This window comes from Erinaceus europaeus, chromosome 1 (assembly GCF_950295315.1).
Source record: "Erinaceus europaeus chromosome 1, mEriEur2.1, whole genome shotgun sequence".
Classification (NCBI taxonomy): domain Eukaryota; kingdom Metazoa; phylum Chordata; class Mammalia; order Eulipotyphla; family Erinaceidae; genus Erinaceus; species Erinaceus europaeus.
Window position 1 is genome coordinate 108,772,264 of NC_080162.1, and position 210,694 is coordinate 108,982,957.

The 210,694-nt window shown below is 41.2% G+C and overlaps 2 protein-coding genes across 4 annotated transcripts; both read right to left on the reverse strand.

Annotated features, from left to right (window-relative positions):
- Positions 1 to 16,036: 16,036 nt before the first annotated feature.
- CCNJ (cyclin J) lies at positions 16,037 to 35,862 on the reverse strand. 3 transcript variants are annotated; one of them, XM_060193075.1, is made up of 7 exons: positions 35,562 to 35,580; positions 35,070 to 35,184; positions 29,760 to 29,863; positions 29,426 to 29,636; positions 19,847 to 20,146; positions 19,602 to 19,761; positions 16,037 to 19,001 (listed from the first exon to the last, which is right to left on the reverse strand). In XM_060193075.1, exons 4-7 carry the CDS (start codon positions 29,490 to 29,492, stop codon positions 18,590 to 18,592), a joined length of 939 nt encoding a protein of 312 aa, XP_060049058.1. In that variant the 5' UTR covers positions 29,493 to 29,636; positions 29,760 to 29,863; positions 35,070 to 35,184; positions 35,562 to 35,580; the 3' UTR covers positions 16,037 to 18,589. The 3 variants fall into 3 exon arrangements, with proteins under 3 accessions (XP_060049058.1, XP_060049053.1, XP_007535476.2); XM_060193070.1 differs by lacking the exon at positions 29,760 to 29,863 and having other exon boundaries at positions 19,602 to 19,725; positions 35,562 to 35,862; XM_007535414.3 differs by lacking the exon at positions 29,760 to 29,863 and having other exon boundaries at positions 35,562 to 35,849.
- A 4,054-nt stretch (positions 35,863 to 39,916) lies between these two features.
- Positions 39,917 to 195,012, reverse strand: CC2D2B (coiled-coil and C2 domain containing 2B). Its single transcript, XM_060201996.1, has 34 exons — positions 194,928 to 195,012; positions 191,770 to 191,831; positions 186,919 to 186,988; positions 182,059 to 182,126; positions 179,968 to 180,051; positions 176,486 to 176,612; positions 173,972 to 174,108; positions 173,742 to 173,870; positions 167,835 to 168,044; positions 159,001 to 159,098; positions 150,826 to 150,966; positions 148,312 to 148,417; positions 147,473 to 147,591; positions 139,259 to 139,436; positions 137,548 to 137,695; positions 135,450 to 135,594; positions 130,919 to 131,057; positions 127,432 to 127,635; positions 119,679 to 119,771; positions 114,729 to 114,820; positions 113,022 to 113,192; positions 110,727 to 110,832; positions 109,767 to 109,876; positions 105,289 to 105,385; positions 100,869 to 100,967; positions 90,036 to 90,218; positions 89,540 to 89,737; positions 86,263 to 86,352; positions 84,283 to 84,396; positions 76,541 to 76,675; positions 75,412 to 75,534; positions 61,815 to 61,873; positions 43,932 to 44,109; positions 39,917 to 40,134 (listed from the first exon to the last, which is right to left on the reverse strand). Exons 1-34 carry the CDS (start codon positions 195,010 to 195,012, stop codon positions 39,946 to 39,948), a joined length of 4,287 nt encoding a protein of 1,428 aa, XP_060057979.1. The 3' UTR covers positions 39,917 to 39,945.
- Between the last annotated feature and the right edge of the window lie 15,682 nt (positions 195,013 to 210,694).

The window sequence follows — 210,694 nt, forward strand, 5'->3', positions numbered from 1 at the left end:
GATTCCTAGTAGTTAAAATAGCTTTTTAAGTGCTTTCTATATATCCATCGGATTAAAAACTCCATCGAAACCGTTTTTGTTCAAAGTATGTAATGAACTGATAATGTAAGATAGATGTACTGGATGCTACTATTGTTTGTTACCGAAATAAAAATTTGGAAACTAGTATTTTAGGCAAGTTGATTATAAAATATTTTTTTCTAATGCAAACTTTCACAATTAGAAGAGCTAATCTAGACCCAAGCTCCCATGAAAAAGAGAAAATTGCCCTTTCTGAAAGAAAAAAAAAAAAAGAAAGAAAGAAAATTGCCCTTTGTCTGGACATTTAATTACCTGAACAGAAAAAAAATGACTTTAGGGAGTCCTTGGGATTTGCTTTTCAATTAATTACATGCTATGTAGAAAACACTGAATAGATAAAGGATGGAAATTGTTTCACCACATATAAACTTAGATATAAATAATGAGCAATTACTACTCTCATTTTCCAAACCAAATCTTATCTTCTTGTGGTTTTCTCTAAACTTGAGGTTCTAATACCAAAATTAATATGTACAGTTTTTTGGTTTTTTATATTTATTTATTTTCCCTTTTGTTGCCCTTGCTGTTTTTTTATTATTGTTATAGTTATTGTTGTTGTTATTGATGTTGTCATTGTTAGATAGGACAGAAAGAAATAGAGAGAGGAGAGGAAGACAGAGAAGGGGAGAGAAAAATAGACACCTGCAGACCTGCTTCACCGCCTGTGAAGTGACTCCTCTGCAGGTGGGGAGCCAGGGGCTCGAACCAGTAATATGTACAGTTTTAATAATATCTTGGAGAAAACTATCTTTTATACATTTTAAGTAGTTTTTCTTTTTTAAAAATATTTATTCCCTTTTGTTGCCCTTGGTTTCTTACTGTTGTAGTTATTATTATTGTTATGGATGTCGTTGTTGGATAGGACAGAGAAATGGAGAGAGGAGGGAAAAGACAAGAGAGGGGGAGAGAAACACACCTACAGACCTGCTTCACCACTTGTGAAGCGACTTCCCTACAGGTGGGGAGCCCAGGACTCGAACCAGAATCCTTACACTGGTCCTTGCGCTTTGTGCCACCTGCGTTTACCCACTGCGCTACCGCCCAACTCCCTTAATTTTATTTTACTTACTTATCTTAATTTCTTACATTTATTTATTTTCCCTTTTGTTGCCCTTGTTTTTTACTGCTGTTGTAGTTATTATTGTTGTTGTTATTGATGTCATTGTTAGATAGGACAGAGAGAAATGGAGAGAGGAGGGGAAGACAGAGAAGGAGAAAGACACCTGTAGACCTGCTTGATCACCTGTGAAGCGACTCCCCTGCAGGTGGGGCAGGTGGGGAGCCCGGGGCTCGAACCAGGATCCTTTCTCTGGTCCTTGTGCTTCGCGCCACGTGTGCTTAACCCGCTGCGCTATCGCCCCACTCCACTTAATTTTGTCACTGGATAGAGACAGAGAAATTGAGAGGGGTGATGGAGGTAGAGAGAGAGACCTGAAACTCTAATTCTCCACTCCTGAAGCTTTTCCCCTCTGCAGGTAGAGATGGGGGTTTGGACCTGGGTCCTTGCACACTGTAATGTGAGTGTTTAACCAGGTGCGCCACTGCCTGGTCCCCAAGTAAGGTGTTTGTCATAAATTTCTTCTTTAGTGTTCAGTTTCCTCCCTTCCTCAAGTGATTCCCTTCAGGCTAAGCCACTTAAAATTCCATATGGACAAGCCAACTAATTGCTTCACCTCCTTAAACTCAGTGACCTTTACCTTCCTACAAAACCACCCTCGCCCTGGACCTTGTCATTATTTACCTTTAAAAGCTTAAGCTAGAGTACTGCATTGGGAGAAGCCTCAGACCTATAGTGTCTTTCCCTTTCTCCCTCTGCCTGTCTGCCTTTCTGGCTGAAATTGTCAACTTGAAGAAGTGAAGCCTTGCAACAACACAATAATAATAAAAGAAAGCTTGAAATATATAATATTTTACTTTCTGCCCATTTACTCAGCTTTTTAACTGAGTGGCTTCCAATATAGTTATACTTCAGCTTCAAGATCTCCAGATTCTTTAAATTTGGGAGCCGGTCAGTAGCGCAGCCGGTTAAGCAGCAGGTTAAGCGCAGCCATTAAGCGCAAGTGGCGCAAAGCACAAGAACCGGCATAAGGATCCCAGTTTGAGCCCCCGGCTCCCCACCTGCAGGGGTGTCGCTTCACAAGCGGTGAAGCAGGTCCACGCTGTCTATCTTTCTCTCCCCCTCTCTTGTCTTCCCCTCCTCTCTCCATTTCTCTCTGTCCTATCCAACAACAATGACATCAATCATAACTACAACAATAAGACAACAAGGGCAACAAAAGGGAGTAAATAATAAATAAATATTTTTAAAAATAAATCTTTAAATTTAAGGGGTGGTGGTGCACAGAATAGCTCACTTGGATCGTGCTTTGCTTTTGCCATGTCCTTGGCCCAGGTTTGAATCTGGCCCCCTGCTGTATTAAGGAAGATTCAATTCTGTGGTCTCTTTTACTCTCTCTGTCTCTACCTAAAAAAATAATAAGGGGCCGGTCAGTGGTGCACTGGGTTAAGCGCACATAGTGTGGAGCACAAGGACCCATGCAGGGTTCCAGGTTCGAGCCCCCGGATCCCAATCTGCGGGGGGGGGGGGGGGGGGGGGGGGGGGGGGTCGCTTCACAGGCAGTGAAGCAGGTCTGCAGGTGTCTTTCTCTCCCCCTCTCTGTCTTCCCCTCCTCTCTCAATTTCTGTTCTGTCCAACAGCAACAATAACAACAACAACAACAACAGAAAAAAGATGGCCTCCAGGAGCAGTGGATTCGTGGTGCAGGCACCGAGCCTCAGCGATAACCCTGGAAGCAAATAATAATGATGATGATTATAATAAAACCAACCAAAGACTCCAGTGCCTTGATACTACTCCCTGTCTCTTATTAGTATTACTTTTTAAACTGGGGTAAATACTTTACAGTGCAGTAACTGATATATGAGTATAATTTCATTATGCACCAGGGGCCCACAATTCTCTTCCACCTTTCCCTCTGCGTCCTCCCCCAGAGTCCTTTGCTTTGGTGCAATACACCACATCCCTCTTCTTTTTTAGTTCTCATAACACCACCCAATATACTCTTGGATTTTTTTTTTTCCTTGCCTTGTACCTAAGACACTAAAACTCAACCAGTTCTAGCCTAACATTTGTGGACAAGCAATTGTTCCCTCATCACACTCTCATATCCCTCTATTGGCATCAGAGGAATAAAATCCAGGAGAATAAGGAATCCACTCACACATCCCTTAAAGTGGACTGGGGCACCTTTTTTCTGCAGAGTCATTTGGATGCTAATAATTTGTGGGCCATATGAAATTATCAGTTTAATAATTAGCCCTTAAGGTTGCTATGAGAAATATGGGGGGGGAGTGCACCTGGTTGAGCACACATGTTACAATGCATAAGGACCCGGATTCAAGCCCCCGACCTCTAGCTACAGGGGGAAAGCTTTGCAATTGGTGAAGCAGTGCCTCTATTCCTTTCTCTATCCCTCTATACTCTCAATTTCTGGCTATCTCTATCCATTAAATGAAGATAATAAAAAATAAAAACTAGGGACCAAGTCGTGTGCCCTGTAGAGAGTACACAGTACTATGATGGAGGCTTGAAGCCCTCAGTGTAAGCCTATGGGGGAGAAACTTGACAGTGGTGAATAGTGCAGCAGGTGCCTTTTTTTTGTTGTTGTTGTTGTAATTATTGTTTTTATTAATGCCGTCGTTGTTGGATAGGATAGAGAGAAATGGAGAGAGGAGGGAAAGACAGAGAGGGGGAGAGAAAGATAGACACCTGCAGACCTGCTTCACTACCTGTGAAGAGACTCCCCTGGATGTAGGGAGCCTGGGGCTCGAACCTGCATTCTTATGCCGGTCGTTGTGCTTTGTGCCATTTGCGCTTAACCCGCTGCGCTACCGCCTGACTCCCAACAGGTGCCTTTCTTTCTCCTTCTCCCTTATCTGTCCCCCTTCTTTCCTGTTTTTCTGTCTCCATTAAAAAAAAATCCACCTAGAGTGGTGGGGTCATCATGCAGGCACCAAGCCTCAGTAATTTGGTAGCAAAAATAAAATAAAAAATCTAGACTTACTGAATTTCGAATCCCTCTTACAGTTGTCTTCGCAGGGCCAGACTACCTGCTACACAGCCTTACACCTGCTACACCTGTTCCCCATCACAGCTTTAAAAGAATATAGAGGAAGTTGGACAGTAGCGCAGCGGGTTAAGCGCAGGTGGCACCAAGTGCAAGGACCAGGGTAAAGATCCCAGTTCGAGCCCCTGGCTCCCCACCTGCAGGGGAGTCGCTTCACAGGCGATGAAGCAGGTCTGCAGGTGTCTATCTTTCTCTCCCCTCTCTCTCTGTCTTCCCCTCCTCTCTCCATTTCTCTCTGTCCTATCCAACAACAAAGCAACGTCAACAATGGCAATAATAACCGCAACGAGGCTGCAACAACTAGGGCAACAAAAAGGGGGAAAAATGGCCTCCAGGAGCGGTGGATTCATGGTGCAGGCACCAAGCCCAGCAATAACCCTGGAGGAAAAAAAAAAAAAGATAGAGTGATGGAATTGTTGTCTTTATTTATTTTGAGATCAGATCAACTTCAGATATAATGTGTAGACAAGAAGCTGAGTAATTTTTCACTTGATAAAGTGTGTGTGTAACAACAACAATAATAACTACAACAACAATGAAAAACAACAAGGGCAACAAAAGGGAAAATAAATAAATAAAAATTTTTTTGAAGTGTGTATGTGTGTGTGTGGTGACAAGAGAAGCAAATATTCCGCATGTTGCTCTCTTGGGTCACAGGTAATAGAATATTTACCTTCTGGTTCTGTTTATGCTGTCTATAATTTGCCATCGCCCTCTAAAACTGAAGAGTGCTGAGAAGATTCAGCTCTAATTTCTTTTTTTAAAAATTTATCTTTTAAAATTTTTATTATCTTTATTTATTGGATAGATATAGCCAGAAATTGAGAGGAGGGAGAGAGACAGATAGACACCTGCATGTCTGCTTTACTACTCTTGAAGCACCCCCCACTACCACCACCCACAAGTGGGGACCGGGGGCTTGAACTTGGATCCTTGCACATTGTAGAATGTATGCTCAACCAGGTGAGCCACCACCCAGCCCCTCAGCTCTAATTTCCCATCACATGTTTTTTAGTTTTAGTTTTGTGTCACCAGGAAAAGAACCCAGGGATTTTGTGCATATGTGATACTGTTGAGTGGCCTCCTCTGCCCAATTTTTATTATCTGTTTTTAAAAGGAGTATATTCTTTGGTATTCTCAAGTAGTACTTTGGATAGGACCCAGGACCTCATGTATGAAGGAATGTACTCTACCCACTGAGCCACCCCATAGGAATATACATATGTAAATACTTATGTAAGAATTTGTTAATTGAATATTCTATATTGGGTTTTTTTCTCTCTTTTACATTTATTATTAGAGACAGAGAGAAACTGAGAATGGAGGGGAAATAGAGAGGGACTGGCATAAGGATCCTGGTTCAAGCCCCTGGCTCCCCACCTGCAGGGGAGTTACTTCATAGGCAGTGAAGCAGGTCTGCAGGTGTCTATCTTTCTCTCCCTCTCTCTGTCTTCCCCTCCTCTCTCCATTTCCCTCTGTCCTATCCAACAACAATGACATCAATGACAACAATAACAACTACAACAGCAATAAAAAGACAAGGGCAACAAAAGGGAAAATAAATAAATAAAAATTAAAAAAAAAGAAAGAGAGAGAGAGGGAGACTTGCAGCACGGGCTGCCAGCTATAGACCAATTTCTCTCCTCTCCGTGTGTTACAAACTCCTTGAGAGGCTGCTTCTGTCACGTATTTCTCATCTTACAGAGAAATTCCTATCACCCGCCCAGGCTGGTTTCCGCCCAGGAAGATCTACCTGCGAACAAGCCCTGGCCCTCACAACTTACATTGAAAATGGATTCCAGAAGAATTTAAAGACAGGTGCTGTCTTTGTTGATCTCACAGCAGCCTATGACACGGTCTGGCACCGTGGTCTCCTAGTCAAGATCTCAAGATGCCTGCCTCCATGGGTGGCCAACACTATATCGTTTCTTCTCCAAAACAGAAGATTCCGGGTGCATCTGGGTGACAAGTCTAGCAGATGGAGACTTGTCTCAAGTGGCCTCCCCCAGGGCTCTGTTCTGGCTCCTACGCTATTTAATATTTACATCAATGACCTCCCAGAAACTTCTTCAAGGAAGTTCATCTACGCCGATGACATCTGCTGTGCAACTCAGGCATCCAAGTTCGACATCCTCGAGGAAACACTCATGAAAGACATGTCTCTGATATCTGATTACTGTAAAAAATGGCGACTAATTCCTAGCACTGCTAAAACGGTATCATCTGTTTTCCATCTACACCATGCTTCGGCCTCACGTGAGCTTAATGTGCAGCTTGGCGATACGAGAATCCGGCATGAAGCCCAGCCAGTCTATCTTGGCGTTACTCTCGATCGCACCCTGTCATTTCACGAACATCTCATAAACACTGCAGCAAAGGTGGGCGCGAGGAATAACATCATTGCAAGACTGGCCAGCTCCTCATGGGGTGCGAGCGCTTCCACACTACGATCATCATCTCTGGCATTATGCTATTCCACTGCAGAATACTGTGCCCCAGTATGGTTCCGTAGCCCCCATGTCCATTTGGTCGATTCCAAATTATATTCCTCCATGAGGATAATTTCTGGAACCATACGTTCCACCCCGGTTCCATGGCTGCCAGTTCTTAGCAACATCGCCCCGCCAGATATTCGTCGGGATGCGGCATCATCTAAGTTCATTTCCCACGTCTACGCTCGACCGGACCTGCCAATATACGCGGATATCTTCGCCCACCCTGTCCAACGCTTGACGTCTCGTCACCCAATCTGGTCCCCTACGCCTACACTGAACTTCTCTGTTCCAGACTCTTGGAAACAGAGTTGGCAGTCAGCTGAGGTAAAGAACAAACACCTCATCACAGACCCCTGCAAGCGTCAACCCGGCTTTGACCTAGCACGTTATGATTGGGCCCTCCTCAATCGCTATGGAACAGGCCATGGCCGGTGCGCCACTATGTTCCATCGCTGGGGAGCCAGAGACGACCGGAATTGCCCCTGCGGCTACAGACAGACTATGACCCACATAGTCAATGACTGCCACCTCTCCAGATTCAAAGGAGGTCTCTAAACTTTACATCAGGCTCAACCTGACGCTGTTGACTGGCTATGGAAGAAAGGCAAACGCTAGAAGAAGAAGAAGTTTAGGACTTGCATATGCTTCAGCACCCAGTGACTTTGTACAGTTAGCTGGAGCTTTATTTTGTTTCTGAAACTACAGTTCAGTAGCATGCATAACCATAACAGAACTAGCAGTTGTAGGAATAGGATCCATGCATCTATGGCCATAGCACCCGGAACACACCCGCCTGATCTTGTTTGATCTCTGAAGGAATAGGAGCCATGAATGAAATACATTTCCAAAAGTCATGGCTTTTTTTTTTTTTTACCGGAGCCCTAATGAAGAGGTAGCTGCATTGCAGATAGATTTTTAAATGTAGAGCTGACTGGATGCCATGAGTCTCTTTGCATCACCATTATGCCATCGACCCCTGTCCCTCTTAACTTTGTAATGTAAATCTTAGTTCCTTTTCACAGAAAAAGAAATCAAGACTCAAAGTAAGTCATTTATCCTAAGTTAAACAACTAAGCAGCAATGGAACTGAGTTAGAACCCAGTTTTCACTTACCTTAAAGCTTGTAGTTTGTCCATTGTGGCACTACTGATTCTTATATCATTTGCACCTTTCTGAAATTTATATGGTTTTTACAAGCTTTGCATTTTCTACTCTTCAGGAATCTCTGATTCCACCGTTGAAGCTTCTACTCTGCCACTAGATGTTGCTTACTTCCATGGACCTACATAATGTCCTATTTAAGAACAAATTTATCATCGCTTTTATTTTTGTTCTTGGTGGTGGTGGTTTCTTTTGGTGGTTTCAGATAAATTTTTCAGAATTTATCTGAAAATCTAAAATTTTCTGCTGATTTTTAGAGTGATGATTTGACTTAAAGCTTTGTAAATTCCATTTTCCAGTGTGTGAGCCTTCAGAGAGGCTGAAATTAAGTCCCATCTCTTTTTTTCTTTTCTATCTTTCTCTTTTTCTTTTTTCTTTTTCCGCCCTCCCCCCACTATGTCCCTTTTCTTCATTCCTTCTACCTGCCACAGATCACTGATCAGAGCTCCAGCCTTTTACTCTGGAATTGTACCATTGACTCAAAGAACCAAAATTACATATAAAATTTCCAATAGTTTTTTATTAGCCCAGCTACCTTTCTTTCTCTTTCTTTCTTTCTTTCTTTCCTTTATTCCTTCTTTTCTTTCTTTCCTTCCTTTTTTTTTAAAGATTTTTTGAAGATGTTTCCTTACCTCTGGAGATTTATTTGTTGCATTCAAGTTAAATTTTTTTTTAATTTCTTTTTTTTTCTTTTCTTTTTTAAAATTCTAACTGAAAAGGGAGATAAAGGGTCCTTCCCTTTCTCTGTTTCAGAAAGCACTGCAAAGAAAGATCACTTTATGAACCTACATTCCTTCTGGCTCCCTTAACAATCCACATCTGGGGATTTCTCCAGGCTTCCTGTGGGAGAGTGTCAGAAACTTTCCTGTTATTCCTCACGAATGATGTTCTCATCAATTGCATTAGGTCGTCACCAGATAAGACCGTTCTTCTCATGCTGAATGAGATAAACCACAGGATGAATATTAAATAATCTCACTCACAGAAGGACTTACTCACAGAAATAAAACAAAGGGGGACAGGTGCTAGTGCACCTGATTGAGCACACAATATGTGTGTGCTCAATGTGTTATAATGTGCAAGGACCCAGGTTTGAGTCCCTGGTCCCTACCTGCAGGGGAAAAGCTTTGCGAGGGTGAAGCAGTGTTGCAGGTGTCTCTCTGTTGCTGTCCCTCTTTAGCTCCCCCTACCCTCTTGATTCTTGGCTGTCTCTACCCAATAAATGAAGATAATTTTTAAAATTAAAGATAGTTTTTAAAAAAGAACACAAAGGACAATACAGTGTGTATCTTCATTGAATTGTCCATTCTGTCACAGCAGATTTGGGGACTCAAATGGAAGAAGGGAGGACTACTACAGGGAGGTTAGAGCCCTAAATCCCTATGGTAGAATAATTTGATGGTTTGTTTGAGAATGGAATATACTAATATCTATCTGGGGAAAAAATAGAAATGTATCCCTGTGACAACAAAAATCCTATAATCAACATTTCCTTAGTAAAGTGATAATGGAGTTGAGAAAGGCAAAAAAAAAGTCATTATTTCCTATATTTTTACATTCAGTATTCAGAACATGGCTTCCTCCATCATCCATTTTTACCAAAAGGGAAATTCAGGTACCAATTTTAATGAACTTTGTCCCATCTCAGATTGACTAGAATGCTCTTTTTCTCTTTCTTTCTTTTTTCCTTTTTTTTTTTTTTTTTAATTTCTGAGCAGCTATTGTGGATATATGTAGCAGGGGCGGGGAACCAGAGCCTTACTCTGGCACATGAGATGCCAGTGATCAAACTAAGGCCCTTATGCTTGAGAATTCACTGCCACTTCACAGGCTGTAACTGTTTCTTATGAGGAAGGACAATCACTTTCATTTAGCCAACACTAAGCCAACTTAATTCCTAGAAACTACATCATGAAATACCATAAAAATTAGTGCATCAACTCTGTGGTATCTGCCATTAAAAAGTAATTCTGGGGGCCGGGTGGTAGCACATGGTGCAAAGTGCAAGGTCTGGACTAAGGTTCCTCCTTTGAGCCCCATGCTCCCCACCTGCAGGGGGGTCGCTTCGCAAGCGGTGAAGCAGGTCTGCAGGTGTCTATCTTTCTCATCCTCTCTCTGTCTTCCACTTTTCTCTTGATTTCTCTCTGTCTTATCCGACAACTACAACAATAATAATACCAGCAACAATAAACAACAAGGGTGGGGCCAGGTGGTGGCGCACCTGGTTGAGAGCACATGTTGCAATGCTCAAGGACCTGGATTGCAGCCCTCAGTCCCCACCTGCAGGAAGAAAGCTTTGCTAGTGGTTAAGCAGTGCTGCAGATGTTTCTGTCTCTTTCCCTCTCTGTCTTCCCCTTCCTCTCAACTTCTGGCTACCTCTATCCAATAAATAAATAAGTAAAATTAAAAAAAAAAAAGGGCAACAAAAGGGAAAAAATGGCCTCCAGGAGCAGTGGATTTGTAGTGCAGGCACTGACCTCCAGCCATAAACCTGGAGGCAAAAAAAAAAAAAGGAAAGTAATTCCATTATTTATTTATTTATATTTGGTAGAGACGGAGAGAAATTGAGAGGGGAGGGAAAGATAGGGAAACAGAGACACTTGCAGCCCTGTTTTATCCCTTCAGGTGGGGACCAGAGGCTTAAACCTGGCTCCTTGCTCACTATAATGTGTATGCTTAACCAGGTGTGCCACCACTTGGCTATTTATTTATTTTATTTATTTTTTTGTTTATTTATTTATTATTTTTTACCAGAGCACTACTCAACTCTGGATTATTGGACCTGGGACCTTTGCTGCCTCAGGCATGAAAATCATTTACCTAACCTTATGTAATCTTCTCAGGACACTCTCCACTCTTACAACCCCCCCCTTTTGTGTGTGTGTGTGTGTGTGTGTGTGTGTGTGTGTGTGTGTGTGTGGTGAAGAATCTTAGTGAGTCACTTTCTGACTGGAGTCTTCAAAGGAACTGAATAAGAGTATACTAGTCTTACTAAATTCTGTTTAAAGAAGCCCAAAGTTCAAAAACTCCACAGGACCTTTGTGACACTTAACATAAGACAAAAGTTTTGCCTTCTCTGATTTAAATAGATAAGACAACAGCTTCTAAAACAGGTTTATCTCAGGCCACTGCCTTGTAACCTCATTTTATAAATCTCTAGGAGGTCACCTTTCCATCTCTTCTGTCCAGTTTGAATTTCTTATGGCTGTGTGGATTCAGCCATGTTTAGCAAACTCACTCCCACTGTTGGGTCCTAAGGAAGTGGGTCCGTTTTAAAAAATCAAATTTAAGGTAAAATTTACATACAATAAAATGTACACATTCCGATAATTTCTTTAAAAAAATTTTGTCATGACTTAGCCTTCACCTCTCTAGGGTATCTTTTTCAGTTATACATATAGAGAGATATAAACAGAGAGTGAAAGAGACCGCAGCACTGAAATGTTCTCCAACATGGTGAGGACTGGCCTAAAACCTGGGTTGTGCATATGGCAAAGCAGCACACTATCCAAGTGAGCTATTTTCCCAGCACCTCTATCCCAAAATTATCTTTCTATTGTTGTTACTGTGGTGTCAGAAATGAACCCAGGACCACACTTGGTAGATATCATCACTGAGCAACTTCGGTGGGACCTTTTTAAAAATAATTTTATTGTATCTATTTTATTTTTTATTTTACTTTATTTATTTTAATTGCTATAACAGAGAGAAATTGAGAGGGAGAGAGAAACAGAGAGACACCTGCAGCCAGCCCTGCTTCACCACTCGCTTTTGCCCCCTGCAGGTGGTGACCAGGGGCTTGATCGTGGGTCCTCACACACTGTAATGCATGCGTTTAACCAGTTGCACCACCACCTGGCCCCCATCCCTCAGAGTTAGTTATAGTGTTCCCATGGTGCCGGGATTTGAAGGTTCTATAAGCCACCAGATGTTAAAGTCCAAGGACTCTTCAGTGGAGAGTCCTGTTAGCATTAACAAAATGTGTCATCCTTAAAATGCTGTCTTTTCAGGTTTTGTTGGTTTTCCTGAACCACTAGGGCTGTATGTATACAAGATTTCATCACTCCTGGACTATCTTTTCACTTCAGACTTCAGGGAAAAGCAAAGAAACACTACAGCACTGGAGCATTCCTAGTTGCAGTGGTACTCCCACAGGATGCCAGGGCTTGGATCCTGACAGGGCACACCAGAGCATCCACCCTACCCAGTGAGCAAGCCAGCATCCCCATTTCAGAACTCTTGTGGTGCTCTATTTTCCATACTCTTCCAAAGTTGTTGTTGTTTTTTGTAAAACAGTCTCTTAACTCACTGACACAGCACTGCTTTTATTTTTCTTTTTAAGTATTTTATTTATTTATTTCAGATAGAGACAGAAATTTGAGAGGGGAGGGAGCGATTGAGAGGGAGAGACAAGAGAGATAACCTGCAGCCCTGCTTCACCACTTGTGAAGCTTCCGCCCTGCAGGTGGGGACCAGGGACTTGAACCCAGGTCTTTGTGCATTGTAGTGTGTATGCTTAACCATTTGTGCCACTGCCCATTTTATTTTATTATCTTTATTTATTTATTGGATAGAGACAGCCAGAAATCGAGATGGAAGGGGGTGACAGAGGGAAAGAGACAGAGAGACACCCACAACACTGCTTCACGACTTATAAAGCTTTCCCTTTGCAGGTCGGGACCAGGGGGTCCTTATGCATTGTGACATGTGTGTTCAACTGGGTGCACCATTACCCGGCCCCCATATAGTTATTTCTTAAAATGCTGCTTAATGTATTTTTTTTCCTTCTTTAAGTGCTTGTCTCTATAACATCTTGAATTTTAAGAATTTAAATAATAGAAACATTTGAGTGAATATAACATTATCTCAAAAGGATTTCATGTTAGACCTTGATATTATTTTATTTATTTTAGTTTATTTTTATGTTACAGAATTACATGTCGACAGGGGTTTGAATCCACACCATCCCCATCACCAGAGTTCTGAATCTTCACTCTCCCCGCTGCAATCCACCACAGTTCTCCTAAAGTTGTAGACATGAGCCAACCATCTTCTCTACAACTATCTGTCCACATTTATACCTAGTTGCCCCTTCTTTTCCTGATTCAATCCTTTCTTCCCCTCTAAGCCACTGATAACATTGTAGCTACCTCCACATGTCCCTCTCCTTCTCCTTCTCTATCTCGGTGCTGATGGAGCCACAGTGCAGAGTCCTCTTATCTTCATCCTATCACTTCTCCCCCGCTGGGAATATGGATCAAGGTTGTTTATGGGGAGCAGAAGGTAGGGGTTCTGGCTTCTATAATTGCTTCCTCGCTGAACATGGGCTATTGACAGGTCAATCCATACCCCCAGCCTGTTTCTACTTTTCCCTAGTGGACCAGAGCTCTGGAGATGCAAGGGTCCAGGACACATTGGTGAGGTCATTTGCCCAGAGAATTCGGGATGGAGTCACGGTAGCATCTGTAACTTGGTGTCTGGAAGGTGGCATGGCCTAAATTGAGACAAGATGGTTAATGAACAGGAACCAAAAAGTAGGATTAGAGCAGATGAGATTAGGGATTTTAGGGTAGAAGCTAGGAAAACCATTTTAAGCGTGCTCCTGGGGGCATACAACTATGGTAATCTTGCTTAAGTTTGGTAACTAGCCTGAGGTTGGATAAGATTATTGTCTGAGAGAATAGTGTCAGAGTAGAGGAAAGGGCTAGAAAGTTGGATTAGGGCAGGGAGTAGCTCCCATTTATGAAAAAAAAAATCCTGTGGCTAAATTTAATTATTTACCTCCATCCACCTGCTCCAGGGAATGCATACATATGATTGTGCACCAGAACCTGTGTAACCTCTAAATCCCTACTGGTCTGAGCTTATAGCTCATGGCCACATGGTCACATCTGAGGTGCACTCATTTCAGGACCAGTCTTTTTCGAGTGGCAGGGTAGGATAGCTCCCTCGGAGACTGGGGCTATCCCTACCATCATTGATTTATGGTTGAGCCAAGGTTCTGGGAGGGCCTACAAGACTGTCTCTCTCCTTCTGTATCTCCCTTTCCCTCCAGATTTTTGGCTGTCTCTATCAAATAAAGATAATAAAAAGTAAAGTAATAATTAAAAAATCTGGAGAGACTGCACAATGGTTATACAAATTACTTTCATGCCTGAGGCTCTGAGCTCCCATGTCCAATCCCTAGCATAGCCATAATAAGCAAGACCTGAGTAGTGCTCTGGTTAAAATAAATCAATATATATATATATATATATATATTTAAATTTATTTATTTTCCTTTTTGTTGCCCTTGTTGTTTAACATTGTTGTGGTTATTAATGTCGTTGTTGTTGGATAGGACAGAGAGAAATGGAGAGAGGAGGGGAAGACAGAGGAGAGAAAGACAGACACCTGCAGACCTGCTTCACCGCTTGTGAAGCAACTCCCCTGCAGGTGGGGAGCCGGGGGCTCGAACTGGGATCCTTACGCAGGTCCTGGCAATTTGCACCACATGCGCTTAACCCGCTGCGCCACCGCCCGACTCCCTAAATCAATATATATTTAAAGTCCTTAAACTTGGGAGCCGGGTGGTGGCGCAGCGGGTTAAGCACAAGTGGCGCAAAGTGCAAGGACTGGCGTTAAGAATCCCGGTTCAACGGGGCCGGGTAGTGGCACACCTGGTTGAGTATACATGTTACAGTGTTCTAGGACCCAGGTTCAAAAACCCGGTCCCCATCTGCAGGGGGAAAACTTCACAAGTGGTGAAGCAGGGCTGCATGTGTCTCTATTTCTCTCTCCTCTAACACCCATTCCCTTTCAGTTTCTGGCTGTCTCTAACCAATAAATAAATAAAGGTAATAATAATAAAAAACCCCAGTTTGAGCCCCCGCCTCCCCAACTGCAGGGGAGTCACCTCACAGGTGGTGAAGCAGATCTGCAGGTGTCTTTCTCTCTCCCACTGTCTTCCCCTCCTATTTCTCTGTCCTATCCAATAACAATAACAACAAAGACGACGATAAACAAGGGCAACCAAAAGGGAGGGAAAAGTCCTTAAACTCAGAAGCCAGACCTCCCACCTTCTGTACTCCATGACTCTGGGTCCATACTCCCAGAAGGATAAAGAATAGGAAAGCTCCCAATGGAGGGGATGGAATATGGAACTCTGGTGGTGGGAATTGTAGCTAGCCCTCTTACCCAACAGACTTGTCCATCATTAAGTAAAATTTTTAAAGTCCTTAATTTTTTTTCTTTTAATGTGACAAGACAGAAGGGAGTATCAGGCAGTGCTGTTTTTTACATCTTAGTTTCTGAAATTTACATTGCTATATTACTTCAGGAGCAGTTTTACAAGTGAGCCAGATAATTTTTTCATTTTAATAGAAAGGTGGAGTCTGATGTTGATGCTTACTTCTTAAACCTAAGATTTCCTTTTAATTTTAAAGCATTTATTATCTTCACTTATTGGATAGAGGTAGCCAGAAATTGAAAGAGGGAGATAAGAGAGGGAAAGACAGAGACACTTGTAGCCCTGCTTCACTATTTGCAAAGCTTTCCTCCTGCAGGTGAGGGCCAGGGATTTGGACCTGGCCCCTGAGAGTTCTTTTGTGCAGTGCTAGAGAATAAGCTGAAGACTTCACACAAGCATATTACCTCAGAGTAACCTCCACAATTTTTATTCTATATACTTGAGACAGAGGGAAGTTGACTGTTAAAATAAAACACTGTGCACTGATTCTCTTGAGGTTACCGCCAAGTCCTAGGACTGTTCCAGAAGTGACAATACACAGAAAACTTTTGAGAGGTAAATTCCTAGCTCACAGGTAAAAACCTATTAATATTTTACTCTGCAAAAAATGTTGTCTTAAACGGAATTGAATGGCAAGTGATACTTAGGAGAGAACTGATGGTTATGACTGATTTCCACATCCTGGGCCATCTTGTGCTGTTAATGAGTTAGAAGATGAAACTGCTAATGTACTAACAACAGCCCAAAAGGTTAAAAGTTGTGCCCCAGTTTACTTCTGAGGACTTTGATGCTCTGTATGCAACAGATAATGGACAAACATTTCTTGCCACTATGGTTGTATTACTGTTTACTTATGAATCCAGCTGAGTTGCATGACATGGTCCAATGAAGCTGCAGATAGACATTCAACTGAAATGTAAGACAAAACACCAACACCATTTTACTGAAAACTAGTTTTATTTTAAAATTAAGTGCATAGCACTCATCTAATTCCACTGGTGTAGACTTTAGCACCATACTATTTGCAATTAATGTCATAACACAGATGCATTTTGGTTTGCAGTCTGTACTTGAGTAGTGTTTATTCAGTGGACTTTGGTAAAGCCCATTATACATATCATTAACTCTTCACAGTACACATTAAATGATGGTCCAGTAAACAAAAACAAAACAGAGACCTACTTTAAAAACCAATCAATAAATTAAACAAAAGAGAATCCACACAACCCCCCCCCCACCCCTGCCCCCCAAACAAGCTAACAACTGTGAATTGTCTTTAATATTGAAATCTAATGTTACAATTAGTTCTGGTTTTCCAACCACCCCATGCCCACCCCACCCTGGGTATGCAGCAATAATGACCAATTCATTATTTTACTCTACCCCCCCAAAAGAAATTAATCCAGTGTTCTTTAGCTTTTTAAAATATAAATTGGGAAAGTGTTATTAATAAGTCTTTTTTAAAGGCATATTCTTCTATTAACATGAATGACATTTAAACCAATCAATAAAAGCATTTGACAAGACATTAAATTACTCTAGGCACCAGTTGTTTCAAGTCGGGATCTCTATCCCAGTTCTCTTACATTCATAGTATTATTGAGGTAGTTAAAATACTGAAAATTGGACTCCAGCTTGCTGGGTTCTTATTGTGAAAGACATCTTCTCTTTTGAACCCAAATTTCCCCCAGGTAATTCAAGTTTTCTTGAGGTAAGAACGGCCAGTATCCTATCAGCTGCCTTCTGTAAAGTGATGGTACTTTCACAATTTGCATGCTTGAATACTGCCAAGAGTGAGTGTTCTTACCTGAGTGGTTTTTTTTGTTTTGTCTACCAGACTAATAAATTCATCTCAATTAAGAATTCACACTGGCAGTAGCCCCCACTCCCCACACTCATTCACTGGAGTCATCTAGATAGGTCCATTACTACGTTAAGTCCCTCCCCTTCCAAACAATAGCCATTGGCTTGATTACTGAGACTCCTGCTGCATACCCACATTTTTATAAGGTTTGTTTTTCAATGCATATTGTGGCAGCCACATACCTGCCATGCAGTTTCCCTTCTATTCAAGTGCTATCTTAAAAGGAAAAAAAAAAGATACCTAGCACTAATTTTTAAATCAGAAAGCTTTCCTCCAATAAATCTCTCTTCCCCCACAGATAAGAGCACAATGTAGAGTTCAGTACAGTGATTTTTTTTACTTTTATGTCTTCCAACTCTTCACCCTCAAATTCCCTTGCTATACTGACTATTATTGCTGTCTCCACTCATTACCAATATAGTGAAATACCCCAGGAGCGGTCTGGGGCCAATCCAATGAAAGTGGTTACTGAGATTTAGTAGTCAGTACCTTTGCTTGCTGACCCTGACTAGATTCAAGGGTTGCTTATAAAACCTGTCTTCTCTTTCAGATAACAAAGTGCGGCTCTAGCACAACCTGAGAGCTACCCTGGAAACAGTCCACTCCTATCTAGTACTGACATTTGACATTTATACCTTCCCTTGGGAAAAAAAAAAAAGACCTTTTAAAAAGTATCAGTTATTGATTGCACTGAGAAATGCAAAACCTACATATGTATCATGAATGATAGGATGCAAGTCATTCATTCTAAGCTATATGTATGTTTTTGCTTGAAAATACACAAGAGGAGTATTTGAACCCATGTTACAAAGGTAGTTCATGTAACATCCCCAAAGCTTGTTGCATTATAGTTAAGTATTTCCAAGTAGTACAAATTCCCTGAGTTAAATGAGTTAAAATTCTAAAGATCTAAGGTTGATCACTTTAGGGGGAAAAAAACAAAAACTTAGGACCATGATTTTTAGGAGATCTAATACACCCTTCGTTTTAGTACATAAATTCAGATTCCAAAACAAAACTATCTGTGATAGCAAATGATAGAGAATCATCTAAAATTCTTTTTTTTTTTTTTTTTACTGCACATATTGGTATAGCATAGGAATTCATAAGTTTAAACTTAGTCAAAAACTCATTTGTTGATCAAAAATATAACTGAAAACTGCAGAATAAAAAAAGAACTTCAAAGATTAATAATACTGCAACTTTCCTTCATAAAAAGACTGGCAAGTCCACAGATAAAAATTAGTCTCTGACATATAAGCCAACATTAGGCCCAGAGCCTACCACAGGTCAAATCTTAAAGTAGCATATTAGAGTCCTGCTGTCCAAATTTTCTGATGTGTTGAGTATTTTTGAAATATTTGGACCATCAGCTGGGGGCTTGAAATTTCTTGTCATATGGAAATTTGTTGTAACAGGATTTAAAACACACACCCCTGAAGTGTTTGCTTAGAGGTTTATAACACTCGTGAATATATCGTGCATTGAAAGAAATATTCAGTCTTCTTGCTACTGGTATCTGAAGAACTCTGATGCCGGATCCCTTTCTTTTTGAAAAGTTTAGAAAAAAACTTGTCCCAGAGTTTTAAGTGACGCAGTAAGTCTGGGTTATATGTTATATGTTTGCATATAATCACCTTTCAAAACATGGAGTAATGCAAGGGTAATGTTCATTTATCTGATAGCTCCTGTTGTAAGAAACATTTAAACAGGGTTTAACTTCTACTGGTATCGCCAATGACATCCCAACACCAGTCTGCACGTGCCCAAGACCTGGAACACTAGTTTGAAAGCCAGCAGGACATGTTTGTAAAGTGTAAGATGAGGCATGTGTGGTAGATACAATCTGCTGGCAGCCTGGCTGCTCTGACACAGGATGGCGATACTGCAGGGAGGTCTGCTGCATCTGATGGAGATACTGAGGTTGCTGAAAGTGAACTGGCCGTGAGGGCTGAGAGCTTGTCTGGAACACATTTAGTTGTGCTGGTTGAGGTCCCGCCTGTCCTCTTTGTTTGTTTGCTTCCTTCACATCATTATCATGAGCACTGGAATATGAAGAGAAAGGAAAGCAAAGTGTTAATAGTATTCAGGAAGAGTTTGCAAGGAAGGCATAGGACACCCCCAATTCCTCATTAGCTGATTCTGGTGAGCTCCTCCGCTGCTGTACACACAGTACTCACTGCAGTGATCATTTCACCAACAGCTGAGATTTCACTCTTTCCCTTCTGAAAATTTCCCTTTATACAAACCTTGGGAACTAGCTGCTGGTAGCTTTGAGGGCTACTTGTAGCTTGGGGTAAATGTCCACAAAAAGCACTTAAGTATAGCTATTATTTTGCTGACATTCTGCTATCTCCACAAACTAAAAGAAATGGGAAGAATTTGCCTGGACCAATATTAAGCATTATGGTTTCAAAAACACAAGAGCAGCTCCTTACCCTATCAGGAACCTAGAAACATGAACCTAGCATTGACAGCTGGGCAAGAGTCTTCCCTTCTAAAGGGTATTGATCACACTTTACAGGGTTATTGGCAGTAAGAAACTGTCAGACCAGATATCCTAAAAGTTCCGTGCCTTTTGTTTTTAGGACACCTTCACAGGAAGTAAACTATTAATGAGAAGTCATAAGAACAAAGTGGCTCACATTAATAGTCGTTCAATGCACTGCACTAAAAAATCCCAGGAGTAAGCAGTAAGACGATGCAGTCTTGTAGGCCACGTTGGCGAAAGACGAAGTATAATCCTTGAAGAAGCCACACATGCAGCAGCTACTAAAGAAGGTGCATAATTTAGAAAGGCATAATCTGTGGAGACACCAAAAATGAACTTAAGCAACAGAATATGCAAGTCACGATCTTACCAACCATGTAGGTATTGACGATGACTCACCTTGCAAAGACACTTCCAGGAAGTAATCTGCGTACTTGGCCATGTAGAGCTTAGTTTTTTCCAAGCAAATCATCGGCCAGCCATCATGAAGATCTGTTTCATGTACTGCTTCGGAGAGATAGTACTCGATGAAATGGGCAGCTGTTGGAAGGCAGAGGTTCCACTGAAAGGTTTCTAACAATAATAGTTCCATATGTAGCAAATTCTGCTTTGTTAAGACTAGATTCATATTAGTCATACAACCCAGGCTATTGAGCTGCTCCAGCTTAGGCACACTGTCTTCTTTCTCTTCAAATTTACCTGATAAGAAAAAGGGTGGGGAGAACAGCGAGAGAGAGGGGGTGGGGGAGAGAGAAAACAAACAAACAAACAAACAAAAAAAGTCAGGCAAATGATCACTTCAGGTCTAGTCAGCTAAAGGGATTTGCTATCTCAGTGGAAAGACTGAGAACCTCCACTAGAACTCTGTGGCTCAATATTTGCACTTTGCACTCCCAGTAGTTCCATACCCCATCTTTTGTCTTTTCTAAAAAACAAACAAACAAAAAAAGGAACATGTAAACACTGTGAGCTATGTCCCATCATGTAACAAAAAGTTACATGTGACAAAGAAAAAAAGATCTTAAAAGTCATCTGTTGACTATTTTCAGTGAATTTCTTTTTTTTTTGGCAACAGGTGATAAAAGAAAACCATGTCACATAGAAAAAAGTATAAAGAATTTAATGGGGAGTCGGGCGGTAGTGCAGCGGGTTAAGCACACGTCAAACGAAGCACAAGGACTGGCACAAGGATCCTGGTTTGAACCCCCAGCTCCCCACCTGCAGGGGGGTCGCAGGCAGTGAAGCAGGTCTGCAGGTGTCTATCTTTCTCTCCCCATCTTCCCCTCCTCTCTCCATTTCTCTCTGTCCTATCTAACAATGATGACATCAGTAACAATAATAACTACAACAAGGGCAACAAAAAGGGAAAATAAACAGCTAAGCCTCAAGTATATATTAGCATATTTCAGCACCATCAGAGAATAAGTAGACGGGGTGAGGAGCTGAGTACCTAATACCAGTATTGATGTTCCACTAAAAACAAAAAACCTTCTGAATTCAAAACAAAAACTTACCTATGTTTTTTTTTTTTTTTCCCTTTCATTGGAGCATGGTGCTGGCACTACAAATCCACTGCTCCTGAAGGCCATTTTTTCCATTTCTTTTTTTAATAGGACAGAGAGAAATCGAGAGAGAAAGGGAAATAGAGAGGGGGATAGACAAAGACAGACACCTGAAGACCTCCTTCACCACTTGTGAAGTGACCCCTCTTCAGGTGGGGAACCAGGGGCTTGAATCAGGATCCTTGCTTGGGGATCTTTGCGCTTCGTACTGTGTGTTTAACCTCATGTGCCACTGTGCATCCCCCTGCCCAACAAATCATTTCTTAGATCTACTTTAGAAATAGTTTGTACCTTTTTTTTTTTTTTTGCTACCAGCGTTTTTATATCCACCATTTATGGCAGGTTCCCTCCTTTTTTTTTTTTTTTTTTAAAAGGATGAGAGAGGACAGAGAAACACAATACTGCCCACTCCTAGTGAAGCTTTCTTTTGTATGGTGCTCCCATATGGTAACTGGAGGCTTGAACCCAGGTCCTCAAATATGGTAATTTGCACCCTATAGAGTGAACTATTTCCTGGCCCCGTAAGTGTCTACTCTTATAGCTCCTTACTCAAAGTCAAGTAATAGTAAATATGGCCTGATGGCTGGCCATTAGTGGTGGTCTGAACTTCTGTCTAGGACATAACTCATCCAGATATGCACAACTGAGGAACCACATTTCCTCTTCAGTCCTAGAATACAGTTTTTCTATAGGTCATGTACCAACTGACACTTTAATTTGCAATCATGAATTTTACTATATGTAAAACATTTATCTGAGCTATTTGCAGAACTTGTGACCAGAGAAAATTCTCTATAAGGTACAATTTGATTTTCCAGATGCAGCAGCAGAAGGAATTGTCTTCTTTGGATTTTTTTTAAAAAATATTTTATTTATTTATTAATGAGAAAGATAGGAGGAGAGAGAAAGAACTAGACATCACTCTGACCATGTGCTTCCTGGGATCGAACTCAGGACTTCATGCTTGAAAGTCCAATGTTACCGGCTTAAGGATCCGGTTTGAGTCCCCCGCTCCCCACCTGCAGGGGAGTTGTTTCACAAGCGGTGAAACAGATCTGCAGGCGTCTGTCTTTCTCTCCCCCTCTCTGTCTTCCCCTCCCCTCTCCATTTCTCTCTGTCCTATCCAACAACAACGACATCAATAACAATAATAACTACAACAATAAAACAACAAGGGCAAGAAAAGGGAAGAACAAATATTTTTTTTTTTAAAAAAAGAAAGTCCAATGCTTTATCTACTGCACTACCTCCCAGACCACTGTTCTTTGGATCTTTGTCACATGGCAATCACAGAAAAGGGGAGATTAGTAGTTTCCAATGGAGGGAATGGTGTCACAAAATTTTGGTGGTGGTAATGATGTGGAATTATACCCATGTTATATCATAATTTTGTAAATCAATAATAAATCACTCAAGAAATAGGCTGCAATTTTAGATCCTTCATGTTACCTTTAACATATTTGTAGATTATGGCATTCTACTGTACTACTTTTACTTCATTATTTTCATACATATTCCAATTTGGTTGCCTTGAAAATCTTGTAAATTTACACAAATACTGAAGTATTAAGTCAACACAATCTTTTTCTTTAAAATATTTTTAAAATTTATGAGAAAGAGGAGAGAAAGGGCCAGACATCACTCTGGTACATGTGTGCCAGGGATTGAACTCTAGATCTCATGCTTGAGAGTCCAATGCCTTATTCACTGCCCCACCTCCTGGACCACACAACTCTAAATTTCCACTGTGTTCTAAACCATCTACCTTAATTTAAACACAGTTTTTGTTTGTTTGTTTGTTTTGTTTTTTACCTCCAGGGTTATAGCTGGAGCTTGGTGCCTGCACTATGAATTCACTGCTCCTGGAGGCCATTTTTTTCCCCATTTTTTATTGGCCTTGTTGCCATTATTATTGTTATTGCTGTTGATGGATAGGACAGAGATAAATAGAGGAGGGGAAAACAGTGAGGGGGAGAGAAAGATAGACACCTAAAGACCGCTTCACCGCTTGTGAAGCAACACCCCTGCAGGTGGGGAGCCAGGGGCTCGAACCAGTATCCTTACACTGGTCCTTACGCTTTGCACCATGTGGACTTAACCTGCTGATTTATTTTTGGTCAGAGTTAGAAAGACTGCTACAACCAAGTCAGAAGAAATCCAGAAATCAGTCCCTTTTACTATGACAACAAAACCCATAAAATATCTAGGAATAAGCCTAACGAAAGAAATAAAAGACTTCTATACTGAAAATTATGAGTCACTATTCAAGAAATAGAAAAAGACACAAAGTAGTAAGATAGTCCATGTTCATGGGTTTGAAGAATTCATATAATCAAAATGAAGCAGGTCTGCAGGTGTCTGTCTTTCTCTCCCTACCCCTCCCTCTAGATTTCTTTCTGTCCTATCCTACAACAATGACAGCAATGACAACAATAATAACAACAACAAGGACAACAAAATGGAAAAAAATGGCTTCCAGGAGCAGTGGATTCATAGTGCAGGCACTAAGCCCCAGCAATAACCCTGGAGGCAAAAAAAAAAAAAGAATGTCATACATCAGAAACAACAACAACAAATGCTGGAGAGGCTGTGGTGGCAAAGAAACCCTACTGCACTGCTGGTGGGAATGTCAATTGGTCCAACCTCTGTGGAGAGCAGTCTGGAGAACTCTCAAGAAGGCTAGAAATGGACCTAACCTATGATCCTGCAACTCCTCTCCTGGGGATATATCCTAAGGAACCCAACACACTCATCCAAAAAGATCTGTGTATACTTATGTTCATAGCAGCACAATTTGTAATAGCCAAAACCTGGAAGCAACCCAGGTGTCCAACAACAGATAAGTGGCTGAGCAAGTTGTGGTCTATATATACAATCGAATACAGTCGTCCCTCGTCACTTTGTGCTTCAACTTTCTTGGCTTCACTCATGGTTTTTTCAAATATATTCATTAAGAAGTTGATTGAGACAGGGAAAATGACACAGCACATGCTCAGTTGTCTGAGTCAATTCTACACCCCTGTATTACAATTACAATTAAAGTTTGTGACTGTATGGACTGTAGGCCTACGTAGTCCAGCACCCCCACAAATCCTTCAAGGCCAGGTGCAGCCGCTCGACCACTCCTTGTGTGTGTTTGAAATCGGGTGTGGGGAAACCAAATCCACCAGAGCGTGTTTCTCACATATCCGCTTCTACATCACTATGCATCGGAAACATCTTTGCTTGTGTTTGTGATTTCTGAGAACCTTTATCTAAGCCCCACAATGGCTCATAAACATGCTGCTTCTTCTAAGCCTTCTGACAATAAAACTAAGCACCAGAGGAAGATGCTTACCATCCAGGAGAAGGTGAAACTCTTGGATATAATCAAAGATGGCAAGAAAATAGTGGAGGTTGCCTGCCATTACGACTTGAATGACTGTTTGCTCCATCCGTAAAGATGAAAAGAAAATCCATGCAATGGCTGCTGTCTCTTTCAATAAGGAAGCAAAGCTAAAGGGGTGTTATTTCATGTCTAGAGGGCTCTCATAATGTCAAAAACATATTTAGATCATAAACAGGTTTTCTATGCTCAAAAATATTTGATTTCTAAATAAAGAATCTTACTTTGCAGAAATTCACTTACTGCAGTAGAGTCTGGAACTGATAAACCGTAATAAACAAGGGATGAATGTACTACTCAGCTGTTTTTTTAAAAAATATTTTTATTTATTTATTATTGAATAGAGACAGAGAAATTAAAAGGAGAAAGGAGATAGAGACACCTGCAGCCCTGTTTCACTACTTATGAAGATTTTCCCCACGCAGGTGGGGACTCGGTGCTTGAACCTGGGTCCTTATGCACTGTAATGTGTGTGCTTAACCAGGTGCATCACCACCTGACCCCCATACTCAGCTATTAAAAATGGAAAATTCACCTTCTCCACCTCATCTTGGATGGAGCTTGAAGGAATTGTGTGAAGTGAGATAATCCAGAAAGAGAAGGATGAATATGGGATGATCCCACTCACAGACAGAAGTTGAGAAATAACAACAGAAGGGGAAACACAAAGCAGAGCTTGGACTGTATATGGTGTAGTACACCGAAATAAAAGACTCTGGGGCCATGGAGTGTTCAGGTTCTGGGACATGGCAGAGGAGGACCTGAGACGGGAGTTTAGAGTATTATGCAGAAAACTGAGAAATGTTAACACAGGTAACAACTACTGTATTTTACAGTTAACTATAAACCATTAATCCCCCAATAAAGGGGAAAAAAAAAAGACTGCCACAAGAAAAGATTTCAGGCAAGCTTCCTTATGAAGTTTCTCTTCTAGAAGAAAAAGTCTCCACCACCATGCTTAAATTGCTACAATATATAGTGGTTAGTAGCTATGGCCACTCAGGCCAGATACTGCTTGCATTGGGAGTCTGCAGGGCTTGTTCAAATTGCCTTGTTTGCCCTAGGACTGGGGAAAAAGTGCTGCTAGCTCTCTAGGTCTTTAGGGATGGGGAACATGGGTAGAAGGTTTCACTTCTTCCGCTGGGAGACTTTACACTCATGACTTTAATAGCCATCTAAGTCCACAGATGGTGACAATTTCCCTTTTGCTTCATCTTTAGATCAAAACCATCTGTGACTAAAAACTGCTCAGGTGGGAACTGATTTTTTTTTTTTTAAATCCATACAATTCATATTTCTCAGCAATCTCGACAGCACTTCCCAGTACAAATTACACAGAGATGTCACAAGTTTTGTGAAAGCACTAAAGTAGTATTTAGGTTATTTACCCAGTATAGTCACTGCATATGCAAGAGAGGAACGTTCCATTGTTCTCAATAGTGGAGAATGGAATTCCTCAGAAGAATGACCCAGAATTATAGTTCAATTCCTCTGTATGAGTCATTAAGATATTCAAAGAACCCTGCTATTTGTGTAGCTGCAACAAAACCGGCAGTATACTTCAAAAGAATATTGTAAAAAGTAATGAGTTTATATCATGCTTAAAGGCCTTTTGAAGAAAGTAGTACTGTTGAATTCAAGGATCAGGAATGTTTCATATCAGGGGCCAGGGGGGTGCAACTGGTTAAAGTGCACATATCACCATATGCAAGGGTCTGAATCCAGGCCCCCACTCCCCACCTGCTGGAGAAACACTTCATGAGCGCTGAAGCAGGTCTGCAGGTGTCTATCTTTCACTCACCATCTCCCCTCCTGTCTCAATTTCTGTCCTGTCAAAAATAGGGGGGAAAAGTTGCATATCACCTTGAAATATTGAACACCAAAGACAAAATGATATATGATCAATTTCATAGCTCAGGAAAGAAGAATTAGAGTAGGCAGTCTTTTCATTTAAGATCAATTACACTGAGACAGGTCTCTCTATTCCTCTCCATCTCCCCCTTCCCTCTCAATTTCTGGCTGTCTCTATCCAATAAAGATTAAAAAAAACAAACTTAAAAAAAAGTCAAATGAAGACTTAGGTTTTAGTTCCCAAAACATTACATTGGGCTATATGTGGAGAACAGCCTCCAGAATAGTCAAGACTTCTGTATTATTAGCATCTATGGACTGTATTTATAAAGGACACACTTGTCACGGATGACAGAGGACCTAGTGGGGGTTGTACTGTTATATGGAAAACTGAGAAATGTTATGCATGTACAAACTATTGTATTTACTATTGAATGTAAAACATTAGTCCCCCAGTAAAGAAATTTAAAAAAAAAAAGGATATACTTGTCTATTACAGGGGTGGAAGACTTTGCATCTTGATTTTCAAAGTTAAAAATAACCTACATACTCAATAATAGCCATGTCTGGGATTTTAACTAGGGTCTTCAAAAATATTTCAAAACTTTTTCACTATATATAGTGATATAAATCTTCTGATATACAGATATTAAATGATGTGTGACAACACTAAGGACCTGCGTCCATATCTACAGTGTGTTTTACTGAATACTATTATTATCTGTGTGGTTATTCTAAATGTACTTATCCACAATTCAGTTTCCTCAACTGAAAGGAAATGCCAGAAAACATGTGATAATAGTGATAAAGGTTTCAAACAGGAAATTCACATCTTCTTCCCAGAAAGTAAGGAATTAGAGACCACAGAAGAAAAACACCTTTCCTATATAGGAAATACTTAGATCAACCACTGAAAAGTAGTGTATTTTCTTTCTAATTTTCATTAGACAGGACAGAAAGAAACTGAGAAAGGACAGGAAGATAGAGTGAAAGACACCTGCAGACCTGCTACACTGTGGGGAGTGGAGGCTCAGACCCAGACCTTTGAACTTCACAGTGTGTGTGCTGAACTGGGTGCGCCACCACCTGGCCCTCAAACTAGTACATTTTTAAAACCAGCAGTGGATGGCAACTGGCATCAATTAGATGCCTCTTTGAACTCTGTGGACATTCTACACACTACAGGGTGGAAAAAGATTCTCACAAATTGTGCAGGTGGCGGTATACACAGTGTATACATATATTATCCACGAGGACCAGAGTTCAAGCCCCTGGTCCTCATTTATAGGGGACACTTCATAAATGGTTAAACAGTGCTGCAGGTATTTATTTTTTCTTTCTCCCTCTCTATATTCCCTGACCCTCTTAGAGAGACCCTCTCTCTATCCTATCTAATAGAAAAAAATTTAAAAAAAAAAAGAAAGAAAAGAAAAATTGGCTCTAGGAGCTGTGAATTTGCCAAGCAAGCACAGAACCCCAGAGATAATCCTGGTGGTAATAAAACCTCCCCCACCCCCCACCAAGAGATGTAATAAAATCAACCAATAATTTTTTAAAGTTTCTTTTATTAGAGATTTAATACTGATTTACAAAATAATAAGATAATACGGGTGTAATTCCAAGTCATTTCCACCACCAGAGCTCTGTGTCCCCATCTCTTCCATTGGAAACTGCAGTAATTCTCCCAAGGTCACAGATATGGGACGACTTTAATCTGTCTCTCTAAAAATGCCTCACTTCTTTTCTAAGTCACACCTCTACCTATCCTTTTTCCCACTTCTCTCAGGCCAGAGAAACAGTGTTTGGTTTCCTCTGGTGTTTTCTAGATTAGCTTTTGCTAGGGATAAACTGAGTTGCAGGGAGACATTTAAGAGAAAGAGGCATCAAACGGTCTAGTATAAATTCTGCATCTGCTAACAAGTAGGGTTTTGTCATGTTATGCCTTGGAAGCTATTACACAGTTGTGCCTAGTGTGTAAGCAAAGGTTTTCATATTTGTAGCAGTTGCACATGAACCTCAGTTCAGTTCATTAACCTGCCTCATTATGTAGTCAGTAGAAAATTTAAAAAAATTATCTTTATTTATTTATTGGATAGACACAGCCAGAAATCATAAGGAAAGGGGAAGATAGAGAGGAAGAAAGACAGAGAAACACCTGCAGCCCTGCTTCACCACTTGCAATGCTTTCCCCCTGCAGGTGGGGATGGGGGCATGAACCCCGGCCCTTGCACACTGTAACACATGTGCTCAATTGGGTGCACTACCACCCGGCCCAATAGAAAGCATTTTAACAAGACTATGGTACCTTTTAGAAAGTTTATCAACCTCAACACCACTGGTATTTTGAGCCAGTAACTGTTTGTTGTGGGGGACTGTCCTGTGCACATAGGACATTTATTTAGCAGCAGCTCAGGCTTGTATTCACTAGAGCAGCATCTATTTATCTGATGCCAGTGGCATCATCCTTATGATCACAACCAAAACCATCTTCATACATTGCCAGTGACTGCAGAGAGTGAAACTGCTCCTCCCACAGCTTTAAAAGGCAATGGTTCTCAATGGGAAAGGAACATCTGAATTAACCTTCTGACTTTTGAGAGGTCAAAAAATAGGGGCTGGATGGTGGCACATACTACCATGTGTGAGGACTGGGGTTCAATTCCCTAGTCCCCACCAGAAAGAGGGAGGCTTCACAAACAGTGGAACAGTTCTGCAGCTGTCTTTCTTTCCCTTTGTTTCTGTAAGAAAAGAAAGAAAAAGTGATCCCTGAGAATGGTGCAGTTTGTGCTGTAAGTACCAAGCCCCAGTGGTAACTCTGGAGGCAAAAAAAAAAAAAAAATTAAAATTACTGTGCTATGTATTACATCAAAACAGAAGACTTTAGAGAAGGAGAGGGAGGGACGGGTGGAAGAGAACTTTCGGGTCCTGGTGTATAATGAAATCATACTCATGTCAATGATTATTACTATAAACCATATTAAGCTCCTCAATAAAAAGATAAAAAACTCAAAAAAAAAAAAAAAGGGATTACTATGCTAGAAGCACTTTCAACATAAACTGTCTGAAACTAGTAAACTGAACTGTAATGAATGGAATTTGGTAATATTACACTAATCTACACAAAACACTTCATTATAAACAGTGGAAGGTTTCAGTTATGTAGACTGGATTCATACTCACTTGCTAGGAGCAGACATGAAAGTGCAACTAGGTGTAGCTGCTGGATAGAGATGTCATACCGATCCATAAACAGGTCCAGCAAATAGACAGCAAGGTGTCGGGCAGAAGGGCAGAGTGTGAAGCGATTGCTCACGATGGCAATCAAGTCAGCAAAATATCTTCGGAGACTAAGTTGAGGGGACTGGCCTTTGTAGGAGGGCAACTTCAGCTCCTAAATTAAAAGAAACCATTCTTAGTCTAACATAAGAACCACATCCTCCGTGATCAATTACAAGTGTTTCTTGTATTATGAAATAGATATATTCTAGCAAGATTTCTAATACGGGAGTCTTACCTTCTCTGATCAGCTGTGTTCAGAAAACTATCCTCTCCAGGGGGGCAGGTGGTAGAGCACCATGTTAAGTGCACATAGTACAGTCCGAGTCCCCGGCTCCCCACCTGCAGGGGGGTCGATTCACAAGTGGTGGAGCAGGTCTGTAGGTGTCTTTCTTTCTCTCTCCCTCTCTATCTTACTCTCCTCTCTCATTTTTCTCCATCTTATTAAAAAAAAACCCCACTGCAGGAGCAGTGGATTTGTAGTGTACACACTGAACCCCAGCAAGAACACTGGAGACTAAATAAATAAATAAAATAAAAAATCTTCTCCAAAACACCATTCACTGGGACCAGGCAGTGGCACACCCGGTTAAGTGCACATAGTACTAAGTGCAAAACATCAATCACCAAAAACACACACCATTGGTGTGGGGGGGCTTGCTCCTACTATGTTGCATACACTTCCCTTTAGTAATTTAATGATCTCAGGGGCCAGGTGGTGGCACACCTGGTTGAGTGCACATACTACAGTGTGCAAGGACCAGGGTTCTAGCCCCCAGTCCCCACTTGCAGGGGGGAAGGTTTGTTTGTGAGTAGTGAAGCAAGGCTGTAGGTATCTCTCTCTATCATCCCTTGCTTCTCAATTTCTGGCTGTCTCTATCTGGTAAACAAATATTCAAAAAAGATTTTATTTAAAAAAAAAGTAATTTAATGATCTCTCCTTTGCAATTACACCTAAACATTTCTCCCCTTACTGCTCAATCTTAGAACTATACTGTATGAATTTGTTAAATTAGGAAAAGTTCTATAAAATATTAAAGCATTTCCAGGACATAGAAGGAAAAGTTCTAAATTCATCTTATAAGATCAGCATAGTAAAGATACTAACACAATAGGCATTATAATAGAAGTAACATAGCTATGACTCTAGCAAAAATGAAAAAAAAACTGGACTTCATCAAAATTAAAAACTTGCACATCAAGAAACACTGTCAACAGGACTTGGCGGTGGCATGCCTGGTAGAGAGCACACATTAGCATGCTTGAGGACCCAGGTGCAAATGTAAATCAAAACCATTAGGAGATATATAGGAAAAGAGCTAATTTTTTAATGAACTTACAGTTCCTGGAAAACTGAAACAGGGCCAAGTAGAAAAAAAAATGCTGTATCTCATTCAAAAACATTTCACTTAGTTTTTGATGTTTACCTTTGCTATTAAAAGGAGAAATAAGAATTCTCATGCATTATTCACCTGGTTATCAGTTGCTATATCGTTTGGAGAGCAATTACAAAATCTCCAGTTTTAAAGATGCCCTTTAGCCAGAACTTTCTTCTCACTGTTTTGCTATATATTCTGCAGTTGCTCAGGAGTGCTGCCCGTAGCCTTTATAACAAATGGGAATAATACCAGCTTTAAGATAAATGTTAAGATCCTATGTACTTGTACTTTTAACACCTGTTAAGATATTTTTTAAAATATTTGTATTTGTTACTGGATAGAGACAGAGGAATGGGGGGGGCTAGAGAGGGAAAAGAGACAGAGAGATACCTGCTTCACCACTTGTGAAGCATCTCCCCTACAGGTGGGGACCAAGAGCTTGAGCCCAGGTCCTTGTGCGCTGTATTGTGTGTGCTTAACCAGGTGACCAGGTGTGCCACTGCCTGGCCCCCATTCATTAAGTTATATAACTTGCAACACTTCCTTCCTTCTGTGTCTATTTCTATTCTAGTTGAATAGTTAACCAGTTCTGGAAAGGGGGATGACAGGGAGGGAGCTAAAATGACAACTTGAGAATGGAGAATAGATCACACTTTCACTCTCCCTATGTGTTGATCCAACTATGGGTCTAAATACCTTACATAGTGTCCAAAATGGATAAATTACATCAAATTAAGCTCAGCAAACATAGGAATCATACCTGTTCCATTCACTGTTACCACTCTAACACCTGGCACTGCTCCTTTCACATTGTAGGTACTCAAATATTTAATAAATAAATAAGCATGTGACTGTACAACTAAATTACCTAATAGTCTGAAATTAACATGTGCTTCCTATTAAAAAGTTTGTTTTAATTTGCTTTGAATTCACTGTATTACAAATGAGTGATCTTACTAGTCCCTGATATTTAAATTTTATTTGATTAACATGAATTAATTATAAAGTGTGGCCAAACTGTCAAGTCACAGGTAATGTGGTTTAGGGGCTGGGTGGTGGTCTACTGGGTTGAATGTCCACATTACCATGTGCAAGGAAATGGGCTTGAGCCCCTGCTTTCTACTTGTAGGGAGGAAGCTTCACAAGCGGTGAAGCAGTGCCATAGATATCTCTCTCCCTATTTCCCACTCCCTTCTCAATTTCTCTGTCTAATCAAATAAAGTAGAAGGGGGAGGAGGGGAAAGACAAAAGAAAAAAGGCCACCAGAAGCTGTGTTAACCTTGGTGGCAATTTAAAAACCAAAGTGAAATGTTTACTAGAAGTTTAAAGATAGATAACCCAGGGAAGTATGCCACAGGGGACCCAAGATAAATTTCAGTGGCATTCCTCTAGTCCCTGTGATGTTTCATTCTGATAGGTAAGTCTTACTCCTTGGATTGCTTCCAAAGTCTAACACATAAAAGCATTCAACAAATCTGTCTGAATGATGGGGGGAATCCTCTTCTAGCCCCAACAACAAAACTAAACCGTCACCCACTGTTAAAATTACACACAGGAAAAAAAAAAACTACACACAGAACCCAAGAATCAGTAACTCTGGAAATCACCAAGAAAAAAGCTTTCAAATTTCATGTTTTAAAATGTAATCATGTTATTTTAAAAGCTATGCATCAAAACATCACATAGTTAATTTTACTAGGTCCCGAGAAAGTTGGCATTCACAAGAACAGTTAAAACTGAAAGATGACATTTTGAAAAATATCAAATGTATCTGAACTGCAAAATGTAAAAGCTGTAACTTCTAAACAGAACTAGTGGTACACATAGCAAAGGGGTAGAGATGTAGTGTGTCTAAGAAACTAAACATCAGAAATAATAATTAGTATTTAGAAATCTCAAACCTAGGGTTGGGTGGTGGCACATCTGGTTGAGCTCACATGCCACAATGCAAGGACCTGGGTTTGAGCCCCTAGTCCTCACCTGCAGGGGGAAAGCTTTGCAAGTGGTGAAGCAGGGCTGCAGGTGTCTCTCTCTACCATCACCACCCCTCTCAACTTCTGGCTGTCTCTAGTCAATAAATACATTAAAATTAAAAAAAAATTATTTTTTGGAAATTTCAAACCTTATAAAGGTATAATTTTAACAGCTTAAGTGACAATTAAGTTTCCTTTTTCTTTTTGCCTCCACGGTTATCACTGGGGCTTGGTGCCTGCACTAGGAACCCACTGCTCCTGGAGGCCTTTTCCCCCATTTTGTTGCCCTTGTTATTATTGTTGGATAGGACAGAGAGGAGGGGAAGTCAAAGAGACACCTGCACACATGCTTCACTGCTTGTGAAGCAACCCCCCTGCAGGTGAGGAGCTGGGGGCTCGAACTGGGATCCTTTAGGCCAGTCCTTGCACTTTATATCATGTGCGCTTAACTTGCTGTGCTATCGCCTAGTTTCCGACAATTAGGCATTCTAACATATTTAACCTGGTTAAAAATTTCAAGTTATAAATTCATCACTGTATCTCAACTCCAATAATGTGCATCCTTTTTGGTAAAGTGCTGGCCATTTTGTCGTCACCCCCCCCCCATTTCCTATGCATAAAACACGTATAGGAATATAGAAGTTGAAGTGAGAGGTAATTCTGGGCTTGCTCTCTTCCAGTTCTAGCCCATTAAGCCCATTATGTAATACAAACCAAGACCAATTCACAAACTTTGAATTGTGTGAAAAGTGTATTTGTTGCCTAACATCTATTCAATGTAGAATATCCTCTGTTTTTTTTTAATGTGAACTGGAAAATGCAGTTAATTCCTTCTGCCTTATGGCTTTTGGACAAGCCCCAAATATTGAGACCTCCAGGGTAGAGAACAGTAGCAGCCATCACTTTCTTAGAGCTTACTCTGTGTAAGCACTGAGTGTTAACTATTTCCACAATCACCCCATAGGGCCTATTCCATTATGATTTATTTTGCAGATAAGAAAATTGGAAAATAGAAAACTAAGTAACTTGTCCAAAGCATCACAGCAGGTTGTGTAGAAAAGCTGGAAAATGCATGTACAAATGTGACACAAGGAGGGTAGATAGCATAATGGTTATACAAACAGACACTCATGCCTGAGGTTCTGAGATCACAGGTTCCATCTCCTGCTGGCACAATAAGCCAAAGCTGAGCAGGGCTGTGGTAAAACAAACAAACAAACAAAAAATGACCTAACAGAAGCATGAAACAGCAACTATTGCACAAGGAAGGCTGCTCTACCCAGTAAAAAAGTCAGCATATGCATTTTTAAGAGCTCCATTATGTTTTAATTTGTTTAGACGCATTGCTCCATTTAAGTGAAAAGTTCTCACACACACACACACACACACACACTAATAATATAGTATAATAATGTGATTATCTTAGTGATTAATAATGCTATTGTATTATTAGTGATTAAATATTGAATTACAAGATAACAAGGGTCTGTATTCCCATTCCCCCCATTGGAAGCTACAGCAGTTCGCCCAAGGTTGCAGATATGAGTTAACTATTATTTCTATATTTGTCTATATTTGTATAGATTTGCCCATCCCCCCCCCACCACGGTCTCATCTTTTCCTTTCCAAGTCACACCTACACATATTACTACATCCGAATGTCCCTTCCTTTTCCCCCCTCTTCTCTCTCTTTCCGGGTCCTGATGGAGCTGGCGTTCAGAGACCTCTGCTCATTTTCCTCTTATCCTTCCCCCCCATGGGAGTATGGACCCACATTCATTGTGGGGTGCAGAAGGTGGGACCTCAGAAGCATGACATAGCACGTATTGCACAAAGACGGCTGCTCAATCACCATATGCTTTTTTATGCACAACATCAAATTTCCACCAGGAAAACAAACAAACAAACAAAAAACCCAGAACATCAGAAACCGGGTCCCTGCAACCATCCTCCTCTCATGGACCAAACTCTACCACCACCACCACCCCTCCCATAACCAAGCCAACTTCCTTATTTAAATAGAAGCATCTTCTGATACTTCCGTCCCGGGGCGGGGGTGGGGGGTGGTGGTGGTGGTGCAAGAAGCTAAATTAACCTAGAGCGACTAGGCAAAGTGGCTTTCGCTGCCCTGACAGCTCCCAGGGCACAGGGCGCCGACAATGGGAAAGGTCGGGTGCGGAGCGCAGCGGAGGTTACCTTGTACCGAAGCGCCTGGTGAATGTCCGCAGCCAGTTGTCCCCGCCACCACTGGCCCTCCAGCTCCATGGGCCCGGGCGGCGCGCCTGGCCCGGCCGCACGCGACCACTCGAGCCTGGAAGACACACACGCGCGTGCGCGATCAGCCGGGGGCTCCGCGCGCGCCCCCCGTCCCCGGGCCGCCCGGCTCCGTCTGCAGGCGGCGCCCTCGCCGAGTGAGTGCCCGGGGAGGGGCTCGCTCGCTGGGGGGCGACTTCCCGCACCCCGGGGTCGAGGTCTCCAGCCACCCCCTGACGCGAAAAGCCGGCACCGCGAGCCCAAGCGGGCTGCGGGGTTCCCGGCCGCAGACTCTCCACAGCGCGGCGCGACGCCCAGGCCGCCCCCCGCCCCCATCCCGCCCCGGCGCCGCGCGGCTCCGGCGGGCGAACAAAGGCCGGGCGGCTCCGGTGTCCCCCGCGCCCAGCCCCAAGCCTGGTGGTGCGCCTCCCTTACCCGGAACCACAGCCCTCAGAGCCCCAGCCCCGCCGCGGGCATGCGGGGGGCGCCGGCCCGGTTCATGCTGAGGACAGTCGGCAGCGAAGCGCCGGCCTCAGCGAGGGCCCAGCGCCGGGGCGCTCGCGCCGCCCATTGTTAAAGGACAGGCAGGCGGCTCCGCGTACAAAGCCAGCGCCCGGTTACATGCGGCCCCGCCGCTGCCAATCTCGTCTCGCGATACAGCCGGGTCACCCCGCGAGCCGTCCAATCCGCGGCCAGGCCCTGCCCAGGTGCATCGCCCGGTGGCGGCTCGGCTGCCGCAGTCTGGTCCGTGCAGCATCTCCCGCAGCACAGCGTGACCCCCCTATTTTGAGGGGAGGGTACCCTAGAGCCCCACACCTTCTTCGAGGCCGGCCTGCGAGGCTGGCATTGATCTGAGGAGAGCTCTAAAGAAAGCATAATGAGGGTCATCTCTCTGGTGGCCAACCTGGTCTAGCCACTCACCTGCTCACAGTACCTCCGATGACTTAGTAGTACCCCGAAGTCCGCGGAGGAAAATGAAGTTCCCCGATGCCTTCTGCTGAAAACCCTCAAAGCGTAGCTGCTGCATCTGCTTCATCTCACATTGCATCAGCGCGATGAACCCTAGAACTGCCCCCCCCGCCCCGCCCCCGTCCCAGGATCCCCAATCCCTCCCTTTGGGTTATCTTCATTTCTGAATTTTCTTGTTTGACCTCAAAACCTGCTTCTTCTAGAAACTTCATTTATCTCTTTTCCTTATTATACCACCTTTGCCTTTGAGATCTCCAAAAGAGTTGATTGGCGATAGTTAGGTAACCACTAGTAGCCCCCAGCTTGGCAAATCCATAGTTGGGTGTAATTAACCATCTGTGGTTGTTAAGTCAGAAAACAAATCACTGTGGAAACACTCCAACACCAATTAAGGTGATAAGGGACTGGAAATGTGGCTAGTTGTTTTGATTTATTTGGTGGAATATCACAAGAGGAGTGAATGGTCATGCCATCTGTGAACATGTTGTCATTTTTTTTCTGAAAATGTAGATCCACCTGCCGCTTTTACTTAAAACCTTTTGTTCCAGAAGACTCATCTTGGCAAACTACTAATGACAAAGTGTCTGCAATATAATCTGTTTTATTTATCAGAATGACATCTTTACCAAGCAGCTGAAGATGCGTATGTGAGCTATATAGTTCGTCTATAGACAATGCTTATGCCCAGGAGAGCTAGACTGAGGAACCAATAACAAAACAAGGGAAACTCAAGAGCCCTGCCTAATCCCAAACTTTGTCTAGAGAGAGGCGATCCTGGTCTATTTAGTCAGAGAGGTTCCCTAGAGAGGAGGCAGCCACATCAAGCTAAAAGTTTAATGACAGTATAATGCCATTTAAATAATAAATAACCTCCCTCCTTAGGTTTTAATTCACGTGCAACTAAGCAACTTTATGACAATAATTTGGCTTTCTAATTAATGTAAAGGGCCTATTTAAGAACCCTTTCAGAAAAATGTGTCACAGACTAAAGTCATCAGTGTAGCAATAAATAAGTTGAAGATGTTGCTCACTGGGAGATAGTTATTCAGAAATAATTCTATTTTCTGAACTCCTCTTGTATGATGAGAGAACTTTGATGTGCAGTTTATGGACTGATGTGCATAAATATATGTAATTTGCCCCCATGTGTCTTAGAATAATTCCTTGAGGACAACCTATCTAAATTAGGTTAAAAATTATAAATTAGGTCATTTACTCAGTTGTTTCTCTTCCTCCTTCCTATCATCATCATCATCATCATCATCACCATCATTATTTGTCACCAGTCATCTCTGGGGCTTGGTGACTGTATTACTCTTCACCACCATTGCAAATGGCCATTCACCACCACCACCCCTTCTTTCTCATTTCCTGTGTGGGGAAGGGAGAGGGAGAGAGATAAAGATAGATGCAGGCAGACTGACTTGCAGCACTGCTCCACCGCTTGTGATGCTTCCCTGTTGCACTTGGGGACCCAGGGCTTTGGGGTGGGGGTTGAACTCAAATGTATACATTCTACTGGGTGCACCGCCACTTGACCTCCATTTACTTAACATCTAGAGAAAAGAAAGTCTGTTCCCCTGTAGTTTGTATTCATATAGGGAGATTGGTAACAAGTGCTAGAATAAAACAGAAGAGGAGGTTAGAAAGTGAGAGTGGATGGATATTGTTTTCTGATAAAGTAAGGTAGGCAAAGGCCATGGAGGATGTAAGAAAATCTTCAGTTTTCTAGTGACTGAGAGGCTAGGCAGAAGGACCAGCAAGTGCAAAAGACATGGTGGTAATGAACATGGAGACTCTGCTTGTAGTGAAAGAGAAGTTCGGAAAGACATTCCAAGTTTTGGAAACAGTTAAATAGCTAAAGTATGAAAACATAGGAGTAAGAAAGAGAAAACTTCTACATAGCATGCAGAGTTAAGAATCTGCAGTCTTATGTACTTACAGTATAAGATTGGCTTGGCGAGAGAAAAGGATGAGACCAGTCTCTCTGAAGAGCTTTTTTTTTTCCTCCACTTTTATTACCCTTGTTGTTTATCACTGTTGTTATTATTATTGTTGTTATTGCTGTCATTGTTGTTGGATAAGACAGAGAGAAATGGAGAGAGAAGGGGAAGACAGAAGGGGAGAAAAAGACACCTGCAGACCTGCTTCACCACCTGTGAAGTGACCCCCCTGCAGATGGGGAGCCGGGGGCTTGAACTGGGATCCTTATGCCGGTCCTTGCGCTTTGTGCCACATGCGCTTAACCCGCTGCGCAATCAAATGCAAAGATAAATAAAAGGAACTACATCAAACTGGACAGTTTCTTTACAACAAATCACCACCATCAAGACAAAAGGCAACCTACTAAGCAGAAGTTGTTCTTAAATCACACACCTAGTAGGAAGTAAATACACAAAATATTTAATTTTTTAACACATGCAAATCAGGAGTCAAAACTCAACAAAAAATCAAACAACTCTGTTAAAAAATGGGCAAATCTGACTAGACACAGAACCAAAGAATATGCACAAATGGGGGGGGGGATTTGTGTGTGTATATATTTCCTAGATTACTTAACCTGTGGGGAGAGGAAGTAATCTACTGAGAACAAGGAGAGTAGGTACTATATGAGGACAGTCTTCTTGTCTGCTTCACCATATAGTCTTCAGAACATTACCAGCCACTCTGATAGTAGAACCTTACCTTTTGGCATCATGAGGGTGGTAGCCATCAATCTTGGACTCAAAAAACTAAAAGTCCCCAGGACCCCTCAGTCATTCCAGAGAGCTCCGAGGCTACAGACTCATCTGTCAGGCAGTGTTGATAGTCTCATCAAAGTGGTATTTCCACTGTGCTTCACGCTTTTCTGCTTCTTTCAGTCTCCTGATGGCTCCCTGAAGGCACTAATGATGAAGGAAGACTGCAGAAGGTACCATCTCAAACTGGATCTTTTATGAATGGTCAACATCACTGTAATTCTCAGATCTTTCAAATGAGCAATTGCCTTGGTGATATCATCACTAAACATTTTTGGAGACAGATCTAGAGGAGCAATCTTGGGGGCCAGAGTAGAGATAGTGCTGTCTTCCCATCAGTCTTTCTTGGTCTACACTTTGGTTTCTGTGGCGTCAAGCTTCAGGAGCATGGTGGAGGACTGGTGTTGGAAGAACCCAGATTCAGAACAGCTTGAGAAAGTTTAACACAATAGCCCAAGTAAAAAACTTTTAACTTTTAAGAAGCCTCCAAAAGCAGACAATATCCTGGACCTGGCACAGGAGACTTTTTCCCCCTTTATTCTTAACCCGTGAAACAATCTTCTATCTTATGAGAGGCAACAACATTCACTTTTCATTTGAGTAACTTCTCTCTGGAATTGTATCAGCACCAGTATCAATTGTAGCACCCTCACCTTAGAAGGCAATGTTCTCTGAAGACCTCAGTTCATCAGAATTACCTAGGGAACTTATTTAAAGTACTGTAATGCCCGGGGATCCACTGTCAGATTCAGTACTGGGTTAGGATGTGGGAATCTGATTCTTCTGTAAGTCTCTCCAGGTGATTTTTGATCGAGGTGATATCAAGCCAACAACTGAAGTGACACTGGTTTTAGAGGGTGAAGCAGAACTGTTTTCTTTGCCAGGTGTCAGACCTAAGGGTCCTCCTTGAAGAGGTGCTTGGTTAATAAGGTCACCTAGACTTGTCCTCAAAGATTCAGGGAGGGAGGGAGTTTCCATGTCAGCCAGTTCTAAAAGTGAGTCTGAAACTGTGAAATGGACTGGGCTTGAGGGTAAGGAGGAAACCCCAGAATAGCAGACCACCAGAGCAGTTTTGGTTCTCAGGCCCACATTACAATGCCCCCCTTCTTTTTTCACTGATGTCGAACTAGGGAAACCAAGTAGACCCACACAGATAGTATGTTGTTTGGGTATGGGTGAATGTATACAGCTAGAGCAAATTCTGTCTGGGGAAATTCTGAGGCGTGAATTCCAGTTTGATGCACCATATCGATAACAGATTGTACGTCAGTGTATGGCATCTGGAGAGGAAATCCCGTCACCTGAACAAAAGGCAGAGTGACACATAAATCCATCATTCAATCATGGAGCTAAATCAGGAATTAGTATATGCAAAAATATCACAGAAGCCTCAGAATGGTAGTCATCAGCATCATCATAATAGTTGTCATTTCAAGAGTGCTTTCTATGATCTAGGTACAGTACTGAATGTTTCCCATATAGTAATCCTCAAACAAGCCCATAAGGTAGGTTCAATTCTATATAATCCTAACTTCGGACAGTGGGAGGTGGTGGGGAGAGAGAGAGGAGAGCAGAGCCAGCTCTGTCAAATGCCAGAGCTTGCACACTTAACATTCCACATCTGTGCACCCTTTCTAGAAGAACAAACTGCCAGCAAAGAAATTACTGGCCATACAAATGAGGGCTTTAAGTGGGTGTCCTAGAAGAGTTTATTTATTTATTTAACACTGAGTTAGTGGCAGCTCTGTCAAGGGATTAAAGGATTATGAGACATGGTCCTACATATAAAGTGTCTGTTTAATAATACATGGATGGAGACCAGGTGGTAGCACACCTGGTTGAGCACACATGTTCCAGTGCTCAAGGACCCAAATTCAGGCCCCTGTCTCCCACCTGCGGGAAGGAAGCTTTACAAGTGGTGAAGCAAGGCTGCACGTGTCTCTCTTTATCTCCTCTCCCCCTGGAAAATTGTTCTGCGCATAAATGTTAAAGCTCAAAGATTAACGAAAGTAATATGAAGAGGGCAATAATAAATCTCTTTCAAGCCTTAAACTGCTTATTTCAGGAGACTTTTTTAAATTCTTTTAAAAATATTTTATTTATTAACCAATGAGAAAGGAGAAGAGAGAAAAAGAATCGGATATCACTCTAGCACATGTGTTGCCAGGGATTGAACTCAAGGCCTTATGCTTGAGAGTCTAATGCTTTATCCACTGCTCTTGTGGATAAATCTTGTGGTCCATGTCTTTTCCTAGTTCTTAAGTCTGTTGAGATATTCTTCCCATGTAGTGGCATGATACACTGTTCTTCCCAAGCTTATCTTATATAATATGTTGCAATCACATGTTTACATGTCTTCTTGCCTATCTCTCTCTTTTTTTAATTTAAACTTTATTTTACTTGATAGAACAGAAAAGATTGAGAAAGAGGGGAGACAGAAAGGGAAAGAGAGACAGAAAGATACCTGCAGCACTGCTTCACCACTTGTGAAGCTTCCCCCCCTGCAAGTGGGGACTGGGGGCTTGAACCTGAGTCCTTATGCATGGTAATATGTGTACTTAACCAGGTGCACCACCACCTGGTCCCCTCTTGTCTATCTTTCCATCTAGTTCACAGTCTCTACAAATGCAGAAGATTACATTTGTCTTGCTTGTGATAATCCCAGTGCCTAAGACAATGCCTACCATACAAAATACAAATATTAGTTAAAATTTACTAAAGACTTTCTATATGCTAGGTGTTATATCAGTATTAACTCACTTAATCCTTAACACCACACAACTGATAGCTATTTTCACCCTATTTATCTTGCCCAATGGGATCAAAAGCACTGAAAAAAATCAAAAGCATTGATAACTTGGTGGTTGAGTCAGGATTTAAACTCGAACTATAGGATTCAGCCTATGTTTGTGGCTGTGTGTTATTCAATAGATAAATTATCTTTAAATGTTTTTTTATTATCTTTATTTATTGGATAGAGACAGCCAGAAATGGAGAGCCCATTTCTGGAGATGGAGAGAGAAAGAAATATACCTGCAGCCCTGCTTCACCACTCTCAAAGCTTTCCCCCTGCAGGTGGAAGGGTCAGGGGCTCAAATCTGGGTCCTTGCACATTGTAACATGTACATTCAACCAGGTGCGGCACCACCAGCCCCTCAATATATAATCTTCCAAAGGAATTCCAAGTTGTAAACCTTGCTTTAACTATGCTCTATTGATCTGTTTGTCCTCTAATCCTATAAAAAGAAAGCAAAATAATGGCTTCCTTTTCTTTCATGAGTGAACACTGTCTGCACACCCTTTCCTGCCTGCCTCAATACTCAACTTCCAATAGATTCTACAGGATGATAGGGTTAAGGATTCTCAGCCTTGGAAGGGTTGGGCTTTCAAAAACCAACTGTGCCTCCTTGTAAGGAACAGGATGTTGTGAGAATGCTAGAGCTGAGGACAGGGGTTAAAAAACAGGGGCCCAAATATATATATCAAATGCCCACCATGTTTGGTCATGGACTTGTTGAATTTGAGATGACTCTTGATGATCTGGGATAATGTCAAATGCAATGTGAATATATATGATAGAAGGTTAGTCCAGGCCAGATAGTGGCGCACCTAGTTGAGTGTACATGTTAGAATGTGCAAGGACCCCCCCCCCACACACACACACACACAACACTTCATCTGCACTATGCCAGCCTTTAGTCCATGATTGTTCAACAATTTGTTTGGCTTTGTATGTTAACTCTCTTTTCAGCCACCAGGTTCCAGATGCCAGCATGATGCCGACCAGACTTCCCTGGACTGACGACCCCACCAATGTGTCCTGGAGCTCCGCTTCCCCAGAGACCCACACTACTAGGGAAAGAGAGAGGCAGACTAGGAGTATGGACTGACCAGTCAATGCCCATGTTCAGCAGGGAAGCAATTACAGAAGCTAGACCTTCCACCTTCTGCATCCCACAATGACCCTGGGTCCATACTCTCAGAGATATAGAGAATGGGAAAGTTATCAGGGGAGGGGATGGGATATGGAGATCGAGTTGTGGGAATTGTGTGGAGCTGTACCCCTCTTATCCTACGATTTTGTTAATGTCTCCTTTCTTAAAAAAAAAAAAGAATGTGCAAGGACCCAGGTTCAAGCACCCCCAGTCCTCACCGGCAAGGGGAAAGCTTCTTAAGTGGTGAAACAGCACTGCAGGTGTCTGCCTCTCTTTCTCTTTCTCCCACCTCCTCTCAATTTCTGGCTGTTTCTATCCAATAGATAAAGAAGTTCAAGGTGAATTTATAAATTTGGGGTAAGTTGTAAAAAGAAAATACTAAAACTTCCTTCTTTCCTTCTTCCCTTCCTACTCCAGGGTTATTGCTGGGTCTGGGTGCCTGCTATCGCCCGGCCCCCGGTGTCTATCTTTCTCTCCCCTTCCTCTCACCATCTCAGTCCTATCCAACAATGACAACAGCAATAACAACAATAACAGTAACAACAACAAGGGCAACAAAAGGGGAAAAAATGGCCTCCAAGAGCAGTGTATTTGTAGTGCAGGCACCGAGCTCCAGCAATAACCCTGGAGGCAAACAAAAAAAAAAAAAGGAAAAAAAGAAAGAAAAGAAAAACAAAAAAGAAAAGAAAGACATCTGCAGACCTGCTTCATGGCTTGGGAAGCAACCCCCCCTGCAGGTGAAAAGCCTGGGGTGGGGGGTGGGGCTCGAACTAGGATCTTCAGTCCTTGAGCTTCGTGCCATGTGTGCTTAACCCGCTGTGTTACCGCCTTACCCCATACTAAATCTTTCTAAAGTCCTATTGCTCAGAACTAAAAATAGGGAATCCATTTTGTTGCTGCCAATTAGAGATTATTTTTAAGTGATTTCATTTAGGCATATGCATTATAAAACAGAAAACATTCCAAGAAAATACCATGGGATGTGACCATGAAAATAGTTGTACACTAGTTTGAAATTTCTTGGTCTATAAGTAAGTGCATTTTAATTTCAGCATCTGTTATCTAGGATTAAAACGGAAAGTATTCTATATGTATTTAAGGTGGCTATTATCTAGCAGTTAGCAACAGCTAAACATCATTTATGCATTAAATCATATACAAACCCAATAAAACTGTAGTAATTTTTCAAATTCACTTTCTTCTTCAGACGAAACAAAGCTTCCAGTGCCCAGCTCTAGCTTAGGAAGGATTTGTCTCAAAATAAAAGTACACTGTCGATTCCAACGTGTTGGCTGTTTTGGTCTCCATTCCATTATTTTACATTTCAGAGTCCTTTCAATCCTAAAGTAAGAATGCAAAGATTATTTTATGATAAATTACATACAGCTCCTTCTATATGCATGATAAGGATTTTGTTGTTCATTCATTCAGGTATGAGAGTAGTACTTTTTTTGCTTGAGGAGGAAGCCAGACTCTGGCTAACCTTATGTGCCTTCATTCACCCTGCTCAAGTCAGGGAGAAGCAATGAGGTCCCAAAGGCATATTTCCTCTCCAGCTACTTGTGTGCAGGCAGCTGCCTACTGGATGTAATTTTGTGACACATACTTTCAGATCACCAAGTTGACATTTCTACTCTCCAAAATCCTGCTTTCACTATGTTTCCAAGAAAATGTCGTAACCAGGCAAAAATTACTAAAGCCATGGGCCTCTTGGGACAGTTTGTTCTGCTTTATATCTTTCTGGCTTTCAGCCACCAAGTTGCAGATGCCACCATGACATTGACCTGACTTCCCTGAGCAGATGACCTCACCAATGTGACCTGAAGTCTTACCTCTCTAGAGCCCTATCCCACCAGGGAAAGATAGAAACAGGCTGGGGAGATAGATTGACCTGCCAATGTTCATGTCCAATGAAGAAGCAATTACAGAAGCCAGACTTCCCACCTTCTGTATCCCAAAAAGAATTTTGGTCCATACTCCCACGGGAATAAGGAATAGGGTAGCTTCAAACAGAGGGGATGGGACATGGAATTCACTTAACATGATTTTTAAAATTATTTATTTTATTTATTTATTCCCTTTTGTTGCCCTTGTTGTTTTATTGTTGTAGTCATCGTTGTTGAATAGGACAGAGAGAAATAGAGAGAGGAGGGGGAAGACAGAGAGGGGGAGAGAAAGAAAGACACCTGCAGACCTGCTTCACCGATTGTGAAGCGACTCTCCTGCAGGTGGGGAGCCAGGGGCTCGAACCAGGATCCTTCCACAGGTCCTTGCGCTTTGCGCCACCTGCGCTTAACCCGCTGCGCTACAGCCCAACTCCCTTAACATGATTTTTTAATTTCTTTTTTAAATTAATATTTATTTATTTATTCCCTTTTGGTGCCCTCCTTGTAGTTATTATTGTTGTTACTGATGTCGTTGTTGGATAGGACAGAGAGAAATGGAGAGAGGAGGGCAAGACAGAGGGGGAAAGAAAGACACCTACTTTACCTCTTGTGAAGAGACTCCCCTGCAGGGGAGGAGCCAGGGGGCTCAAACCGGGATCCTTACGCCTAACATCCAAGTCCTTGATCCACTTGCAATTTACTTTTGTATTTGGTGAAATATAGTGGTTCAGTTTCATTCTTCTGCATGTTTCAACCTATTTTTTCCAGCACCATTTGTTGAAGAGACTCTGATTTCCCCATTTAATAGTCTGGGCACCTTTGTCAAAGATTAGATGTCCATAGGTGTAGGGGCTTACTTCCTGGCTCTCAATTCTATTCCACTGGTCGGTGAGTCTATTTATGTTCCAGTACCAAGAAGTTTTGATGACAACAGCTCTATAATACAATTTGAGAACTGGGAGTGTGATGCCTCCAGTTCTGTTCTTTCTTCTCAAGATTTTTTTTTTTTTTTTTGGCAATTCTAGGTCTTTTCTGGTTCCAGATAAACATTTATAGTATTTGTTCTATTCTAAAAAATGTGGTTGGGATCTTGATGGGGATAGCATTAAATCTGTAGATGGCTCTGGGTAGTATATTCATTTTGATGATGTTAATTCTTCCAACCCATGAACATAGAATATCTTTCTACTTCTTTGTGTCTTATTCTATTTCTTTGAGTAGTGACTCATATTTTTCAGTATACAAGTCTTTCACTTCTTCGGTTAGGTTTATTCCTAGGTATTTTATTGCTTTTGTTGCTATAGTAAAAGGAATTGATTTCTGGATTTTATCTAACTTAGTGTTTGCCACTGGATTTTGTATGTTAATTTTGTAGTGTGACACCTTACTGTATTATCTAATGATTTCCAAAAGCTTCTTGCTGGCTTCCTTAGGTTTTTCTATGTATATTCATGACATCTGCAAAGAGGGAGAGTTTGACTTCTTCTCTTCCAATCCGTAATCTAATTCCTTGCTCCTGCCTGATTGCTATATGGCAAGAACTTCCAACATTATGTTGAATAGTAATGGTGATAGTGGACAGCCCTGTCTAGTACCTGATCTGAGTAGAAATGCTTCCAGTTTTTTACTATTGAGTATGATGTTGGCTGTAGTTTTGCTATATATAGACTCCAATATCTTCAGAAATTTTCTATCTATTCCCATTTTTTATAGTGTTTTGATCATAAAGGGATGTTGTAGTTTGTCAAAGGCTTTCTCTGCATTTATTGATATGACTACATGTTTTTTGGTTTTGCTTTTATTGATGTAGTGGATGATGTTGACTGATTTACATATGTTAAACCAACCTTGCATCTCTGGGATAAACCCCACTTGGTCATTATGAACAATCTTTTTAATATACTGCTGTATCTGGTTGGCTAGAATTTTGTTCAATATTTGAGCACCCATGTTCATCAGAGATACTGGTCTGTAGTTTTCTTTTTTGGTTGCATCCCTATCTGCTTTTGGTATCAGAGTGATGTTGGCTTCATAGAAGCTGGCAGGGAGTATTCCAGTGTTTTCAACCTTCTGGAAGACTTTTAGTTAAACATAGAGGTATTAGTTCTTCTTTGAAGGTTTTGTAGAATTCATTTGTAAAACCATCTGGTCCAGGACTTTTATTCTTGGGAAGGTTTTTGGTAACTGTTTCAATTTCATTAGCTATGATGGGCCTGTTCATATTATCTATTTCCTTTTTATTTAATTTTGGAAGTTCTTAGGTATCTAGGAAATTGTCCATTTCTTCCAGGTTCTCGAGCTTGGTGGCATATAAGCCTCACATGATATCCTGAATTTCTGCAGTGCCTGTTGTTATTTTGTTTTGTGAGTTTGGCTAAAGGTTTGTTGATTTTGTTCATTCTTTCGAAGAACCAACTTTTACTTTTGTTGATATTTTGTATGGTTTTATTTTCAATGTTATTTATTTCTGCCCTAACTTTAGTTACTTCTGTCCTTCTAGTTGCTTTAGGGTTCCTTTGTTCTTCTTCTTCTAGGTCTTTATGATGTGCAGTCAGGCTTTTTATTTGTGCTTTTTTCTTGTTTCCTAATGTGTTTTTGTATGGCTATGAACTTCCCTCTCAGTACTGCCTTAGCTGTGTCCCAAATATTTTGATAGCTTGTGTCTTCATTTTCATTGAACTCTTGAAACATTTTGACTTCTTCCTTTATTTACTCTTTGACCCAGTAGTTGTTAAGGAGTATACTGTTGAGCTTCCACATTTTGGGGCTCTTACTAATCTTTTGTTGATTGTTAAGTGTTAGTTTCATTCCACTGTGGTCTGAGAAGATGCTTGGGATGATTTCAATGCTCTTGAATTTGCTGATGCTGTCTTTGTGGCCTAACATATGGTCTATCCTTGAGAATGACCCATGTGAACTTGAATAGAATGTGTATTCCAGTTTCTTGGGATGAATGACTCTGAAAATGTCCAATAGTGCTAGGCTATCTATCTCCTCATTTAGCTCCCTTATGTCTTTACTGATTTTCTGTCTGGATGATCTGTCAAGTTGAGAGAGTGGGGTGTTGAAGTTCCCTACTATGACTGTGTTGCTGTTAATATATTGCTGTAGCTCTTTCAGTAGATGTTTGATGTATTTGGATGGCTTCTCATTGGGTGCATAGATATTAATAATTGTTAAGTCCTCTTGATTGACTGATCCTCTGAGCATTAAGTAATGTCCATCCCTAGCTTTTAAAATTTTATTTATTTTAATGTCTATCATGTTAGATATGAGAATAGCTGTTCCTGCCCTTTTTTGTGGGCCATTGGCTTGTATGATAGTTTTCCATCCTTTCACTTTGAGTTTGTGTTTGTCTTGTTGTTAGGTGGGTTTCCTGTAGACAGCATATTGTTGGGTTGTGTTTTCTTATCCTTCTTCCTACTCTATGCCTTTTAATAGGTGACTTCAGGCCATTGACATTTATTGATATTGAAGACTGAAGATATTTTAACACCATTCTTGTAGATTTTTAGAGTGTTCTGATAGATGGCCTATTTATGGTGGTCTGACTGTTTATAGGAGACCTTTCAGAACTTCTTTCAGGGAAGGCTTGGTTACAGTTGATTTTTTCAACTGGTGCTTGTCTGAGAAAGTTTTTATGACTCTATCTAGTCTGAATGACAGTCTAGCAGGATATAGTAGTCTTGGTTGAAAGACTTTCTCATTGAGTACTCGATAGATATCTTGCCGTTCTCTTCTGGCCTGTAGTGTTTGTGTGGAGAAGTCTGCTGCTAATCTTATGGGTTTTCCTCTGTAGGTGACTCTTTGTTTTTTCTCTTGCAGCCTTCAGGATCCTTTCTTTATCCTTATTCCTTTCTAATCTAAAGATGATGTGTCTTCGTGTCTTTAACTATAGGTTAATTCTGTTTGGGACCCTCTGGGCTTCTTGAACCTTTGTGTCTCTGATGTTGTCTGGACTAGAGAAGTTCTCAGCTATTATATCCTGAAGAATGCTTTCTTCCTCTCCCTTTCTTCCTCTTGTAAGCCAATAATGCGTATATTATTTCTTTTGAAGTCATCCCATAGGTCTTTGTTGTTGTTTTCAGTATCCCTTAATATCTTTTTGGGATCTCTTACTTCTTTTTTAGTTGTCTCTAACTCATCGTTGATCTTGCTAATTCTGTTGTCAGTCTCATTTATTCTGTTTTCTTTCCCCTCTACTGTTTTATGGAGTTCATTTATTTTGTTACCCTGTTCTGATTCTGTTTTAGCTTGTTCAGCTAGTTGTGTTCTTAGCCCAGCCATTTCAGCTTTCAGCTCTCTAATAACCTTGAGATAATTAGTGTTTTCTTCCAGAGTCTCATTTGTTGTTTCAGTTCTGATGACAATTCTTTCAAACTCTTTACTCACTTCTTGATTATTTTGTTAACTAGTGTTTGGATGTTTACTCCATTATTTTGTGCTTCAACCTTTGGGGGACTGTTACCAGCCATTTAATGTCTCCCTAGGCTCCTCTCTGTCCACGAGCTACATGTATTTGCACTCACTGATGATTTGGTGGGTTCCTGAAGTCATTCTAGTCCTTCCTTGTTGTGGTCTCAGATGATCTCCTCTTTCACCCAATGATTTCTGTTGCACTGCTTTTGTTAATTGGTAGTGACTTACACCCCTGCCTACTATGTCAGTGTGAGTGGCTGGAGGCAGCCAGATCTAGAAACTTCTCACACTCTGGAATAGGAGTTTGACCTGCTGCAAGGCTTGTGACCTTGTGGGCTTGACTCAACAGTTCCTCAGTGTGAATGTGTGTGTGTGTGTGTGTGTGTGTGTGTGTGTGTGTGTTTGTGTGTGTAGGTGTCTATTTGGGAAAGAAGAAGATGCCTGGGGAGACACTAGTGATGATTCTATCACATACCTTGTATTATACACACAAACACACGCACACACGCGCACACACACACACACACACACACACATGAGAGAACCAGAGCATCACTATGTCACATGTGATGCCAGGGATCAAAGTGAACACCTCATGCTTTTGAGCCCGATGCTTTGATCTAGTGCACCACCCCCAGGCCATTGATATTTCTTTTTAATTTATGATTAACAGTGAGTTACAAGATTGTAAGACTGTAAAGATATAGTTCCACATCATACCCACCACCCACCACCCACCACCAAAGTTCTATGTCCCTACCCTCCCACCTCCCAAAGGTAACCACCATAGTTCATAGTTCTCACAAGTCTTTTTTTTTTTTTAAAGATTTTAATTTTATTTATGAGAAAGATAGGAGGAGAGAGAAAAAACCAGTCATCACTCTGGCACATGTGCTACAGGGAATTGAATTTGGGACTTCATGCTTGAGAGTCCAAAGCTTTATCACCTCCTGGACCATAAGTCTTTTTTTTTTTTTTTTAGTGATTTAATATTGATTTATAAAACCATAAGATAACAGGGGTTTAAATCTACACCTTTCTCATCCCCAGAATTCTGTGTCCACATTTCCTCCATTGTAAACTGCAGTGGTTATCCCAAGGTCATAGGTATGAGTTGACTATTATTTCTTTCCTCCTTTCTCTCTTACTTACTTTCTTTCTTTCTTCCCTCCCTCCTTCCTTCCTTCCTTCCTTCTTTCCTTCCTTCCTTTCTCTCTTTCTCCCTTTCTATTTACTTTTCTATCTGTCTGTCTATCTATCTATCTATCTATCTATCTATCTATCTATCTATCTATCATCTATCTTCGTATCTACCTATCTATATTGTTTTTATCCATTTTCCCCCTGTGGTTCTGCCTCCTCTTCCTTCCTTTTTTCCTTTTTAATATTTATGTATTGGATATAGACAGCCAGAAATCGAGAGGGAAGGGAGAGACAGGGAGGGAGAGAGAGACCTGCAGCCCTGCTTCACCACTCGCAAAGTTTTCCCCTGCAGGTGGGGATTAGAGGCTCAAACCTGGGTCCTTGCACATTGTGACATGTGCGCTCAATCAGGTAAACCATCACTCAGCACCTTCTCTTCCTTTCTAAGTCACACCTATACCTATCACTACTTCTAAGTGTCCTTCATTTTTTCCTCTTCTCTTTCAGGGTCCTGATGGAATTGGGGTTCAGAGCCTTCTGGCCTAACTTTTGGCATATGGACCAAAATTCTTTTGGAGGTGCAGAAAGTGGAAGGTCTGGTTTTTGTAATTGCTTCTCTGATGAACATGGGCATTGGCAGGTGGACCCATACTCACAGCCTGTTTCTATCTTTCCCTAGTGGAGTGGGGCTCTGGAGAGGTAGGGTTCCAGGACACATTGGTGAGGTCCTCTGCCCAGGAATAAGTCGTAGAAACAGTTTGCTTCTTTTTTTTTTTCCTCAAGTTTGTGTGTATCTGTTCTCATAGATTCCACACATGAATGAAATAATCTGATAGTTGTCTTTCATCTATTTATTTTGATAAACATAATAACCTCCAGTTCCATCCATTTTGTCCCAAAGAAAACAATACCATCATTTTTGATGGAAGAGTAGTATTCCAAGGCCATGGATTTTTTTTTTTTTTTTTACCATACTCTTAGTTGTGGGGGAATTTATGTTCAAATTCTTTCAAGAAGTATCAGATTTTGCTTTATTATAACTACAGGCTCAACAGGTATTTTCTCCAGAACTTCTCCACAGTAGCTCTCAATTCTTCCCAAAGCAATTATTTTCTTTATAACTGTCTTTTAAAAGAGTATCTTGCAGGGAGAGGAAGATGGCAGCCTGAGAAGTTGCTGACAGCGAGCGCTCTGACCGCATCGTCGGCAACGGTAGGATTTTCTGCCTTTAGCAGGCCAGTTAATAAGGGGTGACACCAAAGAGTGGGTACAATTTAATTTGGGTTAAGAATTAGAGTAAAGGTGACACGGACTAGCGGGGCTCCACAACTCCCAGGGCGCCGGGCAAGGAGAGTGCGCCGGGCATTGTCCTCCGCCCGCCCAGGAAGGCGGCTCCTCCGCCGGTTGCAGAGCGCGGCGGGCAGAGGACCCGGAGAGAGCACTTTAGCTCGGGGGCTTCCTCTTGGGAGAATCCAGGGTCCACCGCGACCCTGAGAGCAGATCCAAAGACTTCTTGAGTATAGCTCTCATTGGATCAAAGGATTTGGAGCTAGTTTTCATTTTTGAGAAATCCTTTAAAAAAGTCTGGAGGGGGGGGTTTCCCGGAAGATGGCGGACTAAGGAGAAGCGGCTAGCCTTTGAGCTCCGGACACATCTCGTGTAAACAATAGGATTTTCTGCCTTTAGCAGGCCAGCCAATAAGGGGCCACAGCGGTCATACCAAGGTGTCTATAACTTAATTTGGGTTAAGAATTAGAGTAGGGGAAAAAAATTCTTTTTTCTTCCTTTTAATTTTCAAGCATACATCCTTCCCCCTGCTCCCCCCGCCCCACCATAAACAGTGCCTGGGACCAGCTACTAGCAGGATACCCCATACCACCAAACAGGGTTTTTTTTTTTTTTTTTTTTTTTTTTTAAACTCACTGATACACATTTGGGAAGTTCCTCGCACTGCTCTTTAATTACAACCCTTCTTCTTATATTCTCCCTTTTCTCTCTCTTATCTCTCTCTATCTCTTTTTTTATTTTTTATTATTACTATTTTTTTTTATCCTGTCATACACTTCTTTCTTCTTTGCCTTTCTGAATTTGTGAATTACTTTGGGGAAGAAATCTGACCCAGAGTGGACTTTCTATGTGTGTATCTCTGCTCTAGTTCCCTTTACACTCTTGTTACCCCTAGAATATACACTGGATAGTAGATTTACATAACTGTCTATTCTTGCTATCCTCTCTTTCTTTTCTCTTTCTTCACTGGGATTTGGTTACTATTTTTTCACGGACTGGAGAAATTTTTTGGCTAACTGGTAATGATTAAACTCCTTCAATACTTACTTCAGTTGCTACGGTAATTCCGGAGGTTGGTGAGTGCAATTGTCATAAAGGTATTTAGTACAGTGCTACTTGTGCTCACAACACAACAACTGAGGAACAACAGAGCATTAAAAAAAGAGAGAGAGAGAAACACATAAATAAAAAAAATATGGGTAGATTAAAAACAAATAAAACTGCTACCCCAGTGAATGAAGACAAGAGCCCAGAAGAAACCATAAATCAATCAGAAGTAACCATAGATAAGAAAAGTATGCAAGCAATAATAAACTTATTAATCACAGAAATGAAAACAACATTGGAGGAAAGGAATGGCAGTATTAGGGAAACAACAGTTGAGACACGCAAGGAAAATACTGATTATCTTGAGACAATTAGAGAACTGAAAGCTGAAATAGCTGTAATGAAGAAAGAAGCTGAGGCAAGGGAAAGCAGACTAACAGAAGCAGAAAACAGAATTAGTCAGACAGAGGATGAGTTAGAGAAAACTAAGAAAGAGGTGAAAGAGCTTAAAAAGAGATTGAGAGACACTGAAAACAACAACAGAGACATATGGGATGATCTCAAAAGAAGTAACATTCGTATAATTGGCCTGCCAGAGGAAGAAAGAGAGGAAGGGGAAGCAAACATTCTAGAGGAAATAATACAAGAAAATTTCCCAGACCTGAATAACAGAAAGGATATCAAGGTGCAAGAGGCCCAGAGAGTACCAAACAGAATCAACCCAGACCTGAAAACACCAAGACACATCATAGTCACAATGAGAAGAAGTAAGGATAAAGAAAGGATCCTAAAGGCTGCAAGAGAGAAACAAAAAGTCACATACAGGGGAAAACCCATAAGACTTTCTGCAGATTTCTCCACTCAAACTCTAAAAGCCAGAAGGGAGTGGCAAGATATCTATCGAGCCCTGAATGAAAAAGGGTTTCAACCAAGGATAATATATCCTGCTAGACTTTCATTCAAGCTAGATGGAGGGATCAAAACCTTCTTAGACAAACAACAGTTAAAGGAGGCAACTATCACCAAGCCGGCCCTGAAAGAGGTACTAAAAGACCTCTTATAAACAAGAACATCACTATAATACTTGTAATATATCAGAGTAAACAAATCATTTTTTAGAACAATGGCACTACAATACATTAAATCCATAATATCAATAAATGTCAATGGCTTAAACTCACCCATCAAAAGGCACAGGGTGGGGGGATGGATCAGAAAACATAACCCAACCATATGCTGCTTGCAAGAATCCCATCTGTCACAACAAGGTAAACACAGACTTAAAGTGAAAGGATGGAAAACTATCATACAGGCTAACGGTCCACAAAAAAGGGCAGGAACAGCCATTCTCATCTCAGACACGATAGATTTTAAATTAAATAAAGTAATAAAAGAAAGGCAAGGACATTACATAATGATTAGAGGATCAATCAGCCAAGAAGACTTAACAATTATTAACATCTATGCACCCAACGAGGGACCATCTAAATACATTAAACACCTACTGAAAGAATTTCAAAAATACATCAATAGTAATACAATAATAGTGGGAGACTTCAATACCCCACTCTCACACTTAGACAGATCAACAAAGCAGAGAACCAATAAAGATACAAGAGAATTGAATGAAGAGATTGACAGACTAGACCTCTTGGACATTTTCAGACTCCTCCACCCCAAAAAACTGGAATATACCTTCTTTTCAAATCCACATAACACATACTCAAGGATAGACCACATGTTAGGCCACAAAGACAGCATCAATAAATTCAAGAGCATTGAAATCATCCCAAGTATCTTCTCAGACCACAGTGGAGTAAAACTAACTTTTAACAACAAACGGAAAATTATTAAAAGACATAGAATTTGGAAACTAAACAACATGCTCCTTAAGAACCACTGGGTCAGAGACTCACTCAAACAGGAAATTCAAATGTTCCTGGAAACTAATGAAAATGAAGACACAACCTATCAAAATATTTGGGACACAGCGAAAGCAGTACTGAGAGGGAAACTTATAGCCATACAATCACATATTAAACACCAAGAAGAAGCCCAAATGAACGACCTTACTAGACACCTCAAGGACTTAGAGGAAGAGGAACAAAGGAACCCTAAAGCAACCAGAAGGACAGAAATCACTAAAGTTAGAGCAGAAATAAACAACATCGAAAATAAAAGAACCATACAAAAGATCAATGAAGCCAAATGTTGGTTCTTTGAAAGATTAAACAAAATTGACAAACCCCTAGCCAGACTCACCAAACAAAAAAGAGAGAAGACTCAAATTAATAGAATTGTAAACGATGCAGGAGATATCACAACTGACACCACAGAAATCCAGAGAATTCTGCGAAACTTCTATAAAGAACTATATGCCACCAAGCTAGAGAATCTGGAAGAAATGGAACAATTCCTAGAAACCTATGCACTTCCAAAACTGAACCAAGAAGAACTACAAAATCTAAATGCACCAATCACAGACAAAGAAATTGAAACCGTTATTAAGAATCTCCCCAACAACAAAAGTCCTGGACCAGATGGCTTCACAAATGAATTCTACAAAACTTTCAGGAAACAGTTAATACCCATACTTCTTAAGCTATTCCATAAGATTGAAGAAACAGGAATACTCCCTTCCACCTTTTATGAAGCCAACATCACCCTGATACCAAAAGCTGATAGGGACAGAACAAAAAAGGAAAACTACAGACCAATATCTCTGATGAACATAGATGCCAAAATATTAAACAAGATCTTGGCCAACCGGATACAGCAACACATCAAAAAGATTGTTCATCATGACCAAGTGGGATTCATCCCAGGAATGCAAGGCTGGTTCAACATCCGTAAATCAATCAATGTCATTCATCACATCAATAAAAGCAAAGCCAAAAACCACATGATTATCTCAATAGATGCAGAGAAAGCCTTTGACAAAATCCAACACCCATTCATGCTCAAAACTCTACAGAAAATGGGAATAGATGGGAAATTCCTCAAGATAGTGGAGTCTATATATAGCAAACCTACAGCCAATATCATACTCAATGGAGAGAAGCTAAAGCATTCCCCCTCAGATCGGGGACTAGACAGGGCTGTCCACTGTCACCGTTACTCTTCAACATAGTATTGGAAGTTCTTGCCATAGCAATCAGGCAAGAGAAAGAAATCAAAGGGATACAGATTGGAAGGGAAGAAGTCAAGCTCTCACTATTTGCAGATGATATGATAGTATACATAGAAAGACCTAAAGAATCCAGTAGAAAATTACTGGAAGTTGTTAGGCAATATAGCAAGGTATCAGGCTACAAAATCAATGTACAAAAATCAGTGGCATTTCTTTATGCAAACACTAAATCTGAAGAAGAAGACATCCAGAAATCACTCCCATTTACTGTTTCAGCAAAATCAATCAAATACCTAGGAATAAAGTTGACCAAAGAAGTGAAAGACTTGTATACTGAAAACTATGAGTCGCTACTCAAGGAGATAGAAACTGATACCAAGAAATGGAAAGATATCCCATGCTCATGGATTGGAAGAATAAATATCATCAAAATGAATATTCTCCCCAGAGCCATATACAAATTTAATGCAATACCCATCAAAGTGCCACCAGGCTTCTTTAAGAGAATAGAACAAACGCTACAGTCATTTATCTGGAACCTGAAAACACCTAGAATTGCCAAAACCATCTTAAGGAAAAGAAACAGAAATGGAGGCATCACACTCCCAGACATTAAACTATATTATAAAGCCATCATCATCAAAACAGCATGGTACTGGAACAAAAATAGGCATACAGACCAGTGGAACAGAATTGAAAGCCCAGAAGTAAATCCCAACACCTATGGGCATCTAATCTTTGATAACGGGGCCCAAAGGATTAAATGGAAAAAGGAGGCTCTCTTCAATAAATGGTGCTGGAAAAACTGGGTTGAAACATGCAGAAGAATGAAATTGAACCACTTTATCTCACCAGAAACAAAAATCAACTCCAAATGGATCAAAGACCTAGATGTCAGACCAGAAACAATCAAATACTTAGAGGAAAACATTGGTAAAACACTTTCCCACATACACCTCAAGGACATCTTTGATGAATCAAACCCAATTGCAAGGAAGACCAAAGCAGAAACAAACCAATGGGACTACATCAAATTGAAAAGCTTCTGCACATCCAAAGAAACTATTAAACAAACAGAGAGACCCCTCACAGAATGGGAGAAGATCTTCACATGCCAGACATCAGACAAGAAACTAATCACCAAAATATATAAAGAGCTCAGCAAACTTAGCCGCAAAAAAGCAAATGACCCCATCCAAAAATGGGCAGAGGAAATGAACAAAACATTCACCACAGAGGAGATCCAAAAGGCTAACAAACATATGAAAAACTGCTCTAGGTCACTGATTATCAGAGAAATGCAAATCAAGACAACACTAAGATACCACCTCACTCCTGTAAGAATGGCATACATCAAAAAGGACAGCAGCAACAAATGCTGGAGAGGATGTGGGGACAGAGGAACCCTTTTACATTGCTGGTGGGAATGTAAATTGGTCCAGCCTCTGTGGAGAGCAGTCTGGAAAACTCTCAGAAGGCTAGACATGGACCTTCCATATGACCCAATAATTCCTCTCCTGGGGTTATACCCCAAGGACTCCATAACACCCAACCAAAAAGAGGTGTGTACTCCTATGTTCATAGCAGCACAATTCATAATAGCTAAAACCTGGAAGCAACCCAGGTGCCCAACAACAGATGAGTGGCTGAGAAAGCTGTGGTATATATACACAATGGAATACTATGCAGCTATCAAGAACAATGAACCCCCCTTCTCTGACCCATCTTGGACAGAGCTAGAAGGAATTATGTTAAGTGAACTAAGTCAGAAAGATAAAGATGAGTATGGGATGATCCCACTCATCAATAGAAGCTGACTAAGAAGATCTGAAAGGGAAACTAAAAGCAGGACCTGACCAAATTGTAAGTAGGGCACCAAAGTAAAAGCCCAGTGGTGAGGGGTAGGCATGTAGCTTCCTGGGCCAGTGGGGGGTGGGAGTGGGCGGGAGGGATGGGTCACAGTCCTTTGGTGGTGGGAATGGTGTTTATGTACACTCCTAGCAAAATGTAGACATATAGATCAGTAGCTAATTAATATGAGAGGGGAAAATCAATTGTATGTCTCAAAGTTTCTCAAAAGACAAACTGAATCTTTTTAATATATAGGCTATGTATTTGATATGCGGACTCTCTCAAAAGCCTAGACCAAGTAGATTAGAAGCTTCCAATAGCACAGCTATATACAAGATACTGGGTACTGTACAGCAAACCATAACAAAGGGACTTTTCAAAGTTAACCCAATTAACAAATAATGTGATGATAATATTAACTATTGAGTGTCTTTTTGAACCCTAAGACAGCAGGAACCTCACATCTTCACTATAGAGCCCCTACTTCCCCCAGTCCTGGAACCCTTGGATAGGGCCCACTTTCCCGTATGCATCTCCCAATCCAAACCAAATAACATTGCATCTGCCGATCACAACCTAACCAAAGCAACGATTGCTACCTCAACATGCTTCACCTCAGAATGTATCCAGAGACTTCACGTGTGGAATGACAACCCTTCAGCTTCATTACTCGGGTGAGACCTTTCCTTTAATAGTACACTCTAATTTCATCTCAGGTAGTTCACTTTCTAACAAAGTCCCATAACCTAGATATACACCAGTTTCTGTGAGAGAGAGCTTATGTGCACACGTATCCATAAACTACTGCAAAATATATACCTGAAAGCAGGGCTACACTAGAGTTTGCAGTTCCAGATGCCACCAGGATGCTGACTAGGCTTCCCTGGATTGAAGACCCCACCAATGTGTCCTGGAGCTCAGCTTCCCCAGAGTCACACCCTACTAGGGAAAGAGAGAGGCAGACTGGGGGTATGGACCGACCAGTCAACGCCCATGTTCAGCGGGGAAGCAATTACAGAAGCCAGACCTTCTACCTTCTGCATCCCTCAACGACCCTGGGTCCATGCTCCCAGAGGGATAGAGAATGGGAAAGCTATCAGGGGAGGGGGTGGGTTATGGGGATTGGGTGTTGGGAATTGTGTGGAGTTGTACCCCTCCTACCTTACGCTTTTGTTCACTAATCCTTTCTTAAATAAAAAATTAAAAAAAAAAAAAAGAGTATCTTGCATAGTAGTGGGGTTCCTACACTATGCAAGTACCATGAGACAGATGACTTGTAGCACTAAACATAGTTACTACTGTAATCTCTATTTTGTAACCTCCCACACCTATGCCTAAAACATTAAATGGAGAAAGAAGAGTCTTTCCAACAAATAGTATTGGAGAAATGGGGTTGACATGTGCAGATGACTGAAACTGGACCAACACACATATCACCATGTATGAAAGGCAACATCAAGTGTCCCAAAGACAGTAACAATAGACCAGAAACTATCAGGTACCTAGAAGGAAATACTGGCAGAACACTTTCCAATCTATGCTTTGGAAATGTCTTCAAAGACTCAAGTCTAACAGCACAGAAAACAAAACCAAAAATTAACCAGTAGGACTTTATCTAAATGAAAAGCTTCTGCTCAGCAAAGGGTCCCATCGCCCAAACAGAAAGGCACTGTACAGAATGGGAGATTTTTTTCATAAGACATACAGCAGATAAAAAGCAAAAAACTAGTATAGTCATGGGCCATTTGGAATATAACTAAAATAGGCCTACTAGCTATCTACAAAATGGAGAACCCTCAACTCATCATCTGAACTATTTCAGCCTTTAGGTTCATGATTAATCAAAACTTTGTCTTTATATGTTAACTCCTTTTTCAGCCACCAGGTTCCAGATGCTAACATGATGCCAACCAGACTTCTCTGGGTAGACAACCCCACCAATGTGTCCTGGAGCCCCGATTCCCCAGAGCCCCGCCCCACTAGGGAAAGAGAGAGACAGGCTGGGAGTATGGATCAACCTGTCAACACCCATGTTCAGCGTGGAAGCAATTACAGAAGCCAGACTTTCCACCTTCTGCATCCCACAATGACCCTGGGTCCATACTCCCAGAAGGTTAAAGAACAGGAAAGTTATCAGGGGAGGGGATGGGGTACAGAGTTCTGGTGGTGGGAACTGTGTGGAGTTGTCTGTGTTTTTTGTTGGTGTTTCCTTTTTACAAATAAAAATTTTAAAAAAGCATAAGATAAAATTTGGGCCAGAGAAGCAGATGAGTGGTATTTGTGCATACATCAGGTCCTGGCTTCAATTCCTCAACATCTCATGAAAATAAAATTTTTAAGGGGGGTTAAAAAAAAAGACAACCAAAATATACAAAGTGATCACTAACCTTACCAGCAATAATAATAATAAGACACTATTAAAAAATGGGGGTGAGAGAGTCGGGCAGTAGTGCAGTGGGTTAAGTGCACGTGGTGCAAAGCGCAAGGACCGGCATAAGGATCTCAGTTCAAGCCCCTGGCTCCCCACCTGCAGGGGAGTCGCTTCACAGGCAGTGAAGTAGGTCTGTAGGTGTCTATCTTTCTTTCCCCCTCTCTGTCTTCCCCTCCTCTCTCCAATTCTCTCTGTCCTATCCAACAATGATAACATCAGTAACAACAACTATAACTACAACAACAATAAAAAAAAAACAGGGGCAACAAAAAGGAAATAAATAAATAAATATAAAAAAATCTTTTAAAATAATGGGGGTGAGTGGGAGCCAGGTGGTGGCACTCCTGGTTGAGTGCACACGTTATAGTACACAAGGACCTAGGTTCAAATTCCCAGTTCCCACCTGCAGAGGAAAAGCTTTACGAGCGGTGAAGCAGTGTTGTATGTCTCTCTCTCTCTCTCTTTCTCTCTCACTTTCCTTTTGACTTTGGCTGTCTCTCTCTAGCCAGTAAACAAATAAAGATAATAAAATTAAAAAAATATGAGTGAGGGGGGCTGGGTGGTAGCCTAGTGGGTGAAACAGTGAAGTGGTGAAGCAGGTCTGCAGGTGTCTATCTTTCTCTCCCCATCTCTGTCTCCCTCTCCTCTCTCTATTTCTGTCTGTCCTATCCAACAACAATGACATCAACAACAACAACAATAATAATAACAGCGATAAAACAACAAAAGGGGAAAAAATAGCCTCTAGGAGCAGTGGATTCATAGTGTAGGCACCAAGCCCCAGAAATAACCCTGGAGGGAAAAAAAATGAGGGTGAGGACATGGATAGAATCTTCACTGAGCAAGATATCTAGAGGAATAACAGACATATGATAAAGTGCTCAAAGTGACTGATTATAAGAGAAATGCAAATAAAGGTAACATTAAGATATTGGTTTACACCTCTGAGAATGTCATACTTTAGGAAGGACAGGAAAAACAAGTGTTGACAAGGATGTGGGGAAAAGGAGGCACTTCTACACTCTGGTGGGAATGTAAGTTGGTCCAGTCCTTGTGGAAAAGTCTGTAGGTTTCTCAAAACCTACCCTATGGTCTAGTAATTTCTTCTCCTGGGGATTTACCCAAAGGAAATAAAAACACCTATCTAAAGAGGTCTATGTACGCCTATGTTCATAGCAGAGCAAAGCAACCAAACATCCACCAACAGATGGGCGGCTTAGAGAGTCGTGGTATACGTACACAGTGGAATTACTCAGCTATTAAAAATGTTGACGTCATCTCCTTTGTCTCATCTTGGATGGAACTTGAAGGAGTCATATTAAGTGACATAAGCCAAAAAGAGAAAGGCAAATACCAGATGACCTTACTTAGGAGGCATTTAAGAAACAGGGACAGAGAGAAAACACAAAACAAAACTTTGGGCTGGATGGGTTGTACTACACCAAAGCAAAGGATTATGGGGATCGAGGGGGAAAAAATAACGGAGAGAGATTTGGGGTTCTGGTGCTTGGTGATGGAAAAGTACCTGGGTTGCAGGAGAGATTGTTTCACAAAGACTTTTTGTAGGGCGATGGGTAATTATACCCATGTATCAAGAGCTATACTGTAAACCATTAGCCTTCTAACAAAAAAATGATTAAAAAAATAAAAGACCCACAAAAAAAGAAGAAATATAAATTTGGGGGGTCCACTTGGACCAAAGTAATAATAAATAAAAAAAAATCCTTCGTGTTGTCATTCTATGGCTTTTCTAAAAGGGATTATGAGGGACTGGGTTAGAGGGCTGAAAGGTGGCTCAGTGATTGGTTAGGGAGAAAACATGATAATCCAGATGTATAAATAAAGATCCTACCTGTTCTTTAAATCTTCTACCATGCTCTTGTCAGTATCAGAATAGATTATTTCTTCAGGCTAAAATACAAAAAACTGCATGTTAGAACATATTCTAAGGAAACCATCTCTATATATCATCCTGGAGTGCTAATTATAATTAGGGCAATCAGAACTAACATACGGTGACAAAAACTCTCAATTAAGGCAAAACAGTAAATTCTACATCACAGTGCTTCCTTTGGTACACACACACACACACACACACACACATGTGTGTTTAGATTACAATAGTGTAAGATTTTAGAAGTATGATTCTCTCACTCCCCTCCTGCCCTTCACTGTGTGTGTGTGTGTGCACACGTGCACACACAGTGTATGAAAATCACCACGCTCACTACCAAAGTTTATTTGCTTTTAATCCACTTTTATCAGAACATGCAAGTGGGAACGGGCTGACAAAAGACGTTTTCCATGGGTAAGATATATATGCTTTCTCATTCTTTTGTTCAAACAAGCATCTGACACACTGATGGTTTCTACCTGTTATAAACCTGTTAGATCAGCTGCACTGATCTCTTCCATTTCCTGTCTGTGAGCTGATAACTCTCTGAGACTCAGAACACCTTTAAAAGAGGGGCAGTAATAATACCCCTTCCCTGGGCTCTTGCAAAGACTTTAGTACAAAGTAGCACATGTAAACCTGCCGGGAGCTGGCCCTGAGAAAGTAATTAAGAGACCCTGAAGGAAAGGGGGAGTACACGATGAAGAAGTGAAAGACACATCAGCTGCTTCAAGTCCAGGAAAGAAGCGTCTCTGCCCTCTGTCTGCAGAGGTTTATTTTGCCCGGATACAGTTGACATTATGTAAGATTATTTTCATTAACATCAAGGATACAGATGACATCATGTATAATTGTTTTCATTAATATCAGGAATAACCTTAAACGGGGCCAGGTGGTGGCGCACCTGGTTGAGCACACAGGTTACAATGCGCAAAGACCTAGGTTTGAGCCCCCGGTCCCCACCTGCAGGGGGAAAGGTTCACAAGTGGTGAAGCAGTGCTGCAGGTGTTTCTTTCTCTCACCTTATCTCTCCTTTCTCTTCCAATTTCTGACTGTCTCTATCCAATAAATAAATAAAGATAATAAAAAAATAAGTTGGATTCCCTTCTGGGGTTCAACTCGGTTAAAAAAAAAGAATAACCTTAAACAATATTATTATTATTATAGGTATGTTTTCCTTAGAAAGTTCCCTAGGTCTGGGGCATCCTGATCTCCCCTTGAAAGTTTCTTGGGCCTGGAGTAGCCTAAATCTCCCCTTGAAAGTTTCCTGGGTCTGGGGTAGTCTAAATCTACCCTTGAAAGTTTCCTTGGTCAGGAATAGTCTAAATTTCCCCTTGAAAATTCCCTTGAAATGACCATCTGTGTTTTGACCATCTCCCTGTTCTGACCATCTGTATGAATAAACATTTTTCTCTGGAGCTAAATCTAATAGCTTTTCTTCTTAACCCATTCTTGGATGGGTCTAACTAAATCATAGTAGGCTGTCCACTGAAAGAAATCTTCTGCTGTAAAGTAAGCTCACACCATGGGGGCTCTCTTCTGGTTAACCTTTGAATATATGAAAGTTCACTGACTTTTAGCTAATAAAAGTTTACTAACTTTTTGTGGGTGATGGTAAGTAATAAGGCCTCTTTATAATTAGGTGAAGACCACACAGTCTGTCACTCATATTACAAGCCACGTGTAATTCTGGCTCTTGGTCTGAGTCCAGCTGATTGAGAAGCTGTAGTGGTGATAAGTAGCTCCTTTTCTGAAAACCTTTAAAAGGGTACAGCAGCGGGAGTCGGGCGGTAGCGCAGCAGGTTAAGCGCAGGTGGCGCTAAGCACAAGGACCAGCGGAAGGATCCCGGTTCGAGCCCCCGGCTCCCCACCTGCAGGGGAGTCACTTCACAGGCGGTGAAGCAGGTCTGCAGGTGACTATCTTTCTCTCCCCCTCTCTGTCTTCCCCTCCTCTCTCCATTTCTCTCTGTCCTATCCAACAACGACATCAATAATAACTACAACAATAAAAAAACAAGGGCAACAAAAAAATAAATAAATAAAAATAATTTAAAAAATTAGAAAAAAAAAGGGTACAGCAGCTTCTGCTCCTAGGCCATTTTTAGTGGGGAGAGAAATATAGACACCTGCAGACCTGCTTTACCACCTGTGAAGCGACTCCCCTGCAGATGGGGAGCCAGGAGCTGGAACTGGGATCCTTCCACTGGTCCTTGCGCTTTCTATAGTCCCCAAGTAATATTTGTGTATTTGCAAAATAGCCAATAAGTCCTCAAATTATCAATGTCATTAAAAACAAATAGCTTTGGTTTAGTCAAGAACTTCCCGCTCTGCAGTAGGTTCCAGTCTGTTCAGACTTTGTCTGGCAATAGACGTGACATCACCTCCGCCAATATACAAAAAGGATGAATAGTTTCAGTTTGGTCCTGGCTTGTTCGGACTTTGTCTGACAGCAGCTGTGACATCACCTACACCATAAACCGGCAAATATTTCTCAGCAAACACCAGATTTTTACCTTTTGTTTGTTTTTTGCTTCCAGGATTATCGCTGGGGCTTGGTGCCTGCACTATGAATCCACTGCTCCTGGTGTCCTTTTTTTTTTTTTTTTTTTCTTCATTTTATTGGATAAGACAGAGAGAAATTGAGAGGAATAGGGTATACAGGGAGAGAGAGAGAGAGAGAGAGACCTGCAGATTTGCTTTGCCACTTGTGAAGCATTCCCCCTGCAGGTGGGAAGCAGGGGGCTCCAACTCAGATCCCAAGTTATCATCTCCCCTCTTTTTTTTTTTTAAGATTTTATTTATTTATTAATGAGAAAGATAGGAGGAGAAAGAAAGAACCAGACATCACTCTGGCACATGTGCTGCTGGTGATCGAACCCAGGACCTCATGCTTGAGAGTCCAAAGCCTTATCACTGCGCCACCTCCCGGACCACATCATCTCCCCTCTGAGTATTCTTTCTTTCAGGGAGCAGAAATGAGGACTTTATGTTTGCCTGCACATACACAGAGTCCATGTTTCCATGTCTTTGCTCCAGGCTCTCCACTGAGAAAAAGGCTTCATGAGGTTTCCCTGTTTCCCCTTTTAGCAGCATTTTCTGGGAGGCGGGGAGATAAACTTCATATTCACGACCCACCCCAGTTCTTGCTTCTTTGCAGAGCTCAAAGGGTAGGGCTAAGCTTTTTTTTTTTTTTTCAAAAATGTTTATTTCTCAGCTAAGAAACAAGAAACAAAGACTTCTAGGGGGCTGGGTGGTGGTACACCTGATTAAGCACACACATTACCATGTGCAAGGACCCAAGTTTGAGCTCCACTCCCCACCTGCAGGGGAAAACTCCATGAGTGGTGAAGCAGGTCTGCAGGTGTCTATCTTTCTCTCTCCCTATCTCCCCTCTCAATTTCTCTCTGTCCTGTCAAGAATAACAGAACAAAAAGATTGATGGAGTCACAGTGCTGGCACTGAGCCCCAGTGATAACTCTGGTGGCAAAAAAAGAAAGAGGAAGGGAGGGAGGGAGGGAGGAAGGGAGGAAGAAGGAGGGAGAGAGAGGGAGAGAGTCTTCTGCAGAGGTGTTAGACAGTGAAAGGAGACAGGCAGGTGTTCCCAAGTGTTGGCAATTGCAGGAATTTACACAGGGAAAGACAAGCAGATTGGAGTACTCCTACAGTCAATGTCACCCACAAAACAAGCCAGACCTCTTGAGAAAATGTAGACTGTCCAGAGACCAAAAAGTTTCAACAGCATAAAACAAATCAGTTATTCAAGAGAGTCAACAGTGCACCTATAGCCTGCTCAACTATCAATGACAAGGGGTTGGGATTAAAGCACAGAAATGATGAACCTTCCACACTTTGTTCCTTTTCAGAAACAACCCTAACCTATCCGTGTGTGTGTGTGTGTGTGTGTGTGTGTGTGTGTGTACTAGTGATATTTCCAAAATTAACTTACTCTTAATTTTTTTATATTTATTTATTTATTTATTTATTTATTTTCCCTTTTGTTGCCCTTGTTGTTTAACATTGTTGTGGCTATTAATGTCGTTGTTGTTGCATAGGACAGGGAGAAATGGAGAGAGGAGGGGAAGACAGAGAGGGGGAGAGAAAGATAGACACTTGCAGACCTGCTTCACCGCTTGTGAAGCGATTCCCCTGCAGGTGGGGAGCTGGGGGCTCAAACTGGGATCCTTACCGCAGGTCCTTGCGATTTGTACCACGTGCGCTTAACCCGCTGCGCCACTGCCCAACTCCCTCTTAATTTTTAAAAACATTATTTATTAGCTCTGGCTTATGATGGTCCTGGTGACTAAATCTGGGACTTTGGAGCCTCAGGCATGAGAGTCTTTTTGCATAACCGTTATACTATCTATCCCCACCAATTTTTTCCCTAATAAACCTTTTGTTTTCTCAGCCACCTGGTTTATCGCTAACACTTGGTTGTTGTTGGCCAGTTTTTTCCCCCTATTTTTTTTTAAATTATGACAGAGACAGAGAGAAATGGGGAGAGGGGGAGACAAAGAGAGAGAGACATCTTCCACCTGCTCCACGGCTCCTGAAACCTGCCCCATGCAGGTGGGGACAGGGTCTTAAATCTGGGTCCTTGCACATAATAATATATGTGTTTTAAGGCTAATAAAACTCACACAATAATGTTCCCTGTACTTACCACTCTCGAGTTTGGTTAAATCCTTCCTAACTTGAATCAGAACCTAGAAGGCTGAAGGTGGGTCATGAACTACTGCTAACAGAGACAAAGTGAGGTGTTTCCCTTTTAGTACCCTAGAATATTTTTGGAGTATGGTTGGGGAAAAGGCTTAACTGGGAGAATATCAGGCTTCCATGCCAGAGGTTCTCAGCTGGATCCCCAGCACCACATGTTCTCAGCTGGATCCCCAGCACCACACTCTTGCTTCTCTCTCTCGCTCTCTCTCTCCCCTTTGCCTCATGTGAAACACACTGACACATAGACACAGATATTATACACACACGTGCGCACACAATCAATCAATCAACAAAATGAATGGGATTTAAAAAAAAAAGCATTTCAGGAGTCAGAGAAGGTCTTCTCTGTCATGTGATGATGCATGCCAGCTGTTGTCAAAGTGTGGCCCTTAGACCTGCAACTTCAGTCAGGTTACCAATACAAATCCTCTGACTCACTGAATCAGACTCACTGGGGCTTGAACTCATACAATCCATATTTCAACAAGTCCTCCAGCAGGTTCTGAGGCCTATCTTCACTGCAGAACCAAAAGATTAAAGAATCTTCTCAGGCACAGGGGTTTTTCCCCACAATAGAACATAGGAGAAGAGGAAAGATACTGGAGAGAGTAGAATCTGATCTCAGTCTCAACTTGTTGGGGCTGCCAGCGATCCCAGACGGGACAGGGAGACTGAATTCCCTGACAGCTGTGGATAGTCACTATCTGTCTCTCCAGGACAATCCACTCTTCCATCTCCTCCCTTTACTACCTGCCCACACCCTCTCCACCTCAGTGGCTTTATTATTATTATTTTAATATTTATTTATTTTGAATGGAGACAATGAGAAACTGAGAGGGAAGGGGGGAGATAAGAGAGGAAGCGAGAGAGAGACACTTGCAGCCCTACTTCACAGCCTGTGAAGATTTCCCCCTTCAGGTGGGGACTGGGGGCTTGAACATGGGTCCTTGTGCACTGAAATGTGTGCCATCAATCAGGTATGCCACCATCTGGCCCCCTTCCCAGTAACTTTAGTGGATTAGTTAGACTATATTTGGGCCTGAAAAAGAGGCTTGGGTTATGCAGGATTCATAAACTTATGGAGATGATAGTCCACTTTCCCTTTCTTTTTCTTTTTCACCTTTTTTTAAAAATTTATTTAAGAAAGGAGACATTAACAAAACCGTAGGATAGGAGGGGTACAACTCCACAAAGTTCCCACCACCCAATCTCCATATCCCATCCCCTCCCCTAATACCTTTCCCATTCTCTGTTCCTCTGGGAGCATGGACCCAGGGTTGTTGTGGGATGCAGAAGGTGGAAGGTCTGGCTTCTGTAATTGCTTCCCTGCTGAACATGGGCGTTGACTGGTCGATATATACTCCCAGTAGGCTTCTTTCTTTCCCTAGTAGGGTGGGGCTCTGGGGAAGTGCAACCTAATCAACACAATGAGTGCCACCCCAGCATGCTTCACTTCAGACTGAGTCCAGAGACTTCAGGTGTGGAATGACAACCCTTCAGCTTCATCACTTGGGTGAGACCTTTCCTTTCATAGTATTCTCTAATTCCATTCCAGGTGTTCTACTCTCCAAGAAAGTCCCCAAACCTTGATATAGTCCAGGTCCCCTGAGATAGAGCATAGATTCACACGTGTCCATAAACCACTTTCCCTTTCTGCAACAGTCCGTTTATTTCAGGGAATTCAGGTTAACTCAGTCACTAAATATCCTCATTCTTACTGTGTAAGCTGAAAGTTGTGTCCCAGCTGTGACAATAAATAGCATTTGTGACAATAAATAGCATTCACTATCAACGGTGGTCTATTCTGGTATGTTCGAAGTAATGTGGAAGACCAAGAGCCATTGATGTATAGGAAAAAACTAAGTAGAATAAAGTTAAGTGTAGCTATAAGAGCTAAATAAATTCACAGGCTGTACTTGCTAAAGGATTTCATCCCCACTCTCAGTCTGCATGGCTTTTAAAAACACAATTGGAGGGGCTGGGCAGTGGCATACCTGGTAATGTACATGTTACCAGGTGTACGGACCCGGGCTCAAGACCCCATCTCCCACCTGCAGGGGGAAAGCTTCGCAAGTGGTGGGGCAGTGCTGCAGATGCTGCTCTTGCTCTGTACCTATCTCACCCCTCTCCTATCTCCCTATTTCTCTGTCTTCATAAAGAAAAAGAAAGTGACCAACATAAACAGTGGAGTCATGATGCAGGCATGGAGCTCCAGCAGTAATCCTGGTGGCAAAAATAAAATATAAACACAATTTGATCATGGCACTCCTGCTGTTGGTTTTGGCAGTCTGGAGGATAAAGAATAAAATCTTTACCATGGAGTGTGTGTGTGTGTGTGGGGGAGGGCTGAGTGGTGTAGATCTCTGTTGAATGCACATGCTACAAAGTGCAAGGACCCAGGTTCAAGTCCCTGGTTCCAATCTGGGGGGTGAGGTGGGAACTTCACAAGCAATGAAAAAACACTGTTACAAGTTTCTCTCCTCTATCTCCCCCTTCTGTCTCAGTTTCTCTCTGTCTTTATTCGATAAATGAATAAAGACATTTTTAAAAAACTCTTGGCAGGACTTTGTTGATCCCTTAGTTCAGCTCTGCTTAGTTAGTCCTTGGAGGCAGTCAGGCTGGCCTTGCATTTCCTTGGCACTGCAGGTGTTTATGCACAGATTACCCCTGCCTTCTGTTCAGACTGTTCACTTCCCCAGTTTTCATTTAGGCCAGTTGTGCTCTGCTTCCCTCAACTCCACGGTCACTACTGTTTCCCAGTAAGCCCCATGCACCTCTCTTTCTCCTTAGGTCTCCTAGTATATTTTATCATTTTTTTTCCCTTGTACACTTTACAAAGTACATGCATTTCTTCTGTAACAACATTTATCATTCTCTACTGCAGTTGTCTGTTTCCTTGTGTCTCTTCCTCTAAAGCACAAATTCAAGAACACCGATATGTGCTTGCTTTCAATAAGGTACTTAATATCGCACTAGCTCACAGTGGGCATTCAGCAGACATCACTGAATGAGTAATCAGAGGATTAACAAACAAACTCATCCTTAAGTAGATCAGTGCTCCCCTAGGAGGCAGCGTTGATAGAGTCACAACTTTGGGGAGGGATAAACAAGGCATGCTCTGTTGATATGTAAATTCGGTTTGCTCTTGAGAGATAAACACATTTCCTCTTACTTAAAATGACTTTACAGAGCAGGAAATACAGAAATATACAGAGATATCGGATATACATATATATATATATATATTTGTATTCACATAGAGAATACTTAGAAGGATGTACAAGTGAAAACTAATAGCGATTACTTCTTTAAAAGATTAGTCAAGTAAGTCGATGGGTAAAGAAATGCATCTCTTTATACTTCTAAAAAAGATTGTATTCGTTTGTCAACATAAGAAAAGAAAGGGAGAGAGGGAGAGAGAGAGAGAAAGAGAGACAGAGAGAGAGGAGCCAGGCGGTGGTACATCTGGTTAAGCACACACATTATAGTGTACAAGGACCCAGGTTCAAGCCCCTGATCCCCACCTGCAGGGAGAAAGCTTCACCAGTGATGAAACAGGGCTGCAGTTTGTCTCCCTCTGTCTCTCTCATCCTTTCTATCTCCTCCTCCTCTCTCAATTTCTATTGTCTCGATCCAGTAATTAATAAATAAAAATACTAAAGAAAGAAAGGCAGAGGAGAGAGAAGGAGAGGGAGAGGGAGAGGGAGGACACCAAAGCATCACTGTCATTTGTGATGCCAAAGATGGAACTCAGGACCTCCTGCTTCCAAGTCCAAGCTCCAGCCACTACGCCACCCCTCAGGTTACTCTTCATACACTTTGGTTTAGGATTTTCCTCCTGCAGCAGCCACACATTCTCTCTTAATATTGTCAGCAATCTCCATTATAGAGATGAGCATTCAGAATAAGGTACTAAACACCCACTCAATATACCGACCTCCGAACTACTGCTTAAGAAGCCAAAGGTTAGAGAGATTGGAAACTCTGTATACTGATGCCTTATCTGATTTCTTTTGTTGCCCCAGAAACATTCTTTTCACCTAAATCTGACATTTATCATACCTATTAATTATTTTATGCCATCACTACATATAGACTATAGATATAGAAACAATATATAGTTTTCAAACTTCATGGAAATGGTTTTGTATTATATGTATCACTTCAGATATTCTTTGTTTTAACTTATTTTAAAACCCTTTCTAGGGCCAGGTGATGGCTCACATTACAGTGCACAAGGACCTAGGTTCAAGCCCCTGGTCCCTACCTGCAGGGGGAAAGCTTCACAAGCGGTGAAACAGGGCTGCAGGTGTCTCTTCGTCTCTTTCCCTGTGTTTTCCCCTCCCTTATGGGTTTCTCTCTGTCTCTATCAAATAAATAAAAATTTGAAATTTCTTTTTCCTAACATTCATCTTTATCTTAATGGTGTACTGTTTCAGATTCAATCATGTTAATATGCATGAGTAAATCAGTGGTTCTCAAGTGCAGCTGCACACAGGGTTTGTTGAGGGTCAAGGAGGATCTGGAGGGTAGGTACAGAAAATAGGAGTGGTTACAGGTATGGCTTGGAAAGGTGGGAATGGGGCTTGGGTTTTAAAAAGCTAGAATCTGGGGGCAGGGTGGTAGCACAGCAGGTTAGCACACATGGCTTGAAGTTCAAGGACTGGTGTAAGGATCCAGGTTTGAACCCCTGGCTCCCCACCTGCAGGGGGGTATCTTCACAAGTGGTGAAGTAGGTCTGCAGGTGTCTATCTTTTTCTCCCCCGTCTTTCCCTTCTCTCTACATTTCTCTCTGTCCTAGCCAACAACAATACAGTAATGATAATAGTAATAATAATAAAAATAAACAAGGGCAACAAAAGGGAAAAAAAAATCTTCTAGGAGCAGTGGATTTGCAGGGCAGGCACCGAGCCCCAGCAATAACCCTGGAGGCAAAAAATAAAAATAATAAAATAATAAAAAGCTAGAATCTGGGAGCTCTCTCTTCCTCTCTGCCTGGGCCATCATGTAAGTGTTAAGTTGGTCCTTTTCCACTCTTTCTGTCTCTCTTTCTCATGCCCTAACATGAATATTCTCAATTTTCCCCAAATAAAGTTTAAGGTACCTGAATAATCATGCTCTTGCCTTAATTCTTTGTTGAGATAATGTGTGATGAACTTTTTAATGTTGGGGGAACGAATGTCAGCCTCACCTTTCCCCCATAACAGGTTCACATAATTTAAATAATGCCAGTGTTTGGGTTCCACCCCAAAATGTGTGTGTGTGTGTGTTCCTAAAATAAAAACAGAGAAGCAGAGGTACACAGAAAAGTAAAAGAGGCCATAGCACTGATCTTGCTTCAGTGTAGAGGGGGCTGCTTGAGTTGTGTGCATGGCAAAGCAGCGCACTATCCAAATGAGCTATTTTCTCCGGTTCTCACCCACAATTCTAGTGTAATAAATGTACATTTAACTTGAGAACTACTGTCACTTGCTTCACACATGTTTTTTTCTGCTCCTATTTGGAATTTTTCTTAGTATGAGTGTGAAGTGCTTTTTAACTTATGTATTGATATAGACATTTTCAGCTTGATGAATTACTTGTAGTTTTTTTTTTCTAAATCTTTATTGAGTGGATAGAGACAGCCAAAAATAGGGAGGGAAGTGGAGACAGAGAGGGAGAGAGACAGAGAGACACCTGCAGCACTGCTTCACCACTTGGCAAAGCTTTTCTCCTGCAGGTGGAGACCAGGGGCTCGAACGTGGGTCCTCGCACACCTACCTGTAAAATGTGCGCTCAACTATGTGCGCCACCCAGTTTACTGTTATTTTCAGCAATTCCATAGTGCATAGTATTGCACTTAACACTCTATGCATGTTTCTCTAGGGCATGTACTTAGCAGATGGATCAAAGACTAAGTATCATCAATTTTACCTTATAGTAGAACACTTCGGGGGTCCGGCGGTAGTGCAGTGGTTTAAGTGCACGTGGCACAAAGCGCAAGGACCAGCATAAGGATCCCAGTTCGAGCCCCTGGCTCCCCACCTGTAGGGGAGTCACTTCACAGGCAGTGAAGCAGGTCTGCAGGTATCTATCTTTCTCTCCCCCTCTCTGTCTTCCCCTCCTCTCTCCATTTCTTTCTGTCCTATCCAACAACAATGACATCAATAACAGCGATAATGATAACTACAACAACTATAAAATAACCTGGGCAACAAAAAGGAGAAAAATGGCCTCCAGGAGCAGTGTATTTGTGGTGCAGGCACTGAGCCCCAGCAATCACCCTGGAGGCAAAAAAAAAAAAAAAAAAACCACTTCATTTTCTGAAGTGTTTGTAGCAATTTACATTCTTGCTATTGCTCTGCCTCTTTGTCAACATTTGGTATGATCACACATTTTTTTTCACTTCTCGTACATTTTTTAAATTTATTAATGATTTATTTATGATTGATTGTATAGAGACAGAAAAATTAAAAGGGACAGGGACATGAAGAGGAAGAGAGAGAGAGAGACTCCTGCAGCATTATTTCACTGCTCAAAGAGCTTCCTACCCTTCAGGTGAGGGCTGGGGACTTGAACCCTGTGACATGTTAGCTCAGCTGGTTGTGCCACTGTCCAGGCTCCCCAACCCCTATTATGTATTTAAAGTGGTGTCTTAAATTATATTTCTGTGACTGTAGATGGGTTGAATATTTAAGTTTCTGCTTCTAAATTTTTATTAGTATGTATATTATATATTTTTGCTTCCAAGGTTATCGCTGGGGCTTGGTGTCTGCACTATGAATCCACTGCTCCTAGAGGCCATCTTTTTTCCCACTGTTGTTGTTGCTGTTATTATTATTGTTGTTGTTGGATAGGACAGAGAGAAATCTAGAGAGGAAGGGAAGACAGAGAGGGGGAGAGAAAGAGAGACACTTACAGACCTGCTGCACCACCTGTGAAACGACCCCCCTGCAGGTGGGGAGCTGGGGGCTCCAACTTGGAGCCTTACGCTGGTCCTTGCACTTTATGCCTTGGGTGCTTAACCTGCTGATACTGCCTGCCCCCCCTTTCTCTTCTCATTTCTTTTTATTCTCTCACTCCCATCTCCCTCTCAGATTGTAACTTCTTGTTTATAGATTTTGCAGGTGTCTTCACTCTGTCCTTCTATGGTCCTCAATCCAGAAACAACCACTGAAATGACATTTGTGGTATTCTCTTTAAGTGATGGTGAAAAGTCATGAATCACTCGCTGAGCAGTCTGGTGGTTAGATCAGTGTCTGGCTTCAGGCCATCATTCTCTGTCTCCTGAGTTAGAGGCAGTGAGTCTGAAGTTTTTCTTCCCTTTCTTTTTTCAAGAGCATCACATTGTGAAATCCCAATCCCAATTCCTGCTTTCAAAAAGTGATACTGGAGCTGGCAAAATACCTCACCTGGTTAGTGCACTGCTTTTCCAGGTTTGAATCCATCCCCCACTGCTGAAGGAAGCTTCCACACTGTGGTCTACATACACACATATACACATACACATACACTCACTCACTCATTTGTACTCTCTGCCTTCAGAGATAATCTTGGTAGCAAAGACAATTAAAATTTACTTTAAAAATGTAGGTTCATGGGGGATTGGGTGGTGGTGCACCAGGTTAAGAGCACATAGTATAAAGTGCAAGGATCCCAGTTTGAGCCTCAGGCTTTGCAAGTGGTGAGGCAGGTGTCTTTTTCTCCTGTGGGGAAAAGGCCCACTGTCTGAGAAGTCCAGGCCATTATTTTCATGAGAGTCTGAGCAGGTTGAACCCGAGTTCCCCTAAGGGAACCTCATGAACTTATAATGGATGGGCTTTTCCAGATGGGGCACCTTCCTGTACATTCTACCCTGTCCCTTTTGAACAAAGGCCATGAATTACTGTGTATGGCCAACCTGAAGCCCACTGCAAATATTCTGGCTTTGCTAAAACTGTTCCCTTCCCTTGTAATTTATCCTTAGGGAAAAAATACCTGCCTATGCATTGTGAGCTCATGACCAGACCTTATATGGTAACTTTCCAGTTGTGATCAAATATTTGGTAGGCCAAGATGTAACTATGCATTGTGTGTAGATTAATGATGACCTCAACCTTCTTTCTGAGCCTTGGGGTATATCTACTTGCTTGTATCCATTTATAAATGAGTCATCCTAAGAGGCTTCTCCCAGAGCTGATTGGTCAAGTGTTTCCTTCCTCTCTCAGGGCATTTCACCCTCATCACCAGGGCCCCCCCTGGGGCCCCCAAGGGCTGCCTCATATCCACTGCCAGAGGGAGGCAGAGAGCCCTGGGACGACCAGCACTCTCCCACTCTATCTATCCCTCTTCTCTCAATTTCTCTCTGTCCTATCCAATAAAATGGAAAAAATAGCCGCCAGGAGCAGTGAATTCATATTGCTGGCACCATGCCCCAGTGATAATCCTGGAAGCAAAACAAACAAACAAACAAACAACCAAGCAGGTTCATAAATAATTAATATGGGGGCCAGGCGGTGGTGCACCTAGTTAAGCACACATACTATTCAGTGCAAGGACCCTCGAAAGGATCCAGGTTCAAGCCACCTGCTCCCCACCTGTGGGGGGGGGGTCGCTTCACAAGCAGTGAAGCAAGTCTGCTTCCCTCTCCCTCTTCCTCTCCCCTCTCAATCTCTCTCTGTCCTATCCAATAAAATGGAAAAATGGCCACCAGGAGCAGTGGATTCATAGTGCCAGCACCAAACCCCAGAAATAATCACTATAAACACTGACAATACAATAAGCAAGCAGCGGTATAAGGATAATGAGAATTAGCAGGGCTAGTTAGTCTCACAACTAACAGTAACCCTTAAGCAGACACACCTGGAGAAATAGGATTTACCTGTATACTTTGGGCATTTGTCCCTTGAAAATTTTTTGGAAGCAACTGTTTCCAAAAGCCTTCCTTTGAATTATCAAAATGTACAGCCATTGGTATATTGTTTTGTGCAATATTAAACCAGACCTATTAAAACATTAAAGTAAAATCAATATAGGTTCATGAGAGCACAGAGCTCATAGCATATTAGGGTGGAGCAAGTTTGGGGGACAGGGTGGTGTGTACCCAATAGAGCATATGTGGTACAATGTACAAGGACCTAGGCTCAAGCCCCTGCCCCCCCCCCATACCTGCAGGGAGGAAGCTTCATGAGTGGTGAAGCAATGCTACAGGTATCTCTCTTTCTCCCTCTCCATTTTCCCTTCCCTGTCAAATTCTGTCTCTAACTGATAAATGAATAAAAATGAATTTTTTAATCTTTTTTTTTTTTTTGCCTCCAGGGTTATCACTGGGGCTCAGTGCCTGCACTACGAATCCACAGCTCCTGTGGCCATTTTTTTTTATTTTTAAATTTTTTTTTGCATAGGACAGAGAGAAATTGAGATAGAACAGGCGATAGAGAGAGGGGGAGAGAAGGTATGGGTAGATAGCATAATGGTTATGCAAAGAGACTCTTGCCTGATGCTCCAAAGTCTCAGGTTCAATCCCTTGTACCACCATAAACCAGAGCTGAGCAGTGCTCTGGTAAAAAAAAAAATAGAGAGGGAAAGAGAAAGATAGACACCTGCAGACCTGCTTCACCACTTGTGAAACGACCCCCCTTCAGGTGGTGGTGAGTCAGGAGCTCCAACCGGGATCCTTGCACAGGTCCTTGCACTTTGTATTATGTTAACCTGGTGTGCCACCGCCTGGCCCCGAATAAAAACATTTTTTTAAAAAAAGGATGAAGCAAATTTTACAAATCTACCACTGAGTGACATGTCAGAAGAGAAGGGAATTTCTGAGGAAGGAGATCAGGAGATTACAGGAGTAGAACATTACACACCTGTTGACTTCCCTAATGCTTCAGCCTGGGAAGTCTTTACTGAACATTTCTGTTCTCCTCACTTTTCCCTTTATTTCAGAGGGCTATTGGATTAACAACTGAGGAAACCACTCGAAACTATATCCTTCCCCTCCCTCATGTACTTACATTTTCACCATCAAATAAACAGTCGACACTTTGTAAAGGACAGAATGGGTCAAATTGCTTATGACATTGCCCGGTTAAAGGATTCCAAAGCAAATATTCATTCGTTTCTTTAGTTATGACATAAGCCACATGTCCCTGTGTAAGAAACAAAGTCATTTTCCAGGTAACTGTTTTAATTCATTATTATAGGTAGAAAGTTTGAAGTAAACATGTGATAAAGCTGATTTCTAAACCCTAGTTGTAAGTCCTTTACATTACGCTCCAGAAATCCCAAGGCTCAGGATTAGCATATGGACACAGAGGAGCAAAACTCTGAATTAGTATACTGTCCTACAGGGCATTATCACATGGCAATAAAACACTTTCTCTAGGAGGCAGGCAGTGGTGCACCTGGTTGAGTGCACCGTTACTATGATAAAAAGACCCAGGTTTAAGTCCTTCGTCCCCATTTTTGGCTTAGAAGCTTCATGATTGGTGGAGCACTGCTGTAGGTCTCTCTCTTTCTATATTCACCCTCCCCTCTTGATTTCTCTCTGTATCAGAAAATAAATAATAAAGTTATTTTAAAAAAGTCTATAATATAATCAGTAAGTTAGGGCAGTTTCCCAAGAGCAGGTACTTAAGTGTTTTGGACTAGCCCTGATTTGTGGATGACATACTTGGAGATCAGGGGTCAGTATCACACAGGATTAGGGAACAGAAACTTGGCCCATGGTTCTGAAATAGACACATGAAGTTAAAAAAAAAAATCAAAAGATGTTTTTTTTTTTTGAGAACAAGTTCTGGAATTAGATGCTAAAAAAGAAAGCATATAGGAAACCTTGTGAGGCATAAAAAGTCATTCCATTACTATTATTGCTTTTCTCTGCAAATATAAGTATTTTTAAAGCAAAGAATAAAATACTAAAGTATAATAAAGATGAACATTTATTGAGGACTTATATGAACCAGGTAAAATGCTTAGTCACACTATCATTTTTTGTTTTCACTTCACTCTAAATTCTGTGAAATAAGAATGATTATGCTAACCTTTGACATGAATGATTAGAGGTTAAGAAACTTGTATATGGTAGTGGTACATTGCATTATTCTTGTTCTAGGGTGAGATAGCTGGAAGAAAGCTTTGACATTGAGAAAAATAACTACAAAAATAAAAAGGCAGTCTAACAATTGGAAGGAGATACTTGGGCTATACAAGTCTGACAAGGGATTAATTTCCAAAAAGAAACCGTATCACTCAACAACAAAAAACCAAGCAATCCAATAAATGGACAGAAGCTATGAAGAGACACTTTTCCGAAGAAGTCATAGAGAAAGATGGCTCAGAGACACAGGGAAAAAATGTTCCATAAGGGGGCCTGGTGGTAGCACACTGGGTTAACCCGCACAAGAATCTGGGTTCGAGCCACTGCTACCTACCTGCAGGGGGACACATCACAAATGTTGAGGCAGGTCTTCAGGTGTCCCTTTTTCTCTCTCTGTCTCTATTTCCCCCTCTCCTCTCAATTTCTCTCTGTCCTAGCCAATAAAATGGAAAAAAATGGCCACCAGCAGCAGTGGATTCATAGTGCCAGCACTGAGCCCCAGCAATAACCCTGGAGGCAAAAAAAAAATGCTCTACATCACTTATTATGGGAAATGTAAATTAAATTCACTTTACATGGTGAGAATGTTCCACATAAAGAAGTCTGGAGACACACGTGGTAAAGGTGTGGAGATAAGTAATTCTGCTGTTAAGAACATAAACTGGTATAGCCTCTATGGAAGACGATGGGAATTCATTATAAAATTAAGAGTGCAAATATCTTCTGATCCTGTAGTACTTCTAGGAATTTTTTTTTCTGAAGAACACGCACAAAACCCCTACTAATTGGAAAGCATGTGTATATACACTGATATGTTCATAATTATGTGATCCACAATAGCCTGTATATGGAATTAACATAAATGACAATCAACAGGTGACTAGATAGGGAAACTGTGAGGCCTAAACTAAATAAAAAAACTACTCTGTCACAAAAAAAGATAGATGTCATTATATCTTTTTAGACAAAATAGTACCAAATACTTAGAGGAAAATATTGGCAGAACTCTTTTCCACATAAATTTTAAAGGCATCTTCAATGAAACGAAACCAATTACAAAGAAGACTAAGGCAAGTATAAACCTATGGCACTACATCAAATTAAAAAGCTTCTGCATAGCAAAAGAAACCACTACCCAAACAAAGAGAACCTACCAGAATGGGAGAAGATCTTTACTTGCCATACATTAGACAAGAGGCTAGTAACCAAATATATAAAGAACTTGCCAAACTCAACAAGAAAACAAATGACCCCATCCAAAAATGGGGTGAGGACATGGACAGAATATTCACCACAGAAGAGATTTGAAAAGCAGAGAAACACATGAAAAAGTGCTCCAAGTCATTGATATGCAAATAAAGACAACAATTCTAGCGTTTGCCCTTCTTCCGTAGCCAGTCAACAGCGTCAGGTTGAGCCTGATGTAAAGTTTCGAGACCCCCTTTGAATCTGGAGAGGTGGCGGTCGTTGACTATGTGGGTCATAGTCTGTCTGTAGCTTCAAGGGCAGTTCGGGTCGTCTCTGGCTCCCCAGCGATGGAACATAGCGGCGCACCGGCCATGGCCTGTTCGATAGCGATTGAGGAGGGCCCAATCATAACGTGCTAGGTCAAAGCCGGGTTGACGCTTGCAGGGGTCTGTGATGAGGTGTTTGTTCTTTACCTCAGCTGACTGCCAACTCTGTTTCCAAGAGACTGGAACAGAGAAGTTCAGTGTAGGCGTAGGGGACCAGATTGGGTGACGAGACGTCAAGCGTTGGACAGGGTGGGCGAAGATATCCACGGATATTGGCAGGTCCGGTTGAACGTAGACGTGGGAAATGAACTTAGATGATGCCGCATCCTGACGAATATCTGGCTGAGCGACGTTGCTAAGAACTGGCAGCCATGGAACCAGGGTGGAACGGATGGTTCCAGAAATTATCCTCATGGAGGAATATAATTTGGAATCGACCAAGTGGACATGGGGGCTACGGAACCATACTGGGGCACAGTATTCTGCAGTGGAATAGCATAATGCCAGAGATGATGATCGTAGTGTGGAAGCGCTCGCACCCCATGAGGAGCTGGCCAGTCTTGCAATGATGTTATTCCTCGCGCCCACCTTTGCTGCAGTGTTTATGAGATGTTCGTGAAATGACAGGGTGCGATCGAGAGTAACACCAAGATAGACTGGCTGGGCTTCATGCCGGATTCTCGTATCGCCAAGCTGCACATTAAGTTCACGCGAGGCCGAGGCATGGTGTAGATGGAAAACAGATGATACCGTTTTAGCAGTGCTAGGAATTAGTCGCCATTTTTTACAGTAATCAGATATCAGAGACATGTCTTTCGTGAGTGTTTCCTCGAGGATGTCGAACTTGGATGCCTGAGTTGCACAGCAGATGTCATCGGCGTAGATGAACTTCCTTGAAGAAGTTTCTGGGAGGTCATTGATGTAAATATTAAATAGCGTAGGAGCCAGAACAGAGCCCTGGGGGAGGCCACTTGAGACAAGTCTCCATCTGCTAGACTTGTCACCCAGATGCACCCGGAATCTTCTGTTTTGGAGAAGAAATGATATAGTGTTGGCCACCCATGGAGGCAGGCATCTTGAGATCTTGACTAGGAGACCACGGTGCCAGACCGTGTCATAGGCTGCTGTGAGATCAACAAATTCAGCACCCGTCTTTAAATTCTTCTGGAACGCATTTTCAATGTAAGTTGAGAGGGCCAGGGCTTGTTCGCAGGTAGATCTTCCTGGGCGGAAACCAGCTTGGGCGGGTGATAGGAATTTCTCTGTAAGATGAGAAACACGTGACAGAAGCAGCCTCTCAAGGAATTTGTAACACACGGAGAGGAGAGAAATTGGTCTATAGCTGGCGGCCAGTGTTGGGTCTTTCTTTGGTTTCAAAACAGCTATTATCTTCGCACGACGCCAAACTTTGGGCATAGTCTCAGATTCCAAGATGTGGGACAGGAATGAAGCGAGCCACTTCTTTGCCGCGGGGCCCAGGTTAAGAATGAGTTCTGGGGTGATGTTATCATAGCCAGCAGCTGTTCCCAGTTTAACCCTCTTCAAAGTGTCTTCCAGTTCAGACAGTGTAAAGGGAGAGAGTTTTGGAGATGGACAAGATAACCATCTTGTTATGTTAAGAAGTGGGATGACCACTCATGGGAAATTTCTCTTTTCCAGACTGGGTCGATCTTAGCACGTCCAACTTGAGTTAGGTGACTGGCCACTGAGTTTGGAGATACAGGAGGATGGGAGACGGGAGGGGGTTGGCTACCGGCACCCAGACTGTGAAGAAGCTTCCAGGCCTTCCTACTTGAGTGGGTGAAGTTCAGACTTTCCGTGAGTTGTTGCCAGTGGGCTTGACGTGCTGCATCCAGGGAGGCAATGAGATGGTCAGCCACATCTGGGTCGCCCGACTCATCATACTGCTTTAGTAGTTGCTCGCATTCAGCATCAAGACAAGGCGTATAGTTAGCACGTCTTCCACGAGGAATGGCTTGGGAAGCTGCTTTGAAGATGGTTTGGCGGAAGTGCCTGTAGGAATCTTCAGAGGGGATAGAGTTAATTGGAATTGCAACAATGAGATACCGCTTCACTCCTGTGAGAATGTCATACATCAGAAAATGTAGCAACAACAAATGCTGGAGAGGTTGTGGGGACAAAGGAACCCTCCTGCATTGCTGGTAGGAATGTAAATTGGACCAACCCCTGTGGAGAGCAGTCTGGAGAACTCTCACAAGGCTAGAAATAGACCTAACCTATGATCCTGCAATTAATCTCCTGGGGATATATCCTAAGGAGCCCAACACACCCATCCATAAAGATCTGTGTATACCCATGTTCATAGGAGCACAATTTGTAATAGCCAAAACCTGGAAGCAACCCAGTTGTCCAGCAACAGATGAGTGGCTGAGCAAGTTGTGGTCTATATACACAATGGAATACTACTCAGCTATTAAAAATGGTGATTTCACCATTTTCAGCCCATCTTGAATGAAGCTTGAAGAAATCATGTTAAGTGAAATAAGTCAGAAACAGAAGGATGAATATGGGATGATCTCATTCATAGGCAGAAGCAGAAAAACAATATCATAAGAGAAAACACTAAGCAGAACCTGAACTGGAGTTGGTGTAATGCACCAAAGTAAAAGACTCTGGGGTGGGTGGGTGGGGGGAAGTATAGGTCCTGGAAAAGGATGACAGAGGACCTAGTGGGGTCTGTATTATTATGTGGAAAACTGAGAAATGTTATGCATGTACAAACTGTTGTATTTACTGTAGAATGTAAGACATTAATCCCCCAATAAAGGAAAAAATAAAATTTAAAAAATAGATGGACACTGAAATGGTTATGCTTAGTGAACAGGTAAGGTACTACGGTAGACAACAGTTTTATTCACATGTGAAAGCTAAACAACTAAAACAAACAAACTTGCAAAAATAAAAATAACCAGAATGACTGTTGACTGAAAACTGAAGTGGTTTTTGGTGGGGCTGGGGAGGGAAAATAGGACAGAGTGTTCTCTTTGGTACAGTCCTACTGGAACTTTGGGAGTCGGGGTGCTCCTGACATCTTATAACACTGTAAGCCAATTTTAAAATTGATATAGATAAGAGAGACTCAGAAGTAACAGGGCTGTAATTAAACTGTTAGAAAATGGCATTGCGGGGGGGGGGGTGTCGCTTCACAAGTGGTGAAGAAGGTCTGCAGTTGTCTATCTTTCTCTCCCCCTCTCTGCCTCCCTTCCTCTCTTGACTTTTTCTCTGTCCTATGCAACAACAACAATATCAGTGGCAACAATAACGACAACAAGGGAAACAAAATGAGAAAAAATAGCCTCCAGGAGCAGTGGATTTGCAGTGCAGGCACCGAGCCCCAGAGATAACCCTAGAGGCAAAAAAAAAAAAAAAAAAAAAAAGAAAGAAAGAAAGAAAGAAAAAAAAAAAGAAAATGGCATTGCTGAATTATAAATATTTCTTTGATTACCCCCAAACAAACATTCTTAACACTGTGCCTGGGCTTTGTAATTCTGAAGTTCTGTGTTTTGTTTTATCTTATTTTATTTTTTAGAATTATTTTGTTCTTACTCTCTGCAGCAGAAGGAAACCCTAACCACCTAACTGGGGTAGAATGCTGTGCAAACATTTGTCCTATTGTTTACTGCCACCTAGTGGTACCTTAACTATGCAGAGAAAGCATAAGAGTGAAACTGAACATAATTTAGCAATGCAAAGCAAGACTAAAACACTGATATTTATTTAAAAATCATGCCTACGGGGCTGGTGGGTAGCTTTTCTGGTAGGGTGTACATGTTATTTGTATTTATTTATATATTATATATGATATAATATATATTATTGGATAGAGACATAAAGAAATTGAGATGGGAGGAGGAGGTAGAGAGGAAAAGAGACAGAGAGACACCTGTAGCTCTGCTTTACCACTCATGAAGCTTCCCCCTGCAGGTGGGGACCAGGGGCTCCAACCTGGTCCTTGCACACTGTAATGTGAGCAGTTAACTAGGTGTGCCACTGCTTGGCCCAAGTGCGCATGTTAACATGTGCAAGGATTTGAGTTTGAATCTTTATCCCTTGGTGGAAAGGGGGATTCTGGAGGCCCAGGGGTAGAGGTGGAAGGTTGTTTCAAAGACAGGGCAGTGTTACAGGTGTCTCTCCTTTTTTTCTCTCTCTCCCTCTATATGTCTCCTCTTCTGTCAAAAATAAAGAAGGGGGGGGAATGGCTCCAGGGAATGGTGGAGTTACGCAGGCACAGAGCCCCAGCCATTACCCTGATAGCAATAAAAATAAGCTAAAGGGGCTGGGCGGTAGCTCAGCAGGTCAAGCGCATATGGTGGTAAATACAAGGGGCAGCGTAAGGATCCCAGTTTGAGCCCCCTGCTCCCCACCTGTGGGGAGTGGGGGTCGATTCACAGGCGGTGAAGCAGGTCTGCAGGTATCTTTCTTCCTCTCCATCTCCCTCCTCCTCTCTCCATTTCTCTCTGTCCTATCCAACAACAGGAATAACAACAAGGCCACAAAATGGGGGGGGGGAAAGGCCTCCAGGAACAGTGGATTCATAGTGCAGGCACTGAGCCCCAGCAATAAATAACCCTGGAGGCAAAAAAAAAATTAACAGAAACACCATGCACCCCTCCCCTTTTTCTCCCCCTCCCCCTCTCCCTCTCTTCTCTCTTTCTCTTCCCCCCTTGTCTTTCACCCTTTCTTTGGAAAAAGAAAGTTTTCCAGTAAAGGTCGAATTGTGTAGATGCAATGCCCTGCTGAAGACTTAGCAGCAATTCAAAAGCAGAAGCAGGTGAAGATGATAATGGTGATCACAATTAACATCGGTTACAACTACCACCATAAACACATTGATGGGCTATTTGCCATGAACAAAGTGCTACTCACAGTCTCATACATACACTATGGAATTTAATATTTCTAGTCACTCCACAAATTAAGATCATGATTCAGACTTCTTTACAAAGACAATAAACAAAAGGAAGTCATCCTTTACAGCAACAGGAACTTTAATGAGTCGACCGTAACCTCTTAAACTAATAATTGCTTATAGAAAGATGGAAAATTGAGGTTGAAGTCTTTTAAGTGGCACCTAAAAGCAGATTATTTTGAAGACTGGTTAAATATTAACTCCAGCACTTACTTCCAACACTGAAGTTCCCAGAAGGACTGAAGCTTTTTTCCCAAAATACAGAAAGAAATTGCAGAGGAGTATAGCATGTTCCTCCTTATTCCCAATAGCCAGACTGATGCAGCGCTATTATAAAACAAGAGCAACAGACAATAAAACAGTGAGGGGAGAAAGTATCTCTATTTTCTCTAGTTTCAAACACAGTTGTGCTGGGTTTCCAAATGGGAACTCCAGCTCCTTTTACCGGACAAATCACTAGAGTATTAGAAGACAGCATTGACTTGATATGTAGCAGTGATCTTTCTGACGGGAATGACTGAGGAGACCACGCAAATGACCAGAGAGTTTATCATCCCTTAATAGGACATTTTTGTTTGCTTACAACAAACATTAAAATGTTCTGGGCAAACAGATCCATCTGATAGAGGTCACATGTTACCATGAGAAAGGACCCAGGTTCAAGCCCCAGGCCCCCACCTGTTTCTCCATACCCCATCTCTGTCTCCATCAGAAAGAGAAAGGGTGACTGAAAAGAGAGTTAACATACAAAGCCAAACAAATTGTTGAGCAATCATGGACCCAAAGCTTGGAAAAGTGGAGAGGAAGTATTAGGGAGGTACTCACTGCAAACTCTAGTATACTTCTGCTTTCTTACTTTGGTGCCATACTCCAAACTCAGTCAATTTTGTTTGGCTTTGTATGTTAACTCTCTTTTCAGTCACCAGGTTCCAGGTGTCATCAGGATGCCAGCCAGACTTCCCTGGATTGAAGACCCCACCAATGTGTCCTGGAGCTCAGCTTCCCCAGAGACCCATCCTACTAGGGAAAGAGAGAGGCAGACTGGGAGTGTGGACCGACCAGTCAACGCCCATGTTCAGCGAGGAAGCAATTACAGAAGCCAGACCTTCTACCTTCTGCAACCCTCAATGACCCTGGGTCCATGCTCCCAGAGGGATAGAGAATGGGAAAGCTATCGGGGGAGGGGGTGGGATATGGAGATTGGGCGGTGGGAATTGTGTGGAGTTGTACCCCTCCTACCCTATGGTTTTGTTAATTAATCCTTTCTTAAATAAAAAAAAAATAAAAAAAAAAGAAAATTAAAAAAAAAAAAAAAAGACCCAACCCCTGTGCTTGAAGCCAATAAATACATTTGGAAATGTGGCCTTGTAGGCGGACTCCCTTAACAATGAAGCGTCTCACTCCTACTATTCGCTTCAAATACACTAGCTCTGTCAGAAAAAAAAAAAAAAAAAAAAAGAAAGAGAAAGGGAAAAAAAAAAAAAGACTGTAGGCATCCAGCCCCAGCAATAATCCTGGTAGTAAAAAACAAAACAAAACAAAACAACAAGTGGGGGTTGGGTGGTAGCACAGCAGGTTAAGCGCACATGGCACAAAGCATAAGGACCTGCGTGAGGATCCCGGTTCCAGCCCTGGCTGCCCACCTGCAGGGGAGTCACTTCACAGGCAGTGAAGCAGGTCTGCAAATGTCTGTCTTTCTCTTCCCCTCTCTGTCTTCCCCTCCTCTCTCGATTTCTCTCTGTCCTGTCCAACAACAAAGACAACAACAATAATAACAACAACAATAAACAACAAGGCAACAAAAGGGAAAAATAGCCTCCAGGAGCAGTGGATTTGTAGTGCAGGTACTGAGCGCCTAGTAATAACCCTGGAGACAAAAACCAAACAAACAAAAAGTAATAAATTATACACATTTTTTGTGGCTTGGAGGGGAAGAGAGGAGTGGAACTGAAAGGAAAAGGGGGCAATTATGTACAGATGCAGATAGATAGTTGTAGAGATGACAGTTAACCCACGCCTGCAACCTTGGGAGAAACTCGGTGGTTTATAATGGAGGGATGGGGGGTTCAGAACTCTGGTGGTGGGAATGATGTGGAATTACACCCCTGCGGACATGAAATTTTATAAGTCAATATTGAATCACTGATAATAAAATACATCATACACATTTAATTATAAAAAGTGATTTGTTACCTCTGATGTCATCCATATTTCAAAACCATCATTTTCATTCAATGTATCAGGCACAGTAGGAATCAAAGACACAAATCGAGCAACAAGATCCTAGAAGAATATTAACCAATGTGTATTGAATGTAACTTTTATGCCCATCATTTGAAACAACACTTTACAAGTATTATCATTAGATTTAGTGTATCTTAGAGGTCTGTGAAATATATAATATTATTCTTTTTTATTTCTAGAAGAGTAAACAAGCTTAGAGTGCTAATTAATTTGTTCATGGCAACAAAGTGTCTTTAGAAATGACTCTGACGGGAGTCGGGCGGTAGCGCAGCGGGTTAAGCGCAGGTGGCGCAAAGCACAAGGACCAGCGTAAGGACCAGCGTAAGGATCCTGGTTCGAGCCCTCAGCTCCCCATCTGCAGGGGAGTAGCTTCACAGGCGGTGAAGCAGGTCTGCAGGTGTCTGTCTTTCTCTCCCCCTCTGTCTTCCCTTCCTCTCTTCATTTCTCTCTGTCCTATCCAACAACGATGACATCAAATAACAACAAAAATAATAACTACAATAATGAAACATCAAGAGCAACAAAAGGGAATAAATAAAATAAATATATATATATATAAAAGAAATGACTCTGATTACAGTGTGTCTACATTAACTGTTACATTTCGTTATAATTAGTTATTTAAAATTTAAACACAGGGAGTTGGCCGGTAGCACAATGGGTTAAGCGCAGGTGGTGCAAAGTGCAAGGACTGGTGTAAGGATCCTGGTTCGAGCCCCTTGGCTCCCCACCTGTAGGGGAGTCGCTTCACAGGTGGTGAAGCAGGTCTGCAGGTGTCTGTCTTTCTCTCCCCCTCTCTGTCTTCCCCTTCTCTCTCCATTTCTCTCTGTCCTGTCCAACAACAACTACAACAATAAAACAACAAGGGAAACAAAAGGGAATAAATAAAATTTAAAAATATATAAAAGCTGTGAATAAATGTATCTTTAAAAAAAGAATATAAAAAAATTTAAATACAATAGTACATATATATTTTAATATATAACTGTTTTTTTTTTCCTCCAGGGTTATTGCTGGGGTTTGGTGCCTGCACCATGAATCCACTGCTCCTGGAGGCCATTTTTTTCCCCTTTTGTTGCCCTTGTTTTTTTAATCATTGTTGTAGTTATCATTATCGCCATTATTGGTGTCATAATTGTTGGATAGGACAGAGAGAAATGGAGAGAGGAGGGGAAGACAGAGATAGGGAGAGAAAGACACCTGCAGACTTGCTTCACCACTTGTGAAGTGACTCCCCTTCAGGTGGGGAGCCAGGGGCTCGAACTGGGATCCTTATGCCGGTTCTTGCGCTTTGTGCCATGTGCGCTTAACCCGCTGCACTACCACCTGATCCCCATATAACTAGTTTTTAAAAATTATTATTTTTATTTATTTATTGGAGAGGGACAGCCAGAAATAGAGAGGGAAGAGGGAGACAGAGAGGAAGAGAGAACCTACAGCACTCCTTCCCCACTTGCACAACTTTTCTCCTGTAGGTAGTGACCAAGGACTTAAACCCAGTTCCTTGGCCACTGAAAAATGTGCACTTGTCTATGGCCATAACCCCTGAACATGCCCAATCTTGTCTGAAACATGTCTGCTCAACACAGTGTGAACCACCTATCCCCTATAATTGTTTTTTTTTTAAGAGAAAAATTTCTTTCTTTTTTAAAAATTATTTTGAGAGAGAGAGATAGAGATGAGAGAGATATATGAGAGAGAGAGAGAGAAGGAGCAGAGTAGTGCACTATTTAGCTCTGGCTTATGATGGTGTGGGGGATTGAAGCTGGGTCTTTGGAGCCTCAGGCCTTTTTGAAATAACCATTGAAATAACCATGAAAGCCTTTTTGCATAACCATTATGCTATTTTCCCTGCCCAAGTCTGACTGTTTTTTTAAAGACTTTAAATGATATATTGAAGAACAGTAGAAAGCTTAACCTGCTTGTGGGTGCAAACAATATCAGAATTATTTTAATTACTATAAGCTTGTTATAAACTGCTTCATGAAGATCAAAGATCTTATTGTACACCTGAAAATAATGTTATATGTCAATTCTACCTAAGTAGAAGCTTCTAATTAAGAAACTAGGCATGGTTAAGAAGGTGTTTGACTCTGTTGACTCTAGCTTCAAATGGAGAAGGTTGAGGGATGATGAAAAGAAGTAAAAAAAAATTGGGGCCAGGTGGTGGTGCACCTGGTTGAGCGCACATGTTGCAATGCATAAGGACTGAGGTTCGAGCCCCCGGTCCCCACCTGCAGGGGGAAAGCTTTGCGAGTAATAAAGCAGGGTTGCAGGTGTCTCTCTGTCTCTTTCCCTCTCTATCTCTCCCTCCTGCGCAATTTCTGTCTGTCTCTATCCAATAAATAAATAAAAGATAATAAAAAAAAGTTTAAAAGAAGAAGGAAAAAATGGAGACAATAACTACAGACCAGGTGAAACTGTGAGAGTGTAAGAAGAAAGAGCAGAGAACCCCTCCCCCCAAAAAGAAAAAAACCCAAAGAAGTAGGTAATAGAGGGTTCTGGAGGACAGAAGAGGGTGGGAAGTGATTTCTCTTTGTTAAAGTTAATTTTATTCATTCATTTTTTTTTTTAATATAGAGGGGTCTAATACACACACAATGTTACAGATCCAGGCCACTTGTCTTCTCATTCAGATAAAGAAACAGAAGTCACCAAAGCACTGGAACTCTTGTGCCATCTCACCTCCTGTGTGGTGCTAGAGCTCAGCTCGAAACAGAGCTGTGTGCATGGCAAGGTAGGCTCCCTACCCTCTGAGCTATCTCTCCCACTCAAGGGAGCAGCTTTTAAAAATTGAATGGGAAAACATTTGGTAGAAAAGAGATTACAGATTAAAAGAAAGAGAAAGGATGACTAGTGAGGTTCCTCAGAGGGATTTAGCGGTACCAGATGTTGCTGGTAAGGTCTTATCAAATGCTCTTTCAGTTAAAATTTCGCAGGTGTCCTATCATGCTCTCCCCCTCTCTATCTTTCCCTCCTCTCCCAATTTCTCTGTCTTATCCAATAAAAATGGGAAAAATGGCCACCACGAACAGTGGATTCGTAGTGCTGGCACCAAGTCTCAGAGATAACCCTGAAGGTAAAAAATAAAATAAAAATAAAAATTGGGGTGATAAAATTTATTGTGGCGATACATAACTGGGACTACTCTAAACATCATTCAAATAAAAACGTGAATTATACTTTAATAAAGCTACGAAACTTTATACATATAAATTTAACTTACAAGGGTTGCATTAGAATTATGAAGAAATGTATCCAGAAGTTCTTGAGGTGGATTCAATGCCTTGATATATCTTGTTACTAAGATCTGTTCTCCTTTATCATTAAAAACAGTTGTTGTAATTCTTCGGTTAGGAAACAACGCTTTACAATGTTGTTTAAAATTCCATGCTCTCTTCAAAATATCTACTTGATCTGAAAACTAGAACCAGGTTTAAGGTACTTTAGCAGAGTGTTCAGAGAGATATCACAGTCCGTTAGAACACAGAACTTGCATGCCTGAGGCCCCAGAGGCCACAGGTTCAATCCCTACCCTATGCCAGAGTTGAGATGTGTTTTCATTTCTCTCTCTCTAATAATATATACAGACATGCATACATAGATAAAGAATTTAAAAATTTATCAACACTGTACCATGTTGGCTCCACAGAAAAGTACCAAGAACCAATGTTTCATCAGCTTTCAAGTTATTATTACTACTAGTTTAAAGTGAAGCCTACCTTGTCTATTTCTGGACAAGAGGTGACACATGATATTTGAGGTTCAATAGTAGCAAAAATATTTAAAAATGTACATTCTTTTAAATTTTGCCCATTATGTTCTTCTTTAGGAGATACATAAGTCTTACTCCAAGTATACCCAAGCAAAACTGGTGGAATAATTACTTGAAATGTTCCACTAATCTGAAAAATAAACACAAGTCAACATAATAGGTTCTGCCATGATTAAAGTAAGGATCAGTCAGATATACTACAGCCTAGTTTACTGTTTTCATAGAAAGAGCAACTCTGCTTTAGTGCATGCTGGTTCTACTAATGTGCCCCCCTTTTGTTTTTTGTTACTAATTTTTAGATTTATTTTTTTATTAATGATTTAATATTGATTTTGTCCTTGTTTAATTTAACATGTAAAGTGTAGAGAGGGTAAGAATAGTAAGAGGGGTATAGACACAGCTATATATAAATAATGTCAAAGGACATAAATTATGGTGATGTTGTGTATGATACAGCAAATCCTAACAATGGGATTTTCAAAGTTAAGCCAACTGCCAAATAATTTGATGATAGCAATAACTATCTATTGCCTCCTTAAACACTAAGACAGCAGGAACCTCCTGTTTTCTCTATATAGCCTATATTTCCTCCAGTCCTTTAACCTCTAGGGCGGGGCTCACGCTCCTCCATGCCTCTCTCAATTCATACAAAATGATACTGCCACACGTATCCATAAACTAGTGCAAAATATATACCTGAAAGCAGAAGTACACTAGAGTTTGCAGTGAGTACCCCCCTAACACTTCCTCTCCACTATTCCAACCTTTGGGTCCATGATTGCTCAACAATTTGTTTGGCTTTGTATGTTAACTCTCTTTTCAGCCACCAGGTTCCAGATGCCATCAGGATGCCAGCCAGGCTTCCCTGGGCTGAAGACCCCACCAATGTGTCCTGGAGCTCCGCTTCCCCAGAGACACACCCTACTAGGGAAAGAGAGAAGCAGACTGGGAGTATAGAACAACCAGTCAACGTCCATGTTCAGCGGGGAAGCAATTACAGAAGCCAGACCTTCTGCCTTCTGCAACCCACAATGACCCTGGGTCCATGCTCCCAGAGGGATAGAGAATGGGAGAGCTATCAGGGGAGGGGATGGGATATGGAGATTGGGTGGTGGGAATTGTGTGGAGTTATACCCCTCCTACCCTATGGTTTTGTTAATTTATCCTTTCTTAAATAAAAAATAAATAAAAAAAAATGATATTGCATCTGCTGATCCCAACCTAATCAATGCAACGAGTACCATCTCGGCACATTTCACTTCAGACTGTGTCCAGAGACATCAGGTGTGGAATATCATCCCTTCAGCCTCATTACTTGGGTGAGATCTTTCCTTTCATAGTATTCTCTAATTCCATTTTGGGTGGTTTACTTCCTAACAAAGTCCCAAAACCTAGATATAGACCACGTCTCATGAGATAGGACAGATGTACACATGTAACCATAAATTAGGGCAAAAATATACCTGAAAGCAAATGTGTACAGTAGTCTGCAGTGAGTCAATATGTGTGTCAAGCAAGTAGAAAGACCTAAAAAGACACCATAAAGTTCCTAATGAAATAGTTTCTATTTAGACATAAATACCTCCTCACCTACTTCCTATTAAACTTCCCTCAGTCACTCCAAAGCTAACCTTATCAAAGTAAGGACTACAGAGTAAGGCCAAGAGACTAGCATACTTTAATGATGACTCTTCAGTAACTATCAGGCCACCCCATCAGCTGGGGCCCTAGTTGGGGAGTCCTGAGATTCCCAAACAGACATGACGGGCCTAGACCTCGAATAGATCCCTTTCTCCATTGTTACCAGTCATCTCTATCAGGAGCAACACAATAGACCCCTTTGTGGGCCCCCATAGGACCTTGTCTTCAATGTGGATCAACAACGGTAGAGAATGTTCCATCCTCCAAAGGGAGGATGGACAACATACTCTATCTTCCACCTGAGGAAGATGGGCCCTGAAATTGGGGCAGCTTGGAACATCCCTACTCATGACCATAGAATGTGAGCTCAGATCTACAGGGATGCAGAGGTCACATCGGCTCCTAAACTGAATATGGGCCCCAGATCACATCAAATCGATGGGGTTTGTAGTCAACAATATTTATATACCTTTCCTATATTAGGGAGCTACTTTCTTCTCTGATCCAGCTTTCTAGCTCTTTTTCCAGCCATGACATCATCTCCCCAGACAATAACTTTGGCCCACTTGCATATTAAATGTCAAGCTCAGGGAAAAAACAAAGAAACAAAAAAACTAGTATAGTCACGGGCCCTATGAATATAACTAAAATAGGCCTACTAGCTATCTACAAAACGGAGACATCCTAGTCTTTATCTGCAATATTCAAGATTAGACAACAATTTATTTAGCTTTATATGTTAACTCTTCTTTCAGCCACCAAGTTCCAGATACTAGCATGATGCCAACCAGATTTCCCTGGGCAGACAACCCCACCAATGTGTCCTGGAGCCCTACCTCCCCAGGTGTCTGCCCCACTAGGGAACAAGAGAGACAGGTTGGGAGTATGGATCGACCTGTCAATACCCATGTTCAGAGGGGAAGCAATTACAGAAGCCAGACCTTCCACCTTCTGCACCCCATAATGACCTTGGGTTCATACTCTCAGAGAGATAAAGAATAGCTATCAGGGGAGGGGATGGGATATGGAGAGCTGGTGATGGGAATTGTGTGGAGTTGTACTCCTCTTATCCTATAGTTTTTGTCAGTGTTTCCTTTCTATAAATAAAAATTTTTTAAAAAGAATAGTAAAAGGGGTAAAATGAGGAAACAAATTACTATACCAGAGTGATAAAAGCTCTTAAAAATCTTATTTGGAATAAGAAATGAGCTTAGATGACCATGCTACATTTTTGCACTGGGTTTAGAATGAGAAAAGAAAATAATCATAGTTTTTTTTCAGAGGATGTATCTTGTATATGTGGGTATGCACCCAAGTTCTTGTGCAGGGGTAGATAATGTGTAAAGATACTAATTAATAGTATTATGCAAGCCACTGAGACAAGTGCTTGGTATAGACCTTGTCATTCAGTGATAGAAATACTGCTTTTGGGAGTAGGGAGGTAGCACAGTAGGTTAGCGCACGTGGCACTAAGCGCAAGGACTGGCATAAAGATCCACATGGAGAGTCTACCTCACACCTGTGGGCTCCACAATAAAATGGAAAATGGGCTCCATCAATAAAACAAGAAGAGAGAAGTGTTGGAGAGGATGTGGAGAGAGAGGAACTCTGCTACACTGCTGGGGGGAATGTAACCTGGTGCAACAACTCCGGAGAACAGTCTGGAGAATCCTTAAACAAATACAAATGGAAATGCCATATGACCCAGCAATTCCACTCCTAGGCATATACACCAAAATGAAATAACACCAATTTGAAGGGATATATGCAACTCCATGATTATAGCAGCTTTATTCACAACAGCAAAAAACCTGGAAACAACCAAAATGCCCTTCAACAGATGGCTAGATAAAAAGTTATGGGCCACAAACTCAACAGATAAAAAATTAAAAAAATTGGGGAGTTGGGTGGTAGTGCAGCGGGTTAAGCGCAGGTGGTACTAAGCGCAAGAACCAGTATGAGGATCCAGGTTCGAGGCCCCAGCTCCCCACCTGCAGGGGAATCGCTTCACAGGCGGTGAAGCAGTTCTGCAAGTGTCTTTCTCTCCCCCTCTCTGCTTCCCCTCCTCTCTCCATTTCTCTCCATCCTAATCCAACAGCAATGACATCAATAACAATAATAATAACTACAACAATAAAACAACAAGGGCACCAAAAGGGAATAAATAAATAAATGTTAAAGAGAAGAAAAATTGACATTGTGTTCTTGGGGATAGAGTGAATGGAACTGGAGAAGATGATGTTCAGTGAAACAAGTAAGGAGGTGAAGAACAACTACAAAATGGCTTCACTCATATGTGGAATATAGACCATTGAGTATACGAATGTGAAAACACAAAATGTCAACCTATAAAACACTTTCCCACCTACACCTCAAGGACATCTTTGATGTAATAAACCCAACTGCAAGAAAGACTAAAGCAGAAACAAACCAATAGGACTACATCAAATTGAAAAGCTTCTGCACATCCAAAGAAACTATTAAACAAACAAAGAGACCCCTCACAGAATGGGAGAAGATCTTCACATGCCATACATCAGACAAGAAACTAATCACCAAAATATATAAAGAGCTCAGCAAACTTAGCACCAAAAAAGCAAATGACCCCATCCAAAAATGGGCAGAGGATATGAACAAAACATTCACCTCAGAGGAGATCCAAAAGGCTAACAAACATATGAAAAACTGCTCTAGGTCACTGATTGTCAGAGAAATGCAAATTAAGACAACACTAAGATACCACCTCACTCCTGTAAGAATGGCATACATCAAAAAGGACAGCAGCAACAAATGCTGGAGAGGCTGTGGGGACAGAGGAACCCTTTTGCATTGCTGGTGGGAATGTAAATTGGTCCAGCCTCTGTGCAGAGCAGTCTGGAAAACTCTCAGAAGACTAGACATGGACCTTCCATATGATCCAGTAATTCCTCTCCTGGGGTTATACCCCAAGGACTCCATAACACCCAACCAAAAAGAGGTGTATACTCCTATGTTCATAGCAGCACAATTCATAATAGCTAAAACCTGGAAGCAACCCAGGTGCCCAACAACAGATGAGTGGCTGAGAAAGCTGTGGTATATATACACAATGGAATACTATACAGCTATCAAGAACAATGAACCCACCTTCTCTGACCCATCTTGGACAGAGCTAGAAGGAATTATGTTAAGTGAGCTAAGTCAGAAAGACAAAGATGAGTATGGGATGATCCCACTCATCAACAGAAGTTGAGAAAGAAGATCTGAAAGGGAAGCTAAAAGCAGGATCTGACTACATTGAAAGTAGGGCACCAAAGTAAAAACCCTGTGGTGAGGGGTAGACATGCAGCTTCCTGGGCCGGTGGGGGGTGGGGGTGGGTGGGTAGGATGGGTCACAGTCTTTCGGTGGTGGGAATTGTGTTTATGTACACTCCTAGTAAAGTGTAGTCATATAAATCACTAATTAATTAATATGAGAGGGGGAAAATTAATTGTACGCCTCGAAGTTTTTAAAACACAGAGTGAGTCTTCTTAATATATAGGCTGTGTATTTGATATGCGGACTCTCTCAAAAGCCTAGACCAAGTAGATCAGAAGCAACCAATGGCACAGCTACATACAAGATACTGGGTACTATAGAGCAAACCCTAACAAAAGGACTTTTCAAAGTTAACCCAATTACCAAATAATGTGATGATAACATTAACTATCCATAGTCTTTTTGAACCCTAAGACAGCAGGAACCTCACATCTCCACTATAGAGCCTATATTTCTCCCAGTCCTGGAACCTTAGGATAGGGCCCACTTTCCCGCATGCCTCTCCCAATCCATATCAAATAATATTGCATCTGCGATCACAACCTAATCAACGCAACGATTGCCACCTCAACATGCTTCAGCTCAGACTATGTCCAGAGACTTCACATGTGGAAAGACAACCCTTCAGCTTCATTACTCGGGTGAGACCTTTCCTTTCATAGTATTCTCTAATTCCATCCCACTTTCTTTTTTTTTTTTTTAAAGATTTTATTTTATTTTTTATTTAAGAAAGGATTAATTAACAAAACCATAGGGTAGGAGGGGTACAACTCCACACAATTCCCACCACCCAATTTCCATATCCCACCCCCTCCCCTGATAGCTTTCCCATTCTCTATCCCTCTGGGAGCATGGACCCAGGGTCATTGTGGGTTGCAGAAGGTAGAAGGTCTGGCTTCTGTAATTGCTTCCCCGCTGAACATGGGCGTTGACTGGTCGGTCCATACTCCCAGTCTGCCTCTCTCTTTCCCTAGTAGGGTGTGTCTCTGGGGAAGCTGAGCTCCAGGACACATTGGTGGGGTCTTCAATCCAGGGAAGCCTGGCCAGCATCCTGATGGCATCTGGAACCTGGTGACTGAAAAGAGAGTTAACATACATCCCACTTTCTAACGAAGTCCCAAAACCTAGATATAGACCAGGTTCTGTGAGAGAGAGCATATGTTCACACGTATCCATAAACTAGTGCAAAATATATACCTGAAAGCAGAAGTACACTAGAGTTTGCAGTGAGTACCCCCCTAACACTTCCTCTCCACTATTCCAACCTTTGGGTCCATGATTGCTCAACAATTTGTTTGGCTTTGTATGTTAACTCTCTTTTCAGCCACCAGGTTCCAGATGCCATCAGGATGCCGGCCAGGCTTCCCTGGACTGAAGACCCCACCAATGTGTCCTGGAGCTCTGCTTCCCCAGAGACCCACCCTACCAGGGAAAGAGAGAGGCAGACTGGGAGTATGGACCGACCAGTCAACGCTCATGTTCAGCGGGGAAGCAATTACAGAAGCCAGACCTTCTACCTTCTGCAACCCTCAATGACCCTGGGTGCATGCTCCCAGAGGGATAGAGAATGGGAGAGCTATCAGGGGAGGGGATGGGATATGGAGATTGGGTGGTGGGAATTGTGTGGAGTTATACCCTTCCTACCCTATGGTTTTGTTAATTTATCCTTTCTTAAATAAAAAATAAATTAAAAAAAATGTCAACCTATATTGAAGACTATGGGAGAATTAGAGTGGGGGTGGGGATGGGGACACAGACTTTTGGTGACAGGAGTAGTTAAATAAATAAATTAATTAATATTAGAAAAAAAAAGGGAACATAAACTTCAAAGATGGGCAAACCTGGTGTAATTCTGGCTCAACCACTCAATACTTGTGTGATCTCACACAAATTACTTAAGTTCATTGAGCCTCAATGTCTTTATCTATGGCCTGGAGAAAAAAAGCAGGATTTCTTTTTTTAAAAATTATATTTATTTATTTTCCTTTTTGTTGCCCTTATTTTCTTTTTATTGTTGTTGTAGTTATTGTTGTTATTGATGTCGTTGTTGGATAGGACAGAGAGAAATGGAGAGAGGAGGGGAAGACAGAGAGGGGGAGAGAAAGATAGACACCTGCAGACCTGCTTCACCGCCTGTGAAGTGATTCCCCTGCAGGTGGGGAGCTGGGGCCTCGAACCTGGATCCTCATACTGGTTCTTGCGCTTAGTGCCACCTGCGCTTAGTGCCACCTGTGCTTAACCCGCTGCACTACCACCCTACTCCCCAATTTTTAAAATTTTTTATCTGTTGAGTTTGTGGCCCATAACTTTTTATCTAGTCATCTGTTGAAGGACATTTTGGTTGTTTCCAGGTTTTTTACTATTGTGAATAAAGCTGCTATAATTATGGAGTTGCATATATCCCTTCAAATTGGTGTTATTTCATATTTGGTGTATATGCCTAGGAGTGGAATTGCTGGGTCATATGGCATTTCCATTTGTATTTGTTTAAGGATTCTCCAGACTGTTCTCCGGAGTTGCTGCACCAGGTTACATTCCCCCCAGCAGTGTAGCAGAGTTCCTCTCTCTCCACATCCTCTCCAACACTTCTCTCTTCTTGTTTTATTGATGGAGCCCATTTTCACAGATGTGAGGTGGAATCTCACATGGTTTTGATGTGTTCACATTTCTAACTACCTCTCTGCCCTAGAGTCTGGCCTGAAGCTGAGAAACTTTGCAGAGATTTGTCCTAAACGTAGGATGCCCCGTATTTCCAATAGTCTTTAAAGTCCTTTATCTGGGACATTTGAATTTGCAGCATGCTTCTCTTCCTGAACTTGCTGTGACATCTCATGCAGGTACCTTTCATTGTCTTTCTAACTGTCATTCTCTCCTCCTTTCTTATCAGTAGTTTTACATGTTAACATGACATCAGTGTAAGAGTCAAATAAAATAACTTAAATAAAATTTAAGGAGCCTGCTGGCATTTTGGTGGGATGGAGGGAAGTGGAAGTGTTTGTTTTCTTGTTTCACCCTGTGTGCTCTCTACAACATGAATACGAAGCTGGGGGAACAGGAACCAATTTTGCAATTATGAGGATACAAACTTCATGATAAGGACAGTGGAAAAGAAAGGTAAAAGTAACTGGGGTCTTTCATTCTATTTTTTTTTTTTTTTTTTGCTACCAGGGTTATAACTCGAGTTTGGTGCCTGCAGTGTGATTCTACTGCAGAGTCATTTTTTCTCTTTCTTTAATTTGATATTACCGAGAGAAGGGTGGGTAGGACAGAAAGAGATAGAGAAAAAAAGACACTTGTAGCACTGCTTCACCAACTGTAAAGTTCCCCACACCCCTGCAAGTGGGAACCTGGGCCTGAATCCAGGTATTTAGATATGGCAAAGTCTATGTTTTACTGGCTATGCCACTTCCCATTCCCCTTTGATTCTATTCTTGAGCTGCTATGCTGACATCTAGACTTCTTTCTGGGTGAGAAAAATAGATGCCTTGCACCTGACACTCACTGTTCCACATGGTTGAATACAGTGCTAAAAGACATACAAATAATTCTGACCCAAATACTCTCATCTGTTTGCCAAACTCATTTGTAGGGACTTGATATATAGATTAAAAAAAAATTTAATATTTATTTTATTTATTCCCTTTTGTTGCCCTTGTTGTTTTATTGTTGTAGCTATTATTGTTGTTGTCGTTGTTGGATAGGACAGAGAGAAATGGAGAGAGGAGGGAAAGACAGAGAGGAGGAGAGAAAGATAGACACCTGCAGACCTGCTTCACCGCCTGTGAAGTGACTCCCCTGCAGGTGGGGAGCCGGGGTTCGAACCGGGATCCTTATGCCAGTCCTTGTGCTTTGCGCCACCTGCGCTTACACCGCTGCGCTACAACCCGACTCCCGATATATAGATTTTAACAAATATCCCCTTTGCAAACATCTCCCAGGGCCAGGCAGCAGCATACCTGGTTAAGCACTCACATTACAGTGTGCAAGGACCCAGGATCCCCACATGCAGAGGGAAAGCTTCACAGTTGCTGAACAGGTCTGCAGGTGTCTCTTTGTTTCTTTCTCTCTATCTCCTCCTCCCCTTTCAATTTCTCTCAATCTCTATCCAATAATAAATAAAGTATTAAAAAAATAATAAAATAGGGAGTCGGGCTGTAGCACAGCAGGTTAAGCGCACATGGCGCAAAGCGCAAGGACTGGGATAAAGATCCCGGTTCGAGCCCCCGGCTCCCCACCTGCAGGGGGACTCGCTTCACAGGCGATGAAGCAGGTCTGCAGGTGTCTATCTTTCTCTCCTCCTCTCTGTCTTCCCCTCCTCTCTCCATTTTTCTCTGTTCTATCCAGCAACAATGACAACAATAATAACTACAACAATAAAACAACAAGGGCAACAAAAGGGAATAAATAAATATTTTAAAAAATAATAATAATAAAATAAACATCTCCCTGGTCTTTCATTCTCCATCTCCTTTTTAAAAAGCTTTTTGTTATTGTTCTTGTCATCATCACTGGGACTTTAATACCCTAGGCTCTTTTTCAGATAGAGAGACAGAGACAGAAGGAGAAAGAGAGAAAGACTTCACAGCATTACCCCTCGTTGCAGTGGGGCCTAGGTTTGAATCTGGATCACTCACTTGGCAAAGCTCGTCCTGTCCCAAGTGAGTTCTCTTCCTTCTTACTCCACATTCTAAATGCTTCCACCCCCAATTCCCTCCAAGCCAGGAAGAATAATGCTTTTACTGTACCTATTTCATACCTCTGTTAAAACTTTATCATCTTGTACTAAAATGTTAGCTTTCTTCTATAGACAGTGAACTTCTTGAGTTAGAAGTTTTATCTTCTGTATCTAGTATCATCTTAGAGATGGAGAGTACCATGCCTAAGATTGCTCAAGAAGGAAATAATGAACTCCAAAATGGAATCTAGAGTGAGATTTTATTGATCATGTAGATGTGCTGATATCTAAAACCCAATAGCAAAACCTACTGGGGTATCACAGAGATTCATGCTAAGATTCAGTCTTACCATTACCAATATACTATTTTGAGTAGCTAAAACCTCTAGAATCAGTAGTTAAAAAGCAACATCATACATCAGAGAATTTAGCAAGCTTCACAAGTGCTGGAGAAGCATTGCAGGTCTCTCTCTCTCTTTTCTATTTTTTTTCTGTAGTGTTCTCTATCAAAAGATAAAAAAAAAAATTGCTGCCAGGAGTGGTGGAGTTATAGTGTAGGGACTGAGTCCCAGTGAAAATCCTGGTGACAATTCTTTTTTAATTTGAAAAAAACAAATCAGGACATTTATGAATCTGATCCTAAATGTTGATTTAATTTATATACAATTAATATACAGTGTAAATGTTAATGCTTGCTATCCTTTATCAGTGAAGACTCCAAAGATGTAAGAAATATGTATGTGTGTCTTTTTTTTTTTTTTTTGCAAAGCTAGGACCTTGCACACATATGATTCCACCATTCCTGGGTGACTTTTTTTCATTCTTTTTATTTCAGATAGAGAGGGAGTGGGGGAGGGAGAGCTAGGTACCACAGCACTGCTCCACTGTCCATTGAGTTCCCCTGGGCAATCATGGTGCGCCCCTGTGGTGCTGGGGCTCAAACTTGGGTCTTTCTGTAAGGTGAGGCTCTACCAGATGAACTATCTCCAAGGTCCCCTCCTTTTCTAGACACCAGTGACTTATCAACACCCCTAGACACCTGACCACAGGGTCATTTTAACTGATTCACCAACAGTCAATCAAAAAACCTATTCTGGTGACAACAGTGTTTCTAGTAACTGGAAGTAAAAGTTTAGAATAATTAGCCAAGAAGAATTTTCTGTTACCTCAGACTGTTGCAGAAGAGTAGAGAAAGGAAAGACAATTGATCCAAGCCAGTTCTTTCTTACATATGAATGGCCACTGCAGGTCTTGGGACATTGATCCTATTAAAATAAACAGCTTTTTATGATTATTATTTCCTTACCCCCCAGGGGTCACGTTCTGATAAGCCTATTGTAAGTTGAAAACACTGTAAGTCAAGAATGCTATTTAGGAATTTGCCATCCTCATAAGAAAGTATAGCAGGGACCCGGTGGTGGCGCACCTGGTTGAGCACGTGTATTACAGTGTGCAAGGACCTGGGTTCCAGACCCCAGTCCCCACAGGCAGCGGGAAAGCTTTGTGAGTGGTAAAGCAGTGCTGCAAGTCTCTCTCTCTCTCTCTCTCTCTCTCTCTCTCTCTCTCTATCTCTATCTCCCCCTTCCCACTCTATTTCTGGCTGTCTCTATCCAATAAATAAAGATAATAAAAATTAAAAAAAGAAAGTATGGCACCTCAGTTTCTACTAGATGAAGAGTATCATCTTCTCACCGTTCACTGAAAGTTGAAAAATTATAAGTTAAACTACTGTAACGTGGAGGCCTTCTATACTTACTTCATTACTTATAAGTGATGAATTATTTCAGAAACTTAAAAGTATTTTAGAGGGTCAGGTGGTAGCACACAAGGTTAAGTGCACATGGTGCAAAGTGCAAGGACTGGTGTAAGGATCCAGGTTTGAGCCCTGGCTCCCCACCTGCAGGGGGTTGCTTCACAGGCAGTAAAGCAGCTCTTCAAACGTCTATCTTTCTCTCTCCCACTCTTTCTTCCCCTCCTCTATCATTTTCTCTTTGTCCTATCCAACAACAGCAGCAGCAAAACAACAACAATGGACAAATAAAAACAACACCACTAGAAGCGGTGGATTCACAGTACAGGTACCAAGTCCCCGCGATAACCCTGGAAGCCATAAAAAAAAAGTATTTGAGAAATATCATGGTTTTCTTCTGAAAAAGATATCAAAAGGTAAGCAGAAAAGATTTTTCTTCCTGCTTAAAAAACCAGTATTTAAAGCCAACATAATAACCTGCCATGATGCTTATGACATGATACATGTCTAAATAAAATGAATGAGAACACTAACAAAACACAGGAAACTTTTGTTGTGAGGTCTTATTCTTAGACTACATATGAAGTAACATTATTTAAGTGACATAAGATCAAATAATAATGTTACATAAACACAATATGCACTGTTTATAAGTATTATCTGGGGATGATAGGAGTGAGGCTTCCTCTGAACTCAAAAATGACCCAGTCTCCATGCACTCCTTACTTTTATGTGTTGAAATGTGTAATTATATCTCTGTGCCATTCCTTTACAAACAGCATTGCTGGGGGCTGGGATCTGGCTCACTTGGTGGAGTGCACACATGACTTGGTGGAGTGCACACAAGGACTTGGATTTGAGCCCCTGTCTCTGTCTGGGAGTGCTTATAAGGGAAGTGATGTTGTGATATCTCTCCTATCTCTCTTTTTCTCACCATCTATCTAAAAGAAAAGAAAAGGGGGGGGTTCTCAAGGAGAGGTGGAATTCGCAGGCAGCAACCTCCATCAATAACCTTGGTGGCAAAAAAAGAAAAAAATTCCTGTACTTGCTGTTTTTTAAAAGTAGAAATAATTTTCTTTGATTTAGTAAGCCATTGTCTAGGTCAATTTGACCACTGTGTAATAAAACTAGAATTTAAAGCCAAAAGTCTAAAGTTACTCAAACATTTAAAAATGTATAAACATAATATTAAATAAATGCCAGTTCAATAGAAATAAATATAAATGTAATAAAATATGTTGAAAGTAATGCACATAAAATGAATGCCTAACATGAAATGACAGCTTTAAGATATTTTTATAAATAACCAGATAGTTTGAAAACATTTCCATTATTTGAAAGAGATGGGGAGAGAAACCAAACTGGATATTTGTCATATTTGACTAATATAAATACAAAAAAACCACTGATGGGATTCAGAAGGAAACAAAAATAGCAAAAGTGCAAGCAGAAATAAGTGAATTTTTATACAAAAGTATAAACATGTAAAAATAATTTCTAGTTGGTTCTTTTAAAAATAAATAAACTCTGGCTTATGGTGGTATGGGGGATTGAACCTGGGAACCTCAGCATGAGAGTCTCTTTGCATAGCCTCTATGATGCTATCTATCCCCTCCAGCATAGTCTTTAACACAGAGGCACAGCCTCTCATCTCCCCTTCACTGGTGTTAGGAGATACAACAGGATCTCAATGTCCCTTTATCCTGTCTGTGTCCCTCTTTCCCTAAAGTCCTTTGTTTTGGTGCAATACATCAGTCCCAGTTCAGATTTCACCTTAAGTTTTCCCTCACTGTTCTTTGTCCTGAAGCTCCACCTATAAATGAAATCATTTGATATTGGTCTTTCTCTTTCTGATTTGTCTCACTTAACATGATGCCTTCAAGTTCTGACCACACTGTTACAAAGGAGATGACCTCACCATGTTTGACAATGGCACAATTGTGTGTGGGTACCACAACTCCTTTGACAATGGCACCATTGTGTGTGGGTACCACAACTCCTGCACTGTACTCTATTGTGTATATGTACCAAAACTTCCTTAGCCACTCATCTGTTGTTGAATATCTGAGATGCTCCCAAGTTTGGGCTATTACAAACTGTGCTGCTATGAACATTGGTGTGCATAGATCTTTTCAGATAGGTGTTTTTGTTTTCCCTGCGTAGATAGATCCCTAGGAGAGGGGTTGCCAGGTCCATTTCTAGAGTTCGGATGCGTCTGCAAACTGTTTCCACTGGGGTTGGACCAACTTCCATTCCTACCAGCAATAATGGAGAGTCCTTCCCCCCAAAGGCTCTCCAACAGCTGGCATTTTTGTCTATTCTAATGTGTGACATGCTCAGGGGTATAAAGTGGTATCTTGTTTTTATCTGCAATTCCCTGATCATCTGTGACTTTGAGCATTTTTTCATGTCTGTTGGCCTTTTGGATCAATTCTTTGGAGAAGATTCTGTCTATATCCCCCCTCCCTCACATTTTTTTTTTTTTTGTGTGTGTGCGTTTGTTATGAACATTGGTTATCACTCTTCTGCCTGATATACAACACAGAAGATTTCCTCCCACTCTGTGGATGGTTCAAACACCAGTTTGCATGCTCAAGGTCCCAGAGGCCACCGATTCAATTCTCAGCGCTGCCTTATGCCAGGCCTGAGCAGTATTCTGGTTTTCTCTTCTTCTCTCCCTACTCTCTCACAACCAATACATTAAAAATAAATAAATAAAATTTAAAAGTATTTAAATCAATAACCGAGTGTTGGATTCGTTTAAATTTCTTTTTGTGACTACCAGGGTTTCTGATATAATTTAAATTCCAGACTTGAAGCAGTGCTTGGTATAGTCTCAAATGCAGCTTAGTCTGGTTCTTTGAATCCCAGGGATAAAAACAGATCACGTATCTGTTAGACTTCCAAATCCCCAGATTCCTGTTAGTAAGTAACTAACGAGAGGGAGATACACAGCAAGTAACAAATAGCTGATAGCAAGAAGAAAACCAAATGCATAGAGAAATGAAGAAAGTTGAATCATGGGAAAGAAAGTTTTTTTTTTTTTTTTTTTTTTAAGAATACTGACCCATAATGACAGATCAGAACCTTTACAACTGAGGACTCATCTTGGGGTTCAATGTACTTCTGGTAATTGATAAGTAAATAGATTTTTAAAAATAATTCATTTACCTTATAACCTAATATAAATAATACAGTCAAATCCCCTTTTATAACTTTATTTTTAAAAATTTATATTATCTTTATTTATTTATTGGATAGAGACAGCCAGAAATGGAGGACCCCCCTAACTCTTCATTAACTCTGCACTATTCCAGCTTTTAGGTCCATGATTGGTCAACAATTTGTTTGGCTTTGTATGTTAACTCTCTTTTCAGCCACCAGGTTCCAGATGCCAGCATGCTGCTGACCAGACTTCCCTGGACAGACGACCCCAACCAATGTGTCCTGGAGCTCCGCTTCCCCAGAGACCCACCCTACTAGGGAAAGAGAGATACAGGCTAGGAGTATGGGTCGACCTGCCAATGCCCATGTTCAGCGGGGAAGCAATTACAGAAGCCAGACCTTCCACCTTCTGCATCCCACAATGACCCTGGGTCCATGCTCCCCGAGGGATAAAGAATAGAAAAGCTATCAGGGGAGGGGTTGGGATATGGAGAGCTGGTGGTGGGAATTGTGTGGAGTTGTACCCCTCCTATCCTATGGTTTTGTCAATGTCTTCTTTTAATTAAAAAAATAATAATAATTTTTAAAAGATGTTATTAGACTTTATCCTTATATTATTCAGTCTGACCTTATATTATTCAACACTGATTATTACAACTATTCTACCTTACCTCATGTTTTTCAATAATCATTTCATCAAAAATGTTGATATATATGCTTTCTTTTACTTTAGATAAGCTGGAGAAGCTATAATCATGTCCTGGTGAGCTACAAATAATAAAAAAAAAAGTAAATTGATTATTTTATTTTTAAAGTTTTATTTATTTTATTTACATTTTATCAGAGCATTGCTCAGCTTTGGTCTATGGTGGTGCAGGGGATTGACCCTGGGGCTTTGGAGTCTCAGGCATTAGAACCTCTCTGTCTCTCTCTTTTAAATACCAGAGCACTGTTCAGCTCTGGCTGATGGTGGTGCAGGGGATTGAACCTAGGACTTTGAAGCCTCAGGCATGAGAGTCTCTTTGCATAACCATTATGCTATCTATCCGTACCCCTTGAGAGTCTCTCTGCATAACTATTATGCTATCTACCCTCATCCCGATTAATTTAATTTATAAGAGCATTATTTTAAAGGTTCTATTAAGAAGTACCCACAACAACATTTACAGGTATTTTCAGTCCAAACAACAGCACTACTGGCTTACTTGGGTTTTTCTTTCAACTTGAAATAATAGCATAAACAAGTACACTTTTTCTCTCTCTTTACAAATACTGATTATGTTTGGGAAGCTTGCATTTTTTTTAAAAGTTGAGTGGTTTTTTTTATATATATATTTATTTCCTTTTTGTTGCCCTTGTTTTATTGTTGTAGTTATTCTTGTTATTGATGTCGTCATTGTTAGATAGGACAGAGAGAAATGGAGAGAGGAGGGAAAGACAGAGATGGGGAGAGAAAGATAGACACCTGAAGACCTGCTTTACCACCTGTGTAGCGACCTCCCTCCAGGTGGGGAGCCAGGGGCTTGAACCAGGATCCTTGAGCTAGTCCTTGTGCTTTACGCCACGTGCGCGTAACCCGCTGCGCTACCACCCGATTCTCTGGGAAGCTTGCATTTTGTGGAACGCGAATGCTCATAAAATACAGGCAACCTCCGTCACTAAGATCAGTATTGGAATGGGGGATTCTGTCAAAACTCTTTAACAAAGAACTGAGAGGTGGTCTGTGGTTTGTTGTTGGGTAGTATGCCAGCTCCCCCTGGCTTCTGCTTAACCAAGCACCGGTATGCCTATATAGGGATTGGTTTGATCCCATTCAAAGCGGTCTATTTATATAAATCACTTTTACATTTACATAAAGCACCACACTCCCTCCAGGGCATTGGTGGTTTAGTGGTAGAATTCTCACCTGCTCCACCCCCTCTCCTTGTCACAGCCTGATCCTCTCCTTGTCACAGCCTGATCTTCCACCAGTCACTTTTCACTCCACCCTCTCTATGTCACATCCTGTTTCCACCCTACTTGGAGAGTATAAAAACAGCTGCTCTTCTGATTAAAGACACTTGGAAATTGCTTTCCGGCTCCGAGGGTTCCAGAGTGTATCTCTTGTGAAGTTAGTGCAGCACGAGTTCCTGATCCCTCTCTCACGCAGCAGCCTAGATTGGCTCCAGTTGAGTTCTCTCCAAGCCAGAGAGCACTAGCTCGGGAAGAAGCACTCTGGCAGTTTGTGTACTCCCAGAGCTTGTGTGGAATTGCTCAAGGTTTCTACAGTCTGGCAGAACTGAGATAGACTGGTAGTTAAATGAAATAGTTTGTCTTATTTAGGGAGGTAGGAACCACTCCCAAAGAGCCAAGGTTAAGAACACAGATGCAAGGTAAGATGGGTAAAGGGGATCAAGAAGTACACATATTAAGTTACAAAGTAAAGAAGCCCTTGGAGGTGTAGTGAACAGCATGGGAGCTAATATTACAGATTAGAATATTTTCTAATAAATGGGACATAAATTCATTGTGATGATTTGCATGGCAAATAAATGTCAAGTCATTCTGTTGTACACCTGAGACTAATATAATGGTGTGAATCTACTACATTTCAACTGAAAAGAACACAAATGTTGGAATGAAAAAAAACAACACAAGAAGCCCATGTATGAAAACTTAAAGAGGTTCACATTCAGAAACCAAGAGGATGTGCAGGAGTAAAAAAAAAAAAGTTAGCAGGAGCGGCCAGGCAGTGGCACATCTAGTTAAGTGTATGCACAAGGACCCAGGTTCAAGCCCCCAGTCTCCACCTGAAAGGGGCAAGCTTCACAACTGGCAAAGCAGGGCTGCAGGTGTCTGCCTATCTCTCCTTCATCCCCTTTCCCTCTCAGTTTCTCTCTGTCCTATATAATAAATAAATAAATAAATAAATAAATAAATAAATAAAGTAAAAAAAGTTAGAGCAATAATATTGATAGGAGCATGTTTGGGTCAGAAGGAGACACTGGGTGAAGGAATTGCAATATGCAAATGAGGCACCCTGGAACAACTAAGCCCTACTGGCTGAAGGCAAACCTCAGGGCCCAATAGCAGAGGAGCTGGAATGACCACTAACAGAAAGTATCACCCTGCTCCCATCTAGCTCCATCAGTATTTTGGGTTCTTGAAAAAGTCATGAAGTAGTTTGCATAGAAAAACATAGGAAAATGGGGCTGGGTAGTGGTGCACTTGGCTGAGCGCACATGTTATAATGCACAAGGACCCAGGTTCGAGGCCCTGGTCCCCACCTGCAGGGGAAAAGCTTTGCGAGTGGTGAAGCAGGGATGCAGGTGTCTCTCTGTCTCTCTCACTTCTCTATAATTCCCATCCCTCTCAGTTTCTGACTGTATCTATCCAATAAAGATAATAAAAAAATTTTAAAAAGAAAGAAAAACATGGAAAAATAAGTCATGAGGGGGCCAGGCAATGGTGCACCTAGTTAAGAGCACACATTACAGTGCTCAAGGACCCAGGTTCAAGCCCCTGGGCCCCACCTGCAGGGGAAAAGCTTCATGAGTGGCGAAGCAGGGCTGTAGGTGTCTCTCTGTCTCTTTCCCTCTCTACCTCCTCCTTTCCTCTTAATTTCTCTCTGTGTTTATCCAAAAAATTATATATATACATATGAAAAATAAGTCATGACTTTCCAACAACCAAATATAAAAGGACTTGGCCCTGGGCACATCAGGGGAATTACTGTCTGTGGTGTCCTGCACATCTCCTTGGACACCCATTTTCACTGGGTCCCTGTGTCAACATGTTCATCCTTTCTATTTTAGACAGAGACAGAGGAAGGGAGAGACACCACATGCCAGAGTTTTCCCTGGTGCTGTGGAAGTCCCACATGGTGCTGGGACTCCAACCTTGGCTACTGTGCAAACGGAAGCATCTACCTTACCAGGTGAACTGTGTCCTGGGCCTAAATAATCTAACTTCTAGAACATGGAGGAATCTCTCTTTATCATTTAGAGTAAGTAGGTAAGACTGCAAAGGATGATGAAATTTACATCAAATTGAGTGCCACCCACAAATAAATCAATCATACATAGTCAGGGATACATACACAGATGTGAATTTCTGAAGAGAGGGAATAATAAAAAAAAAATTCTTGGTCATTACCTCTGGGGTACATGTAAAGGCTAGGGTTATGATTCAATATTGGCACAAAGGGTCTTTTAAAATTACCAGTGTTTGGGAAGTCAGGAAAATAAATAAAATTAAAAAAATTTAAAATTACCAGTTTTGGGGAGTCAGGTGGTAGCACAGTGGGTTAAGTATACGTGACGCAAAGCACAACGACAGGCACAAGGATCCCGGTTTGAGCCTCCGGCTCCCCACCTGCAGGGGAGTCACTTCACAGGCGGTGAAGCAGGTCTGCAGGTGTCTTTCTCTCCCCCTCTCTGTCTTCCCCTCCTCCCTCCATTTCTCTCTGCCCTGACGACATCAACAACAACAACAATAATAACCACAATAACAATAAAATAACAAGGGCAACAAAAGGGAAAAAATTATCAGTGTTTAATTTTTTAAATTGGATGCTGGGGTGGGTGTGGGTGGGGAGGCAGTCAGTGGCACACCCAGTTAAGTGCACATAGTCCTATTTCTTTCTGTACTTTCCAATAAAATGGAATAAATGACCTCCAGGAGCAGTGAATTTGTAGTGCTAACACTGAGTCCCAGCCATAACCCTGGAGGCAAATAAATAAAAAATAGGGGTGCCGGGTGGTGGTGCACCTGATTGAGCGCACATGTTATAATGCTCAAGGGCCCAGGTTTGAGTCCCCTGTCCCTGCTTGCAGGGGGAAAGCTTTACGAGTGGTAAAGCAGTGCTGCAGGTGTCTCTGTCTCTCTTCCTCTCTATCCCCTCCCTTCCCTTTTGATTTCTGGCTGTCTCTATCCAATAAATAAATAAATAAAGATAATAAAAAAAATAGGATGCTAGGCATATATTTTTTCCTAGACCTTATGTTTACATCTACATCATATTTGTTTTTACCTAATGTAAGAAGCATTTTGTAGATTAAAAACCTTACAAATAAAACCTATCTCAGTAACTATTTTCTATAACAACTCACAATAATAATTTTATTACTGCTAATTTTTAGAAGTTGAGAAAAAATGAATTTGAACTTACACAAAATCTATTTTAATTTCTTCATTCCAGCACGGATGAGATCCACTTGCTGTACTGGTGCCATATACAGTGTTTTGAAAGGAAACTTCCACAAAAGGGTGAACACTATCCTGAAATACATAATAAACAGTGACTAGATTTTTTTGTCATAATTTATGTAGAAGTTACCTGATTACTGACTAGCTGGGTTATCTTCTTTTCTTTTTAAAAAAATTATTATTATTTTTTAAATAAGTAGTACTGGTCCCATTTAATAATACCATGCTTTCTTGTTTTTAAAGATAAATGGAACCTTCTGTTAAGGATGGTTTGTCAAGGGGAAATAGGTAATTAATTATAATAAAATGTGAGAAGAAAAAAGAATAAATCCAAGGCATAATAGTTACTCAGTGAAGAAAATAATTAACTTTCTAGGGTGAGAACAAGAATTTAATGAAATATTTCTTGAGTGTAATGTGTGGCTATTAATCCATGTGACCAATATCAAGGAGGCTATCAAGGAGGAAAAGAGATGGGTAGGTAAGAACCATGCCATGACAGATTTTTAGTCATTCTAAGAGCTGCATACTTCATCTATGGCAGCTAGTGGACAGGGAATGAAAGGTTTATGTCTACATTTTTTATTTATTATCTTTATTTATTGGATAGAGACAGGCAGGAATCAAGAGGGAGGGGGTGAGAGAGGAAGAGAGACACCTGCAGCCCTGCTTCACCACTCGTAAAACTTTCCCCCTGCACGTGGGGTCTGGGGGCTTGAACCCGGGCCCTTGCACATTGTAATAGATGTGCTCAACCAGGTGTGCCACCACCTGGCTATGTCTATATTTTGTAGAGGGTCTACACTGTGATATGGAAAAGAAACTGGAAGCCCAAGAGACCTAAGATAAACAGATCACCTGGGTCTCTGTAATTAAGTGTCAATACAATCAAACAGTATTTATTAAAGTGTTAACTACTGACCTCTTTGAAGCTCTCATCCTCAGATCTGACTGCCACTGATTTGATGAGTTCTTTATGCCTGAGGCGTGATATGGATGACATCAGATAAGTAGGTATATCCAAGATCCTTCAGGGAAAACAAAACAGACAAAAAACAGAACAGTTATGGTGGGAATGTAGTTTTTGTCTATGCACATGGAACTATATAATTCAGCTACCCTGGATCTTAGCAAAATTTGTTTCCAATCTTTATGTTGTATGTGATTATTGCTAAACATTTCTAACACATTTTGGAAGGATGGTTTCTCAATGATGAACTATGATTAGAATCTGTCTATAAAAAAGGATTTTTTTTATTGGATAGAAAGAAACAGAGGCTGGAATGAAAAGAAAAATAGCTCTTGTGTACTGTTGATGGGGATATAAATTAATTCAGCCCCTATGGAATCAGTATGAAGATAACTAAAAAAGTTAAAAATAGATCTACTATATTATCCAGCAATCCTACTCCTAGGTGTCTGTCTAAAGAAGATAAAAACACAGGTTCATTATTGGTCAACAATTTGCTTTGCTTGTTATCCTAACTCTTTTTCAGCCACCAGATTCCAGATGCTACCATGACACCAGACTTCCCTGGACAGACAACCCCACCAATGTGTCCTGGAGCCCCAACTCCCCAGATCCCTGCCCCATTAGGGAAAGAGAGAGACAGGCTGGGAGTATGGATCGAACTGTCAGTGTCCATGTTCAGCAGGGAAGCAATTACAGAAGCCAGACCTTCCACCTTCTGCATCCCACAATGACCTTGGGTCCATACTCCCAGAGGGTTAAAGAATAGGAAAGCTATCAGGGGAGGGGATGGGATATGGAGTTCTGGTGGCGGGAACTGTGTGGAATTGTACCCCTCGTATCCTATGGTATTGTCAGTGTTTCCATTTTATAAATAAAAACTTAAAATAAAAAAAGAAGATAAAAACACTGTAGTCATGCAGGGATAGACAGCATAATGGTTTTGCAAAGACACTCGCCTGCCTGAGGCTCCAAAGTGCCATGTTCAATCCTCTGCACCACCATAAGTGACAGCTGAGCAGGTCTCTCGGAAACCAACAACAGCAGCAGCAGCAGCAGTATCAGCAACAAAACTGATATAGTCTTATTTTTTTAAGTTTTTTTTTCCTCCAGTGTTATCGATGGAGCTCAGTGCCTGTACTACAAATCCACTGCTCCTGGTGGCCTTTTTTTTTTTTTCTGATTGGGATAGGACAGAGAGAAATTGAGAGGGGAGGGGGAGATAGAGAGGGAGAGAGATAGACACCCGCAGACCAGCTTCACTACTTGTGAAGCTTCCCCCCTTAAGGTGGGGAGCTAGGTGCTGGAACCGGGATCCTTCCTCAGATCCTTATGCTTCATACTATGTGTGCTTAACCTGGTACACCACCACCCAGCCCCCAAACTGATATAGTCTTAAAAGATATATGTACACTTGTGTTCACTGTAGCACTATTTACAATGGCCCAAATACGGAAACAACGCAAGTGCCTTATGACAAATGAATGGAGTAGATGAAGATGTGGTACAATACACACACACACACACAAGAATACTGGACATCTCAAAAGTCTGAAAACTTTGTCATAGCAATGAAAGTAAGATTGACTACTGAAATGAAAATTTCAGCTTTTTTTTATTTAAGAAAGTATTAATTAACAAAACCATAGGGTAAGAGGGGTACAACTCCACACAATTCCCACCACCCACATTCTCCATACCCCACCCCCTCCCCTGGTAGCTTTCCCATTCTCTATCCCTCTGGGAGCATGGACCCAGGGTCATTGTGGGTTGTAGAAGGTAGAAGGTCTGGCTTCTGTAATTGCTTCCCCGCTGAACATGGGCGTTGACTGGTCGGTCCATACTCCCAGTCTGCCTCTCTCTTTCCCTAGTAGGGTGGGTCTCTGGGGAAGCGAAAATTTCAGCTTCTATTCAGTTTCTATATAAAAAACATTACTTAGATTCAGCTTTACAAATATGGCGCAGTGAAAATTTACATTTCAGAGAACTTTTACACTCCTCAAAATTGTTGTCTATTAGGGCTGGGTGGTGGCACACCTGCTTAAGTGCACATGTTACAGTGTGCAAGGACCTGGGTTCAAGCCCCCTGTCCCCACCTGCAGGAGAAAAGCCTTGTGAGTGGTGAAGCAATGCTACAGGCGACTCTTTATTTGTCTCCCCCTTCCTCTTAATTTCTGGCTGTCTCTACTAATAAACAAATAAATTTTAAAAATTTGTTTTGTTTTAAAATGGTGTCTGTTGCCTTACCTATTGACTATTGTTTTCCTGGTAGGAATGTTATAAGCTCTCAGAATTCTGACAAGAATCTTAATATCTCCATCACAGACAGTCTGTGATGCCACTCTTTTCCTTTCTTTTCTCTGAGGCTTTAACTTTCTTCGTTGTTCAATAAGTTTACAAATTGCATGGGTTAGCTGGCTAAAGAGTAAAAAGTGATTAGTTACACAGACACAAGAAAACTTACATTTTCAATTATAATCATTTTTAAAATGGTTATTATAAACCCATTATTCTGAATCATATTCTTTCCCTTAGAGGAAAACAGAGTTGTTTTATATCCAAATATATATGTTGTTTTTCAATCATGAAAAAGATAAGTACACTTTCATTTTAAATGAAAATATGACTGGTTAGTGCCCTTGGGTTCACAGTCCAAAAGAGATAAGGGTAATTTCACGAAATATGCTATGCTTTCAGAGTATTCATTTTTTTCAGGGGATATTCTCATAAAATGGTTAGACTATCAACTTAATTTTTTTTTTCCTCCAGGGTTATTGCTGGGCTTGGTGCCTGCACCATGAATCCACCACTCCTGGAGGCCATCCTTTCCTCCTTTTGTTGCCCTTGTTGTTGTAGCCATTATTATTGCCATTGTTGATGTTGCTTGCCGTTGGACAGGACAGAGAGAAATGGAGAGAGGAGGGGAAGACAGAGAGGGGGAGAGAAAGACAGACATCTGCAGACCTGCCTCACTGCCTGTGAAGTGACTCCCCTGCAGGTGGGGAGCCCGGGGCTTGAACCGGGATCTTTATGCCGGTCCTTGCACTTTGCGCCACATGAGCTTAACCCACTGCACCACCACCTGACCCCCTATCAATTTAATTTTTTAAAATGATCTTTATTTATTTACTGGATAGAGACAGTCAGATATCAAGAAGGAAGGGGAGATAGGGAGAGAAAGAGACACCTGCAGCCCTGCTCACCACTTGTAAAGTTTTCTCCCTGTAGGTGGGGACCAGGGGGCTTAAACCTGGGTCCTTGAGCACTTAACCAGGTGTGCCACCACCTGCCCCCCTAAATTTTTTAAAAACTTTTATTTATTGTGTGGAGATAGCAAGAAATAGAGAGGGGAGGGGGAGGTAGAGAGACAGATACCTGCAGCCCTGCTTCACCACTCACAAAGCTTTCTCCCTGCAGGTGGGGACTAGGGTCTTAAACCCAGATCCTTATGCAGTGCAGTTAAGAACCAGGGAGATTTCTCCTTATGTTAGAGCATCAACTTGCATGTCTAAGACCCCAAAAAAGCATAGGTCATTTCCTAGAACCACTTTATGTCAGAGCTGAGCAGAGTTCCAATTCGGGTAGCTACTTCACAGATGGTGAAGCAGGTCTGCAGATATCTATCTTTCTCTCCCCATCTCTGTCTTCCCCTCCTTGCTCCATTTCTCTGTGTCCTATCTAACAATGACAACATCAATAACAACAACAACTACAACAACAATAAAAAAACAAGGGCAACACATGGGAAAATAAATAAATTCTAAAAAAATTTAAAAAATACAATTTAAATGCAATTTTGAACAGAGGTTTTAAGTCACTGTACTTCACTTCCTGCTTTGTAGCTGCATTTTTCTTGACATGAAACTTAATAAAAATAGGAACTTGTTAAAGGATTTTGGAGACACTAGTTTAAACATTTCTATTTTCTACTTAAATAATAATGTTATTATGCACCTTGCTGATACAATTTCTTCATAATCACTCACAATATCTGATAAGTTAAATCTGTTAACTTTGACAATTCTTTTCGTTATCAATCTTCTCATCTAAAAAACATAAGGATTTGAAAAATGCACAATTATACTTTAAGGTTAAACATTTCAATGCTACTGGTGTCACTAATTTCTGCTCCTGACATTTTAAGGCAATAAATAGAAAGGGGAATTATCAATAGATAAGTAAAAATATAGTTCCATTTGCTACATCATTCCTAACATTCATGTTTGCACACTGAATAAAAAACTTCCTTTTACATACTTTTTTGCCCCTTCATATCTATTTCATATCATCTTAAACTTTGCTCACTACCCTCACTTAACTCACAGGACATATGGACAGAGCTGGTATTTACCAAAGGGGAGATGGCTATTCTGGGAATGTATTGGATTGTCGGAAAAGTCACGGAGTATTTTTGCAGAGAAGAATGATATGACTTCTCCAGCAACGCAACATTTCTACAATAGTGTATAGTGGGCATTAAGTCTTGATCCACAACTCAAAGAGAAGTGTGGTTACATTTCTTCATTTCCTTTAGGTCAATCCTATTCTGATTTTTAAGTTCTCTTTGTATTAGTTTGGCAAGCTATCTACACACCGGGATTCCTCCAAGGACTCCCAAATGCTTTATTAGTCTGAAGACATGCCTCCCTTTCTCCTCTAATCTTATCCTTCATGACAGATTTAAACTTTCATACATGGAACCAGGAAGGGGAAAGCTGCACGTCTCTGTCCTGCCCCAAGCCATTCCAGAGATAATGTGACCAAGAGCGCTCAGTTCTGATTGAAGAGGGTAGGAAAACAGAGGTTAAGAGTGCTGGGGAGAAAGCATGACTTCTAAAAAATCATCCTGCCAGACTGGAGGTGATGATGCTTAGTCAAGTCAGGGAGGAAGTGAAAGACAACTAACTACCAGGTGATTTCATTTGTGTGGAATATAGAGAATTGAAGTTAAACACAAACTTGGGGCAGGGATGGCGGGGAAGGGGTCAACCTGTTTCTAAGACCTTAGGCTAATTGTGGTAATTAGTTATTATCCTGGGAGGTGGGGTACACAGAGGGGTGTGTGTATGTGTGTGTGTGTGTGTGTGTGTGTGTGTGTGTGTGTGTAACTCTACCCCCATTATCTTAAAATCTTCCTTGTAAATCACTATGAAATAATTAACAAAAATAGGGAGTTGGGCGGTAGCACAGCGGGTTAAGTGCAGATGGCGCAAAGTCAAGGACCAGCGTAAGGATCCCAGTTCGAGCCCCTGACTCCCCAACTGCAGAGGGAGACGCTTCATAGGTGGTGAAGCAGGCTTGCAGGTGTCTATCTTTCTCTCACCCTCTTTGTCTTCCCCATTTCTCTGTCCTATCTAACAACGATGACCTCAATAACACCAACAATAACTACAAAAACAATAAAAAGGGCAACAAAAGGAAAAATAAATAAACATAAAATTTTTTAAAAATAATATTTAACAAAAATTAAAAAGTTACCATGCCATAAAGACAACAGTTTCACCTAAAGGTTAATCACATCTCTTTGACCCATCACTGCATTCTCTCTTTCATTTTTTTTTTTTTCCTCCTCCAGGGTTATTGCTGGGCTCGGTGCCTGCACCATGAATCCACCGCTCCTGGAGGCCATTTTTTTTTCTCCCTTTTGTTGCCCTTGTTGTAGCTTCGTTGTGGTTATTACTGTTGCCCTTGTTGATGCAATTCGTTGTTGGATAGGACAGAGAGAAATGGAGAGAGGAGGGGAAGACAGAGAAGGGGAGAGAAAGATAGACACCTGCAGACCTGCTTCACCGCCTGTGAAGCGACTCCCCTGCAGGTGGGGAGCCGGGGGCTCGAACCGGGATCCTTACGCCGGTCCCTGCGCTTTGTGCCACATGCGCTTAACCCATTGTGCCACCGCCCGACCCCCTCTCTCTTTCATTTTTAAACATGTTTTATTATATTTTATTTATTTGTTGGATAGAGAAAGAAACTGAGAGGAAGGGGAAATAGAGAGGTAGAGAGACAGAGACACCTGCAGCCCTGCTTTACCACTCCTGAAGCTTTCCCCCTGCAGGTGGGGACCACGGGCTTGAATCCAGGTCCTTGTGCACGGTAACATGTGCACTCAACCAGGTGCACCACCACCTGTCCCCCATTCTCTCTTCTCTGCTACTCCTCTGTTGCTCCATTGGCATCACTTACTGAGTTCGATGCTGTTCCTACAATAGTCAAGACATGCTCCCTTGCCACCCCTTCAGAGTGTTCACAGGTGGCTCATCTGCTTGCAATCCACTGCTATGGCCACCATTGTTTCCTTTTTTTTTTCTTTCCCCATTTTATTCAACAGGACAGTGAGAAATTGAGAGGGGAGGGCGAAGACAGAGAGCGAGAGAGAGAGAGACTGAAAGAGAGAAAGAGAGGAACTGAAAGGGTGGGAAGATAGGAAGAGGGGGCAAGGTGGGCAGTGACACAGTTGGTTAAGCACACGTTACCAAGTACAAGGACCTGGGTTCTAGCTGCGGCTTCTTATCCACAGGAGGAAGGTTTCACAAGCAGTGAAGCAGGTATGAAACTGTGTGTCTCCCTCTCTATTTCCCCCTTCCCTCTTGATTTCTCTGTGTCCTGTTAAATAAAGAAAAAAAAAATGGCTGTTGGGAATCAGTGAATTCATGTGCAAGCACTGAGTCCCAGTGCTAACCCTGATGAAAAAAAAAAAAAAAAGAAAAAGAAAAAGGAAAGAAAGAAAAAGAGGGAAAGAAAAGAGATAAACTTGCAGCACTGCGTTACCACTTGTGCCTTCTACAGGTGGCAACATTGTAACATGTGCACTATACCAGGTACTCCACCCCAGTTATTTATTTATTATTTTATTTGTTTATTTTTTAGTAAGGCCAAGAGTAGCCTTACACTATCCTTGTCTGCATGTACACTATCCTTAGATAGTAGTAATGCAAATAAGCATAGTATTTGAGGCTTTATTTCATTTGCTCCTTACATTGGATATAAAGGCAGGTATTACTCTCTTTTAAAAATTTATTTACTTATTATTGGATAGAGAAATTGAGAGAGGAGGGGAGAGAGGGAGGGAGACAGAGAGACACCTGCAGCCCTGCTTCACCACTTGTGAAGCTTTCCCCCCTGCAGGTGGGGACTGGGTCCTTGAACCTGGGTTCTTCCGCACTGTGTTGTAAGCATTTAACCAGGTACACCACCATCTGGCTCCCTCCCCCCCTTTTTTGTACAGAAAGAAATTGAGGCTCAGTATATATACTAGGCTATATACCCTAAGACAGAGTAGCCAGCATAGATTTTCAAATACTTGTCCGTGGCTCATCTTGCCTGTCCCCATGAGAAACCTATGTGTATCTCTAAGATTTTTCCCAGTTGTTTTTTGTTTATTTGTTTCCTTGCAAACCTGTATAGGCAGATATAGCAAAGTGGTCTCCATTAATGACTATGTGATCGGATTTCACTGTTCCCTAAGTCTTAAAAATAACCCCAGTCCTTGGAGTTTTATTCCTTAGGGCTGGCTGGAAGAGTACACACTATGTTGGATTGTGGATTGTTCACCCCTGAAGAAGGGGACCAGGGGCTTGGACCTGGGTCATCATATACTGTAATGTGGGTACTTAACTAGGTGTGCCACCACCTGGCCCCATGTATTTTAGAAATTTAGAGTAGAGTGTTGAGGGGTCAGTGGCAAGAAATCAGACTGAAATTCAGTGGATTCCATCTTATCTGGTGTAGTTAGGGTCTGCTACTGTTCTGTTATTTGTGTAAAAGAATTTTATTTTCCTAACATTTTCTTTCTCCTTCTGGACACTCCTTCTTCATCTCGTTGATTCCTGAATTCCTATGATTTATGATTTAATGAGTTACTAGCAGAAGGGACTCTGGGAAAACTGTGCATAATTTTAAAATTGAATTTTTATTTATTTTGTTTTATTTTTAAAAATTACTACCAGGGGGCTAGGCAGGAGTGCACCAGGTTAAGCACATATAGTATAAAGCACAAGGACTGGTGTAAGAATCCCAGTTTGAGGCCGGTTCCCCACCTGCAGGGGGTGGTTCGCTTCACAAGTGGTGAAGCAGGTCTGCAGGTGTCTATCTTTCTCTCCCTCTCTGTCTTCCCCTCCTTTCTCCATTTCTCTCTGTCCTAACCAAAAACAACAGCAACAACAATAATGGAAAAAAAATGGCCACAGAAGCAGTGGATTCATAGCGCAGGCACCGAGCCCCATCGATAACCCTGGAGGGAAAAAAAAAATTACTATCAGGATTATTTCTGGAATTTGATGTCTGCATGATGAATCTGATGATTCATATATGGCTGCTGGGCTCCTTCCTTCCTTTCTTCTTCCTTTCTTTCTTTTCTTCCTTCCTTCCTTTTTCTTTTTCTTTCTTTTCAATTTTTTAATACAGAGACAGAGAGAAATAGAGAGGGAAAGGAGAAAAAGAGAGGAAAAGAAAAAGAGAGACCCGCAGCACTGCTTCACCAATTGTGAAGCTTCTCCCCTGAAGATGGGGGCTGGGCACTTATACTTGGGTCCTCGTGCATGCACACTCTACCTGGTGTACTGCCTAGTCCCAAAGTGAAGTTTTAGGGTTTGAAAGAGACACAAAGCCCTTAACATTCATGTTTAAACAGAAAAAGTTGAGATGTGCTTTAATGATGAGTTTGCTGCTAAATGAAGCAATGTCTTCACCACATACATTACCATCTATAGAAAGTAAGTAAATAGCTCTGAAAAGGAAGTCTAAAGAGAACATAAAATTCCTCAGTGAGCAGAAAGAGGTGAAGAGTGAGTGGCTTTGTCCATTTGACCCACTGGGGAAAAATTAAAAAAAAAAAAACCCTGCATCCAGAGACCAGTTTTCACAGAAGTAAATGCAAATAAATCAATAATACTATTTTGTTGTTACCTTTTGCAGAAAATTGGTAGAATTAATTCTTTGTGCAGTAATTGAATTCACATCTGAAACTGATACATCCTTTTCAATCTGACTTTCACATTCCTAAGCAAACAATTAAGATAGTTTCAGTTTGAGAATGTAATCAAGATCAGATCAGACATACTGTAATACAATACCATTCCTTTCAGTTTCTGTGTCAGAGATATCGGCAATACTCTGGTAGTTAGAGACAAAAACATTTCTTTGTATTCTTCCCACAAGAAATTAGCTAAGAGGAGTTTATGATCACACACACACACACACACACACACACACACACACACTTTTTTTTTTCTCCTAGGGTGAGCTTCATACACCTTTTAATGTTGAGTGATATTAAGTAAAAGAGTACAACTGAGACACGTCTGAGAAAATGTGAAGACCGCTGGGAAATATTCTCCATGTATGAATTTACTTGGCAATCACTAAAATAAAAAACAAATGGGATGGTGTAGTATAGAGTTAAAGAGAGTGAATTTTACAGGTCAATGGTCCTGGGTTCAAGTAGGCCATGTTAATGTACTAACTGGGTTGCTTGGGAGAAAGACCTCCATGTCTTAGTTTTTTTTTTAAAAACTTTATTTGATTTTATTGCAAGAATATATTTTCATACTTAAAATAAGTTTGAAAATTGAAAATTACTGTTTATTACAAATCAGGTGACAGGAGCCATGTGGTGGCACACCTGGTTAAGCACACACATTACAGTGTGTAAGGACCCAGGTTCAAACCCCTGGTTCCCACCTGCAGGGGGAAAGCTTTATGAGTGGTGAAGCAGTGCTGCGGTGTCTCTCTGTCTCTCTTCTTCTCTATCTCCCCTGTCCCCTCTCAATTTCTCTCTGTCTGTCTCTCTATCTCCTTTTTGTGGGCCCCTATAGGACCTTGCTCTCAATGTGAATCAACAATAGTAAGGACTGTTCCATTCTGTGAGGGGAGTTTGGGCAACACCCTCTGTCACTCAAGGAAGATGGGTCCTGAAAGTATTGCAGCCTGGAATGTCCCTAGCTATGACCACAGAATGTGAGCTCAGATCTACAGTGTAGGATACAGAGCTTACACAGGCTTCTGTGCTGAATATGGGCCCCAGATCAAACCGGTGGGGTTTATAGATAACAGTATTTATATAATTTCCCCATATTTGGGAGCTACCCTCCTCCGTGATCCAGCTTGCTAGTCCTTTTTCCAACTATGACAACATCTCCTCAGACAATACCTTGGGTCCACCTGCATGTTAGCTGTCAGGCTCAGGCAAAAACCAGTAAAGTCATGGACCCCTTGGAATATACCTAAAATAGACTTCCTAGCTTTTTCCAGAATGGAAACCCTAAATCTCATCTGCAATATTCTTGCTTTTAGGTTCATGATTAGTCAACAATTTGTTCTGCTTTATATCCTAACTCTTTTTCAGTCACCAGGTTCCAGATGCTACCACAATGCCAACAGGACTTCCCTGGGCAGATAACCCCACCAATGTGTTCTGGAGCCCCATATCCCCAGAGCCCTGCCCCACTAGAGAAAGAGAGACAAGCTGGGAGTGTGGGTTTACCTGCCAACACCCATGTCCAGTGGAGAAGCAATTACAGAAGCCATACCTTCCACCTTCTGCACCCCATAATGATCCTGGGTCCATACTCGGAGAGGGATAAAGAACAGGAAAGCTTTCAAGGGAGAGTATTCGATATGGAGTTCTGGTGGTGGGAACTGTGTGGAATTGTACCCCTCTTATCCTACAGTCTTGTCAACATTTCCATTTTATAAATAAATAAAATAATAATCCAAAACTTGGTCTAAAAAGACAAAGCAGGTATCTTAAAGAAAAGTGGAATCCTTAATCCATGAGCAATGTTGAGTCTTGTGAGTTAAATATTTCTTTTCATATATATATATATATATTTTTTTTTTCCTTTTTGTTGCCCTTGTTTCTTTTTATTGTTGTTGTAGTTGTTATTAATGTCGTCGTTGTTAGATAGGACAGAGACAAATGGAGAGAGGAAGGGGAGAGAAAGATAGACACCTGCAGACCTGCTTCACAACTTGTGAAGCAACACCCTGCAAGTGGAGAACTGGGAACTCGAACCGGGATCCTTACACCAGTCCTTGTACTTTGTGCCATGTGCGCTTAATCCGCTGCACTACCGCCCGACTCCCGAGTTAAATATTTCTACTTGTGCATTATTAACTACAGAATGTTTGGGGGAAATTTCAAGTTCTAGAATAAATCTATTAGAATAAATCCAGGAGCTAACAACATCCAATATTATATCACATTAAAATAAAGTTTTCTTTAAGCAGGATTTCTTTTGTTGTTGTTTTTGTCTTTATTTATTTGATAGAGACAGCCAGAAATCGAGAGGCAAGGGGAAGATAGGGACAGAGACAGAGAGACACACCTGCAACACTGCTTCACCATTTGTAAAGTTTTCCCCCTGCAGGTGGGGACCGGGGACTCGAACCTGGGCCCTTGCACATTGTAGCATGTGCGCTCAATGAGGTGTGCCACCAACTGGCTGCCTGATTTCTTTTCTTTTTATACCCAGTACTTGGTATATAAGAACATCAAGATGCTTATTTTTTAATATTTTTAGTTCACTTATTATTGGATACAGACAGAGAGAAATTGAGAGGGGAGAGGGTGAGATGGAGACACCTGCAGGCCTGCTTCACCACCCATCAAGGTTTCCTCCTGCAGGTGGGGACCAGGGGCTTGAACTTGGGTCATTGCACACTGTAATATGTGCGCTTAACCAGGTGCCCTAGAATGTCAAGATGTTTTGTTTATACAATTGAAATGTTTTATTTATCTATTTTTTACATTGGATAGAGACAGAGAGAAATTAATAGAGAAGGGAGATAAACACTGATAGAACTATTTCATCATTTATGAAGCTTCCTTCCTGTAGGTGGGACTGGGGTCTTAAAGACAGGTCATTACACACTATCATGCAAGCTCTGCTGGGTGTGCCACCACCCATCCTATACAATTGAAAATAACTTTATACTTGTTATACACATATATTTGTGGAATAAATCTCTAATACACATGAAATAATTTTAAATTGTAGATTTTTTTGTTGTTGTTGTTGTTTTTAATACTTAATTTAATGCTTAGCTCTGGCTTATATAGTTGTGTGGAGGACTGAACCTGGGTTTTTGGAGCATAACCATTTTGCTACCTCCCCTATTAAATTTAAGATATTTTTAAGACACAAAAATAAAGTATGTACTTAAAAACTTCTAGCTATGTGACAATGAACACTCTGTTAACTTAGAAGAAGAAGGGCAAATATGAGATCTCATTCATATGTGGGATTTAGGAGACAAAGCAAGGGAACAGACTGAGAGACACATAAATAAACTTCTGGCTTATGTTTGTAGATCAAATGTTACCAAAGGGGAAGGGGTTATAAAAGCCATGAGACCCACTGCACTGTGGTGGAGAAAGAATGGTACTTTGGGGAGGTGTGAAATTATACTCCTGATGTAATAAAAGCCATGTTAAAAAAATGCCTCAATAGAAAAAGGAGGAGGAGAAGAGAAAGAAGGAAGAGGAGGAAAAGGAAAAGAAGGGGAAGAAGAGGGAGAAGGAGGAGAGGGGAAGAAGGAGGAGGAGGAGGAGAAGATGACGACGACTAATCATGAACCTAAAGGCTGGAATAGTTCAGATGATGAGTTGGGGGGTGTCTCCATTTTGTAGATAGCTAGTAGACCTATTTTAGTTATATTCCAAAGGGCCATGACTATACTAGTTTTTTTTTTTTCTGAGTCTGATATCTGATATGCAGGTGGATCCAAGTTATTATCTGGAAAGTTGATGTCATGACTGGAAAAAGGGCCAGAAAGCTGGATCAGGGAAGAGAGCAGCTTCCAAATATGGGAAAGGTGTATAAATATTGTTGATTGCATAGACACATCTTTAAAGAAAATATATAGGTGGCTCACAGACTCATGGAAAGGTGATCAACATCACTTACTATTATGGAAATGCAAAAGACAGACATTCTAAATGGTGGCAAGGATGTGGCAAAAAAGGAACTCTGGTATACTGCTGGTGGGAATGTAAGTTGAATTATCTATGGAAAACAATATAGAAATCCCATTTTAAAAAAGAATAGCACTGAAACTAGAAATATCAAAGGAGACCACCTGGGACCACAACAAGACAGAACTAGAACTACTTTGGGAACCCACCAAATCACCAGAGCATCCAGAGACCACAACTCTGCCCAGACCTCCAGTTCTACGCAGTTGAGAAACTTCTCTAAAGAACAAAGAATACCAAAGATCATATGAGACTGCAACAAGATGAGACTGGGACTACTCTGGGAACCCACCAAATCACCAGTGGGTGAAAACACATGTGACTTGTGGACAGAGAGGAGCCTAAGGAGAGATTCCTGAGGCTAAAATCCGTATCGACTCCTGAGTAGCTGGTAATAGTCTGGCAGTTTGCCAGTTGAGGAGCCACCTCCAGTCTATTTTACCAACAAAATGACTGCTGAAGGGAGGAGAGGACTCCCCTAAGACTCACCAAATACAACTTTGAGTTTCCACTGCTACTGCCTTCAGAGGCTGGAGTGGGGGGGGGGGAACTGTGCTCATATCAGGGGGCAGAGAACTTACCAGGAAATTCAGGAGAAGATCTCCATCCTGGTGGTCTAGCAGTGGGGCTGTATAGTGGAAACCTTTCCACATTGTTCTCCTGAGAAGAACATGGTGAATAATTGCCTCAGAACCTACAGACTATAAATGGGTCTTGTTTAGAAGTTCACAGGACCCAGCAGTGCTGCTCAGCTTGGCTCTGGCTGCCAGCAGAGAAATTTAATTGAGCCTAGAGCTTTGGATCCCTGGTTTGTGGGAATTTCTTTGTGTAACCACTGTGCTATCTCTCCCCCAACCTGCTTTATCTCTTGGTCAGGAGTAAGTGATTTAGCTAAAAAGCCTTCTTAAAGGTAAAAAGCCCTCAGGCTCCCATAGCCTACAGGGAAGAAAAAAGAACAAAAGAGGCTTTTAACAGCCACTGTGCTTCAATTCAGGGATTGAGATAACACTGAAACAACTGTTAATTTCCACAACTGTGAGCTCTTTAAGTACCTTACTTAGACACAAGTCAATCCAGGCAGGAGTGATCAGTGGACTAAAAATTACTGAGAGAAGGACCTCATAACACACTATTATAATGGTTAAACCAAGGAGAAACCATTGGAGAAATGAACCAAGACGAAAGTCTAGCTAAAAGCCTCCCAAAGGTAAAAATACAGAAGAATGAAATCAACATCTAAACACTAGTTGAAGAAATAGTTACAGGAGTGAGGAAAGAGTTTGAAAGAATTGTCATCAGAAATGCAGAAACAACAAATGAGACTCTGGAAGAAAACACTATCTCAAGGTAATTAGGAAGCTGAAAGCTGAAATAGCTGAGCTAAGGGCACACTAGCCGAACAAGCTAATACAATATCAGAACAGAGTAACTAAATAGCTGAGCTACAGGAAACAGCAGAGCAGAGAGAGAATAGAATAGAATGAGGCAGAGAACAGAATTAGCAAAACTGAGGATGAATTGGAGAAAACTAAGAAAGAAGTAAGAGATCTCAAAAAAGAGATTAAGAGATACTGAAAACAACAATAGAGACATATGGGAGGACTTCAAAAGAAATAATATACGAATTATAAGCTTACCAGAGGAAGAAAAAGAAGGAGGGGAAGAAAACATTCTACAGGACATAATAGATGAGAACTTTCCTACTCTAGACAACCTAAAAGGCACAGAGTGGGAGGATGGATCAGAAAACACAACCCAAACATATGTTGTCTGTAGGAATCCCACCTAACTCAACAAAACAAAGAAGACTCAAAGTGAAAGGATGGAAAACTACTATACAAGCCAATGGACCACACACACAAAAAAAAAGGCAGGAACAGTTATGCTCATATCTGACACGACAGACCTTAAGATAAATAAAATTAAAAACGGTAGGGATGAACATTATTTAGTGCTCAGGGAATCAATCAATCAATCAAGAGGACTTAATGATTATCAACATCTATGCACCCAAGGAGAGACCATCTAAATACATCAAACATCTACTGAAAGAGCTACAGCAATATATTAACAGCAACACAATAACAGTAGGGGATTTAAACACCCCACTCTCTCAACTTGACAGAACATCCAGGCAGAAAATCAATAAAGAAACGAGGGAGCTAAATGAAGAAATATATAAACTAGAACTATTGGACATTTTCAGAGCAAAAATTAGTAATTTCACCATTTTCAGCCTATCTTGGATGGAGCTTGAAGAAACCATGTTAATTGAAATAAGTCAGAAACAGAAGGATGAATGTGGGATGATCTCACTCACAGGCAGAAGTTGAAAAACAAGATCAGAAGAGAAAACACTAAGCAGAAGCTGGACTGGAGTTGGTGTATTGCACCAAAGTAAAAGACTCTGGGGTGGGTGGGGCTAGTTCATGTCCTGGAACAGGATGGTAGAGTATCCAGTGGGGGTTGTATTGTTGTGTGGAAAAATGAGAAATGTTAGGCAAGTACAAACTGTTGTATTTATTGTTGACTGTAAAACATTAATCCCCCAATAAAAAAATAAAAAAGGGAAAAAAAAGAATAGTACTATCTGATGATTCTGTGCTATTACTTCTAGGCATTTATCTGAAAGACATGAAAATGCTAATTCAAAATATTATATTTTTGTACCTATGTGTCAACACTGTACTGTGAACCATTAACCTCATAATAAAATGATAAAAATGTTATATGATCATAACAGTCAAAATGGAATGAAGTTAAATGTCCACCAAGAGATGTGTGAATAAAGAAGCTGGAGTGGGGGGTGGGGTTGATGGCACACTTGGTTGAGTTATTACTTATTACACATTACTTATGCGTGAGGACATGGGTTCAAGTATCTGCTCTCCACCAGCAGGGGCAAGTGGTGAAGCAGGTCTGCAGGTGTCTATCTTTCTCTCTCCCTCTTTATCTCCCCTTCTCCTTTCAATTTCTGTCTGTCCTATCTAATAAAAGTAGGGAGAAAAAAAATCTGTGGGACAAATACACACATATACATATATATGTTAAATATATACTATATATATTTAATGAAATACTATTTTGGAATGGAAAGGCTGAAACTACATTTTGGACAAGATAGATGGAACCAGAGGTGATTACGATAAGGGAAATAAGCAAAGAAGTATGCAGCACATATATATATATGTAACTAAAGTGAAGGAATTTTGAGTAAATAAAAATAAAACTGGGCCAGGCTTGGTGAAAACTGTGATGGTTACTGGAAGAATAGAGAAGGGGTATGGAGGAAACAGGGTTGTTTTGGTGTGTTGACATTAGAACTTTTGTGGTGGGTAGAGTGAGTCTTACACATGTATAAAGGTGTAATAGTATACCTCACCAATGTTATAGGAGTATAAACAGGTTTGACCATTTTTTAAAAAATACAGGGGCCAGATGGTGGTTTACTCTGTAGAGCTCACATTGGTATGTGTGAAGACTTAGGTTCAATAGCAGCTTACACAAAAAGCCTTTATTTATTCATTTAAATTTATTTTTATTTGACCAGAGCACTGCTCAGCTTTGGCTATGATGGTGCAGGGGACTGAACTTGGGATCTCAGAGCTTCAGGCATGAGTATCCCTTAGCATAACCATTATGTTATCTCCCCCATCCAAGCTTTTAAAAATAGAAACCACATACCTGTAAGATTACATCTGGAATTTCTCTGTCATAGAGGGGTATTTTCTGCAGAAGGAAAACATCTAATTGACCTGAATTTCTAAGCTGCAATAGCTGGAAACGTTTATTCTTTTTCATTTCCTCTTCAGAAACAAAGTTACATTCATCTTGGAGCTGTTCAAGCCGAAAATACTTTTGAAAATCCTGCCGTTTATGCTGTATGTACTACAAAATAAAAATAATATAAAGTGTTTATTTAAAATATGTTTTTTTTTTAAATTCAAGAATTACTTTTATAACATTGTCCCCCTTCAGCTATAAGGTCTGAGCTGTCATCTACACAGAAAATAAAGGAACGGGGGCTGGGTGGTGGCGCACCTGGTTGAGCACACGCTACAGTGCTCAGGGACCCAGGTTCGAGCCCCCAGTTCCCACCTGCAGGGGGAAAACTTTGCAAGTGGTGAAGCAGTGCTGCAGGTGTCTCTCTGTCTCTCTCCCTCTCTATCACTCCCTTCCCTCTCGATTTCTGGCTGTCTCTATCCAATAAATAAATAAAGATAATGCAAAAAAATAAAAAAAAGAAAATGAAGGAAGTGAATATGTATAGAGATACAATCTGAAAAACAATACAAAATAAGACAGGATCCAGCCTATATGGCTTCCCAGCCATTCCCAGAACATGACTTATATAGAAAATGGAAAATAATTGTTTCACACACTGGGTAAAGAGATGAAACTGTTAGTATGAGGTTATTTTAATTATTGTGAGAGGACCAATATTTCTGTAACATTTAACCATCTGGTCTGGGGCAGCTTAATTGTCATAATCTATACATTGAATTATCTAAAAAAAAAAATACAACTCACAGCAGCAACAAATGCTGGAGAGGCTGTGGGGACAGAGGAACCCTTTTACATTGCTGGTGGGAATGTAAATTGGTCCAGCCTCTGTGCAGAGCAGTCTGGAAAACTCTCAGAAGGCTAGACATGGACCCTCCATATGACCCAGTAATTCCTCTCCTGGGGTTATACCCCAAGGACTCCATAACACCCAACCAAAAAGAGGTGTGTACTCCTATGTTCATAGCAGCACAATTCATAATAGCTAAAACCTGGAAGCAACCCAGGTGCCCAACAACAGATGAGTGGCTGAGAAAGCTATGGTATACATACATAATGGAATACTATGCAGCTATCAAGAACAATGAACCCCCCTTCTCTGACCCATCTTGGACAGAGCTAGAAGGAATTATGTTAAGTGAGCTAAGTCAGAAAGATAAAGATGAGTATGGGATGATCCCACTCATCAACAGAAGTTGAGTAAGAAGATCTGAAAGGGAAACTAAAAGCAGGACCTGACCAAATTGTAAGTAGGGCACCAAAGTAAAAACCCTGTGGTGAGGGGTAGACATGCAGCTTCCTGGGCCAGTGGGGGGTGGGAGTGGGTGGGAGGGATGGGTCACAGTCTTTTGGTAGTGGGAATGGTGTTTATGTACACTCCTAGTAAAATGTAGTCATATAAATCACTAGTTAATTAATATGAGAGGGGGAAAATTAATTGTATGTCTCAAAGTTTTTCAAAACACAAACTGAATCTTTTTAATATATAGGCTGTGTAATTGATATGCAGACTCTCTCAAAAGCCTAGACCAAGTAGATCAGAAGCATCCAATAGCACAGCTATATACAAGATACTGGGTACTGTACAGCAAACCATAACAAAAGGACTTTTCAAAGTTAACCCAATTACCAAATAATGTGATGATAACATTAACTATCCATAGTCTTTTTGAACCCTAAGACAGCAGGAACCTCACATCTCCACTATAGAGCCTCTACTTCCCCCACTCCTGGAGCCATTGTATAGGGCCCACTTTCCCATATGCCTCTCCCAATCCATATAAAATAATATTGCATCTGCGATCACAACCTAATCAATGCATGATGGCCACCTCAACATGCTTCACTTCAGACTGTGTCCAGAGACTTCACGTGTGGAATGACAACCCTTCAGCTTCATTACTCAGGTGAGACCTTTCCTTTCATAGTATACTCTCATTCCATCTCAGGTGGTTCACTTTCTAACAAAGTCCCAAAACCTAGATATACACCAGTTTCTGTGAGAGACAGCATATGTTCACACGTATCCGTAAACTACTGCAAAATATATACCTGAAAGCAGAAGCACACTAGAGTTTGCAGTGAGTACCTCCCTAACACTTCCTCTTCACTATTTCAACCTTTGGGTCCATGATTGCTCAACAATTTGTTTGGCTTTGTATGTTAACTCTCTTTTCAGTCATCAGGTTCCAGATGTCATCAGGATGCCGGCCAGGCTTCCCTAGACTGAAGACCCCACCAATGTGTCCTGGAGCTCCGCTTCCCCAGAGACCCACCCTACTAGGGAAAGAGAGAGGCAGACTGGGAGTATGGACCGACCAGTCAGAGCCCATGTTCAGCGGGGAAGCAATTACAGAAGCCAGACCTTCCACCTTCTGCAACCCACAATGACCTGGGTCCATGCTCCCAGAGGGATAGAGAATGGGAAAGCTATCAGGGGAGGAGGTGGGATATGGAGATCGGGTGGTGGGAATTGTGTGGAATTGTACCCCTCCTACCCTATGGTTTTGTTAATTAATCCTTTCTTAAATAAAGAAGAAAAAAAAGAAAAAAAAAGAAAAAATAAACCTAACACCTAAAAAAAAAAATACAACTCTTGGGATATAGTACTTACAAAGAACATGCTTGCTTCCACCAGAGACAAGATTTCTTAGCAATCATTTCTCAAGAGAAGACAGAAGACAAAACGCATGACAAACCAGTAACAGCTAGAATGATAATAGAACTATATAACTTTATAAAAAGGGGGAAAAATAACAGGACAAGGGGGGGAAAAAGGTCCTATCCAACAGAGGTTACCAGAGTAAGGCAGACATGATCCCGCTTATGAAAGCGATGTCTGTGGGCTGTTAGATTGTGGCATACCTTCTATCAGACCTAATGTAGTAATTATTACAGTTAGAGAACTGCTCACTGTCTTTACAATACTAGTACTATCAACTACATGCAAGATTTGTCTTTTCTGGGGGCCAGGCAGTAGCGCAGTGGGTTAAGCACATTCATGATGCAAAGCTCAGGGACCTGAGTAAGGATCCAGGTTCAAACCCCTGGCTCCTCACCTTCAGGGGGGTCGCTTCAGAAGTGGTGAAGCAGGTCTGCAGGTGTCTTTCCCCCTCACTGACTTCCCTTCCTCTCTCTATTTCTCTCTGTCCTATCCAACAACAATTACAGCAGCAACAACAATAATAACAACAAGGGCAACAAAAGGAAAAAAATGGCCTCCAGGAGCAGGCACCAAGCCCCAGCAATAACCCTGGAGGCAAAAAAAAAATAGTCTTTTCTTCCTACTGATTGGGAAAAAAACACACAATAAACTATGAGGGAGAATAAAGGGACAGAGCTTACAAAACAGAATATATTTACTTCATTGACATTTGCTATAACTTACCATAATATATTCCATTAGATCAGAATACTCTGGATTATTTGGGTCAATTCTGACTGCTTCTGCCCATTCACAAAGATTCTGTTCGTTCATGAAGCAAGGAACCCCAGGAGTACCTCTGGTATGCATATTCCTTAACATACTAACAAAGAGAAAATATTTTGTGCATACGTGTATGATATGTGGATTACACATCTGTTATAAAATCCACCCATTCTAGGTATTTAAAGTTAAAACCTATCTATCCTTTGCACACAAAGGTTAAACAGAAGGCTTCAATGTAATGCTGCTTCTGGCTCTTTTCACACTTTAAATATATCATAACTTCTTGATAACTGTCTACCTCCTCTCTTAAGAAAAATCAACTTCATAAGGGTTACTTAAAGTTTTTATATACTTATTTATTTATTTGGATAGGACACAGAGAAATTGAGAGTGGAAGGGGAGACAGAGAGGAAGAGAGAAAGACTCCTGCAAACCTGCTTCTCCACTTATGAAGCGACCTCCTTCCTGCAGGTGGGGAGCCAAGGGGCTCCAGCTTGGAACCTTACACAAATCCTTGCGCTCAGTACTATGTGCGCTTAACCAGGTGTGCCATCATCTGGTTCCATTTCTGAGATCTTTATAACTTTTTTTTTTTCTTGCCTCCAAGGTTATCACTGGAGCTCAGCGTCTGCACTACAAATCCATTGCTCCTGGCAACCATCTTTTTTCCCATTGCTGTTGTTGCTGCTGTTATTGTTGTTAGATAGGACAGACAGAAATCAAGAGGGAAGGAGAAGACAGGGGGAGAGAAAGATAAACACCTGCACACCTGCTTCACTACTTGTGAAGCAACCCCCCTGCAGGTTGGGAGCTGGAGCTTGAACAGGTTGCATGGAACTGAACCTGGGACTTCGAAGCCTCAGGCAGGAGAGTCTCTTTGCATAACCATTATTCTATCTCCTCTGCCCACTTAAGGTCTTTAAGTATTCATCTTCACCACCTACACTGTGCAGTAGCTAAAAAATAGTAGATGCTTAGACAAACAGTGCTTAGGGAATATGATCTATGAACCTTGGGTACGGTTACACATTCTCTTTCCATAGGGTGGACAATACTGAAATTTAACCAAAATGTTTACTTAAGCAAATTTAAGAAAGATCACAATATAGGGAGAATCTCTAGGTTTTATCTTTACATTTGAAACATGTAGAGTAATATAATCAAATGGAAAGAATATGCCAGAAAAGTATCTTTGTTTGGCATCTTTCTTTTTCTCCATCTTTCTCTGTTTCTTTGTTCCTATCTGAAAAAAAAAAAAGTTTAAATATCAGTGATGAATTATAGAAGATAGTGTACTTACAAATTTAAAGCATTAAAGAAAAATTAATAGCAGCTCAAGAATAATTAAAGATTTTATTTTACAAGAGAGGAAGAGATAGATTGAAAACCAGAGTGCTTCTTTGTTACGTGCAGTGTTGGAGATCAAATCTGGGATCTCATGCATGCTAGCGCAGCACTCTACCTGCTGTGCCCTCTCCCTGGACATCAACCTTTAAGTTAAGATTCAAGAATGAGGACAGAGGGCCGGGCAGTAACAGCGGGTGTAGCACACATGGCGCAAAGTGCAAGGACTGGCATAAGGATCCCAGTTTGAGCCCCCGGCTCCCCACATGTAGGGGAGCCACTTCACAGGCAGTGAAGCAGGTCTGCAGGTGTCTATCCTTCTCTCCTCCTCTGTCTTCTCCTTCTCTCTTGATTTCTCTCTGTCCTACCCAACAACAACAACAATAAACAACAAGGGCAACAAAGGGAAAAAATGGCCTCCAGGAGCAGTGGATTTGTAGTGCAGACATCGAGCCCCAGTGATAACCCTGGAGGCAAAAAAGGAGGGGAAAAAAACAATGAGGACAATATATATATATATATATTTTGTTTTCTTAAAAAATATTTATTTATTCCCTTTTGTTGCCCTTGTTTTATTGTTGTAGTTATTATTGTTGTTGTTATTAATGTTGTTGTTGTTGAATAGGACAGAGAGAAATGGAGAGAGGAGGGGAAGGTAGAGAGGAGGAGAGAAAGACACCTGCACACCTGCTTCACCGCTTGTGAATCGACTCCCCTGCAGTTGGGGAGCCCAGGGTTCGAACTGAGATCATTACATCGGTCCTTGGGCTTTGCACCATTTGTGCTTAACCCTCTGCACTACCGCCGGACTCCCACACAAAATATTTTTAGATATGCAAAGACTAAGGAGCTAAGGGGCCGGGTGGTGGCCCACCTGTTAAAGTGCACACTTTACGATGTACAAGGACCTGGGTTCGAGCCCCCAGCCCCCACCTGTAGAGGGAAAGCTTTGCAAGTGGTGAAACAGTGCTGCAGGTGTCTCTCTGTCTCCCTCTCTATCACCCCCTTTCCTCTCAATTTCAGTCTGTCTTCTATCCAATAAATAAATAAATTTAATAAAAAATTAAAGTAAAAAAGAGATGCAAGATCTAATCAAAATTTTTTAGGTGCAAAAGCCAAAATAATTATTAGAGGAACAGACTTTCAGCAAGAAAAATAAACACAGGGGCCAGGAGATAGCTCAGTTGGTACAATTCCCATATGACCATGTGGGCAGCTTTGGATTCAAGTCCCAACACCACAGAGAGTGAATGAAGCAGGCTGTGGTCTTTTTCTCTCTCATTCAGACATAGAAAAATAAACAGAAATCAGCCCAGATGCTCCACTACTAAGGACTTTTCCAGATAGGTACAAAGAGACACAGACAGAGAGATGGAGAGAAAGAAAGATAACACAGTAATGGGATATGGAGTTGCAGTGGTGGGAATTGTGTGAGTTGTTCCCCTTTTATCCTATGGTCTTGTCAGTGTTTCCATTTTATAAATAAAACATTGAAAAATAAAAAGAAAGCTAGCACAGCTAGAGTGATAAGGGACCAAGAATAAGCCTGGGTTGAACACATGACAAAGCAGGCATGTTCCCAGGTTTGATATCTTGCTGGCCTATGGTGTTATCCTTTCTATGAATTTTTTGTTTTGACACCAGGGTTATTGCTGGGGACTGGTGCTGGCACTACAAAATCTACTGCTCCCAGTAGGCCATTTTCCCTCCTTTATGCATTTTAATAAATGTTCAGTAACATGTATCTACAATTATAGTATCCTGCAATAGTTTTACTGACCTAAAAATATTAATACTATGTTCTTTGCCTATTCACCTTTTTCCTCCTAGTCACTGATAGTTTTATTGTTTGCATAGTTCCTGATTTTCTGTTTGAATAGACTTCTCTGGGGGGGAAATATGTGTTTGTAGGGGGAAGAGAGGGGGCAAAACTATTGGTTATCATCATTTGTTAACTTTGAAATGACATTGGACATTCTTTTATACCAGTTTACTCAAATATAGCAGCACAAGGTATAAGCTAGTATTACCATCATTTCAATGGAATTTTACCATACTTATTTCTATTGAATTTGTGGTTATGATATGGAAATTAATCCAAATTCTTTTCAAAAGTTCTGGGATGCAGAATGAAGTTTCTAGAATTTTTTTATAGCAATTGATAAGCATGAACAATCTGCTCATAATCCAGAATTATTTAAAGTTATAAAGATCTCAGGGCTGGGCGGTAGTGCACTGGGTTAAACGCACATAGTACAAAGCACAAGTACCATGCAGGGATCCTGGTTCAAGCCCTGGCTCCCAACCTTCAGGGGGGTTGCTTCACAAGCGGTGAAGCAGGTCTGCAGGTGTCTACCTTTCTCTCCCCCTCTGTCTTCTCCTTCCCTTTTGATTTCTGTCTGTCCTATCCAACAACAATAACAGCAGCAACAACAGCAATGGAAAAAAAATGGTTGCCAGGAGCAGTGGATTTGTAGTGTAGGCTCTGAGCCTCAGTAATAACCTTGGAGGCAAAAAAAAAAAAAAGTTATAAAGATCTCAGAAATGGGACTGGGTGGTGGCACACCTGGTTAAGTGCACATAGTACTAAGTGCTAGGATTTGTGTAAGGTTCCAAGCTCAAGCCCCCAGCTCCCCACCTGCAGGAAGGAGGTCATTTCACAAGTGGAGAAGCAGGTTTGCAGGTCTTTCTCTCTCCCTCTCTGTCTCCCCTTCCCCTCTCAATGTCTCTCTGTCGTAGCCAATAAAATGGAAAAAATGGCCACCAGGAGCAGTGGATTTATAGTTCCAGCACTGGAGTCCCAGTGATAATCCTGGAGGCAAATTAGATAAAATAAAGATCTCAGAAATAAAATCTATTGGAAGTCTTAGCTTACAAGTAAAGGGCTTTGGAGTTGCTTTTCTTGTCATCCACATAGCTACAATCCTAAGCACTGAAGAGATAATCTTTTACATATAAAGACACTTAGTACCACATTTGAGTGAGTATAAAAAGCATACAAATGTGTGAATACATGTAAAGCAAAACCCCAACATCCAAATCTAAACTGCTCTTCCTACTGCTAAGGTTTTCCCTCATATACTCAGGACTTAGGTAAAGCTTTCTGGAGGACTGGCATTCTTTTTCAAGTATAAAAGTCTATTACTTGCAGTAGGCAGATCTTAATGACCGTGACATAGGTATTCGAGGAATACCATTTCCATCTAAGACCCATGATAGAGAATAGCTTAGTTTTCCTGATGTCAAAAGATACACTTCAGCTCCATTTCCCTCAAGAAGAACGGGCACATCTGTTTATAAAAAGCATAAAGATAAAATTTTAAGTATGTAATTTGAGTGAAAGGTAAGATTATCCCACTGCCCCATCCCGTTTTTTACTTGTCATACTTTAGGAGCACTCTTTGCTGACCCCCAGACTCTAATCTTAGAGGTCTCCCTCATCTTCATCTAAGATACCTCAAGGCAGATGCTACCAACAAACTACAAAAGAGAAAGGCAAATACTGATCTGAAACAAAAAGATCTATGCTATCTTTATTTTTTTACAGAGGTATTCCCTCCCTTCCCCCTCCCCTCCCCTCTTCTCCTCTCCTCTTCTCCCCTCCCCCCTCCCCATCCCTCCTCTCCTCTCCTCTTCTCCCCTCCCCTCCTCTCCTCTCCTCTTCTCCCCTCCCTCCTCCCCTCCCCTCCTCTCCTCTCCTCTTTCCACCAGGGTTATCACTAGAACTTGGTGCCTGCACAACTCCACTGTTTCTTATGGCTTTTGTTTTTATCGGTGATTTAATAATGATTGACAAGATTGTGGGATAAGAGGGATACAATTCCACACAGTTCCCACCACCAGAATTCTGTATCCCATCACTTCCATTGGAAGCTTTCCTATTCTTTCTCCTGGGAGTATGGACCAAAGTTTTTTTTTTTTTCTGATAGAGATAGAGAAAAAGAAAGGGGAGTGGGGAGAGAAAGAGAGACACCTGCAGTACTGCTCCACTGCTCATGAAGCTTCCCCCAGCTGGAAATCTGGGTCGTCAGTCATGGTAAATGGGTATGCAACCCCTCAGGTCCTTAAACCATGTTTTTTTTTTTTTTTTCTCCTCTAATATTACTTCTCAGAGACAAGGGGCAATTGGCAGCAGCAAAGGAAGTGGGCACATTACTGTTTTTCACCTTTCCCTATATCCCTGGGTCTTCTCCCTCAGCCCATTGTCTTTCTCAATCTCCAGAGAGCTCCCTAACTTTTCCAAGGCCTGAGTCTCCCATCCCCCCACCCCACCCTGGATTTCTACAGCCTGGACACAGAGGAGCTGACACTCCTCCCCCCACCCCAAGCCCAGGCTCTTTTGCCTATTTATATTCTCCTTCTCCCTTCTTCCTACTCCATTATATTGATACTTCCTTCTTTTTCACCAGTTGCAAAGCTCCCAAGGAAGGAGCAAGAAGGAATCTGGAGGGAGGGGATGGCAGCAGCATCACAGACATGATAAATTTAACTGCATGGAAGATAAAAATGAATTCAAACTATATGAACAAAAACACCCCCTTCTTCCCCTTTGTTATTTCTCCCTTTCTATATCATTCTCTCTACCCTTTTCTTCCTTCTCAGTTCAAAGACAAAACAAGTCTAGAATATTTTAGGCTTTACTAAAGGAAGGCTTTTCACTATGGAAATAAATCCAGAGTACAGTACTCTAATCTCAGATAACCTACAAAAACCCACAAGTGACAAAATGATAATTCAAAATTTTAGATTTCCCCAAAGATGATTCCCCCATATATATATATATAATTTAAAAGGAAGATTTAATTCATTTTAAAACTGAAAACATGTAATATTTTACTCACACTAATGACCTTGAGTCATTTAGGGCATAGAATTCATTTTTAAAAAATGGGCTTGAGGTGGTCTGGGTGGTAGCAGACTGGGTTAAGAGCCCATAGTATGAAGCACAAGGACCTGTGCAACAATCCCAGTTGAAGCCCATGGCTTCCCACCTGTAGAGGGTTCGTTTCACAAGTGGTGAAGCAGGTCTTCAGGTGTCTATCTTTCTCTCCCCTTCTCTGTCTTCCCTCCTCTCTCACTTTCTCTCTGTCCTATCTAACAACAACAACAGCAGCAACAATAATGGAAAAAAGATGCTGCCAGGAGCAGTAGATTCATAGTGTAGTCACTGAACCCCAGCAATAACCCTGGAGGTAAGAAAAAAAAGGGGGTGGGGGGGAGAGAAACATTTTAAATAAACGTACTGCTTCCTATTTCTCCACATGCAGGTTTGACTGGCTTTTCAGAACTAAACTCAGCGTATTCCAAAGTTTTTTTAATCGGTTCTGTGTTGTTAGGTAAAGGAACATATATTTTTGCCAATAAGGTTGTCCTTTTATGTATTTCGTACAGCTAAATATAAAGGAAATGATTGATAGTTGATTGAAAGTACAGAATAGGGAAAGAAAAAAAACTAAAATAAGAAGTCTCTATAACATACTTTTTTCTTTCTTTAAATTCTAGAATATCAACAGGTGCTATTTTATAGCATTTCATCTATATGATTATGAGAAAAGCTGATGAAAAGCATATGTCCTTAAAGATAAACTACCTTTTATTAGCTTTATGAAAACTGAATAAAAGGGTTATAAATAGTTTTAAGAAAGTAATACATAATATATATATCAAACACTTGACCCTGCCTCCCCCCCAAAAAAAAAAACAATAGGAAGTGCTGGGCTAGCGTGGGGGTGCCTTCTTCCCAGGCGCGTACTCTCTGGGTTGGAGAGAACTCGCCCAGAGCCAGCCTGGGCTGCTGCTTACTCAGCAACTTGGGAAAGAGACCAAGAACTCGTGGCGGAGTGGGAATGCAATGTGTCTTTATTGATCAGAGACAACGCTTTTATAGGATAGAACCGGAAGTGGCAAGTCAGAAAAGGAAATGTCTAGGAAAGGGGGTGGAGGAAAGGAAAAAGCTGGCTAAGGTAGAAACTTTCTTAGCAACTGTTTCGAAGGTTTTAACTGGTGGGATTAATGTTACCCTGCAGGCAGGGCGGGTCTTGAGGTAGAAAGAAGATAGATCAAAGGTATGGAATTAGGTGGGGATCTTTCAGGCAAAACAATTATTATGTAAATACGCCATAGTATCAGAAATTCAGGAATTCAGGAATTCAGGAATTCAGCTGGCTTAATGCCTGACAAGGAGGCAGAGGAAAAAAACTAAGTCTAGCACCATTTGTAGCTACAACAATTGCAAAGTAAATCTACATCCCCTACCTTAACACATTCTAATACATATCTCCAATTTATCATTTCTTAATATTACTTATCCCCTATAAAATAACTTGAATTTAGATTTGTAATTATAAACCTCTCTTCAATTCTCAAACACAACTCCACCCACATAATACACCAATCTTTACTCCATTTATATTTGTAAGAATATGTTTTATTTTCATGAAAGAGAGAGGAAGTTAGAGAAATTCAGAAGGAATGGGAGATAAAAAGGGAAAGAGACAGAGAGACATCTGCAGCCCTGCTTCACCACTCATGAAACTTTCCCCCTGCAGGTGGGGAACTGGGGCTTGAACCTGGGTCCTTGCACACTGTAATGTGTACACTTAACCTGGTGCACCACTGCTTAGCCTCTAGCTATACTACTTTTTATAGTTTAAACAACCTTTTTCCATTTTACAAGCAAATGTTTAGTATTGCTGTGTATTCATGGTTAGCAGAAATTTTACCAGGAGAGAATATAAGCAGATAGATAAATCACAAATCAAATAATTTTATCATTACAGTGAAAGAGACTGGTAAATTACAAGCATATTAATCATAAATATCTTGCCTAGCCATGTAGATTAATCATCTCTTAACAGAAAAGAAATTGCATATCACAGAAAACAGCAGCTAACAATAACTGTAAAATTATATACAGCATGAAATAAGATACAAAAGCAAATAGCAACAGCATACCTCTAAGCAGATTGTTTCAGGCCAGTATATTAACCGAAGATTGAAAATTTGCTGAAACATGACTTTAAAATCAGACTGGAGGGGAGATATCACAGTGCAAGAAACTTGCTTATTGTTATACAGTATTTTCACAAAATACTTGAACTTATGAATTCTGAGTCTCCTCTTCTGCTCTTGCCTTAAAAAAAATCAAACAAACCTTTAAAGAGATATTGGAAAATAAACTAGACAGGAAATATTTTCTTTGAAAAACACACCTGAGCATGTTAAAATATGATAATATTTTGAGGACAAATGGTATCTCAAGCCCAGTAACATTTATGGGCCTTCGTGTGAACAAAAAAAACGTTCCTATTGAGTCACATGCTTTTTAAAAATTTAAAATAGAAAAATAAAACAAAGGTACTATAAATAGTTCAACATTTTTTATTATAATTTAGGGGGTCGGGCGGTGGCGCAGTGAGTTAAGCGCATGTGGCGCAAAGCGCGAGGACCGGCGTAAGGATCCCGGTTCGAGCCCCCGGCTCCCCACCTGCAGGGGAGTCGCTTCACAGGCGGTGAAGCAAGTCTGCAGGTGTCTATCTTTCTCTCCCCCTCTCTGTCTTCCCCTCCTCTCTCCATTTCTCTCTGTCCTATCCAACAACAAATAGCGTCAACAATGGCAATAATAATAACCACAACGAGTCTACAACAACAAGGGCAACAAAAGGGGGAAAAAATGGCCTCCAGAAGCGGTGGATTGATGGTGCAGGCACCGAGCCCAGCAATAACCCTGGAGGGAAAAAAATTATAATTTAAAGAGATTACAGCACTTGGCCATTATAAGGTGTCTTACAAAAGGGGAACTTAAGGATGGGAGAGCTTGAATCAAGAATTCAAAATATTTTACACTTATGTTATAAGACATATAAACACACCATATTTTTCTTTTCTAAAATCTTTTATTAGTGATTTAATATTGATTTACAAAATTATAAATTAACAGGGGTACAACTTTGCACTGCTTCTACCACCAGAGTTCTGTGTCCCCATTCCCTCCATTGGAAACTACAGCAGTTCTCCCAAAGTCACAGATATGGGTTTACTATTATTTCTACAACTATCTGTCTATATTTGTATATATTTGCCCTTGATGAACATTGATGCAAAGATCCTGAACAAGATCTTGGCAAATCAAATCCAACAATACAGCAAGAGAATAACTCACCAAGACAAGTGGGATTCATCCCTGGGAAACAGGGACGGTTCAGCATTCACAAATCAACCAATGTAATTTATCATATCAACAAAAAGAAAGATGAAAATCACATGGTCTTATCAGTTGATGCCGAAAAGACATTTAGCAAGATCCAATACCCATTTATGATAAAAACCCTCCAGAAACTGGGAATAAAAGGACCACTCCTTAACATAATAAAGGGTGTTTACAAAAAATCCACAGCTAACATCATTCTCAATGGGGAAAAGCTGAAAGCTTTCCCCCTAACATTTGGAACCAGACAAGAATGTCCACTACTTAAGCGCATGTGGTGCAAAGCACAAGGACTGGCGTAAGGATCCTGGTTCGAGCCCCAGCTCTCCACCTGCAGGGAAATCACTTCACAAGCGGTGAAGAAGGTCTGCAGGTATCTATCTTTCTATCTCTCCCCCTCTCTGTCTTCCCCTACTCTCTCTATTTCTCTCTGTCCTATCTAACAATGATGACATCAATAAGAACACTAATAATAACTACAACAACAAAAACATTTTTTAAAAAGGCAACCCTTTGTTGAAAAAAAAAAAGAAAAACAATTCTTATCAGTGTAGACATTGTAGAATGACTTTACAGACCTCGTAAGGAACTTGTATTGGAGAGACCAGTGGAATAACAATGGATGCTACAATATGTGAATCTTTATTTTTATTTTTTGCATAAATTGTATCTGTCTAGTTCAAAAGTAAAAAAAAAGGCATACAGACTGGAAAAGAAGAAATTAAACTATCACTGTTTGCTGATGGCATGATATTAAACCTAGAGAACCCCAAAGACTCCACCAAAACTACCAGAAATAATTAATGAATTCAAAATCAATACACGTAAATCTGTGGCACTTCTGTATACAAACAAGGAAAGAGAAATTAAAAAAAAATCAATCCCATTTACTGATAAAAGATAAAAATACCTTGGGATGAATCTCACAAAGGAGGTGAAAGACCTTTATAGGACATTGCTAAAAGAAATAGAGCAGGACACACAGAAATGAAAGAACATCCCTTGCTCTTTGAGGGAAGAATAAACATTATTAATATGACCATTCTACTAAAAGCAGTCTACAGTTTCAATGTAATCCCTATCAAAATTCCAGTGGCATTTTTCAAGCAAACTGAACAACTTGTCCAAAATGTATGTGGAACCACAACAGGCCGTAAGTTGCCAAAACACTTCTGAGAAGAAAGGAAAAATATGCAGGATGTCACACTCCCCAACTTCAGCTTATACTACAAAGCAGTGGTAATCCAAACAGCATGGTACTAGAATAAAAATGGACACTTGGATCAATGGAGCAAAATCAAAAGCCCAGAAATGAGCCCACCCACATACAATTACCTAATATATGACAAAGGGGTCAAAAGCATTCTTTGGGGTAAAGAAGGTCTCTTCAAGAGATGGTGCTGGGGAAACTGGACAGCCACATGTAGAAAACTAAAACTAGACTACCACCTAACACTATACACCAAGGTCAAATAAAAAAAGATTAAAGATCTAGATATTGGACTAGAAACACTAAAATTTATAGGAAAAAAAGTTGGTGAAACTTTGCAGGACCTTTATTATCAAAGATGTATTTGGAGACTTGACCCCCTATGCATGGAAAATGAAAATGAGAGTAAATAAATGAGATTACATGAAAATAAGAAGCTTCTACACATCAAAAGCAAACTACACAATGATAACCAGCCAACCCATAAATGGGAGGACACATTAGACAAGCAACTGATAACAAACATCTATACACAATTGGTACAGATCTATAAAAGAAGCAAAAATAACTCAGTAAAAAAGTGGGCCAGAGAACTGGGTGTTAGGACACTGGGCTAAGTGCACATAGCGTGGAGTGCAAGGTCCTGTGCAAGGATCCTGGTTTGAGCCTCTGGCTCCCCACCTGGAGGGGTGTCACTTCACAAGTGGTGAAGTAGGTTTGTAGGTCTATCTTTCTCTTCCCCTCTTGTTGGATAGTATGCCAGCTCCCCCTGGCTTCTGCTTAACCATATGCCTATATAGGGATAGATTTAATCCCATTCAAAGCTTTGGTCTATTTACATAAATCACTTTTACATTTACATAAAGCACTCCAGGGCATTGGTGGTTCAGTGATAGGATTCTCGCCTGCTCTGCCCCCTCCTTGTCACACTCTGATTTTCACCAGTCACTTTTCTCTCCACCCTCTCTATGTCACATCCTGTTTCCACCCTACTTGGCAAGTATATATAAAGACAGCATTGTGAGTTTTGGGGTACTTGAGTTTAGCTTAGCTCGTTTTAGATTGTGCTGCATCCTGCATGAATAAAGAGATACTGCCTACAGCTCAACCATGAGTCCCTGGTCGTCTGTTACCCGCCCATGAAGCCAGCCCGGCGAAAACAACCTAGCCCAGCGAAAACAACAAATTTCTCTCTGTCCTGTCCAACAGTAACAACAACAACAACAATGGAGAAAAGATGGCCACCAGAAGCAGTGGATTCATAGTGCAGACACTGAGCCCCAGCAATAAACCTAGAGGCAAAAAAAAAAAGAAAAAAAAGAGCCAAAGTTTTCTAAACAGTTTTCTAAAGAAGAGATACACACGGCCCATGGACACATGAAGAAATGCAGTACCATTTCTGCTTGAGTCCTTCTCTCCCTTCCCTCCTCCTGCTGTCCACATGCAATCTACAGCCTTTAGATAGTGATGTTCCTTTTTCTCTCTTTTTTAAAAAATATTTATTTATTCTCTTTTGTTGCCCTTCTTGTTTTATTGTTGTAGTTATTATTGTAGTTATTATTGATGTTATTGTTGTTGGATAGGATGAAAAGAAATGGGGAGAGGAGGGGAAGGCAGAGAGGTGGGGAGAAAGACAGACACCTGCAGACCTGCTTCACCACCTGTGAAGCGACTCCCCTGCAGGTCGGGAGCCCAGGCTTGAACCAGGATCCTTATGCCGGTCCTTGCACTTTGCACCACATGCGCTTAACCTGCTACGCTGCTGCCCAACTCCCCTTTCTCTTTTTTTAATTATCTTTATTCACTGGATAGAGACAGACAGAAATCGAGAAGGAAGGGAGATAGTAAGAGGGAGAGAGAGAGAGAGAAAGAGAGAGACCTGCAGCCCTGCTTCACCACTCATGGAGCTTTCCCCTGCAGGTGGAGACAAGGGGATTGAACCTGGGTCCTTGTGCACTGTAGTGTGTCTGTTAAACAAGGTGCATCACCACCTGGTCCCTATGTTTCCTTCTTTCTTTTTTCTTTTCTTTCTTTCTCTCTCTTTCTCTCTCTCTCTCTCTCTCTTTTTTTGCCTCCAGGGTTATTGCTGGGGTTTGGTGCCTGCACTATGAATCTACTGCTCCTGGAGACCATTTTTCCCATTTTTGTTGCTCTTATTATTATTGTTGTTGCCATTGCTGTTGTTGTTGCTGGATAGGACAGAGAGAAATTGAGAGAGGAGGGGAAGACAGAGAGGGGGAGACCTGCTTCACTGCCTGTGAAGTGACCCCCCCCCAGCAGGTGGGGAGCCAGGGGCTTGAACTGGGATCCTTACAATGAATGGTTCTTGAGCTTTGCGCCATGTGTGCTTAACCCGCTGTGCTACTGCCTGGCCCCCATATGTTCCTTTCTTTACCAGATACCCCAGCTGCTGATGAAATGTGTTACTTTATTGTAATATTTATTTTCTCATGTAGCTTCCTGGGCCAGTGGGGGGTGGGAATGGGCGGGAGGGATGGGTCACGGTCCTTTGGTGATGGGAATGGTGTTTATGTACACTCCTAGCAAAATGTCGACATATAAATCAGTAGTTAATTAATATGAGAGGGGGAAATCAATTGTATGTCTCAAAGGTTCTCAAAAGACAAACTGAATCTTTTTAATAGATAGGCTACGTGTTTGATATGCGGACTCTCTCAAAAGCCTAGACCAAGTAGATCAGAAGCTTCCAATAGCACAGCTATATACAAGATACTGGGTACTGTACAGCAAACCATAACAAAGGGACTTTTCAAAGTTAACCCAATTAACAAATAATGTGATGATAATATTAACTATTGATTGTCTTTTTGAACCCTAAGACAGCAGGAACCTCACATCTTCACTATAGAGCCTCTACTTCCCCCAGTCCTGGCACCCTTGGATAGGGCTCACTTTCCCGTATGCTTCTCCCAATCCATACCAAATAATATTGCATCCGCCGATCACAACCTAACCAAAGCAACGATTGCCATCTCAACATGCTTCACCTCAGTGTGTATCCAGAGACTTCACGTGTGGAATGACAACCCTTCAGCTTCATTACTCGGGTGAGACCTTTCCTTTTATAGTACACTCTAATTTCATCTCAGGTAGTTCACTTTCTAACAAAGTCCCATAACCTAGACATACACCAGTTTCTGTGAGAGAGAGCTTATGTGCACACGTATCCATAAACTACTGCAAAATATATACCTGAAAGCAGAAGTACACTAGAGTTTGCAGTGAGTATCTCCCTAACACTTCCTCTCCACTATTCCAATCTTGGGATCCATGATTGCTCAACAAATTGTTTGGCTTTGTATGTTAACTCTCTTTTCAATCACCAGGTTCCAGATGCCACCAGGATGCTGGCTAGGCTTCCCTGGATTGAAGACCCCACCAATGTGTCCTGGAGCTCAGCTTCCCCAGAGACACACCTTACTAGGGAAAGAGAGAGGCAGACTGGGAGTATGGACCGACCAGTCAACGCCCATGTTCAGCGGGGAAGCAATTACAGAAGCCAGACCCTCTACCTTCTGCAACCCTCAACGACCCTGGGTCCATGCTCCCAGAGGGCTAGAGAATGGGAAGGCTATCATGGGAGAGGGTGGGTTATGGGGATTGGGTGGTGGGAATTGTGTGGAGTTGTACCCCTCCTACCTTATGCTTTTGTTCACTAATCCTTTCTTAAATTAAAAATTTAAATAAAAAAAAATATTTATTTTCTGGGGGAGAGCCAACATTCTGTGAGTAGGTGGCCATACCTCCACCAATTCTAGGACCTTTCATATCTATCCTTGGCATCATTCTTTTTTAAAGAATCAAGCTTTGGTCTGGGGAGAAAGTAAAAGTGGCAGCACTTAACTTGATGCCTAGGCTCAGAGGTCTCAGGTCCAATCCCTGGTAACCACCAGAATTCAAAGTTGAGCAGTGGTCTTATTTCACTTGACATTTTAAATGAATAATAACAGCTATGCCACACTTTAGCAGTGACTTTGAAAAGAGTCAAGATATTAGAAAGCACATTTATTTCTGACTTCACTTCCACAAAGTTTCAGCAGGGATTTTTGAGTACAAACATCTTTTCCTTTTTCTTCTTTGCCTCCAGCTTCTATCTTGTGACTCTTGTTTTCCCCACTCTTTCATTCTGATGGCCTTTTGCATGTGCATCTTACAGAATAAACTCTATCAATCACTTTTAGAAATAGGTATAGGACATATAAAGCTGAGTTTCATTGCTATGTTTTTCTTTTTTAAAAGATGTAATTTATTTCCACTAGAGAGGAAGAGACTAGAACCCACTCAGCCCTGGCCTATGCTGGTGCCAGGGAATGAATCTGAGAAATTGAGAGAGAAGGAGAAGATAAGAGAGGGAAAGAGACATTGAGATTCACCTGAAGCCCTGGTTCACCACTTGTGGAGCTTTCCCTCTGTAGGTGGGGGCCAGGGGCTTGAACCTGGGTCCTTGCGCAGTGTAATGTATGCACTCAACCAGGTGCACCACCTGGTGCCTACAATTTTGTTTCTTACAGTGGCTTTAGATTTCAACCACCTGGTGCCTACAATTTTGTTTCTTACAGCGGCTTTAGATTTCATATATCTATACCTAAACAAAAATTACTATAACATAACATAACATAACATAACATAACATAACATAACATAACATAACATAACAACATATCACAAAGCCAAGTTAATTTATGTTTTATGGCAGTCATGAACTAGGAACATTACAATGTATAACAGCCTTTATTAATATAAATCCTCTCCATCTCTTTTTACTTTATTTATTTATTTATTTTACCAGAGCACTGCTCAGTTCTGACTTATGGTGGTAATAGGGATTGAACCTAAGACCTTGGAAACTCAGGTATGTTTGTTGTTTGCTTAACCATTATCTCCTGGTAGGTCCCCTTCATCTTTTTTTTTTTTTTGCCTCTAGGGTTATTTCTGGGGCTCGTTGCCTGCACTACAAATCCATTGCTCCTGGAGGCCATTTTTTCCCTTTTGTTGCCCTTCCTTGTTGTTTATCAGTGGTGTTGTTACTATAATTGTTGTCATTGTTGTTGGCTAGGACAGAGAGAAATGGAGAGAGGAGGGGAAGGCAGATAGACACCTGCAGACCTGTGAAGCGACGCCCCTATACAGGTGGGGAGCCGCGGTCTCCAACTGGGATTCTTATGAGGGTCCTTGTGCTTTGCGGCACTTGGGCTTAACTCACAGCGCCTACCGCCCGGCCCCCAGTCCCCTCCATCTTAAAGATGAAGATAATACCAACTCCATAGAGCTAATAGTAGCAATTAAAAATGCATTTATAGGGCGCTGGGCGATAGCACACTGGGTTAAGTGCACATGAAGCAAAGTGTAAGGACGGGTACAAGGATCCCGGTTCCAGCCTCTGGATCCCCACCTGCGGGGGGGGGGGGTGAGGTCACCTCATAAGCAGTGAAGCAGGTCTGCAGGTGTCTTTCTCTCCCCTTCTCTGTCACTCCCTCCTCTCAGTTTCTCTCTGTCGTATCCAACAACAACAACAGCAGTAGGACCAACAATAACAAAATGGAGAAAAGAGGTTCCAGGAGCAGTGGATTTGTAGTGCAGGCCCAGAACCCCAGCAATAATCCTGGAGGCAAAAAAAAAAATGCATTTACAAAATATATTTAAAAACATAGCCAAGTGCCTAGTATGTGGTACTAACTCAATAAATATATTATTATATTATTATTTATCACTAACAATATCAAATGCTTACAGTGAACATTTGGATAAGCTTGTTAATTCTGCAGTGAAAGAAAGTTTTGGTATCAAGGATATTTGCTTTCCTTTTTCAACATCTGTTTCATCAAATTCTGAAGTTAATTGTGACAGAATCTGGAAACAAACAAACAAAACCCACATATATAATTTACCATGTAAGTTCATTGTTTTAGGACCGTTATTCCTAAGAACTAAACTTTCGGGAGTCGAGCGGTAGCCCAGCAGGTTAAGTACAGGTGTCACAAAGCACAAGGACCAGCGTAGGGATCCCAGTTCATGCCCCCGGCTCCCCACCTACGGGGGAGTCACTTCACAAGTGGTGAAGCAGGTCTGCAGGTGTCAATCTTTCTCTCCTCCTCTCTGTCTTCCCCTCCTCTTTCCACTTCTCTGTCCTATCCAACAACAACGACATCAATAACAATAATAACTACAACAATAAAACAAGGGCAACAAAAAGAGAATAATAAATATTAAAAAACTAAACTTTCACCTTTTCTGCTCTTATTAAGTAGTTTGAGTGTTTAATAGAATTGCAAGATTTCAGGAGTATAATTTCATACTTATTTCCTCCACCAAAGTTCATCAGTGACTGCCCCCCCCCCCCCGCCACAGTACTGCCACAGTTCCCACAAAGTCCAAGGGACAGTTTGGTTACTAGTGTTTTTGCAAGGTCATTTGTTTTTTGTCATCTATCTAGTCGTCTGTCACTTATCTGCTTATTTCACTTAGTATGATCGACTCCATTTATCTCCTTCAAAACCACGGCTTCCTAGTATATCAAACAATGTCATATTATAAGTAGTTAACTACTATAAGTAGTTCCAACATCAATACCTCCTGTTTTCCTCCATTCTGAAGCGTTTGTCCTCCTGCTTTCTTCTCAGTCTTAGACATTTCTGACACTTCTTGTTTATGTTCATCATATGTATTCACTTTCATCCTAGTCAATAATTCATCCCATCGTTTAAAGCAGAAAAATGCAAGTATTTGAGTGTTAGTAGGAGTCTTGCCTCCCCCACACCTACCTGCCCCCACACAACAAATCTTTTACAAAGTCTATTTAAAATTTTTTTAAATTAATTATTATTGGATAGAAAACAGAAATTAAGAGGGTAAGGGGAAATAGAGAGTGAGAGAGACAGGGAGACACCTGCAGCCCTGCCTCACCACTCATGGAGCTTTCCCCCTTTGAGCACTGTTATGTGTGTGCTCAACCAGGTGCATCACTGCCTGGCCCCAAAGTCTATTTTTAAAGATGTGTTTATTTACTTGAGAAAGAGAATGATTGAGACAGACATCCATAGAGAGAAGCTGAAGCTCTGTCGTCTATGGCACCAACAGTCAAACTCAGGACTTCATGAGTATAAGTCCCATGTTCTACCATGCGTTATCTTTCAACTGTATAACCAGTTTTATGCCTCATGGAATTAGCAATATCATAAAATAAGTATACATGCATATACAACTAGAGTTTTCACAAGGTTGTGCTCTATTTTCACAGATTTTTTGCCCCCTACTCAGTAATTTTCCAATGGCATTTATAGCCCTTCTAAGGACATAAAGAAGATTTTGTTCTTAGTGAGATAAGAAGTATTAATCTAGGGGGCCAGGTGGTGACACACCTGGTTATGCACATATAGTACTAAACTCAAGGGACCAGGTTCAAGTCCCTGCTCCCCACCTACAGAGGGGAGGACACTTCACAAGCGGTGAAGCAGGTCTGTAGGTGTCTATCTCTTCCTCTCTCCCTCTCAATCTCCCCCTCCTCTCTCAAGTTCTCTCTGTCCTATTGAATAAAATGGAAAAAAGGGCCACCAGAGCAGTGGATTTGTAGTGCAGGCAACAAGCCCCAGCGATAGCCCTGGAGGCAAAAAAGAAAAGTATTAGTCTAAGTGCACATGCCATATTTCTTCTAGTTTTTCTTCACATTTTTTAACCTGTGAGAGGTATATATAAGCGTATGTGATCACAGCTGTAAATCACAGCTATACTCCTTGGTGTCTATAAAGTTCGTGACAATACTTCTACTCCCACACTCATCCCTATTTCTATGTGACTTATTAACTCTTAATTCTTTGCCATCACTGGGGTTTCACCACTCCTGGCTTATTTTTTTCAGATAGAAAGAGTAAAAGACACCACAGCACTGAAGCTTCCCCCAATGTGGAAGAGCCTGGCTTGAGCCTGGGTCATATGCATGGTAAATACAGGCACATAAAGTATGTGAGCAACAACAGATGAGTTGGCTGAGCAAGTTGTGATATATATATATATATATATATATACACAATGGAATACAACTCAGCTATAAAAAATGGTGACTTCACCGTTTTCAGCCAATCTTGGATGGACCTTGAAAAATTCATGTTAAATGAAATAAGTCAGAAAGAGAAGGATGAATATGGGATGATCTCACTCTCAGGCAGAAGTTGAAAAACAAGATCAGAAGAGAAAACATAAGTAGAACCTGAACTGGAATTGGCGTATTGCACCAAAGTAAAAGACACTGGGGGGGGGGGAGTATACAGGTCCTTCAGAGGACCTAGTGGGGGTTGTATTATTATATGGAAAACTGAGAAATGTTATGCATGTACAAACTATTCTATTTACTGTGGAATGTGAAACATTAATTCCTCAGTAAATAAATTTTTAAAAAGTATGTGGGCTATTTTGCTGGCTCTTCTAGTTGTTAACTCTTATTTAATAGTAACTATTGATACACACCAGGCAATGTTCTAAGTACTTTGCACAAAGTAACTTATTTTATTGTCAAAACCACCTTAGGAAGTAGGTATTATATTTATTCTTTCATTATTAATACACACACACACACTTGGTTATTTCGGGAAATAGATGGTTTGCAAATTAACTTTTCCTGAAAACTTAGGGGTTTATTCTTTGCAGCACAAAGTTTAGTTTTTCAATGTCTATCTTTTAAGGAGGAGATTCTTTGATGAAATATATGTTCTGTTTGGGATATAGAATGCTTTAGAAAAGAAAAGTCTGGCAGTTTCTCAAAATGCTAAGCACAGTTATCAGGTGAATTTGTAATTTCACTCTTAGGTATATACCAATGAGATGTAAGCGCCCATGTTTACACTCCATCCATGGAGCTTCCATGATGCCATGTTACTCCTGTGTGGTATCAGGGGCTAAACTGAAGAAGGTTTCATGGTAAGGTGTACACTCTACCAGGTAAGCTATCTGATAACCCTAAGCCTGTTGATTAATTTTAATTTCTTACCAGACTACTGCACATTTCTGGATTGCGGTGGGATAGAGGGTTGAGCCTGGGACTTTGAAGCCTCAGGCATGAAACCAGTAAAAATAAAAAGAGCAGTAACTCACCTCTGAAATTGTAACTTTACTGGGGTGGTTATAAACCCTTGCTGTTGCCGAAGAGATTTTAACTGTTTCCAAGTCTTTAATAAGCTGTGTATTAGGGAGGAGTCCTTTTCCTTTTCTATGTCATAGAGGTGTTTGGTGTTACTACAGTAATATTAGATTAAAAAAAAAATGTGTGAGTAAGAACCACATCATGAAAAATGGCTGTAAGAATGTATTGGACTGACTTTTCTGGACTGCCTACTCTACCACCTTATGTTTCCCCCTCATTTTATCTACATCTTGATATAGAAACTATACTTTCATTTAAAGATGAATTTTGGGAGTCAGGTGGTAGCGCAGCAGGTTAAGTACAGGTGGCACAAAGCACAAGTATTGGCGTAAGGATTCCGGTTCGAGCCCCTGGCTCCCCACCTGCAGGGGAGTCACTTCACAGGTGGTGAAGCAGGTCTGCAGGTGTCAATCTTTCTCTCTTCCTCTCAGTCTTCCCCTCCTCTTTCCATTTCTCTCTTTCCTATCCAACAACAATGACAGCAATAAAACAACGATAAACAACAAGGGCAACAAAAGGGAAAATAAATATTAAAAAATTTTTAAAATTTTTTTAAAAGGATGAATTTCTTTTTACCTTAAAGACTTTTCACTACCCAAAAGTGTTCTTCTAGAATATATATATATGTATATATATATATGTATATATATATTTGAGAGGTTAATGGTTTATATCACAGTTGTTGGCACATAGCTACAGTTTCTCAGCTTGTTATGATAGGTGTCTGCAAAACACTCTCAACTACCATCCTAGGTCTTTTCCCATCATCCTGCACCAGGATCTCAAAAACCCTCCTCTCCCCTCCCATCCCTCTTCCTGGACTCCTTCCCCAGAGTCCTTTGCTTTGATGCAATACACCCAACCAGTCCAAGTTTTATTTTGCATTTCCCCTTTCTGTTCTTTTTTTTTTTTTAAATTCTGCCCATGGGTGAGATCATCCCATATTCATCCTTCTCTTTCTGGTTTATCTCACTTAACATGATTCCTTCAAGCTCCATCCAAGATGATCTGAGATTAACATAATACAAGTAGATTAAAAAGTACTAGCAGAGACTTAGAAAGTAGTTCACTTAAGAGGGTGTGCCTTACCATGTACAAAGCCCCAGGGGCAAAGCCCAGCAGCAAGTGGGAGAGGATAGACGGCACTAGGGGAAGATCCACAGTGCTGTGGTATTTCTCTATTTCTCTCTCTCTCTCTCTCCCCTTCTCTCTCTCTCTCTCTCTCTCTCTCTCTCTCTGCCTCCCTCTATCCCTCTCTCCCTCTTTCTCTTCCTACCTCTCTATCTGAAGTGGAAAGAATGAACAAAAAACAATCTGGGAGAGGTGGAACCTACATGTACACAAGGCGCCAGTGTCACAGAAAAGTATTAACATACTCTTAATAGTTTTTTATTTAGCATGTGTTTTTGAAATACTAAAACTAAACTAACTTCACATGATACTTTTTTGTAGTATTTTAATAGGTATGAGTCATAAAGGAAAAGTCAGCAGCATTGCTCTAGTTGCACAGAGTTGATTTCAGGTCTCCTTCATACATATTTTTTGCTTCCAGGGTTATTGCTGGGGACTGGTGCTTTGCACTACAAATCCACTGCTCCTGGTGGCTACTTTTTCTATTTTATTGGATAAAATGTAAAAGGCAGTAGCCTTGAAATTCCCTTTTTATGCAGTTGTTTGTTAAGTGCTTTTAGTATGTCTTGCTGAGTGAAGTAGAAAAATTCCTTGCCCCTTCCCCCTTGAATAAACAGGACCTAATCAGTGAAGGCCACCCATTGTTCGAAGGACCCTACATGGGGACAAGCCTTATCAGGACCTTTGAACAGACTTTGTGGTGTGCTGCCTACCGGATGGGTGGTCATAGCCAATGGCAGGAGGATGTGGCGACCCTGCCTGGTTGAATTCTATTGGTTGTGTGATCTTACTATATTTGAAACTAGCCCGCGCTTTGCTTTGAATGGATCATGCTTTTGCTAAGTTTGAAATGATTGGATCTTGTGTTTGCTATAGCCTGTTATTGGATGTAGGTTGATAAGGTGATGTGCTCCCCCTCCCTGAGTGTAGTCTGAATTCCTATAAATTGTATGGTTCGGGGTCGAGCTTGGTAGACTAACACCAGTCACCATCTCGGCCCGGATTGCAATTCGTCAATAAACATCTTTGCTTCCTTACAGTGGATGGTGGTTTGATTTATGCTCGCTAACATTTGGAGGCCCCAGCGAGATCCCTCAGATGGGGATTCCTGAGGACACCCCATCCTGGGTCCGGACCCTCGGAGGCCTTGGAAGCCCTGCCCGGCGCCGGTAAGTTAGGCCTAAATTTTGTGCGGTACCGTTTTCAGTTTTGTGCCTCCGGAGGACTGGTAGGTCAGGCCTGATTTTTGGTGCACATCCCCGCGGGGCCTGAGGGTCTGTGGATTGCGGGACGCCGCGGAAAAAAATCCCAGACCGCGGTGCTGAGAAGTGACGACTTCCAGGCCGTTGGGGCGGGTCAGACTGGTGACGAATCTGAAAGAGGATCGACACCCTAGGGATCTGAGAAGAAGATCCGACAGCCCCGGGTAGGCAGGGTGGTAATAGGACTTGAGAGATAGTTCACGCCCTGACCGCGATTTGTCTTTTGTGGCCACTCTCTGTCTGTCCTTTTTCTTTCTCTCACCCTTTGGCAATTCGCGAAAAGGCTGAGCTTGATAGTGCAACTGAGGGGGTCTGGCCAGAGCTACTCTCTGGTGATTCCCGAAGGCCTAACTGGCAATATTCCTTAGTAGCGGCGGCCGGAATGGTAATTGCCCAATCTTGACTGAATGGATGGTCTGCTGCGTGTGTGTGAATGTTATGTGCCTCACGGCCTGAAAAGCTACGGGGCTTGAGTGGGCTCTAACCTGCGTGTCCGTGGAGTCGTTTCAGCTAAGTGGGGGTTCTCAATGTAGTTGAGACCTAGACCGGGGATCATACGGTCACCCCTAAGCTAAGACCCCTTAAGGTCCCGCGAGGGGCCCGGCCAGGCGAGCATTGTTGTGTGCCTGACATCCGTCAGATGTCAGTTCCTTTTCCCCACTTACAATCTGCCTTGTTGGTCTCGCAGCATTTGCGGTTTGTCTTTTTGTTTGTCTCCTGCCATTATTTTGTGTTATGGTACCACAGGAGGTTAAAGGTTAAAAATTTTTAGAAAAACTGGAGTCTCCATTAATAAAAACTACTTGCAACCTAAAAAGGGAAGAAGGTCCCAAGTGGACACCCTTTGGGTTGATAGGGAAAAAGTGTGTGAGAATGAGAAAACGGTGTGCCAGCTGGCTGTAAGAAAGAGTATAAAAAGAACCCATGAAATCTGGGGTGTTAGGTATTGTCTGGACATTTGTTAAGCGCGCTTGTCTGTCTGTGTGTGTCTTGTCTGTTTGTCAGTCTGTGTTTCGTGTTCACTTACTTTCACTTTGCAGGAATGGGCCAGGCGGCATCTACCCCACTGGACCTGGTTACTCATAGTTTGGGGGTAGGAGTGCATAAATATAAACTCATGACTTTTTGTTCCTCAGAGAGGCTCACCTTCGATGTAAGATGTGTTTCTGTGCTATTTTGTGTCCCTGTGTCTTTTTGGTCAACATTAAGAAATCATCTCAGAGCGACGGGACCAGATTTGGTTCCGGCCTGAAGTTGCCAGCTGAATTTTGCCTTGTCTTTGTCTCTCTTTTAAGCCTGAGTAGCAGAATCATGTCCTCAGGCTAGTCCAGGCAGGACCCTGAGGGTGCCACCCTGCCCTCACAGGAGTCAGGCTAGCTGGTCACAGCAGGGGCCTGGAGCCGGGCCAGGCAGCAGCTCTAGTGCAGGGGCGACACCCCGCCCTGCCTCGGTGTGGCTGTGACCTGGGACGGGTCCATGGGTGCAGATGGGTGATAGTGCTAGCATGTGTGTGGCTTTACCCATGCCCCCCAGAGCTGACTGGAGCTGTCTGAAACTGCCCTTGGTCCTCTTGGGCTCCTCGTGGAGAGAAGCTGAAAGAATTTGTTTCTTCCTCCTTGTTTTTTTTAGGACTAGTTAAGGTTGTCCTAGGAGCTATTGGATAAAAGAAAAATCTTAGTATATAAATGTGAGATGTTTCATCTTGAAAAATTGTGTGAGTGCAGATCTAAATTTGTGTTTGACCAGGTATGTTGCTAAGATGTGTCTGTACTGGTTAAAAGCTGCTCTTTTCCCCTAAGCAATCATCCCAGATATATAAATGATAAAAAGGTGGCTATGAGATGTCTTACATGTTTATATGTGTGTTTTAGGTTTGTTTTTGTGGCCTAAGAAACGTTAATCTTAAGGTTAAAAGTGTAAGTAACTTTAAAGCTGCATTCTTATCAAAGTTCTTTAAAAAAAAGAGTTCTCAATACAGTTCTTATGTGGTAATATAAGGGTAAAAATTCATTTGCTAAGACAGCTAAAGATTTAAAGTCTAAAGTATTTAATGTGACAATTCATCTTCTCCAAATTGATATGCAAATTATCTATTTTATAGATATTGGTCCACAGCAAATTTGGCATTTGTCTGACATTGAAAATGCTTTGAGAAGTCACTAGTATGTGTTAACTCTCTAAGTAATTATAGTTTGTTTAAAGTTTAAAGAAAAATTTAGTTAAACTGAATTTGGTTTAGAGATCCTGGTTATGGAAATTGCTACAGGAGGTTAAAAAAATAACTTTTAAATGTATGCTCTTTAAAATTCAAACAGAGTCTCTCAAGTTAGGTATCACACACTGAAGATGTGTCTCTATCTCTTGTGTGAAAAATGACAGAAAGGTTATTGACATGTAAACGTTTTAAAATACCTTCTCAACTAAAGAAGTAGAACTGGCTTAGGTGAGTGAAAAATAACACAGTGGTTATATTAATGATTTTCTAGCCTGAGGCTTTTGCTCTGGTTTTCCTCTTTATATCTTTCTGCTTTTAAAAATTATCTGGTTTGTTTTAAGACGCTGTCAGAGATTTATTCTTGACAAATGGTATTTTTGGTCTGATAGAAGATTTGTTTTGGCAAATCCTGATTTAACAAAATTATTATTTTGAATATTTAAGTTATGAGGTTTATTTTAGCCCTTTAAGTTGCCATATTAGAGTTCTAAGGGGTAAAATCTATTAAGAGTTTTATATCTACACTTATTCATGATAGCTTTGTGATGAGTAAAGATCTTAACAAAAATTGTTTTGATATTGTGCTTAAATTGTCCAAGCAGTTTAAAATAATGCTAAAAAAATGGTGATCATTTTATTATGTCAACACATTAGATATTGACTTTATATACTATACTGGTATATCTGTTTGTTAAAAAGACCTTCAAAAATTACATAGAGATGTATAGGCAAATTCTGGTCATTAGATTGTCAGTTTTGGTAAGCTCTTAATCTGGTTTTGTGTATGTCTTACTGGTTACAAATGTAAGAGTACGGCAGTGATACCCCTTCAATCATACTGCCAGGTTCTTTTAGGGGGTCTCCAAGAGGCAGTAAAATGGCCCACAAATTTCTCTAAGGTAAATAGAATGACACTAAATTTGGCCTTTTGTTGCTCAAATCTGCCCCAGGTGTTAGAAAAAAGTTACAGAAGACAGAAAGATTTTAAAGAAAAGCTGAGAGATTGCTCAGAGGGTTTTTAAGAAGTTGGTAAATGTTTTGACATTAGACTTTGGAAAGAAAGAAAGAAAGAAAGAAAGAAAGAAAGAAAGAAAGAAAGAAAGAGAAAGTTGGGGCAGTGCCCAGAGGGAAAAGGAAAGTCAGAAAATTGGGGGCTAAGGGAAGAGAAAGATCAGTGATGTTGCTGCAAAGAAAAAGGACACTGGAAGAAAGGCTGTTTTATCAACAAGCCATTTAGACTGCTTGTGGATGAACTTAAAGGCATAAGCCGGGAAGTGCTGACCCAAAACCTTGGGCCATGGCACAGACCCGTTGCCTATTTGTCAAATATTGGACCCTGTAGCTGCTGGATGGACAAAATGCCTGAGGACAGTAGCACCTGTGGCACAGCTGGTAAGGAAAGCAGACAAGCCATCACTGGGGCAAGTCCAATGCCCACCTAACCTGCTACCAAGTTCTGTTCCTAGACCAGCCATGAGTGAAATTCAGTGCTGCCACCGGCCTGAACCCTGCCACCCTGATGTTGGAGACGGATCCTGAGGCTCCCTACAAATGCATGACTGCCAAGAGGTATGCCTTTGCTACATGGCGTGTGCATGGAGCATGTGGGGAGAGAAGATTCCTGACTCCCACCGGGAAGATGATCCAGCAAAAGAACCTACTGGAGGCCGCATGGACCCTGCAAGAAGCAGCCGTGACCCATTGTTCCGGACATCAGAAAAGAAACTAGAGGGCAGATGAAGCCACTTGTGCAGCTACACAACAAGCAGAGCCAGCCTTGACATTGATTCTACTAGGCTCCCTGCTTCCAAAGGACTCTGGATACAGTAAGGAGAAATAAGATGGGCAAGAGATTAGGACTAGAGACTAAATAGATTTTACAGAAGTAAAATCAGAGACTTTTGGGTATAAGTACTTGCTGATATTTATAGACACGTTTTCAAGTTGGGTAGAGGTTTAACCAATAAAGTCTGAGGGGGCATAGATAGTGAGCAAGAAAATTTTAGATAAAACAGTGCCCAGGTGGAGAGTTCCCTCTCACCATTGGTTCTGGTAAGCAGACATTCACTGTTTTTGTGTCTCAGTTAGTGACCCGAGAAATGGGAACAAATTGGAAATTTCATTATGCTAACGAGCCCCATATCCCTGGGCAGGTAGAGAGATAAATTAGACCTTAAAGGAGACTTTAACTAAATTAACCCTTGAAACTGGCAGAGGATGGGTATCGCTCCTGGCTCAGGCCCTTCTGAGAGTACACTGTCTCCCATTGTAAACAAACTGTCTCCCTTTGAAATGGTTTTTGGCAGACTGCTGCTGTCATGATCTGTGATGCTCTTGTCTCTGATCCATTCCACAACTGTTACCAAGTTCTTACAGATCTCCAGCCTATATTGCAGGACAATTAGAATGCTGTGCTACAAGCCTTTGGGAAGGACCCTGTCACCTGATGCCTGCTCCACAAGGCACACCCAGTGAGAAAGACCTTATATTGTGATCCTGAGTACACCAACTGCTGCAAAGGTTGCCGGAAAGTGGCACTAGATTCATCACACTCCTTTGAAGAGGACAGTTGCTGATCCCACTGACCCAAGAGAAAAAAAAGATGAAGATGAATCAAAGATTTGATTCTCGGATAAGACAAGTGGGGAATGTAAAAGGCAGTAGCCTTGAAATTCCCTTTTTATACAGTTGTTTGTTAAGTGCTTTTAGTATGTCTTGCTGAGTGAAGTAGAAAAATTCCTTGCCCCTTCCCCCTTGAATAAACAGGACCTAATCAGTGAAGGCCACCCATTGTTCGAAGGACCCTACATGGGGACAAGCCTTATCAGGACCTTTGAACAGACTTTGTGGTGTGCTGCCTACCGGATGGGTGGTCATAGCCAATGGCAGGAGGATGTGGCGACCCTGCCTGGTTGAATTCTATTGGTTGTGTGATCTTACTATATTTGAAACTAGCCCGCGCTTTGCTTTGAATGGATCATGCTTTTGCTAAGTTTGAAATGATTGGATCTTGTGTTTGCTATAGCCTGTTATTGGATGTAGGTTGATAAGGTGATGTGCTCCCCCTCCCTGAGTGTAGTCTGAATTCCTATAAATTGTATGGTTCGGGGTCGAGCTTGGTAGACTAACACCAGTCACCATCTTGGCCCGGATTGCAATTCGTCAATAAACATCTTTGCTTCCTTACAGTGGATGGTGGTTTGATTTATGCTCGCTAACATAAAACAGAGAAAAAATGAGGGGGTGGAGGTAGAGAGGGAAAGAGACAGAGAGACACCTGCAGATTTGCTTCACCACTTGTGAAGAATCCTGTTAGCAGGTAGGGAGCCAGGGGACTCGAACCAAGATCCTTGTGCTGGTCCTTGCTCTTAGTACTTACTATGTGCGCTTAACAGGGTGTGCCACCACCCAGCCCCCGTCTCTTTCATATTTTACAACTTCTTTTTAAGTGTGGTACGCTGTAAAAAAGAAATCCCATAATAAATGCTTGATGAATACTTGCATGACTTCAAACTCACTTTATCTGCCAGTCATATTCTTGTAAATGTTTTCTGTTTAGCTGTCCTAGTTCCAAGTTTTCACGGACTGATGTGACAGTGTTTGTCAGTGCTGTAAGCTGTAACACAGAAAAGACAGCTTTTTCTACAATTCACCCACTGGTCACCATTATTTCAATGTACCTGTAAGTCTATGTAGTAGAAGCCCAGACACAGAACTTTGTGTGTAGGACTAGTTTGCATTTCGAAATATGTTTCATATAAACACCCTGGGACAGGACTAAGAACCTCAGTGTTTGATAAGCAACAAATACTTTACCTTGAATTTCCCAGGTTATCAATTCATTGGTTAATATAAAGAAATGCCAATGACTTAATATGGCTCACTGAGCATAGAAACCTAATTTATCACTCACCTAAAAGCTCATGGATACATGCCAGGAGCCATTTCTCTGCTTTATAGATGATAAGCTTTGAGACAACGGAACCCCTCAAGACAAATGTTAATTCCCCCCTGGGAAGGCCATTTCCCCTTAGGTAAACCATTTATCAGTAATCAAGTGAGTCAACACAAGTGAGTCAACACACAGTTTGGTTCCTGCCATTTGTTGCAAGGAACATTCCTCTTTGAAGATTGCTCCCCCTCCTCCTCCTCCAGCACTTCCCCCCTCCTTCCCCAAAGCCTTATAATGTCTGTGCACACAATAAAATTTAGAGCTTGATCAGAAACTTGACTTGCTCTCGTTCTTCGCGTCTCTTGTCCCTATCATTTCAGGTCTCATTGGGTTCCTAGCCCCTGCTCACCGCCCTGCTGGCCGGGGCAGATACAGACAAATAAATCTTTACCCACACTAATTGTCAGAGTCTAGTTAATATATATGTATATATACTTATAATTGTATTTACAGTTAACTCTCTATAGTAGAATAAAAGCATAACAATATAAGAAAACAAGGAAAGAGGAGCCATTTCAGATCGTGCTCCTATTAAAAAAAAATCATCTGTGAACTCAACAAACTACAACCAGGATTTCTCCAGAAACTCACTAAGCCACAAGCATCAAGTTTCAGAAGCTACTGTGATTTCATTCTGAACTACATGGCAGAAGACCTCACTAAAGTGTCCTGGAACCTCCCCTCTCTAGAGCCTTACACAACAAGGGCAAGATAGAAACAGGCTGGGCATATGGATCTACCTACCAATGCTCATGTCTAGCAGAGAAGCAGTTATACAAGCCAGAACTCCCACATTCTGCACCTCCAAAATGATTTTGATCCATACTTCCAGTAGGGGATAAATGATAGGGGGGAATAATGACCAGAGGGCTCAACGCTTGCTCAATTCCAATTCCATCAGGACCCAGAGGGAAAAAAGGGAAGAAAAAGAAAAAGAAAGAAAAGAAAAGAAGAGAAGAGAAAAGAAAAGAACACTCAGAAGCACTAGGTGTGACTTAGAAAAGAAGGCAGGACCACAGAAAAGAATGGACAAATGTATATAAGTATAGATAGACGGTTATAGAAATAATAGTCAGCTCATATCTGTGATCTTGGGTGAACTACTGCAGTTTCCAGTGGAGGGAATGGGGACACAGAACTCTGGTGGTGAGAAAGATGTGTAATTATACCCTTGTTATCTTATAATTTTGTAAATCAATATTAAATCACTATCAATAAAAAAATTTTAAAAAGAAAATGAGAAAAAATAAAATCAAGTATAAGATTTCCTGCACAAAGTATAACCCACAGAGAAACATCCATAGAGGACATACAGAGAGAAATAAAGCTAAAAGAAATGATACCCTGAAAATGTGCAGGAAAAATCTGTCATAGATCCCGTAAGGATCCTGGTTCCAGCACCAGCGTAAGGATCCCGGTTCCAGCTTCCAGCTCCCCACCTGCAGGGGAGTCACTTCACAATCGGTGAAGCAGGTCTGCAGGTGTCTGTCTTTCTCTTCCCCTCTCTACCTTCCCCTCCTCTATCCATTTTTCTCTGTCCTATCCAACAATAATAACATCAATAACAACATTAACCATAACAATGATAAAACATGGGCAACAAAGGGAAAAAATAGCCTCCAGGAGCAGTGGATTCTGGTGCAGGCACTGAGCCCCAGAGATAACCCTGGAGGGGGAAAAAAAGTCTATATCCTAAACCAGCTTAATATACTTATATAAATGTGTTTAACAGATAAATATTTCACTCATTTATTTGTCTGTCCCTGTCCTGTTTAAACCACATTTAATCATGAAATTATGACTGAGTAGAATAATTACTTCCTCATTATTTTCTTGAATACTCATAAATTTGAACTTCCATATAAATGTTAACATTAAGTTTTCAATTTTAAAAAAAAATCTCATTGCCTTTTCAATTGTGACTGAATTACACTGTTATATTATATTTTTCAAAAACTCCTCTGGCCCTACTTGTCCCCAATATGGTTTGACCAAAATGGTCATACATTTGAGAAATAACCTAAGAAATTACTTTTGGTCCTAAGAATCAGTAACGATTGTGATGATGAGGATTCTGAAACATGTCACAAATAATGATCACAGAAGATATTCAGAGAGGTATCTGCTATGTGAAAAATGCCTGCTGTGGCTTTATTGCTATTAACAGGTGGTATTCTAGTGAAATAAAATAGATCCTGCTAGATCAGACTTTAAAAATGGTACAAGGTGGGGCTTCATGGTGGCACACCTGGTTGAGCACACATGTTACAGTACGCAAGGGCCCAGGTTCAAGCCCCACGTCCCTACCTGCAGGAGGAAAACTTCACAAGTGGTGGAGCAGTACTGCTGGTATCTATCTATCTATCTCCTCCTTTCTCTCAATTTATGACTATCTCTATCCAATAAACAAATAAAGATAAAAATTTTTAAAAGTAATACAAGGTGGGTGAATAGCTCACTTGGACAGTGTGCTGCTTTGCCATGCATGCTACCAGGTTTGAGCCCAGCCCCCAATACGTGGAAGGACGTTGGTGTCCTTTTTGACTCTTTTCCCCTTTGTTTTTATTTAAAATAATAGTTATAATAATAATAAAACAAGTAAAGGTAGTACAGTTAGTACTGGCTGGGGGAAAATGGCTCAGCAATAGAGCATAAGACTTGCATGCATACAGTTCTGAATTTGACCTCTGGAAGTACAAATGCCAAAGTGATGCTCTGGCCTGTCTCTTTGTCTGCTTTTGCGCTCTCTCTCTCTCTCTCTCTCTCTCTCTCTCAGTAAAGAAAATAAATAAACAAATACGTAAATAAGTAATTAAGTAAGTAAGTAAATATTTTAAAAGTCATACAAAATTGTTGGAAAGTTTACAAAGAAGAAAACTATAAATTGTGTCTCTCTTTTTTTCCCAAAGACCCACATCCCAATTTTAGAGTCCATTTCTCCACTCACAAAAACAATAACTTTAAAGAGTAAGGGAGATAGCTTAGTGTTTATGCAAAAACCTCTCATGCCTGAGGCTCTTATGTTCTAGGTGCAATCCCCTACACCAGCATGAGCCAAAGCCGCGCAGTGCTCTGGTAAAACAATGAGGAGGACGACCTTAGTATACTACAGGTGATAATATTCCATCTTTGTCTTAGGATACATGCTGACATAATTAATGCATGATCTTCATCTATTACATTCTCCCATAGAGCTTATTAAATGAGTTCAGTCCTGTGGTTCTTGACATCTGTATGTCAAAAAGCAAATGTATGGAGCTCAGCCCTCAGTGTACTGGAGGAAGATTTGGTGCTGTTGTGACTTTCTCTGTCTCTGTCTGAAAAAGTCAGTTTAGAGTCGTGAAGCTCAAAATGAAAAAAAAAAAACAAAAAAACCAAGGAAAAAAAACCAAAAACGACTATATGCCACCAAGCTAAGAATCTGGAAAAAATGAATGGAAGAATTCCTAGAAATATATACCCTTCCAAAACTGAACTAAGAAGAACTACAAAACCTAAATGGACCAATCACGGACAAAGAAATCGAAACAGTTAAGAATCTACCCAACAACAAAAGTCCAGGACTAGATGGCTTTACAAACAAATTCTATAAAACCTTCAGGAAACAGTTAATATCTATATTTTTAAAGCTCTTCCAAAAGAATGAACAAGCAGGACTACTCCCTTCTACCTTCTAAGAAGCCAGCATCACCTTGATACCAAAAGCAGATAAGGACACAACAAAAATAGGAAAACTACAGACCAGTATCTCTGATGAACACAGATGCTAAAATATTGAACAAGATCCTAGCCAAACAGATACAACAGTATATTAAAAAGATTGTGCTACACAACCAAGTGGGGATTATTCCAGGAATGCAAGGCTGGTTCAATATATGTAAGTCAATCAACATCCATTCACCACATCAATAAAAGCAAAACCAAAAACCATATGATTTTCTCAATAGATGCAGAGAAAGCTTTTGACAAAATCCAGCACCCATTCATGTTAAGAAAAACTACAGAAAATAGGAATAGATGGGAAATTCCTCAAGATAGTGGTGTCCATATATAGTAAACCTACAAACAACATCATAATAAATGGACAGAAGCTGAAAACATTCCCCTAATATCGGGGGCTAGACAAGGCTGTCCATTATCACCATTATTCTTCAACATAGTATTGGAAGTTCTCACCATAGCAATCAGGCAAGAGAAAGGAATCAAAGGAATACAGATTGGAAGGGAAGAAGTCAAACTCTCACTATTTGCAGATGATATGATAGTATACACAGAAAAACCTACAGAATCCAGCAGAAAGCTAATGGAAATCATTAGGCAAAATCATAGCAAAGTCTCAGGCTATAAAATCAATGTACAAAAATCAGTGGCATTTCTTTATGCAAGCACTAAGTCCAAAGAAGAAGATATCCAGAAATCACTCTAATTCACTATCACAGCAAAATCAATAAAATATTTAGAATAAACCTAACCAAAGAAGCAAAAGACTTGTATACTGAAAACTATGAGTTGTTATTCAAAGAAATAGAAAATGATACCAAGAAATGGAAAGACATCCCATGCTCATGGATTGGAAGAATTATTATCATCAAAATGAATAATCTACCCAGAGCCATATACAAATTCAATGCAATAACCATCAAAGTCCCACCAACTTTCTTTAAAAGAAGAGAACAAAAATTACAGTCATTTATCTGGAACCAGAAAACACCTAGAATTGCCAAAACAATCTTAAGGAAAAGAAACAGAAATGGAGAACTCACACTCTCAGATCTCAAGCTATATTATAAGGCCATCATCATCAAAACAGCCTAGTACTGGTACACAGACCAGTGGAACAAAATTGAAAGCCCAGAACTAACCCCCCACACCTATGGATACCTATTTTTTGATAAAGGGGCCCAAATTATAAGTGGCAGAAGGAGGCTCTCTTCAATAAATGGTGCTGGGAAAACTGGGTTGAAACATGCAGAAGAATGAAACTGAACCACTTTATCTTACCAGAAACAAAAGTCAACTCCAAATGGATCAAGGACCTGGATCCATTTGATAGACCAGAAACTATCAAATACTTAGAGGAAAACATTGGTGGAACACTTTCCCACCTAACCCCCAAGGACATCTTTGATGATACAAACCTAATTGCAAGGAAGACTAAAACAAAAACAAATCAATGGGACTACATCAAATTGAAAAGCTTCTGCAAAGCCAAAAAAAAAAAAATCACACAGAGACGACTCACAGAATGGGAGAAGATCTTTATAAGGCATACATCAGACAAGAAGCTAATAACCAAAATGTATAAAGACCTCATCAAACTTAGCAACAAAAAAGCAAATGACCCCATCCTCCAAAAGTGGACAGAGGATATGAACAGAATATTCACTACAGAAGAGATCCAAAAGGCTAATAAACATATGAAAAATTGTTCCAGGTCACTGACAGAGAAATGCAAATAAAGACAATGAGATACCACGTCACTCCTGTGAGAATGGCATACATCAAAAAGGACAGCAGAAACAAATGGATTGAGGCTGTGGGGACAAAGGAACCCTTATGCCCTGCTGGTAGGAACATGAATTGGTCCAACCTCTGTGGAGAGCAGTCTAGAGGACCCTCGCAAAGCTAGAAATAGACCTTCTATATGACCCAGTAATTACTCTCCTAGGGATATTCCTAAGGACTCCATAACCCAGTAATTACTCTCCTAGGGATATTTCCTAAGGACTCCATAACACTCAACCAAAAGATATGTGTACACCTATGTACATAGCAGCACAATTTGTGATAGCCAAAACCAGGTGGCAAACAACAGATAAATGGTTGAGAAACCTGTGGTATGTATACACAACGGAATACTACACAGCTATTAAGAATAATGAACCCAGGTGGCGGAGCCAAGATGGCAACTCGGAGACAATACCTGGTGTGAGCTCCAAAAAGAAGCAGCTTTAAACCTGGGATTCTCTGGAAAGGCCGCCAGGTTCCAGATGCTACTATGATGCCAACCAGACTTCCCTGGACAGACAACGTCACCAATGTGTCCTGGAGCCCCGCTTCCCCAGAACCCAACTTCACTAGGGAAAAACAGAGACAAGCTGAGAGTATGGATCGACCAGTCAATGTCCATGTTCAACAGTGAAGCAATTACAGAAGTCAGACCTTCCACCTTCTGCATCCCAATGTCCTTTGGTCCATACTCCCAGAGGGTTAAAGAATAGGAAAGCTATCAGGGGATGGGGATGGGATACAAAGTTCTGGTGGTGGGAACTGTGTGGAGTTGTACCCCTCTTATCTTATGGTTTTTGTCAGTGTTTCCTTTTTATAAATATTTTTTTAATTAAAAAAATAAAATAAATAAAAAGAATAAAAAAGAATAATTAACCCATATTTTCTGACCCATTGTGGATATATATAGAAGGAATTATGTTAAGTGAGATAAGTCAGAAAGACAAAGATGAGTATGGGATGATCCCACTCATAAAGGAAGTTGAGAAAGAAGAACAGAAAGGGAAACTTAAAGCAGAATCTGACTGAGTTTGAAGTATGGATCTAGAGGGGATTGAATTGGTATGTGGAAAACTGAGAAATGCTATGCATGTAAAAACTACTGTATTTTACAGTTGGCTATAAATCATTAATCCATCAATAAAAGAAATTAAAAAAATAAGAAATAAAAGAAGAAACTACATTGAGATACAGTTCACTACCAGTTTATGGGAATATTCTCTGCTAAGTTTGAGTGCTCAGTTAAATGTTCACCAACTGCCTTCTTTTTCTTTCATTCATTCATTCTTTTTTTCTCTGTCTTTTGCATTGAAGGTTATTACTGGGGCTTAGTGCTGGCACTATGGATCCACAGCCCCTGGCAACCATTTTTTCCATTTTATTGGATAGGAGAGAGATAAATTGAGGTCAGGAGAGATAGAGAGGGAGAGAGAAAGAAAGACACCTGCAGACCTGCTTCATCACTTGTGAAGCTGATGGGGAAACTGGGATGCTATCCTTGTGCTGGTCCTTGCATTTTGTACTATGTGTGCTTAACCAGGTATACCACTGTCTGCCCCCACTAAGTGCCTTTCGAATACTTTTTATTGGTTGAATGAGACTCATCAAAATATCTTCTCCAGAGAGAACACTATTTAACAAAATGCTCATAAGTCAGAAACTCAACAGAAAGTTAAAGTGGCAGGTACAATTTTGGGAAAACTCCCAAACGTATGCACTCTTTCTGAGAAGCACTGTTTCACTGCTCACAAAACTCCCCTCCTGTGGATGGGGTTCAGGGGCTTGGACCCAGCTCCTTGTGCAAGGTAATGTGCACTCAACTGGAGGTACCACCATTCAGCCTCCCCACATAGTTCTTTTAAATAGTTCTTATTTTCAAATACTCTTCTTGAGTTACAGGACTATGAATGCTATTGATCATTAAACTACTTATAAAAGTCACTGTCTGAAGCTTCTTTTCGGGTCAGTTTTTATAGTTCCTTTTCAGAAGCACTGAAGACCATTCTTTGTTCTAATTAGTTAAATATCTGAAGTGCCAAGGGATTTTTTTTTTCAACTTGCTAAATTACTGGTGTGGATAGTTTTTTAATGTTTTAATTTTACTTATTTATTATTGGATAGAGAGAGAGAGAGAAATTGAGAGGGGAGGGGGAAATAGGGAGGGAGAAAGACAGAGAGACACCAGCAGCCCTGCTTCACCACTCGTGAAGCTTTCTCCTTGCAGGTGGGGACCAGGGGATTGAACCCAGGTCCTTGTGCACTGTAATGTGTGTGCTTAATCAGGTGCACTACTGCCTGGTCCCTACATACTTAATTTTTTTAAATTTATTTTGAATAGAGACAGAGAGAAATTGAAAGAGGTGGGAGAGATACCACTTATGAAGCTTCCGCCCTGCAGGTAGGAACAAGGTGGTTTGAACCAGGGTCCTTGAGCATTATAATATGTGTTCTCTATCAGATAGGCCACCACTCAGCCCCTCAAGGGAAATGCTTTTTTTAAAATATTTTTTATTTTATTTATTTATTCACTTTTGTTGCCCTTGTTGATTTTTTATTGTTGTAGCGATTACTGTTGTTGTTATTGATATCGTTGTTGTTGAATAGGACAGAGAGAAATGGAAAGAGGAGGGGAAGACAGAGAGGGGGAGAGAAAGACAGACACCTGCAGACCTGCTTCACCGCCTGTGAAGCGACTCCCCAGGGGCTCGAACCAGGATCCTTAGACCAGTCCTTGCGCTTTGTACCACATGCGTTTAACCCACTGCACTATTGTCCGGCTCCCAGGGAAATGTTTTAACATAATTTTTCAGTACACAGAATTGAGCTTTTTTTCTCCCTTCTTATTCAAAATTAAGTGTTCCGCTCTATAGTTAAAACGAAAGTCACTCTTACCTTATCATGAAGTAGCTGAAGAATGTTCTGTTGCTGCCTGTCCTGGAAACACTCATAAAGATGGAGCAGTCTAGCACACAACACTTGCTCTTTATTGAAGAGAGGGTGATGGCTGAATTGCAAACCCACAATGTTGAAATCTAACTGGTATATTTCCCTTTGACCATCCGTTCTATTACTAATAATGTTTTCCAGATCAGATTTCACTGCCTTTCAAAGACAAATAAGAACGTGGTGTTAATTTAATTCTATTCTTCATTAAGCCATATAATAACATGCAAAGTGTTGGGAATTAAGAAATACAGAAAAGCAAAAAAAAAAAATCCAATTATTGGCTCTTTCTCCCTTGGAACTGATTGTAGCCCTTCATTTCATAAAATATACTATATGACAATATTTTAATCACCTTACTATAATCATTATCTGTTGTGTGTTTGGGGTGCAAGAACCCAGGTTTGTGCTCCTGGTCCCCACCTGAAGGAGGAAAGCTTCACAAGTGGTGAAACAGTGTTACAAGTGTCTGTCTTTCTCCCTCTGTATCTCCCCCTTCCTCTCAATTGTTTGGCTGTTTCTATCCAATAAAGACGATTTAAAAAAATACTGTGTGTTTGGTGGAAGATGGACTTTCAAATTACAATCCCCCCAAAATAATTTCCTGTAGAAACAAATGGAAAACTCCTTGAAGGAGGGGGCCAGATGGTGGTGCACTGGGTTAAATAAGCACACAAGCACACTAAGCACAAGGACCTGGGCAACAAACCGGGTTCGAGCCCCCACTTCCCATCTGTAGCAGTTGTCTGTCTTTCTCTACTTCCCCTCCTCTCTCAATTTCTCCCTGTCTTATAAACAAAACAAACAAACAAAAAAGACTGCCTGGAGCAGTGGATTTGTCATAGTGCTGGTTCTGAGCCCCAGAGATAATCCTGGAGGCAAAAAGAAAGAAAGAAAGAAAGAAAGAAAGAAAGAAAGAAAGAAAGAAAGAAAGAAAGAAAGAAAGAAAGGAGAAAAAGAAAAAGAAAGAAAGAAGGGAAGAAAGAAAGAGAAGAAAAGAAAAGAAAAGAAAAGAAAAGAAAAGAAAAGAAAAGAAGAGAAAACTCCTTGGAGGAACCTGGGCCCTCTAACATATGTTACCTCCTTCACAAAGGAGGTCATCTCACCTTTCTATATACATAAAACTATTTGGATAGCAGGTTGTCCCTAAAGGAGTTGAAGCGTACAGAACTTAGATTATATGCAAAATACATTTGCACACAACTTTGAGTGTAAACGTATATGTCTGAAGATGTATATGACTAGTTTTTAGTAATATGGTTTGAAAGAGTTGGTCATGAATGCTTGGGAAGTCCCAATAATGATTATCAGGACTGTATCCCTTGAGATGAGTCCAGAGGAGCAGCACATGCCTGCCCAGCTGTGCCACTGCTATTAAACCTGCCGTTACACTGGAAGACGTGTTATTTCACCTCTACCTGGCGTAGCCAAGCCAGTGCTCCTCAAGATCGCTATGAGACCAGGATGATGCTTACATCTCCCTCTCCCTGGTCTCTCTGAAAATAGTAATCTCCCCCTTCTTCCTCACTGGGTTGATAGAACAGACAAAATTTGTTTTTGTTTTAGACCTATCTTTTAATTCTCTTTTTTTAAAGAAATGTTTCTTTTCCTTTTTTTCTTTTCTTTTCTTTATTATTGGGTAGAGACAGAGAGAAGCTGAGAGGGGAGGGGTAGATACAGAGGGAAAGAGACAGAGAGACACCTGCAGCCCTGCTTTAACACTTGTGAAGCTTTCCCACTGCAGTTGGGGACCAGGGGCTTGCTTGAACCTTGCATTCTGTAATGTGATGTTAAACCAGGTGTGCCACTGCCTGGCCCCTCTTGTAATTATTTGTTACTTTTTTTAAGGGTCGACTAGAGGGAGAAACCTACTCTTGGGCCCACTAAAACAGTTGGCAAATAACTTTGTGCCAAGTCAACACATCAAAGGCAAAGTCAGTTTCACTTTTAAACAAATTACAAATAATTTTGAAGTTAAATTTCCCAAACTAGATCTTGTTAGATGCTTGTCTTGTTTCTTTCTTTCTTTTTTTTAGTAGTTTTTTTTAAAAAAATATTTATTTATTCCCTTTTGTTGCCCTTGTCTTTTTTTATTGTTGTAGTTATTATTGTTGTTGTTATTGATGTCGTTGGATAGGACAGAGAGAAATGGAGAGAGGAGGGGAAGACAGAGAGGGGGAGAGGAAGGACATCTGCAGACTTGCTTCACCACTTTTGAAGCAAGTCCCCTGCAGTTGGGGAGCTGGGGACTATAACCGGGATGCTTACGCTGGTCCTTGTGCTTTGCACCACATGCGCTTAACCCACTGCACTACTGCCCTAGATGCCTGTCTTGTTAAGCAAATCCAGCACTGACTGAGTAACTGTGGTTTTTACTTGCTTTGGGTTTCAACTTGAGGGATACAGCCTCTGCCCTTGGTCTTGTCCTGTTCAAAACCTACTGATGCTGCTCAGAAGCAGGAAGAAGGTGATCATCTCAACATCTTAGGCAAAGCATCTTCTACCTCTTAACAGGTATTGCATTTTAACAAAAGTTTAAAAAAGGGGAGGGGAGGCTTTAAACTGGAAAACAAGTCAAACTCTTGGATGAAAGACCTAAATCCACAAAACTCCTAAAAGAAAACATAAGCATTAAGCTACTTGACAGTGGTCTTAGCAATGAACTTTCCAATTCTAAAAGCAAGACAAAAAAAAAAAAAAAAGCAAAATAAACAAGTGGGACTACACCAAACTAAAAGTGTCTGTACAGTCAGGGCTACAATCGTGTAAGTGAAAAGGTAAACCTATCAACTGGGAGAAAATTTTTGCATATTTGACAAGAGGTTAACATAAAAAAATCAATAGCCAAAAAATTGTTAATTTATTGTTATTATTATTTTTTTGTCACCAGGGTAATCACTGGGGCTCAGTACCTGTAAGGTGACTCCACTCCACTAGTGGCCTTTTTTCCCCCCTTTTCTTTTTTTCTTACAGAGATGGAAATGGAATAGGGAGAAAGAAAGAAAGACAGACAACTACAGCACTTCTCCATGCTTGTAAAGCTTTCCCACTGGAGGTGAGGAACAGGGACTTGAACCTGGGTCCTTGAGCACTGTAATGTGTGCACTTAACGAGGTGCACCACCACCTGGCTCCTATGAGTTAATATTTTAAATATATATATATATGTTCCACTCGATGGCTAATTTGGTGCAAGTATAGTTTTAAATGTTCGCAAAGCCCTGCATTAAAACAGGTTGAGTAACTAAGTAGCCAAAGCAGAAATCCATAGACACAATGTCCCAAAACTACAGTGCAAGGTAGTCCCCATGAAGCCCAACATATAAGTGGGTGGAAACAGCTGCTGATCATTACGAGACCTGCATGGTTCTGGTGACTTTATGAGAAAGAAAACCCAAAAAAAAGCAAGTAGAGCCACTGACAATTCTGACAGCGAAAACCACAAAGTGTCTACAAATGTGTACCAGAAAGTACAGCCAAGTAAAATAGCAGCTAAAAAGCTTCATCTCCTCTAGTTACACATGAGTGCAAGGGATTTCAGGAATGTTTTACAATCTCCTACTCACTAGGGATTATTGAGACTAAGTCTCATATTAAAGACAAACTCTCACATTAGCAAGCTCTAGGACCCCTGCAGTGTGTGTGTGTGTGTGTGTGTGTGTGTGTGTGTGTGTGTGTGTAGCTACACTAATGGTGAAGCAAGTCTGCAGGTGTCAATCTTTCTCTCTGTCACTCCCCTCTCAATTTCTCTCTGTCCTATCAAAATCAAAAAAAGAGAGAGGGGAAAAAAAGACATAACTATCAGAAGTGAAGCAGAATCTGAGAAGGATAGGGATCCAGAGGTACACAGAGACTTTTTTTTTACCCCCAGGGTTCTCACTGGGGCTGGGTGCCTGTACTACTCTACTGCTCCTGTAGGTTTTTTCTGTTTGTTTTGTTTTTTGTTTGTCTTTATTTTGTTTTCCTTTCCTCTAAGTAGAGGGTCGGGGGGAAGAGAGAGATAAGAGGGAGAGAGAACCATGGAGAAGGGTAAATTACCGCACCACTGCTTCACCACTAGTGAAGCTTCCCCACTGCAAGGGTTCCCCTGTGGCCTGGGGATTAAACCAGGTCTTCACACCAGGTAAAGTGTGTGCTCTACCAGGTAAGTCACCTACCTGCTGGTCACCCCCAACCCTGCCATCCAAACTTTGTGTGTGTGTGTGTGTGTGTGTGTGTGTGTGTGTGTGTGTGTGTGTGTGTGAAGAAAAATACACTCGTAAAGTATCCAAAAGATAGGAGTTATGTATTTTAAATTTTTTTTTATTGCTACCAGGATTTCTACTGAGGCCTCACTTTTAAAATAGAGGATGTCAGACATAAAGAGAGGAGAGACACCATAACACTGCTCTATGGCTCGTGAAGCTTCCTCTTTGTTTTTGTTTGTTTGCTTTGTTTTGGTCTCTCTGCCTCCAGAGTTCTCACTGGGGCTCAGTGCCACACTAGAAATCCACCTCCAGAAGGAGGAAACCAAAACTGGGTAATCTCACTCCCATGTGGAATTTAAGGAGCAAAGTAAGAGAGACAGAGTGAAACATTAATCAACCCTTGCTCTATTTCAGCAGACGTGAGGATAGTAAAAGTTCCCCCGCCCGGGGATGGAGGGGGTGGGGGTGGCAGGAGGCAGTGCCTATTGGTGGAGGGAGGTAGTACTTTGGTGTTGAGTGGGGTGCTGGTACACATGTGGGAAAGATAGGAAGCTGTACCCCTAGGACAACAACAGTCTTACAAAATATTTCCTCAATTAAAATACATTTTTAAAAATGGGAAGTTGAAAAAGTTCAAGAATGTCCACACAACTTCATCCAGAAAAATGAATACACAATAGAATAATATCCACATTATCAATGCATACCAGAGAGGCACCCCAAGATGGGTAAGAACAGAAACGTAGTTTTCAGAACGAGCTAAAGCACATCAAGGGAATATTGTGATATTAAAGAACATATGTCAGAATCAGGAAAAGTCAAATGAGGTGACAGATTTGAAAATAAACAGTTTAAAGACCAAGTCTAAACTAGAAGAATAAGAACCCTTTCCTCCAGATTAAAAAGGAAAAATCTGTGGTCTAGGAGATGATGCAGTGGATAAAGCATTGGACTCTCAAGCATGAGGTCCTGAGTTCAATCCCTGGCAGCACATGTACCAGAGTGATGTCTGGTTCTTTCTCTCTCTCCTCCTATCTCTCTCATAAATAAATAAATAAATAAAATATTTTTAAAAAGGAGAAATCTTTTTAAATGAAAAGAACCAGAGGAAGGGTAGTAATCCACTGGATCAATTTCACAAAAATTAAACAGTCAACAACTTGTTTGGCTTTATATGTTAACTCTCTTTTCAGCCACCAGTTTCCAGATGCTACCATGATGCCAACCAGACTTCTCTGGACAGACAACCCCACCAATGTGTCCTGGAGCCCCACTTTCCCAGAACCCTGCCCTGGGAAAAAGAGAGACAGGCTGGGAGTATGGATCCACCTATCAATGCCCATGTTCAGCAGGGAAGCAATTACACAAGTCAGACCTTCAACCTTCTGCATCCCACAGTGACCTTGGGTCCATACTCCCAGAGGGTTAAAGAATAGAAAAGCTATCAGTGGAGGGGATAGGATATGGAGTTCTGGTGGTGGGGACTGTGTGGAGTTGTACCCCTCTTATTCTATGGTTTTGTCAATGTTTCTTTTTTTATAAATAATATATATATAATAAATTAAATAAATCTTTAAAAGAAAAAAAAGAAAGAAAATTAACAAAGCAATCATAATGGTAGTTACAGGAATTTTACCCATAAGCCCTCAAATGAACTGTTGATTTATTACCTTCCTGTATTTGGTCTTTAGCGCTGGATTTAAAGATTCCTTGCTCAAGTTTACTCTGAAATTCCGTGACTGTCTAATAGGTGATGGTAGTGAAATTATTTCTCCACTTTCTTCAAACCAACACTTCCCCTATCAAAAAATATTTAAGAAATACAGTAATAACATACTTCACTAAAACAAGTATCATGCGCTAGTAACAAGTGTCTTAACTTGTTAACTGGTGCACTTGCCTCCTCCAGTTTAAGCAGACGATTCTCCATTCTGTTGCAGGCCTTCTTATATATTTCTGGCTTCTTCTGAATATAGAATCCTTCATCTTCTAAGATGCGTGGTGTCATGTCTTTTGGTAGTTTGCGTTGGAAGACCACTTAGTAAAAGAAACCATTATTACTTTAAAGCCCCAAATATGTTTGATATTGATCAAACATAGCAGAAAGAAGCCATCATCTATTCTTCATAAAAAATCTAGCAGAGGTTCCTGATTATTAATCAATTTGCCCTGCTTTTTAAAATTTTTATTTATAAAAAGGAAACACAATGGAATATTATGCAGCTATTAAGAACAATGAACCCACCTTCTCTGACACATCTTGGACAGAGCTAGAAGGAATTGTGTTAAGTGAGCTAAGTCAGAAAGACAAGATGAGTATGGGATGATCCCACTTATCAACAGAAGTTGAGAAAGAAGAACAGAAAGGGAAACTAAAAGCAGGATCTGATTAAATCAAGAATAGGGCACCAAAGTAAAAACCCTGTGGTGAGAGGGAGGGTGGACATTCGGCTTCCCGGGGCGGCAGGGGTGGGGGTGAGGGTGGGGGTATGTGGGTGGGATGGGACACAGTCTTTTGGTGGTGGGAATGTTTTTATGTACACTCCTATTAAAGTGTAGTCACATAAACCACTATTTAATTAATATGAGAGGGGAAAAATTGATCATATGTCTCGAACTTTTTAAAACACAGACTGAGTCTTTTTAATACATAGGCTGAGTCTTTGATATGTTGACTCTCTCAAAAGTCTAGAACCATGTAGAACAGAAGCAACCAGTGGCACAGCTATATACAAGATGCTGTTATTACACAGCAAACCTAACAAAGGGACTTTTCAGAGTTAACCCAATTACCAAATAATGTGATGATAACAATAACTATCCATTGTCTTCTTGAACCCTAAGAAGCAGGAACCTCACATTTCCACTACAGAGCCTATATTTCTCCCAGTCTTGGAACCTTAGGGTAGGGCCCACTTTCCTGCATGCTTCTCTCAATCCATATCAAATAATATTGCATCCGCCAATCTCAACCTAATCAATGCAAAGAGCAACACCCCAGCATGCTTCAGCTCAGACTGTGTCCAGAGACTTCAGGTGTAGAATGACAACCCTTCAGCTTCATCACTCGGGTGAGACCTTTCCTTTCATAGTATTCTCTAATTCCATTCCAGGTGTACCACTCCCCAATAAAGTCCCCAATCCTAGATATAGACCAGGTCCCCTGCGATAGAGCATATGTTCACACGTGTCCATAAACCAGGGAAAAATATATACCTGAAAGCAGAAGTACGCAAGAGTCTGCAGTGAGTACCCCCCGCCAACACTTTATCTGCATTATTCCAGCCTTTAGGTCCATGATTGTTCAACACTTTGTTTGGCTTTGTATGTTATTCTCTTTTCAGCTGGCAGGTTCCGGATGCCAGCATGATGCCGACCAGACTTCCCTGGACTGAAGACCCCACCAATGTGTCCTGGAGCTCCACTTCCCCAGAGACCCACCCTACTAGGGAAAGAGAGAGTCAGGATGGGAGTATGGATCGACCAGTCAACAACGCCCATGTTCAGCAGAGAAGCAATTACAGAAGCCAGACCTTCCACTTTCTGCAACTCACAATGACCCTGGGTCCATACTCCCAGAGGGATAGAGAATGGGAAAGCTAACAGGGGGAGGGATGGGATATGGAGATCGGGTGGTGGGAATTGTGTGGAGTTGTACCCCTCCTATCCTACGGTTTTGTTAATGTCTCCTTTCTTAAATAATAATAATAATAATAATAATAATAATAATAATAATAATAATGGAAACACTGACAAAAACCATAGGATAAGAGAGGTACAACTCCACACAGTTCCCACCACCAGAACTCCGTATTCCCTCCCCTCCCCTGATAGCTTTCCTATTCTTTATCCTACTGTTTTTCAGCCACCAAGTTGCAGATGCTACTATGATGCCATCCTGACCTCTCTGGGCAGATGACCTCACCAATGTGTCCTGGAACTTCACCTCTCCAGAGCCCTGCCCCACCAGGGAAAGATAGAATGCCCTACCCCACCACCAGCCAATGCCCATATCCAGAAGAGAAGCCATTACAGAAGCCAGATCTTCCACCTTCTGCACCCCATAATGATCCTGGGTCCATGCTCCCAGAGGGATAAAAACAGGAAAGCTTCAGGGCCAGATGGTGACACCTGCAGCTTTGCTTCACCACTTGCAAAGCTTTCCCCTGCAGGTGAGGACCAGGGACTTGAACTTATGGCCTTGAGCATTATAACACATGCGCTCAATCAGGTATGCTACCATCTGGTCCCTGGTATGTTCTTTTTAATAAATTTCTTTAAATTCACTGAAAGTCCTTTTTTTTTTTTTACAGTTTAGATCAGTACTTTTCTATCTAACCAGTATACAGAGAAGCTACTATCCTATCATGTGATTCATTAATGACTTGAATATTTTATTGTAAAAGAACAATACCTGGAGAACTACTGGGCTCAAAAATATTTGCCTGATGCTTTTTTATTTGTTCTTCATCTTCATATTCAGCAGCTTTTATTTCAATTAAATCTGGAAAAATAACTTCTTCCAAATCTTCATCTTGGACCTAAGTAAAATTTTATAAATTATCACCCAGTGTAAAATGTCTGGGACAACTATGGCGTATTGAATACCTAGAAGAAAAATAAGTATGCACGTTCATGCTCTATAATTGTAAGTGAATGGTACTAGGAAAACTGCTGTCCATTGTCTTTCTGATCAGGCCACTAAGTTTAGATTCAACCCAAAACTGTGGGATCATGAAATTTCATCGGCACAAGGGAACTCATTTAAGCTCAATAGTATGCACTATGAGTTCCCTATAACTACTCTAATTCTCAAGGAAAAACCAGTGAAATAGGACAGCCAGGTAGAGTGTACATTCTCCCATGTGTGAGGACCTGGAATAGAGACCCAGACAACCACATGTGGACATGATGCAGAGAGGAAGCTTCAAGAATGTGGTGTCTCTCCTTGTGACTTTCCCCCTCTCTGTCTTTCACTTTCCATTTGCAAAATCATCATCATCCACTAACAGCAATAATTGTGCAAGTATGAAGCTCCACTGAAGATCTGATAGAAAAAAGGAAAAAAGAAGAGAGAAAAAGGAAAAAAAAATGGTGAAATAGATCTATAATTTAAGCACTTCTCTATTAAACTTTTTCCAGAAATTAGATATGGTTGTTCAACTACTGAAAATGTAAAGTGTGGAGCTAAGTCAGAAACATCAGGCCATACAGTCCTTTTTTTTTTTTTTTTTGCTCACCAAAGTGTGTACTGGAATTTCATGCCTGTACTTTCCAGTGGACTCCTTTTTAAAAATACTGATTTATACAATTATTAGACAACAGGGGTAAAATTTCCCACTGCTCCCACCACCAGAGTTCTGTGTCCCCATTTCCTCCACTGGAAACTGCAGTAGTTTTCCCAAGGTCACAGATATGGGCTGACTATCATTTCTATAACTATCCTTATTTATATATATTTGCCCATTTTTCTATGATCCTGCCTATAGCTATTGCTACTTCCAAATGTCCCCTTTTTTTTTTTTTTTTTATCTTCTCTCTCCAGGTCCTGATGGAATTGGAGTCAGAGCCCCCAGGTCACTTTCCCCTAACATTTCTCCCCTTCTGTGAGTATGGACAAATATTCTTTCTGGAGCGCAGAAGGTGGGAGTTTTGGCTTCTGTAATTGCTTCTCCACTGGACACTAGAGTTGGCATGTTGACCCGTTACCCCCCCCCAACCTGTTTCTATCTTTCTCTAGTGGGGTAGGGCTCTCCAGAGGTGAGGTTCTGGGACACATTGGTGAGGTCATGTGCCCAGGGAGGTCAGAATGAAATCATGATAGCATCTGGAACTTGGTGGCTGAACAGTAAGATATAAAGCAGGAAAAAATGTTAAATAAACAGTAACTAAAAAGTAGGAATCGAGTAGATGAGAATAGTGATTTTAGAGCCCATGACTTTAGTAATTTTTGAGTTTGATAGCTAACATCCAGGAAGACTAAAAATAATTGCCCTGGAAGATGGTGTCAGAATTGAGAACTAGAAAGCTGAATCAGAGTAGAGTAGCTCCCAAACTTGAAGAAAGTATAGAAATACAATTAATTGTTTACCCCATCCATCTGACTCTGGGCCCATATCATGTTTAGCACACAAGCCTGTGTGACCTCTGAGACTCTGTCAGTCTAAGCTCACAGTCCATGGTCACAGCTGGGAACATTCTAGGCTCTACTCATTTCAAGACCAGTCTTCCTCGAGTGGCAGAGTAGGCTGACCCAGCCTCCCTTCAGAGAGTGGGGGAGTCCCTACCATTGCTGCTCTACAGTGAGAGCAAGGTCCTGGAGAGGCCCACAAGAGGGCTGGTGATGATGTTCCTGATGGAAGTGACCAGTGATGGAGAGATGGATCTATCAGAGGTCTAGGCCCATCATATTTATGTGGGAGTCCAAGGATTTCCTGACTAGAGCCCCAGATGATGGGGTGGTCTGGTATTGAAAAGGCCGGCATTAAAGTTACTCAGTCTCTTGTCCTTTTCCATCTTTTGTAGTCCTTTCCTTACCTGAAAAGCTTAGACTTTTTCTCCCAGTTGTTAAAGCATTGAGTGTCATTTGTTGTATCCAAACTGGTATTAGGTATTAGCTTTTTTTTAAAAAAAAAAATTATTATTGTCACCAGGGCTATCTGTGGGGCTTAGAACTATAAATCCACCACTGCCAGAAACCTTTTTTTTTTTTTTTTGGTGGGTCAGAGAGAAAGAAAGGAGGGGAAGATAGAGAGGGAGAGAGGGAGGGAGAGGGATCTGCAGACCTGCTTCACTGCTCATGAAGTGTCCCCCTTACAGATGGGGAGCAGGGGCTTGACCTGGCTCTTTGTACATGATAATGTGTAAGCTCCACTGAGTACATTAATGCCTGACTCCCACATTTTTTTTAATAATTGCAACCAGGGTACTGCTGAGGCTCTGTGCCTGTACAACAGATCCACTACTTCTAGGGCTACTCTGCCACCCCCCTTTTTTGTTAGGATAGAGAGAAATTAAGAGAAGCACAGATAGAGAGGAAGAGTGAAAGAGGGAGAGTTGGAGACTTTCTTCATTACTCATGAATCTTGCTCCTTGCACGTAGGAAGCTGAGACTTGAACCTGAGTCCTTGCACATGATACTGTGTGAGTTCAATTGGGTGCAACACTACTCAGCCCCTTAGAGTCTTTTATTTATTTTTTAGCTATAATGTGACAGATACAAAGGAAGAGAGAGACACTACATCCATTGCAGCTTCACAGCTCATGAAGCCTCCCCATGCAGGTGTTCCTATTTCCTATAGGTAAGCTAAGCTTGAACTTGGGTCCTTGTACACTGCAATGTGTGCTCATCGAGGTACACCACTACCTTGTGGTTCTTTTCTTTTTGCCTCCAGGGTTATCACTGGGGCTCGGTGCTGGCACTATGAATCCACTTGTGGGCCAGTTTTTTTTTTTCATTTTTTTATTGGATAGGACAGAAAGAAATTGAGAGAAGATGGGGGAAATAGAGTGGGAGAGAAAGATACCTACAAACCTGCTTCTCCTCTTAAGAAGCATCCCCCCTGCAAGTGAGGACCCAGGGACTTGAACCCAAATCCTGGATCCTTACAAGGATCTTTGTGCTTAGTACTATGTGTGCTTAACCGGGGGCACCACCGCCTGCCCCCTCATAGGATTCATACGAAGATTAAATGGTAAAATCCACATAAAAATTGTTAGTACACCAGTAAGAACTGATTAAATCTTAGTAAACATTAGGAGTTACTATTATGAGTAACTTCTTAGTTCAAAGAAAAGATGATTCTATAAACAATCTCCTATCACACTATCCCATGCCTTAAACAATTAATATTTTTCTGAGAATGAGGCTATAGGTGGAAGTGGCACAAATCCAACCTGTTCCGAAGATTGGCCCAGAGCTGAGCGTTCTTCACCATTCAGAATGAAAAACGACAGACCTTCATCCAGTAAAACTTCAGCCTGTGGTTTAAGCAATCGTAAACCAGTAATCAGTGGTGAAATTGATAGTTTTTCTGCTTACAAGTGAAAGAAATGCCTTTCTATAATGTGGAACTAGTAACTAGTATTATTCATGAATAAGGAATAGCAAAAGAGACAACATCAAATATGTTTAACTTTGAATCTGTTTGTTTCATGTTTTGTTTTCAAGATTTTGTAATCACAATAAAAAATAGACTATAAAGGTTCTCCATCTTCCCAAATTATTATTTCACTTCAGTCAAAGAATTAAGAGCATTGGGTTACAAAAATATTTTTCTCAACAAAAATTACTATCTCGGCTAGGAATATGGATTGACCTACCAACGCCCATGTTCAGTGGGGAAGCAATTACAGAAGCCAGACCTTCCACCTTCTGCACCCCATAATGACCCTGGGTCCATACTCCCAGAGGGATAAAGAATAGGGAAGGAATTAAAGGAGGGGATTGGCTATGGAGTTCTGGGGGTGGGAATTGTGTGGAACTGTACCCCTTTTATTCTACAGTCTTGTTAATATTTCCACTTCATAAATTAAAAAAAAAATGTCTCAGGGGCCTGGGTGATAGTGCAGCGGGCTAAGTGCACCTGGCATGAAGCACAAAGATCAGTGCAAGGATTCTGCTTCAATCCCCCAGCTCCCTACCTGCAGGGAGGACACTTCACAAACGGTGAAGCTGGTCTGCAGGTGTCTATCTTTCTTTCCCTCTCTGTCTTCCTCTCCTCTCTCCATTTCTCTTGGTCCTATCCAACAATAGCAGAAATGACAGCAACAATAATAATAACAACAACAAGGGCAACAAAATGGGAAAAATAGCCTCCAGGAGCAGTGGATTTGTAGTGCAGGCACTGAGCCCCAACAATAACCCTGGAGGCAAAAAAAATTACTGTCTCTGGGCAAATTTCCACATAAGTATTAAATGTGCATTTCTACATAAGTATTATTCCTCTCACAAACTTTTGTGAAGTTAGAAATAATTAAAAAAGAAACTTGCTGGCAGTGGTGGCACACCTGGTTGAATGCACATGTTACAATGTGCAAGGACCCAGGTTCAAGCCCCTGGTCTCCACCTGCAGGGAGAAAGCTTAGTGAGTGGTGAAACAGGGCTGCAGGTGCCTCTCTTTCTCTCTCCCTTTTATCTTTCCCTACTCTCTCCATTTCTGGATGTCTTTACCCAATAAATAAATAAAGATAATTTAATTTTTTTTAAAAACTTGCTGGGAAATAACTATATATATATATATATATACATATATATATATATATATATATTACTATAAGAGATATTATTGGGGCAACATACCTACACAATTCTACTGACCATATAGCATTCTCTTTTCTTTTCTTTTTATGTACTTTTTAAAATTATTTTCCTTATTGGGGGATTAATGTTTTATAGTCAACAGTAAATACAACAGTTTGCATATGCATAACATTTCTCAGTTTTCCACATAACAATACAACCCCCACTAGGTCATCTGCTATCCTGTTCCAGGACCTGTACTCTCACCCCACCCACCCGAGTCTTTTACTTTGGTGTAATACACCAATCTTTTCCTTCTTTTTTTTTTCTTTTCTTTTTGATATATATGGAGAGAGGGAGGGAGAGAGATAGAATATGAGAATATAATGGAGAGGAGAGACACCCAAAGAGAAGGGAAAAGGAAAGAACCAGAGAGGATTGTAGACTGACCTCTTACAGGACATGATCTACAAATTGCACTTCTTTCCTACTGACAGAATGTGCTGGATACCCAGACATCTTCTCTGCAGTTCTCTAGTGGAGACAATGTGTGGAATTTTCTTGGTTTTAGGTTCTAACAATGTAGGATGTTATAAGACAAGAGGGAGGGGCATTGACAAGAACTCAAAAGTTTTTAATATTAAGACTGAATTTTGTTTCTTTTCTAGACAAAGAAAAACTTTATCATGATACAAGATGCATTTAAACATGAAATTTGAACACATGAAAGGAAAATTAAGCCTTACCTTTGCATATTTTAACTTTTCTCTTACTTTGCCTCTTAATGTTTCTTTCAGATTATCTTCTTCTGTACCTACACCAAAGAAAGTCAATAAAAAAGTTATCAAAGAAAGTTCATGAGCTCTTATAACAGAATTAAAATACAAGAAACAAATTTATTATTAAAAAGCTAAATAAGATGTATTTTTAAGATCATGACAACTTTGAAGATTGGGTAGTTGGTCCATGACAGCTTAGAACCTACAACACTGAATATTGTCTTTCTTTCCTCTTGTTAAACCCCTCCATTCTCTTTCTTTCTTTCTTTCTTTCTTTCTTTCTTTTTTTTATCTCCAGGGTTATTACTGGTGCTCAGTACCAGCATTACGAATCCACTACAGTCAATTTTTTTTCCATTTTATTGGATAGGACAGAGAAATTGAGACAGGAAGGGGAGACAGAGAGAGGGAACAAGAAACGTAGACACCTGCAGACCTGCTTCACCACTTGTAAAGCGACTCTCTTGTATGTGGGGAGCCAGGGGCTCAAATCAGGATCCTTACTCTGGTCCTTGCACTTTATACTATGTGCACTTCACCCAGTGCACCCCTGCCCGAACAGCTCCTGGGTCCCTCCCCTTATCCTTTATCCTCAGATACTAATTTCTTTTTCTTTTTTTTTTTTGCCTCCAGGGTTATTGATGGGGCTTGGGTGCCTGCACTACGAATCCACTGCTCCTGGAGGCCATTAAAAATTTTTTTTATTGTTTATATTTTATTTATTTTCTCTATTGTTGCTCTTGTTTTATTGTTGTTGTAGTTATTGTTGTTGTTGATGTCGTTGTTGTTGGATAGGACAGAGAGAAATGGAAAGAGGAGGGGAAGGCAGAGGCGGGGAGAGAAAGACAGACACCTACAGACCTGCTTCACCACCTGTGAAGCGACTCCCCAGCAGGTGGGAAGCCAGAGCCTCGAATCCGCATCCTTACGCGGATCCTAGTGCTTCACGCTGTTCCTAGTGCTTCGAACCACATGCACTTAACCCAGTGCACTACCGCCCCGCCCGACTCGCTCCCCCTTTTTTTTTCAATTGGAGGACTTTTTTTTTTTTGATAGAACAGAGAGTAATTGAGAGGGGAGGGGAAGATAGAGAGGGAGAGAGACAGAGAGACACCTGCAGACCTGCTTCACTGCTTGTGAGGCAACCTCCATATAGGTTCTTTGCACAGGTCCTTGCACTTCGTGCTATGTGCACTTAACCTGGTGTGCTACCACCTAGCCCCCATCAGCTACTGTTTATAGGCATTTTAGACTGTAGTCAAGCAACTACAAGTTCTGATAATCAAATCTTTTATCTTTCCTTTCAGAAGTATACATGAGATTAATCATTTTTATATAGGTGGCTCCAAAGAACACACAAATATCAAAGAAAGGGGCTAGGCCGTGGCACACCTGTTTAAGTGCTCACATTACAATGCACAAGAACCCAGGTTCAAGGCCTTGGTCTCCACCTGCAGGGGAGAAAGCTTCACGAGTGGTGAACCAGGGCTGCAGGAGTCTCTCTGTTACTTTCCCTATCTTCCCTCCACCCTCGCCCCTTGATTTCTGGCTGTTCTATCCAACCAATAAAGATAATAAAACAATTTTTTAAAAAAACAAATATCAAAGAAAGAGTATTTAACTTGATTTAACTAGAGAAAAAGAAACCTGAAAGGAAGAGAGACAAACCACTTGGTACCCATTTTAACTATGTCAGTTATATAAAACCAATATATTTGTCAACCCTACTTCTGCCAATTCTTAGAGGAAATGAAACGGTTTTATATAGAGAAGACTCCAGTTGTTGTGTACACAAAATCCCATGTGCTATTCTATTCTCTGCTCATTAACCAGATGATACACCTTATGAATCAAGAAAGATAAGGATAGTGCAGCCCTAGGTACAGCAAAAAACAAGCCACCTAGTGCTCATTTTTTATCTCTCCTTTATTTATTTTTCTACTATCTTTCAATACTTAAAGGTTGCACAGAAGACAATGGAAATAAAGGGTAAGCAAGAAACTGAGTCACTATAGGTTAGGATGATCTTTGTTTTTTTAAAAGACAGAGAGAGAGAGAAGAGGAAGAAGAAGAAGAAGAAGAAGAAGAAGAAGAACTAGAAGAAGAAGAAGAACAAGAAGGAGGAGGAGGAGGAGAAAAGAGGAGAGAGAGAGAGAGAGAGAGAGAGAGAGAGAGAGAGACCATAGCATCTTCCCAGTATATGTGGTGTCAGGTATTGAACCAGGGCCTCACATATGGAAGTCCTGCACTCTGCTCCATGCACCACTTTCTCTGTTGTAAGAGTCTTTATTCTTGACTGTAGTTATCTTTGGGGCCATTTAAAAATCACTAGCTTGTTTCTACTCTATTTCCAGAACTTTAGAGTGGTAAGTGGCACATAATGGGTTCTCAATAAATATTCACTGGATGGGGCTGGGTGGTGGCATGTCTGGTAGAGCACACAATGTGCGAGGACCACGGTCCCAGTCCCTGGTCCCTACCTGCAGGATAGAAGCTTCACGAGCTGTGGAGCAGTACTGCCGGTGTTACTCTTTCTCCCTCTCAATTTCTGTCTCCATCCAAAATAAATAATATATATTAATTTTTATTTATAAAATGGAAATACTGACAAGACTAGGGTCCAACACTTATTTAAAAAAAATCACTGGATAAATGTACCAGGAATCAATCATTATTTGTGTCTATTTTTTTTTTCTGGAGACCTAAAGTTTCTTGAAGCAAATTTTATGTCTTTTTTTTTTTCATTTTTATTTGATAAGAGAAAGAGAGAGAGAGAGAGAGTGCTGCAGCACTGCTTTACCACTTGTGAAGCTTTCCCCCTGCAGGTGGGGAAAAGGGGATTGAACCTGGGTCCTTGTGCATGGTAATACATGCATCTTTATGATCTTAAGCACTAGCAGTTTTGTTAAGATTACAGAGAGAAAGAAAATAAAACTCAGTTTGAGTACACATTTTGACTCTACTATGTATTTCCTTCTTTAAAAATTACTTTATTTTTATTAAAAACAGAGAGAAATTGAGAAGGGAGAGGGGAAATAGAGAGGAAAATAGAGAGACACCTGCAGCCCTGCTTCACCACCTGTAAAGCTTCCCCACTGTAGGTGTGGACCAGGGTCTTGAACCTGGGTCCTTGTGTACTGTAACGTGTGCACCACCACCTGCTGCTACTATGTATTTCCTTTTTTTTTTAAGAGAAAATTATTTATTTATTTATTTATTTATTTATTTTGCCCCAGGGTTATTGATGAGACTTGGTGCTTGTTGTTGTTATTATTATTGTTGTTATTGCTGTCATTGTTATTGGATAGGACAGAGAGAAATCAAGAGAGGAGGGAAGACAGAGAAGGGGAGAGAAAGACAGACACCTGCAGACCTGCTTCACTGCCTGTGAAGCAACCCCCGTGAAGGTGGGGAGCTGGGGTTTCAAACCAGGATCCTTATGCCGGTCCTTGCACTTCATGCCATGTGCACTTAATCTGCTGCACTACCGCCCAGCCCCCTACTATGTATTTCCTTTTTTTTTGAAGGAAGAAAGGAGCTTTTTTACTTGTGAGGGCTGAGAGTTCAGACAGCTCCAAGAAACTCTGGCCATGAGCTGTCTAGTCTTGGTTTTTATACCTTTCTGGAAATGCAAAAGGTAGCAGGGTTACAGAAACTAATGTGGCCAGCAGTAATTTTAAACAAGCAGGCAAGAAATACTAAACAGCATATGACCTTTAACTATAGCCACAATTTGGCACATTCTACAAAACATTTCCTTGGCCTTCAGCTTTACTTATCTACTGTCCACTCAAGAAGTTCAGTCTGCCCTTCATTGTCTCAGTTTGGTTTTCACTTACTTACTCCATGAAGACCAGCCTGCCCTTCTATAGTAACAATCTGCACTATCTCAAACTTCAGGCATATTTGGGAGCTATTCTCTTCCCAGATACAGCTTTCCGGTCCTTTTTTCAGCCATAACATCATCTCTCCCGACAATAACTAGGATCTACCTGCATATCAGATTTCAGGATCGGGGGGAAAAAATTAGTATAGCCACAGGCCCTTTGGAATATAACTAAAATATGCCTACTAGCTATCTACAAAACGGAGACACCCCTCCCCCCTCCCCCCCCCCCCCGCCAAACTCTTCATCTGCACTATTCCAGCCTTTAGGTTCATGATTAGTCAACAACTTGTTTGGCTTTATATGTTAACTCTCTTTTCAGCCACCAGGTTCCAGATGCTAGCATGATGCCAACCAGACTTCCCTAGACAGACAACCCCACCAACATGTCCTGGAGCTCTGCTTCCCCAGAGTCCCACCCTACTAGGGAAAGAGAGAGGCTGGGAGTATGGACCAACCTGTCAACACCCATGTTCAGTGGGGAAGCAATTACAGAAGCCAGACCTTCCACCTTCTGCATCCCACAATGACCTTGGGTCCATACTCCCAGAGGGATAAAGAATAGGAAAGCTATCAGGGGAAGGATAGGATACAGAGTTCTGGTGGTGGGAATTGTGTGGAGTTGTACCCCTCTTGTCCTATGGTTTTGTCAGTGTTTTCTTTTTATTAAAAAAAAATATTGAATTCCCACTGGAAGGAGTAGAATGAAATTTAAAAAGCAGTAACTTGTTATGTAAATACTATTTTAAAAAAAGAATGTGTAGAAGAACCGAGTATGTATTTCCTTATGCCCACCTTCATTTATGAAGGAAGTTTAGTTTTTCTATGAATCCATCCCTTAAGAAACCTATGTTGCCAGCTGAAATCTTAGATTAGGATTAATCATTTCCATCTTTTAAAAACAAAACCAGCAGTGTCAAAATTATATAAATGTTGAGAACCTTTTTGAAGATGCCTGTCTATATTTTCTTCTACTGCAAAAATGTTATCTGACTCTTCTGATATCTGCAACAACAAAAAAAAAGAGGAAAGGGAGGTTACCTTGGATTTTTTTTTTTTTGCCAGTGTATCTCTTGGCTAATTGTACACAGTATTTCTTCTAAAGATTATCAAGAGGTGACAATATTGACAATAGGTCAATCAAGGGGGAAGAGCAAGAAAGAGAGGAAGAGAGAAAGAGAGAGAGGGAGAGAGAGAGAGAGAAAGAGAGAGAGAGAGCTGCAGTACTGCTGCACCACTTGCAAAGCTTTCTCCTTGCAGGTGGGAACTAGGGGCTTGAACCAGGGTCCTTGTGCACTGTAACATGTGCACTCAACTAGGTGCACTGCCACCCAGCCCCCTATTTTACCACTTTTAAGACATAATTCTTTAAAACTAAACCATATTAACAATATTAATTCCTTTTCTCCTCACTTTATTAGTAGATTGATGGTTTATAGTATTTTTTTTTGTCATACAGGTCCAACCTGTTTTTTCATGACAGGTGTTTGTAAAAAACTGTCTCCCCCAACCTAGGTCCTCTTCCATCATCTTGCCCCAGGAACCCAACACCCTTTTATCCCACCTCTGACCACCTGTCCCTAAATCCTCTTTAAGAATTAGTCAAGTCATGGGCCCCTTGGAATATACCTAAAATAGATTTCCTAGCTTCTTCCAACATGAAGACCCCAAATCTCATCTGCTCTATTCTTACCTTTAGGTTCCTGATTATTAAACAATTTGTTCTGCTTTATATCTTAATGCTTTTCAGCCACCAAGCTGCAGAGGCTACCATGATGCCAAACCAGACCTCCACCTTCTGCTCCCCATAAAGAATTTTGGTCCTTACTCTCAGAGGGATAAAGAATAGGAAAGCTTCCAATGGAAAGGATGGGATATGGAACTCTGGTTGTAGGAATTGTGCCCCTCTTATCCCACAATCTTGTCAATCATTATTAAATCAGTAATAATAAAAAAGAATGGCACAGATCATGAGATTTCTCTTTTCTATCTTTCTCTCTGTTTTGAAAAACCTTAGCTTTTGCTCCTGTATCTGCTGTATACACTTGTGCTTATTTGTAATCGATTTTGTGTAGGGAGTCTAATATAAAAAGATTCTTCTTTCTTTAACTATCTCTCCCTTCCCACAATCTCTTAATTTTATATTCAGTAGTGGATTTTTTGCACTTGTCTGTTCTTGCTCTCTATTTTTTTTCTGCTACTATTGCTGTTTTGTTTTTGCCATTGGTTTGCTCTATTTTTGGTGGGGGGAGTTTCTGTAGCTAACAGGCTTTGGTGAACTGCATCATTCATCACTTTTGTTATTGTTGTTGCATTTGCTGAGGTTGGTGACCTCAGTTGTAAGAGGCCCTTGGTTTACTTGGTCTTTTCCTCATTCAACATAACAACTGAGCATAAATAGCCAAGGTACAAAAATACAAACACACCAATAAAAAAATAGGGTCAAATTGAAAGCAACTAAATCAACTACAGCAATGAATCAGGACAGAAGCACAGAAAAAAAACCCCAAGTAAGCCACAAGCAACTATACATAAGGAAGAATTCCAAACAATAATTTAACTATTAATCACAGAAATGAGGACAACCATTGAGGAAAAGGCTATCAGAATTAGGGAAACAACAGATGAGACCCTCAAGAAAAATAATAACTACCTCAAGGTAATTAGAGAATCGAAAACTGAAATAGCTGAGCTAAAAGGACAACTAGCAGAACAAGCTAAAAAAAATATAGCTGAACTAGGGAGTCCAGTGGTAGCATAGTGGGTCAAGTGCACGGGAGTCCAGCGGTAGCGCAGTGGGTTAAGTGCACGCGGCACAAAGTGCAAAGACTGGCTTAAGGATCCAGGTTCAAGCCCCTCGCTCCCCACCTGCAGGGGAGTCGCTTCACAGGCGGTGAAGCAGGTCTGCAGCTGTCTATCTTTCTCTCCCCCTCTCTGTCTTCCCCTCCTCTCTCCATTTCTCTCTGTCCTATCCAACAATGACATAAATAACAACAACAACTACAACAAGAAAAAAAACAAGGGCAACAAAAGGGAATAAATAAAATAAATAAATAAAAAGAAAATAGCTGAACTGAAGAAGGAAGGTGAGGGAAGGGAAAGTAGATTAACAGAAGCAGATAAAAGAATTAGCCAAACAGAGGATGAGTTAGATAAAACTAAGGAGGATGTAAAAGATCTAAAAAAGAGATTGAAAGACACTGAAAACAACAACAGAGACATATGGGATGATCTCAAAAGAAGTAACATTCGCATGATTGGCCTACCAGAGGAAGAAAGAGAAGAAGGGGAAGAAAACATCTTAGAGGAAATAATAGAGGAAAACATCCCAGCCCTAAACAACAGAAAGGACATTAAGATTCAAGAGGCCCAGAGAGTCCCAAACAGAATCAATCCAAACCTGAAGACACATCATAGTTACAATGGAAAGAAGTAAGGAGTTAAAAAAGGATCCTAAAGGCTGCAAGAGAAAAACAAAAAGTCATATACAGGGGAAAACCATAAGACTATCAGCAAAGTTCTCCACTCAAAATCTAAAAGCCCAAGAGAATGGCAAGATACCTATCAAATTCTCAATGAAAAAAGGGTTTCAACCAAGGATAGTATATCCTGCTAGACTTTCATTCAGATGGAGGGATAAAAACCTTCTCAGACAAGCAACAGCTGAAGGAGGCAACTATCACAAAGCTTGCCCTGAAATAGGTTCTAAGAGTCATCCTGTAAATAATAACATTGCCAAAAATACTTGCCATATATCAAATCAAATAAAAATTAATGAACAATGGCACTGCAATACATTAAATCCATAATATCAATAAATGTCAGCGGCATAGATTAACCCATTAAAAGGCACAGAGTGGGAGGACGGATCAGAAAACACAACCCAATCATATGCTGCTTGCAAGAATCCCACCTGACCCAACAAGACAAACACAGACTTAAAGTAAAAGGATGTAAAACTATCATACAGGCTAATGGACCACAAAAAAAGGCAGGAATAGCCATTCTCATCTCTGGCACAATAGGCAAATAAAGTAATAAAAGATAGGCAAGGCCATTACATAATGATCAGAGGATCAATCAACCAAGAAGATTTAACAATTATTAACATTTATGCACCCAATGAGGGCCCATCTAAATACATCAAACACCTACTGAAAGAGATACTAAAATATATCAATAGTAATACAGTAATAATAGGAGACTTCAACACAACACTTAGATCAACAAAGCAGAGAATCAACAAAGAAACAAGAGAATTAATCGAAGAGATGGACATTTTCAGAGTTCTTCACCCCAAGAAACTGGAATACACATTCTTTTCAAATCACACAGCACATCCTTAAGAATAGACCACATGTTAGGCCACAAAGAAAGTATCAATAAATTCAAGAGCATTGAAATCATCTCAAGCATCTTCTCAGACCACAGTGGAGTAAAGCTAACACTCAACAACAAACAAAATTACTAAATGTCACAAAATTTGGAAACTCAACAACATACTGCTTAATAATCACTGGGTCAGAGAGAAACACAAGCAAGAAATTAAAATGATGCCAACCAGTCTTCCCAGGGTAGACGCTCCCACCAGTGTGTCCTGGAGCCCCACTTCCCCAGAGATCTGCCCTACTGTTTCCATTTTATAAATAAAAATTTTTAAAAATGAAAAAATAAAAAGTAAAGCAGAAAAAAGTACAACCTTAAATGATGTAATGTTAATATGGAAAGGTCAAGCTAACACACAACAGTTCATCACAGTAAAAACATAGATTCCTGTCAAAAGCCAAAGCAAGGTATTACATGATTAAAATAAAGATACTATCACAGGAAGAGGTTAGTCTACAGGCATTCTGAAACAATTTCAAACTGCACCAGTAACTCCTAAAATACACTCAACAATTACTGGAAAAGGTCAGGATGAACTGATGTGTGTTCTTTTTAAACCTTTCGGTATCTTCCTCAAGATAATGGTAAATACCTAATTTTGCTTTTGATCAAGATACAATGTATGATGTAATGCCTGCCTTGGCAAATGATTGAGAGAGGTCTCCTATTAATTCCCAATTGTCTCCCTCAGCATTCCCAAGACATGATAAAATATGAAATTTAATTGGAACTACTGTAAGAAAAGTGTAAGGTATCACTTCTCTCATTGACTAACAATAACAAAAACAATTTCCCCAGAAAAACGGAGACTGGGTTGTCAGAAAAATGAGAGGGGGGAGCTCTGGTGGTGGGAATTGCACCCCTTTAACCCTATGGTCTTGTCAGTGTTTCCATTTTATAAATAAATAAATTTAAAATAAAATAAAGAGGGGGAAAAGTTAAGTAATAGAGTAAGTAAATAATAAGAGGGGGAAAAGTTAAGTAATAGAGTAAGTAAATAAGTATACATTTTAAGTCACTGACCTCTGGTGCTCTTTATTACATAACTGATAGACCAAACAAGTCAACAGTTCATGCCTAAGTTCTCATTTAATTTAATATATGATGAGGGTATGGTTTGTATATGAAACTAAGTACATCATATTTTCCAGATTCATGCTACACCTAAGTTGCATTATCCTAGATTTATATCTTAAATTTACCGTAGTAGAACCCACATATCTGTATGTACATATATCTGCATCTATCACTTTTTTTTTTTACCAGTGCACCTCTCAGTTCTGCTTTAAGGTGCTGCTGGGATTGAACTTGAGATCTTGGAGCCTCAGGCATGAAAGTTGTTTCTATAACCACTACACTCTCTCTTCAACCCAGTAAAAACCTTATAAACTCCATTAATGTCTTACCTTTTTTCTAATGTCTTCTCTTCTCTTTGAGATCTTTTTCATGATGGTTCTTTCAGTTGCACCTGCTAGAAAAATAAGAAACTGTCTTTAAAGTGCTATATCATATTACTGAAGAAAACTACTGTAATTATTTTTTAACTTCAGTATATATTTTTTCACCAGAGAACTGTTCAGCTCTGGCTTATGGTGGTGCAGAGGATAGAACTTGAGACTTTGGAGCCTCAGGCATGAGAGTCTCTTTGCATAATCATTATGCTATCTACTCCCACCCCTACTGTAATTCTTGAGGCAAAAGAATATTATTCAGATTTTAAAACTTAACCAAAAACTAAACAAGGAGATATGCTATCACTTTTAGTATCTAGTAGTTGATCATCTTTAATATTTAATAGAAACTTTGACTAATAAGATATGTAAAAGAAATAAGTATAATTACTGAAAAGAGAAATACAAAATTATCATTGGTGATAAAGAATAGTTTTTCATACATACAAGATCCAAGCAATTAAAGAATTCAGACATAATTATAAAGTTAAGTATTTGGGGAAGCAATTACAGAAGCCAGACCTCCCACCTTCTGCAACCCACAACCACCCTGGGTCCATGCTCCCAGAGGGATAAAGAATGGGAAAGCTATTGGGGAGGGGATGGGATATGGAGATTGAGTGGCGGGAATTGTGTGGAGTTGTAACCCCCCATCCTATGATTTTGTTAATGTCTCCTTTCTTAAATAAATTAATTAAAAAAAAGAAAAAATAAAAAACAAAGAAAGTTAAGTATTATAATACAAGAAAATGTATGTCGAAGTTACTAGCTTTTCTATATGCTAATATGACTAGAAGATCATTTTCACAATAGCAGGAGAAAGCAATTCAAACTACCTAGCAAGATACCTAGTTTTTATTTTAACTGGCTTCAGTTAAAATAGAAAGCCACAAGTAAGTAGTGTTTTATATACACAAATACTACATAGCTATTTAAAATGGTGAATTCACCTCATCTTGGATGGAGCTTGAAGGAATCATGTGAAATGAGATACGCCAGAAAGAAAAGGATGAAAATGGGATGACCCCACTCATAGAAGTTGAAAAATAAAAAAAAGAAGGGAAAACACAAAGCAGAACTTAGGCTGGGTTTGTTTTATTGCATCAAAGTAAAGGACTCTGGGGTGGGGGTGAGGTTCAGATCCTGGAACATGATGGCAGAGAAGGACCTGGGTGGGGGGGCTTAAAGTGCTATGTGGAAAACTGAGAAATGTTACACATGTACCAACTATTGTATTTTACTGTCAACTGTAAAACATTAATTCCTCCCAGTGAAGGAAAACAATATGTGGGGGGAAAAAAAACAATAAAATAAAATAGTCACTCCAAACTATAAAACTTTGCAATGACAGGAAAAAAAAAAAACCTGACAGGGGCTGGGCGGTAGCACACTGGATTAAACACATAATGCGAAGCAGTTAGGATAGGCTTAAGGATACCGGTTTGAGCCCCCGGCTCCCCACCTGCAGGGGATTCACTTCACAGGTAGTGAAGCAGATCGTCTTTCTCTCGACCTCTCTGTCTTCCCCTCCTCTCTCAATTTCTCTCTGTCCTATCCAATAAAGTGGGGGGAGGGGGGATGGCCGCCAATAGCAGTGGATTCCTAGTGCTGGCACCGAGCCCCAGGGATAACCCTGGAAGGAAAAAAAAATTGACAAAGAATAGAGACATTCCCCAGAGACAGAGAGATTAAGAGGTAATTGTAACAGTCCTCATGAGAGATGCTGGAGATCTGAATTAAAAAAGAGAGACAGAAAGACTGGTGTATTGCACCAAAGTAAAAGACTCCGGAGTGGGGAGGAGGGTTCATATCATGAAGACCGAGGAGGACCTAGTAGGGTTTCAGTTGTTATGTGGAAAACTGAGAAATGTCACACATGTCCACACTAATGTATTTTATTTTACTGTTGACTGTAAGTCATTAATTCTCCAATAAAGACATTTTAAAAATAAGTACAGAGAGAGAGAGAGAGAGGAAATGGGGGTCAGAGATTCATTTAAGGGAGAAAATTCAGAGTTTCCGATGAACAATTAGATGTGCAGGACAAAGTGGGAGGACTCCGGAACCTCTGGGTTTGGAAATTAGCATCTTTTAGAGAACTGTGAAACTCTGAAATTAAAAACTGGGCATACCCAAACAAAAGATCTTTTAATCTGTGAATTTATATGTCTTTAAAAGACCACACAACTAAACCAGCCACTGTTCTCAGGATCAAGCTCCATTGTTTGATTTTTGCAACTTCCCCTGTCCTATAACATTTCAGGTTTTGAGAGTTGGGCGGTAGCGCAGCGGGAAGCGCACGTGGTGCGAAGCGCAAGAACTGGCACAAGGATCACGGTTCGAGCCCCCGGCTCCCCACCTGTAAGGAGTTAATTCACTGACAGTGAAGCATGTCTGCAGGTCTATCTCAGTCTTCCCCTCCTCTCTTCATTTCTCTCTGTCCTATCTAACAATGACAACATCAGTAACAACAACAATAAAAAACAAGGGCAACAAAAGGGAAAATAAATAAATATAAAAAAAACTGAAAAAAAATTCCAGGTTTCAAATTCGGATTCAAACCTCGCATCTTCCAGAAAGTTAATTTTTTTTTTTTCTGAACTCAGCCCTTGTGTCACCTCCAATACAGCACACATATAATTTATAAGTTTTGTTCATTATATTCCACCTTGCAAGTCTATTTACCTGCTTCACCTTAAGTGCAGACCAAGGCTGGGGCATAAATTCGTGTCCCACCCCCATCCTCTCACTACCCAATTGGAGCAAGGTGTTCAGCACCCAACAGCTATTCAGTAAAGACTATGGACCTGCCGTTGGGTGCAAATCAAGCGTTGCTCGAATGCTGTGCAGCGGAGTGGCTCTCGACCCTGCTAACCCTCTCGGTCAGATTCAGGAGACTCTTGCAGGACTCTGGTCCAGGTGACCAACACCTGCTGGTTCCACCCTCACAAAAGGGGCCTCCCCGGGCAGCTGGATGCTGGGATGAGGTGGGGGTGGAGGGGTGAGGCTCTAAGGTATACTAACATTCACCAGGACAGGCAGTGCGCTTTTGCCAGGTCTGGACTTCACAGGTAGAACGAAGCATTTACATCGGAGGTGCAGAAATCACCAACCGTCCAGGCCCGCTCGCAACCTGCACCCTGCAGGCCCGTAGCCCTCTGGGAGCTCTAGGGCCAACTCCAGGCGCCCAATGAGCATGCGCGTCGGGGAGGCCTGCGGGCCGACAGGAGCAAGAGCAGCTTGCAGCCCTGCGCCTTGCGCCTCGGGGCTGCTTCCTTGCGCCCCTTCTGTTTCCCGCCTATCTGGGTCCAAGGTTGCAATCCGGGTTCTAGTGTCTGCTTTGAGAGTGGTTACCGTTCAGGGAGAAGCCGGACAGAGAGAGGGGTTGATTGGGTTGTGAGAGAATGAGGTTTCCAGTGGGTGAGTATGAGCCGAGGGGGTGACCAGAGGTGTGCGCGCCCCTAGAGGAGGATGCGGGGTCCCCCCCCACCCCCGCGCTGTGATGCTGCATCTGACGGCCTGGGGGGGGGGCGTGCGCGGAAGACTGGGGCGCTTTCACTCAGTCGTTCCACTTTGCTGGGAGGAGAAGGGTGCTTTTTTTTTTTTAATCTTTGTTTTATACTTTTTATTGTCTTTAGTTATTGGATAGAGATAGCCAGAAATTAAGAGGGAAGGGGTGATAGACAGCGAAAGAGACAGAGACACCTGCAGCCCTGTTTCACCACTCCCAAAGCTTCCCCCCTAACCCCGCAGTTGGGGAGCAGGGGCTCGAACCCGAGTCCTTACCCATTGTAACATGTGCGCTCAACCAGGTGTACCACTACCCGACCCCCCTGAGAAGGGTGCTTTGATTTCAGGTACTTTGGCTGTGGCATCCCCAAAAACCTCTCAATATTTACCAGTAGGGTAACCCCTTAATACCTGTTAAAAATTAACCCATTCAGGATAACCCGTTGAATATCTTTTCAGTGCTTACTCGTGTCATGTTACTATTACTTAATAAATGAAACATTTGCTATTTATTTATTTATTTTGACCACTCCTGTCACCAAAGGTCTATATCCCCATCCCCACCGTCATATTTAACCATGGTAGTTATCCTACAGTCTTGAAAATAGGTTCATATTTTGGTTTTTTTCACATTGTGTATTCAATTCTCAGTATCCTGCACATAAGTGAAAACATTCTGTGGTTGTCCTTCACCTCCTTACTTGCTTCACTGAGCATTGTCTCCAGTTCCACCCATTTTACCCCAAAGGACACAATACCATCTTTTTTTAAAAAAAAATTGCTGAATATGTTGAGTATATGTCACATAACTTTTTTATCCAGTCATCTGACGAAGGGCATTTTGGTTGTTTCCAGGTTTTTTGCTATTGTGACTAAACCAGCTATAAACATAGGGGTGCATATATCCCTTTGAATCAGTGTTATTTTATTTTTTGGGTATATGCCTAGGAGTGAAATTACTGGGTGAACATTTGTTTTCTTTTCCCAGTGACTCACTTTGGGAAAAAAAGTAATAATGGAGTTGAGGGCCAGGTAGCAAAGCACCTGGTTAAGCACACGCCTTGCAGTGTGCAAGGACTCAGGTTCAAGCCCCTGGTCCTTATCTGCAGGTGTCTCTCTTTCTCTCCCTCTCCATCTCCCTCTCCCTTCTCAATATCTCTCAATCTATCCAGTAGTAAATAAATAAATAAAGCCTTTAAAAAAAAAAAAGAAAATTAAGTGTTTCCATTTTGTAAATAAAAATTAAAAAAATAAAATCAAAACTCTCAATGACAACAACAACAATAATAATGTTAAAGAAAATGTTTTGCAGTTCAAAACTTGCCCTGCGAAACTGGTGGGGCTGAAGTTAGGGAACTTGCAAGTGTGGAAACTAGCACAGTAGCATGCTTCAGTTCATTCAAGCATTCAAGAAATATTTGTCAGCTGCTTTCTATGTGTCTATGTGTGACTTATGTTTCGTGTATTAATTCGAGGAAGACTTAACTATGGAACTAATAGCAATGTATATTTGGGGGAGAAGAGATATAGAAGTAAAGAAAGTGTCGTGAAAGTAATATTCTAGGTTAGTTCGCTATATTATAGCATATGAGTTCTACTCACATTATAATGTAAACTAGCTATATACTACTATTATATCTATCAATGCTTCAAAATATTTTCACCAAATTGTCATTGTGAATAAAATCCTTGCTAGATCTCCAATCCAGTTGTTTTACTAGGGTAACTCTGCCACAGAAATTTAGGAACAGAGATCATGGAGAAAGAAGAAAAAGGTCAAGAAACGTTCCTTTAATTTTTTATTAGTGATTTAATATTGATTTACAAAGTTACAAGAAATAGGGGTATAATTCCACACTGGTAGCCAAACTGTCTCTTGACTCAGAATTTTGGTAGAGCGTGCAGCGACTTACACAAACATACCATGTATGGGTATGAAACTACCCCTGAAATCTTAAGCACTAATAATAAAAACTACTAAAATTTTTTCCTTCCTAAAGACTTCCCAAAGCCTAGTCAAATTCTATAGCTTTTCTTTGCAGTATTTGACAATTCATTAGCATTCTTTACTAAATCTGTTTGGACACAGTATTATCCAAGTTTGCATCATCACAGTCATCTGATAAATTTCAGTTTAGGTTAACTGTTTCCTTTCCTTCCTTCTAGCTATTGGGTCACAGTCACTGGAGGAACTCAGATATAATCTGAAACTCCTTGTGTCCCCCCTCTCAACTTCTACTGCTGGACTGGAAACACTACTTCAGATTTGGGGTTTATGAGGCTTTGTCTGAGCAATTGCAAAACAAGTCTTCTTTTACTGAGTTTAGCCATGTGCAAGTCTGATAATCTTAGCAAGGCAATGCTATCTCATGACTGTTCTTGAAGTATCTTCTTAAATATTTTTATTTATTTATTATCATATAGAAACAGAGAGAACTTGAAGGGGGAGAGAGGAGAAGAGACAGAGAGACACCTGCAGTCCTGCATCATCACTCGTGAAGCTTTCCCCCTGCAGGTGGGGATCAGGGACTTGAACTTAGGACCTTGCGCACTGTGATATGTGTGCTTAACCAGGTTACCCTTCTTGGAGTATTTCCTAGGAATAGGGAAGCCAAGTGGGAAAAACATTTGAGACAAGGGTACAGGTAAGGAGTCTCTAATGCCCAGGTCCAGCTCCTAGCTCAGGTATCTAATTGCCCAGGTCCAAGTGATAGGTCAACAGGCAGTCTTACTTACCCCAACATTCACGACAAATATTTTTGAAAGAATCTGTCTTTAGTTTTGGCTTTTTCCTTTACGGGGGGGGGGGGGATTAATGGTTTACAGTAAACAGTAAAATACAGTAGTTTGTACATGTGTAACATTTCTCAATTTTCCACAACAATTCAACACCACTTAGGTCCTCCTCTGCCATTATGTTTCAGGACCTGAACCCTCCCCCCCACCTCCTACCCCCACCCCACCCCCACCAATACACCAAGCTTTGGCTCTATTCCTATTGAGACAGAACGAGAATAGAGTCTGAATTCCTCAAATCAGCCTGTGAGGGCAACTCTCATGGCCAGGACAGCCAAGAGAATTGAGAGCTGCACAGTGGGGTAACTCAGGCATCCAAGTTTGACATCCTCGAGGAAACACTCATGAAAGACATGTCTCTGATATCTGATTACTGTAAAAAATGGCGACTAATCCCTAGCACTGCAAAAACGGTATCATCTGTTTTCCATCTACACCATGCCTCACCCTCGCGTGAGCTTAATGTGCAGCTTGGCGATACGAGAATCCGGCATGAAGCCCAGCCAGTCTATCTTGGCGTTACTCTCGATCGCACTCTGTCATTTCACGAACATCGCATAAAAACTGCAGCAAAGGTGGGCGCGAGGAATAACATCACTGCAAGACTGGCCAGCTCCTCATGGGGCGCGAGCGCTTCCACACTACGATCATCATCTCTGGCATTATGCTATTCCACTGCAGAATACTGTGCCCCAGTATGGTTCCGTAGCCCCCATGTCCACTTGGTCGATTCCAAATTATATTCCTCCATGAGGATAATTTCTGGAACCATCCGTTCCACCCCGGTTCCATGGCTGCCAGTTCTTAGCAACATCGCCCCACCAGATATTCGTCGGGATGCGGATGCGGCATCATCTAAGTTCATTTCCCACGTCTACGCTCAACGGGACCTGCCAATATATGCGGATATCTTCGCCCACCCTGTCCAACGCTTGACTTCTCGTCACCCAATCTGGTCCCCTACGCCTACACTGAACTTCTCTGTTCCAGACTCTTGGAAACAGAGTTGGCAGTCAGCTGAGGTAAAGAACAAACACCTCATCACAGACCCCTGCAAGCGTCAACCCGGCTTTGACCTAGCACGTTATGATTGGGCCCTCCTCAATCGCTATCGAACAGGCCATGGCCAGTGCGCCGCTATATTCCATCGCTGGGGAGCCAGAGACGACCCGAACTGCCCCTGCGGCTACAGACAGACTATGACCCACATAGTCAACGACTGCCACCTCTCCAGATTCAAAGGAGGTCTCGAAACTTTACATCAGGCTCAACCTGATGCTGTTGACTGGCTACGGAAGAAGGGCAAACACTAGAAGAAGTGGGGTAAAGAGGTGTGTGTGGGGGGTGACTTTTCTAGGATTTTTTCAATTCTAGCTTTTACATCTCTCTCTCTCTCCCTCTCCCTCTCCCTCTCCCTCTCTCTCTCTCTCTCTCTCTCTCTCTTCTCTGTCTATTCTAGGAGACCTGTCATGGAGATTGATCATAGGTTCTGTGGGAAGTTTCTCGGAGATGTCACTTGCTGGTGCATTCAGCCTTAACGTTGATGCAGGCAGTCTGTTTGGTCCAGCAGTTACACAGCTGCAGGCAGTCTGCTTGAGCAAGATAGATTCTTACCGTGTGGGTGGGTGGGGTGTCAGATCTTGGGAGGCATCCTTCAGTAACTCTGCCTGCCCACCTAAAACCATCTGTAATTAGCAAATTCAATTGACTCACTGTCTCCAGTCATTCCTGATTGATACTTAATGTGATCACCTATTCTCACCTGTGTATGAGCTGTCCATACACCTGCCCCTTAATACCCTAGCTTAGGCTCCTCTCTGGAAGCCCTAATTGTGTCTCACTGTATCTGAACACAAGCCTGGATAAAATCTTGTCTGGAGGTTGTTTGGTCTCCTGCCAGTTCCCATTACATGAGAACTTAAGAACCTACGTCTGAGAACACTATATTCCATTTATTTTTCTTTCTTTTTCAGTAATCCAGTCTACTTTCAATTTAGTCTAATGCCGCATATCCTGATCAGCATTTACTTTTTACATTGATTTAATAATGATCGACAAGACCATAGGATAAGAGGAGGTACAGTCCCTATGACCAGAGCTCTGTATCTCATCCCCTCCATTGAAGGCCTCCTTCCTTATTCTTTATCCCTGTGGGAGTATGGACCAAAGATCTTTATGAGGTGCAGAAGGTGGGAGATCTGGCTTCTGTAACTACTTCCGGACATGGGCGTTGGCAGGTGGATCCATACTCCCAGCCTGTTTCTATCTTTCCCTAGTGGAGCAGGGCTCTGGGGAGGTGGGGTACCAGGACGGACACATTGGTGAGGTCATCTGCCCAGAGAAGTCAGGTTGGTGTCATGGTATAATACTTTTCTCAGATGACCTGCAAATCTTTCACATACAAAAAAGTCCCACTCTTCCCTAAGAACCACTTTCTCATCATATATATTCCAGATAATTTTATTTTGTTTATTCACAGGGTCAGCTGTATAACAAAGAAGGTGCTTATTGGCTTTGTACAACAACTAGAGTTTGAAAGCTTATTGGAAAGCTTGAAAGAAGAGAAAGTGGGAGCCAGCAAGTTAGCTTACCAGGGTGGGTATCTGCTTTGTCATGTGTGCCCAATCCCCACTACACTAAAGGAAGCTTCACTGCTTTGGAATATTTCCCTCCATGTGTGTGTTTATCTGTTTCTATCGTGATTTTTCTGACAATCATATATAGTCATTCCCCTTTTTAGAGTTTATGATGAGAAATCTAATGAAAGTCTAATAATCTTACCATTATATGTCACTTTCTCCTTTTCCTGACAGCAGACAATATTTTTTCTTTGTTCTTGAGTTTTTTCCCTGAGAAATTAAGCTTTTATTATTTTTTTAATTGAGGGAGATTAGTGGTTTACAGATGACAGTAAGTATAGTAGTTGGTACATGGTACATGTATAATATTTCTCAGTTTTAAGCATAACACTCTAAGCCCCCACCTAGGTCTTCCTCCATCATGTTCCAGGACTTGAACACCCCCCCCAGCCCACAGCCCCCAGCCCCCAGCCCCCAGCCTAGAGTCCTTTGGTGCAGTATACTAAACCCAGTCCAAGTTCCCCCTTTATATTCTTTTGAGATATAGGATATTTATTTTACTAATACAGCTTAATGTAATATAAATAATATATTACTTAAGGGTTGAAGAACTACTTGGTGGGGATATGCAGGAAGGCATGGAGATGATTTTTAAAAATTTATTTATTTACAAAATGGAAACACTGACAAGACCATAAGATAAGAGGGGTACATTCCCACCACCAGAGCTCCGTATTCCGTCCCCTCCCCTGATAGCTTTCCTATTCTTTAATTCTCTGGGAATATGGGCCCAGGGCCATGGCTTCGTTTTCAAGGATGTTGTACAAATACTCCATGACGTCCATCAATGCACCTTCTCCTGTAAATTGGTCTGTGCATGTTTAAACTGTACAAGAACATGCTAAGGGTGGCCTTGTCCCTACAAATTAGTGGGGACTCGGTCCCCTCCAAGGCATAAAGGTCCAGCAGGGCCAATGCTCTGGGCACCTTGGGGGCCACATGCATGTGGGGGGAGCACTGGTAGATATCTTCCCTGTGCACAGGCTGGAGAAGATGTCCTCCTGGTAGCACTGATGCACCACCATCTCGGTTCCCTGGTAGGGGGAGCACTTGGTAATGTAGAGTGGAATGGACCAGGTGGCTTGTTCGCCAGCAAAGATGCCCATCAGTGCTTCTGAGATCTCATTATTCATAGCAATCACAGACAGCTGATGTAGGGGAAGAATCACATGTCATGCAGTGTGTCACTCCCATGACAATGTTTTGACTAGGCCGGCGCAGGGTGGAGTTGCTGTCTTGTGGTGCACTGTGGGCGCTCCTGTCCCTAGGAGCCTCATGGAGGTGAGGCTGCTCATCCAGCAGGGTTCCCAGGGACTATGAGTTCCTGGTGATGCCCTGGAATGCCGTTCAGGGGGCTTTCCCACCAGCAAGGACACCTCTCCCCTGCTGGCTCCTTCTTGGCTGCCTGGGGTCTCCTCAGACATCTGCTCCAGATGGAAGGACTCACATGTCCTGTCCTCCCTCTGTACAGGGAGGGTGTCCTGGGTAGTAGTTTTAGGCTGGTCCTTATCCTCAGCAAGAGAGATACAGCTCTCCAGACAGGAATGCCACTTTTGCTTTTTCTGAGCAGACAAAAAAGTAACTGTGAAGCTGGTGCTGGGCCAGCCTAGTATCAGTGACCTCCTGTCTCTGTTAGTGGCTCTTCTGGGCCTCTCCAGGCAGGCAGACATCCACATGCTGCTCGGGGGAACAGAATGCTTGATCCTGAAGCTGCGTTTAAACTTTGAGTTAGAAATGAACAAAACTTTGGAGCGGAAGTATAGCTGTCACACCTGTGACCCCTTTCAAGCATGGTTATGGTAACCAGCAACAGCCTGCCACTGGGCCCCTCCCAGGTGACTCAGACCCTTTTAAGCACAGGAGCCAGCTAAGGCACCCTGAAATCCTGGAGGGCTTTCTGGTGGATGCAGACATCCTTCACTCTCCACTCCTTCACTTCAACAGGTTTTGGACTTGTGGAGCTCCAGCTTGCTAAGCCAGCTCTCTACCACTAGGTGATGACTCTGCTTGGCTTCTGGCCACAGGTATTTCTTCTTCTTCGAATTCCACTGATGGGTGTCTGAGGCCAGCCTTGTTCCAGCTGGCTTCTGGCCACAGATTTCCTGCTAATTTTAATAATGTATATCAATGCCCTGGGGCCTCGGGCAGCCAGAGCATGCCCCCCACATGGCAGATGGAAAGCCTCGCTTTCAGAGTGCAGGTTGGATACACACACTTCACACATGGAGCCTAAGGTGAGGGCAGGGTGTGCCCAGACTGATTTTTTAATAGATTTATGATGTGTTTTGATGTATGAACTCTTGGATTAAGGAATTTAGGTGTTCTCTCAGACTCTTCGATGGCTTGTTCTGAACACTGCGTAGTTGTGGAAAATATTTTGCTATAGTTTTTCTGAATAAGATCTGTGTTCCCTTCTGTCTCTTCTCCCTCTAGAATTGCAATAACACATTTGCCTTTAATGGACTCTGCTATTTCATGAAAAGTTGTTTCATTTTTACTAAACCTTTTGTTTTTATTCTATTTGAACTCACAGAATGGATTCATAATATCTACTAATCCTTATATTATCTTTTTTTTTTTCTTTTTACCTCTAGGGTTATCACTGGGGCTTGGTGCCTGCACCACAAATCCACTGCTCCTAGAGGCTCTTTTTTCCCCTTTTGTTGCCCTTGTTGTTTTTTATGTCATTGTTGTTATTATTGTTCTTATTGCTGTCCTTGTTGTTGGATAGGACAGAAAGAAATTGAGAGGAGGGGAAGACAGAGAGAGGGAGAGAAAGATAGACACTTGTAGACCTGCTTCACCATTTGTGAAGTGACCACCCCTGCATGTGGGGAGGCGGGGGCTCGCTGGTCCTTGCACTTCGTGCCATGTGCGCTTAACCTGCTGTGCTACCACCTGACCCCCTCTGATATTATCTCTTTTTAAAGTCTACTTCCTACATTTCCCATTTGAGTCTGAAATTTATTCCAAATGTCCTTCATACCCTGTCACTCTGTTTGGAGTTTTGTCATTCATGTTTTTTCTCCTTTGTGAGAGAATCTCAAATTCCTGAATGTGTTTCTGAGATTCTTGAACTGCCACCACAGTGACTTTTAAAAATTTTTTTATATTTCTTTATTTTCACTTTTGTTGCCCTTGTTTTTTATTGTTGTTGTAGTTATTATTGTTGTTGTTATTATACAGGACAGAGAGAAATGTAGAGAGGAGGGGAAGACAGAGAGGGGGAGAGAAAGATAGACACCTGCAACACTTGTAGACCTGCTTCACAACCTGTGAAGGGACTACCTTACAGGTGGGGAGCCGGAGCTCGAACCGGGATCCTTACACCGGTCCTTGTGCTTTGCGTCACGTGCACTCAACCCACTGTGCTAGCACCTGACTCCCTCGCAATGAATTTTTCTAGATTCTTTTTCTGCTAAGTCTTCCAGTTCTGTAAATTTTGAGTTATTCTGTAGCCTTTCTGTGGAGTTCGCCATAATTTTACTTGAAATATTAACTTTTTCTCCATTTTTAAAAATTTTGTGTACCCTCTGTTGCTGGGCCTGTAGGTGATGGTATGACTACAGTACTGCATTTTCTTTATTTTATAATTTTAAAAAAATATTTATTTATTTCCTTTTGTTGCCCTTGTTTTATTGTTGTAGTTATTGATGTTATCATTGTTGGATAGGACAGAGAGAAATGGAGAGAGGAGGGGAAGACAGAGGGGGAGAGAAAGATAGACACCTGCAGACCTGCTTTACCCCCTGTGAAGTGACTCCCCTGCAGGTGGGGAACAGGGGGCTTGAACCAGGATCCTTATGCTAGTCCTTTGTGCTTTGTGCCAAGTGCTTTTAACCTGTTGTACTACCGCCCAACCCCCTCTTTTATAATTTTGTTGTAAGGAGGATGGATGGAGAGGCTGCCAGTTTGGCACTAGACTATTGAAGACTAGTGAACTAGCTAGAGCATTTTGGCCTGTATCAAAACTCTGAGGAGTAACTGTAAAGGAACTGTTTACTCTATTCACTTAAAAAAGTGAGGCACACTTCACTCTCCAGCCAGTCAGTGCATGTGTGAATGAATCTCCCATGAATTGGGGGACAGACTTTACTAGCTGTCAGATTACTTCTCTGCCACATTGGTGAGTCCCTGTAAACAGTTCTGCACTTAGTACCCCTGAGGTATGGGGTCAATAGCCCTGATATTAGTTACTCTCCTATGGCCAGCACTGTTCCCCACTGTGTAACTGCCAAGACGGTACTGGCTTTAGCAAGTATTGGTGTCTTCTGTTCAGCGAATCTTTCCCTTTCTCTCCCTACTGATTACATGTATGTGTAACTACATACTATGACTATGTAATTTTGTTGGAAGTCTCAGCAGTAGTTTGATGAAGATTTGGTGTGCTCTTTTGTTGAGTTTCTACTTATTTTGGAGAGCAGTATAATTGTTGCTGCTATTACATGGTTATACTTCCTTAAATCACTCTATCTGTTGTATTCAGGAAAAGGCTTCGAAAAGTTGCAAAAAGATGTTGCAAAATCAGAATGGGCAGGTGCTATTTTTATTTTTATGTTTTTTTTTCATTAACATTATTGCTGGGGATTTGAGCCTGCATGCTGACTCCACCACTGGTGGGTTCCCCCTCTTGTCTCTTTTCTGATGGAGGTAGAAAGAGGGGAAGAGAGATTATTGTTCCACTGCTTGTGAAGCTTCCTGTCTACAGGTAGGGACTGAGGGCTTGAGACTGGGTCCTTGAACATGGTAATGTGTGTAGTCTCCCAAATGCATAATCACTTGACCCCTGGTCAAGTGTAATTGAAGTCAACTTTCATCTTGATTACTTGAAGCAGTGGTGGCATTCATCATGACATCATACAGGAGGAAGAGCAGGTTTAGGAAGAAAGGTGGAGCTTTGTTTAGGTCATCCTAACTATTCACTATTTCTAAGATTTTTCTACTTCTCCCCTTTAGAACTTCATTATAAGAAATAGTGTTTCTCCCAATGCCTATGGACATCTAATGTTTGATAAGGGGGCCCGAAGCATTAAATGGAAGAAGGAGGCTCTCTTCAATAAATGGTGCTGAGAAAACTGGGTTGTAACATGCAGAAGAATGAAATTGAACCACTTTATCTCACCAGAAACAAAAATCCACTCCAAATGGATCAAAGACCTAGATGTTATACCAGAACCAATCAAATACTTAGAGGAAAACATTGGTAAAACACTTTCCCACCTACACCTCAAGGACATCTTTGATGAAATAAACCCAACTGCAAGAAAGACTAAAGCAGGAATAAACCAATGGGACTACATCAAATTGAAAAGCTTCTGCACATCCAAAGAAACTATTAAACAAACAAAGAGACCCCTCACAGAATGGGAGAAGATCATCACATGCCATACATCAGACAAGAAACTAATCACCAAAATATATAAAGAGCTCAGCAAACTTAGCACCAAAAAAGCAAATGACCCCATCCAAAAATGGGCAGAGGATATGAACAAAACATTCACCTCAGAGGAGATCCAAAAGGCTAACAAACATATGAAAAACTGCTCTAGGTCACTGATTGTCAGAGAAATGCAAATTAAGACAACATTGAGATACCACCTCACTCCTGTAAGAATGGCATACAACAAATGCTGGAGAGGCTGTGGGGACAGAGGAACCCTTTTACATTGCTGGTGGGAATGTAAATTGGTCCAGCCTCTGTGGAGAGCAGTCTGGAAAACTCTCAGAAGGCTAGACATGGACCTTCCATATGATCCAGTAATTCCTCTCCTGGGGTTATACCCCAAGGACTCCATAACACCCAACCAAAAAGAGGTGTATACTCCTATGTTCATAGCAGCACAATGCATAATAGAGCCTATATTTCCCCCAGTTCTGGAACCTTAGGATTGGGCCCACTTTCCCGCATGCCTCTCCCAATCCATATAAAATAATATTGCATCTGCTGATTGCAACCTAATCAACTAAATGATTGCCACCTCAATATGCTTCAGCTCTGTGTCTAGAGACTTCACATGTGGAATGACAACCCTTCAGCTTCATTACTCGGGTGAGACCTTTACTTTCATAGAATTCTCTAATTCCATCCCAGGTGATTCACTTTCTTTTTTTTTTAAATTATTTTTTATTATTTATTTTTATTTAAGGAAAGATAAACTAACAAAACCATAGGGTAGGAGGGGTACAACTCCACACAATTCCCACCACCCAATCTCCATATCCCACCCTCTCCCCTGATAGCTTTCCCATTCTCTATCCCTCTGGGAGCATGGACCCAGGGTCATTGTGGGTTGCAGAAGGTGGAAGGTCTGGCTTCTGTAATTGCTTCCCCGCTGAACATGAGCGTTGACTGGTCAATCCATACTCCCATTCTGCCTCTCTCTTTCCCTAGTAGGGTGGGTCTCTGGGTCTCTAACTTGCTTAGCTGGGTTTGATCACATGGTTAACGTTGGCCAATATAGACTGTAGATGGAAGTGACAGCAAAGCTCCATCCTGGCCAAGGCCTTATTAGACGTGCTCTGTTTTCTTCCACTCAATTGTGCACCTGCTATTTATTCTCAGATCAGTCTCAGGAAGTCTTGGGGTCTGAACAAGGAGAATGTAAGGCCCATGCTACAGGCCTGAACCAGACCTACCACCTGACATAGAGCTATTGCACCATGAATGGAAAAATCAAAGTTTGTTGTTGTAAGACACTGAAACTTTAAGGTTCTTATAAGTTTAAAAACAAAATTACTTAGAAAGCTATGGTTAAATGAGCACAATTAACAATGAGTTATATTAAGACAGATAGCTAGATATATACCTGTGGTACTGCTTCACCACTTGTGAAGCTTCTCTCCCACAGGTCAGGACCAGAGGCTTGAACCTGGGTCTTTGTGCATAGTAACATGTGCTCAACCAGGTACACTGCTGTCCAGCCCCTCATTTTATATTATTTATTAAGAACTGTGTAAGGGAGGGGGGGTGAGCTGTAGTGTAGCGGGTAAGAAACCTGTTTCGAGCCCCCAGTTTCCCACCTGCAGGGGGGGTCGATTTATAAGCGGTAAAGCAGGTTGGCAGATATCTCTCTTCTCTCCCCCTCTCTGTCTTGCCCATCTCTCTCGATTTCTCTCTGTCCTATCCAGCAACAACAGTAATGGCAACAATAACAATAAGGACAACAAAATGGAAAAAATGGCTTCTAGGAGCAGTGGATTCATAGTGCAGGCACCAAGCCCAAGCGATAACCCTGGAGGGCAAAAAGAAAAACAAAACTGTAGGGTGAAATTTTCACATACATATCCTAATAAAATATCTTTATCCTCCTTTCTTTATAAATGTTAATAATTCTATTGAATTTTCTCCTTTATATCTACAGAAAAAAAAAACACCACACTTTCTAAAAGAGTGGAATTATCAGACTTGTGTTTAAGTAAAATTCCATGAAGAAACAGTAATCAGCTATACCCAGTGGGCAATCCACCAATACTGACCCATATTATTTGATCTGCAGTTTTCCTGAATCTTCTTCAAAACCAGCCTTCTCTTCAGCAGAAAGGAAATTAGATTGCACCCACTGATAATCTATCTCCATAATGTGAAATTTATGACTCATGGTAAATTACACTCATGTAACTCCCAAATATTTTAAAGATTTTTTCCCTCTGGTGAAAGGAACCCAGGCAATAAGACCAAATTGGAATAAGAAAAGATTTGTTTACGGAAAGAAATTCGTGAATTCAACTCCAGCCTGCAAAGAGGTAATGTTTAGCAAAGAAAAAAAAAAAAATAATAAATCTAGGCCTCAACACAAGTCTGAGTATCAGGTCTATCAGGGATCCGGGTTTGTCAAATGAAAACAATACTTACACCCTTGTGGTTTGTTTTGGGAGTTAGAAAAGATAATGGGGGGGGGAGTTGGGCGGTAGCACAGTGGGTTAAGCGCACTGGCGCCAAGCTCAAGGACCAGCATAAGGCTCCGGGTATGAGCCCCCGGCTCTCCACCTGCAGGGGAGTCGCTTCACAGGTGGTGAAGCAGGTCTGCAGGTGTCTGTCTTTCTCTCCCCATCTCTGTCTTCCCCTCCTCTCTCCATTTCTCTCTGTCCTATCCAACAGCAATGACATAAATAACAACAACAACAATAATAACTACAACAATAAAACAACAAGGGCAACAAAAGGGAATAAATAAATAAATATTTTTTTAAAAAAGGAAAGATAATGGGTATGACAGTGCATTGTATATGCAGACACGAGGAAGGAAGAGCAAAAGCTATTGTTTTATTTGACCTTTTATTTTCATCATCACCATCCATTGTGGTTTATTGGCTACCGAACTGCCGAGCAGCCAGCAAGCAGCACAAGAAGCTAGGACTATATGACTCAGTAAGTAGCACTGCACACCACCAATGATGCCATGCCAAGTCCATAGGGGGCTGGTGTTGCCATGACAGCCTATGTGAACTTCAAGCAATGTTTAGTCACAACTCCATTAGCAAGCAACTTGTTTGTCTATTTCCCTTACTATTATGCACCATAAGCCCTATATTCATACAGGCAGAAGTACAGCCATAAAATATAAGGAGCCATTCTAGCCTATCAGGGAGAGAAAATAGTTATGTGCCTCTAAACTTTTAATGTCAGCTACTTGGGGGGAACTGGCTGAATTTCTGAGCTTTGGTTTCTGTTTCTATGAAGTAGGTCTGGTAGTAAACTCCTTGAGATCATTGTGACAATTCGGTGAGGAAATATATATACTTCACTTGATCACTAAGCATGGGCCACAACAAATATAAGCTGTAACAATATAGCCAGCTACCACCAGAAAAGATTTTGGCTTCTTTTAATTAAAAAAATTTTTGATTATCTTTATTTGTTGGATAGAGAGAGTCAGAAATCAAGAGGGGAGGTGGAGACAGAAAGGGAGAGAGACAGAGAGATACCTGCAGCCCTGCTTCACCACTCACAAAGCTTTCCCCCTGCAGGTGGGGACCAGGGGCTCGAACCTGAGTCCTTGTGCATTGTAACATGTGTGTACAACTAGGTGTGCCACCACCTGGTCCCTCTAATTTGACTTACCATCTGTAACTACAGTAAGTTCATTTGTGAATAGCAGAAAAGAAAAAGTTCTCATCCACATCTTTATTAAGCTTATATTTCCCCCTGGATGTTATGGGTGGGGTGGGGTGGGGAGGAGGCTAGATTATTCTTCAAAAGAAGTAGAGACATTTGACTTCTCTCTTGAAAGAGAGCTTTTCCTGTTCTACCATCACCTTCCAATTCCAATGTCATTTGGTTCCTAAATCAAATTAAAGCTTTGACTTAAATCCACCTCCTGTCAACAGATAGTCCCCAAATGCAGCGACGGAGAGCATGGGATGAAATCACAGTTAACACATTACCTCTCCACCCTGCTCAACAGGTAACACTTGCAGAAATGCCTAAAAGAAGGAGAGCTTCTTTGTGTTTCCATAACAAGGTCCAGAAGTGCTGTTTCTCCCACACTATACTCCATGGAGTCAAGACACAGAGCCCATACTTACCTCATGGTGTGGCAGTAACAGTTTCAGATCTAGGCCCGGGTGCTGACACGCTGCTTAAGTGCAAGGACCCACTCAAGGATATGAGTTCCCAAGGACCCACTTAAGGATATGAGTTTCCCACTTGTGGAGGTTGGGGGACACTTCATAAGTGGTGAAGCAGGGTCTTTAGATATCTGTCTCTCTCCCTCTCTATCCACCCTCCCTCATTTTCTCTCTGTTCTAAATAAGATGATGGGGAGATTTAAAAAAAAAAAGGCCTGGGAGTCGGGCTGTAGCGCAGCGGGTTAAGCACAGGTGGTGCAAAGCACAAGGACCGGCATAAGGATCCCGGTTCGAACCCTGGCTCCCCACCTGCCCGGGAGTCGCTTCACAGGCGGTGAAACGGGTCTGCAGGTGTCTATCTTTCTCTC

Excerpts from the sequence above, each read along its gene's own strand:
- CCNJ (XM_007535414.3), bottom strand. The coding sequence starts at position 35,138 with ATGGAGCTGGAGGGCCAGTGGTGGCGGGGACAACTGGCTGCGGACATT. Across the intron at positions 20,147-29,425 it reads TTCATGTCTGCTCCTAGCAA|GTAAATTTGAAGAGAAAGAA; the intron begins GTGAGTATGAAT and ends TTTTCTTATCAG. Across the intron at positions 19,762-19,846 it reads CCTGGAAGTGTCTTTGCAAG|ATTATGCCTTTCTAAATTAT; the intron begins GTGAGTCATCGT and ends GTGTCTCCACAG.
- CC2D2B (XM_060201996.1), bottom strand. The coding sequence starts at position 195,012 with ATGCTCATTGGGCGCCTGGAGTTGGCCCTAGAGCTCCCAGAGGGCTAC. Across the intron at positions 100,968-105,288 it reads TGATTATTGAAAAACATGAG|GATCAATGTCCCAAGACCTG; the intron begins GTAAGGTAGAAT and ends TTATTTTAATAG. Across the intron at positions 61,874-75,411 it reads CAAATGCCCAAAGTATACAG|CCTGAAGAAATAATCTATTC; the intron begins GTAAATCCTATT and ends TTTGTATTTTAG.